General features: G+C 40.5%; 4 protein-coding genes, 1 non-coding gene and 1 pseudogene across 7 annotated transcripts; 3 read left to right on the top strand and 3 right to left on the bottom strand.

Annotated features, from left to right (window-relative positions):
• The first annotated feature begins 681 nt into the window (after positions 1–681).
• MPC1L (mitochondrial pyruvate carrier 1 like) lies at positions 682–2,700 on the top strand. Its single transcript, XM_027534265.1, has one exon. It carries the CDS (start codon positions 2,010–2,012, stop codon positions 2,553–2,555), a length of 546 nt encoding a protein of 181 aa, XP_027390066.1. The 5' UTR covers positions 682–2,009; the 3' UTR covers positions 2,556–2,700.
• Positions 2,701–8,241: 5,541 nt separating this feature from the next.
• On the bottom strand, positions 8,242–28,928 carry CXHXorf38 (chromosome X CXorf38 homolog). The gene is made up of 7 exons (XM_027534178.1): positions 28,443–28,928; positions 28,141–28,275; positions 21,646–21,765; positions 19,736–19,885; positions 18,117–18,290; positions 8,930–9,092; positions 8,242–8,492 (listed from the first exon to the last, which is right to left on the bottom strand). The coding sequence occupies exons 1-6, from the start codon at positions 28,656–28,658 to the stop codon at positions 8,952–8,954; spliced, it is 936 nt and encodes a 311-aa protein (XP_027389979.1). The 5' UTR covers positions 28,659–28,928; the 3' UTR covers positions 8,242–8,492; positions 8,930–8,951.
• Positions 28,929–30,901: 1,973 nt separating this feature from the next.
• MED14 (mediator complex subunit 14) lies at positions 30,902–207,457 on the bottom strand. Of its 3 annotated transcripts, none has more exons than XM_027535242.1 (31): positions 207,352–207,457; positions 88,382–88,408; positions 84,800–84,905; positions 80,168–80,341; positions 79,397–79,526; positions 78,804–78,932; positions 78,383–78,490; positions 77,494–77,626; positions 76,635–76,785; positions 76,027–76,138; positions 71,703–71,828; positions 69,325–69,403; positions 65,858–66,017; positions 62,480–62,674; positions 61,947–62,081; positions 59,137–59,213; positions 55,021–55,181; positions 54,772–54,918; positions 53,994–54,085; positions 53,094–53,246; positions 52,607–52,876; positions 48,914–49,054; positions 47,261–47,372; positions 44,355–44,486; positions 41,375–41,557; positions 40,265–40,500; positions 37,784–37,963; positions 37,581–37,688; positions 36,207–36,332; positions 35,750–35,942; positions 30,902–33,214 (listed from the first exon to the last, which is right to left on the bottom strand). In XM_027535242.1, the coding sequence occupies exons 4-31, from the start codon at positions 80,339–80,341 to the stop codon at positions 33,141–33,143; spliced, it is 4,017 nt and encodes a 1,338-aa protein (XP_027391043.1). In that variant the 5' UTR covers positions 84,800–84,905; positions 88,382–88,408; positions 207,352–207,457; the 3' UTR covers positions 30,902–33,140. The 3 variants fall into 3 exon arrangements, with proteins under 3 accessions (XP_027391043.1, XP_027391041.1, XP_027391042.1); XM_027535240.1 differs by lacking the exon at positions 207,352–207,457 and adding an exon at positions 92,399–92,931; XM_027535241.1 differs by lacking the exons at positions 44,355–44,486; positions 207,352–207,457 and adding an exon at positions 92,399–92,711 and having other exon boundaries at positions 30,906–33,214.
• MED14OS (MED14 opposite strand) lies at positions 92,606–93,104 on the top strand. The gene is given in 2 exon segments (XM_027535381.1): positions 92,606–92,851; positions 92,853–93,104. Coding segments are annotated over 2 exon segments (498 nt in total).
• Positions 110,197–110,269, top strand: TRNAE-UUC. The gene has a single exon. It is a non-coding gene; the product is annotated as a tRNA-Glu (tRNA).
• Positions 145,755–146,341, bottom strand: LOC113887929 (annotated as a pseudogene).
• Positions 207,458–288,358: the final 80,901 nt, after the last annotated feature.

Here is a 288,358-nt window from a genome sequence, read left to right on the forward strand (position 1 = left end):
GCCCTATAAATCACTACATTCAGTTCAGTTCAGTCGCTCAGTTGTGTCCAACTCTTTGCCATCCCATGAATCGCAGCACGCCAGGCCTCCCTGTCCATCACCAACTCCCGGAGTTCACCCAGACTCACATCCATCGAGTCAGTGATGCCATCCAGCCATCTCATCCTCTGTCGTCCCCTTCTCCTCCTGCCCCCAATCCCTCCCAGAATCAGAGTCTTTTCCAATGAGTCAACTCTTCGCATGAGGTGGCCAAAGTACTGGAGTTTCAGCTTTAGCATCATTCCTTCCAAAGAAATCCCAGGGCTGATCTCCTTCAGAAGGGACTGGTTGGATCTCCTTGCAGTCCAAGGGACTCTCAAGAGTCTTCTCCAACACCACAGTTCAAAAGTACGGACTACACAGTCCATGGAATTCTCCAGGCCAGAATACTGGAGTGGGTAGCCTTTTCCTTCTCAGGGGATCATCCCAACCCAGGGATCAAACCCAGGTTTTCCGCATTGCAGGCGGATTCTTTACCAACTGAGCTATCAGGGAAGCCCATAAAATGAAAGTCACTCAGTCGTGTCTGACTTTTTCCAACTGTATAGTCCATGGAATTGTTCAGGCCAGAATACTGGAGTGGGTATCTGTTCTTTTCTCCAGGGGATCTTCCCAACCCAGGGATCAAACCCAGGTCTCCCACATTGCAGGAGGATTCTTTACCAGCTGAGCCACCAGGGAAGCCCATTAATATTCCAATGTATACTTAATTACTTTTCAACTCATCATTTTTACTGGAAAAAGCAGAAAACACTGGGAAGACCACCATCAGTTTTGTCATTAAGAATTTTCATCAATGGATATTAACTATTAGGGGAAAGACTTGGGAGAACACAATATTCATCCACTCTCAAAGAGGTTCCAGAGAGGAGAGGAAAAGGTACCTTTATAATGGAGAAACCTGACAGACAATTCCTTAACGACATGATCAAACTCACTGTCACCAATGATGGAAACAAATGATATCAGGTGCCTCCCACTGTAATGCATTAAAGACAACCACACCTGTGTGGCATTCTTACCCAAAAAAATTCAATTTAAATTTAATTAAGATAAAACTGACTCATCCAAATTAAGGACATTCTGAAAAACCACTGACTTGTACTTTTCAAAAATATCATATCACAAAAGAAAAAAAAGCTGGGTAACTCTTCTAGATTAAGGGAGGTTAATCTAAAAAATATAACTATATGTGAATCTTGAATGGATCCTGAATTTTCCCCCTCCAACAAGAAAGAAAAAAACAGCCATAAAACTATTTAAATATGCACTGCGTATTAGATGATAATGCTGTACTAAATGTTAAGCATCTGAGCGCATTACTGTGGTTTGAAGAATGTCCTTGTGAAGAGCCAGACACTGAAATATATAGAGGTGAAATATCCGCAGGTAACTCAGGCAAATTGTACAGAGAAAATTCTGTACTTGAAGAATTTTGTATCAACATCTAGTCAATGCAGTCCACAGACTAGAGAGAGCAAGCAGTTTCCCTCGTACCTGAGAAGTGGTAAGCTAGACCACCGTCTCCCCCGGCGGCACCTGGACCACTGAAAGGTTTCAAGCGGCGGCAGCACACCACGGAGGGTAAGACAAGGTTGTACGCGCATCTTTGCTTAAATCACTAGCGCATGCGCAAACATGCAGGCACATTCTAAACACTTTACGGCAGTCATGCAAAGGCACGAAGGCGAGGGCACACTTCCCGTTCCCAAAGATGGACATGACAATGGCACGTGCCCTCTGCTGCACTTTACGGCAGAAACGCAAAGTCACGAGGGCAGGCCACGCCTCTGCCCACAAAGGAACACAGGACAGTGGCACGTGCAGTCTGGCGTGCTTTACGGCTGTTGCGTGTAGGTGCGAGACTTGGGGCTAATGCAGTTTCAGGATAGGCTGAGGTTCCAGGTTCTACGCCCCACGTCATTGTCGGTGAGCTGTTCGTTTGTTGGTGCTCCTAAGTCTTAGTGATCATGGCAGCGGTGGTGGCTCTGTGCCGGAAGGCGATGGAGACCGTGAAGACTAAGGAGTTCCGAGATTACCTGGCCAGCACGCACTTCTGGGGTCCAGTGGCCAACTGGGGCCTCCCGCTGGCTGCCTTCAGGGACATGAGGGCATCACCGGACATCATCAGTGGCCGCATGACGACTGCACTCATCTTCTACTCGATGGCCTTCATGCGCTTCGCCTACCGTGTACAGCCTCGCAATTTGCTGCTGATGGCGTGTCACGGCACCAACATAGTGGCACAGAGTATGCAGGCGGGCCGCTACCTGAATTACCACTATGGCGGTGGCACCACGGCAGCCACCACTGCTGCTGTCTCTGCCGCTTCTGCCACCTCTACCGGCTCTGTGGATTCTTCTGCCACCTCTACCGGCTCTGTGGATTCTTCTGCCACCTCTACCGGCTCTGTGGATTCTACTGCAGCTACCACCCCTGCAGCTGAAGACCCTGTGGCTCACAGCAACTGCCAGGAGATCACCTGCTGTTATCTAGTGACCTGGGACTGTGATTGAGTGGCCTGATCGAATCTCTGCAGGTTCCATGCACTGAACTAATCTTCCTAAAGAAAAATTAAAAAGTTTGGCTTTGACTCTGAAACAGTGCAAATTTGATTGAAACCTGCAGTTTGGTTAATAAAAAATGGCAAATAGCACAGAACTGACACTGTTGAGTATCATTTATTTCATGGTTGTTAGAAGGTGAGGGTAGATTGGCTAGTCTTCCTCTCTGCCGGGCCTGCAACTTGAGGGTTAATTTATGTAGGGGAGGAAGAGTGAATGAAAAACACTTTAAAGTATTGATTTTTTTAAAAAAAAGCTCTCTTGAGAACATGTTTTTGGTACTTGTTTTGGGTGTTCAGGTTTAAATAAGGGTACTTAGTAGAGTATGACTTTAAAAACTTGATATAGCCACAATCTCTTTATACCAATAAATTCAAGGGCTATTTCTACTGAGGTAAATATTTCCAAGTGGGTTTAAATGAATTCAGTGATATCCAGCTTAGACTTTTAAGGCGTACTTAGCAAGAGACTGTAGAATCTCTTGGTGACCGAGAACAATGATAGACCCTTCCATGGAAACAAGATAAACAACTCTGAGGTCAGTGGCTGTCAACCCGGAATTCTTGGTAAATAGAAAATAAAAACAAGATCATAATCCTTTCCTCTTTTCCTCATGCCTAAAAATGGGGGAAATGGCAGTTTGTAAAACCGGTGAACTTATCACCCAGTGTTGCAGGCTAGCTAGGGTTGGGGGTGAGGGTCAGTGGTCAACAGTATTAGCCCAGGGTATCCCTCTCTAGGAGGACTTCCTAAGTGGTTTGGTGGTAAGGAATCCACCTGCCAATGCAGGAGATGCAGAAGACAGGGGTTTGATCCCTGGGTCAGGAAGATCCCCTGGAGGAGGAGGAAATGGCAACTGACTCCAGTATTCTTGCCTGGGAAATCCCATGGACAGAGGAGCCTGGTGGGCTACAGTAGTCCATGGGGTCTCAAAGAATCAGACATGACTAAGCACACACACACACATCCATGCTAGTCCATGGGGTCGCAAAGAATTGGATATGACTAAGCACACACACACACACACACACATCCAAGCTAGTCCATGGGGTTGCAAAGAATTGGATATGACTAAGTGCATGCACATGTGCGAACCACACACACACACACACACACACACACACACACACACACACACACACCCATCCATGCTAGGAATCCTATGAGTGCTCAAGGATTTGCTTAAACCTGGGAGCATGAAAAGGGAAAAAGATAAGGATGGGGTTGTGGGTGTGAGGCCATTACCGCTACAGCAGAGGCCTAGGATTTGATCCCAAATCCCCCGAATCCCTTGGGAGAATGCAGGAGGTTCCAAAGTGATCTACTGGGGAACTTCAATCAATGCAAGTGTTCAAAGGTGCTTACACCCTGCTTCTGTCAAAGATTTCAAATGCAAAGACACTGAAAACAACTCTGAAAGCTTCTGAAGACATCAGGTTTTGGACAAGACAGGCCCAAGTTTTCCTTCTGTGGCATCTAAGCAACAGTCCTCTTTGGAGGCAGTCTCTGCATTTCACATTTTGCATACGGGGGAAACACAAACTCTGGGAAATGACAGCATATGTGCTGTGTAACAGATCACCCCCACACTTAGCTTAAAACAACAAATATCTCACACAGAGTTTTGGAGGGTCGGCAATCTGGGAGGGGCTTAAGTGCTTCTGGCTTGGTCTTTCAGCTGTCGGCTGGGGCTGGAGGATTCACTTCCAAGCTCATTCACACAGTTGTTTGCAGGAGGCTTCACTTCCTTGTCAACATGGCTTCCCCCAGAGAAGGTGTTCCAAGAGACAGAAAGTCCAAGATGGAAGTTGCAGTCTTTTATAGCTTAACCTGGGAGGGGACATACTATCACTTCAGCTGTGTTTGCTTGGTCACATGGACCAACCTTGGTGCACTATGGGAAGATAGCAGAAGGGTAGGGATAGCAGGAGGCAGGGATCATCGGGGGCCATCTTGGAGGCTGGCTACCACATGGTTCTGAAGTAAAAATTTTCATACCTTTCTGAAACTCAGTAGAAAGTAATAAAGCATGCAAGATCATTGCCCACCTTCCCCAAGAGATGTCACAAAATGCTGTTTACAATTGTGCAATCATTACAAACAAGCATATATCATAGAGGATGGTTTTTGAGAAGCAGGAAAGTTGTCTCTGGAAGACATGGTAGCTTCTAATATTTCAGATAGTTCAGACATACAATAATAAAAAGCAGTTCTAAAAGTTCTGAAATGAATCATAACCTTGGTATCAAGATTTTAATTGCAACTTCAAAGGATTTCCCCCCTTTGCTCTTACATGAGTAGAAATTAATATATTTCTAGATTTGTTTTACAAAATATATTTTGTAATTTGAGTATTGCATTTCAGTCAAGGGCCACTGTCTGTCGAAGACATATGAGAGCAGGTAGGTTTCTAATTAACCTGGTAAGGGGAAAGGGGGTAATCCCTGCTGATAATTTCCTGTCACTCTACATTTATAATTTAGAAGCCAAAACGGTTAGAGAAAAAAATCCCAAAGATTGCAACGCCTCCATTCTAATGCAAGGCTTCACTTATAGGATCTAATTTGTAGTGCACCCACCCAGCTCAGAGCTCCAACCCTTTGTCGTCTAGGATATTAGTGTTTACAGCCATGTAAGTGATTAATACTTTAATAAAAACGTAGTCTTCAAATCATTAGGGTAATAATCATTTCATAATCCCCCCACTCTCTCAAACATAATCCTTTCTGGCCTTGACAATTTGACTTAAAACTGTCTACAGGTCTCTACCATTGCTTTATGAAGCAAGAAGTTTTTGTTACTGACACACTTCGGTTATTTCCCAGCATTGTGGTTTTGTATTAATACATAACATCTTTCTCTTGAGGTCTTCTGACTTTCCCGGCAAAGCCCAAGATAAAATCCAAAGAACTGCCTTATCCTTGCAACTTGAATGCTACAACCATTTTGCTCCTCTAATTCTTTCAAAACTGTGAACCTTATACCATGTACCAGGGAGAGGCCAGGTACGCAGTGCATTGCTGGACCCAAACAAGGCATCTGGCGATGAAACAGTGCTGTGTGGGAAGGAAACCACTTCCTGGGCTTCTCCTGACCCTAACAACTCACAAATGCCCCTGGAGGGGGAGCTGACACCCACAATAATGTAGACCACAATATATTCCAGCAAATGTGACCCACAGGTCTTGCAGCTTGAGTTTATGTCTATTATTTTGAAATACAAAATTTAAATGAAAAAATTTCAAAATACAGGAGTGCACGTTGTCAAATTCCATATGGGAGTGTGCCAAGGACAGAAAAGCCAAATTCGACCCCAATTCTTCTCGAAGAGGCGACCTGGGAAAAAAGCTTGGGAAAAGCACACAGCTTTCCAGATCTCTGTTATCTTGAAAGCGCCATAGTTTAATAGCATGCTATGCATTGTTATACATTCTGCTTTTCTATCTGTATGTCTTAGACATCATTTCCTATCACAGCATGGCAGCCTTACCTCCTTCTTTTTTAACAGTCGTGCAATTCTCAGCAACATGGATGTGCTGTGATTGTTTGACCATTCCTCTCTCCATGGCCGCCTGCCAAGACTGCTGTGAACACCCTTCTGTGCACGCTCTGTGCCCTCGTACAGAGATCCAGGTTGATGTCCCTGAACACACACTGTTTGCTTTAAAGCCCCCTCCGCGCGTGTCTTCTTAAATTAAATGCTGGCCACACCTCATGGGTCATGGGATCTTAGTCCCCCACACCAGGGACTGAACCTGGGGCTCATACAGTCCAAGTACTGAGTCCTAACCACTGGACCACCAGGGAATTCCCTGAATTCATTTAATTCATCAGAGCAGACAATAAATCCAGTAAGATGAGAGCTCACGTACCACTGTCCATACCGTACAAATCTTTACTTTTGCATCTACTTCATTGCCTGGCATGTGGCTGACACTTGATAAATGTTTGTTTGGTAGATAAGGAAAAAATAAATAGATACAAGAGGAATGAAACGAAAGTATTCATAACCTAAAGTTCCTAAGGTGAGAAACCAGATCTTAAATTGGTTAGTGAATCAAGATTTTATTTGATCTCAAGTTTTACTACTTTATATCTAGAAACTATGAAACATTTCATGAAGTTTCTTAGTTTGGTTGTGGGGTGTTGCAAGATGAAAGAAAATTGCAGCTGTATTACTGAAGTCTTCTAAAGGTATTCCATGAAATGAAGGGAGAAAGAAAAAGCAAGACTGAAGACCAAATAGTAGCATGAAAGATGAAAGCAGGAAGTTACAGGCATATGTGCATTCATCCAGGTTTTACACAATTACATTCGATGCATTTTAATGTAAAAATTCACCAAATATATCCCCACCCCCATTCCCTAAAAATCACATCCTTGATGGGCAGCTGAGTAAGCAAAGGAGCAGGGCTTCACTTGGGCTCGGACTGGAAGCACTTTCTCCAGGCAGTGGGGAACGTGGCAAGTCTGTTCCTGAAGATCCGGGGGCAACATGGCCTAGCTCGGCACCGCTGTGCTTTTGTGCTTAGTCGCTCAGTCATCTCCAACTCTTTGCGACCCCATGGACTGTAGCCCACCAGGCTCCTCTTTCCATGGGGATTCTCCAGACATGAATACTGGAGTGGGTTGCCATTTCCTTCTCCAGGGGATCTTCCCAACCCAGGGATCAAACCCAGGTCTCCTGCACTGCAGGTGGATTCTTTACCATCTGAGCTACCAGGGAAGCCCAAGAATATTAGAGTGGGTAGCCTATCCCTTCTCCAGGGGATCTTCCCAACCCAGAAATCAAACCGGGGTCTCCTGCATTGCAGGCAGATTCTTTACCAGCCGAGCTACAAGGGAAGCCCACTGGCTTTGGAGATGAGCAGACGTGGGGGAAGGTGAGGGTAAAGCTGATCCCACAGACCACTGCACACAACAGGCTAGGGGTTTGCAGTTCAAGAAACAAATAGGACAAAGCTGAAAGTGGATGACTTTTGGGGTAAGAGGAACAGAGTGAACTTGTGAAGTTGCTGAAAGAAAATGATGTCTTTGAACTTCCATAAGAATGTTCAAATTTCCTCCTTAAATTTCATAACAAAGGACCAGGCTTGGTCAACAATGTAATGAATATTTACATTATGAATACCTCTACACTATCAGCTGACCCTTCTGTTAAGGAATATTCATCAAGCACACACGGACCACACCCTGCGCTCAGCACTTGAAATAACTGAACAGAAAGAGCTGTGATACCAGCCTGGGCCCTCCCCCTAAGCTGTCAGTCAAGTTACTGTGTTCTCAGCCCAGCTCTCTGTCTTACCGTCTCAGGCTACCAGAAACGGGTACTCACAGTTCTGTACTAACTGGAAATGCTGGCAAGAAGGAAGGATTTCTATCTCAACATCAATACATCACAGCCCACCCATGGGCATCCTCATGATTGAGACTTTGAGGCAAGAGTGTGTGTGCCAATGGGCAGAGAACTCGGCATGGCCCTTCACAACAGGCCTGGCTGAACACAAGTCTAGTTACTGTTGAAACAGTTAGAGTTTTAGGACCAGAAAAGAATGTCACCTTTTAAACAGCAACACAAAGTGAAAAACAAAACCTGAAAAACAAACTACAACAAAAAAAAACCCTGGATGATAGCAAGTTTGGTACAAGAATATCTAATATTTTTTGGTTGGTACAGATAACACCACGAAGCTTGTGAATGTTAAAAAAAAAAAAAAAAAAAAAATACTCCCGAAGAGTCAAAGGAAAGTCCAGGAAAAGACAACACAAATCCCTTTTTGTTTGAGTGGAGTACTCAGAATAGTTTTTCCTTTTGCCCAGAAAAGGATGCCTGAGATGGAAGCCTGGGCGACTTTCACAGAACACGCCTGATCTTTGTGGAAGGTCGACCTAAAATAGAAGAGAACATTTAATTTTCTTCATGAGGGAAAAAAGCAAAACACTGAATACCATTACTTTAATGAGTTTTCTTATGAAAAGTAACAAGTTGCCATTATTAACGTCACAGCTAAGAGCAAGGCATCACTGCTATCATTTTAGGACTGAAGCGCTTTTTGATTGTCATAAAGTTGATTCATGTCAGGCTAGCCAAATGACTTCAGGTATACTTGACTAAACAAAGCTGGCAGGGAGTTTATTTTGAATCAGTTCAGATGTGAGACCCATCAATTAGAAAGAACACAAAGCTCTGTGTTCTTTCTTTCAAATAATAAGGACACAGTGAAACTTCAGACCTGACTATGTGTGCTATGGCCTTACCTAAGGGAACAGACATCAAAGAGAAGAGGCCATTCAGTCCTTATTTAAACATCATATGCTTAACTCACCTCAGGCCTTCCCTCCAGGTGTCTACACCCCAGGTTCCTTTGAATCTGGTTTTAGATGCTGTTGACGGAGGCTGTCTAGCTTCTGAATATCTTCTGTCAGACCATTTCTAAGATCCTCATTGTTTCTTAGAAATTCTTTCACCACTTCCAGTTGGTTTAAGATCTGTACGAAGAAACCATACAATGCACAGCTTAGCTAATTTTATAGCAGACTTGAAATTCAGATGAAAAACTTACTAGCTCCAAGACTGAGTCCTGTTCCTGTGTCTACCAATAGCTGGTTTGGGGATCACACAAGGGAGTGTTTACTTGTCTCCTTAAAAATTTTTGCTTTTAGGGGTTAATATCCAAAATATATAAAGAACTCATATGATTCAATAGCACAAAAACTACCCAAGTTAAAAATGGACAAAGGACCTGAACAGGCATTTTCCGAAAGAAAACATACAAATGGCCAACAGGTACATGAAAAGGTGCTCAATAGCACTAATCATCAGCGAAATGCAGGTTAAAACGACAATGAGGTATCACCTCACACGTGTTAGAATGGGCATCCTCAAAAAGAGAGAACAGATGCTGGTGAAGGTGTGGAGAAAAGGGATGCATGAGCACTGTTGGTAGAAATGTAAATTGGTTCAGCCACTTTGGAAAACAGTATGGAGGATCTTCAAAAAATTTAAAAAGGAACTACCATATGATTTAGAAATTTGACCTCTGGGAAGGTATTTGAAGAAAATGAAAACATCATGCTGAAGAGATATCTACATCTACATGTTAATAGCAGCATAATTCACAATAGCTAAGACAAGGAAACAATGTGAGTGTCCATAAATTTATGAATGGATAAAGAAGATGTGGTACATATACACAATGGAATATTACTTGGCCATAAAAAGATGGAAATCCTATCATTTGAGACAATATGGATGGACCTGGAGGGCATTATGATAAGTTAAATAAGTCAAGCAGAGAGAGATAAATACTTCATGATCTCACTTATATGTGGAATCTAAAACAAAAACAAAAAAAATCAATTCTTAAGAAAAGAGACCAGATTTGCAGTTACCAGAGGTGGGCATGGGTAAGTGAGTAAATCTTAAGTGTTCTTACCACAAGGTAAAAAACATGTTTTTCCTTTTTTGGGCATCTGTATGAGATGATGTCATATAAATATAGGACGTCCCCTAGAAAAAAATTTTTCAAGATTTTTTTTTTTGGCTGTAAAACTTCCTGAATAGGTATATACCTATATGTGTGTGTGTTATATACATATATACATAAACATATGTACATATGTATACATATACACATATACATAAATATGATATTTATGTACATAAAAAAATAAAATGAAGCCCTTTCATCTTGAATTTTGTATCCATTTATTATAATTAAATATATATACACACATACATACGAGGGCTTCCCTGGTGGCTCAGTGGTAAAGAATCTACCTGTCAATGCAAGAGATGCACATACATACACATATATGTACAGACACACATATACAAATGTATACACAAACACATGTAAGTGTACACACTCACACATATAGAGCTCTTTCATTTTGAATTTTGTACACATGTATGACTATTAAAAATGTCTACATATGTACATTTATTATTATTCAGTATTTATAAAATACATGTGTCTATTCACTAGCAGTAAATGTACTGGTACAAAATTCAAAATGAACACAGGGTACAAGGTAAAAAGTTGGTTCTCTTTCACATCCTGTCCCCAGTCACTCAGCTCCTCTTAGAGGTGACCACAGTGAAGTTTCTTGTATCTCTTCCAGAGATACTCCATGCATTTACATGTGAACACATGTATATATATATGTGCACACATTTTTAAAATTCCAGTTTTACTGCGATATAATGGGCACATACACATTTTACAGAAACACAAATGGCAGCATATTAGACGTTATTCAACTGATTTTTTTTTCTGTATCAGAATATAAAGACTGGCCTCGTTTTTTTTTATGGCTAAACAGTTTTTTAGTTATGGATGTTTCGTATTTTAACATATTATTTCAAGCCTTCTGCTAAGAGAAATGCTGCTGTAGTAACTAACCTGGGACATGTGTCATTTTGCATAAAGTGACAGGTTATTTGTAGGATCTACTTTTAGAAGCAGAATGGAGTTTTAATTAATAGAGTTTTCTGTTTTAATGTTAATAGATTTTGCCAAAACTGTCATCTCTAGAGGTTACAGCAATTTAAACTCCCATCAGTAACATACTTCCTGACATTTAAACGTAATATAATTATGTACTCTCAAAATAGTACCACAGACACGTTTTCACTCAGCTTATCCCAGGATACCCTCAACTGGTCACTGTGCTTATTACAAACAGGAACGTTATTAATCTTTTGGGGTGTGGTGAAATTTTTTTTAAATAAGGGACCCCCAATTCCAAACTAGGTCAAAATGATCAAAAGGTGATGGAGTACCCTACTCCTAGCAGAGTGGTGGTTCTTGAATTTTAGAGATGTACACAATCGATTCTGTTGCCGGACATCTAGAGGACCCAAGCAGGCGCCAGGCTATTGTGGCGTGAGAGAAGGAGGCAGGCAGATGCAGAAGAGTGGCTGCCAGAGATGGGAGGGAGGGGAAGACTGGCAGGGACTTGGGGCCAGGATGAATAGGGAGCAAAGCTGAGGTCTTCCGCTAGGTTACTAAGTAGATGGGGATGTTCCCTTCAGCTGGAGCTGGGTTTTTGTTTTTGTTTTCCAATTTATTTTTATTTTTTGGCCATACATATGTGATCTCAGTTCCCTGACCAGGGAACGAACTCGAGCCCCTACAGTGGAAGCGCAGAGTCTGAACCACTGAACCACCAGGAAGTCCTAGCTGGAACTGTTTATTACATGGCTAGAAACAAGCCTACAGCCCCTGAAAGACTGCTGTTGCTGTTGTTGTTTAGTCGCTAAGTTGTGTCCAACTCTTCGTGACCCTATGGACTGTAGCCCACCAGGCTCCTCCATCCATGGGATTTCTCAGGCAAGAATACTGGAGTGGGTTGCCATTTCCTCCTCCAGCAGATCTTTCTGACCCAGGGATCAAACTCGCCTCTCCTGCTTGGCAGGTTGATTCTTTACCACTGAGCCACCTGGGAAGTCCCGCCTGAAAGATGTGTGCTGTGCTTAGTCGCTCAGTCACGTCTGACTCTTTGGGACCCCATGGACTGCAGCTGACCAGGCTCCTCTGTCCTTGGGAATTCTCCATGGAAGAATACATGCCCTCCTCCAGGGCATCTTCCTGACTCAGGAATCGAATTGGGGCCTCCCACATTGCAGGAGGATTCTTTACCAAGTGAGCCACCAGGGAAGCCCCTTAAATAATAAATTTGGAAGCCATAGAGATGTGCAGTGAAGCTTATATCAGTGGTATTATTCACAGTGGACATTAGTCACGGTGGGTACTGTGCTGTTAGCGCTTATTGCCTGTGCCAGGCCCTCTAGATGCAGCCCAGGGTCCTGCCCATTACTGCATTCCCGTCAGATGCCTGAGACCATGCTGGCCTGGTCTGTGCACTAAGATGGACTGAGGTCCTCCCTCCCCAGAGACCTTCTCATTTGATGTCTTGAGAGCTATGATCCTTTGTGCTGTCACCTCCTGACCCTCTCTGCTCTTGATATGTGCTTCACAGAGATGATTATTTTAGCTTGGGGGGAGGATAGAGACAAAAGGAGTTTTTTTTAAATTATCAAGAATGGGGAAGTCTTGTGCACCTTTATATGTTAAGTGGGAAGAGGAAGTAAAGATGGAAAAACTAAGTATTAATCCAGGTATACCTGTGGCGGATTCATTTCGATATTTGGCAAAACTAATACAATATTGTAAAGTTTAAAAATAAAATAAAATTAAAAAAAAAAAAAAGAAAAGTTATGGAATGCAGTTGGACAGACTTGGGTATTGAAGCCCAGCTCTGACTTTGGGCAAGACTTGACCTCTCAGAGCTTATTTCCATATATGCAAATATAGGATGACCATACATTTGCCAACCAGGATTCTTGCAAGGATTAGATATAATCTACTAAAAGCACATAGCACTACATCTGGTACATTCCTTCCTTCTGACAATCATTGAACAAAAGCATCGTGAGAGTTAAATGGATGACTCAGAAGCTGGAATAAAGACTGCCAAGGAGAATTATCAACAACTTCAGATATGTAGATGATACCACTGTAATGGCAGAAAGCAAAGAGGAAGTAAAGAGTATCTTGATGAGTGTGAAAGAAGAGAGTGAAAAAGCTGGCTTAAAACTCAACATTGAAAAAACTAAGATCATGGATCCAGACCCATCACTTCATGACAAATAGATGGGGAAAAAGTGGAAGCAATGACAGATCGTATTTTCTTGGACTCCAAAATCACTGCAGACAGTGACTGTAGCCATGAAATTAAAAGATGCTTGCTCCTTGGAAGAAAAGCTATGACAAACCCAGACAGTGTTATTAAAAAGTGGAGATACCACTTTGCCAACGAAGATCCATGCAGTCAAAGTTATGGTTTTTCCAGCAGTCATGTACGAAAGTGAGAGGTGGACCATAAAGGCTCAATGCCGAAGAATTGACGATTGTGAATTGTGCTGAAGACTCTTGAGAGTCCCTTGGACTGCAAGGAGATCAAACCAGTCAATCCTAAAGGAAATCAATTCTGAATGTTCATTAGAAGGACTGATGTGGAAGCTGAAACTCCAATACTTTGGCCACCTGATGCGAAGAGCTGACTCATCAGAGAGGACCCTGATGCTGGGAAAGAATGAGGGCAAAAGGAGAAGGGGGCGACAGAGGATGAGACGGTTGGATGGCATCACTGACTCAATGGACATGAATCTGAGCAAACTCCGGGAGATGGTGAAAGACAGGGAAGCCTGGCATGCTACAGTTCATGGGATCGCAAAGAGTCAGACGTGACTGTGTGACTGAACAATTCTGAGCCTACTATGTGCCTGGTAGGCACTATTCTAGGCAAAAGATGGTTAGTAAGTACTCTCAGCACTTAAGCCAAAACCCGTGCACTTGTCTTTGACGCCTTTCCTTCTCTCACACGCCATGTGTACCCCCGCTTCTCATCACCTCTACTCGTCACCCGTCCACCCTGGCCCGAACTACCACCTCCCTGACCAGGTAGCTGTGGCAGCCTCCTAACATCTCTCTAGTTCCATCTTTGGTCCCCAGCCCCGCGTCCTCTACCTGGCGGCCAGTGCTCCTTTTATTGTCCTGCAGCGTTGCTGCCATCTCAGGAGGAAGAGCCTGGGTCCACCCAACGGCTCACAAGGCTTCCCTTCTATCTGCTCCTACCACACTCCCCCTACGCTGCTCACATCACCGTGCCCTCAGCCTGAATGCTCCTCCAGATCTGCCACCTGTCCCCATTCGGCCACTCCTGATCCCCACACTCTGCTCCACACAGTCCTTCTCCTCTTTCTAAATGCCCCATCATTACGTATTACATGGACCGTTTACCATCTGTCTCTCCCAAGGGGACCTTTGTTTTGTTCACTGATGCACACCAAGCTTCTAGAACTGTGCCTTGCACACGTCAGCACTCACTCATGAACTAAATCTGGACTTTAACGAATGGAGTGTCAATTACATCCTTTCCCTGCCTGCCTCGACTGCATTCTGCTGCTGTCCTTGCTCCCCAAGCTTCCCTATGAAAGTGGCTCCCCCACCAGGGTTTAAAAAATCAGTAATGATTTTAAAGAACAAACATGTGGACACAGAGGGGTAAGGGGAGGGTGTGATGAATAGGCGAGTAGGACTGACATATATACACTACTGGGTGTAAACCAGACGGCTAGTGGGAAGCTGAGGTATACAGCACAGGGAGCTCAGCTCGGTGCTCTGTGATGACCCAGAGGGGTGGGAAGGGACAGTGGGGGTGGGAGGGAGGCTCAAGAGGGACAGCATATATATATATATATATACACATAGAGCTCATTCACTTCATTGCACAGCAGAAACTAACACAACACTGCAAAGCAATTATTCTCCAATTTTAAAAAAAGGATGTGCAAGTTCTTTACATGTTTGTTAGCCACTTATGGTGCTCGACGTTCTTTCACTGAACTTTGAGCCCCCGAGATCCTAACGAAGCAGGTGTGTGTGAAGGGCTCTTGGGTGGCACCTGCTGCTCCCACTTGGCTCGGAGGTGAACCACCCTAGCCCTGCAGCTTTAACAAACACCAGAAACATTCACCAAGAGTCCCATGCTCATAATACAACCACTGTATTTCTTGATTCCTTACTGCACGTTTTCTCATATTTTAACATCTCAAATGAGACTGCACTTTACCATTCGTAGCACGAGCTTGCATGCTAAGTTGCTTCAGTCGTGTCCAGCTCTGCAGCCCTATGGACTATAGCCCTCTGGGCTCCTCTGTCCATGGGATTCTCTAGACAAGAATACTGGAGTGGGTTGCCATGTCCTCCTCCAGGGGTCTTCCTGACCCAGGGATCGAATCCGTGTCTCTTAGTCTCCTGCATTGGCAGGTGGGTTCTTTACCCCTAGCGCCACCTGGGAAGCCCACCATGTATCTTACAGTAAATGAACAGCAGTTTTTTTCTTTGAAAGTAACTGAATTAGTGATGTGTCATGCAATTCATAGTGTTTTACAGTCACTGAAATTTGGTTTATCAAATCCTCTGACTCTGGAGACTAACCCGAAAGAACGTGAATAATCATACATAGTGCTATAATTTCAAAAGAAGTCTGTTCCACGCATCGTGGATAGACAACCTGTAGCTTCTGAGATAACGTGTCAATCAAGCCAAACTTACATTCTGATCAATTGAAATATCAAAAGAAATGCCACGGTCTACTGAACAGAAAGCATGAAAAATGAGAATTTATCACCCCTATCTAGAGACTTTGGGACCCAGAGGACAAGTCAATTAACCCCAATTTCCTCTCTGTGAAATGGAGATAATGAGGGGTCAAAATTTCCAATTGCTAGCTCCTTGATGACATGACAGGAGACAGGATAACCACTGCGTGGCATGTGGGCAGGCAGGCTCAGGGTCAGAGTGGGGTGACCCCTGGGCCAGCCCTCATGCCCCAACCCTGAGGCCTCTCACCCAGCAGCACTTGCTCCTCAAGGTTGCTGTAAAGCAGCGAATTGCCAGGGTCCCTTCCCACTCTCAACTGGCAGAGACTCCTGGTTTCAGTGTGTTGCTACTGATGCATTTTGCTCTTTGTTACACAAAACAGGAAAAGAACTGCAGCTCCCTCAAGGAAGAAGACAGAATTTCTGATGACTTGGGGGTCCATGAGCCTGAGCCCCTGGTTTTTGTCTGTTGGCTGACTTTGGGGGTTAGTTCTAATGGCATTTTCAAATAAAGCCAGATGAAACAGACGGATTTAGAAAATAGATTTCACAGTCTTATTCACCATCTTAAATACCTATTGTGTGCCACGGTGGGGGTGCCCCCAAACCAGTGGTATCCAGTCCCTGTGCCAAAGGAGCCCATCAAGCTGAGTGAAACACCTGGGTCAGGGTCGGGCAACTTAACAAAGGCACATGGACCAGCACGGAGCCTGGCCTCAAAAAGGAGTACACGCTTTGTATTAAAACATGCTGTGTTTTATACGACAGCCTGGATGGGAGGGGAGACTGGGGGACAATGCGTGCGTGCTCACTTTAGTCACATCCGACTCTTTGTGACCCCACTGACTGTAGCCCGCCAGGCTCCTCTGTCCATGGGATTCTCCAGGCAAGAATACCGGAATGGGCTGCCATGCCCTTCTCTAGGGGATCTTCCTGACCCAGGGATTGAACTTGCGTCTCTGTCTCCCGCTTTGGCAGGCAGGTTCTTCACCACTAGAGCACTTGGGGGAGAACAGATACATGTATATGCATGGCTGAGTCCCTTTGCTGTTCACCTGAAACTATGATAACATTGTTCACTGGCTGTATTCCAACACAAAATAAGCAAGGTAAAAAAAAGTAAAGTTCAAAATCAGCCTATTAAAAAAATAAATAAACCACGCTGTGTTTAACAAGGTAATCAGCAAAACTACTTTCCTTGGACAAGGTGGAATGGACAGATAAAATGACCTGTCCAAGATCTCCTGGGAATCTGGAATTCTAATCCAGCAGGACATTTCTAAACCTTACAACAATATAATTCTATTATTGTTAATTTTTCTTAATACCTTGCCTGTAACAAAGGAGATTCCTAGCTACTGTACTTGAGACCCTCATTAGCCTGCAGTGTCCAGAGATAGAAGCCTTGTTGATCCTTCAACCTTTGCCACCTCCTGCTGGGTCCAAGAAATCTCACCGGCAACTACAAGCTTTGCCTGGCAGTGCCTCCAGAACTTGGCTCGCTGCCTCCTGCACACCTCTAGCTTATGTCCTTTTTCTCTCATCCTCACAGAACTGCAAGAGCCTCTTGGCTTGTCTTCAACCTCTGACTGCACCAAGACTTCACTTTGCAAAAGCCATTATCTAATCTGTTTCATTTACTCTCTCTTGCTTTAAAATCTCTGTTGGCTGCCAACTGCTTTGGGGGAATAAGGTCCAAACCTCTTAGTGCGGCACAGAAAACCTTTCAAAATGCGGCTTTGACTTGCCAGACCACCCTCACACCTGACCACACCTCCCTCCCACACTGCCTCGTCACTGTCCGGCCCAGGCTAGTCTTTCATGCCTTGGCAAGTGCTGTTTCTTCTGCGAAGAACACTCTTCTGCTCTTGCCAATTTTCCAAACTCTGATTTGATTCTTAGTCCCAGTGATAGACAGGGAGGCCTGGCTGCAGTCCATGGGGCTGCAAACAGTCGGACACGACTGAGCAACTGAACCACCACCACCACCACCACCACCACCACAACCCAGTGAAACAGCATCTCTCAGCAAAGCTGGTTTTGCAACCCCTTCTCCCCACCTTGACCTGCAGAAACTCCCCAGAGCCTGAGGCTCAGGATTCCGTGGTCACCCTTCCTGTGGTTTTCCACTCAGTGGCATCCAAATGTTTGCTGATCAAGTGAAAATATTTAAGGGTAACAGTATTTTATGCCAAAAGAATATTCATGTCTGGAAATTATTTGACTTATCAGAAACATAACCGGTGACAAGTTAAAATGAGCTACTCTTCCCCCCTGGGGCCTTTCTTTGCTTTGTTTACTCACATAGAGGATACAGTACTTTTTTTTTTTTTTTTTTTTACCTCTTCAGGCAACACCTCTTGTTCTTTTACTTGAAGATAGAGCTCTTGAAGTTTTTCCTTTAGTAATTCCATTTCTATCTCGTTTACTTGGCTCTCACTCAGGTAAACTCCTTTGTCACACCCATCTCGCTGATCTTCCTCAGGGATGTAAACAGCCCAGTCAGATGTCAACAGCTGTTGGGTTACCAAACGAATAGATGAACTGAATGGAAAATATATTTTAAAAAAAAAGAGAGAGAGAGAGATATTCCACTGGGTTACATAAACGTGAAAGGGAAAGTCACTCAGTCATGTCCAACTCTTTGCAACCACATGGACTATACAGTCCATGGAATTCTCCAGGCAAGAACACTGGAGTGGGTAGCCGTTCTCTTCTCCAGGGGATCTTCCCAACCCAGGAATCGAACCCAGGTCTCCTGCCTTGCAGGAGGATTCTTTACTATCTGAGCCACCAGGGAAGCCCAAGAATACTGGAGTGGGTAGCCTATCCCTTCTCCAGGGGATTTTCCTGACCTAGGAATAGAATCCGGAGAAGGCAATGGCAACCCACTCCAGTACTCTTGCCTGGAAAATCCCATGGATGGAGGAGCCTGGTAGGCTACAGTCCATAGGGTCGCTAAGAGTCAGACACGACTGAGCGACTTCACTTTCACTCTTCACTTTCATGCACTGGAGAAGGAAATGGCAACGCACTCCAGGGTTCTTGCCTGGAGAATCCCAGGGACGGGGGAGCCTGGTGGGCTGCCATCTATGGGGTCGCACAGAGTCGGACACGATTGTAGCGACTTAGCAGCAACAGCAGCAGGAATCGAATAAGGGTCTCCTGCATTGCAGGTGAATGCTTTACCAGCTGACCTACCAGGGAAGAATTTATAATTAAACATTGTTCACTGGATCCATTCTAATACCATCCTGTGACCACAGAAAAGCTGCTCAGATGAATCACAATTCTGACTTCATGTCAACATGCTTACATTCTAAACATGCTTACATTCTAAATTTTTGTTTAAATCTAATAAGCTTTAAATTCTAAATAAGTGACTGTGAACTGTACTATATGATGATCTTTTACTTTTATCTAGCTTATTTCACTTTTTCTATTTCATATTCAGTACTCCATTTGATTTAGTTTATATTTTCCAATTTCTCCATGTCTTTGTTTTTTGATATTCCTTCTGAAACATTGGTATACATGTATATATAAATAATATGTATAATATATACATTTTAAGAAAACTTATGAATAAGAAAACTTATGAATTTTAGTTTTATGAAAACTAAAAACTTTATGACATTTTGATTCCACTTGTTTGACTTAGTATGAATAGAATGCTAGATTTCTAATTTAAAAAATAGATATGCAACAAGTAACAAAGGTTTACTGTATAGTACAGTGAACCACAGTCAATATCTTGTAATAACCTATAATGGAAAATAATTTCAAAAATAATATACATGTGTATGTATAACTGAATCATCTTGCTGTGCACCTGAAACATTTTACGTCAACTATACTTCAATAAAATATATATATTAAGAAAAATAAATAAATAAGTGGCTGCGGATCCTTTTACCTCCCCTTAGTTCTTTAGGCCAGAACTGCTAAATGTAATTTTTACCTGTTCTATTTGGGAGTATACCGCCACAATCTCTGGGATATTTTTGAATTCATTTAGAAAATTTTGGATCTTCATCTGAAAATCTCGTAGCCATACAGAAGATACTTTCATCTCTGAAGAGTGCATGATCTCGTTACGACACTTAATCACCTACAGAAAGACAAAAAAAAAAAAAAAAAGAGAGAGAGAGAGAAACCTTCAAAACCCAACAGTGGGGTACACTGAGATTCTGGAGCTCCAGAGAAAAATCACAGAAAGGCCTTGTTCATTCTAAAATCCACAAGTGTGTGGCCTGCAGGTGTTGCCAAGGCTTATTCAACCCCTGTCATCTGAAGACTAAATTAATCAAGGTAAGAAATATAAACAAGTGTACAACTGTCCTGAGTCCTTGAACTCTTGGGTGAATCTCTCTTACACAATCCTCCAAATGCCCTAACTTAAAAACACCTGCCAGGGTTTCCGTAGTGGTTCTGTGGTTCAGAATCAGCCTTGCAATGCAGGGGACACTGGTTCCATCCCTGGTCTGGGAAGATCCTACATGCCTCCATGGTGATGGGCATGGGCAGCTGAGCCCATGCCCTTCAACTCCGGACCCTGCATTCTGAATCCCGTGACTGCAACAACTGAGCCCATGCACCACAACTACTGAAGCCCTAGAGCCCACGCGCCACGAGAGGCCACCACAGTGAGAAGCCCACACACTGTGACTAGAGAGCCCCCGCTTGCTGCAACTAGAGAAAAGCCCACACAGCAACGAAAACCCAGCAGAGCCAAAAATAAATACATAGTTTTTAAAAAACCTGCCAAAGAGCAAGAGTATTGGCTACTGGCTTTGAGAATACCCAAAGGCTGAAGCAGACAATGCAAAAACCTTTTTAATATGAATATATAACTCCTACCCAGTCTTCCACATTCTTGATGAAAAGCTATCAAAGGGGTCAGTTTTTTATTGTGATAGTTTTTGTCTTTTCTGATGGTAAAGGACTCTCAGTCCCTTTGGCTGCTGGCATGCTAGCAAAATATACATGCATTTCTGCACATATTATAAATAATCTGTGTGCGCCATATATACTTTTTAATGATCCTCAGAGTAACAAATGCACCAGAGCTGTCCTCTGGTGACACAGAGACAGCTGAAATCTCCCAGAGGATGTCTGACAAGCACAGTGATCTGTTCTGACACTGTTTATCCACTAATGTTTATGTTTTCTTTAGGTCAAGGTAACTTGGTCTTGCAACTGTTTATACTTCCCTGGTGGCTCAGATGGTAAAAAACCTGCCTGAAATTTGGGAGACCCAGGTTCAATCCCTGGGTCAGGAAGATCCCCTGGAAAAGGTAATGGCTACCCACTCCAGTACTGCCTGGGAAATTCTATGGACAGAGGAGCCTGGAGGGCTATAGTCCATAGGGTCGCAAAGAGTCAGACACGACTGACTAACACTTTCACTTTCAACTTGGTCTTTCAACTGTTAGCCAATGAGATTGAGAAGGGCAGGACTCAAATACTGGCATCCAATGGAGAGAATGATGCATTGCTCTGTATTTGTTTTTTTAATATGGGAAATTACTTTGCCTCAGTTTATGACAGAACAGGTAGGAGAAATTTGAGGTTTGCCAGTTTAGCGACACACAGTACAATGGCAAGTTGTTTAACAACTTGGGAAAGTTCAATCAGGGAGAGTGGAAGGGTCAGCTGCTTTCACACGGGGGTTCCGGACATCACAGCAGGTACATGTGACGAGAGCGCCGCTCACCTCTCAGCAACGCCAACGGTGGACCTAAGTCCAACGCTACTCTGTGCACCACTGTCTGGGGAGAAGACTGTGAGCTCCACCCACGTGGCTACTTTAGCAACACAGGGTGTGGTTCCTGCTTGGCAGCATCTGCTTGGCAATCTGAGGGTTCTTACCTCTGTGACTTTTCTTCGATCAACCACAAAGTGATCACAGGAGTTGATGAGATTCAGAAGAGCAACTGCGTCACATTCCTCGGGTCCCGTTTTGTCTGCCAGTCCTCGGGGCATGAAGGCCTGCAGCAGGGGAGGCCCAAGAGGCTCATGAGTCTCCTCCAAGCCAAAGAGACATCTATCTACACGGGGCTAGTGGAACAAAAAAACGTTATCTGCCTGTTCCCCCAGGGACGACTGAAACTCTCTTGCTGAAGTTAAATTAGAGCCTCATGAGTCCACAATGCAAGTCGGGAAACAGTGCAGCAGCCAAGCCTCAGCCCAGGGCAGTAACTGAAGAGCTGCTTTATCTGTCCCCCTGCTAGTAGAGGCACTTCCACACCTGACCTAACTGTCCTTTCTTAATGGCATATAAACAGGAGGCAGGCGTAGGAAGCAGGCTTCCCCGGTGGCTCAGTGGTAAAAGAATCTGCCTGCAAGGCAGGACACTGGGGTTCGATCCCTGGGTTGGGAAGATTCCCCTGGAGAAGAGAATGGCTACCCACTCCAGTGCTCTTGCCTGGAGAATTCCCATAGACAGAAGAGCCTGGCAGGCTACATTCCACAGCAGGATGCAAAGAATCAGACAGGACTGAGCATGCATAGAAAGAAAGGGGTAGAAAACACCCTTTTTTCCCCCCTTAAGTTTCAGTGGCTGAGTTGTTAAGATAAAACTAATAGTTGCTCCAAAGTGAAAGTTCAGTATGGTGGTAGAATGTGAAGAGTCTGGGCTTTGGAATGTGACAGAGCTGGGCTGCAAAACACTCTTCTGTCACCTGTCAACTGCGTGACCTTGGGCTAGTTATCTATCCTCGGATCCCTCATCAGTAAACGGGGGATAACTGTCCTCATCTACCTTGAAGGATGTTTCGAGAATTAAATAAGTCAATGCGGGTAAAGCACTTGCATGGTGCCTGGCACATGAGGATGCTGCTGCTGCTAAGTCGCTTCAGTCATGTCTGACTCTGTGCGACCCCATAGACGGCAGCCCACCAGGCTCCCCCGTCCCTGGGATTCTCCAGGCAAGAACACTGGAGTGGGTTGCCATTTCCTTCTCCAATGCATGAAAGTGAAAAGTGAAAGTGAAGTTGCTCAGTCGTATCTGATTCTTCACGACCCCATGGACTGCAGCCTTCCAGGCTCCTCCGCCCATGGGATCTTCCAGGCAAGAGTACTGGAGTGGGGTGCCATTGCCTTCTCCGGGCACATGAGAAAACACAGGCCACAAATGTTGGCAATTATGATGCTGATGGTGCAAGGTAAGCAGAACCTACATAGGCATTACAGATGGAGTCCCAGGGTGTGAGATACTAGATACAACAGAACGGCCTCATTCTAGCATGATCTTGCCTTTGGTAGGATTTTATGGTGTGGACCCCCAAACTGGTGTTTTAACAAGGCTTGGGTTTACTTCTTTCCTGAAATATTTCCAAATTTACGTCTGAATGCACCAACTTTAACCAAGCCACAAAAGAGTACATTCCTGCTAAGGGACTAAAAGAGATGACATATGAAAAATGACTCGCAAAAAGAACTCTAAATAAAGAGACCTGCTGCCTTGACTACAAAGACGTTTCTGTAAGCAGGCAACCAGCCACTTCCTATAGTGCTGCTCATAGTGCTATTTTGAAAAAGGCAAGCGGCAGGGGCCAACGCCCAGCAAGGAGAATCGGGGCTCTGTTCCTGATAGTGGTTGAATGACACACCCTGGCCTCACAGGACTGAGAATTTGTATACTGTACACTACATCAAAGTGTCAGTTGCTCAGTTGTGTCCGACTCTGCGACCCCCTGGACTGTAAGGGACTATAGCCCTCTAGGCTCCTCTGTCCATGGAATTCTCCAGGGTATCTTTCCGACCCAGGGATCGAACCCATGTCTCCCACATCTCCTGCACTGCAGGCGGATTCTTTACCATCTTAGCCACCAGGGAAGCCCTCGTCACTGTCTCTATCTTAACAGACACTGCCATGTCCCAACCCACTGAAAGAAGTTGATTATGGATGCTGCAAATGTTAACCAAAAACTTAACTAACGTATCACAGGCCAATTCATTTGAAGAAATGATGAAATGGAGAGGAAACGAAGAAAAGAAACATGGCTGAGAGGGCCATCCAAAGTGAGAGGGGCCTTAGTTGACTCAAGACCAGGCAGTTTCTCTTGCCCCTTACAAGGTATGTCCAGTCTGGCATTTTCTCACCAAAACAAACCTCCACGTGAAGGTTTCTCCACATGAAGGTTTTATTCTAGTACTTTTTCGCTTCTTCAGAACCAGAAGCCAATGAGGAAGCTCCACTGCCTCCCTGCCGCTGACATCTGTTTCTTAAAATGGCATCGACCACTGCTGCCTTCCAAATGTGACAGGCACAGGGTGAGAAACACACTTGATTGCCTCTCACTACCCACTCCTGAAGGGCTTCCCAGGTGGCACACTGCTCTAAAGAACCTGCCTGCCAATGCAGGAGACATAAGAGACCCAGGTTCGATCCCTGGGTTGGGAAGATCCCCCAGAGGAGGGCATGGCAACCCACTCCAATATTCTTGCCTGGAGAATCCCATGGACAGAGGAGCCTGGTGGGCTACAGTCCACCGGATCGCAAAGAGTCAGACATGATTTAGCATGCATGCATGGACCCCCTTCTGTCTCTTCACTGAGTAGTAGGAGAAGAGGCTGGAGAAATAAACAGGGGCTAGAACATGCTGGGCCTTACTGGCCTCAACATGGAGTCTGGAGTTTATTCTAAGGACATCAGGAAGCCATCCAAGGATTTTGGGCAAGCGAAGAAAAGTGATCTAATTCCCACAGGAAGACTGCACATCCTCCATCAAGGGTGAACAGAGCAGCAGAGGCAGCCAGGTGGGAGGCTGGCAGGAGAAGGGGTCGAGAGCCGTGACCTAGAGAGGGTGAGGAGGATTCCAAAAATAATCTGCAAGTACAAATAAGAGGGGGAGAGAAGGGAAGAGATGAAGCAAGAATGATTGTAGGTGGTTGGTGGTGGGGCATGGGGACAGGCTGGGAGGGGGAGGTGAAGAGTCCAGCTTGAGAAGACAAAGTGCCCAGGAATTGAGGAAGTGAAAGAGTCACGTAGCAGAGATGGGCCTCTGGAGTACAGAAGAGAGCAGAGAGCTGTTCTGTTGGCAGAAATATATTTAATATCTCATTCCACAGGCCTGAGCAATATCCACCCGGGGAGGAGAAGCGGGGGACAGAAGAGGCCCAAGGAAGGCTAACCGACATTCAGAAGGAGCCTGAGGAGGAGGAGTTGGGGGGACAGGAGGATACTCGGAGAGGAAGATGTCTCACGGCCGGGACTGTTTCAAGAAGAGGAGTGGCCGACAGTGTGGTAGTGCTGAATATCTGAGAGGCAGGAAGGAGGAGGCTGGAGAGCTGAAGGTCACGTGTGCCCCTGACAAGATAGATGCAGTGGAGGGGCAGGGGTGGCAGAAGCCAGGGGGTAGTGGGTTGAAGAGTCAATGGGACTGGAGGAAAAGAGAATTAGGCATAACGCACTTTTTGAGAGGTTCTACTGGGAATACATATGGGAGGCAGTTAGAGAAATGGGGAGACAGCAGAAGGGAATGGATAAGGGGAGCTTTCATTTCTTTCTACAGTTTATTTTCCAAGTGTTTATTCAATTTTTTTTTTTAAAAAACAGCTTTACTAAGATGTAATTCATATACCATATAATTCACCCATTTAAAAGTATACAGCTCTTTGCAATGACACGGATGGACTGTGAGGGCATTATGCTAAGTGGAATGTCACAGAAAGACAAATACCACATGATCTCACTTATACCTGGAACCTACAATAAACCCCCAAACCCGAGCTCATAGGTGCAGAGAAGGGACTGGTGGTTGCCAGAGGTGGGGGAGGGTGGAAGAAGGGGGCAAAATGGGTGGAGCAAAAGTTACCAACTTCCGGTCTTAAAATAAGGAAGTCCTGGGGATGTAGTATTTCAAAGTTGCTAAGAGAGTAGGTCTTAAAAGTTTGCATCAGAAGGAAAAAAAGACTGTAACCACACATGGTAATGGATGTTAACTAGACTTATCATGATAACCATTTTACAAAGCATATATCAAATCATTATGTTGTATGCTTGAAACTAACTACACCTCATTAAAAAAAAAAATGAAGCATTTACAGTTCTCTGGTTTTTAGTATATTCAAAGTTGTGCAACCATTGCCACAGTTGATTTTAGGACATTTTCATCACCCCCCAAAAGAAACCCCCTAGCCATCAACTATTGCCCCCTCTTCTCCTCCAGGCCCTGGCAACACTAGGCTACTGTCTGCCTCTATAGATTTGCCTGTTCTGGACATTGCATATAAATGGAATCATACACTATATGACTGGCTTCTTCCACTTAGCATGTTTTCAAGGTTCAAGAAAAGATATAGCATGTATCAGTACTTCACCCTCTGCCCCCATTAGTATCTTTATGTTACAAATACTTAATTTCTTTTTATGGCTAAATAATATTCCATTGTCCGGACAGACCACATTTCGCTTACCCATTCATCAGTTGATGGACATTTGTGTTGTTTCAACCTCTTGGCTAGTGTGTATAGTACTACTTCTGTGAATATCTGTGCACAGGTTTTTGGGCAGCTGTGTGTTTCAATTTCACTGGGTATGTACCTAGGAATGGCACTGCTAAGTCATATAGTAACTCTATATTTAATCTCTTTTCTTTTAAAAAACTGAATAAACCAAGGCAATACTAAGACTATTTGGACAGTGATGAGAGTAAGCTGGCAGGTCAGAAGAGTAGATAACTGGAGACTCAAAGTCGTTGGGCAGGTGGGAGGGGATAAGGTCCAACACTCAAGTGGAGGGACAGGGCGGTAAGAGGAGAGATGCCCTTCCTCCTTTGTAGCAGAAGGAAGATGGTGCACGTGGAGATAGGTTGGTAAGTCTGGTAGAAAGACGAGGAAGCACATATCTGGGGCTATCCATAAACTCCAGGAAGCGAGAGCAAGATTAGAAGCTGGGATAGAGGGTGGAGGGAAGGGCAGTAACAGCTGTCTCTGGGCAACAGGAGCCTACGGAGAGACAGAGCCAGATGGCAGGGGCTTGTGGGGAGCTGGTGATTAAGAACTGAAAGTGAAACTGATCAGCTCCCTTGGAGCTGAAGTAGAGGATGCTGTCAGGAAGGCTGGAGTTGGGGCCTGGCCAATGCAGAGAAAGGAGAATAAAGGCCGAGAAAACTGCAAAGGACTAAACAGAATTATGGACCATGGAATCTGGGCTAGCCGAGGAGACAAAGGACGTGGGGAGGGCCAAGGCTGATGGGGACTGGGAAAGCAGGGGAAACCTCAGAGCTGTGAACATTGTATAGGGACAAGGGGCTAAGCTTGGGGTGGGAGATATTAACAAGTGTGCCAAGAGTAAGAAGGCTGCTTGGCAGCACAGCTCTCTGTGCTGACACAGCCCCAGATGTGAGCCTGCAAGTGGGAGGCTGAGGTGGATGAAATCAGAGGATGCTCAAGCGGGGAGTCTAGAAACTGAGAAGATGGGGTTGGAAAGGTCTGCGGGTGACAGCAATGGAGGGGAAAGAGTGGCAGAAACAGGTGGCAAGGGCTTCAAGTGGATTCTGAGGGCATGAAAGCAGCAGCTGAGGGACCTTCACTCTACACCAGTAAAGGGTAGAGTTTTAAGTCTTCTCTAGGTAAAAGAAGCTGGCAATTCTATGGCAGCAACAAAAAAAAAAAAAAGAGAGAGAGAGAGAGGAAGAGGGTGTAATGATTGCTCCGTGATAGCCAAAAGTCTGCGAGTCACTGATATAGTCCAATTTCCTCATTTTTGAGGTTAGGGAACAGAGGCTGGCCCAGGGCTGCACTTCTGATTCCGGCTTCCCAGGCACCTCCAAAGGTGAATGCAGGTTCGGAGGTGACTTCGACAGGCCCCTCCCACCCCCTACTGGGCTTCTGGCAAATACCAAAAAGTCAAAAAAATTCCTCCATCTGCCCAGCTAGTGAGTCACAGCGCCAAGACCTAAAAACAGGCCTAATAACCCCCCCCCTTCTATCTTGCTGCCTACCCCAACCCGCCTCCCCAAAGTTTTATGCCTTAGCTGCGCACTCACGGTCCTTTCTATCTTTGCCCCAATTTTCTTTTATTCTGCCATCTTCATGGCACCCTACAGACAAAACGAGCAATTCAGGAAGCCTATTCTCATAAACGCCTTGCCTGCTCTTTCCTCTGTGCCGGTGCTCAGGATGCTCGCTCCACACCTTGCCCCAGCTACACCTGTTGAAATCTACTTTACCAAGCTGCGCTGGGTCCGATATAAACAGCCCTGAACCACCTAGACACTAGACCAAAAGCCCAATCTCTCTCTCTGCATCCGCTTGTGAGGCTACAGCTTCCATAGAGACCGGACAGAAGCCCCGGGCTCCAGGTAACGCCTACCTGGTAGGCCAACTCCTCCTACCCTCCCGACCGCAGATGCTTACCTTGGCCACCTCCCAGGCGTCGACCGGCCAGAAGGCCGGCCGGCAGTTTCCCCAGTGGACGTCTCCATTTCTGTTGGTGTGATGTTTCAAAATCTCCCGTTTCCACTCTGCGCACACCTGACACTGAGGCTGAAACTACAGGAGGCGGCGGTGAGGAGGGGCCCGGGAGGGAGGGGCGGCATCTGGGCTTCGGAGCCTCGGGTAACGCGGTCGGTTCGGCTCCGGGGAGGGCACGAGACACTGCGCCCAGGGAAGGGGACGGGGTGAGGGGCGACGGTCAAGACCACGGGCCAGGTGCTCACCTGGCGGGCGCGAGGGCTGCACCGCGAGCCGCTGCTGCAGGCGGCGCGGGGGCCCAGGCCGGGGGCGGCGGCGAGCAGCCTGCTGTGGAAGGCGAGCATCTCGCGGCCGACGAAGCCCTGCAAACAGCCGCGCAGCAGCAAAAGACAGTGGCCCGCTTTCACCCAGTTCTTATACTCGGCGCAGTTGAGGCGCACGGCCAGCTCAGAGAGCACCATGTCCAGACCTGGCCAGCGCGGCTACCGGGTGAGGGGCGGGGCGGACTGCCGTGCGCAGGCGCAGAAGCCTGGGAGCGCCGGAGGCAAGAGGAGCCTTGGGCGTGGCCCCGCCCCCTTCCCGTGACTGGGTGTCCTAGTTTCCGGGGCAAGTCGGCCTCACCCCAGTCTTATACGACAGCAGACACGTTAAGTTCTTTGTCTGGTGCTTGCCCAGAAAGCCTCTACCTAAAACTGTCTCCCTCTTCTCTGTTCCCCCAAACTGAAACCTCACCAGGCCCGACTTTAGCTCCCTCGAGCCTGTGCTCCAGTTCTCTTACTGTAAAGCTGTAGACGGTGCTCGGGCTTCCCTGGTGGCTCAGACCGTAAAGCGTCTGCCTGCAATGTGGGAGACATGGGTTCGATCCCTGGGTCGGGAAGATCCCCTGGAGAAGGAAATGGCAACCCACTCCAGTACTCTTGCCTGAAAAATCCCATGGACTGAGGAGCCTGGTAGGCTACAGTCCATGGGGTTGCAAAAAGTCGGGCTCGACTGAGACTTCACTTTCACGATGGTGCTCAAGGCCCAGTTCTTGGATTACATATGTTCCTTGTGTTATATAGTTCTAGAAAGTTTACTTAACTGGATCCTAAACCTGCAGATTGACTGTAGCAAATCTGGACATTAGTTAAACTTGACCGCTGGCTGTCTGGACCGCGCACTTGTTATGTGCCTGCTGTGTGCCGAGGTGACACAACGCTCAAAAACTTCCGCCATTGGGCCACCTAGCAGAGGCAAACAGGACACCACATCACCTGGATTCTGGAGGGCTGCATCGTCCCAAGTGGGATGAGGACTTCTTCCACTATGGTTCTGAAGCATCGTTCTTAGATGATGATGATTTTGGTTATATGATAGCTGGAGCTCCTTGCATAGGGTAAGCTAAGTTCCAAATCAGTGCTGTAAGGGTCAGAAGGCAATGGCTTGTCAACTCCAAATGACAAGAAGTCATCTCAATTTTAGTTGCTTTTAGTGAGCTTCTTGAGCTTGGAAAACATGTTAAAATTACATGTAGTTAAAAGGCTCTGAGGGAAGAGTCTAAACATTTGAAGTCTTCCCCTGACTTTGTTTCACAGCAAAGTGGCAGTGTTTAGGAGTGCTAGCTTTGACTCAAAATGCTTCTTAGCTGTTTGATCTTAAGCAATGTTGATCTGATCTCAGTCTCTGGGCCTCAGTTTACTCATCAGAAAAAGGAGGCCTACCCTGTTGGGTGGTTGTGACAAAGACACTGAAATAGAATAGTGCCTGGAAATAGTAAGCGCTCAGTAAATATTATCTATTATTTTATATTGAGCTAAATGTGCCCTTTCAGTCAGTCATTCCTGGGCAAGATATTTTAACAAATCACTGGCTACCTGAAAACGGAGGCAATTTATAGAAAACTGTGAGCAGATCAGTCTCCTGGAATTGTGCAGTGCACAATGCTGCTCCTGTTGCTGCTGCTGCTAAGTCGCTTCAGTCGTGTTCGACTGTGTACGCTGGATAGCCTCTAATTTTTCCTTAAAAACCTCAATATTAAATCCATCCCAATTAAATTTAAAATCATTTCCTTAGACAAAGTGTCCATTTCCATTAAACCAAAGGAAGAGGGAAATTCCACAGGGTACAATGAAATATACATTAACGTTTCTCTTTCTTTTCCTTAAATTACCTGAATATAAGTTCTCTTGTAGTTTCCTGTGTATGATTTTATATCAGGAACACTTTGATGACAGTAAATGATTAAAGTAAAATGTAATAGGTATTTCTTCTGGGGAAGAAACCATGAAAGGAATTTCTTTTTTATGTTGAAACTGGATACAAATTTATAGTGGCAAAATTTTATTTCTTGAAGTTATCAAATCAACCATGATCCAAAAAACGACTAACAAACCATTTAGTATCCTTGCTTTACAGGTTACTATGCTAACTGCAACACAGTAAAGTTATTAGTGGAATTTAAATTCAAAATCATGTATATTTTAGTTTATGCCTGCACTTAGCTCACTCAGTGTTAATTTTCAAACAAAAGGTTCAGCTCTTGCTATTAATAATTTGGTATGTTCTGGTGAAGTTTTTGCTTTCTTCCTAATTCTGAAAATACTTACACATTCTGAAATGGCATTTCAGCAGATGGAAAATAGATGTGGCAAATCAGGACCAATTTCTTTAAGGTTAAACCAGACTATTAGCCAAAACATCTTCATGAAAATTAACTAGAGAGTTGTTAGTTCTCTGAAACTTGTATAAATTTCATTTATTACTGAAATTACTATAATCACATTGAAACACACTAAAAATCCAAACCATCAATTAGGAAAAACTCCTATGGGTATCCAGTCCCTTTGACTGAACTTGATTAACAGAAGAGATAAAAGACATAGTTTGTGATGAAACTTAAGATCCAAATGCTAAGCATTTTCAAGCTGTAATAAAGTATGTACCAATTCCAAGTATCAAGTATGATAGCAAAATTCTAATTCATGGATTTACTCTTAATAAGCATCAAAACCAAATTCTGTTCACTGAATCCTATCTTACTTTTGATTTGTACAATGCATTCAGAGATGAGTTATTAATAAGGAAAAAAGTATTCACTGAATGCATCATGTTAAAAATGCAATTAATATTTCAAAACCACCCTTAAAAGGGAAACTATTAATAAAATTATTTGAGACAATATTATCCTGCAGATAAAAATACATTTCTTGTATACACATGTATATTTCTACATGAAAGAAAGGATTCAACTCCAAATAGAAAAGGGCTGACCCTGGATAAAATCTCAGACTGCCAAACTGACGTGATTACCATTGTAAGTTGAACCTAATACAGAAGGATAAAAGCTAAGTTATAGGAAGGATGCAAGTTTAGTCACCTGCTTCCGCATAGTGGCAGAATTGGGGGTGAGAAGCAGGAAATGAAGGCAGAAATAAGACACAGAAGAAAAGGCAAAGAAGGCCTCAACTCTGACCAGAAATGAATAGAGTCAAGCAAAGCTCAGGACAGATATAACTGCAATGAGATGCCTGAAACTAGAATTTGGTAATTGACAGTCACAGAAGCTCAATTAAATCATCTTAAAGTAGAATCAGACAAAGCATCTAAAATTTCATGGAGAACAGTAGTACAGTGACCAGACAACTCAGCATGGTATTACCATTTAAAAAACTTTCCCAAATAACATCAAGTCTTCAGAAGACCTTTGCTTTGGATCATTCTCTTTGAAGCTTAAAAAAGTTCCTGACTGACTGGGAGAGGCAGCACATTGCTCCAAAAAGAAACTGCTGAGATGGGTCAGTAACAGAACCCCCATTTGACCCTGGACAGACCCTGGGTCTTGGATTCTTCAAACTGAGTGGACTGTACCAGGTTTCTTCCAAGTAAAACATTTTATCATTTTGTTGACAATAAATTAAATTGGGATTGTTTAGAACCACCCCAGTTTTGGTGAGGAAGGCAAGCGGAAGAAGTTACTCAAGATAAATAAACGTCACAGAAATTTCATGCAAGGGTCCAGCATTCAAGTTCTTGGTTTCTTAATGAATGCTGTGTGCAGAAGTAGCCTGTAAACTACATTTGCCTAACAGAAAAGTTCCCACATCCTCAGCAGAGAATGACTGCATTATTTGGAATCTTAGATCAATATGAACTACTCATTGTCTCTTCTCAAAGACTGAGTTCTTTTTTTTTTTAAACCCAAATCCTACTCTGAAAGACAATCAAGGTGCTAAATGTTAACCACCAGTCAAGTTAGGAATGTTTGAAGAAAATAAATTAATCTTGAAACAAAGCAGCAGATGTTTTGGTCAAATTTCAGACATATATTATTAGAAATTAATTACTGGCCCCACTAGGTTAAAGATAAAGGGAGGCCAAGAAGTCTACAGAGCTGATATACACACAAGTGAGTATCACTGGTTTTTTTTTTTTTTTTTTTTAAACCTAGTTTTATTAAATATTGCTTCTTTGGGGTGTGTTTATAACAACTCCCAGAACATTTTCATGTAAGGATTCAAAGCGGTCATATTAAAATACAGCTTCAATATAAAGTTTATCACAGTTTTACAGTATTCAAAAATGACAGACCTGCCTTAAAAAACAAAACCAAAAAAAATGACTATTACACCCAAAACATAAGAAAACAATTAAATAAACAAATTTGGCATTTCCGTAACTTTATAGTATAAAACAGAATATTAAACCTATTACTGGCAAACGGACACTGATGTATTACCTAGTTTGAAATGTGTCCCATTTAAACACACTATACAAGTTAGCTATACAAAAGATTGATGGTCTTTTTGATGAAAGAAGTGCACCCTGAAAATTTTTGCCAGTTTAGAATATTTAGCTCTTAAAGTCAAAAAAGTCCTTTTTTTCTTTTTTAAACTGAAGGCTGAATTCAGATTTTTTTTGTTGTTTTGTTTCTTTTGTCAGCCTTCCTGGTTTAAAAACAATAGTGTCTATGGACGCCCACCAGGGGGCAGTGTAAGATTAGCCATTAAATCACGAACAGCTGCAAATATTGTGCATTCACCTGCAACAGAGAAAAATGGTCATTAGCTATTCGCAATACAGGAAAGATGATAACACACTGGTGGGGTAAGGGTAGTTAAATCTAAAATTAGTAAGAACTTTAAAGATCAAAACGAAAGACTAAATTTTAACTGCACAGATTATAGGGGATTAAGCTTTTGGTGTTAAGTATTTATTAGATGATACTTGGTTTGGGTTTTTACATCATGAAGACATTTTGGGCAACTCCCAGTTAGATGTAAATTTAAGCTAATATGCCTAGAGTTTCTTTACAGAAACACTGGAGCATTGGATAAACCTCTGAAGCTGGACTTCAAGGCTACTGATGACCTGGTTCTTGAAACTAATGAAAGATCTAGTTTTATATTTATGCATTAGTTACAACATCAATGACATCCTTCTGCTGTTACATTAAAGGCCAGGTAACACCTGTGATAGCACTGTCTTAACAGAATCTTCTGTGATGACAGAAATATTCTATATGTATGCTGTGGCTACTGAGTACTTGTAATATAGCCAGTGACTGAGGAGCTGAAATTTATATTTTTTATCTGATTTTAATTAACTTAAATAGCCAAATCTGGGGAGTGGCAGTTATACTGGACAGTGTAGATCTGTGACATCTATTGGAGTTTTCCCCAAAATTTCAAGGAATTGATTGACTTCTGGAGTTCAATGTTAAAATCAATTAATAAAGTGATTCCTCCTTCACCAGGGGAGGAAGTGATGAGTCTGGGAGGAGGGAAGGGAGGCTAAAATATGGCATACTAACAATCAAAAAACAAGATTTGTGTGTGTGGGGCAGGGAGGCGGGGGATTGTAGGAGGTTAATGATTCATCTCAATTTCCCCTTTGCTCCAAGAACCAAAGAGCCTGTACCTCCTACTTCTTGTATATGTAAATTAAAAATAGTTCAATACAGTTAACCAAAACCAGTTGTAAACACGTTAAATCCCAAACCAGATGCTTCCCTAGAGCATGGTCTAACACTGAGAGGCTGCGAGTGAGGGAAGTGAAGACCTCAACTGAATAATGGCCCTCCGGCAAAGGGCAGGATATGCAGTGACCCTGTGCAAGTCACTGCAGCCTTCTCTCCAACCACTGGCAAATTAAGGTACAGAAAAAAACACCCAAAGGTTTAACCAGGCTAAGGTCAAATAAAAGAAAACTACTTCCAAAATATCTCAACAATTTCTTAAATAAAAGAAGTTACATCTTTTTGTTTTTTTAAAACACATTTTCATTATTGATAGGGAGAAAAAGTTGCTTGATCCCAAACAGGATCAAAACATTTGTTCCTTTAAATTTTAAATTCCATGAGACACAATAATGATAGTCATCTGCTTGTGAAGGAATGGTGTTTGTGATCAAGGTTATACTGAAAATATAATGCATGCTTTGAAAATGCTGATAGCTTTAAACTTTGATACTGAAGGACGACCTATTTTGAGCTGAAAGAAGAGATAAGTCAAAGGATGAAAGCAGAAAATTATAAGTGGTGGAAGAAGCATTACAACAAAAGCAGCACACCCTTCTCTACTGCCCAGTGCGTTCCTTATAAACTATACTTAGGTAGAACTTGTCTTTGTACATAATATGGGGTGACAAATAGCTGAAAATATAACTTCTCCCATGTTCCTGTGTCTAGTAAAATTTTGACACTGTGGTAACTAAAAAATGTTTCAGAGAACAACTTCCCCTCGTTTAAAAAAAATGAATTGTTACATACTAATCTGAACAGAGAGATATAGAGGACTTCCTTAATATTAGATATAAGCAAAATGTACTTTAATCTCCTTAATGTTACAAACAAGCAGAATGGAAGGTAAGTTCTCTTTGCTGAGCATTATGTTCTATAACCAAAAATTTAGCACTGCCAGGAGTTCCAGGTTAAGCATAGGCTACTCCAGTACTGAAGGACCGTGTTTCTCTGCCAGAATCATTCTGGTCTCCTCGAAAATGTTCCGTTTGAGAGCTTCACTGTGCACTTGGTGAAAGGTTCACTTGCACCCACCTAACACTTATAGAAGAAGCCCAAAAAGCAGGAAGCCATTTGTATCAGCTTTTATTCTTCACAAAACATTTAGGAGATACAGAAATTTGGATGATATTATTCTATTCATGACTGAACCATGAAATACGAGAAACCAACATGCATTTCAACTTGGTGATGAACAGAGTGGCAGGTATCGATGGTGGGGCAGGAATTCACAGCCATGGAAAATTCTATCATCCTAACCTACGGCTTAGTAGCAATGTGTGCTATAAATACAAGCTTCTGGCATTAGCAACTGGGTCAGTCCTAATCACGAACAAAAATAAAGTCCAGGCAGCAGAGACGTGGACAAAACTGAAGAGCCAGTGAGAAAGGAAGAAAGCGACAGGCAGACATTAAGAGGGCCACGGCAACCATAGCTCTACTACTAGGACTGGAGCGGGGAGGTGGGTAAGGAAGAAGCAGAGGGGAGAAAGGGGGATCTCTCAGAAGAACGTTTATAACATATATGCAATAAAATATCATCTACTGGTCATGTACCTTGTCGTGGTGGGTTCATCTCTGCAAACCTCTTCAGAATGTTGCTGACCATCATGGGAGCAGCAACAGAAGAGTTCTGCTGCCTGGGAATGTCTGCCTGCTGGGTGGTACCTGAAGCCATGTCATAAATGATTGGAACTATAATACTAACAGGTTCTTGGGGAGGGACTGATGTCTTCTGAGTCAGCTGAAGCTGTTGACATACAACACATACAAAAGAAAATAAAAATACAGTAAGAAAACAAAATACTTACTGAAAATGATTCAAAGGTACAATCATTTACTAAGATTAAAGATACAAGTAAAAGAAAATTAAATATAACAAAAGAAATGACCAACAATACCATGATTAAGATGCAATTGTGTCACACAATTACCAGGTTCAATATATTTCTTACTACAGAAACCAAGATTATATGAAGTCTAAACTCACACACACACACCAGGTGGTACTTACAAAAAATAGCATTTTGGATTTCAGCACCACAGCAGGTGTCCCAGGAGGTGCAATTGGTGGTGCACTGGGAGGGATCGTCAGGCAAAACTGAACATTCCATTTTAGCTGTGTTGCCTGGTCAGGAAACTGTTTCGGAAAAAAAAAATCATGATAAACGAATTTTATACTCACTTACCAACAGATCGTGAAGTTGATAACCTGCATTTTTTCAAAGGAAATACACATGTGAAGTTGCTAACTGAAGAGTCAAGCTCTCGATTTATGAGACATGTTCCCTTTCCTTTCCTCCCATTCATTAAGGTCTGCGGGTTCTGCTTCCTTGTTGCTTCCTTGTTGTCTCTGACATCCGTTCCCGCCTCTCTATTTTCACTGACGCCAAGGAGCTGATGGATCCCCAACTTCTCCCATGGCCCCTGTAACGGTCCCTTCTGGTGGCTGCCTCTCCCAATCTATCCTTACAACACTGCCAGACAAACGTCCTAGAGCATAGTTCTAATTTAGGTTACAAATTCTCAGTGACACGCAAGAATCCATGCTGCCCCAAGCACCCCCACCCTGCCACCTAGGGACCAACACTGGCATTCAAGACACTTCCTAACTGGGGCCAATCTAGGCTTCCCAGTCTCATTTCTGTCTCCTTCCCTAAAAGCAGCTAGTCAAACTGTATTACTCATTTTAAATTATATCTACTGGAGCTTTTTTAGTGACAATATTTACTCCTTTAAAAAAACTCAAATGGATTTTTTTAAACCCAAATAATGTTTCCTATAGCCTATTAGAGCAGAAGCCAAATGCTGAGACAATTAGCAAAGGGACAGTGCCATCCCAATATTAACAGTAAAACACCAACTGAAAAAAAGGAGTGAGGTATTTACAGTTATCCAAAGCAATGCTAGAAACATTAAAATGAAGGACTACTGTAAAACTGGAAAAACAACATTAGCTTCCACCTGGATTCCAGCTATATAATTGTATACTTTCATAGGAAAGAAGAGGCATTAAAAATTTTCCCAGAGAAAACAGTTTTTTCAATAAATGGTATTAGGCATGGGAGGATTATTTCATGATCTAAGAATAGGAAGAAGATATTAAATGTATTTGTTTTTTTAAGAGGGAAGTCGCTGGCAACTTAGGTTACCTATGGGGAGGAGGACTAGACAGTTGGACAAGGATGGATGTGAAATTTCCCACTGTCTCATTCTAAACTCAAAAGATACAAGAGGATTGTGTTACCTACCCAAAGACAAATAAAATTTAAGTTAAAAATTAAGAAGAATGCAAGAGGAAAATGAAGGTTACATAATGGTGAAAACCAACATATGCTCTCCCACCAACTGATTGACCTGGCTAGAAAAGTTTGTCTCTGTAACTTACCAGCTCTAGCTTCATAATATGCACACAGTCCCTGAGGATGTGTGTAGGAGCTCCTAACAGCTTGGTGAAAGCTATTAATGTATTGGCTTTAAATGGTGGTCCTGCAACCTACAAGGATAAATAAAGCAAGTTAAGTTACTCTTCATTCTACCTTGGTTCTATTTCACTGAGTGTATTAAAATTATGCATTAAGAAACACATACTCTTGTTTCAAAGAATTTCTCCAAAACTTGAAGTTCATCAGGTTTCCACTGTCCTGCATTTTCGGGTGTCACTTTTAGCTGAAGTGTTTGGTTGGTTTTAGGACTAAGGGCTACTCTGCATTTCAGTGCATCAGTCTTAAACATGATCACCCCGGGTTCATTGGAATTTATCAGCTGCAGCTGCAAAACAAGAAGCATGCATCAAATTAACATACCAGGCAATATGTAAGTCAAAGAGAAAATGTAATTATAAGTAGATAATTGTTTCAAAAGGAAAACAACTAAGTTGAGACCTGTTCCAAAACAAAGATATCTAGGCCTTGAGCACCAGCAACTGCTACTAACCACATGGCAGAGAGACAGGTGATCAAACATTATGTGTCTCGTGATGGAAGAACATACCACCACCTATCAAATACTCTTGCAAAACAACCAACTTGAACCTGAATTCAGTAGTCAGATCCACAGGACTGATTGACATTACAAAAATATGGGGGTCAAAACAGCATGTCAGGTGATTCAAAAGGGATGCGATCACCAAGGTCCAGACTGTGAGAAATTCTAGAGGACAAATGATATGGCTTCTTCAACAAACAGATTATTTAATGAGAAATAGAGATGGAACCTATAATTTAAAAAGGACTTAAAAATGTGTATGGATTCTGATTCAGATGGTTAAAAACTGTGACAACTTGGGAAATATGGACACCAACTAGATGGTTGATTATAAAGAAACCATATTTATGATGAAATGATGTCAGGAATTTGCTGTCAAACAATCTGAGAGGAGGAGTTACAGATGAAATAATGTTAGTGTCAGTTCACTGTTGAAGGTGGGTATGAGAACAGACAGGTTCATTGTATAAGAGAATTATATATTCTCCTTCTGTATATGCTTAAAATTGTCTACAATAAGTTTAAAAAAAAATGGTCCATTAGAAAAAAAAAAAGAATAAAAAGTTCAATTACAGAATGTTAGATCTGGGTTGGGATGTTATGCTAGCCCAGGATTGGTAAATATAAGTTCTATGGTTTCTGCTGCAACCACCACCGATGCCATCATAGGTGAAAGCAGCCACAGGTAATAGGCAACTGAATGCGTGTGGCTGTGTTCCAATAAAACTTTACAAAGACAGACGGATGGCAGGACTTGGCCCCTGAGGCACACAGTTCACTGACCTCTGCTCTACCATAATGTATTGATTATGCACATGAGCAAAATGGGTTCAAAGGCTTTGTGGCAGAGGTGAGGCTAGATAAGGGGTCTGCTGATTACCATTTTAAATGCTAATTTATTCAACTTATGTTAAAACTTCTTTCTTTCAAATTCAAATGTAAAGGTTGCAAATAGCTTGGTGCCATCTGTGGAGAGGCTATTTTAAGCATTCACCATTCTGACTACCTCATTAACATAACTATAAATAAAAATAATTATTATAAATAATATATAACTGAATACCAAGACATTATGTAAAAGTTTTATATAAAGTTATCTTAAATTCCCACAACTTCTGGGAATTAGGTAGATACTGCTATCTATTATTATCAAAAAGGTGAAGAAATTTGCCCAAGCTTATACCAGCCAGTGGCATGTCCTGGCTACAAACTGGGGTAGTCTGATTCTAGAACTAGAATATTCTAGTTATAGTTCAACTCTGAACTATATAGATTATATATATAATTATTATATATTATTCATGTTAATATTTATAATAATAAATTATATAGTTATATATAATATTATATATACAACTCTTAACTATATATATTATAGATTCTAGAATAGTACAACTCTGAACTATTTCCTAATGATTATCACCACAGGGTAGAAGTCTTTCTACACGAGTTTGAAATCCATTCAATTGCTCATGTATTTATGAAGCACCTTTCAGGGCTTTTTCCTGGTAGCTCAGTGGTAAAGAATCAGCTTGTCAATGTAGGAGACATAGGTTCAATCCCTGATCCAGGAAGATCCCACATGTCGCAGAGCAACTAAGCCCGTGTGCCAGAACTATTGAGCCTGTGCTCTAGAGCCTGGGAACCACAACTGCTGAAGCCCACATGGGCTAGAGCCCATGCTCCACACACAGAAAAGCAGCTTTCATCCTTTTGTGATCATAAATAACTTCAGGATCACAGATTCAGTCAGCCTGCTTGCAGAAGCATTCCAGAAGGCAAGTAATTACTCATGTGCTATTCTCTGCCAAATCAGATCCTGGGTACATTTGTCTCATGGTATACTGGAGATCTATCTCCAGATTCATGTTAGCCATAGTACAGCTAATGATAAAAGAAGCAACTTGTTAATGTAAGAAGGTAAAGAAAACAGTGGATCCACTTTCAATGCTAGGGTGGGGAGAAACCATAATTCTAATGACCTGGTTAAAGGCGGTGAGGGAACAGTTCATATCCTATTCTGGGAGGCATCTAAGCACTTGACTTGACAATCACCACTCAGGAATTCACCAGGTACCCACATACCGTCTCCTGCTGAATAATTCTTTGAAGGTGGCGTCTCATGATGACTGATCCAAGGAATCTCTCAAGTGGAGAACATAGGTAACTACCTGCCAGGCCGGGCACGAGGCCTGGCGTTGGAGAGGGCAGCAGCAAAATGTTCAAGGCACTGTGAGTGAGGATGGTAGGGATGGAGGCTGCCCAGGAGCGCTGAGGTAGTTTACGAGGTGGAGGCATGTTTGTTGGCATCGTTTGGGAACCTTTGGGGAAGGAAAACATCATTTTTTTTAAACAAATGCATACTATCTCACTGTTCCCTGTTTTGCTTTGCTTTTATATATCAGTCTGTACTGTTTCTGTTACTCCTTGTGGTGTAACAATCACATATAAGCTTCTTTACAGTTACTTTCCTCCCTGCAGCCAGGTCCCTTGCAGTATGACTTTATGGCAACTCCTTCAAGGAGTGATGTCTACTTCTTTACTTGTATTCTGGGCTCACCCTGTCAGTTGCTGTGGCCTACAGAAGGCACTGGAAGTGACACAGTGCCAGCTGTCGGCCTACTCACTCTCTTGGAACCCTCTCCAGCCCAGGCGAGCAAGCCCATATTAACTATGAGACCACACGAAGCAGAGAGAAGCCAGGCCCCCGCCAACCCAGGAGCTGACCACAGATGCACAAGTGAGCCCAGCAGAGCCTGGAAGCTCATCCAGCTGGGCTCAGCCCAAGCTGCCAACCTGCAGAACAGCAAGCTAACATATAATTGTTGCTTTAAGCCACAAAAAGTAATGCGGCAAAAGCTAATGAACATATCTGTACAATTCTTCTGTATTAATCTGCATAACTATGCCAGTTACCTTGAGGTTATCTTTCAAGGTCCAGTAGTGCAGCTAAGTTAGCAGTCATGACAGAGATACAAGACTCTCCTCCAATTCTGGAGAAAACATTCCCCTTCTTCTGCCTAACTTTGCAAATTAACTATCGTTACAACCAACTTACTAAATGGGTAAAAGTTTAAGTTGTTAAGTATCCTTATTACGTCATGACTTTCAAATGTGAGGATGGGATAGGATGATTAAAATAGGTCATTTGTTGGTTATCCTAAAAGCTCAAATAAAAATGTTGATGACACTCACTTGTTCCAGCTCGAGGGGAATGAGAAGCATCTGGAACTGGAGAATGTAGTGATGGGTTGGCTGGTGACATCCCAGGCATGCGTGTTGCTGGTGAGGGGCCAGACACTTGAGGAGACCCTGGCCAGTTCCCTGCTCGGCCACTTGGTGACACCATAGTGTATGGAGAACTAGGGTCCAGGGTTCCTACAAACAAGTAAACAAATGGTTTTCAAAACCTGTATTTTAATACCTGAAAAGTATTTGACAACATTCACATGCTTATACCCTATGTAGGGATAATTTTATTTTTTCTTTCAGAAAGATATTTCACTAAAGCCTGATGGACTTGATCTCTACTTGGTATAGTTTTTGTATTTTTTAACGTGATACAAAAACTAGGAACATAAAAAAAAGATTGAGAAAGGATAAAATTTACCTTTACATAAGGTTCAAGATGTATAATACATAACAGTCTCCTTTAGACTATATAGGAAATACTGTGGTTGAAAAGATAAAGAAAAAAGAAAAAAACCTCAAAGCATCATTAAGGGCAGAAATCTTTTATTTTTAAACTAACCCTGACAAATTATGTTTTCAATCTATTCAGAGAAGGCTGAAGAGAGGGAATTTTCCATTTTCTTTATTTAGTAAAAGACACACTAACTAAGAAATGAACCAAGAATCAAGTTTTGAAAGCAATGACTTCCTCAACAATATCAAATTAAAATTTCATCCTGCAGATACTTTTAACATAATTACACCCCTTTGTAACCATCATGGGAAATGCTGGGCTGGAAGAAGCACAAGCTGGAATCAAGATTGTCGGGAAAAATCTCAATAACCTCAGATATGCAGATGACACCACCCTTATGGCAGAAAGTGAAGAGGAACTAAAAAGCCTCTTGATGAAAGTGAAAGAGGAGAGTGAAAAAGTTGGCTTCAAGCTCAACATTAAGAAAACTAAGATCATGGCATCTGGTTCCATCACTTCATGGGAAATAGATGGGGAAACAGTGGAAACAGTGTCAGACTTTATTTTTTGGGGCTCCAAAATCACTGCAGATGGTGACTGCAGCCATGAAATTAAAAGACGCTTACTCCTTGGAAGGAAAGTTATGACCAACCTAGATAGCATATTCAAAAGCAGAGACATTACTTTGCCAACAAAGGTCCGTCTAGTCAAGGCTATGGTTTTTCCAATGGTCATGTATGGATGTGAGAGTTGGACTGTGAAGAAAACTGAGCGCCGAAGAATTGATGCTTTTGAAGTGTGGTGTTGGAGAAGACTCTTGAGAGTCCCTTGGACTGCAAGGAGATCCAACCAGTCCATTCTAAAGGAGATAAGTCCTGGGTGTTCTTTGGGAGGAATGATGCTAAAGCTGAAACTCCAGTACTTTGGCCACCTCATGCGAAGAGTTGACTGACTGGAAAAGACCCTGATGCTGGGAGGGATTGGGGGCAGGAGGAGAAGGGGACGACAGAGGATGAGATGGCTGGATGGCATCACTGATTCAATGGACATAAGTCTGAGTGAACTCCAGGAGCTGGTGATGGACAGGGAGGCCTGGAGTGCTGCGATTCATGGGATCGCAGAGTCGGAGACGACTGAGCGACTGAACTGAACTTGTAACCAAATGACAAAATGAGAAAATACTACCATATATCAGAGAGTAAATGTTCCTTACTTAATCTTACAAATCAGTAAGAAAAAAACACAAGAATATAGGCAAAAGATATAAACTAGCAGACGTAAAATAAGAGACATGAAAAGACTGATGAACTTAAGAACTTCACTAAAAATCAAAAAAACACACATTGAACAGTAAGATGCCATTTTTTACTTATCAAAGTGACTGAGACTTCTTTAAAAATCACAATACCCTGTGCTGCCAATGATGCAGGAAAACAGACATTCTTGTACGATACTAGAGGAAATTGGCACAGCCTTTCAGGTGAGCAATCTGCAATGTTTCAAAAGCTTTAGAATTTCTCAAACCCTGTGAGACAGCAATTCCACTTCTAGGAACTTACCTAGGAAAATAATCCTGTGAGCAGAGAAGATACCACTTTCAGTTGTGAAAAAATACATTCTAAACATATCATATTAGGAGAGCAGTTAAATCATGGTATGCCCAGACAAGGGGATACTATGAAGCCATTAGTATGATGATATATAGTTTTTACTAACAGAAATGCTCCTGCAAATATTCATAGTAAAGAGTAGAATCACAGGTGCTACCCAGTTGCACAACCTGAGGAAGCTCTTTATGTTCAGAATCGGCATGGGATTCATGATATAGTTAAGTGACGAAAGTAAGGCACTGAACATGGTGTACAGTATACTGCCATGTACATAAAAGAGAGGGAAAGACCACTCCACATAAAACATCTCGCCAAGAATTCGTGAGAAATTAATAGCACTAAATGCCTTTGGGAAGAGCAACTAGGTGGTTTTGGTCAAAGGGAAGGGAAACACCTCACTGGCTACCTCTTCTTTATCCATCTGAACAAATTTAAAATAGAAATTTTGAGTTAGAAAATTCAAGTCTCAAAGCAATACATATGATAGGGTCCCAATTTTTTTTGACGGGGTGGTGTTTGGGCAGAGAGACAAGAAGATGGGTAGAGAGCAAGCTACAGCAACAGAGATTCAGGCAAGCAGCAGGTACATGACAGGTCACGTGAGGGGGGGAAAGAGTTCAAAGCAGACAGACTAACTGGTTGATCTCTTGGTGGTGTTATTAGCAAAAACCTAGTTTTTTCATTCTTTTTTGGGCTGAGCCACGCAGCATGTGGGGTCTTAGTTTTGAACCTGCGCCCCCTGCAGTAGAAGTGCAGAGTCCTAACCACTGGACTGCAGGGGAACTGCCAGGAAAAACATATTTTCTTTTGCTATTCCCCCAATATATGTGCTAATTTTGCAAAAAGAAAACTTTTATTTCACAAAAACTACTTTCACATCAAACTCTTATGCTCTAACGATTTCTATGTATGGACTCACCATGTGGACTAGCAAAACTGGCCCCTGGTCCTATTGAGATTCCATGCGAGGATGGGGGAGGAGTTGGAACAAATGATGCTGGTGATGGGGCTCTCAAAGCCCCACTCGGGGAGCTGGCAGCATGCAGATTTCCTAATAAAGGAAAATAATTATAGATGATCTTGCAGGACACATATTATGTCCTGACCAAGGACCCCAAGTTAAGACTCTATCTACAGACTAAAGAAACAAGTAATAAAGCTCCCAGAAGTAGCACAAAGAAAAACTGGAACAATTTCACCACTAAAAGAGAGATCAATTCCATGGGGCCCCAATTCTAGCTCTTACACTGACTAATGTTTTTTTTAAAAAACTATATGCAGTGTAGCAGTGTACTTTTTTATTCACTCATTCAACAAGAAGGCATGAACATCAATGTCATGCCAAGCATTGTTGTAGGTACTGGGGATGCAGCAGTTAACAAGAAACAAAAATTCTTGCCCTCATGGGAGTTTATATTCCAGTATAATGAGAAAGACAAATATATGTCAGGTTATGTTAAGTGCTATGGAGAAAAACAGGGCAAGGTAAGGGGGATATATCGTGTGGTGGTGGAGGTAGATGCTGCTCTCTATATAGAGCAACTTCTTCAAGAAGGGGCTATGTGGGCTGAGACATAAAGTGAAGGATGAGGCATGAGGATATCCAAGGAATAACACACTGAAGGCAAACAGAGGAGCTAGTGCAAAGGCCCCAACAGTAGCAGCAGTTAAAAATAACAGGGGGAGGCCAGTGTGGCTGGAACAGCGTAAGCAAGGTGGGGAAGGGGAAATGGAAAACAATTACGTCAGAGAGGTGGGAGGAGGGTCCCAGATTTCATAGGGATTTGTAGGCCGCTTTAAGGATTTAGGGTTTACCCTGAAAGAGATGGGAAGCCACTGCAGAGTTTGGAGCAGAGGAGTCATGACCTAACTTCTGTACCCCAAGGATCATTCTAGCTGCTATTGAAAAATAAGACTATAGGGAAGGGGGGCGGGGAAACCAGTCAGAGGCAACTGCAATTACCTAGGTAAAGATGGTTAGTGACTCGGGAAAGGGTGAAGGCCAAAACATTGATAAGTGGTTAGGTTCTAGATAAAGTCTGAACACAGAGCTGACAATATCTGGTAACTGACTGACTGTGGGTGTGAGAGAAAGGAGTCCAACACGACTCCTACAGCTTTGGCCCAAGTAACAGGAACGAAGAAGCTGCCACTTGCTGAAATGGGGTGTCTATGGGAGCAGTAGTATAGGGAACAGCTGGAGGGTGTTAGGAATTTAGTTTCAGCTGTACTGAGTTTCAGATGTTGGTTAAACATCTATCAATACATGGAAATGCTGAACAGATAACTGGAAAATAATAGGACTCGAGTTTAGCAGAGAGGCCTAGATGGAGATATAAAAAACTGGAAGACGTGAGCTTAAGGATGGTGTTTAGCCACAGGACTAATTTTAGAATTATGAAGGGCAGGGACTATGACTACCAAAACTATGAATGCAACATTAAAATACTTGCTACATTACCATAATTATCCTCAATACCAGCAGTTTTCAGATTCTCCACTATTATGTAAGAGAACTTCATATTCTTAATATTATATAATACCTAATTCAGTATTAGTTCAATACAGTATGAATTCAATATTAACATATTTACATTCAAGAAATATGTTAATTGACTTGGTTAATCTTTAAGTATTATATTTACATATCTAGCTGTGTGACCTGGACAAGTGACTTAACTTCTCCATGCCTCATTTTTCCTCTGTTAATGGGAAATAATAGGTCCTATGCCACGGGTTTGCTGCGGAGACTAAATGGGTAAAGGACTTAGAACAGGGCCGGGTGCACAGGAAGCACTATAGAACTGTCTGCTACTATAATTATTTCAATAATCATCTCTCCTATGCGAAACCAGTCTCAACTCACATCCTGGAAACCCCCTCCCCTCGGGTGCTGGGTCCCCGCTTCCCATTCTCTCCCTTGCTCCCCATCTGCTCCTCCCTAGGCTCCCACACTGTCTACTGTTGGAACTTCACAGGGGCTGAGTCCCCCACCAGCTCAGCCTTCAGGAACCTTCAATGACACAATATTCCAAGTCTTCACCGGGGGTACCACCAACTCCGATGAGCAGGGAAGGGCTCATCTACCTGAAAATCTCATACCAGTCCTCCTCGCTAGCTTGAGCTAACAGGGTAAGCTTGAGGAGCAGGGCTGTTATTGGGCTCACTGCTGAATTCCCAGCACCCAGCAGCATTAGACACACAGCAAGTGCTTAAAACATACTGTTTTAACATTTCAGTTTAAAGTCTAAATCTGGCATTCTCCAGCAATTTTTACAGTGCACTTCATGAGGCTGCCCACAGAGCCATTTTGTTCATACAAGCAGGTTGTGCCCTGCTTGACTCTGAGGGTGGGGCACCATTCACACACACCGGGGCTCTGTCAGCCCCTTCTGTAAGGGAGCTTTTCTGTAAGCAGTCATCGCAGCAGGAAAGCAGTCACACACACTACACACATGGGTGTGGCTGTGTTCCATGAAACTATTTACAAAAGCAGGTGGTGGGTAGGACATGGCCCATAGGCCTGAGTGTGTCAACCTCTGACACAGATCACGCTGTGACACAGACCATGCTGTGATTCCTGGAGTTGCACTGTGAGTCTGATTCCGGGTGACAACCCTGCCACTTAATTCAAACCTTTTAAAAGTGCTCCTGAATCACACACAGATTTCAAAACCCTGCAATAATGAATGAATAGCAAATATCTGGCCATAGACTAGCAAAGCAGTTCTCTCTGAAGTCTCAGGCTACATGTGTAGGATTTCTCACTGTATGTGTGCCTATTTGGGATGTGAAAGTTGAACATGCCAAGAGTTAGTATCTTACCCGGAGACTGTGTATGCATCATAGAGGGAGACTGGTTGACTGTGCTGTGGTAAGATGTAGGGGGTGAAGTAAGAGGATAAGCACCTGATGATCCTGGCTGCTTTGGAAATGGCTGAAAAGAAGAAAATTCCTTGTTGGTAAAATGGCCAACCATGTAGCATATGTGGGCGTGGCTTTCCCCAATCAAGAGCTACAGTGTTAATTAACATTTACATGTCACTGGTTATCAAATAGGAAAGGTGAGGTGTGAAAATGCCCCAAATTCACACCAGTATTGCAAATTTTAAAAAGCCCTTTCAAAGTGTTTTAAAAATAGCAACGTCCCCATTCCTGACCTTGCAGTACCACTACTTTATCCCTCAAGATCTTTTTTTTTGCTCATTTTATCTACCAAATCACTGATTTATCAGTATTACTTATCTACCATTTCACTGATTCTAAGATCAACTCCCCCCGCATTTTAACATCTCTGAAATTACGGTATGTCTTCCAGTTCATGCATGCTGCAGTCTAACTGGCAGCGCTAGTTCAGGCAGTACATAAACAGCACACCGTACACTGGGGGCATCTGGGAGTCAGTGAAATATGATAGTTCAACCTGGTACCTGGTCCCTACTCACCTTCACCTTCATCTCCAGTAACAAAAATCCGAGGACAACTCTTCCTAGTGTATTTTTTTAACTAGAGTATGAGTCACATACAACAAAGCACACAAATGCATAGTCTGATGAGGGTTTATAAATGTAACTGCCACGTAAGTCAAGATGCTGAAGAACATTACCAGAACCCCAGAGGCCTCCCTCCTTCCAAATGTCTTATCACCTCCCCAAAGGTAAGCAGAACTCTGACTTCCATCACTCAAGCTTGGTTTTGCATCTCATATAAATAGTGAATGTACTCATTAGTGTCTGGCTTCTTTTGTTCAACACTGTCAGTGAAAACCATTGTTTTGTTGCATGGAGCAACAGCATTTTTCTTTTCTCTGAAGTATTTCTGTGTATTCCAGTTTACTCACTCATTCTTCTCTTGTCGGTTATTTGGGTTGTTTATAATTTTTTGCATAAATAATGTTGCTATGAACATTCTTGTATTCTCCGGCTGCATTTCTGTTGCGCATATACCTAAAGTAAAACTGTTAAATCACAGGCATGCATAATGTTCAGCTTTAGCACTCTGAATACTGCTAAACACCACTGCAAGGTAGCTGTACCATTTTACCCACCTTCCAGCAGTGAGAGTTTCAGGGGTCCTGATACCAAATGTTAGCAAGGATTACTAATTTTTTTCCTTAAAGCCATTTTTGTGGCTATGGGGTATTAACCTCACCATGGTTTTAATGTATAATTCTGTGATGCCAGATGACAATGTTCACCTTTTCTGTGCTTACTGGCCATTTGGACATCACCTTTTATGACCACACAGGTGATCACCCGCCATTATTTTAAGTGCATGAGTCTAAGGTTAATGCTGTCTCTGGTACTATTTACTTCCCTTCACTAGAAGCCTCCCCGTCTCCCTTTGTCATTATTTTTCACCTGGCTGTCTTGTGTCCTCCAAGGACCTCCTCGCCTTTTAACAAAGAAGTGCAGACACCTGTAGAACCTGTTAAGTAACAGAAATGTGATGCCATGTGCAATATCAGTTAGACATCACCTGTTGCTGTGGTGGTGGTTGGAGTTGTGAGATTAAAGAATCCATCATATCTCCTCCAATGGGAGAAGGGGGATTATCGTCCTCATTTACAGACCTTCTTCGAGCATCCTGATTGCTGTCAACAAACATATTCAGGAATGTCTATGGATATAAACAGGTAAAATTTAGATTATTTTACCTAACTTTAGTAAGATATTCTTAATCATTTAGCATGTGTTAATAGAAACAAACATATCACGTCCATCTCTGAAATACAAGTTTGACACATGGCCACCATTGTTAGGCCAACCTAGAAGAGACAGTCATCGTTTTGAAGGAAAGAAGGAAAATTGAGGAAAATGGTTAAACATAAAAATAAAAAAATCTAAGTGCTGTTATGTGAACAAAAGTTAAAGAAAAAAGTACATCCTGGTCAAAATATTTTATTAATTTCTGAATCAGACATGTGGAAAAGAATAAAAAGTTGCATGGTAGGCATGTAAACAACTTCAATGACTTGGAAAGTTTCCTATTTAGTGAGAGTTCTCACTTTTTAAGCCAGCAAATATGAAAGAGGAAAACTGAATAAAGAAACTAAGCCATCTTTTTCCTTTTTATTTTATGTAACAATCTTTAACTATCAAGAATGGGATAAGGGTGTGCTTTATAGAGTATGTCATCAAAAATTAGGCGAGGCTACCAGAATTTGTGTCTCAATCACAGATTCTTTTTAATACCCTCTACCTGCCCAATCTTCAAAAATATAGATTATAAGCTTATCAGAATTACTGAAAAGCTTTTAAAGGTACATAGTCTGACTTCTAATTAAAGGTAATAGATTATTCACAAAACTCATTTCATCTTCTCTCAACACCCCCCTGAAACTCCTAAAAAAAATTTTTAAGCAAAAGTCACAAAGACAAAAAGAATGGGATAAGAGAGAAATAGAAATAAATTCTAGGAGGCTACAGAGCAGATGGCTGAATGGTAACTGAACTATCCAATGTGAGGAAGTCGTTTCCTAAGCAAGCAGTGGGGAAAGCCAAGAAGCAAAGCTATTTCCACCCAGATCTCCAAGATACACAGGAACTGACAGCATCAGACACCTCTGGAAATGAGAATGAAAGAGACTAAAAGCAGAAGGACTGGGTGATTGTCTCTTTCTGAGACAGTGAAACCCTCCAGAGCCTCTGTCCTCCCACTGAATGAAGCTGACCTCTACCACTTGGCAGAAGGTCTCTGATTTGGGGGACTCTAGTGGAGAAGGCAATGGCACCCTACTCCAGCACTCTTGCCTGGAAAATCCCATGGATGGAGGAGCCTGGTAGGCTGTAGTCCATGGGGTCGCTAAGAGTCGGACACGACTGAGTGACTTCCCTTTCACTTTTCATTTTCATGCATTGGAGGAGACGGCAACCCACTCCAGTGTTCTTGCCTGGAGAATCCCAGGGACGGGGGAGCCTGGTGGGCTTCCGTCTCTGGGGTCGCACAGAGTCGGACACGACTGAAGAGATTTAGCAGCAGCAGCAGCAGGATCAATTGAGAGCTGGGGTACCATATTAAAAACGAAGATTAAAGTTTCCATAATGAATGCTGAGAATACCAGTTTACTTCTCTTATTTCATTTGCCAAAAATTGGGAGCCAGTGCACACCAGCTATGCAGAGTTTTGATATTCTTCTCTTGGTCCTCACACTGGCCCAACAAAGAGATCTAAAGCTACTGACACTGGAGTTATACCCAATGAAATGGCCCAAGCAGATGGTCCCGCAGTGAAGATCACAGTCAACAAGGCTCACCTTCAAGAGAGGACAATGTAGCCATAGAGAACAGATGTCACAAAATGAACTTTGAGAAACAAAAAGAGCTCTCGAATTTTTTCTAAAAAAGATGGCAAAAAAAGTTCTTGATGGAAATGAAAAAATAGAAGGATTGGAGGGAAAATGAGGAAATCTCCTAGAAACAAAGAGATAAAAAAACAGAAAAGATAAGAAAATCAGAGGATATGTCCAGGATTCCCGACATCAGAATAGTGGGGGTACCAAAAGGAGCTCACAGAGAACACAAAGAAAAAGACTTGAGGAATAGCATAAGGAAGTTCCCCAGAACAAAAGGATGTAAGTTTCCAGACTGAAGGAGTCCACTTGTTCATGTAAGGCTGAAGAAGTGGAATGGATTAAACGTCTCAATGGTCACAATAGAAGCTAGGGGACAATGGAGCAATGCTTTCAAAATTCTTACAAAAAATGACTGCAACCTAGAACTCTATATCAAGCCCCTCCCTCAACTAGATGAGGTTAACTAAAGACACTTGCGAACACACAAGGTCTCAATTTAACCTTCCGTGTATCTTCTCCCAGGGAGCAACGTAGAGCATTCCACCAAAACAATGAAGTAAACCAAGAAAAAGAAGTGGGGTCCAAGTTATAGGGCAAGCAACACAAGAGAAATGAAGGACTCTCCCGCTTCACCACTGTTTCTGCAGATCCCTAAATCGAAATCAGGCAAAAGGTCTGGAGCGTTTAGAGGTCAGAGACTGTGGAAGAGATGGCTTCAAGAGGAAACTCATAAGGTACCTGATTTGTGAACATACTGAGGGCAGAGTTACATACAAGGGAGAGACTTTAAGGCTGTTAGTGGTAAATAGAGAAAGCTAATAATTTTAATTAATTATGAATTTTAAAAATTAGTAATTCCCAGGAAAATAAAATGTCGAGCGAGAAAGGAAAAGTAATCGTAGTAAACTTGGTAGAATAGTGTTATAATATTCATAATAATGTGAACACTGAAAAATTACCTAATTGAAACTGCTACCCTAACCATATCGTGAGGCTGGAGGAAAAGAAGGCAAATGTGTACTGAGAGTAGCCTGGAAAGGGGAAGGGGCATACAAGAAAGAACTAAAAAAGAATTAAATCCTCATCTTCCATTAGAGTCAGATAATGCCCTTAACTAAGAAGTCAACAGGGGACGCCAGAGGATGAGATGGCTGGATGGCATCACTGACTCGATGGACGTGAGTCTGAGTGAACTCCGGGAGTTGGTGATGGACAGGGAGGCCTGGTGTGCTGCAATTCCTGGGGTCGCAAAGAGTCGGACACGACTGAGCAACTGAACTGAACTGAAGAAGTCAACAAAGAGCAATGAAAGAATGCTATTTAGAGGTAAAGGTGTGAATACCATGAGAATGTGCTGTACAGAGTAGGAGAACAGCAAGAGTGGGATTAATTTTCAATACAAACCATTTGGAACTATTAGACTCTCAACTGTAAGAACATACAATTGAGCTATCAAACCAATATCTCCAGGGGTTGTGGCCTAGGACCCTACATTAAAAAAAAAATATCACAGTTGAACTGATGCTCAAAGCTTCTCAATATTCACTGATAAAGGCTACTTTTAAAGTTCCCTGAAACTCCAAATAGCGAACAGGACTCTCTTGAGTAACTTCCACCTTACTCATTCCATTGTAGGAAATAAAAGGACATTTTATCATTTCATATACATAGGTACAGAACTTCTAGCTCCTTCAGAGTAAAGCTACAGAGATGATGAATTACTACTAGAAGTAGTTACTACTACACGGAGTAGTAACATGGCTACTCATTAAATTTAAACAGGAAATTGTTGCTTTCCCTCATTATTTCCCCCTCAAAGGAATTGTTTTAGGGATCCCATTTATATTTAGTAATTCTGCAACACTAAAGTCCATTACCTTGAGTCCTGGTGCAGGATAAAAACCTTCAACTAACTTGCTATTATCAAAAAGACTATAGGCCCCGTCCCGTATTGCCACAACACCTCGACTTCGGCAGTATATATCAATGCAATACATGTTCCTGAAGGCCAGTCGGATGTGGGTGGACGACTGTGGCAGGATGGAGAAGCACTGGTAGGCAGTGTTGGTTCTCTGGGTCAAGCCCAACATCGGCACAGTGGGCAGTTTGTTGATGGCATTCAACGGTGCCTGAGTATCAAACAGTACCTACAAGGAACAAACACAGTGAGAGCAGCCAGTTTCTGTACAGATGCTAAAACCTCAGAATCTTCAAGGTAAAAATCATCACAAATGAGACAATCTCCTTCTGGCACATTCTGTAAAAACTTTCATCATTAAAGATGAGTTAAGTCCACATGATTTTTTGAGGAGTTTTATATGACACACTGAGTCTTATTTTTAAACAGAAAATAAAGTTAATTACCTGTAATAACTGAACCACATTTGGTGTTTTGTTGAACATTTCTTGAAGCTGATGGAGAATGGTATTGTGACAGTTACTGCATCCTGAGTTTGGACCCACAGTTCCCAAAGAAATGTGAAATTTCTGATGTATGGAATTCCATTGGATACTAATCTAAATCAAAAAGATTATGTTTCAGAAACCAAGAAAGGAAAAGATACAAGGAGAAGAAAAAATAATCTTTAAACACTAAGGTAAAATGCCAAAGATCTAAATGAGGTCTTTTTGGGAAGCAACTTGTTAAGATTAGACTCTGTAAATTCCAGATGTGCTGTCACTATGGATCAGTACATTCACTGAGTGTGTGTGTTAGCCCACTTCTACTAAATTTCTGGTATTACTTTATGTGGAAGAGTTCAGAAAGAAACTAGCCAGCTGAAATTTGGATACTAAATTTCTACGACTTTACATATGGGGTGGGGAAAAAATAAGAACTACAGATTATGGGGAATACCTTCAAGATTAATATAGGATCAAATAATGTTAACAATCATGTGACTAAAAGCACAGAAACATACCGTATTGTTCAAGACCATTTGTACATAATCTTCATTATAGTAATCACGCTGCTAAGTAGATTTGAAATCAGTGAAGAAAGAAACACAAATACCAAAAGTACATTACGTTGTCAAAACTCTTTATGAATACACGCTCCGAAGAGGGTATAATTTTTGTTTTCAATTTTTTAAGAGTTAACCATTACAAAATACTATAACAAAGTATTTAAAAATATCATTTTATCTCTAATTTTTACTTGTACCCTCAATTATTTCAAGAAACTTTTCATAACTGTTGAATTCTTGATTTTTTAAAAAAAGACTTATGAGAGGAACTTTAGTTTTAAGTAATTCATAAACTTACTGAACTTCCCTTGGTGGTTCCATAACACAAGATAAGTTTTCGGTAATTATAAACACGAACTTCTGAGAAAATGTTTAGATGAGTGGGTATGTCTAAACAGAAAGAAAACAAAAAGGAATTAAGACTATACATACAAAACTTTAAAATATTTATGTGAAAAAGAAGAGATCTTGATAATATTATATGCCTAGATAGAAAGGTCTCTCTCTTTATAACCTAGTTTAAAAAAAAAGAAAGAGAAAGAAAACAAAAAAAGATCAGCAGCATAAATAGTTAGTAGGCTCAAATTTCCATTTGGACAGACGGGGCAGGGCTGGGCAATGGGGGAGATGTACGGAAGGACAGTGGTTCAGGGGTTCCAATTCCAGCCCTGTCTTTTACTAGCTATGTGAACTTCTGCAAGTTTCTTAAGTCTCTTGACTTGTTGTCTTCATTTCTGACACGAGGAATGGTAAATTACCTCCCTCATAGGGTTACTGTGAGGAATGAATGAGTTAATACAAGCAAAGTGGTTACTACATTTATGGCACCTAGTAAATTCTCAACAAGCACTACTATAATCTTGTATACCTATGTGTAAACATTTCTGAATATATACAAATCGTAACAGGAGCTGTCTCCTGGGGAAGGAAACTAAGTCTGAGGTAAAACAGAAAACTTTTCATTAGATATACTCAGGATTTTTTTGTTTTTTTAACAATGTACATGTTTTACTTCCTCCAAAGGCACTGGCACAGGGAGGGATACCTGCCCTCCCCCACAAGATGATCACTTGTACCTGGTAGAGAACGTGCAAATTCCAACACACACTCATATAATCGTGCAATGCTATTCCAATCATTAAGGAACATTTCAACCACTTTTCTACCACCAACGGGTTCAGACAACAGGTTTTCATATGTCAGATAAACATGCCGGGATGGTCCTACAAAATTAAGAGAGAAGATTAATAGGAATCAATACTAAAAAAACCCCCCAAAAACAGAAATAGAAATATGCAAAGACAAAAGTGTGTGAAGCATCTCACCTTGTTCCCTGGTAGAAGTGCCATTAAGGGGACAATTTGCAAACACTAGCTCTGCCACCCACGTGCGGTTATTTCTACCTTGTAATCGGAAAGTGCAGTCAAGGAGAGAGCGGTCCAGAGCCTTTTGGGTTTCCTCATTTATACCCTTACAGGGAGGAATTCTGGTGGTGAAAGATAGCATATGAAGTGTACTTCACATCACAGAAAGACGAAAGCACAATTTACACAATGACAGGCAGGGTATCACAGTAGAGCTTCAGTTCAAACTCTACTACGAGGTACCTTCTGCAAGAGGAGGAAGCAATTCATAGCAATTCACAACAATTAACAGCATTTAACCCACTTTCATTCCTATCAACATGGATTAGGACTCTCATTTTAATGGTGATGTTTGCCTTTGTCATTAATCTTGTTATTAGAAAAGACCACAATTTCTCAGAAAATCAAATATACTGGCTTTCTATGAAATCTACCTAGAATATCCTCAAGGAAATGTTAAGGAGAACAAAATATTTTAAGACCAGACTTTGAAGGCAGGATGATCTCGTGAAAAGGACAAGGCTTTGGAATCAGGCTGCTGCTGCTGCTAAGTCGCTTCAATCGTGTCCGACTCTGTGCGACCCCATAGATGGCAGCCCACCAGGCTGCCCCCGTCCCTGGGATTTTCCAGGGAAGAACACTGGAGTGGGTTGCCATTTCCTTCTCCAACTGGAATCAGGCACCTGCATCCTAATTCTGGTTCAGCCATTCACCCTCTCTGAATTTGTTTCGCAAGTATAAAATGAAGATACATAATTACCTTCTGGGTCACTGATTTTAAAACATGATGAAACATATATATAAAGTGCTTACAGCGGTTGGTTCAGCAGGTATTCAGATATATTAGTTTCTCCTTGCAGTAAAACCAAGTCTTAATCACTTAACCGCCATGACAAAATTTCAGGTTCATTATCTCCCCTTGCCTCATTATTTCATTATTTCCCCTCCTCCACTGTAGAGGTAACTCACTGTGATGGAGCTATTCACGTATCAACTCATTTACCATACATACTGTCTCTTATATATACCACATATACAAGAGGAATGTATTAGCTTTGGTGTCTTAAAATACCCATTTATCTTTTCTCCTCTTGCAGCTTTATGAACTATCTTATTTGTCATAAAACATTATGAGATAATATATTTTAGCAGTTTTTTCAGTACTGGATGAAATGAGATAATATTTAATTACACGCTATGCTTTAACTCATAGGAAAGAAAGGAGTTAATCGTCAGACTTGATATAATTATTATCAAAATCTAAGGCAAAAAACAACAAACATAACTAGAAATATTGAATTTCGGTTCAGGCCTCTTAGATATAACACCTAAAACAGGGCTCCTCAATGTCAGCAATACTGACTTTCTGGGCGGGAGAATTCTTTGTTGCAGGGCGGCTGTCCTGTGCAGGCTTGGCCTCTATCTACCAGGTGCCAGTAGCATCTCTCAACCCTTCTTCTCAGTCAATGATAACCAAGAATATCTCCAAACATTGCTAAATGTTCCCTAGCAGGGAAAACTGTTCTGAGGTTGAGAACCACTGACCTAGAATAAACAATTTAAGAGAGCAAAAAGGGTGGAAAGTTTGCTCAAGAGCTCATAACCAGGCACTGCAAGCATGCTGCTCTCGAGACTTGTGTCATCTGTGTGGTGTGATCAAGGCTCTTTTGAATCCGCACAAGGCAACAGGTCCATGAACCAGAGCAGCCTAAGGTGTTCACCATGGTATTTTCAGAGATACAGCAAGGAGACCTGCTCAACAGATTTTCATGGAGATAAGTTGAACAAGAACAGACTATATCTTTAGCAAAGAGGAGAAAAATGTGCTCAGTTTTAAAGTTTTGAAGTATCTACTCATATTCCCACTTAAAATATGAAAATACCTAGGACTAAAAGCTTAAAAGTTTCTGAATATTAAATGTATTAAAGCAATTACTTAATAATTAGATCTAGGCCAGATTTTAATAAAATCATATTTAGACACTATTTTTTTCCTTCTTCATATCTATGAAGAAAATACCCCCAATAATGGACATCATGTACCAAACAGATCTCTTTATCTGTTTCTATATATTTTCCTAAGTTTTAAATAAAGAAAACAATAGCCAGCATATAGTAAAGACTTTCTTAAAAATTACTGTAAAATGAAAATTAAAAAATATGAAGTGCTTTCTTTCTAGGTAAGGACTATAATGAATTCTCTTGAGCACAAGAAGAAAGGGGACTGAAATTTCTTTCGTAAAAATGCTGAGAGCAAGACATTTTAAGATTGCTGTAAAACATGAAAAAATAAGAGAAGAGAACACAAATGTTATCATCTATTAATCTGCAATTGTCAAAAGAGTAAAAAGAAACACCCCTTATTTTAGGCAGCAGTGATATAAAACCAAAGGCAAATAAACTAAAAGTATTACATTTCCTTTTGATGTCTATTGTAAAACCAGCTCGCTCTCTAGAAATCATTTTGTGAACATGGCATTATGGTAGCCAGGCAGGGCAGCTTTTCTAGTTCTTCAACTCTTTATCTAAAGTGAGCACCATGACACGTGGGTGGAGTGCATGCTATCTGCTAGACCTTTCCATCTTCCACAGGACAAACTGATTTACAAGCAACAAATTGGTTACAAATTGATTCCTGGTGGCTCAAACTGCAGAGCCATCATGTCTTGGCAGACAGAGGAATTCAATAAATAAAAATTGCTTCTATGGTTTATATTATTAAGCAACATCTAAGAAACAATACAAATGCAAAAAAGAAAACTGCTTTCTGCACCAAAAAGGCTGACCTCTTAAAAATGGCATTTGAGCTTTCAAGTCCATCCTGGTCAACGCATAAATCACACACGGTGCCTTAGTTTTCCCTCTAAGCATCCACTGGCCCCTAGTCCTCTACCCATTTAGAGCCAAGCCCTCTGCACATCTCCCTCCATGTACTTTTTCCCAGTGATCTAAGTTACTATCCCAGCTTAATTACTTCCACCTTGGTAGTGACTCATCTATTTCCCCTGCCCAGACCTGTCACCTGAGCTTGAGACACATCCTTGCCTGCCCAAAGAGATGTCTAGACACCTTGAACTTAGCAAAACCTCTTCAAACCCACATCTTCATCCCCTTCTCTCAATAAACACCACCACCGTCCATCATCTGCCCAAGATAAAACCAAGAGTCATCTCTGCCACCTTCTACTCTCTCTCTCTTTCAGTATCACTTATAAAGACTTCGTCCCCTAAGTCTTTATGGAACTTGCCCTGGTCCAAGCTACCAACAACTCTGGTGTGAACCATTTCAGCAACCGGTTTTGCTACTTCAGTCTTGTTCCTTTCCCATTTATTCTCCATGTTGCTATCAGGGCGAGCTTTCAAAAAAAAAAAACAACCTATCTAATGATGTCAGTTTCTGCTTAAAATCATCTGATGGCTCTTTACTGCCATTTGGATACAGTGAATTCCTTAAGAACATTTACACCAAGGCCCTATAGGATCTGACCCTTCCTGTGTACATCTGTAGGCTCATCTCCCCTAACTCCTGCCATGCCCTACTTCTTTCAGTTCCAGGATGCCGAGCTTTCTCTCCCCTCTAAGCCTTCATTTTAGCAGTTACTCCTTCTGGTTGGGACACCCACTCCCACCGTAGCTCCCTTTCCTCTGGCTAATTCTCACCTCTCCTTCAGTCCAGGTACAACTGGTACTTCGTGGGGATACCCTTCCTGATTTCCAAACTAGCCCAGATCCCCCGGCTATGTGAACCCACAGCATCCTGAAGGGCTCTATCAGAATTGAAGCCTGACACATATACTCAGTAAACATCTGCTGAATGAATGAAAGAAAGCCAGAGGAAGGACATCCTAAAATACCAAGAGGTGCTGGATGTCCACTTGGCAGGTAAAAGAGAATCCTCTACTAGACTGTGTAATTCCATACAGAAACCTGTGACATCCGCAGGTTCTGAACTCTGCTGTATGCTGACTCGTGTGACATCTGCAGGTTCTGAGCTCTGCTGTATGCTGACTCGAAGGAGTAGCACTGGCGGTAGGGCTGCAGTGTGTGGCACCACCTCAGACGCATGACAGGGACTTACTTCAGTAAGCGAATCGCGTGGCTGAAGCCATCACCTTCCATTTGCACTCCTTGATGTGGAATCTCCAGATTGGACAACTGGAAAGAGAAAGGTACAGTTATTATGAGACCACCAATTTTACAAAGGCAACTACCTTTTCTAAGTACTATTGTCTCTCTTCTCATGGCATCTGTTCTAGAGTTGTGAGCATTGTCCCCCCTCATCTGATTTCCTGGGAACTAAATAAGACTGGCTTCCTTGCATGATGCAATTAACGTCTATTTGAAAACAAAGTTTGAGTCATAGCCACATCTCATTTTTAATCACAAACAGTATTTTTCAGTTTACAACTTTTCTGGAATATATTTTTTTAAATAACTATTTCCTCTGTGAAACTCGAAAGAAAAGATTTTCAGTTGATGCATTTACCCAGAGACCCTGTCAGTGGAACTACAGGTTATTTGGGTATGCCGGGAAGTCATTCTAGTCACCTAGCAGAGGAACACACTTGCCTTCAAGCAGATATTCCCAGGTCTTCTCTGACAGACTATTTATTTATATCCACCTTATTCCAGAAAGGATTTAAGGCAGCCTTAAGCATGTCACTGAGCCCTGCTCTTTGGGCCTGGGAAGAGTAGAGGTGTAGAAAAACAGCTGCTGACCATGAAGTAAGGCTCCAGATTCAAAAGACAGCAAAGTGTGGGAGAGCTCAAAAACACTGCCTCTGTTCTATGGATCACAAATATCAACATTCCTGCTAAGATCAGATTTAGTTACTCACATCTCAGTGTAAATTACCTTAAGCAGAAAATGTGCTTGCTTTTGCCTTTATCATCTTTTTCAATGAGAGAAAAGAAAGTTTTGAAGAGCTTAACTGAGTTCAATAGAGTACTACAGAATGTTGAATAGCCTACATGTGTGACAGGTATAGGAACACAGAGAAGGAGAAAAGAGGCCACTGCGCTTACAGGTGTCTATGTGGGCACTACAAAGACACAAGCTTCTGCAACTTCTGGCCTGTGGGTAATGAGGAAGAGAGCAGACAATGACTGAGGCATTCCCCCTGGGTATGATGTAGCCTCCCATTCCACTGCAAGGGAGTAACTGAATGACATTCATGTAATTCATCCAATGTGTTGTGCTTAGTCACTCAGTCATGTCCAAATCTGCGACCCCATGGACCGTAGCCTGCCAGACTCCTCTTTCCATGCATTCTCCAGGCAAGAATACTGGAGTGGTTTGCCATGCCCTCCTCTAGGGGATCTTCCCAACCCACGGATTGAACCCAGGTCTCCCTCATTACAGGCAGATTCTTTATTGTCTGAGCCATCAGGGAAGCCCAATCAATCCATGTAGCATGATGAAAAAGCCCAACAACAGAGTCAAAGAGATGGAAGCACAGACACTGTAGGAGCTCTGGACAGTTCCCAGACAAGAGGACACTCATCAGGCTCACAGTTGTAGGAGCTGGGACATCAAGGACATGAGTATCTACTTTAGTTGCCTATTTCTGGGCTTGGATTTTCTGGGCTACTGCTGCTCCTCACAATTTCACACCCTATTTTCTGCCTCTAGATCCTGAAGCCCTATATAGCAGCAATTGGCATACCATAGCTCATGGGCCAAATCTAGCCACTGCCTGTTTTGGGAAATAAAGTTTTATTGGAACACAGCCACACTCATTTGTTTAAATATCAACTATGGCTGGTTCACACTACAACAGCAGACCTGAAGAGCTAAAAAAGAGATGACTGATGCTGAAGCTGAAGCTCCAATACTTCAGCCACCTGATGCGAAGAGCTGACTCAGTCAAAAAGACCCTGATGCTGGGAAAGATTGAAGGCAAAAGGAGAAGGGGACGACAGAGGACAAGATGGTTGGATGGCATCACCGTCTCAATGGACATGAGTTTGAGCAAACTCTAGGAGATAGCAAAAGACAGGGAAGCCTGGCGTGCTGCAGTCCATGGGGTCGCAAAGAGTCGGACAAAACTTAGTGACTCAACAACAACAATAAATGACCCACAAGGCCTAAAATATTTACCGTCTGCCCCGTGATAGAAAAAGTCTGCTGATTCCTGCTCTAAAGCGTCAAAGTGTTTTCAACAAGTCTTCCCAAGACTATTATCATCAGCCTAACAAATAATCCACTTCCACATTTCTAGGTCTTTCCTTCATCACCAATAATTTACAGAAGGGAGGAGTCTTACAAAAAGTAAAACTTTAAACTAGAGGGAAATAATTAAGATTTTCATGTATTATTTTTTAATTGTTGCAAATCCTTGGCCAAAGCCCTTTTTGGAAATACAAAAATGCAGGTTCTGTTACCTCCCTTTCCTCTTATGCTTGGGGATCATGCTGAATATCACAATTGTGTACTCTTCAAAGACACTAACTCGGGCTAAGTCTATTGCTTCTTCCATGGGAAAAAAGTAAAAATTTAGTTTAATACTCTTTCTGACCTGCTTCTCACAAAGGAACCCAATTTTATTCGTAAGCAATATGTATAGCTTCACCCACTGAAAAATAAGCAACCCCTTTAATTATTAACCATCCCTAAAAAAGGTAAATACTGCTCCTTTGAGGTATACAAGTAAGGTTCTCAAAAATTGTCTTTATATTTTTTTTTTAAACTGGGAAGAATTTACATCCCATTTCCACAAAGAACAGAAGGCCTACAATTTGGAATCAGAGACAAATAATTTAAAAATCTCATGGTATACATGTATACCAAATCACAACCATCTGGTTCTCCTAATGGAATTCATGTAGCTTTAGTAAGGCATTTAAAACATTACTCTTTGGGTACCCAAAATTGTTCCAAAAAATTACCTCCAACCGAAGTCCTACAAATGGCATGTTTGTATCACACATAGCAACGAAGTGAGCTAGAACTTTATTGAAGGCACGCATTTCTCCTGATCGTTTGGTTTTCTTGGGTTCTACTGGACACAAATCATCAGACAACTAGAATTTAAGTAAAGAACACAAGTGGGTTATAAAAAGAAAAAGTATGTGATGCAATTAGTTAAGCACTTGGACTACTATAACAAAAGTCAGAGTTAACCAAAACAAATCTTAATTCATTCAACAACTGTTTACTGAGCAAATACTGACCTAAACACGGGAAATTTAGTAGTAAATATTATGTACTTAACAAGTTGCCTTGTGGGAAAGAGCGTACAATTAATTATTAATTAAAGGAGAAGCATTTTCAAGAATGTGTAGACATTTGTTACCTAAACCTTATTGTTGGCCAGCCTCTTAAAAATCATACCTAATTTTTTCCCATTTATAAATAGTTAGAAGAGGACAGCAAAGTCAATAGACACAAACCCTGGGCTCATTTCTGTTTGTGAACATACCTTGCGCTTGGTACTGGTTCTAGGCTGTTTCCCATTTTTTGTACGATAAACTGATTCCTGGAGGTTTTCCTTAAACTGCTGCAGCAAGAGGGCCATGAGAGGGCTGTCGTCACGATCCACTGCATTCACAGACAAGAAGTAGTACTTGTACGACAGTTGTGTGGGTTTATTGGGAACTTCTAACATCTCTACAACCTAAAAAGGTCCAAATCAGAAATGAGACTCAGAGACATTGCTAACTGGTAAGTGTTGAATATTTTCCTCCTTGTATCAGGTAGGGCTCAGAATTAAGGACAAATCAGTCATGATCTCAAAAAAAAGCATTGCAATTAAATATGTAATTTGTTTTCTAAAAAACAGATCAGACTAAAGAACAATGACGAAAGAAAAATGACAACTGTATCTCATACTTGGAAGGATATAAAAATAAACCCTGACTTTTCAACTGAAATATACAGTCATTATGAGGATGAGGATAACAAGAACATGAACAATAGTTAATACCGATAAAGAGTTTATCATGCGCCACATACTCTCCTAGTGAGTGAAGTAAGTGAAAGTTGCTCATCTGTTTGAAAGTTGCTCCAACTCTTTGAGACCCCATGGACTATTCAGTTCATGGAATTCTTCAGACCAGAATACTGGGGTGGGTAGCCGTTCCCTTCTCCAGGGTATCTTCCCAATCCAGGAATCAAACCCAGGTCTCCCGCATTGGAGGCAGATTCTTTACCAGCTGAGCCACCAGGGAAGCCCTATACTCTCCTAAGTACTTGATAGATGTTAACACATTTAATCCCAGTAACTCAATAAAGTAGGGATTCTTATCTTCACTTTTCTGATAAAGTTAGGCACAAAAAGCTTAGATTAATTGTCAAAGGTCTCAGAGCTGAGAAGTGACAGACTCACACTCTGATCCTAGAAGTCTGGATCCAGAGACCTTGTTCTCACTATAGAGGCTTACTATTTTCAAGGTCTACCTAAAATTTAAGAAGAGTCCCCTAAATACTTGAGTGAGAGAAATAAATGCCACTGGACAGGGCTCTTGACCAACACACACTTTTCTGTCTTTATTCCTGTCTCTCTCCTTTCTCTACCCCACACCTCCCCACATAGTCTTTTCAGGAAATTGTTTGGCCGACACTTAAGAATCAACACTGAGGAAATGGAAGAATTAAAAGTAAAATGGAACTTCACCAAAGATATATGGACGGCAAATCAGCAGATGAAAAGATATTCAATATCATCAGTCATCAAGGCAGCATAAATTAAGACTACAATAAGATACCACTACACAATGGCAAGCCACTCCAGTACTCTTGCCTGCAAAGTCCCATGGATGGAGGAGCCTGGTGGGCTGCAGTCCATGGGGTCACGAAGAGTCGGCCACGACTGAGCGACTTCCCTTTCACTTTTCACTTTCATGCACTGGAGAAGGAAATGGCAGCCCACTCCAGTGTTCTTGCCTGGAGAATCCCAGGGACAGGGGAGCCTGGTGGGCTGCCGTCTATGGGGTCTCACAAAGTCGGACATGACTGAAGCAACTTAGCAGCAGCAGCAGCACACATCTATCAGAATGGCTAACTTTAAAAAAAAACAATCACAATAACAAGTACTGGCAAGAATGCAGAGCAACTAGAACTCTCACGTATTGCTGGCAGGAATGCAAAATGGTCTGGCCACTTTGGAAAAGAGTTTAGCAGTTTCTTATAAAGCCAAACCTACTCTTAGTGTGTGACCCAACATTCCCACTTTTAGTTACTTATCCAAAAGAAATCACCCAAAAAATCTATATGCAAATACTTATAGCAGCTGTATTCACAACTGCCCAAAACTAGAAACAATGCAGATGGCCTTTGATGAGAGGCTAAACAAACTGTGATACATTCATACCACACAACACTACTCAGCAATAAAAAGAATGAACTATTATAAATACAACAATATGGATGAAAATCAAAGGCATTATGCCAAGTGAAAGAAATGACTAAAAGGCTAAACTGTAGAAACAAAAAACAGGTCAGTGATCACTAGAGCGAGCAGAGGGAAACTCTGATTATAGAGAGGAAGCATGAAGGAATTCTAGGGGGTAACGGATAGCTTCTGTGTCTTATTGAGATGGCATTACAAAACTGTATGCATTTATTAAACTCCAGACACTTAAAAGTCTGAATTTTTACTGTGTGTAAATTATAGGTTAATAAAGCCAGTAAAAGTAAAATAGCAAAGACATTTAAGGGCAATAAGACTTTCCTCTATTCTTCTTAAAGGCTATGGTAGTTTTCGCCACTATTATGAACGTATCATCCTAAGTGAGAAGGATGAAGAGTGATATACATTCAGTTTGGTCTAAACCATGTGAAACAAATTATTGCTTTATAATAAACCACTAGTTATTGAAACTGAAAGCCTGGCGTTTTGTTGATACTAAATAAAGTCAGAAAATACATGTAGATCAGGCAGCACATGGAGAACTGAAACAACAATCCTGTCACATGCCAAATCCAGTTCCACAGCTGGTGTTTTAAAATTCAGAAAACAGTGAATTCATATCAATGACAGACTTATTTGTCAACATAAGTAACCCTAACTTAAGATATATCAGGCTACACAGGGTACCTTTTGATGAGAGTATCTTTTTAAAAGTACAGCTTAAAGCTTCAAAAAAATTCACTCCCATTGAATTAAGTTTTCCAAACACCTTAGAATCTTAGCCAAAAGCATCTACTTGGTGTACACAAAAACTTCTACATGCAGGAAATACATTTATGAAATATATGAGTCCATATTTCAAGTTCTTGCAAATTTTAACTAGTTCAATAATCTGAAAGAAACTACTAGAAAAATCTAGAAAGGGTGAAAAAAGAATGAGGATTTTACTGTGTACTGAAAAGTACATGCAATCAACAAAATGGATACATATACCTTCAATTAAGGATGAGAAAATAAAGCTAATTTAGTCCATCATGTTTAAAAAGCAGCATTATGCAAGCTAACATTTGATTAAAACCAAACAAGTTTATCTGACACCAAAACATCTCTAAATCTTCACAACAGTTGCTTTCAAATTTTTTCTTACATAGAGCAGATGCCTAATTCCAAGCAGAAACTAGGCCTCACTATAGGACAGATCCTGGGTTGAGGGACGGGGCATACCTTATATTTCCCAAACCTGCCTAATCATTGTATTATTTCCTACAGATAAGATTTTCTCTCTGCCCCATCCCTTACAACTCTCCCCTCTCTTGGCTTCAGAATCATTATACAAAATTCAAATATCCAATAAAAATACATTTGCAAATGAAACTAAACAATAAATGATTCAAGATACAAATAGAATTATTGAACTCAATGACCGAAATCACCCCTTTGCATACTTACAATGTAGTATTGTGGAAGACGGGTAAGTCTTACAAACAGCTTATTCTTAGACAGGTTTCCTATGGGATGAGTTGAATAATTGGACAGCTGCAATGTTTCACTGGTTATTGTAGGCAGGTGTTTTATAGATTGTTTGCAACGCTGTTGTCCAAGCCAAAACCTTAGTTTAAAAGAGATCATCCACATCACAAAATCATAGACTTCTGATTAACTGTGTGCTACTGTTTTACAAATAGATTATTAAAACCTACTAAGAAACCAATTAATATATGAAACTTAACTGAACTACTAAAAGGACATATGACCATAATGATGAATCATTGCTCTAGTTTTGTACTGGGCCGTTAATTTTAAAGAGTTTAAACTGCAGTGTGAATGACCTTAATTAGTTATAAGGTAGAATCCACTAGTATTAAAATGGCTGAGAAAGTATCAGTTTATTATAGGAGATGAAAGATCTCCTGTAGTTTATAAGACAGCACAAACTGATCTCAACATCTTTTATAAAATGCCTGAAGTGTTTATAAACCAAAATAGAACAATAAATAAATATAAAAGTATCTCATTTTCCCAGTTATCACTGGAGATCTCCAGTTCCAGTTTTTATCCTGCTCATATAAAAGTGATGGGTATGTCTAGCAGGTGCCAGTAAGTGTTCATTACCTTCCTCTCTCAGTTAAGCCACCAGATTTCACTTTGTTGCTTTTACTGTAGTATCCCTCTTATTTCTTTTATCTGGTTATCTATCCTAGAGACCAATATCATATTAACATGTGAAAAAGGTAAAATGATAGGTACACAAACTCACTGATCCACCATGAGACAACTAAAAAAGTAAGAATACACATTTAGAAGCTTTTCATAGCAATATAACAATGCCACAGCATCCAAGCCCATGATCAGTCGGCTTGTCTTACATAACAGGGTACAGACCAGTTTGTGTGCTGTTGCATTTGAGTGATGAGCTGCGTGTGATACAAAATGTGTGCTAGCTATGTGCAGTAAAACCATAATTAATGTATAACATTTTAAGAGCAGTTTGAAAACTATTACCCCAAAAATGTATAAAATCTGGAAACTGCTTTTTCATACTGAAAAACAAATATAACTATAGCTTCACAGAATCAATTGCTAGAACTGGCTATTAATAAAGGAATGACGATAAATTTTTAAAATATGCCAATACTTCCTTCATTTTGGAAGACAGTTAAAAACAAATACCCTAAACTTGCCAAAATTGCTTTCAAATCTCTACTTCCAGTCTTATCAACATACTTTGTGAGACTGCTATCTCTACTATGTATGTTATTTTTAAAAAAACACAGAAACATTTAAGATAAACGTTATCTCCTGTAATTATCATCACCAATCCAACTTAGATTAGTTACAACAAACCAGAAGCAAGCTCTTTTGCCACATTAAAAATTCTAAATATATTACAAATATATAAAAATTATAAACGTATGAATAATAAATACAAGATATTCTTTCAGAGCACATATGGAATTGCTATTTCACTCAACTTTTTTGTTATGACTTTGTGGAACAAAAAGTTTAAGTGATGAGTAACTTGTCTATACATGTATATTTTCAATGAAAAATGTATAGATTTTGAAATTATTATTTTTTGTTCTGACCTTATTTATTGCAATGCAATTTTATGGCTGTTGACTAATAAAAAAATTGGGGCTTATATTTTGAACATGTTTTTTCATTTCTTTTTTCCTAGAATTTGTTTTCAGTGAATATTATTAAAAAAAATAATCATATGAACAGATGCCCAATACTAATAGTCCCTGCTGATGCTAAGTCACTTCAGTCGTGTCCGACTCTGTGTGACCCCAGAGATGGCAGCCCACCAGGCTCCCCCGTCCCTGGGATTCTCCAGGCAAATGTAAATTAAAACCACAGTCAGATACCTCGTCATACTCACTAGGGTGGCTATGGTCAAAGACAGTAACAAAGGCTGACAAGGATGTAGAGAAATGGAAACCCTCATACACTGTTTGATGTGACTGTAAAGTGGTACAGTTACTTTGGAAACTAGTATGGTAGCTTCTTATATGATTCCACTCCTAGTGGAATGCAAAGTGCACACATGTATTTGCACATGAATACTCACAGCTGCATTATTCATAAGAGTCAAAAAGTGGCAACAATTCAAATGTCCATCAAACGATGAATGAATAAATAAATGGTGGCCTAGGCATACCATGGAATGTTCGTTAAGCATAAAAAGGAATGAAGAATTGGTACATGCTTCAACATGGTTGAATCTGGAAACATGCTAAATGAAAGCCAGTCACAGAAGACCACATACTTTATGATTCCATTTTTATGAAATGTTCAGAAAGGAAAAAATCTACAAAAACAGAAAGCAGATTCATAGTTGCCTGGGGTGAGGCTGGGAATGGGGATTAACTGTAAATGAGCATCTTTTTGAGGTAATAGAAATGTTAAGTGTTCTAAAACTGGACTGTGGTTATGGTTGTTACAAAACTCAGTAAATTTATGATAAGACATTGAATGGTACACTTAAAACAATTGAAGTTTATGCTATGCAAATTATATTTCAATAAAGTTATTTCAAAAAATTAATGTCCCATGATAGATTAGTGATAAACTGATCAAAGATCATCTGAGAAGCATTGTAAGTGACAACCAGGGGACCTTTCCTATAAATAATGTGAGTTTGAGTACAGATACATATTTGATAAGTTTAAAGCTTTTGGGACTTGATGTCTTGGTTTTAGGCTATATTTCTACTAGCTGGAATTGGCCAACAACCCCAAATTATGCAAGATGTGAATTATTAAGATTTAAGTATTAAAATCCCACTGAACAGTCTGCCCCACCGCCACCACACCATTTGCCAGTGAGGTTTTAATCTCTGACATTTATTTTTATCCCTTGGAATTCTGTTTTACTGACTTAAAGAGTCTATCAGAGTTGCCATAATGATACCTTTGTGTACCAGGGTGGTAATGAAACCTCAAACAATTATCTCTAGCTTCATTTTCAATTTTATTTAGTGTAACAGTCTGAAGCATTCAAAGAATTCTGAGACAAACTGAATGAAGCAGATGACTACTCTGAAAGTATCAGCTGGTCGATTCATACCATGAAGATTATCCTGGGAAGAATCTACTGCACAGAACACTAGATACAATAAAATTCATTGTGTAAGTGATTTGTAGAGTGCTTAAACAGGAGATAACATGACAAGCAATCAAAGTTGGGTGTCATGCCCTTCATACCTATATTTGTTTTCGAGAGGAATTTGGTATGAAGCACTGCCATCTCAGACCTAATTCAAGAAAATTTAGATTCTAAGTACCAAAAGGGGCTCAAGTTTCACATCATAAATATTAAGGATAGTGGCTGATCAAGAGTAATGATGGGGAAGAAAATATATCTTGTCAAAGTAAGTTTCCATTTTTAGTTCTGAGCTAAATAAATAGCCTTACTTAAGTTGTTGAATCCAAGGAATGATCCGTTTCATATCATCATTCACAGACTTCTCCATGTCATCCAGTGTGGCTTGGTCTATAGCATAAAGCACTTCATTAATTAATGGCTTACACGAGACACAAGATATCCAGGTAGCCCAAAATTTAAATGAAAGTTACTGTTTCAGGCAGAAAGTAGTGTTATTTTGAGTTAGAGAAAAGCTAAACGATAATGCATCATGAGGCATAAATTAATCTAATTTGTTTCCCTTCTTTAATATTTAGGGAGAGTTATAGTTAAGATAATTAATAGCAAGTGTACATTAGCAGGAAGAATGAGTAACAAATACATTAAATTCTTTGCCCATATTTTAATTACCCAAACTCTTAGTCTAGTTAGTTAATATTATAAATGTGTATGTATTTAAAACTCATAGTATCACTAGACTTAGAACTTTAAAATTACAAAAACTATAAAACTTCATTAAAATGTTTATTTATTAAACACAAATGATCTCTGGCATAAGCAAGAGCTGTTGGTTGAAGATTAGCTTGCTAAATAAGCAAGAGCTGTTGGCTGAAGATTAGCTTGCTAAATGTCACTTAGAATTTTTAATGACATGAGAAAATGCTAATAATAGAATGTTGAATAGAATGCTAGATTTCTAATTTAAAAAAATAGATATGCAACAAGCAACAAAAGTTTACTGTATACACAGGGAACTACAGTCAATATCTCATAATAACCTATAGTGGAAAATAATTTCAAAAATAATACATGTATAAATGTATAGCTAAATCACCTTGCTGTGCACCTGAAACACTAAGTCAACTATACTTCAATAAAATACATATATTAAGAAAAAGAATGCGGAACAAAAAGCAAAATATAAAATGATTTTAACTAAAAAAAAGTAGAGAAAAAATTAGAAGAGCACTGCTATGGGCTGAATTGTGTGCGTGCTCAGTCAGTCGTGTCTGACTCTGTGACCCCAGGGACTGTAGCCTGCCAGGCTCTTCTGTCCATGGGATTTCCCAGGCAAGAATACTGGAGTGGGTTGCCATTTCCTTCTCCAGGGGATCTTCCCGACTCAGGGACTGAATCTGCATCCCCTGCATTGGGAGGTGGATTCTTTACCACTGAGCTACCTGGGAAGTCCATGGACTGAATTGCATCCTCCCAAATTCGTATGTTGAAGCCCTAGCTCCTAATGTGATAGTGTTTAGAGGTGGAGCCTTTGGGAGATAATTAGGTTTGGATAAGGTCGTGAGGGTGGAGCCCTCATATAAGATTAGTGCCCTTATAGAGACACCAGAGAGCTTGCTCTCTCTCTCTCTCTCTCTCTTCCTGCCATGTGAGGACACAGCAAGAAGGCTGACAACTATAAGCCAGGAAGAGAGCTCTTACCATAACTTGACCATGCTGGCAACCTTATCTCATACTTCCAATCTCCAAAACTGTGAGAAAATAAATTTCTGTTGTTTAAGTCACCCATTCTGTGGTTCTCTGTTATGGCAGCCTGAGCTAAGACAAGCATACATCCCTTAAAAACAATGATTACCACCAGGCAACTGTTTACTGCTTCTCTCATGTTTACACATTTAGTTTTTCTACTTATATGAGTGTGTACTATTTTAATTATCAAGAAAACCATTGAAGTTTTGAAGAACAATTTCCTAACATGCCACTTATCATTTAGCCATCATAAATGTGATGTAATTCAAGTAGTGAGACCAGTTTTTCCCATGAGCAGTTCATAGAAAAATCTACCTTTATAACCATGTAATATAACCAGAAAGAATTTTTATTTTCATAAATCTGGCTTAAAATTAATTTCAAATGGGAAACGTGCTAACATATTCAAGAATACTATATCATTAGCAACACAAAAACACTAAGTTTCCAGTATTTCATCATTTCAGAACACCAGCTTGGTAACAGAACATGCCAGAAATCAAACTTCAATTTCTACTGTGTTTAAGCCAGAAAAAAAAAATTCTTTCCCCCAGGATTCTGTATTCAAGTCATCTTGAGATATTCATACTATCATAAATTTGTTCTTCAGTCACGAATGACATTAGATTGTAGTCTTCTCCATGACACCCAACTATTAGTGGTAAAACAGTTAATTTAAGAAAAGATCAGCCATCAACATTATTACTTTTACATAAGAGAAACAACATGAATGGACTTCATATTGGGAAGTTTAACTTCTTGTACAAGACAGTTAAAATGGGCCCCAAGGAACAGACATCAGCCAGTTATTCCTTCCATATCTACTTTCTATATACTGTTTATACCACCCTTCCCAGTACCTAATGGCAAAAATTTTTATTCTGTTTTTGTTAAAAATATTTTTCTTTATACTGAGTGAGTCTATCATTTAGTAACTTACCAAGTCCATAAAGCATCAACTGGAACATTCCAGAATGCAAATCGACAAAAATGTGTAGACACTCTGAATTACCACAGGGCTCCAAGATGGGAACAACAAGAGCTGGAAGTGCAGTCTCTATGGAAGCTGAAAAGTTAAAAATTAATTATATTTCTATCTGAATATCCCCCCCAAAATATATGTATATATTTCTCAGCAAGTAGAAAGAAACCAACTACTGAATGATCTGAATGTTAGAGCAAAGACATAACTTTGCTAACCTAGATTAGTACTATTATGTCAATTAATAACTCAAAGGAAGAATGTAACCTACAAGGTGACCTGAAACAAACATACCCATCCCAAATACTATAGCCAAAAAAAAAACAACCCTCCAAGATTTCTTAAAAAAGGTTAAAATAGCTAGTGAAAATTTAACCTTATCAATGAGGTGTGTTCTAGCTTTGCTTTCAGTCAGTAATTAAGAATAAGCTAATTTTAAGGATTTTCTTTTTGATATGTGTGCTTGATTGCTCAGTCGTATCTTTGCAACCCCATGGACTGTAACCCACCAGGCTCCTCTGTCCATTCTCCAGGGGATTCTCCAGACAAGAATACTGGAGTAGGTTGCCATGCCCTCCTCCAGGGAATCTTCCCAACCCAGGGATTGAACCCAGGTCTCCTGCATTGCAGGTGGATTCTTTACCATCTGAGCCACCGGGGAAGTCCCTTTTTGATATAGTGGGGGAAAAAAGTTGTTTGGTAAATAAAGTATATTTCATTCACAACCTAAATATTTTTAATGCCATTCTTCATAAAGAGAGATTTTTCTGGCAATTAGGGCCCATATATTTAAAAAACATTTGAAAGCTATTAAGCATTATTTATTATATAGGACAAAGTTTTTTCAAGTTATTTATGTACCTTATTTTCAAGTCACAGATAAAATAAGAACAGAGGCAAACTACTAAACACAAATTCCCAATACTCATTCTAGAGTTTCAAAGTATTTCCACCAGGCCCAATTAACTTTCTCCTTAATCTCACAAGTTAACATAACAAAATCCAGTAGGGAAGCAAAGCACTGAAAGCACACCCACCATGTGCTAATCAGACTGATGACCTGCAAAAGGAATATGCTTTCCTGGTTACCACGTTCCTCTAAAACTACAGTGCAGAAGGCAGGCAGGCAGTGAGGAGAGTGGTAATGTAGGCTCAGCCTTTCACCAGGAGTGACTTCTCTATGCTACTTCATTAAAGAAGGGCAAAGACATCTTCCTGTCCACACCATGGGTTCTCAGGAAGAAGCAATGACAAGCTTGTAAGAGTGCTTTGAAAAGCAAAGTGCTCAATAATATACATTATCTGTATCCCTTTCTGAACCAAAGGAAAAAACCAAAACCTCCCGCTATATAATCTGCAACAAGTAAAATGGGAGGTGTTGCCATTGGTACTGTCTATACAAATTACTAAAGCAAAAAAAATTGCAGGAAATATATTTAATCAGATGAAAACTAACTGCTTTCAAGTATATCTAATGTATTTGGATACAAATCTTTAACATGTAGGTCCAGCTTAACACTCACCTAAAAAAAACAAAACAACAGGACAAAAAGGCACAAACAGGAATTTCTTTTACAATATTCTATATTCAGGTTAGCGTGAAAAATTTTAAAAGTGCTTACAGACTTGAAGCAGACTTGCTGATTTTTAAAACACATCTGTAGGTCTTAAATCCTAATAGGATAGGAAGGTATTCTTTAAAGCAAAACTATTTTTAAAGTGTAGTAATGGAGTAAAACTAACTCTTGACAATTGGGATAACAATTATAATTTCAATCTAATTAACAAAATTAAATATTTTTGAAACAACAGGGAATCAGAGAAGAGTACAGAGAACACAGTCCAAAAGATATTAATAGAAAATATGTTCATATGTATCTCTGAACATATTTTATGGTTGCCAGGGTATTTGTCTTTACAGAAAATACTGATAAAACACGTAAGGCCCTGAGCATTTAAAGGCAACAGGTTTTAACAGAGAAACTTATAAAGAGACAATTAAAGGCTGTGAAAGATAACCAGGCTACACACTACTTTTTCCTGCAGCAGGAATACACACACATCTCCTCTTTCATTTCTCCCTGTTTATTGAGGACTAGAAGAATGGACCAATAGACAGTAATATAAAGTGGGAAAACTAAGAGAAGCAATTAAGGCCCATTAGGAATTGCTGTGTGTGGTTCACAGCTTCTGAAACTGATCTCGAGACCCTGAATCTGACGCTGACAGAGGACAACTCGAGGGAGAGCACCCTGGCTTCCTCGAGTCAGGTGATGCTGAGAAGGGGCTGCAGGACAAGTTACCTTTAGTGCCTTACATTGCCTTTTAAAAATTTCTCTCCAAAAGTCTTGCCTACTCTCCCCTAGGACTATCTCACCCCTATCTCCCACCCTCAAGAAACCACACATTACCCCTTGGGCTATCCAAAACCTGCAGTCTGTGCTCTCTCTTAGCCCTTTCTTGAAATGCTCCATTCTCCGAGCAACTAATTTCCTCGGTGTATACTAGTGAGGAGCTGGAAGAAAAGACAGCTAATGAAGGGTGACTGCACTAAGGGATTCCCAGAACAGACTATGGCCCCTTGTCCCAGCAAAGGATCTGACTAAAGCATGCTTTCCCATCACAAAAGCGATCAAGTGAGGTTATGCTGTGTATAAACGCATGAACATGAATTAAAAAAAAAAAAACTTGAGGAGGGAGGGAGGAGGGTTCAGGATGGGAACACGTGTATACCTGTGGCGGATTCAGGTTGATATATGGCAAAACCAATACAATATTGTAAAGTTAAAAAATAAAATTTAAAAAAAATATTAAAAAAAAAAAAAACAAAACTTAAAGCATATGTCCTAAAATGGTGGGTCAGCAGACCTTTTCCTCATTTCCAGAACTGCTCTGATTCAAGTAGGGCTGAGGGGCCCAACCTCACATGCAAGATCCTCCCTCTCCTTCAAAACTTAAGTCTCCAAAGCATCCTTCTCTAACACTGAGGACTCAACAGACTCACGGGGCTTGAAAACCACTGCTATAGTACACTCCTACTAGAATCAGAGATCCAGGAAGCGCCTGGAGTAACACCCTCAAATACAGATGAGGAGAATGAGGCCCAAAGAATTTAAGTGACTTGTTCAAGAATACATGAAGAGCTATACCAACATCTTCTGACTACTCAAGCAGTGATATCACTACAAAGTGCTACTCAAGAAAAATCTTCACAACTTCCTTGAAAAATACACAAAATTATTCCCAGGTAAACACATTTTCAGAGTCCATTTTTCAAAGTAATTTAAATATCCCTCAGGCAATCATGCTGAGTTTTTTTTAACTTACTAAGCCTTGTTTACAGATGACACTAAAGTAAACCAGAGCCTATCAAAAGATCACAAACTCCGATTTTCTACAATCTCAATGATATTATTTTGAAAAAATTGAAATTAAAATTAGAAAAATTAAGATTGTGAAAATACTGTGGGCACAAGGTAATACCAGTCAAAAATAATTGGCGTTGGGATAGTAAATGTTCTCATTATGATACTGGAAACTGTATTCCTAGAATGAAAACACTTACTTTCTAAATGACTGACCGTTCGTCTCCTAACGCTCTGAATATACTAGGTAATTAGAAGATTTTTCACGGTGTGTACACCTGTATTTCTTATTTTGAACTGTTGATATATTAACAATTCAAAAAAAAGTTTTTTGAAGACATGGGATAAATTTAGCTTCATTTCAAAGAGGCATATTTTATAAACACATTATAAATATTTGCAAAGCTGCCTTATTAACCTTTTAGAAGAAAAATTAGAAGAATGAGATTCATATTAAAATGTTAAGTCAGGTTCTGTTTCAAAAAGGAAGTTTTAAGGAGAGTCAATATGCATACATTTCAAAAATAAGGTCAAGCTAAATGAGAAAGAAGAAAGGGGAAAATTAGGACAAGCTTGATAGATCATAAATTAAAAGGCAGAAATGCCCAGCTTTTACAACAAAATCAATACATCAGGGAAAAAAGTCATTTTAAAAAAGACTCTTCATAAAATAAAAGCAGATGCTAATTTAAACAAAAGAAAGACATGCGTGCTAAGTTGCTTCCCGTTAAGCTCCTCTGTGCGTGGGATTCTCCTGGTAAGAATACTGGAGTGGGTTGCCATGCCCTCCCTCCAGGGGATCTTTCCTACCCAGGGATTGAACCCACATCTCTTTATGCCTCCTGCATCAGCAGCTGGATTCTTTACCGCTAGGGCCACCTGGAAAGCCCCAGAAATGTCACTTCAAAAGAACCTACAGTTTTCATTAGCATTGACGCCTCTAAGAATGGCCTTCAGTTCCTGAAGCTTCTGATGAGCTCGTGCATGGACACTGTCAATCAGGAGTTTTTCTATTGATAAATGATCAATCTGCATAAACAAGAACAGAATCGTATGTACAATTCGAACATTTTTACTTTAAAAGTCTGACAGTAGATTACTATGCTTCAAGATACTTCCTTTTAGAACACACTGATGAAGTGTTAACCAATAAAAGAAAGCAAACTTAAACAATGGTATTGATAGCTTAAAGGCTATAGTTAACATCTGGCAAGTATAGATCAAGACACTGTTAATCATAGTTATCACAGTGATTAAATGGCAGATCTTAACAAAAATTAAAGTGGTTATCTGATCTAAATTACAAAATTTGAAAGAATATCTTAAAAATTATACCTTACCATATTAGATGTTAAAACAACCACAACAAACCTATCAGCATAACATTCATTTAAAATAAGTTTCATAAAGGGTTTTAGGAACCATTAGGTATTTTAAAGAATTTGTGCTAAAAGCTTAAGTAGAAATGATGTTACGTTATATTCATTTGATCAAGCCAATATTAAAATATATTAAGTTCTTTTACCTTCATGGCTCTTTCTACTAATTTGGAATCAGAAGCCGGCAAAGGAGGATCATGAAAAATCTGTAAAGGCTTGGAGGCATCATTCTCATCAATTTTAATTGTAACTTTGTGAACAGATGCTGTCCCTGTTTTTCTCCCAAGAACCTGTTGACTAAAGAGAAAAAAGAATATTAAGAATTTTTTACAACAATCTGTTAACTTCTGGAATAAAAGAGAGTCTACTGTGTACCTTATCCAAAGTCTACAACATGGCAGGCACTCACTCTTTGTTGAGGGAATATTAATATTGGGAAGACAGCTATTCTGTAATCCAACACAATATGATCTACTACATTAAAAAACACACACACATAATTAAAAACACATATACACATAAAAAATCCCCAAACAAAACAAACTGTCTCTAAGTGGTGCCTATTCACCTCTGATTCCTTTACAGAAAATGAAAACCAAGCAAAGTTCAAATGGGGAAGAGGATTACAAAACCTTCCCCAGAAGTCTGTAAAAAGTACAATTCAAAATATAACACTGTGACTGGCAAGGATTTTTAAAAAATGATACCCAGTAATTTAACCTACTGGTCTTTTAGCAATCTGGTTTGAAGCCAGAGTAATCTAATCTTTTAAGAATAGTAAGTTTTAGTACAAACAGACAAATATCTACATATTTAAAACATGCCATGTTCTAAGAAAGGTGCTAATTATGGATGTCCTACGTGGTTTAGGATACCATGGGACCTTACCATACAAATTCAGGTTGCTAGATACAAAGAAAATCAGATGCATGAGAGAAAAGGAGAAACAAAGAGAACAAAGAGTATTTACAGTCATTGCATGACCCCAGAATCAACTTTACTTACTTCCAAACTGAGAGGGAGAGGCATTTTCCTGCATGATACCTTTCCACCTGTACAAGGTCTCCCCACCGCTCTCGGATTAACATCAGAGTTTGAGAATGTAGCACTTCTAACTGAAGTGATAAGCAGAAAGAATCTGATGGATCTAGTTAAGCAAATCTAATATATTACTACAACAGCCAAAGAAGTATAAGCAAACTTCATATAACAAATGCTCTATTCCCCAAAAGTTGACCATTATATTTCTCCAGTGATGTATATAAAAGGAGGTGCAATTTGTGACATAATTTTAGAAAAAGGTTTTACATTTAATTTTGAACCAATATAAACAAAACATAAGGTCCAGGTTACCCCTTAATTCATCATAGTTTAGAGAATATGGGTAGACCTAATTTTTTCTCTCCAAAGAGTACTATTTCTACCTCATTATTTAAAATTTTTACCTGCAAAGTCAACAGTAAAATGAAAAGCTTGGTTTAAAAAAAAAAAAAAAGATCTACCATTATTCTTTACACTGGCCAGTTCCCAAGCCCCATTTCCACCCTGAAAGGGTAAGGGAGAGAGTTTAAGCTGCTCCAGTTCAGGACTAGAGGCAAATGGAAACGTGTGTGCTGTGGGGGGGTTGTTGTTTAGTCACTTAGTCGTGTCCGACTCTTTTGCGACCCCATGGACTGCAGCACACCAGTCTCCTCTGTCCATTGGATTTCCCAGGCAAGAATACTGGAGTGGGTTGCCATTTCCTCCTCCAGGGGACCCTTCTGACCCAGGGATCGAACTCACATCTCCCACACTGGCAGGTGAGTTCTTTACCACTGAGCCACTAGGAAAGTGTGTTGGGGGTGGAGGGATACAAATTCTTCACAAATACAGGGCTCAAATTTCAGAAGGATACGCAGGCAGTTGTACATGTCCTGAAGAGGTTTCTCATCAGCAAAGAGCCTAGATTGTACCAGTTGATGGATAAAGTTGATCTGCATACTATGAACCAAGGCTCGCCCATCTTCCATTGGCGGGAAAAAAGGAGGTGGTTACTCAGAAAAGTATCCAGACTGTGTCATAGACCAACTAAGGAAGAGTATACTAACAATAAGTCAAAAAAAAAAAACACTGAAATTATCTATGAATATTACTGATTATACTATAGAAACACTGAAACCTTTGTGGTTAGTAGGGAGTTATGATTATCATAAAATCTGTTTCAAATTACAGGATAAACTGTTAAACACATGTACTATTCTGCAAGAATGTATCAATAACATAAAAACATCCAACATTTAAATCAATACTGATTTAAATCAGTATTTATGATTTACCTCCTGTTTCCTTATCCTCAACTAGAATTTCTAGCTTGAGAAGACGCCACGGAACATCAGGGTCATCTCCCATCACAGTCAAGGTGGCTTCAAATTCTCCTTCAACTCGAAACTTCACTCGGCCATTTGCTTTTAGAAGAAGAAGAAGTCGTCTACTTTGCTGGAAAATAAGCAGCCTCCTCCTGCTAACCTAGAACTTTTTAGTCTTGCTCACAAGAAATCTTAAATAGATTGAAGATTCTTTCATAAGTGTTCAAACAATTCAGTATTTCCTGCATTAACAGTAGCCAGCATCCAGGTCATCGAGAAATCAAAGGCAACTCTTCTAAATATCAAGGAACAATACTGAGGCTCAACTCTAGGACCCAGGCTCTCCTCCAGCCCCAGGTGATCTTGCCCTCTCCTCAGCTTCAAATACCAGCACTGTATTTCCAGATACAGTGAAATGATATGGCACAAATTACAGTTTCAAACACCACCAAAATTGTAGGTAAAGACTTCATAATGATATTTTAAAAGATAAAACTCCCAAAAGCTGATTTTAAAAATATTCTAACAAGTCAATTCTTTAAACATATATTCCAAGCACATACCAACTGTAAGATTTGCTAACTGAGGAGGAAGATCCGTGGTTACAAGCCGATGTCTAAGAATCTGGTTCAGCTGGTGAAGTGTAGCTTGCTTCTCAATTTTGGTAATTGGGTCTGGAGGAATAATTTTATCCTACAAAAATGTTCAAGTGATTTAGAAATAATGTGCAAAGAGACATAATTTTTACCTGCACCTGCCCTAACACAGTACTTTCTTACTTTACCCGAGAGAATCTCAACACTCGTTTCTGCAGTCTACATCCAATAATAGTGACCATTACTATCATGTATTAGAGTGTCAATGATTCCACCAGTCGCCTGGCTAAGATAATAATGCAACAGTCTTTTTCATGCTCTATTTATGAAACCAACTTAATGTCACTAGATGATTTCTACCACTTCTTAGAAGTATAAAATACAATAGCGTCGAGTGAATAAACAACTGCAACAAATTCTATAAAAAACACTTCCAAAAAGCAATTCGTGTGCCATATTTTCACATCTGAAATAGATGTCACCTTTGCAATTCTGTTCACCCTCACCTAAATGAATACATAACTCATTTTGATAGCTACTCATGTTCTGGCTCCAATTTATTTCAACACCTCCCCTCCCCCAAATTTTCATGAGAGAAAAAACAAACTACATGAAGTATTTATTTTAAAACACAGAACAGTTTTTTTTTGGGGGGGGGACTGGGCTATTTATTAATATTCTAGAATCTAATTCCAAAGCCTTCAATTTTGGGGGGGGGGGCAGTGGGAACACACTTACTCTGATGCAGGTTGGCAGCCGTGGATAAGACCCAGTAGTCAGCACATCAATAGCATATGGGATGGCAAAACTAGGCAGGCGTGCATGGACCAGAGCGTCTCTAGCTAACGAGGCCAGGCGATCCGCAGTGTCCACAAACAGGATGGCTTGCTGATCTAAGAAGCTTGAGATCATCTTTAAAGCAAAAGGTAAACGCATTAAGCTTCCTTGAAAACTAGCCACTTTTCACTTCATATATCATTTACTGATTACAAAGTAAATCTTAAGAAATAATATAGCTTTTCCATACGTCAAAATATTTCATCAAAAAATTTCCCAGTAATTTGAGGAAAGAAGAAATCGTTTTAAAACCAGTCATATTCTATCAATTTAAATAAAAGGTTTCCCAATTCATTTCTCCATCCTTAACATTACACATACATATGACAAGTCAGGAAAAATAAATAGACTGAAATGCTTTTTCTCTTACAGATTTCTAGAGTTGACTGGTAATAAAGTAGATATAAATGCATGGACTCCTGGACCCAGACTGCCTTGGTCTCAATTTTAATTCTGCAATTTATTAGCCCTGTAACCTTGGACAAGTTACTTTCCCTCTGTGCCTCTGTTTTTTCAATATAAAATGGAGATGGTTTTCTCCCTCTCATAAGGTTGTTCTGAGGATTAAGAGTTTATGCATATGAAACCTTTAGAACATATAAAACACTCAGTAAACATTGCCCATTATGAGATCTAGGCCAACTTCATCCTGATACAGAAAACCTTTCCATCAGTTCTCTACTCAATGCATTTCACAAGTGTGCCTAAACTAACAGAGTTCATCCAGAAGCTGAAAACTAATTCCTTTTGGAACAATACTTAAAAGTCTTTTGTGTCTTTCAAATAGGGGAAGCCGCACTCTATCTTCAAGCTGAACACTGCAAACCATATCAATTAGTCTTCATATCTCCAAATTCCTGACTTACCATCCCTAGTCCACTGCTTGGAAATGGTCCAGTTTATCAGTGGTCAACTTAAAATATGGTATCCAGAATTAATAACACATCAGGCTCACACAATGCCCTACATTTTCTCAGCATTCCCACACTTATTATCTGATTTTTACAACTCTAAGAAATAGACAAAAACAGTTAATTACCATCACCTTAGAGATGAAAAACTTGAGGCTGACGTTTCTACATTTGCTCAAAGATAGTCAATAATCAGAGAAGCTGGAAACAAAAACTGTTTTTTCTAACTCTTCACTGAAGACCAGCATAGCCCTGTAGAAATGCTACCTTCCATGACTAGTAAAATGGGAGTCTATAAACACCACCAACACTAACTTCTAACATCAGGAGCCACGACACTGTTACCACACAGCAACCCTGAAGTTAACTAAAAGGCCTTGATCTTCTGTGCATCAATCTCCTTCAAGCAAGGTCCCCTTTCCCATCCTGAACCTGAAGCATGACTCTACTCTGATTAGAACATATTTAAAACCATTTTGAATCCTGCTTCTTTCAACTTCTGCTGATAAACAAAATGATAAACAAAATGCAGTAGATCCATACAATTCAGCTATAAAAATGAAGTACTGATACACGGTACAACATGGAAGACCCTTGAAAACATTATGCTAAATGAAAGAAGACAATCACAAAAGACCATATATTATGATTCCATTTATATGTAAATATTCAGAAGAGGCATATCTATAGAGACAGCAGAGACTGCTTAGGGCTGGGGGGTACTTCGGGTGACAGTTAAAGGGTAACAATTTGAAAATTTTCTAAAACTGACTGTGGTGATGGTTGCACATATCTGTCAATATACTAAAAACCACTGAATTGTACACTTTTTTATTATTGTTTTTTGGCCACACCACATAGTCTGTGGGATTTTAGTTCCCTGACCAGGGATCGAATCTGCGCCGCCTGCAGTGGAAGTGCAGAGTCCTAACAACTGGACCACCAGGAATTCTCAGAATTGTACGTTTTAAATGGGCAGCCTGTATGGTATGTGAATTGTACCTCAATATTGCTTTGGAGAGAGATTTTTCTTTTTCTTAGCTAGAACATTATACAGATTGTTTTACCATTAATCAGAGTTCTATAAACCATGTATTTATACGCTCAGCTAAACACTTAATATGTCTGGCATGGCTAAAAATCATTATCTATTAAGAACCTCTAATGAGTCTAGTTAAATAATCATTAAGTTGAGAACACCAAGTGTCAATATGTGAATAATCCTCTAATTCTCCAGTTAATGGACTTTATTCTTGACAAAAGCACAACGGTATCTACAGTCACAAAAATATTGAAACATTATGTATAAAGTTCAATATGAGACTTTATTCAGAATATGACTTACTGTGACACACAGTTCAAAAAACTAACAGGAAAATACTATGAATTAATGAAAGATGAATACAATATGGCTCAATATCAAAACCAAGAGTTTTAGATTTTGCTTGATATTATTTTATCAACATACAGCTCAGTAGTATCAAACAGGTAATTTAAAGACCCATGGTATAATTAGGGATTTAACACTGGATTTGAAAAACTGAACATCTACATTTTATATACTTCAGTAATACCTAATTCTTCACTGAAAGTTTTAATATCTTTAGGAAAAGATAACCCCAAATTAACTATTGAAAAGAAACCTTGGGACTTTTCAGAAATACTATACCATGCTTCTTCATTTTGACCAAAATAGATTCATTAGGCTTGGTGCCCAAATTTCCAAAAACAATGAAACGAATTGTAAACTTTCTGATGAATAAGCTTAAAATAAGCCAGTTTATTCATCTTTACATTCACCTTTATTTAAAAAAGTATTCTTTGAATGATGTTTTACAGTGTACAAAAGACTTTCTGTCTACAAACTTAAATTTACCAAGGAAATCAACAGACAGATGAATAAATAAAAGGACTTTTCCCCCATTAAAAAAAACTCAATATATGGTACAAGATACCCCCTCTTTGACCAATGTTATATAGAAGGATGATATCAACTTACTCCTAGAGACAAAAAAATCTGTGGCTAGAAATAAGTCTTCTTTTAACTTTCAAAAAATATATTATTCTAGAATTTTAAGTTCTCAATTTCTTCATAACCTCTTTTCCTTTCACTTTAGCAATTTTCACATAAGCTTTCTAATGATAGGGGAACTTAGTGAAACTGAAGATATCAAATGCACTGGGCTAAAATTGAGGAGACATTTCAGAAAGTCATGGGCAGAAATACAATTGTGTTATAGATTTCTTTCTGAAGTGAAACTTTATGGAATATGCAAACCCTAATAAATCTCTAAATACAGCTACTATCAAAATATTTCAACTTAGCTTGTCAGGTGCAAAAAATAAATTACCTCTACACTGAGTAGCTGATTTTAATTTATCTAGGAAACCTGGCAAATTCAGAATTTGAAAATGATCTGAATATAATTTACCCAGTGTAAGCTTTTTCTGAACTTGCACCTATAAAAACTGATAAAACTTTTAAATGTCATTACATAACTGAATGGGAAAAAAGAATCTGAGCATCAGTGTCAAGTTCACTTAGAGAATCTATCCACTTTTCCTACCGTGGCTAGAAGGCTACTTGACCTTGCAGAGCTGGATCTGGAGAACTAACTTCAATTAATGTGGATTAATACATGCTCTCATCATTTTAGGATTTTATTCATTTTATTATAATTACCCTTTCCAATATGAACTCCTTAACCCTTCTTGAATATAGCTTAAAACTTTTGAGGGGGGTGTGTGTGGTGGGCATATTTTAGCATCTTTGGTAAACTTCACTACAGGTCACCCTTTTGAATTCAAAAAAGTGACCCAACAGTCAAAAGACCACGAGCTTCTTGAGGGCAGGGACTATGCCTTATTCGAGTCTCAATCCACCATGTCTTTATGCCTCGTGTGCAATAAAGGTCTGGAGAATGAACAGATGAATAAACAAGTATGTTAGTTGCTCAGTCATGTCTGACTCTTTGCGACCCCAAAGACTGTAGCCCACCAGGCTCCCCTGTCCATGGAATTCTCCAGGCAAGAATACTGGAGTAGGTAGCCATGCCCTTCTCCAGGGCATCTTCCCAACCCAGAAATCGAACCTGGGTCTCCTGCTTTGCAGGTGGATTCTTTACTGTCTGAGCCACCAACGAAGCCCCAATAAATAAATAAAGCGACAAATAAATGCTATCGTCAGTTCTGTGGCCCTGAAAAAGCTATTTAACTTCGAGGAACCTTATTTCCTTATCTGTAAAATAAGAAGAGAATTCAGACTCTGCCACTCTCAAAGGGTTGTCAAGAAATCAAGAGGCAAAATTTAGGGAATACTTTGTAAACTCTAAGAAATCATACAAATGTAAACTAACCATTTTCCCCCTTTACATCCAGTCTCATATTTAATGTCTCCAAATATGGTCTACTCTTTTTTTTCTGATTAGGTGTCCATAAACAAAAAATAAGTTTCTACAGATACATACTATATATTATCATACAGAAATGATTACTCACATAAGTAATGCCTCCAAAAACCTATCAGCAGATATGTTACAGTTAAAATTAGAAACTATGCCTATTACAAGTTAACATTCCAAAACGTTATTTTATATAAAATAAAGTCAAAAGTTTAACTCACCGCACATTTTTCCACTTTGCCAGCATTATTAGCCCATTTTACTAAAGCTAAAAGTCGAACAAAGAGTTGGCGTGTCCGGCTAGCAAACTGCACTATTTCTATTTTCCTTTAAAACAAAACAAAACAACTCTTAATGAATCAGCATATTTGAAGGAGTATTTCACAATTAATTTCATCTGAGCTAAAATATGAATCAATCTGTTTACAACCATTACAATGAAAGAACCCACCTAAAATATTTATCTAAATATGAATTATTGTCACATTTTGTATACCACCTGCATATGCCTCATTTTCTACCTCAGAATAATAAATCCAATAGAATGCTTAGGCAATGAATCACAGGTTATAATTAATTTTATACTACAATAAAAGTTGTTTACTAAAATATACTATATTCACAAATATAAAATTATTATATAGGAGTTAACTGGGTCACAAAGGGAACGAAATTATGCTTTGAAATCCAAGGAGTAAGCGTCTTTTAATTTCATGGCTGCAAACACCATCTGCAGTGATTTTGGAGCCCAAAAAAAATAAAGTCTGACACTGTTTCCACTGTTTCCCCATCTATTTCCCATGAAGTGATGGGACCAGATGCCATGATCTTAGTTTTCTGAATGTTGAGCTTTAAGCCAACTTTTTCACTCTCCTCTTTCACTTTCATCAAGAGGCTTTCTAGTTCTTCTTCACTTTCTGCCATAAGGGTGGTATCATCTGCATATCTGTGGTTATTGATATTTCTCCCGGCAACTCCCGGCAATCTTGATTCCAGCTTGTGCCTCTTCCAGCCGAGCGTTTCTCATGATGTACTCTGCATAAAGTTATGACCAACCTAGATAGCATGTTGAAAAGCAGATATTACTTTGCCAGCAAAGGTCCGTCTAGTCAAGGCTATGGTTTTTCCAGTGGTCATGTATGGATGTAAGAGTTGGACTGTGAAGAAAGCTGAGCGCCGAAGAATTGATGCTTTTGAACTATGGTACTGGAGTCCCTTGGACTGCAAGGAGATCCAACCAGTCCATCCTAAAGGAGATCAATCCTGGGTGTTCATTGGAAGGACTGATGCTGAGGCTGAAACTCCAATACTTTGGCCACCTTATGCAAAGAGCTGACTCATTGGAAAAGACCCTGATGCTGGGAGGGATTGAGGGCAGGAGGAGAAGGGGACGACAGAGGATGAGATGGCTGGATGGTATCACCGACTCAATGCACATGAGTTTGGGTGAACTCTGGGAGTTGGTGATAGACAGGGAGGCCTGGCGTGTTGCGATTCACAAGGTCGCAAAGAGTCGGACACGACTAAGTGACTGAACTGAACTGAACCTTTTTGGTAAAAGAAGTGAAAAGCCTCTTACCAAAGCTTGAAACTGTATTATTTCTACAAAAGCAAGGGTCCATTTCTCATCTGGCAGGAGCATGATTTATAAAACTGAATGAAGAGCTTAACTACGCAACTCCTTACCAAACTAATTTCAGTGAAAAGCCTGGATATTAAATTATCCAAGCAAAGTTAAAGAAAGCACTAAAAATAAAAGCTAGGTCTGTCCATATTTATTTTTATGCTATATCCACTACAATGCTTTTTCTCCCAATAACAGTATTTTTATCCTTTCCTCATAAAGCCTTAAAAGCTTTACACCAAAAGCTTTATGTTGTCAATCAGCATGTTAGCTAGACCTTGCAACTTCATGTCGGCTACAAAACTGATAATCCTACCTTTCATGATTTACCTTAAGACACACAAAAAATATTCAACGGGTCAGGACTGATGACAGGCCCCAGAAAGACTCAAGCTCCCTCCAAGTGGACTCTGATATATTAATCTTAGTATAGCTATTCAACGACCTACAGATCCAACCCGTACCTCTGCATCTCCGCAACAGTAACCCCACAATGCAATGCACCAAAATGAAACCTGCTGCTGCAACATAATCCTGACTGAAGACCAGAGTCTAGCTCCTATTAAGAGCATACATAGCCCACAAACAACCTGAAAAGCTTCCTGAAGATTCAGCCTGCAATATGATTACTGGTAGTAGAAAGAATCCAGGACACTGATAAAATTATGACTCTCTGCCAATATCTGTGAAGGATCCTTAGAGATAAAACAAGGAGAGTGCATCACAGGCAAGACTGGGACATGCAGAAATGCTAAATGTACACTCACATCTGCAGTCCCTCAGTGCTGGGAGCATCTGTGCTCTCACTCTTAACTCAGCAACAGCTTACAGAGGAAGTGAGGTCTCCTCTCCTCTCCCATCTGCAGTCCCTCAGTGCTGGGAGCATCTGTGCTCTCACTCTTAACTCAGCAACAGCTTACAGAGGAAGTGAGGTCTCCTCTCCTCTCCCAAAGCAAATATATTTGTCTACTATGAACTCCATTTGCCAGATGAGCTCCTCTACTGGAAAGGAGACATACCCTTTTGTAAACTACTTTTACATGTTTTTTTCCTTGACACCACGCTGTCTCGGGTGACAGGCAGCAAGAGTTGGTTCTCCAAGGCCCAGTTTCCCTTTCTACCCCAGAGTGGACAGAACACATCCCGATTTTCATTTCCTTCCTTTAAAATGGACCAGCCAAACCATAACACAGGTATACTTCAAGGTAGAGGTCTCATTTACCTCTATCTTTTCGATCTCTGTCGAATTCTATCAAAAAGGTCATTGGGAGTGGGGGGTGGAGCATAGTCACTAACAATGCTAAAATTCACCCAAGTGATTTGGTATTTAAAAAAAGATCAACCAAGGAGTGTAAGTAGTGCCAAAGATAGAGTCAAGTAGACTATACTGTAGCCACAATTAAAATCTCCATCACCTGATATCTTTCAAACCTTAATTTATCTTGTTCCCTTGGACTGTGGAAATGAACTAGCATTTAGTTATGTCTTAAGCCCCAACCTCCAAGTGAATCAAAATTCTCTTAACTATAAATCAGTAATAGCAGTAGGCAAATGTCCATTCTCCAAAGATATCTAATAGTACTCTTGCCTGGAAAATCCCATGGACAGAGGAGCCTGGTGGGCTGCAGTCCATGGGGTCACTATGAGTCGGACTCAACTGAGCGACTTCACTTTCACTTTTCACTTTCCTGCATTGGAGAAGGAAATGGCAACCCACTCCAGTGTTCTTGCCTGGAGAATCCCAGGGATGGGGGAGCCTGGTGGGCTGCCGTCTACGGGGGTCGCACAGAGTCGGACACAACTGAAGCGACTTAGCAGTAGCAGTAGCAGCACCACTGTAGAAAATGAGAAATGACCAACCAGCTATCTCCATTTAGTTCTCTATCTTCTGCATCTTTTACCCCCTGAGGCACTTGACCTGGTCAGTTTCTAGAAGACAAGGTCCAGAGCTGGCCACATACCAAGAACTGTCAAGGATACGGAAATTACACTTCCCAGGGCGTCTTAAGCAAATGCTGTGAGAAGTCACCCTAGGCTCTCTGGGCCTAGGTTCCCGGTCCACAATCCCACTACCCATACCTACACATATCTCCCCCCACACTCACTCTCACACTCACATACACTTACTCACTCACTCATAGATATATCAACACAGATTTAAGGTTTTTTTCATACTCACCTTTCCACATCAGATTTCCTTGGCAGCCTAAGAAGAAAAAAAAGAAGTTGACTAAATATATGCACATCTTCATCAAAGTATGATTATGGCCTTTACTTTTACTCTACTAAAATTTAGCATTTCAGAAAAACTGGACAAATAGCCACTATAGGCTTGTGCGGCTCCACTCATAACTTTTCTAAGTTTTCAGTGATATAACTACAAAGGAAAAACTAACAAAGGAACATTTCTCTCCATTCAAAGTTCTTCAAAAGATACTGCACAAACCTCAAACATTAAAAAATAGCCCAAGTCTTATTAGCACACTACATCACAGAGAAGTCAAAGAAAATCTTCTTTTAAGACCAAATGGTCATGAATACAAGGTACTACTTAGTCGCGAGCCTCTCTAAATTCAACAGAACCTTGCTTCCAAGCACCAGTCCCTTCATGCTTTGTTATGGTGGGTTAAACTAGGCATGGGAAAGGGCCAGTGTCAGCCAAGGATTATACAGCAATTATGATGTCGCTTGGTGAGATGCATAAGATTATTTTCAAACAGCTCCAGGAAAATGTTGATTTCTTTTTTGCTAGTTCTGCAGTACTGACAGCCAGCAACCAATGTCACCATTTCCCTGATAAACTATACCATTTAACACTCTCATATCCACTGATGCTTAGAAAGGTCCTGATCTGCTTCCTGAATCACCACATTCTCCACGGTTCAAGATTCAAAAGCCTGAACTCTAAAGCCTCCCCTACATTGGATCCATTCTTGAAGAACACATACTGAGCCATTTAAGATGCTCTTTTCCCACTGACATGCCACAGGTGCAGAGAAACTAAAACCACCTCCAGAGATTCACGGTACAAGGAAGAGGAACTATTAAAATGAGCTCTGGCTTACAGTTACCTACAGTTCTTAGTGTAGACAGTGGGATGGAAGCTCAAGTTATGATTCAAGTGACAAAAGAAACTGGGTAGGAGTTGGAAGGGCCAGCAGATCAGAGGATGAAGCAAAAATTAAGGCCTTATTATGATAAGACTGTAAGTAAAAGCAGTTGCTGCCAAGTTCCTATGTCTGTGAAAGACTCAGAAGACACTCCTTGAGAACTCTCCCTTGTCCTTAAGAGAGGAGACAATGAGAACCACGGATGCTTGTGTGCATGTGTGAGAGAGAGAGAAAAAGAGAAGAGCAGAGTCTTCGGGGGCAGAAAGAACAGGAATCATTGTTTCAGCTCTTGCCCCTTGTCCCTAAGACCCTAAAAGGATCTTTTCCTGCCAGAGGTGGTATCATTTCAGGGACAAAGGATAGGTTTTGCTGTCTGCATCCCCTTCTCCCCAGTTCCTCCTCATCTATTTAAAATTCCTTTATGGATGACAAGTCCACCACTTGGGGCAAGAGCCCGAAAGTGCAGTAAGTCACAAAAACCTTATTTACACCAAAGTGTGTAAGATTCTAGCATTTTCTGATTTCAATTAAAAAAAAAAAAAAAGGTTTTTAAAAAGTAGAACCTAAATCTCTTATAAAAAAAAATCACAGCAGAATGTAAACTCTAAGATAAGAGCATGTACATGGGTGAGGGAAGGGCAGGAGGAAATGAACAAGCAAAAGAAAAAAATTTAGAAATCTGGGGCCAAAAACAAACCACCTTTCTTACTTTCAATACTCCACAAACATCAAATGTGGCAGAAATCAGACTCATAAAGTATACCTTGAACACTGGTTTTATACTAATACATTAATCCTGACAGTTTCTACCTGGAACAAGGAAAAATACATGATCTAGGAACTTATTCCTAAATCTTTTTTTGGTGACCACAAATCAAACGAGAAAAAAGTTATTTTATATACCTATGTATCAAGAACAACAGTGAATTTTCCCCTTAAATTCTCCATGGTCTACAATGGAGGAAACGGAAACAGCAACCCATCCCAGTATCTTGCCTGGGAAATCCCACGGACAGAGGAGCCTGGTGGGCTACAGTCCGTGGGGTCGCAAAGAGTCGGACACGACTTAGTGACTAAACAACAACTAAACAAAGGCGGTAAGGGAGAGAAGACACATCATGTAGGACCTTACAGGTAGACCACAGTCTTGGTTTGCTCAAGACAGTCCCAGTTCATGCCTGTTGCTCTGACATAGTTGTTAATAGCACCACCTTTCATGTTCAAAAGCATCCTCATCTGGACCATAAACTTCATGATCACTCTATTGGTGACTATAAAAAGTTTTTTACTCTGAGATGGGGAACCATGGGAAAGTTGTGAGTAAAAATAAGTTTTAAAAGGATCATCCTGGCTATTTCATGAAGGAAAAACCAGAGAGGGGCAAGGGTAGCAGCACAGGTACCAGTTAGTGAACCACTGCAGTCACAGGAGCAAAGGATGAACGCTTGATGGAGCGGGTGAAAAGTGCTGGGATTCTGAAGCCAGAGATGACAGAATTTACTGATGTGCGATTGGAAGAAAGAGGAGGCAATAATTAACTCCAAAATTCCTGGCCTAAGCATCCAGAGGAAGAAGAGAGAGAGTACTTAGTGAGACAGTAAAGTTTTTTGGTGGGGGGAGGATTGCATGGAATCAGGAGTTTGGTTCTGGACTTGGTCCGTTGAAATGTCCCCTATGTCCAAATGACAGAGCCTGTGGATAGAGTCTGCAGCTCAGTGGAGAGGTCTGTGCTGGAGAGATAAGTGTAGGAATTATCCTCATACAACGTGTGCAAGACTAAACCTATGTACTTATTCTACAGCAATAAATATTTCTTTTTTCATAACCAAGTGCTCAAACAGAGGAACACAAGAATTTCTACAAATGCCCTATGGAAAGATAAATTATACAAATTACACACCACAGATAGTGGCAGTTTTCAACATTTTCCCATAGCTATACATAGGATGGGTACATGAGATTTTTCTCATGGCTACTCAAATTCTTATATGAGAGCCAACGATAAACGGTGTAGAGAAGTATACCACCATAATCTAATCATGACAGCTATTTAATTTCCTCATTAGACAGGGGTAGGCTTCTTTCCATCCCCCTCAATAAAGTATATAAAAATTCTCAGAATGATGTTTTACAGGGATAAGTGGAACCTCTTATTAGTCATCTGCAAAAGAATATTTTAACAGTCTCTAGCAACAAATTACTGTGACACTTCACAGCCTCATACGTATACAAATGTACTTCAACTGAATACACTGGAGTCTACTAAAAGATAAAAATGAATCTAGCTGAAAACTAGTCTTACTTTCTCTGAACCTAGATTTTAAAAATGTTAAACAGTAATTCAACTATATATACCCCTAAATTTCATAGGGTCTTTTCTTCACACACCTGAAAATCATTACAGTGTATTCTGATCCTATCCTGAGGGGATTAACACTCTAATCATATCCCAAGGCATTTTACTGCTAACTTGGTGATTTATAAACTCCCCTCATACCCCATGAGACAATAACAGCAGGCTAGTTACCAAAAAAACCTTTACTTACACTACATGTGTTAAGACTTCAAACAGTCTCAAACATTCCAGGAAAACAAACTTGGAATCCAACATTTTGCATTATTTTACATACATCTCCTGAGTTCAAACTTTGTCAGAAGCAATTACAACCTACATTTAAAATGTACCGTAAGAGGCTGTAACACAATTTGTCTTTGGGAATTTTTTTAAACGCCCGAATAATATATATTCCTAAACCCTAAACTAGGAGTCTGGGCTAAAAAGCTTCCAACCAACAAATCAATAAGGTTAAGCTGGCAAATCGAGCAAAAATTCCAAAGATGGGCTTTTCAGGGAAAGTCAAACAACGTGCATAATTTACAAGTCTCGGTTGCTTCATCTCCAGGACCCCAAATGAAAAGCTCCTCCTCCACCTCCGCTGGGCCCCAAGAGTTCAGAAATTCTAGACTTAAGCAGCCCAGCGGAGAGGAGAAAGCAGCAGCCTCTGTGGAGAAGGAGGTGCGAACCTCTTAGCCGGTTGGGCGGGAAGCGGGGGCTGGGGAACAAGCGTGGATTTCGCGGCACTTACAGGTCCGTCAGCACCATGAGCTCCGAGTAGGCCCGGTGCAGCAGAAATTCGATGAGGGTGCTCAGCCGGTAGCCAGGGCTAGCCGCGGCCGCAGCGGCCGCTGCCACGGCGGCTCCGGGAGGAGGCGGCGCCGGGGCTGACGCGGGGCCGCCGCTGCCGCTGCCTCCGGGCGGGACCAGCTGGTGGTTCTCCAGCTGCACTGGGGCCATGGCGGCACAGGGCCGGGCTTGGCGCAGCGGTACAAGATGCGGCCCTCGAACCTCCCTCCCGGGCGCTCAGTCACCGCGCCTAAGTGGGCGCGGGCGGAGTCGCCGCCGCCGCCTACTACTGCCGAGCCGCCTCCGAACAGGAAGCCTTACGCCGGCCGCAGAGGCCCGCCCCCATGTAGCGATGAGCCCGCCGGCTCCAGGGACTGGAGCGAGGGGCGGGGGGAGGGCGGGGAAGCGGGTGGCAGCCGCAGAGAAGCAGCGCCCCAGCAACCGTTCAGAGGCCGCTCGGCCAGGCAGCCGCAGCGTCCATATTGACGGCCCAAAGCGGAAGTCGTTAGGAAGAACGGAAGGGGAACCAAAGGGGGACTTCCGACAGCAACCTGTGCCTTTTCTCCCGGCGGTCGGGCGCGGGGACGTTAAGGGGCGCGTGGGAGTGGGGCGGGGCCGGCGCGCGGGCGAGAAAAGCGGAAACGGGGGCTGCGCGCCGCCGGAAGTGAGTGTAAGGGCGGAGCCAGTGTTGTCACTGAGAACGTCAGCAGTTGCCCGGCCCTTACCCTCGCCGCCCTTTGGAGTTTAAAAAGATCCGATTTGTGCTGAGGTGTCCATCAGCGTTCCCCTGGTGGGTGCAGCCCGCCCGGGGAGGACACCCTATCCCAGATGTTTGTGACCTGTGTTTCTGGACTCGAAAAGAAATTGTTACGGCTGAGCGCTTGTGACGTCTCAGATCTTTGCATCTCCCACAGTCCGCCCATGCGCCTTTCGTGGGATAGGAGACGTTTCCGTCATTTTTTTTTAACTGTGGGAAAAAGATTCGAGAAAATATTATTGAGGGTAGAAAAAGGGCCACTGGCAGAATAACTTAACTTGAATGGAGTTGGATATATGCTGAGCTCATTAGCTACCCCCAAAACCTGGCAGTTCTACCGCAGAAACAGACTTGAAATCCTCTACCACTGATTCTCCCACTTGTTTCTTGTCCCTGCTCTTGAAGAAGCCGCCCTACCTTCCAAGGACTTTTCAGTTCGTTTTCTGTGCCCTACTGCCACATTTTCCCGATCAAAATGCACGCTTAATATTTTGAATTCTGATTTAAAGCCATGATTCTCAACCTTGCCTGCACGTTGGAATCGGGGGAGATGGAGGTGTGGGTGGCTTTAGAAAATACTTATGCTCCTTTCCCCATAGATTCGGCTTTAATTGGTCTGGGCTTCAGGATTTTTAAAAGCTTCCTAGGTGGTTTTAATGTGCACTGTTTAAAAGCGTCATTTGCCACCACCCTTTTCAAATATCTTTTTGCAGTCTTATCTATGACTCTTAGACGTAAATAAGGTTAAAATACTCTCATTCTTGTCCACTTGTGTAATTCTTACTCATTCTTGAAGACAATTCACCTGTCTTCTGAGGATGTAATCTTAATCACTTGCTCCCTTTTGTGATCCTAAAGCACATTTACACAAACAGTACCATCCTAGTACTCATTAAAAGGCAGTAGGATCACTTACAGCCTCCACAGGTAACAGTTGCTGAACGTAGATACTCTCCCTAAGATCCATCCCTATGCTGCTACCTTAGGAAACAAAGTTTTTTCTAAGTTAGCTAGAATGGTATCATTTCTTTGGCAGTAGGTTTGTTTTATTGAAAGTTCTTTTTCCTCTTTTTTTTCAAAAGCTGTTGACTTCAGCTAAAAAGCCCTGGTGGTCACATACACATAAGATGTACAAGATGGTCCTTAGTTCTCCAAAAAGTGAAAGTGTTAGTTGCTCAGTCCTGTCCCACTCTTTGCGACCCCATGGACTGTAGCCTGCCAGGCTCCTCTGTCCACGGGATTCTCCAGGCCAGAATACTGCAGCGGGTAGCCGGCTGTTCCCTTCTCCAGAGGATCTTCCCAACCCAGGGATGATACCCAGGTCTCCTGCATTGCAGGGAGATTCTTTACCATCTGAGCCATCAGGGAAGCCTTTAGTTCTCCAGCCAAGTGTCAAACCCGAGCCCCCTGCACTGGCAGCACAGAGTCTTAACCATTGGACCACCAGGGAAGTCCCTGAGATGGTCCTTAAAGTCTTTTCTAACACATTCTGATTGTGTGATGTTAATAGGATTTTGAAGTCAAGTGGGCCTTAGAAAGCATCACTACAAACAAAGCTAGTGGAGGTAATGGAATTCCAGTTGAGCTATTTCAAATCCTGAAAGATGATGCTGTGAAAGTACTGCACTCAATATGCCAGCAAATTTGGAAAACTCAGCAGTGGCCACAGGACTGGAAAAGGTCAGTTTTCATTCCAATCCCAAAGAAAGGCAATACCAAAGAATGCTCAAACTACCGCACAATTGCACTCATCTCACACGCTAGTAAAGTAATGCTCAAAATTCTCCAAGCCAGGCTTCAGCAATACGTGAACCGTGAACTTCCAGATGTTCAAGCTGGTTTTAGAAAAGGCAGAGGAACCAGAGATCAAATTGCCAACATCTGCTGGATCATCGAAAAAGCAAGAGAGTTCCAGAAAAACATATATTTCTGCTGCACTGACCATGCCAAAGCCTTTGACTGTGTGGATCACAATAAACTCTGGAGAATTCTGAAAGAGATGGGAATACCAGACCACCTGACCTGCCTCTTGAGAAACCTATATGCAGGTCAGGAAGCCACAGTTAGAACTGGACATGGAACAACAGACTGGTTCCAAATAGGGAAAGGAGTATGTCAAGGCTGTATATTGTCACTCTGCTTATTTAACTTCTATGCAGAGTACATCATGAGAAACGCTGGGCTGGAAGAAGCATGAGCTGGAATCAAGACTGCCAGGAGAAATATCAATAACCTCAGATATACAGATGATACCGCCCTTATGGCAGAAAGTAAAGAGGAACTAAAAAGCCTCTTGATAAAAGTGAAAGAGGACAGTGAAAAAGTTGGGTAAAGCTCAACATTGAGAAAACTAAGATCATGGCATCTGTTCCCATCCTTCATGGGAAATAGATGGAGAAACAGTGGAAACAGTGTCAGACTTTATTTTTCTGGGCTCCAAAATCACTGCAGATGGTGATTGCAGCCATGAAATTAAAAGATGCTTACTCCTTGGAAGGAAAATTATGACCAACCTAGATAGCATATTCAAAAGCAGAGACATTACTTTGCTAACAAAGGTCCATCTAGTCAAGGCTATGGTTTTTCCAATGGTCATGTATGGATGTGAGAGTTGGACTGTGAAGAAAGCTGAGTGCCGAAGAATTGATGCTTCTGAACTGTAGTGTTGGAGAAGACTCTTGAGAGTCCCTTGGACTGCAAGGAGATCCAACCAGTCCATTCTGAAGGAGAGCAGTCCTGGGTGTTCATTGGAAGGGCTGATGCTAAAGCTGAAACTCCAATACTTCAGCCACCTTATATGAAGAGTTAACTCACTGGAAAAGACTCTGATGCTGGGAGGGATTGGGGGCAAGAGGAGAAGGGGATGACACAGGATGAGATGGCTGGATGGCATCACCAACTCGATGGACATGAGTTTAAGTGAATGCCGGGAGTTGGTGATGGACAGGGAGGCCTGGCGTGCTGCGATTCATGGGGTCACAAAGAGTCGGACATGACTGAGCAACTGAACTGAATAGGATTTTAACTCGGTCTTATTGTCTACATTAAACACAATTATACACCATGCCTCTTGGTATTCATCTTATTTGGCAGTAAGATTCTACTAGAGAAATTACAACCAATTTGCAAATAAAAAAAATTAATGGGTGGATGGGGGTTATTTTAAAAAAGAGAAATTTTCACCCATATCCATCAGGTTAGATTTTAATGAAATTTCTGTATATCTTTAAAAATTGAAAAGTTCTCACAGAAAATAGGGTGAAAATACAGGAAAATAACTGTATTTTGCTTAAATTGTTGGCGATCGGGGAGGTAATTTAAATGAAAACTCCTGAAAGTGATAGCCCACCTCCCAACCTGATTAGTATAGCCACAGGCAAATATAGAAGAAATGAGTAAGGAAGGAGAGACAATATTAGCATGTTTGGCTGAGATACTAAATGAATGGTTCATATCCAAATCACTTTTGGAAATAGTGTAATTTATCATTTTAAGGCCCACAATACAATGTTTAGCATTGTATTAATAGTATAAGTGCCTAATTCTTTCATTCCCAATTTTCAGTTGTTTCTGTACTTGGTCATCACCAGATTCTATCACACCTCAGATAAAACTATCTGAGAATTAGCAGATAAAATTCAGAACTAGCAGTATGATATATCCTCAGCTCTTAAATCAACCTAAATGCTAGATCTTTCTGAAGTCAATCTGATTTTAATAAAAAGAACAAATTGATTGCAAAATACGGAGAAAAAAGAGACCATTTCCCTTTAAGCCCTTTTGATGGAAAATTGACAAATTGGTACATATACATTTGACCCTTGAACAATGCAGTGGTTAGGGGCACAGATCCTCCTTGCAGTCAAAAATCCATAATTTATATATAGTTTATAGTATAATTTATAGTCAGCCTTCTTTAACCAGAATTCCTCCTTATCTGTGGTACCTTGATGTTCAGCCCACCTCAGATCTTGTAGTAACATTTATTGGAAACAAATCTGCATGTAATGCAGTTTAAACCTATGTTATTCAAAAGTCAACTGTAGTTTCACTCTGAAACATACAGCTGCCCCTCAGGCACAAAACACTGGGAAAGGAATTGAAAAGTTTTTTTTTTTTTTCTATGATATTATCATCAGTTCCTCCAAAACAGAGAGCAAAAGCAGTAACTGCATTCACTTAAGAGCTGCTCCATTCTCTGGTGGCTCAAATGGTAAAGTATCTGTCTGCAATGCAGGAGACCCAGGTTCGATCCCTGGGTTGGAAGGATCCCCTGGAGAAGGGAATGGCAACCCACTGCAGTATTCTTGCCTGGAGAATTCCATGGCCAGAGGAGACTGGTGGGCTATAGTCCATGGGGTCACAAAGAGTGGGACAGGACTGAGCAACTAACACTTTCACTTTCCATTCGTAGTGAAGTTGAGGACTTCACAGACCAATACTGTGAGTATGGTCTGATCAATCCAGAAAAAAATGAGAACATTTTGATGGCTTTCCATATATGTAGAAGAAAACCCAAATTTCTTAGTATGGCCTTTAAAGCTATTAACACAGTAGTCTTTACCTGCTTCTCCACCTCTGCCTCCTGCCTCTCTTTCCTTCACTCACTTTACTGTAACTGCCCTGGGTGGGTCTAGTACATGCCATTCCCTAAGGTGTTAGGGCTTACCCACTACTCCAGACACCTGAAACACTTGTTTTCCAGCTCTTCACGTGGCTGCCTTCTCCTCCTTCCAATATCAGCTTAAATGAGAAATCCTCAGAGAGGTCTCCCCTGACTGTATGATATTAGGCAGATGATACAAGGAAGTTCATTGTAACATTGTTTGTAGAGGCAAAAAAATATGAATAATCTTAACTGTCTCTCAGTAGGAGAATGGATAAGTAAATTACTATGTTTCTACATAACTCTTCAATTGAATAAATTAGACCTATAGGTACCAACATGGAGACACCTCAAAAACAATATGGAATGAAAAAAGCTATCTTTTTTATACTATTCCTATTTTTCTAAGCACACAAAATACTCCATAATTTGCTATATTGTAGACAAAGTAAAAAATGTGAATGAGGATAATAGATACCACCTTCAGAACAGTAATTACGTCTAGGAAGGGGTAGGGACACAGTGATGCTTTATTGGTTATTAGCTATTAGTTATATCTAATGGGTTTCTTGGGCTTCCCGGGTGGCTCAGTGGTAAAGAATCCACCTGCCGCACAGGAGACCCAGGTTCGATCCCTGGGTCAGAAAGATCATCTGGAGAAGGGAATGGCAACCAACTCCAGTATTCTTGCCTGAAGAGTTCCATGGACAGAGGAGCCTGGCAGGCTACAGTCCATGGAGTTGTGAAGAGTCAGACATGACTGAGCAACTAACACACCCATACCCAATGGGTTTCTTGAAGATTGACCAAAAGGAAATGTGACAATATTAATCTGTTAAATCTAGGGGCAGAGATATGATTGTTTATTAATATATTCTGTACTTTTCATTAGTTTTGAACTATTTCATAATTTTTAAAAGTTTAAAATGTTTCTATTAGTATTATTTACACAATCTGCCATAACAAACACCCCCCCCAATCTCAGTGATTTAGCACAGTAAGAGCTTATTTCTTGTGCTCACAAAGTTCAGTAAAAATGTACCTGATGGAGAGGCTCTCCTCTAAGCAATTAACCCAGCAAAACAGGCTCTTTTTATCTTCGTGAGACAGGCTGGGATCTGGGACCCTTTGCTGCAATGCTTGTACCTGGACACCTCTCCTCAAGCAACAAAATACAAAGAAACTACATGGTACTAAAAACAACTGTGTGCATGCACAGTTGGGACAAATTCTGGACCCCAGAGATACAAAGAGACCAAAAAACAACGAGAACAACCAATGACCACTTTTGAGGAGCCTGGAGCAAAAACTGGGTGTTGGGAGCAAAAGCACAGGAACCTTGCACACAACCCCACGTGAGAGATAAGCAGATCACCTAAGCCATCCCTCTGGCCAGCCCTGAACACACCCCTACCCTCACCCCGTATAAGGAACAAGCTTGCCTCCACCACACGTAGTGAGCAAGGAAAACTGTAGTTTGTCCTCACTCTCCTCTGCTACAGTAGGAGCTCCAGTAAAGCCTTGCCTGAATTTCTTGTCTAGCCTCTGATCAATTTCTGTTCATTGGGAAAGGCCAAGAACCCTGGTCTGTAACGTTGGGAAACAATCGCTCTAACCCAGAGATTTTTTTTTTTTTTTAATATCCACCCACATTCCTTTAGCCAGAATTAGTCACATGGCTTGTTTAAAGCACAAGGAGCTGGGAAATACAAGTCTACCTGTGTGCCTAGGAAGAAAATGAAATGGTTTAGTGGATAAATAGCATTGATTTTACCGCAATATTAAGGTAGTCTTTCTTCTTAGAGCACAGCCTACTGTGAGCAAGAGTCCCATAGCAGAAACGAAGTTGCTCTTATAATCAACAAGAGTCCAAAATGCAGTGCCTGGGTGCAACCTCAAAAAAGACAGAATGATCTCAGTTCGTTTCCAAGGCAAGCCATTCAACATCACAGTAATCCAAGTCTATGCCCCTACCACCAGTGCCAAAGAAGCTGAAGTTGATCAGTGCTATGAAGACCTAGAAGACCTCCTAGAACTAACACAAAAAAGAGATATGCTATTCATCATTGCAGATAGGAATGCAAAAGTAGGAAGTCATGAGATACCAGGAGTAACAGGCAAGTTTGGCCTTGGAGAACAAATCGAAGCAGGACAAAGGCTAACTGAATTCTGCCAAGAGAATGCATTGGTCATAGCAAATACCCTTTTTCAACAGCACAAGAGATGACTTTACACATGGACATCACCAAATGGCCAATAACAAAATCAAATTCATTATAGTCTTTGTAGCTGAAGATGGAGAAACTGTACACAGTAGCAAAAACAAGACCTGGAGCTGATGGTGGCTCAGATCATCAGCTTCTCATAGCAAAATTCAGCCTTAAACTAAAGAAATTGGGGAAAACCACTAGGCCAGCCAGGTACAACTTCAGTCAGATCCCCTATGAATATGTAGTGGAGGTAATGAATAGATTCAAGGGATTAGATCTGGTAGACAGACTGCCTGAAGAACCATGGACAGAGATCTGTACTATTGTACAGGAGGCAGCGAGCAAAACCATCCCAAAGAAAAAGAAAAGCAAGAAGGCAAAGTGGTTATCCAAGGAGGTCTTACAAATAGCTAAAGAAAGAAGAGAAGCAAAAAGCAAGGGAGAAAGGGAAAGGTATATCAAGCTAAATGAAGATTTCCAAAGAACAGCACGGAGAGACAGGAAGGCCGTCTTCAATAAACAGTGTATACAACTAGAAGAAAACAATAGAAGGGGAAAGACTAGAGATCTCTGCAGGAAAATTGGAGATATCAAGGGAACATTTTGCCCAAAGATGGGCACACTAAAGGACATAAATGGTAGAAACCTAGTAGACACTGAAGAGATCAAGAAGAGCTGGAAAGAATACACAGAACTGTATAAAAAAGATCCAAATGAACCGGACTACTACGATGGTGTGGTCAGCCACCCAGAGCCAAACAATCTGGAAAGCAAAGTCAGGTGGGCCTTAGGAAGCACTGCTGTTAATAAAGCTAGTGGATGTGACAGAATTCCAGTAGAACTGTTCAAAATCCTAAAGGATGATGCCATCAAGGTGTTGCATTCATTATGTCAGCAAGTCTGGAAGACCCAGCAGTGACTACAGGACTGGAAAAGGCCAATCTTCATCCCAATTCCCAGAAAGGATAGTACCAACGAATGTGCTAACCATCCAACAATTGCACTCATCTCCCATGCTAGTAGTGTTAGTTGCTCAGTCATGTCCAACTCTTTGCAACCTCACGGACTGTAGCCCACTAGGATCCTCTGTCCATGGAGTTCTCCAGTCAAGAATACTGGAGTGGGTTGCCATTTCCTTCTCCAGAGGCCCATGCTAGAAAGGTCATGCTTAAAATATTGCAAGCTAGGCTGCAGCATTATGCAAACAAAGAACTTCCAGATGTCCACTCTGGGTTTAGAAAAGGAAGAGGAAGCAGAGATCAAATTGCCAACATTTGCTGGATCACAGAGAAAGCTAGGGAATTCTGGAGAGACATCTATTTCTGTTTCATTGACTACACCAAAGCCTTTAACTGTGTGGATCATAATAAACTATGGAAAGCTCTTAAAGAAATGGGAATACCAGACCATCTTGCCTGTCTCCTGAGAAACCTGTATGCAGGTCAAGAAGCAACAGTCAGAACCCTGTATGGAACAACTGATTAGGTCAAGATTGAGAAAGAAGTACAACAGGGCTGACTGCTGTCACCCTGTTTGTTTAATCTATACGCTGAGCACATCATGAGAAATGTGGGGCTGGATGAGTTACAAGCTGGAATCAAGATAGGCAGGAGAAACATCAACAACCTTAGATATGCGTATCAGATCAGATCAGTTGCTCAGTCGCGTCTGACTCTTTGCAACCCCATGAATCACAGCACTCCAGGCCTCCCTGTCCATCACCAACTCCCGGAGTTCACTCAGACTCACGTCCATCGAGTCAGTGATGCCATCCAGCCATCTCATCCTCTGTCGTCCCCTTCTCCTCTTGCCCCCAATCCCTCCCAGCATCAGAGTCTTTTCCAATGAGTCAACTCTTCGCATGAGGTGGCCAAAGTACTGGAGTTTCAGCTTTAGCATCATTCCTTCCAAAGAACACCCAGGGCTGATCTCCTTTAGGATGGACTGGTTGGATCTCCTTGCAGTCCAAGGGACTCTCAAGAGTCTTCTCCAACACCACAGTTCAAAAGCATCAATTCTTCAGCGCTCAGCCTTCTTCACAGTCCAACTCTCACATCCATACATGACCACTGGAAAAACCATAGCCTTGACTAGACAGACCTTTGTTGGCAAAGTAATGTCTCTGCTTTTCAATATGCTGTCTAGGTTGGTCATAACTTTCCTTCCAAGGAGTAAGCGTCTTTTAATTTCATGGCTGCAGTCACCATCTGCAGTGATTTTAGAGCCCCAAAAAATAAAGTCTGACACTGTTTCCACTGTTTCCCCATCTATTTCCCATGAAGTGATAGGACCAGATGCCATGATCTTCGTTTTCTCTATGTTGAGCTTTAAGCCAACTTTTTCACTCTCTACTTTCACTTTCATCAAGAGGCTTTTTAGTTCCTCTTCACTTTCTGCCATAAGGGTGGTGTCATCTGCATATCTAAGGTTATTGATATTTCTCCCGGAAATCTTGATTCCAGTTTGTGTTTCTTCCAGTCCAGCGTTTCTCATGATGTACTCTGCATATAAGTTAAATAAGCAGGGTGACAATATACAGCCTTGACGATATGCGTATGATACCACTCTATCTTTGAAAGCTGGACCACAAAGAAGGCGGAGCCATGAAGAACTGATGCCTTTAAACTGTGGTGTTGGAAAAGACTCCTGAGAGTCTCTTGGACAGCAAGGAGATCAAACCAGTCAATATTAAGGGAAATCAACTGAATATTTATTGGAAGGACTGATGCTGATGCTGAAACCCCAGTATTTTGGTCATCTGATATGAACAGCTGACTCATCGCAAAAGTCCCTGATGCTGGAAAAGACTGAGGGCAGAAGGAGAAGAGGGTGTCAGAGGATGAGATGACTGGATGGCATCACCATAGCAATGGACACGAATTTGGACAAACTTTGGGAGATGGTGAGGGACAGAGAGGCCTGGTATGCTGTGGTCCACGGGGTTGCAAAGAGTCGGACATGACTGGGTGAGTAAACAACAACACAGCCTCTGAAATCAGACCACTTAGATTACAATTCTAGCTTAACTTCTTATGATCTGAATGCTTTCCAGGAAGTTACTTCATTTCTCTGGGTTTCTCAGTTTCCTCATCCTCAGAGGATGATTATGAAGAATGAATGATGTTTATTCTTCTTAAAAAAATAAGTATTAGAGTATAATTGATTCACAATGTTGTGTTTAATTGCTGGTGTACAGCAAAGTGACTCAGTCATATACACATATCTTGTTTCTCATATTCTTTTCCATTATGGCTTATCACAAGATATTGAATATAGTCCCCTGTGCTATCCAGTAGGACCTTGTTGCTTATCCATCCTATATACACTAGCTTGCATCTGCTAATCCCAAACCCCCAATCCATCCCTCCTGCCACTGTCTTGGCAACCATGAGTCTGTTTCCACTTCATAGAAACCATTTGTGGTTTTCAAAAATTTTATTAAAAAATGACATTTATTCTTAATAACATTTGCAAAGGGCTTAAAAGAGTCATTTATCTACAAATATTAGCTATTACCATTATCATCACCTAGGGGCAATAATGCTTGTATTTGATTTTTCACCTAAATAACCCATGAACTTTCCATCTTCTGCCCTCAACTGACTCTCTCTAATATTCCCAGCACCTAGCATGTCTGGTTTTCATGAGTGAATAGAACAGGCATATTCCTTCATCTATACATTGTAATTTTACTTATATTGCGTTAACGTTTTGAGATTAAGATTGACTTACATATTAATATATTTACATGTGAAATGAAGTGTCTAGAAGTTCTTTTTAAATAGTTCAGAAAAATAGTTGTAGGAGGTAGATGAAATAAGTTTGGCAGAATGTTGACAATTATTAAAGCTGATGATGGATACATGGGAATTCATTTTACTCTTTCTCTTGTTTTCGGTATATGTGATAATATACACAATAAATTTGTTTAAAAAAAATTGAGAATGGGTAGCCAACTAAAGGCCTGGATCTTTTTTCTTCCCTAATGAACAACCTTTAATATATCTACTCAATTTTTTCAGATTTTAAGAACTTTTTTTTGTAATGTATACAGTGTTTAAAACTAACTTTAAAAAAGAAAGCTATAATAAACTTCAATGATAACTGCTTATAAAAGAAATGAAAATGTCCAATATTTTAACAATTTTGGTTTCAGGCCTTGAAATAAGAATGTTTCCAAGGAGCTCTCAAAACACACACACACACAAATTTATAACCTGAAATTTTTCTAGCTACGTTAAAATTCAATATCTTTATTTTTCACCTCACATAGTTACCTTTTTAAAATGTTTGTGGTGGGAACATTTAAGATACCCTTCTTAGCAACTTTCAAGTATAGAATACATATTAACTATAGTTTCCATGCTGCATATTAGACCTCCAGAACTTGGGACTTCCCTGGCAGTCCACTGGTTAAGACTCCCTGCTTCTACTGCAGGGAGTTCAAGTTCTATCCCTGGTCAGAGAGTTGAGATTCCACATGCCACAAGATGTGGCCAGAAAAAGCAAAGAAAAGACACCTAGATTCCCCATAACTTCAGTTCAGTTCAGTTCAGTCGCTCAGTCGTGTCCGACTCTTTGCGACCCCATGAACTGCAGCACGCCAGGCCTCCCTGTCCATCACCAACTCCCGGAGTTCACTCAGACTCACGTCCATTGAGTCAGTGATGCCATCCAGCCATCTCATCCTCTGTCGTCCCCTCTCCTCCTGCCCCCAATCCCTCCAAGCATCAGAGTCTTTTCCAATGAGTCAACTCTTCGCATGAGGTGGCCAAAGTACTGGAGTTTCAGCTTTAGCATCATTCCTTCCAAAGAAATCCCAGGGCTGATCTCCTTTAGAATGGACTGGTTGGATCTCCTTGCAGTCCAAGGGACTCTCAAGAGTCTTCTCCAACACCACAGTTCAAAAGCATCAATTCTTCAGCGCTCAGCTTTCTTCACAGTCCAACTCTCACATCCATACATGACTACTGGAAAAACCATAGCCTTGACTAGACAGACCTTTGTTGGCAAAATAATGTCTCTGCTTTTAAATATGCTATCTAGGTTGGTCATAACTTTCCTTCCAAGGAGTAAGTGTCTTTTAATTTCATGGCTACAGTCACCATCTGCAGTGATTTTGGAGCCCAGAAAAATAAAGTGACACTGTTTCCACTGTTTCCCCATCTATTTCCCATGAAGTGATGGGACCAGATGCCATGATCTTAGTTTTCTCAATGTTGAGCTTTAAGCCAACTTTTTCACTCTCCTCTTTCACTTTCATCAAGAGGCTTTTTACTCCATCTTAAAACTGGAAGTTTTTACCATTTGAGCAGCATCTCTCCATTTCCCCAATTCCCAGCCCCTGGCAACCACCAAGCTACTCTTTGTTTCTATTATTTTGGCTTTTCTAGATTCTACATCTGAGATCGTACAGTACAGTTTTAAAAAGATGAGGGTGAAGGCAATGACCTGCACAGTTTAAAAAAATCCATGTCTAACTTCACAATCAGCCCTCTGTATATGCTGTTCTGCATCTGAGGATTCAACCAACTGTAGATTGTGTAATACATATTTGTGTGTGTGTTAGTCACTCAGTCGTGTCCAACTCTTTGCGACCCCATGGACTGTAGCTCTCCAGGCTCCTCTGTCCATGGACTTCTCCAGGCAAGAATACTGGAATGGGTTGCCATTCCCTTCTCCAGGGGATCTTCCGAACCAAGGGATCGAACCCAGGTCTCCCGCATTGCAGACAGATTCTTTACCATCTGAGCCACCAGGGAAGCAGGGGAAAAAATTCATGTATAAGTGGGCCTGGGCAGTTCAAACCCATGTTGGTCAAGGATTCCCTGTATTTGCCTTTCTTTGTCTGACTTATTTAACTTAGCATCTGCCTTCAAAGTTTTGTCCGTGTTGTCACAAATGACAGGGTTTTCTTTTTTATAGCTAAATAATATGCATGTGTGCATGCATTTGTGTATGTGTGTGTGTATTCCACATTTTATTTGTTTGTTGATGGACAGTTCAGAGGAGGAAATGGCAACCCATTCCAGTATTCTTGCCTGGAGAATTCCATGAACAGAAGAGGCTGGTGGGCTATAGTCCATGGAGTCAGAGTCATTAGACACAACTGAGCAACTGAGCATCGGTTGCTTCCAGGTCTTGGCTCTTGAGAATAATACTGCAGTGAACACAGAGGGTGCAGATACCTCTTTGTAAAATTCAATATCTTTTAAATAAATGATTTCTAGTGGATGAACAAAGGAAAAAGAAAAAGAGGGGTATTATTAGAAATAGAAGCAGAAAGGAACCCATTTAGAATACAATTATTATATTCTTCATGAAGAGATGAAAATCTCCCCTTGCCTTGTTCTTCCTTTGTAATTAATAGGAAGAACCCCCAACCTGTGGATTGCAAGGAGTAAACCTGGTATCCATAGGTACTGGAAGTAGATTACGTGATCAGAATAAGCCTCAGCACAGCAACAGCAGAGATATCAGCATGGGAGCTCTGGTTCTCATGCCCCCAAGTCCCAGGGAGTGATTCAATGGGCTCGGATGGACATTCTGTGAGCAGTGAGTTGCATCACAGCTGAGGAACCCAAGGCCAAGAGCTAAATGTCTTAATTCCTATCAGCCAGATTGGAACAAGGTTACACTGGTGCCCATATGAGGAAGGAGCTGAGGTGTCCGACACACCCCAGGGGTCCAGCTTTCCCAAGGTCGTTGGGCAGAACTGAATAGTCCTGCTATTGTGCAGGTGTCCCGCACAGCAGAAAAGTTTTGATCCCACAGTAGTTTTTTTTTTTTCCTAGGACTCAGATGGGATGACAAACCCAGCAGCAGGGTTATTGCCAATTGCAGCTGTTGCTTAACTCAAGAGGACCATGTCATTATTTTGTGATGCTGCAGCACTGGGTCTAGAGAATGGAGGAAGTGTTAAATATTTCCACCCACCCCCCAACTTCCTAGGGAACAGAGATATTCTTTCTTCAGGTACCAGGGTTAGTGTCCTCTTTCCATGGGCACATTGTTCGTTTGTTCTAGGTCAGTAGCCACTATTTCTCCCTGGGGGCCAAAGGCTTCTCTCTGAGTCATCTAGGAGAGGGAACTACAATGGCCCCTAGAGGGAGCTACAATAACCCAATCTCTTCACCAGTGGAACTAAGCTGGCTTCTCCCTTGATTCCATCATTTTCATTAAATCAGACAAGACTGCTGTGCCTTTCCCTTCCATCGTTTTGTCTTAGATCGCAGTTTGTGCCTGGTTTGGGGTGCCCATCTTTATCCGGGGCATTTTGGGTCTCAGTGTCATCACAGTCTACCACAGAGGGCCCCCAAGTAGTAAAACAAAGATGGTGGAGTCTTTCTTCCACTTGAGGCAGGAGGCAGATCGAAGTATCTTCTCAGCCATTCTCTGCAGTGGGAGGCTCATCGTGGGAGCTGTCATTCTGTCCATTGTCCATTGTCAGTCTGGAGCACCTACAGCACTCAGGCTTTGAATAGGTTCTTCCATGGTATTCTGTGGGATTTTTTTTTTTTTTTAAATCAGCTTCAGGGAAGTCAGATTGGCCATACTATAGTCATTGGAACAGAAATCCAAAGTAGCAAGCCTTGTTGAGGGAATAATTCTGTCCCAACTGAATGGTCTACGCGGCAGCCTGAAGCACGGGAGACAGCTTGGCTATTGCCATTCATTCTCACTCTCTTGTCACACAGACACACCAGCCATGTCTTCAACAGCTCCCCAGTCCATCAGCCAAAGCCATCTCAGGTCCCTCAGCATGATGGGTCAATAAAAACTGAATTTTTCAGGCTATGGGTTTATCTCTGTTGGTCTTAAGCAGATTTGGCTAGGACAATTTGGAGTTTCTATCAAGGTACAGCTGAGATAATGATTTATTTCTTTGGCTGCGTCGAGTCTTAATTGCAGCACGTGGCATCTTCTTGTGACATGCGGGATCTTTTCGTTTTCATAGGGTCTCGCGGGCTTCCCTAGTTGTGGTGTGCAGGCTCAGTTGTCCTGCAGCAGGTGGGATCTTAGCTCCGAAACCAGGAATCAAATCCTTGTCCCCTGCACTGGAAGGCGACTCTCAACCACTGGACCACCAGGGAAGTCCTGAACCAGGAACTTTGACTCAGTAATCACATGGACATCTGCAGCCCCTTGCCTTTCATCTACTTGAGGCATCTCTGTCCCTGATTACATGGGTTTTGCACCGAATATGGACTCTGATGGTTTCTTTGTCCCTGTGGTATCAGAAGTATTATTCACCTCCTGAAATTTTAGAGATCTGATTAGACTTTGGTGTCCTCTGGTGGAATCTAGCTTTTAACACCACCTTCTATTGTTTGTGTATTCACCATCTTGTCTGTTGCTTGTCTGAGAACTTATGAGAAATTGACTTTGGAAGAGATCTTTGTAAATATTCTGCCTTCCAGGAGAGTGCTGATTCTTCCCATCAGCAGTCGAGATGACTTAACGTTGGAGTTAAGGGCCCAAGTCATTCGTCAGAGATATTTTTATGTTTGACCAAGTGTCAGCCAGATTCTCGTGGGTTTGTTGGCTAATAAACTTATACTAACTTCTGGCATAAGTTCACTAAGAACAATTTGGAATTGTCATGCCTACTTTAGGCAACTTTGACATGGATAAGATTGTTCATTTGAGAGGAGCTTTAGAATAAAGAGACCAAAAAAAAGAAAAAAAACTCATGAGGAGACTGACTTGTCTAAAAGACAGAGACCATGTTATTTTTTTCCATACAAGTGTTAATAAGTACTAGCTTTTTTAATAGTATGATAATAATATTATCAAGGCCCCAATAACATGCTAGAAAGGGTGTGGAGAAAAGGGAACTCTCCTACATTCTTGGGAATGTAAATTGGTGCAGCCACTATGAAGAACAGTATGGATGTTCCTTAAAAAACTGAGAATAGAGTTGACATATGATCCAGCAATCTCACTCCTGGGCATATATCCAGACAAAACTATCATTTGAAATGATACATGCATCCCAATGTACATAGAAGCACTATTTATAATAGCCAAGATATGGAAACAACCTAAATGCCCAAAGACAGATGAGTGGATAAAGATGTGGCACACACACACACAAATATTACTCAGCCATAAAAAAGAATGAAATAATGCCATTTGTAGCAACATGGATGGACCTAGAGATTATAACCTAAATGAAGTCAGAAAGATAAAGACAAATACCATATGATGTCATTGTATGTGGAATCTAAAAATATGACACAAATGAACGTATCTGTGAAAACTGAAACAGGCTCAGATATAAGAACAGACTTGTGGGTCCTGAGGGGTAGGGAGGTTGGGGGAGGGAAGGATTATGAATTTGAGGTTAGCTATTATATATAGAATAGATAAACAACAATCTCCTACTGTATAGAAAAGGGAACTAGATTCAATATCCTGTAATAAACCATAATGAAAAAAGAATATATATATGTGTAACTATATATATATATTTGTATAACTGAATCCCTTTGCTGTACAGTAGAAATGAATACATTGTAAGTCAACTATACTTCAAAAAAATGAAAGAAGACTATCAAGACCCCAAGCTATAGCTTAAAGCACCTCTAATACACACGCATGGTTGTGTGTATATGTGTGCACGCTAAGTTGCTTCAGTCGTGTCTGACTCTGAGCAACCCCATGGACTACAGCCCGCCAGGCTCCTCTGTCAGTGGGATTCTCCAGGCCAGAATACTGGAGTGGGTTGCCATGCCCTCCTCCAGGGGATCTTCCCGACCCAGGGATCGAACCCACGTCTCTTACGTGTACTTGCATTGGCAGGTGGGTTCCTTACCACTAGCGCCACCTGGGAAGCGCATGTGTGTATGACTATGTGTTAAAATGTGTGCTTAGCTTTTACAATGATAATTTTATTCTAAAACTGGTTCCTTCTCTTTTATTTTTTTTTTCTCTTTACACTTTACATTTTTCTCTTCTCTCTTCCAATTTACCCTTATTCTTTTCTATTATAAAACTCTTGTAAGTTAACAGAAGGTTCCAGTCCTGTGGCTGATATATGAGCTTATTTTGCCACCTTAAAATTTATTAATATAATGTAAAAAGTATATTCAGGGAAAATTAACTAGGTGGTTCTTGGCTTCAAAAGTTAGCTATGTAAAGTAGATAATAAAAAAAATGATTAATGCTATACATAGTATGGGGATTCCCTGGTAGTCCAGTGGTTAGGACTCTGCACTTTCACTGCTGAGGGCTCAGATTCAATCCCTGGTCAGGGAACTAAGATCCTGCAAGCCATGCAGTGTGGCCAAAAAAAAAAAAAAAAAAGCTATAAAGAGTATAATAATTACCTAAAATACAAATATGTGTACAAGAAAATGTTTTTTCTGATGATGGATTTGTCCGTTACTTAAGGAAATCATTAGTTTGTTAAAATAGTAATTTCAATATCATATATATTTTATTTAATATACTAACACTAATTATATCTTAAAATTAAAGTCGTTAATTTTATTATCTATTTATATCGCTAGATATTTACATCCAAACACATTCATATAAAAGTACATTATGGAATGATGTCACTGAAAATTAGGAAGTAGGGAACTCTAGGACTGTGTCCCTCCACAGAAGCGACTAATGAGCTGGCAAGAACAATCATTATCAACTTTTGCACAACTCTAGAATTTGGTCAAAAACACACCAACCAAAGGAAGACCTGGTGAAGACAAAAGCTGCTGTATTGAAGAAAGAGAGCACAGTGGCATTTTAAACTGCCCACTTACAATCCCCTCTATCCTAGACTGGCAGCAGCCACAAGGACAGCAGTCCACACCCCTGGCGTACGTTGCCAGTGCCTCAGGGAGCAATATGAAGTTGACTCTCAAATACTTGTGGTTGTGGGTTTAGACTTGCCTGGCAGCTCCCTAAAGGACCTGCACAAGACTTACCTTTGTTTTGCTCAACTGGGAGCATTCCCAGGCCTGGAGCAGCTTCCCAAACAGCTTTTACCAAAAGCATTTCAGGCCCCAAGTATTGGCAGTAGCAGCCCCGGACAAGAAATAGAGAGACCATAAAGCCCGGGAAGAGATTGGGAAAGGAGGTACACGAGAAAATAAGGACTTTTAAAAGCTCCCACGTATACTTAGGAATCAAGAAGGCCACATACATGCCCAGGGCTAGATGCATGCTCAAAAAAACACAAACAAAAACAAAAACCCTGAAAAGATCCTTAACTCTCACCTCTGGCTTGCCTTCAGGCTCTGTGCAAGCAGGATGTGAAGGCTAAGCAGAGTTGCAAAGGGCTTGGCTAAGCATTGGAGGAGTACCCTGACACTGAGCCAATTTGCAAAGACTAGGAGAAAGGGGATTTCTTTTCTTTTCCCTTCTCTCTTCCTCCTCCTTCTTCTCTTTTTCTTCTCTCCAGGTCCTTAAGGAAACTGTCAAAACATTATCTGACCACAGAGCTAACAGAGCAGACGTAGGTGGCCACGTATGACAACACAGAATTTACAAAAATAGTTTAGAAAAGTCACTAAGCAAGCAAACAACTAAATAGATCAATGGAATAGAGAGTTCAGAAATGAATTTGTGTATCTATGGCCAAATGATTTTTTTTGAGTGCTGAGACCATTCAATGGGGGAAAGAATTGTGTCTCCAGTAAATGGAGCTGATATCCACACGCAATTGATTCAATGAGGCAAAGAATTGGGTCTCCAGTAAATGGAGCTAGATATCCACATGCAAAAGACTGAAATTGTTAAGAGGTACAAACTACTATGTATAAAATAAATAAGCTACAAAGATATATAGTACAACACAGGGAATATCACCAATATTTTATAATAACTATAAATGGAATATAACCTTTAAAAACTGTGAATCACTATGTTGTATTTGTTGTTGTTCAGTCGCTAAGTCATGATCAACTCTTTTGCCTGAAACTTATATAGTATGGTACATCAAATATTCCTCAATTAAAATAAAGATGAAATTGGACCCTTTCCTTATACCACACACCAAAATTAACTCAAAAATGGATCAAAGACATAAACTATAAAACTCTCAGAACAAAACATAATAATAAAACTTCATGATCTTAGATTTGGCAATGGATCCTTAGACTTGACACGAAAAGCATAAGCAATAAAAAAAAAGTGGATAAATCGAACTTCATAAAAATAAGAAACTTCTGTGCATCAAAGGAAGCTATCAAGAAGTTGAAAATACATACAACTAACAGATGGGAGAAAATATTTGTGAATCATAAATCTCACAGGTATATAGTATTCAGAATATATATACAACTCAACAAACAACAACACAGTTTTTAATATGTGCAAAGAATTTGAATAGACATTTCTCTAAAGAAGATATACAGGTGGCCAATAAGCACAAGACAAGATACTTAATCGGAGAAGGCAACGGCACCCCACTCCAGTACTCTTGCCTGGAAAATCCCATGGGCAGAGGAGCCTGGTAGGCTGCAGTCCATGGGGTCGCTAAGAGTTGGACACAACTGAGCGACTTCACTTTCACTTTTCACTTTCCCCGCATTGGAGAAGGAAATGGCAACCCACTCCAGTGTTCTTGCCTGGAGAATCCCAGGGATGGGGAGCCTGGTGGGCTGCCGTCTCTGGGGTCGCACAGAGTCGGACACAACTGAAGCGACTTAGCAGCAGCAGCAGCAAGATACTCAATATTATTAATCATTAGGGAAATTTAAGTCAAACTATTTTAAAGTGTACAATTCACAATGAGATGCCATTCACTCCTAGCAAGATGTCTGTTACTAAAACAGGATATAACAAGTGTTGGTGAGGACATGGATGGTGGGAATGTAAAACAGTGCACTACCCAATATAATATTGTAAAGTAATTAGCCTCCAATTAAAATAAATAAATTTAAATTTAAAAAATAAAACATTTAATAAGGAAAAAAAAGTGCACTACTGTGGAAAACAGTTCAGTTGGTCTTGCAAAGTTAAATGTATAATTAGTATATTAGCACATTGTTAGCATATTAATAATTCCACTCCTATGTATATACTCAAAACCATTGATGGGTATACAAAGAAATATTTGTACACAAATGTTCATAGCAGCACTGTTCCCAGTGGCTGAAAGACAGGAACAACCCAAATGTCTATCAGGGAACTTCTCTGGCCATCCAGTGGTTAGGACTCGGCGCTTCCACTGCAAGGAACACTGGTTTGATCCCCGGTTATTAAGGTTATTATCTATTACTGTGGTTTTAAAATGTATAACTGTATCTTGGTTTTTAAAATTATGACTTACATTAATGTCTTCTGTTTCCTGACAGTTCTTGATTTTGTCTTTCCCTTATCAGATCCTAAATAATAAAGCTGTTAAGATGTCTTTTGTGCCTGAATTATCCTGGAATGGCCTCATAAAGATTTGCTTCTTCACCTCATAAAAAAGAAAGATAATAGACATAAGTTTGTTTCAGCATTCTCCACATTTAAGTGAGTAACTCAAAATTACTGTGAAAACTCTTGTTTCCCAAAGTTAAGACTGTGGGGGAGAAAGAGGTGGAGGAAGCTAACACATGAAAAAAGTTCAGTCTTCTTAGATCACTTATGCACAAGTTAAATAGAGTAGATACATTTCAGTGTGCACCTTTCAGGCTAAAGCAAATATCCTCATGTTCTAACACACAGACTTACACAGTAGTTGTCTACAAAGTTGAGTTTCTTTGTAGATTTCAATACCTTTGTTGATCGGGGACCATTCTGGTCCACTCTCAGATATAAATCAAAAACTCCCGGAAGTTTGTCATTGTTCCCACTGTCCATAAAGTGTTCTTACTCCCAGGGTAGTTTTGACTATATCCTTATAAATTATGTTAAACCCCAGAAGAGGATGGGGCTTCCTAGGTGGCGCTAGTGCTAAAGACCCTGCCTGCCAACACAGGAGACTTAAGAGACGTGGGTTCGATTCCTGGGTCAGGAAGATCTCCTGGAGGAGGGCATGGCAACCCACTCCATATTCTTGCCTGGAGAATCCCCTGGACAGAGGAGCCTGGCGGGCTACAGTCCATAGGGTCGCAAAGAGTGGGACATGACTAAAGCAACTTACCATGCAACGGTAGGAAGCAAAGAGGAACTAAACAGCTATTCTCCTCCAGCCTGCTAGTGTTAGTGCTGATTAATATATAACATATTAGCCAGAAGTGTTCAGTCATATTACCAAGGCAGAGATAAGCTGACTAATTTTTAAACCTGTATTTGTTTAAAAGATATCACCAGGGATTTTTTTAAGTCTCTCTTTTTAAAATTTATTTTTGGTCGCACTGGGTCTGTCACTGGGTGCAGTCTTTAGTAGCGGCAAGCGGGGCTACTCTCTGTTTCAGTCCGTGGGCTTCTCATTGCCTTGGCTTCTCCTATTGTGGAGCACAGGCTCTAGGGCAAAGGGGCTTCAGTAGTTGAGGCGCAAGGGCTTAGATGCCCCATGGGATATGAAATCTTTCTGGACCAGGGATCAAACCCATGTTCCCTGCGTGGGCAAGCAGTCTTCTATCCACCAGGGAAGTCCACCAAGGATGTTTATTGGGCATGTCCTACCTGCCTGTGCCATAATCCTCTGGAAACAGTTAAGATGGGATGGATCCTATAGCCAAAGCCTCAAGCCTCTTTAAAAAAGTTCCAAATAGATTTACATGGGCTGTAACTATGTTTGGCCATTATGTATCTATTTTTGAGACTCATCAGAGGTTATCAAAAAGCCACAATTTGAACAACAACAAAAAGGTTACTTGATTTAGTTCTTTTCTGCTTGGAAAAATCTTGATGTTCTCTCTAGCAATGGTGACATTCACTTCTCTAGAACTGTTACCAAGCATCTTTGGGAGATATTACATCTTACTCAAAATCTGCACTGACCATATCACCTTCAGTCTTATATTCAACGGACGTGAGAAGAGTTTTCCTATCTCCTCTAAAACAGTGGTTCTCAACCAGGGGCTAGCCCCACCCCCAGGGACAGTTGGCAATGTCTGCAGACGTTTGTGTTTGTCACAACTGGGGGCAGGGTGCCAGTGGCATTGAGTGGGTACAAGTCAGGGATGCTGCTCAACATCCTACAGTGCACAGAACAGCCCCCCGCCACCCGCCGACAGCAAAGAGTTATGAGCCCAAAATGTCAACAGTGCTAAGGTTGAGAAACCTTGCTCTAAAACAAAGTCTTGAAGTCCATATGTATATGGAAGGCTGGTTCATTTTGCTGTACCGTAGAAACTAACACAACCTTGTAAAGCAACTATACTCCAATAAAAATTAATTCAAAAAATAAAACAAAGCCTTTACAATTTAAAACACAGAGACTTTGACTTCTGAAAAAAGACATCCCTCCAACTTTGATGAGGACATTACCAGGTACTCTTAACTAACACAGCAGAGTTTCCCAGGTGGCATTAGTGGTAAAGAGCCTGCCTGCCAATGCAGAAGAAACGAGAGATGCAGGTTCGATCCCTGGATTCCCTGGAGAAGGGAATGGCAACCCACTCCAGTATTCTTGCCTGGAGAATCCCACGGACAGAGGAGCCTGGCGGGCTACAGTCCATGGGGTCGCAAAGAGTCGGACACGACTGAAGCGCCTTAGCACACAACTAACACAACAGTAATACTCCAGGACATTGATCCTTGGACTCATCTCTCTCAAAGATACATAAGCCGCTCTTAACTCACTGGAAGACTGTATCAGCGGGAGACCTCAAACTAAAGATTCTTCTAAATCCTTCAGAAGCAGATGCCAGCGTGAAGTAGACAGCTTTCGCCCAACATCCATAGCACAAGATAGGCTTTTTTCCCCTTCTTTGCCAGATTGAGCTTGTTGACTTCTTGAACTGTAATATCCATAGAACATATTCTTTTTTTTTTTTTTGGCCATGCCACATGGCATGCAGGACCTTATTACCCAACCAGGGATCGAAGCTGTATGCCCTGCGATGAGTCTTAACCACTGGACCGTCAGGGAAGTCCCTATAGGGCCAATTCTTAATATTGCTCTTTGAAACCTTACTCACTCCTTGGTAGAGCTCCTACAAGTGGCTATAGTTTGCTTATGATTTGGCTAAAAACATACAATTAAACCAGCTGTTGAGTATGTACTCTACTTCCAACTTCCCTTGGTACAGATTTCTTGTGATAAACCAATTGGTTTCCTAGGTAATTGAACTCAATACTAAGTGACTATAGGTGGCAAAGACATTTCCTTTAAAAATGAGATAACTTAGCTAATACTCCCATCTCTAGCTCTGTCGACTCCAGATTGGGATAAGATCTGTTGTCTTAATTTAATTTGGATACCCTATAACTTACAAGTATTCTTCAAATTCTGATGATAAAACCTTCTCTTAGTATCTACCTGTGTTACAGCATTCAATTGTGTGATCTTCAGAGTCTTAAATGCTACCATTCAGATACTGTCACAGAAATTGACTCACCAGTTCATCTTACAATGGAAGAAGTGAAAAGGACTAATAAAACTGCCAAAAAAGCCTTCCAATCAATGGAACTCAGACAGTGGTGCCGACCTGGATTTCACAACATAATGTCCTACAGATTGAATGTCATACATAGTCCTTGAACAAAAGAAGGAACGGTGAAAGTCAAATTTAGTTCAGAAAGATAAAGTAGGAATCTGCCCAGTCGTTCATTAGGCTTGAGTAATACACAAAGTCAATTGCACAGTTCACCGGAAATATTTCTCTCAAGAACATGCTGCAGGCAGAAAATGTCACAGTAACCATGCTGTTTGGGTGACTACTGCTGCCATACTTACTGAGAAATTTTGTTCTCTAAAATCATGGACTGTCAGAAACTTTGCTGTTTGAAATTGTATCTTCAGGAATAAAACATCGCACTCTTGCCTGGAGAATCTAAGTCACTTTGACCTAGACAAGCAGCTACAATTTCCATCCTAGGTGAACAGCTTCAGATAGGGGTCCTGGTTTCAATATTCCACATATATGTTAATCCAAGGGTTCACTTTGCAGCGTAGAGCTGATATTCAGCCTTTTACACACAGTCTTGCTTGGAACCTCCAAAACACTGCTTCACTTAAATGTCACCTAAACACCACCCTGGGCTTCCTAGGTGGCTCCCTGGGTAAAGAATCCACCTGCAATGCAGGAGATGCAGGAGACTTGAGTTCATTCCCTGGGTTGGGAAGAACCCCTGGAGGAGGGCATAGCAACTCACTCCAGTAGTCTTGCCTAGAGAATCCCATGGACAGAGGAGCCTGGCAGGCTATAGTCCATGGGGTCACAAAGAGTCAGACACAACCGAAGCTACTGAGCGTGCATGGATGCAAATGCCACCCTTCCCCCAGATCCCATAATGACTGTCACTTTTCCTTCATTTGATGAGATGCCCCATGGTTCCTCTTGTGTGATCTCCCTTATTACAGTGATTCAATGAACCTGATTTGTTACACTACAAACATGTCTTTGGTAGTCTGATTGCCTTAACACAGGGTAAACCTCCTACTTCCACAGATGACAAAATGGTAGACAATGAGAGGTGATAAATCAGAATAAAGCATTTTATTACTGCCTAGAAAACAAGAGGAGCATCAGCATAGTGGTACCAGTTCCTATGCCTCCAAGTCTCATGAGGCAATGAGCTAGGCTACACATATAGTGGATTAGGCTGCAATCCAGGGCCAAGGGCTCAGTACATTCTGTGGCAAGCATCAGACAAGCCAGTTCCCCTTTCCGCAGAGTTGTCATGTTTTGGTCTCCTTGACTACCTTAATACATGACTCTCTATGGAAACCATTCAGGATCCAGGGATGGTCAGACCTTAGTGTGGCACACTTAGCAAGGCCATTCTTGAGACCCATGCTAGACTGTCTTCCTAAACCAGTGGAAAGATTTGTACAGAATTCATTTTTTGCTTCAAAACAATTTAGCCCATTATTTCTAGACATTTCTGAAAGATAGAATGAGCCAAAGCGGGAAGGAAACTCCCACTTCTAAGCTAAAAGCAAAGTTTAGAGAGAAAACAATGCTCCTGAAGAACATGTGAATATAACTTTGGTTTTTCTTTGATATTTATGAAAATTACTGCCAAAATGACTTCTTCCAAATGTTACCATAAGATTGCTCAATTAGGCACTACAAAGAGATAGGTAGCAGTAGAACAACATATTCACTAAACCAAGGATTCAAAATAAGATTGCCAAGTATCACGAGGTAGTCCATTCTTCAGTAATCTCATTTATATACGTTTTCTTAATTTTTCAGAGTTTTTTTTTTTTTTTTTGCCAGCCCAGACACCCGGAAATGTATTTGTTATATTGAAACTTGGACTATGTTGAATCCAAACTATTTGACTTTGAGGACCACCAAGATATAAACATATCACGTGGATGAATCGATACCTTGAAAGCTTATATCTGGGTAAGCATTTATCATCCCCTGGAGTCACTGTATAACAATTTTCCAGTGCAGGAAAAAGTTACATTATGTTGCCTTACATTTGGAAGCAAAATAACATTTCTGTCATGCTGAATTTCCTATCAGTCAGTTATTTCCTCTTTATGGATATTGCACTCAATTATTCTAATGTTATAGGTCATTATTTAATGTCAAAGCATTTCTCTTTGACAACAGAACACTTTTCCAGATAGAACAAAAAACAGATTTAAGAGACCATGCAAAAACTTGTATTCATGAACACTAAAACCATCTGTTTCCGCTATGTAATTTTCACAGCCGATTTGCAGACTTTCCCAGTTCTAGAGTGACCTTAGCCAAACACTAGATTAGCTTTCAAAATCACTAGGACTGTGGGCACTGATTTGAGAAAAATAGAATAAGTGAAACTCTGCCTGAGTAAAAAACTGCTGCTGCTGCTGCATCGCTTCAGTCGTGTCCGACTCTGTGCGACCCCATAGACGGCAGCCCACCAGGCTCCCCTGTCCCTGGGATTCTCCAGGCAAGAACACTGGAGTGGGTTGCCATTTCCTTCTCCAATGCATGAAAGTGAAAAGTGAAAGTGAAGTCGCTCAGTCGTGTCCGACTCTTAGCGACCCCACGGTCTGCAGCCTACCAGGCTCCTCCATCCATGGGATTTTCCAGGCAAAAGTACCGGAGTGGGGTGCCATTACCTTCTCTGGAGTAAAAACTAGCTATACTTAATTTTTTTTTAATTCTCAAAGCCCCCAAATCTCCTGTTGTATCAGCTAGAAATGATTTTGGTTACAAGAACAGACAATGTGGCTCGCAGTGGACAGGAGTTCATTTTTCTCGTATAACAAGGTGACTGGAGATTTGTGGTTGCTGAGAAATTAGTTGAGCGTATCAACTGTACCAGGATCCTTTGCTCCTTCACTTCATGGTCCCAACATGGTTGCTGCAACTCCAGACATGGCATGAAGCAGAGAAAAAAATAGTTCTGGGATATTTGTCTTTTTCATTATATAATGCAAAATTCTCCCAGAAGCCCTCTGACAGATTACTGTTTCTAGTTCAAGAAAGCATGGTAAAGCATGGCCACTACTGCCACGAGGGAGACTGGGAAACCAAGGCTTTTTTTAGCCTCTAGAATGGAGATCAGGACAGAGCAGACGCAGGTAGGAACAGACACTGGGTTAGCCTGTCAACACATATGAAATACATTATAACTTCTGTGCTGTTCCGTTCTACTCATGGGGACACAGGGTAGCAAAATGAAAGAAAAATCAAAGTAGTTTTGTCTCCCTGGACTTCATAATCTCATTTCATTTATTTTGCTAGAGCACAGACCAAAGCCACTGTTCAAGCTTTACTTACTAATATTTCCTTTAAGGTACTGTCTGACCTGACCCAGTTTAGCTTCCTGCCTGCATGCATTTGCTCATGCTGTTACTTCAGCCTGAAGGGATCTCTTCCCCTGTCTACATATTAAACATTTCATTTCTTCTTCACCACCTGGCTCAAATATTCTCTCTCCCATGAAGTGTTCCCCAATCTTCCAACTGGTAATTCCCAAGATATATTGCTGCTGCTGCTAAGTCGCTTCAGTCTTGTCCGACTCTGTGTGACCCCATGGACTGCAGCCTACCAGGCTCCTCCGTCCATGGGATTTTCCAGGTAAGAGAACTGGAGTGGGTTGCCATTGCCTTCTCCCAAGATACATTAGTATTAATTTATCTGTGAGTTCCCAAGATACATTGCTGCTGCTAAGTCGCTTCAGTCGTGTCCGACTCTGTGCAACCCCATAGACGGCAGCCCACCAGGCTCCCCCGTCCCTGGGATTCTCCAGGCAAGAACACTGGAGTGGGTTGCCATTTCCTTCTCTAATGCATGAAAGTGAAAAATGAAAGTGAAGTCGCTCAGTCATGTCTGACTCTTCGTGATCCCATGGACTGCAGCCTACCAGGCTCCTCCGCCCATGGGATTTTCCAGGCAAGTGTACTGGAGTCGGGTGCCATTGCCTTCTCCGAAAGATACATTAGTATTGTCTAAACAAGAGCTTAAGTGTTTTACATAGGATATCTCAATCTTCATACATTTACATAGGCTATCTCAACACAATGAAATAGGTACTATTGTTATTTCCACCCTATGGTTGTGAAGCCAAAGTTCAGATTAAGTAATTGCGTTAAGAGCACAAAGCGTGTAAGAGCTACTAGAGTGATGATTCAACTCCAGTTTCATCTGATGCTCAAATCCATTCTCTTCACAGTATGTCATACCATTTTCTCTCCATAGCCACTGGCTGCAAGAGGATAAACTAAGATAGGGACAGCATCTTATTGACCTCTAATTAGCCTCCCCTCCTAGACTCACCCATGCCCTGGAATTCAGAGGTGTTCACAAAGTTATTGAATAAGTAAAGCTGAAGCCGCTGTCAAATTGGTGGCAAAACAGTACATCAGTAGATTAGAAATCAGTCTGGGTTCACATCCTGACTTACTTGAGTAAGTTATCTACCCTATACCACAATTTCCTCACCAGTAAAATAAGAATAAATGAGCCCCTTCTCTGTCTTCATTAGGTTTAAATGAAGCACTTTTATGGAAAAAAAAACAAAACGTGTGCATTTGATGGGATCTAGCATTCTCAAGACTAGTATCTTTCTTGGGCTCTTACAATATTTCATTTATTATTTCTTCACTCCCTCCCTTCTTCTCTGTTTTATCCATGTAGAATCACTATCATATGTACCTTTAAACTTGTGGATCTATCATCCATGTCTCTTGGACCATCTCTTAGACTTTTCATTTCTTTGCCTGTGTGCACTGTAGTCTGGGAAAATCTCTTGGCTCAATTTCATGTGTTTAAGCCTGAAATTAAGCCAGTACACACCATTTAGGGCATTCTGTTCTGAGTCTTACTGGTTGGGTGAATATTCTGATTGTTTGATACCTATTCCACACTAGTGAACTTCAGTTTTATTATCATTCTTAGGTATGTTTGTTATTCTTTTTCGTCTATCTCTTGAGCTTTTATTTCAATGATCATAAATTTCATTTCTAAAAGCTCTCATTATCTTTTCCCTCATGCACATTTTTCTAGAATATCTCTGGGGATATTATACTTAATTTTAAAGTCTTCTTTGATTTGCCATGTTAACTGCTTCTTCCACTTGGGGAGTTCACTTTCTTTTGTGTCTGTTCTTGGTTTTGTGCTTGTATTTCTTTGAAGTATTTTGTTATTCCACCTATGGACTTCTGTTCCATGTAACGAATTTGCCATTGCTAGTAATGAGGGGTTCTAAATAGGTTTCAGCTATTTGAATTAATCTGTAATGTCATTCTTTCAGTATTAAGACATAGAAGTATTTTTGCATGGACCTTGTTCTGGCTATATAATTACCAGCCATATGGGAGTGGGGCCTCCTTTATGAACAGGTGATGCTACATGGGAAGCTTTGAGGGGAGGGAGTCTCTTTGAAAAATCAAAATCCCAGAGATACGCCTCTTCTGGGTTTGAAGTCCAAATTTATACTACCTACATGGCTTGGTGGGCTTCCTGGGTGACGCTAGTGGTAAAGAACCCACCTGTCAATGCAGGAGACATAGAGATGCAGATTCGATCCCTGGGTCGGCAAGATTCCCTGGAGCAGGAAATGGCAATCCACTCCAGTATTCTTGCCTGGAGAATCCCATGGACAGAGGAAACTGGCGGGCTACCGTCCATGGGGTCACACAGAGTCACAACGACTGAGCGACTAAGCATGTGTACACAGGTTTGGTAATCTCAAACTATAAAATAAACGTGAAGAATTGCTCCTGGTCTAGGGATACCTCCTCAAGAACTTGACGTGCCAGTTATTAGTTTGCTAAATCTGCCTTTCTTGGCCCTGCTTTGTGATTCTGGACCTTGTAAAACATTTCTTCTTTGCCAGAGAGTGTAATGTCAGGCTCTGTCAAGTGAGGGTGCTGGAGGAACAGCGTAAAACCCAGCAGAGGCCAGCTCTCCTCTTTCCGGTCTGGTGTGTTTTTCTTTCCTGAATCTATGGTGCAACTGTCAGTGGTGTGCAGAAGATGGAGTGGTGCTCACCATTCAGCAATTTTCACCAGAATCCCAGCAAGTGGCATCCTTGTCAACAGGGTACAGGAGACCCAGTGGCATGCACCCCCAGTGAGCTTCCCTGGCACCCAAAAAGACAGCTCTCTGCTCTCCAGCCCCAGCTCACTAGCAACCTGGCTTTCCAGGTGTGGACCAGCTCCGACCTGTTGCAACTCAGAGGATTTTCCCACCATCCAATGTGCTGCAACCCACCCTTTCTGATGAGATCTGAGTCTCAGCCTAGGGGTGGGGGAAGGGCTCTTTTAAGCTTTGTCCATCCTTGCATCCTTTCCCTCAACTTTCTTCAGAGTTCTCTTTTACCTGTTTAGTAATCAACTTTAACTTGTTAGTAATTCTTTGTATTAATTATCTTCAAGTTACTGGTGTGGTTTATGTCTCCTCACTGGATGCTAACTGATATGCCTGGCAAAAGTAAATGCAAAGAACCCCAGTTGCATTGGATACACACAGAAAGAAAAAAAAACACCCCACCACTGTTGAGCTTATAATAAAACATTTATAAAGCTTCATAAGGAAACAATGCATCATAAGTAGAAACCAGCGAAGATAGTAAGCAGAAGGACTAGAGGTCCCAAACCAGAGATAATGGAATAAAATTTGAAAGAAATCATAAGATCGGTATATTTTAGATAACTAGAAATCTAAAAGAAGGATCAAAACACTAAGAACAAGACTCTATGAAAAAAGAACAGATAGGAAAAATAACCAGAGACATATAAAGATAAAAAAAATACAGGCACTGAAAACAATTTCAGGAATGAATTAAAAACCAAATTAAACACAGATAAAAAGAGAATAAATGAACTATGTAACAGATTTAAGGAGATGTTTCACAATTTTGTGACACAGTAACCCAAAGATGGAAGATATTTTCAAAAGTTGAAGAGACCTGGAAGATAAAATGTGTAAGAACTAGAGTGGTGTTTATAGTATGCTACCTTTGAGTAAGAAAGAGACTATGCATTCATATTTTATTATGTTTTAATAAAAAAAAAAAAACTCAAAGGGTGGGCTTCTCTGGTGGCTCAGTGGTAAAGAATCTGCCTGCCAAAGCAGGAGACACAGGTTCAATCCCTGTTCCGGGAAGATCCCACATTCCGTGGGGCAACTAAGCCGGTGTGCCACAACTATTGAGCCCGTGCTGTAGAGCCCAGGAGCCTCAATTACTGAGCCCTTGCACCGCAACTACGGAAGCCTGCTTGCCCTAGAGCCCATGTTCCGCAACAAGAGAAGCCATCACAATGAGAAGCCCATGCAACACAAGTAGAGAGAAGCAGGTACAGCAGTGAAGACCCAGTACAGCCAAAAATCAATAAATAAAAACAATTATTTAAAAAAAAAACTCAAAGGGTTCAGCAGAAATGATAAAAAGGAGTACATCTATGTGAATGTGGTTGTGGTGGGGGAAACGGCAGATGTGGGCGAGGGTGGGACTGAGGCTTTTATTATTGCATACATTTTATTTTTTACCCTCAAGCTAACATCTCACTTTATTCTTTTCCAGTTTCATTGAGACATAACTGACATACAGCACTCTATAAGCTTACACTGAACAGCATAGTGGTTTGACATTGTGAAATGATGGCCACCAAAAGTTTAATGAACATTCACCATCTCATATAAATACAAAAAAGAAAAAAATGTTTTTTTCCCCTTGTGATGAGAACTCTTAGGACCTACTCTCTTAACTTTCAAATATACCGGAGAGCAGTGTTAAATATAGTTATCATGCTGTATATTACACCCCTAGTACTCATGTATACATTTTATATTGGCGTAATTTACAAACCATGTGTGTTACTCCGGATCCTCTGAGAAGAAAAAGCCAAGATGGAATAGGATTTGCAAGAGATTGATTGGAGGAAAAGGGAGGAAGCCCAGAAGGTAGGGAAGAATTTTCAGACCACATTGACAAAAAGGGAGGCTAGTGCAGGCAGATTTTAAGACTGCAGTACAGTTCTAAGAAAGGTTCAGCCAGGCTGATGAGGAGTCCTCAAGCCAAAGCAGCCCATCAGAGGAGTCACATGTCTTGCCGGAATTCTTAGTATCCTTGCTGTGCTTAGTCACTGACTGGGAGCAGCCTGTGTAAAATGCGCCCTCAGTGGCCTCCAGGCTAATGTGGTGGTGGATTCAGAGTGCAGCAGCTGAGGCCATCTGTCAATTACACTCCCATAGCAAGAGATCTGAGTGGCATATTTTCAAAGCCGCCACCCCATCTGATTAAATTTTGTACTCAAAGAAGGGCAAAATAAAGACATTTTCAGACAAAGATGGAAGGAGCTTATCACTCACAGACTGTCACCCTAAAAATCTCTGCAGGATTCACTCTGGGAAGAAATATGTTGAATCCTGAAGTTGAGTGTAGGATGCAGGAAGTGATGATGAGCAAATTAATATGTGGGAAAGAAACTGGTAAATATGCAGATAAATCTAAACAGGTATTGACTATTAAAAACAAAGATGACAATAATGATTAATTTGGGTGTATTAAAAACAAGGTGGGGACTTCTCTGGTGGTCCCCTGGTTAAGACTTCACCTTCCAATGCAAGGGATGTGGGTTCGATCCCTGGTTGGGGAACTAAGATCCCACATGCCTCAGGGCCAAAAAAACAGACATAAACAACAGAAGTAATGTTGTAACAAATTCAATAAAGACTTAAAAGTGGTCCACATCAAAAAAAAATTTTTTTTAAAAGCAAGGTAGAATGAAAACACATAAAAACGGAAGGGAACATTGGAGGTAGAGTATTTTAAGGTCTACTCATCAGTCAGGATGTAATCAAGTCAAGAAGAAGTCATACTAGATTAGAGTGGGCCCTAAATTCAATGATTAGATTTGATGAATAGGAGAAAGGAAGGGGAGATTTAGATAGATGCATAGAGGGAAGAAGGCCACGTGATGATGGTGATGGACATCAGAGTGATGCAGCTATAAGCCAAGGAACATCAAGAATTACCAGGAGCTGCCATAAACTAGGGAAAACTAGGAAGAGGAAGTATTCTTCACTACAGTCTTCAGAGAGAGCATGGCCCTGCCAACACCTTGATTTTGGAGTTCTAGCCTTCAAAACTGCAGGAGAATAAATTTCTGTTGTTTAAGCTAAGAAATGTGGGGTAATTTGTTCTGGCAGCACTAGGAAATTAATATAGTGCCAAACTCTTTTCCAGAGTGGCTGTTCAGTTCAGTTCAGTTCAGTCGCTCAGTCGTGTCCGACTCCTTGCAACCCCATGAACTGCAGCATGCCAGGCTTCCCTGTCCATCACCAACTCCCGGAGTTCACTCAGACTCACGTCCATCGAGTCAGTGATGCCATCCAGCCATCTCATCCTCTGTCGTCCCCTTCTCCTCCTGCCCCCAATCCCTCCCAGCATCAGAGTCTTTTCCAATGAGTCAACTCTTCACATGAGGTGGCCAAAGTACTGGAGTTTCAGCTTTAGCATCATTCCTTCCAAAGAAATCCCAGGGCTGATCTCCTTCAGAATGGACTGGTTGGATCTCCTTGCAGTCCAAGGGACTCTCAAGAGTGGCTGTACCAGTTCACATTCTCACTGCCAGTGTATGTGAGATCCAGTTTTTCTGCATCCTCACCAGCATGTGGTATTATTGTTATACTTTATTGTAGCTCTTCTAATAATTTTGTAGTGATATCTCATTGTGGTTTAAATTTGTATTTCCCTAATGACAAATGAGGGCTTCCCTGGTGGCTCAGATGGTAAAGAATCTGCCTGCAATGTAGGAGACCTGGGTTCGATCCCTGGGTCGGGTAGATCCCCTGGAGAAGGGAATGGCTACGCACTCCAGTATTCTTGCCTGGAGAATCCTATGGACAGAGAAGCCTGGTGGGCTACAGTCCACGGAGTTGCAAAGAATCAGACACAACTCAGCAACTGACATCCATACACACACACACACACACACACACATAATGACTAATGATCTTGAACATTTTGCCATGTACTTGTTTGCCATCCATATCTCTTCCTTGGTGAAATATCTGTTCAGCTCTTTTGCCCATTTTATAATTGGATTTTTTCCCCTACATTTTGAGAGGTTTTTTTTTTTTTTTAATGTATTCTACAAAGGAAGCTTTTACAAGATATATAGTTTGCAAGTATTTCCAACCACACTGTAGCTTGTGCTTTCATCCTCTAGACAGAATATTTCACAGTACAAGTTTTTAATTCTGATGATGTCCGTTTTTTTTCTTTTATGAATTGTGGTTTTGGTGTTTTTTCTAAAACTCTTCGCCTAGTCTTGGGTCCTAAAGATGTTCTCCTATGTTTTCTTCTATTTCCAAGCACTTTTTAATTTTATTTATTTATTTATTTGCCATGCCGTGTGGCATGTTGGATCTTACTTCCCTGACCAGGGATTGAACCCATGTCCCCTGCAGTGAAAGTGCAGTCTGAACCACCAGGGAAGTCCTCTCTTATGTTTTCTTCTAAAAGTCTCATAGTTTTACATTTAAACCCATGATCCATTTTGAATTAATTTTAGTATGCAGTGTGATGTTTAGGTCAAGGCTCATGTCTTTCTTTTTTCTACAAATGTCCAGTTGTTCCAGCACAATTTGTTAAAAAAAGATGTCTTTCCTTCACGGAATTGCTTTTGCACATTTGTCAAAAATCGATTGGCCATTTCAACAAATAATGTTGTGGAACCTGGATATTCAAACATAAAAGAATGAATTTGGACTGATACCTCACACCATATACAAAAAATTAACCCAAATTTATCAAAGGCCTAAATGTAAGAGCTCTCTGTTGTTCAGATTGTATAGATTTATCTTTGAGTTCACTGATTCTTTCCTCCATCCTCACCAATCTATTATAGAATCCTTTTAGCAAGTCAGTTCATTAATTGTACTTTCCAGTGATCTCTTTGTTTCTTTTTAAATATCTTCTATTTGTTTGCTGAGAATTTTTTTCATCTGTTTCAAGAGTGTTTGCAATGGCTCACTGAAGCATTTTTACAATTAAAACTTTAAAATCGTTATCAGATAATTCCAACATCTGAGTAATCTCAGTGTTTGTCTGTTGCAACTGTCCTGGTTTTTGGTATGAAAAGTCATCTTTGATTGTACCCTGGGTATTTTGGGTATTATGTTGTGAGATTCTGGATCCTCCTTAATCACTCTTAGCAGGCAGTCCTGTTTAGGTATAGGGAATAAGTCTACCTTTTGCCCACTTATAAAATTGGTTTGTTTGTTTTTTATTAATAAGTTGGAAGAGGACTTCATATATTTTGGATATACAAATCCTTTATCTGGATATGTGATCTGCAAATATCTTTTCCCAGTCTATGGCTTTTCTTTTCATCTTCTTAGTGGTGCTTAGTGGTGTTTCTTAGAAGTTCAAAAATTTTGAATTTTGATGGTGTTGAGTTTAGTAATTCATTCTTTTATGAATCATACTTTTGGGGTCATATCCAAGAAACCTTTTCCTAACCAAGGTCCTTAAGATTTTCTCCTGTTTTCTATTACAGATTTTATAATGTTATAGTACAGTTGTGTTCGACTCTTTGCCACTCCATGAACTGTAGCCCACCAGGCTCATCTGTCCATGGGATTTTCCAGGCAAGAGTACTTGAGTGGGTTGCCATTTCCTTCTCCAGAGGTTCTTCCCGACCCAGGGATCGAACCTTGGTCTCCCGCATTGTAGGCAGATGCTTTACCATCTGAGCCGCCAGGGAAGTCTTACATTTATAATGTTAATCTTACGTTAAGGTCTATGATCTAGTTTGAGTTACATTTTTAGTATGGTGTGATGTGGGTGTACAAGTTCCCCAGTACCATTTGTTGAAAAGATTATCCTTCTCATTGAAATGCCTAGCACCTTTATCAAAAATCAACTGACCATATATAGATGATCTTATTTTCAAAGCAGAAATAGAGACATAGATGTAGAGATCAAACATATGGATACCAAGGGGGGGAAAAGAGGGGGCAGTGGGATGAACTGGGTGATTGGGATGGACTATTAATACTATGTATAAAATAGATAGCTAATGATAACCTACTGTATAGCACAGGGAACTCTGCTCAATGCTCTGTGGTGACCTAAACGGAAACAAAATCCAAAAAAAGGGGGATATATGGATATGTGTAGCTGATACATTTTGCTGTACAGCAGAAACTAACAACATTTTAAAGCAACTATACTCCAATAAAAATTGATAAAAAAAATAAAAGTTGCATAGACACATCTTTTAAAAAAAATCAACAGACCATAAATATAAAAGTTTATTTCTAGATTCCCAATTCTTTTCCAGTGATCTAGATGTCTATCTCTATGCCAACACCTGAAATGTCAACACCATACTATATTAATAACTACAGCTTATAATAAGTTTTGAAATTGGGAAGTGAAAGTCTTGTACTCTGGTTTTCCTTTTCAAAAATTGTTTTGGGTATTCTAGGTCTATTCCATTTAATTTTAGGATCAGTATTAAGTCAGAAAGTGTGACACAGATGGTTTCTCACTCACAGTAAAAGTAGAATCCAGTGTAGCTTCTTGCGTCGGCTCCCCATGTGGCTGTTCACAGGGCAACGCAAATGAGGGTCAGATGTTTACCTGCCCATGCAGGGGGCTTCAGCACAGGAAAGGATCCTCTAAATTATGAGACTCTAAGCTTATATAAAATTTGTTGGCACATCTGCCCATCTTCCTCTTTAGAGAGGGAGGGGGAGACAGTTGGACAGACAGAAAGAATGATTTCGTCTTTATTCAGAATTGTAAACAAATCTTGGGGGAGGAGAGGGAAAGACCTTTAGATATATCACCTTGGAATATAAGCAAATCTGTCTCTTAGAGAGACATGTCTCTGGGTTCCCTTGGTGGCTCAGTGGTAAAGAATCCACCTGCCAATGCGGGAGACATGGGTTTGATCCTTGATCTGGGAAGATCCCATATGCCAGGGAGCAACTAAGCCCGCACCCCACAACTACTGAGCCTGTGCTCTAGAGCCTGGGAGCCGCAACTACTGAAGCCCGTGCTCTAGAGCCTGTGCGAGCCTGTGCTCTGCAACAAGAGAAGCACCATGATGAGAAGCCTGTGCACCGCAACCAGAGAGTATGCCCTGCTTGCTACAAATAGAGAAAAGCCCACACAGCAATGAAGACCCAGCACAGCCAAAAATAATTAACTAAAAAATTTATAATAGAAAAAGAAACATGTCTCTAAATCTCTAGCTTCTAAAAAATAAAAATAAAAAAATACATCTCTAGCTTTTAAGGCCTTTGCTGTTCAAATATGTTCTTTACTCAGAAGACCTAACTGCAGAACTGTGAAATATCCCATGGAGAATTGATTCCCAATGATCAGTTTGCCAATTTATGAAAAAAAAAATCTGCTGGAATTTTGATTGGGGTTATGTTAATCTACAGTTCAGTTTAGGAAGAATTTCTATATTAATAATATTGAATCTAAAAAAAATAATACTGAGTCTTCCAATCCATTAACATATTTCTTCATTTATTTCAGTCTTTCATTTCCCTCATTAGTGTCTTAAAATCTTCAGTGTACTTGTATTTATTTTGTTAAACTTACCCCTATGTTAAACTTGTCCCTAAGTACTTTTATTACTTTTAATGGTATTGTGAATGAAATTGCTTTCTTTTTCCTTTTGGGGGAAATATAGTTGAACATTATGTTAGTTTTAGGTGAATGGAATTGGTTTCTTCATTTTACTTTGGTTTGTTCATTGCTTGTAAACAGTGATGCAATTGATTTTTATATACTGATTTTGAATCCTGTGATTTTGCTCAACTTATTTAATAGTTCCAATAGTTTTTTGTACATAAATTCTTTAGGACTTCCTACACACAAGTTCATGTCATCTACATGGAAGCAACCTAAATGTCCATCGACAGAGAAATGGATAAAGAAGATGTGGTACATATATACAATAGAATACTACTCAGCCATTAAAAAGAATGAACTAATGCCATCTGCAGCAACATGGATGGGCCTAAAGAGTGTCATACTGAGTTAAGTAACTCAGGCAGAGAAGGAGAAATGTCATATGACATCCCTTATATGTGGAATCTAAAAAAAAAAAAAAAAAAATGGTACGAATGAACTTACTTACAAAACAGAAAGATACTCACAGACCTAGAAAATGAGCTTATGGTTCCCCAGGAGGAGTAGGGGGAAAGGATAGTTAGGGAGTTTGGGAAGGTCATTTACACACTGCTATACTCAAAATGGATAACCAACAAGGACCTATCGTATAGCACATTGAATTCTACTCAATGTTATGTGCCAACCTGGATAGGACTGGGATTTGGGGGAGAATGGATACATGTATATGGATGGCCGAGTGCCTTTGCTATTCACCTGAGACTACCACAACACTGTTGATCAGCTAAACCCCAACACAAAATTTAAAAGTCTAAATTTTGAAAAAGGAAAGATCATGTCATCTGAGAATACAGACAGTTTCATTGATTCGTTTTCAATCTGGATGCCTTTTGTTTTTCTTGCCTGATTTCACCGGCCAGAACTCCTGTACAATGCTGAAGTGGTCACAGTCAAGTGGCAAGGGTAGGCATTCTTGCTTTGTTGCAGATCTTAACGGGGAACATCCACTCTTTTATCACTAACTATGATGTTAACTGCAGGGTTTTTGTATGTCTTTATCAGGTTGAGGAACTTCCCTTCTATTCTAGTTTGTTGAGAATTTGTATTATGAAGGTCAAATGCCTTTTTTTTTCTAATATATCAGTTGAGATGATCACATGGCTTCTGTCTCATTTCATGTTGTTCCTTTTCAAGTGAATTTGATTTTTTCTGAACTTTGAGAAGGGAGATATGGATTTATAACTTTATGGCTAGAGCTTTCTCCTGCTGTTTTTGAAACGTGTCCAGAACTATGGTGGCTTAATTTCTGAGATGTGCAGCCTCCATTCCCTCATCTACTTTTTCTGGACCTTGCTGTAGATCCAAGTTACTCACTAGCCATTGGAATGTTACCTCCTTTACAGCTTTAGCTCCTGTCATTGTGTTGGCTCTAAAAGCTTTCAGTGAGTACCTGCAAGTTCTCAAGAAGTTGTTGTTCTCAGGTCAGTGGGGGGCTCTACTGCTTCCCTATGTTTCCCTTTGTACATAAGCTGATACTGTAAGTATTGTAGCTGTCACTCGTTTGTCCCTACTTGCTCATAGTTTGTGGGTTTTGGGGAGAGGAGAGGGGAATTTATCATCCAGTTTTGTTGTATAAATAGCTCCTATTTAAAAAAGAAAGCTAGCAGCTAAATACACATAAAAATGGGAAACCAAAGAACAAAAGTTAAGTATGTCAACTCCTGGGAGCAGTACTGTGACAGATGTGTGTGTGTGTGTGTGTGTGTGTGTGTGTGTGTGTGTGTGTTATAATCCCTTTTGTTGGACCACATCTTCCGTGCACCAGGTGGCAGAAATAATTGGGAATGGACAGGGAATAAACAACAAAAGGTGACACTCTTCACCTCTACTCTTTCAAATCGCTCATTTCTTTTTTAACAATTTAATGAAAATCAGGTTACATTACGGAGTGTGGAATTATATCTTACAAAGGTAGTTCTGAGTGGAACTACCATTTTTAAAAAACGCAATTAATGAGCTGGTGCTTTGGTGTTGCAACAGATGTAACTTGAATCCTTCAAATAAAGATGTTTGAGGTTTTTATCATGGTGGGATAATGAGACCTGCTATTATACTATATTCTCTGTTCAAGGTGGGAAAACTTCAGACTGAATTTTACTTCCAACTGTCACCAGAAGACAAATAAGATAAGCAAATATTCATGACCTAAGGACAAGTGATTACTCAATCAAGTTAAAGTCCAACAAATTTGAAACCAGTGAAAGTAATCCAGAAGCTCTGGCTAGATACTTTTAAATCAAATAACTGTGCCTTTGATTATACCATAAGATGATTTATATATAGAGATATATAAATATCTAGATTCAAATTTAAAAATAAATATTTTAAAATCTGGCATGCTATGTGATTAGAATTCTCAGTGACTAAAACAGGGAATTTCCATTTTTAAAAAGGAAAATGTTTCAATGGGCTATTTCAAACCCACCTCCACACACACTATTCTTATCCCAAGAATTTTATTTCTGTCGTTGTGCAACATTTTGAATTTCCCCACAAATAACTTTATACTTTTGCTTTAAAGTCTATAAATGCTTAAAATCATGCATTTTAAACCTTAAAAGAACTCCTAGTTCACTTAATAACTTATGATACCCAAGTTTGGAATTGTAACTCCAATTCCTTTAGCTGAGTATAAATTTTTTCTAATTATTTTTTTAAATTACCAAAATAAAAGACTAAAGAGTAGCAAGAAGCATTTATCTTGAATATTGAGACTTTGTAATAAAAAGTATGGGATATTCTCTTCTAGTCATTATAGTTTGTTGAAGAACCATAGACAGAAACTCACATATTTGCAAAATGTTTTTAAGGTACACTCATTTGAAAGCAAATCTTAATTTGAAAATCAATTGAGTTTCAAATATTTTTCCAACTACCTGGTATACTCCAACTGGATGCCATAATAACTGGTTATGCTTTAAAATTATAGGAAGAATGATTAAAGGTTTTACTCAGGAAAATTAAAAATACGTTGCAAAGTGATGATGCCAAAATAATTTGAAAATTCAGCTTTTTATAGTTATAGTGCCCATTAAACACCATCAAGCAATTCTTATGTTTGAAGAACACAGACGCTAGTTCCAGAAGGCTCCTCTGCTTCCTCCTTCATCTTACCAGCACAGTTTATACGTGTTATCAATGGAGAGAGAATAAAACTGTATATCTAATATTATCTGTATCTAAGAAATAATTTATTTTATTTAAGCCTGTTCAAAATTGATCTAACCTTGAAAAAGAGATTAAGGTAAAAGATTCCTGGATATCAACCAGTGTCCCCAGTTTTTTAGGGCAGGGAGTAGGGGAAGAAGATAAATGACACAAGAAAGGAAAGAGATCACAAAGGAAATGCAAAGAGAAGAAAAAAGAACACGTACCCAAGAACAGAAACAAACAAAATCCTGGCTTCTCTATGATCTACAGTCTGGAGAAGACGGATGAGTCCACATTCACAACTCTTATAAATACATTGTATGGGGATCTGGAGCTTCCCTGGTAGCTCAGCCGGTAAAGAATCTGCCTGCAATGCAGGAAATCCTGGTTCAATTTCTGGGTGGGGAAGATCCCCTGGAGAAGGGATAGGCTACCCACTCCAGTATTCTTGGGCTTCCCTGGTGGCTCAGCTGGTAAAGAATCTGCATGCAATGTGAAGACCTGGGTTTGATCCCTGGGTTGGGAAGATCCCCTGGAGGAAGAAATGGCAACCTACTCCAGTATTCTTGCCTGGAGAGTCCCCACGGACAGAGGAACCTGGTGGGCTACAGTCCATGGAGTCGCAAAGAATCAGACACGACTGAGCAACTAAGCACAGCACACAGCACATGGGGGCCTGACAGACAATATTACTTTTCATTTTGCTGTTGTTCAGTTGCTACACTGTGTCTGACACTTTCCAGCCCCATGGACTGCAGCACGCCAGGCCTCCCTGTCCCTCACTATATCCCCGAGTTTGCCCAAGTTCATGTACATTGAGTTGGTGATGCTATCCAACCAATATAATCTTTCATTATTTAGAGTTATAACTATTGATAGAGTCAAAATGTTGTGATTGAAGGATTTGGAAGGAATAGCTTGTAGAAAATATTTGCCCAGTGACTAGCATTATAGTTCTTAATGCATAAATCATCAGCCAATAGTTCCCTGGTGAAACACATTTAATTACAGTAGGCAACATATTTATTGAGCCCCTACAATGTGCCAGGGATGGTTCTAAACACTGAGACTAGGCAGAAAACAAAACAGATAAAAATTCATACCTTCATAACATTATATTCTGGTGGGGAAAAACAAATAAAAACAAGACAAATAAGTAAAGGGAGAGATATAAAGATACACAATAGGTACAAAAGGGCTTCTCTGGTGGCTCAGACAGTAAAGAACCTGCCTGCAATGCAGAAGACCCTGGTTTGATCCTTGGGTCGGGAAGATCCCCTGGAGGTGGAAATGGCTACCCACTCCAGGATTCTTGCCTGGAGAATCCCGTGGACAGAGGAGTGTGGTGGGCTACAGTCCATGGGGTCGCAAAGAGTCAGACAATGACTGTGTGACTAACACTTTCACACTTGCTTTAACACTTAACATAGGACATGACTGAGCGACTAATACACACATACACACACATAGATACAAAAAGAGTTTATATCAATGCTAAAGGGAAAATAAAAATGAAGTCGGGAAGGGGGAAAAAATGCCTTGGGCAGGGATGAAGATACGGAGATGAATAAAAAGGTGACATTAAATAATATCTGAAGGAAGTAAGGGAACCCGGTGAAAAAGAATTCCAGGCAGAAGGGAAGAGCAAATGCCAAGATGTTGAGACAGGAGCCTGTTGATACATCGGATGAATTACAAGAGGGCCAGTGTAGCTTGAGCAAAATGAGGGGAGGAAAGAGAAATAAGAGATGAGTCAGCTCTTAGAGTTATAATTTTTCCCTTGTGATGAGAACTTTTAAGATCTACTCTCTTAGCAACTTTCAAATATATGATACAATATCGTGAGCTATAGCCACCAAGTTGTACATTAAATCCCCAGAGACTGTTTATCATATCACTCGAAGCCTGTACCTTTTTACCACCTTCACCCAATTCCTCCACCCCCAAGCTCCTGCCTCTAGCAACCACATATCTGATCTGCGTTTCTGTGTGTGTGGTTTCTTAGATCCCATCTATAAGTGAGATCGTGTAGTACATGGTATATAATATACATAGAACTGACTTCTGTGGTCTGACCACATGAATAAATGATGGATATTAACTAAACACATCATGGTGATCATTTTGTGATATACACCTTAAATGTATACAATGTTTTAGGTTGATTGAAGGCAGAAGGAGAAGAGGGTGTCAGAGGATGAGATAGATGGCATCACCGATTCAATGGATGTGAACTTGGAGATAGTGAAGGACAGAGAGGCCTGGCGTGCTGCAGTCCATGGGGTTGCAAAGAGTCAGACACAGCTTGGCAACTGAACAACAACCACAACAGTAGGTTAATTATATTTCAATAAACATGGAAAAAAATAATGGCAGCACCAAGTGTGGGTGAGGATATGGAGAAACTGGATCTCTCATACATTGCTGGTGGAATGTAAAATGGTACAGCTACTCTGGAAAATAGTCTTGCAGTTTCTTTAAAGACGTACACTTCTAATATGCCCCAGTGATCACACTTTTAGGTATTTATTCCAGAGAAACAAAAACTTAGGTCCACACCAAAGCCTGTATATGATTGTTCGCAGCAGTTTTATTTGTAACAGGCTAAAATTGGAAACAGCCCAGATGTCTTTCACACATGATGTGAAGCAACTGTGGTACATCTGTGCCCTGGAGTGAAAGTGAAAGCGTTAGTTGCTCAGTTGTGTCTGACTCTTTGCGACCCCATGGACTATAGCCCGCCAGGCTCCTCTGTCCATGGAATTCTCCAGGCAAGATACTGGAATGGATGCCCATTGGCATTCCAGATGCCAATGCCCTTCTCCAGGGGATCTTCCCAATACAGAAATCAAACGCACATCTCCTGCAGCTGCAGGCAGATTCTTTACCATCTGAGCCACCAGGGAAGCTGCCATGGAGTACTGCTAAGTCACTTCAGTTGTGTCCAACTCTGTGCAACCCCATAGATGGCAGCCCACCAGGCTTCCCCGTCCCTAGGATTCTCCAGGCAAGAACACTGGAGTGGGTTGTCATTTCCTTCTCCAATGCAGGAAAGTGAAAAGTGAAAGTGAAGTCACTCAGTCGTATCGGACTCTTAGCGACCCCATGGACTGCAGCCTACCAGGCTCCTCCATCCATGGGATTTTCCAGGCAAGAGTACTGGAGTGGGGTGCCATTGCCTTCTCTGGCCATGGAGTACTACTCAGCAATAAAAAGAAGTGACTACTTACTATATACAAAATAGATAACTAATAAGGACCTACTGTATAACACAGGGAACTCTACTCAATACTCTGTAATGATCTATATGGGAAAAGAATCTAAAAAAGAGTGGACATATGTGTATGTATAACTGAGTCACTTTGCTGTACAGCAGAAACACAACACTGCAAATCAACTATACTCCAATAAAAATTTTTTTCAAAAAATAGGAAATGTGATGAAAAGAAAAAGTGAGTACCAATACATGCAACAGCTTGGGTGAATCCTAAGGGCATTATATTGAGTGAATGTAAGCCAATTTCAAAAGCTCACATACTTTGTGATTTTATTCATATGAAGTTCTCTAGTGACTAAATTATAAATATGGAGGACAAATTAGTGGTTCGGGGATTTGAGTTGGTGGGGTGACTATAAAGGGTTAGCAAAAGGGTGTTCTTTCCAGTGATGGAAAGTTTCTGTATCTTGATTGCTGTGGTGGTTACACAAATCTACACATGTGAAAAAGTGACCCAGAACTACACACACATTGTAGCAACGTCAGTTTACTGGTTTTGATATGGTTCCACAGTCAGGGAAGATGTAACTATTGTGAGAACATGAGTGAAGGGTAGCTGGGATCTCTCTACACTATCACTGCAATTTCGTGTGAATCTATAATTACTTCAAAGGAAAAAGTTGAAAAATGTAATTTAAAAAATCAACAAAAATAAAACTTTATTGAAAGACATTGAAGACCTAGAGAGAGAGAGGTCAGAGAGCTCACTGAGGGCAGCTCATGCCCCACCCATTGTGAGGTCTTAGAACTTGACTCTGAGTGAGCTGAAGAGGTACTGGAAGTTTCAGAGGTGTCATATCATCAGACTTATGCTTTACCAGGACCCCTCTGACTACTGTGATGAGAACAGAATGAAGCAAGAGAGGGTGTCCTTTTAAGATTAGAGAAATAACAGCTTCTTTGCAAGGGACACTGACAGGACAGTCAAGTAGAGAGGTGGGGAAATTGATGACGCAAAACAGAGAGGAATTATAACTTATCAGCAACTCAGCAAAAATAGCTAACTAGTCACCTTAAGCAAACAAAATATATCTAACATACAATGCAATTTACTGATTTATTATCCTTATTGTCTGTGGTCTAACCTCCACCCACTGTAATGTAAGCTGTACAGGGACTTCTGTTTGTTTGCCTGTATATGCCAAGCATGTAATAGCGGCTCCATACAGTTTTTGCAGCATGAACATACTCTTACAGATATGGAGTAAAAGATTCTATTGCATAAATATAAGAACTTGCTTTGGAGTGTAGGGCAGTGCTTGGGATGATGGGAAGAAATGAAAGAAACAGAATTACCAAGCCAGCCATTGGTATGATGCCATCCTGTAGGGACACAGAAAGACATTGCCCTCTTATGCTTCATGTTTAGTTTTGAAATCCTTTTGTATCCAGAGTGAAATGTAGGGAAAGATTTTCATTCTCTATCACATGACTACCCAAAGTACACACTTGATAAATACAGTTTGAAGTACTAGGCTCCTTTTCAAGGGGCTCACTAGGCCAGCGATTCTGGTATTAGGCCATATAATTCCTGAAACAACCCCAATCCTGAGGTACACACACCGACCACTGTGAGAATCACTCTGAAAGATTAAATATTTTTATTTTCTTAAAGACTATTTTTAGGGAAGCATTAAAAATGGATTCATTTGGCCAGACCACAGAAGTCAGTTCTCCCAATTTTCTTTATACAATATGCTGAGTATTCTCTCTGACAGTAACCAAGGCCAGTGGAAAAAGGGCTTCTACTGTGGCACACTGACCCTCTTGTCCAGAGCATTCAAGTAAATGTCAGATTCTCTTCTCTAGTTTGGAAAAGTTAAGAAAGAGCATATTCTCTAGAATACAAGTTATGATTTCTGACACTTACAAGGGTACCTTATTCGAAAACAATTCAGCTTGAATTGCTGTTTAAGGGCTGAAGCTCACATACTGCTTTGAGCTGAAGTGTTTATTGCTCAGCTAAGAAACTGGACTTTATTGTAAGTGTTAAATCCATTTCTCTCTCTGTAACAGAGAATAATCAACACGTGCCTTTCCTGTCCTCAAAGAAGCAGTTGTCATCCTCATAACCTAGTAAGTTATAACTGAACTCATTATCTCATTCACACAAGGCTGCCATTTTAATCTGTGGGAATTACTACAGTAAACACTTCTCTAAGTAGAATAGATGGAAGTTATATCTTTTTAAAGATTTTTTGATCTCCATATTTTAGGGGAAAGTCAGTCTTGGATCTCTTGTGACAGAGATGAACTGAAATGATAGGTTATTGAGTTTTTTCAAATCAACATACAAGATTGCTGACATTTTTGTGTGCATACACTTCTATGAATTCTAACACATCTATAGATCTGTGTAACCACCACCACTTAGGATACAGAACAACTACATCACACACCCCACCTGACTCCCTTTTGCTATCTTGTTGTAGCAGGAGTTGTCAAACCACATCCGAGTCAAATCTGGCCTGTGGCCTATTTCTAGGGCCAGAACTTAAGAATGCTTGTTACATTTTTAAAGCATCGCAAAAAGAACAAAAGTAACAAACAAAAATAAAGAACATGGAACAGAGGCCATATGTGACCTACAAAACCTAAAATTTACTATCTGTCCCTCTGCAGAAAACATTCTGTAGTCATGCTCTTGCCCTGCCCCTAACCCTTGGAAGCCACTAATCTGCTCTTCGTCATTACTGTATTGTCTTTGAAAGATGCCATACAAATGGAATCACACAGTATGTAGCCTTTGGAGACTTTGGAGCACTATGCCGTTGAGATTCATCCATGTTGTTGCATTTGTCAGTAGTTCTTTCCTTTATATTGCTGCGTGCATGAGTGCTAAGTCGCTTCAGTTGTGTCCGACTCTTTGTGGCCATGTGGACTGGAGCCCACCAGGCTCCTCTGCCTATGGGATTTTCCAGGCAAGAATACTCAAGTGGGTTTCCATGCCCTCCTTCAGGGGATATTCCCAACCAGGGATTGAATTCACATCTCTTACATCTCCTGCATTGGCAGGAGGGTTGTTTAACACTAGGGCCACCTGGGAGGCTCTGAGTAGAATTCTATTGTAAGGATATAACACCAGCTATTTATTCATTCACTCGTTGAGGGACATTTGGATTGTTTCCAGTTTGGGGCATTGATGAATAGACCTGCTGTGAATATTCATGTATATATTTTTCAGTGAAAATAAGTTTTCATTTCTCTAGGGAAATACCTAGGAGTGGGATTGTTGGGTCATATGGTAAGCATATGTTTAACTGTATTAAAAAAAAAAAAAAAAAACAACACTGCCAAACTGTTTTCCAGAGGGGCTGTACCATTTTGCATTCCAATGAGTAAAGTATGAGACCTCCAGTTGCTCTGCATCCTTTCTAGCACTTGGCATTGTCAGTATTTTTTTTATTGTAGCCATTCTATTAAGTATATAGTGGTATTTACTTGTGGTTTTAATTTGCATTTCGCCAATGGTTAATGATGTTGAATATCTTTATGTGCGTATTTGCCATCCATATATCCTGTTTGGTATAGTGTTTGTTCAAGCCTTTTGCCATTAAAAAAAATTTTTTTTATTATGAAATAGCTAAATTCATAGGATATTGCAGGTAGTACGGACAGGTCCCATGTAACCTTCACCCAGTTTTCCCAAATGGTTACATCTTACATAACTATAGCGTAATATCAAAACCAGGAATTGACATTGGTTGATGTGTGCATATCATTTGATGCCGTATTGTCATCAGTATGGTAGATTGATGTAGATTTGTATAGTCACCACTGCAAGGAAGATGCACAGCTGCTCCATCACCACAAGTATCTCCCTTGAGCTACCCCTTTATAGCCAGCCATGCACCTCCCCTCAAACATCCGTAAGCCCTGGCAACTGGTCATTTGTTTTCTATCTCTATACTTTTATCACATTGCAAATGCCATATAAATGGAATCATATTGTATGTAACAGTTTGAAATTGCCTTTTTTTTAAAAAGTGATACTCTCAGTTCAGTTCAGTCGCTCAGTCGTGTCCGACTCCTTGCAACCCCATGAATCGCAGCACGCCAGGCCTCCCTGTCCATCACCAACTCCCAGAGTTCACTCAGACTCACGTCCATCGAGTCAGTGATGCCATCCAGCCATCTCATCCTCTATCATCCCCTTCTCCTCCTGCCCTCAATCCCTCCCAGCATCAGAGTCTTTTCCAATGAGTCAACTCTTCGCATGAGGTGGCCAAAGTACTGGAGTTTCAGCTTTAGCATCATTCCTTCCAATGAACACCCAGGACTGCTCTCCTTCAGAATGGACTGGTTGGATCTCCTTGCAGTCCAAGGGACTCTCAAGAGTCTTCTCCAACACCACAGTTCAAAAGCATCAATTCTTCGGCACTCAGCTTTCTTCACAGTCCAACTCTCACATCCATACATGACCACTGGAAAAACCATAGCCTTGACTAGCTGGACCTTTGTTGGCAAAGTAATGTCTCTGCTTTTGAATATGCTATGTAGGTTGATCATAACTTTCCTTCCAAGGACTAAGCGTCTTTTAATTTCATGGCTGCAGTCACCATCTGCAGTGATTTTGGAGCCCCAAAAAATAAAGTCTGACAGTTTCCATTGTTTCCCCATCTATAAGATCTATCCAAATTATTGCCTGTATCAAGAGTTCATTGCTTTTCATTGCAGGGTCATTATTCCATGGGCTTCCCAGGAGGCTCAGTGATAAAGAATCTGCCTGCCAAGCAGGAGATGCGGGTTCAATCCCTGGGTCGGGAAGATAACCTGGAGAAGGAAATGCCAACCCACTCCAGTACTCTTGCCTGGGAAATCGCATAGACAGAGGAGCCTGATGGGCTACAGCCCACAGGGTCACAAAGAGTTGGACACGACTTGGCAAGTAACTAACCAACAACCAACCAATTATTCCATGGTGTAGATGTATCATGGTATGTTTAGTCATTCGATTATTGAGGAACATTTTGGTTATTTTGAGCTTCTGACTACTGCAGATAATGCTGCTCCAATCATTTGTGTACAAGTTTGTGTGGACACAAATTTCCAAATCTCTGGGATAAATACCCAGGAGTATGATTGCTGGGTTGTACTTCAAGTTTTGCCCATTAAAAAAAAATTGGACTCTTTGTTTTCTTATTGTGTAGTTTTCAGCATTCTTTATTCATAATGGATACAAGTCCTTTACTTTTTAATGGATCATATTTTCAGTGTCAGGCCTAAGGAATCTTTGCCTAACCACCAATAATAACGATTTTCTCCTACTTTTCATTCTAAAAGGTTCATCACTTTAGGTTAGGTTTTACTTTTAGATGTGGGATCCATTTTGAATTAATTTGGGGATAAGGTGTAAGACTTCGATCAGGTTCACTTTCTTTGCATGTGGATGTTCAATTGTTTTAATACCATTTGTTGAATAATCTGTTCTTTCTCCATTGAATTGCCCAATGTGGTATATCATACAATGCAATGTTGGTGGTGGTTTAGTCGCTAAGTCATGTCCGACTCTTGCAATCCCGTGACTGTAGCCTGCCAGGCGAGAATACTGGAGTGGGTTGCCATTTCCCTTTCCAGAGGATCTTCCCAACCCAGGAATTGAACCCAGGTCTCCTGCATTGCAGGCAGATTCTCTACTGACTGAGCTATGAGGGAACCCTTCTATGCAATGTTATTTGGCAATTAAAAAAGAAGTGAAGTACTGATACAAGTTACAATAGGAATGAACCTTAAAAACATTAAACTAAGTGAGAGAAGTCAGTCACAGAAGACAACATATTGTATTCATTCTATTTATGTGAAATGTTTAGAATAGGCAAATCCATAGAGATAGAAAGTAGTAGATTGGTGGTCACCTAGGGCTGGTGGGTTTGGGAGGAAATGAGGAGTGACTGATAATAGATACAGGGCTTCTTTTTGACGGGATAAAGTTCTACAAGTGATTGTGGCAATAGTTGCAGAACTTTGTTAAACACTGTACACTTTAAATGAACTGTATGGTATGTGAATAATATTTAAACAAAGCTGTTATAAAAATTTTTTGAAGAAATAAGAATGTTTGTGAAATCACTTAATGACAGAGCATAGCAACAAGCAAAATTGAGGATAATTGAGCAAAAAGTAAGTGGTTCCAGTCAATTTTAGAGCAGGGCAATAGTTAAGGGTTGCTCAGAAAGCTATAAAGTGTTCAGTAAGTTCTGAACATAAATTTCTTTAAAGGGACTCAAGTCTGTCATTGAGTGCTGGTAGGAGTGTAAATTGACATAACCTTTATGGGAAGCAACTTGTTGATGTATGTCAAGAGTTTTCTTTTAAACCTGAAGAATCTTTTGCTTAGCAATTCCACTTTGAGAAAATCTAAGAAAATAAAATACATTAAAGATTTATGTGGGGGGTGGGGGGTAGGAAAGGGATGGATTGGGAAATTGGGATTAGCAGATGCAAACTATTATACATAGAATGGATTGAAAAACAAGGTCCTACTATATAGCACAGTATGCTGCTGCTGCTGCTGCTAAGTCACTTCAGTCGTGTTCGACTCTATGTGACCCCATAGACTGCAGCCCACCAGGCTCCCCCGTCCCTGGGATTCTCCAGGCAAGAACACTGGAGTGGGTTGCCATTTCCTTCTCCAATTCGTGAAAGTGAAAAGTGAAAGTGAAGTTGCTCAGTCGTGTCCGAGTCTTCGCAACCCCATGGACTGCAGCCTACCAGGCTCCTCCATCCATGGGATTTTCCAGGCAAGAGTACTGGAGTGGGGTGCCATTGCCTTCTCCGATAGCACAGTATAGTATTGACTATAGTCAATATCCTGTGATAAACCATAATAGAAAAGAATATAAAAAAGAATATATATATAAATATACACGCATAATAACTGAGTCACTTTGCTTTACAGCAATAAATAACACGACACTGTAATTCAAGTATACTTCAATTAAAAACAAAACAAAAACTCTGAATGGTAGAAGAAAAATGTGTTGGAAGAAGGTACAGATGGAATGATATGGATGTTTAGAGAAGAACCATTTCAATGAAATATATACACTAAATTTTAAAAAAGATTTATTAACACAGATAATACTAGAAGTTTAGAGATAAACAGAATGTGGGGAAGTATATATACAACCATGCAATGAATATGGAGCAGTCATTGAAAAATCCTTTTTCTAACACCTTTATGGAGATGTAATTGATAGATGAGAAACTGCATATATGTAAAGTATACAACTTGATAACTTTTGAGGTATATGTATCTATTAAAATATCACCTTAATAGGATAATGAACATGTTCATCACCCCCAAAAGTTTCCTCATCCCCCTCTTGCTCCACACCAACCACCACCACCCACCAGGCAACCACTGATCTGTTTTCTGACCCTATAGATTAGCTTGCATTTTATAGAATTATATACAGGTGAAATTATACTACTGTGTACTTTTTTTGGCTTGGACCATTTCATTTAGAATAATTATTTTCATGATTCATCTGTGTCGTTGTGTGTTGCTGTGCTTAGTCGCTCAGTCATGTCTGACTCTTTGCAACCCCATGCACCGTAGCCCACCAGGTTCCTCTGTCCATGGAATTTTCCAGGCAAGCACGCTGGAGCGGGTTGCCATTTCCTACTCCAGGGGATCTTCTCAACCCAGTTCTCCTTTATTGCAGGTAGATTCTTTACCCTCTGAGCCATTGTATCAATAGTTTATTCCTTTTGAATGGTGAGTAGTGATCCACTGTATGGATATACTACTTATTCATTCACCTATTGATGGCTAATTGGGTGGTTGTTTCAGTCCTTGGCTATTAAATAAAGCTGCTATGAAAATTCACATACAAGTCTTTGTGTTGACACATGCTTTCATTTCTCTTGGATAAACACCTAGAAGTGAAATATTAATATTAATATATATAGTAGGTGTATATGCAACCTATTGAGCAACTTCTAAATTGTTTTCCAAAGTGGTTATACATTTTCTATTTCCCAACAGCAGTGTACACAAATTACAGTTCTTTCACATCCATATCAACTCTTGGCACAGTCAGTCAATTTTAGCCATTTTAAAAGGTGTGAGATAGTATTTCCTTGTGGTTTTAAATTCTAATTCCCAAATAACTAGTAATTTTGAATATTTTTTCATGTGCTTATTTGCTATTAATATATCTTCTTTGGTGAAGTATCTGTATAGCTTGCTCACTTTTATTTATTGGGTTGTTTGTTTTCTTATTATTGAGCTTTGAGTGTTCTTTATATAATCTCAATACAAGCCCTTTATCACATACATGACTTACAAATATTTTCTCCTAATATGTTGCTCATCTCTTCATTCTCTTAACAGTCTCTTTTGAAAACGAAAAGCTGTATATTGTAATGAAATTCAATTTATCATTTTTTTTCATGGATCGAGCTTTTGGTGCTGTATCAAGGAAATTTTTGTGTAAATCAAAACCATAGTTTTCTATTTTCTTCTAGATGTTATATAATTTTTACATTGAGATCATTGATCTCTTTTGAATCCCTTTTTGTTGTCAGGTATGGATTCAGATACATTTTTATTTTGCATATGGATAGCCAGTTGTTCCAGCACAGTTATTTTTTTAAATTATCCTTTCTTCACTGAATTGTTTTTGTACCTTTGTCATATGTGTCCATATGTGTGCAGGTTTATCTACTCCATTCCACTGATCTAATCACCTAGCTTGATGTCAATCCCATGGCATCTGGATTACTATAGCTTTATAATAAGATTCTGAAATCAATTAGCTTTAATCTAATTTTGTTCCTCTTTGTTGAAGTTATTTAGCTATTCTAGGTCCTTTGTATTTCTATGTGAAATGTAGGACCATCTTGTCAGTTTCGACCAAAAAGCCTGCTGAAATTTTGACTGGGATTGCATTTAGCCTATAGATCAATTTGGGGAGAACTGATATAATAGTATTAATCCTTATGACACATAAATACAGTATATCTCTTCATTTATTTAGGTCTTAATTTCAGTAGTGCTTTGTAGTTTGTAGCATACTGATTTCCCACAATTTTGTTAAATTTACTGCTAAGTTTTTACTATTTTTTGATGCTAAATAGTATTTAAAATTTTAATTTCTGATTGTTTTTTTTTTTTTTTAATTTATTTGCATTTATTTTTTGCGGCATTTATTCCCGGGCCATAAGTTTTTGTTTCTTCAGTTTCTTCTGGGATATCTTTTTCTTCTGTGCAGCCTCCTCTTCTGGTTTAGGAACAATCTGTTCTTTTTCAGTAAGGATCATCTCAATGTGGCAGGGAGAGCTCATATAGGGGTTGATACGACCATGAGCTCTGTAAGTCCCGCGCCGCATCTTGGGGGCTTTGTTCACTTGGATGTGCTCAATGACCAGAGAATCTACATCTAACCCCTTAAGTTCAGCATTAGTCTCTGCATTTTTGAGCACGTGTAGTAAAAATTCAGCACTCTTTTTGCGCCACCGACCCTGCGTCCAGCCCCACTGTTTGGCCTGTGCACACCTACCAACTCCACCGTTGTAACGACGGAATGGCACACATTGCTTCTTTAAAGTGACATCCTTCAGATACTTGGTGGCTTTTCGGATATGTATACCCTTTATGGCCTGGGCAGTTTCACGAGTGTTCTTAAGTGAACACGAAGATTTGCACCTCTTGATTTGCATGATTTTGTGGGGTTTTCTGGGTCAAGTGAATAGCGCACCATTTTTAGGGGTCACCTCAGGCCGATGACCGGAAAAGCTAATTTCTGATTGTTAATGCTCCATAAAATACAATTGATTTTTGTATGTTGATCCAAACTTCCATTCCTGGGATAAACCCCACTTGGTCATGGATATTGTTAGATTCAATTTGCTAAAATTTTGTTTAGACCTTTTGTATCTCTGCTCATGAGGGATATTGATCTTTAATTTTTCCTTTTTGTAAAAGCTTTTATTAGGTTTTGCTATCAAGATAATGCCAGACTTATAGAATGAGCTGGGAAGTATTTTTTTCTTCAGTTTTTTTGTAAGAGTTGCAAAGAATTGGTATTATTTCTTCCTTAAATGTTTCATAGAATTCACCAGTGACAACATCTAGGCCTAGTGTTTTCTTTGTAGAATCATTTTTAACTGAAAATTCTATTTATTTAATATAGTACTTTTAAAGTTTTTGTTTTTTCCTGCGTGAACTCAAGAAAATCAATTTTGTTGCTCTCAAAGTAGCAGCTTAGGGTTTCATTTATTTTCTCTATCATTTTTCTGTTGTCTATTTCATTGATTTCATCTCTAATATTTATTTCCCTTTTTCTGGTTAGTTTGGGTTTAATTTGCTCTTCTTTTTCTAGTTTCTTAAGGTAATAGAAGTTAATGAATTGATTGAGACCTTTCTTATTTTCCCATATAAGTATTTAATGCTATAAAATTTCCCCTAGGTACTGCTTTAGCAGCATTCTGCAATTTTGATACACTGTGTTTCATTTTCAGTTCATTAAAAATGCCTTCTAATTTTCCTCTTGATTTCTTCCTTTACCCATGGGCTATTTAGATGTGTGTTGTTTAGCTTTCAAACGCTTACAGATTTTTCAGATATTTTTGTTGTTGATTTTAATGTAAATCTCACTGTGCTTAGAGAAGATATTCTATATGATTAGATCCTTTTAAACTCACTGAGACTAATTTCATAGCATCTAATGTGTTCTGTCCTGGTAAATGCTCCATATGCAATTGAGAAAAATATATATTCTGCTGTTGTTAGATGGGATGTTCTATAAACATCACCTAGGTCAAATTATTTGATTGTGTTGTTCAAGTCTTCTGTAGCTTTACAGCTCTTCTTTCTGCTTGCTCTATCAATTATTTAGAGGGGCTATTAAAATAAACTGTAACTGTGAAATTTACCTACTCCTCTACTCAGTTCTCTCAGACTTTGCCTCATATATTCTGACAGTCTGTCATAAAGTATATGAATGTTTTAGATATGTTCTTCTGATGAATTGACCCCTTTAAGAGTATGAAATGATCTTCTTTATCCATGGTAGTATTCTCTGCTCTGAAATCTATTTTGTGTGATATTAATCTAGCTGCTCAAGCTTTTTTTGATTCGTGTTAGCATTCACTTTCCATCATTTTACTTTTAATTCACTTGTGTTTTTATATTCAAAGTACATTTTTAAGTTGTACTCTTATGAGAAAATAATTTACAGACTAGAATATGAGTATTACAATTCCTTTTGCCTATATTACAATTCCTTTTGCCTATAGCCTTACAGTTTCTAAAGCATCATTTTCCAAAAGTACATCAGTTTCTTTTTTAAATTTGCACACATTAGAGCTCACTCTTAGAAATATACAGTTCTATGGATTCCCTATAGTTCAAATGCAGAGTAATGTATCTATCATCCCAGTACCATACAGAACAATCCATTCACCCCTAAAATTCCTCAGTGCATCCTCAACAACTCAAGTCTTGCCAGCCTTCAGTTCAGTTCAGTTGCTCAGTTGTGTCCGACTCTTTGCAACCCCATGGAGTGCAGCACTAGGTTCCCAGCCCTAGGCAACCACTAATTTGTCTTTTGTTCCTATAGTTTTGCCTTTCTTACAGTGTAATATGAATGGAATTATAGAGTATCTGTAATATGAAGCCTTTTTGTCTGTCTTCTTTCACTTAGTAAAATGCACTTAAAATTCATCCATATTGATGAATGAATCAATAGCTCATTCCTTTTCATTGCTGAATAATATTCCATTGCATGGACGGACTGTAGTTTGTTTATCCATTCCCCTGATGAAAGACATCTTCATTGATTTCAGTTATTAGCCATTATGAATAAAGTTACTATAAACCTTTGTGTATAGTATCTTGTGTGGATACAATTTTTCAAATCACTTTACATGTTCAGTTCAGTTCAGTTGCTCAGTCATGTCTGACTCTTTGCAACCCCATGAACTGCATCACACCAGGCCTCCCTGTCCATCACCAACTCCCAAAGTCCACCCAAACCCATGTCCATTGAGTCGGTGATACCATCCAACCATCTCATCCTCTGTCGTCCCCTTCTCCTCCTGCCCTCAATCTTTCCCAGAATCAGGGTCTTTTCAAATGAGTCAGCTCTTCGCATCAGGTGGCCAAAGTACTGGAGTATGTTTATGGGGCTAAAAAATAAGCAAATCAGTATGTCTAGATTTCTCACTGTCAGAGAGGAAAGTTACAGACAAACAAGAAAGGAAAGCAAGAATGAGTTATGTGATACTGGATTAGAGTCAGAGACGTAAATATGAACTGATATATATGTGTGCATGCTCAATCGCTCAGTTGTGTCCAATACTTTGTGACCCTTTGGACTGTAGCCCACCAGGCTCCTCTGTCTATGGGGTTTTTTACGCAAGAATACTGGAGTGGGTTGTCATTTGCTCCTCCAGGGGATCGTCCTGACTCAGGGCTCAAACCTTCATCTCCTGAATTGCAGGTAGATTTCTTACCTACTTCCCCATAATATATTTATATATATGTATATATAAAGAGAAGTACACATATATGTGTATATATAGAGAGAAATAATTATAGATATATGTGTATATGTGGGTTAGTATACATACATATATTACTTAGCTCTGTTCACTGAGCAGGCCTAGAAGTAATGTTACCCAAAAGCAACAAGCACATCCAGATCTTGGTTTCTTTTTTTATAGTCCAGTTGTCTTTATTATTTTTTTTTTTATTGAAGGACAATTGCTTTACAGAACTTTGTTGTTTTCTGTCAAACCTCAACATGAATCGGCCATGGGTATATGTATATCCCCTCCCTTTTGAACCTCCCTCCCATCTCCCTCCCCATCCCACCCCTCTAGGTTGATACAGAGCCCCTGTTTGAGTTTCCTGAGCCATACAGCAAACAGACATAGAGAATAGAAAGAACAGACTTATGGACATGGGGAGTGGGGAGGAGAGGATGAGATGTATGGAAAGAGTAACATGGAAACTTACATTACCATATGTAAAATAGATCGCCAACAGGAATTTGCTGTATGGCTCAGATCTTGGTTTCTAAATACTGTGCTATTAAAAGAACCAGGGATCCTTACAGAAATAGCTGATTTATACACACCGAGGAAACCAGAATTGAAAGAGACACGTGTACCCCAATGTTCATCACAGCACTGTTTATAATAGCCAGGACATGGAAGCAACCTAGATGTCCATCAGCAGATGAATGGATAAGAAAGCTGTGGTATATATACACAATGGAGTATTACTCGGCCATTAAAAAGGATACATTTGAATCAGTTCTAATGAGGTGGATGAAACTGGAGCCTATTATACAGAGTGAAGTAAGCCAGAAAGAAAAACACCAATACAGTATCGGAGAAGGCGATGGCACCCCACTCCAGTACTCTTGCCTGGAAAGTCCCATGGACGGAGGAGCCTGGTAGGCTGCAGTCCATGGGGTTATGAAGAGTTGGACACGACTGAGTGACTTCCCTTTCACTTTTCTCTGGAATTTAGAAAGATGGTAACGACAACCCTGTATGCAAGACAGCAAAAGAGACACAGATGTACAGAACAGTCTTTTGGACTCTGTGAGAGTGGGGGCGGCGGATGATTTGGGAGAATGGCATTAAAACATGTATAATATCATATAAGAAACGAATCGCCAGTCCAGGTTCGATGCAGGATACAGGAAGCCTGGGGCTGGTGCACTGGGATGACCCAGAGGGATGGTATGGGGAGGGAGGTGGGAGGGGGGTCAGGATGGGGAACACATGTACACATGGTGGATGCATGTTGATATATGGCAAAACAAATACGATATTGTAAAGTAAAAAAATAATAATAATAAAAAATTTAAAAAAAAGAAATAGCTGATTTTAGGATCAGGGCAGAGAGCATCTTGTAGTATTAGAAAATAAGGCAGTATTCAAAAAAAACAAAAAGATGAGCACTACGTTGCTTACCTCTGTCTGCAAAAGAGAAAAGTAAACTGCCAATTTATTTTAGCCATTTTTTTATTGAGTGTCTATCACTAGCAGATGTACACAATTCCTAAATGATGCACTCATATCCACATGGTGAGCACCATCTTCTCCCCCACACTCTTCTTCGGATGAGGCCAGTGTGAACGTGATGTGGGATACTGTGGACCACTAAGTTAAGGGTGCGTCTCATTCACTCTTTCTGCCCACCTCCAAACATTCTTCCTGACAAATAGGAAGTGCTCAGTAAAAAATTATTGACCTATTAGAGGCCTGGCTTAGTCTGGATTCATAACTCTCAGACTCCAGTCTCCAATTTGGAAAGGTTTGCCATGTTCTGTAGACATTGCGGTTCCTGCTTGAAAATGGCAAACAAACCTTGCTTCACTTTCAAGGTAGTAGAATCATGCGGATATTTAAAATAGGAAAGGGCCATTGAAAACAGGAGATCAGGACAATTTCCAAAATGGTAAAAGGCGGATGATGATAGAGGTAGAAGAGATTCTGGGTCTATGTTTGTTTCCTAATTCAGCTCTCTGTGGTACACACATTTTGTGTCTCTTACTCATCTTTCTTGCCCTTTGGAGTACAGATGCTCTGCCACTTAAAGTTTTATAAAATTATCATTTAAAATAAAGTGACCTACATAAATAAGTAATTATCATGGATTAATAAATAATAAGCAAAGAAAGGAAGAAGGAAAACACACACCTGCTCATGGGTGACACAGTGAATCAATGGTGGTAATCTGCCAGATCACCAGAACAGGGGAAAACCATGAGGGAAGAGAGAGGAGTGAGATTCAGAATATGCCCAGAAAGTGTTCACATAAGTATTAGAGGAAGGAAGTCTTGCAAATCAGATAAATTTTCTCTGACTTTCAAAAATGCATTTTAAAATGCCTGAAATTGCTGGTATCTAGCATCTAGACCCTGATGCCAGGAAAGATTGAAGGCAAAAGGAGAAGGGGGCAGCAGAGGATGAGATGGTTAGATAGCATCACTGACTCAATGGACATGAGTCTGAGCAAGCTTTGGGAGATGGTGGGGGACAGAGGAGCCTGGTGTGCTACAGTCCATGCGGTTGCAAAGAGTCAGACATGACTTCACAGCTGAACACCACCACCACCACCAAGCTCTCCTTCCAGACTGCGAGAGCTGTGTTAACCCCATAACAAACCTACAACCAAGGAAAAGAAAATTCTGTCAGACCTAGAGACCACGTCTCTAGGAAAAAGGACAGGAAGTAGTTCAGGCTATAGAATGAACTGCTCAAACAGCTTTTTCTTGGAACACAAGGTCAAGAATTCATAATCCTAACATTATGGGAGTAGTTTGGTTCCTAATTTGAAGACTATGTGGCATATGATAGAATATTCAGAGGCAGCACGGTGGTCTGCAGGAATAGAGCCAGGAGAAATCACAGATTTTGACTTTCTGTCCTTGCTCTGCTTCTAACTTTGCTCATCACAACTTTGTCTCTTGCATTTTATCCTTGGGTCAGCATATTTTTAAATTTTATTTTTATATGATATTCTTTCCAGCTCTTTTTATTTTGAAAAATTTTAATCCTACAGAAAAGTTGTAAAAATAGTACAATGAATATACATATACCCTCTACTTATATTCACCAGTTGTCAATCTTTTGCCAAATGTGTTTTCTAAGTATGTTTTTGTGTAAATGCTCACACACACCCAGACACACACTTTTTTTATGAATGATGCAAGAGATTTAAGTATAAGTTTCTGATATCTTGACATTTCACACATATATATTAATACTTCAAGCATATTTTTCTTAAGACATATGAGACACATGACATTCTTCTATGTAACTATAATATGTGTATCACATTCAGGAAACGTAGCACACTTAGGAAGTCTAACACTGATATAGTCTTATTTAATATGTATTCACTACAGCACTGTTTACAATAGTCAAGACATGGATGCAACCTAAATGTCCATCAACAGAGGAATGGATGAAGAAGATGTGATACCTATATCCAATGAAATATTACTCAGCCATAAAAAAGAATGAAATCACGTTATTTGCAGCAACACCGAGGGACCTAGAGATTATCATACTAACTGAAGTAAAGCAGAGAAAGACAAATATCATATGATATCAGTTATATGGGAAATCTTTAAAAATGATACACATGAACTTATTTACAAAATAGAAACAGACTCACAGACTTAGAGGATGAACTCATGGTTGCCAGGGTAAATAATGGGTTAAGGGATAGTTAGGGAGTTTGAGATCGACATGTACACACTGCTATATTTAAAATGGATAACCAACAAGGTCTCACAGTATAGCACAGGGAACTCTGCTCAATGTTATGTGGCAGTCTGGATGGGAGGGGAGTTTGGGGGAGAATGGATACATGTATGTGTATGGCTGAGTCCCTTTGCTGTTCACCTGAAACTATTATAATATTGTTAATTGGCTATACTCCAATAAAATAAAAAAAAATTTTTAATGAACTCATTTACACACAGAAATAGACTCACAGACATAGAAAACAAACTTATGGTTGCCAAAGAGGATAGCAGGGGGCAGGGGGCTGGTGAAGAGATAAAGTAGGAGTTTGGGATTAACATATACACACTACTATATATGGGGCTTCCCAGGTGGTGCTAGTGGTAAAGAATTTGCTTGCCAATGCAAGAGGTGCAAGAGAAACAGGTTTGATCCCTGGGTTGGGAAGATCCTCTGGAGTAGGAAATGGCAACCTACTCCAGTGTTCTTGCCTGGAAAATTCCATGGACAGAGGAGCCTGGTGGGCTACAGTCCACAGGGTCGCAAAGAGTCAGACACGACTGAGCACTACTATATATAAAATAGATAAAACAACAAGAACCTACCACATAGCACAGAGAACTATGGTCAATATCTTGCAATAACCTATAATGGAAATAATCTGAAAAAGAATATACATATATATGACTGAATAATTTTGCTGTATACCTGAAACTAGCACAACACTGTGAATTAACTATACTTCAATTTTTTACAAATGGTTGTAAAAAAAAGAAAAAAGAGATATCATGGAAAATAGTCATTTCAGATGGACTGTGTAAGGATGAATGAGACAAGAATGCAAAAAAAAAAAGTAGACTATTTTAAAAGGTAGGTAATAATTCCAATAATGATTTTTATTTGTGTAAGATAATCTAAGTGCATGACACCTAAGAATGTAAAAATTGACACTCAGAGAAATACCAAAAAGCTATACTGAACATGTCCTCATCAGCACAGTAATATATATTTTCCACATATAATCTAGAAAGTGATTTGTATCATTGAACATAGATTTTAAGCCCCAAATTTATATTTATAGTAAAATTTTCTGCCTAAGTTTTTAATCGCATTTGTATTTACAACTATTTTCAGATTTTATTTGATAAGAAGAGGAGAAAAAATGAATGAAGAAAGAAAAAGGAAACACAAAATGTTTTAATTAGAGAAAATCATTGGATTTCTGATAGTTGAATTTATCATCTGAATGAGTCTTGGCATAAAGCATAGGTTTATAAGGGGATTTCTTTAATTCTCAGGGTTTCTGTGTGACACAAGCTATTAACAGCTATGCAATACTTTCCACTCCCACTGAAAGTGAAAGTCGCTTAGTCGTGTCCAACTCTTTGTGACCCTATGGACTATACAGTCCATGGAATTCTCCAGGCCAGAATACTGGAGTGGGTAGCCTTTCCCTTCTCAGGGAGATCTTTCCAACCCAGGGATCGAACCCAGGTCTCCCACATTGCAGATGGATTCTTTACCAGCTGAGCCACAAGGGAAGCCCAAGAGTACTGGAGTGGGTAGCCTATCCCTTCTTCAGCAGATCTTCCTGACCTAGGAATTGAACGAGGATCTCCTGCATTGCAGGTGGATTCTTTACCAACTGGGGCTTCCCTGGTGGTTCAGAGGGTAAAGCGTCTGCCTGCAATGCGGGAGAACTGGGTTCGATCCCTGGGTCAGGAAGAACCCCTGGAGAAGGAAATGGCAATCCACTCCAGTACTCTTGCCTGGAAAATCCCATGGATAGAAAAGCCTGGTAGGCTACAGTCCATGATCGCAAAGAGTCGGACACGACTGAGCGACTTCACTTTCACTTTCTTTACCAACTGAGCCATCAGGGAAGCCCTAGAACTGAGCAGAGTAGGAGCTTTCATAAATTATTTTAAAATAAATAGTGGTTGTATATATAACCCACATAAAGCTGAGCTATATTATGCTCCAGTCTTAACATAGTGCTCTTTTCAAAGAAATGTCAGTTCAAAATTCAAGAAACAATTTCTAAAGAAATTTCATTTTTTTTCCTGATACAAATGAACTTATTTACAAAACAGAAACAGACAAGACTTAGAGAAGGAACTTATGGTTACCAGGGGGAAGGGTGGGAGGAGTGATTGACATATATACATGGCTATATTTAAAATGAATAACCAACAAGGACCTACTGTATAGCACAGAGAACTCTGCTCAATATTCTATAATAACCTAAATGGGAAAAGAATTTGAAAAACAATAGATACTTGTATATGTGTAACTGAATCACTTTGCAGTACACCTGAAACTAACACAACATTGTTAATCAAAGATAATCCAATATAAAATTTAAAAAAAATTTTAAGTAACAATTTCTAAAATTTTTTTAGCAATTTAAAATGCTTTTATTGGTGAAGCTCTAAAAAAAAAAATCATACAATACATGCAAACTCAAAAACAAAACAAAACAAAAAAACCCCAAAATCTTAAGAGACAAAAAAAGAATCAGTAATCTATTTTTCAAAGAGAAAGCAGGAGAAGCAAGAACTTTGGTCTCAGACAGACCTGGGCTTGAATTCTGGCTCCAGTACTCACTAATTATATGACTCAGGAAAATGACTTAACATTCCTGAGACCATTTTCTAATCTAATATCTCAGACAACACCTACCCTCTAGGGTCACTGTATTAAAGGAGAACAGTATACGTAAAAGAGATAGTATACAATAGGAGCTCAATAAATGATGGCTGATATTCTCTTCCAGCACTGGCATATGTAATTTTCACATTGTTATAATCACCATCTAGCTACATTCTGTTTTCTTCTTCTTATAAAAATAAAACAGATTTGTCATATTAATAAATATCCTGAAAAAGCAATTTAATTTTTTAATAAAATAATTTTCAAGATTCCAAAGAGGGATTCTATTCCTATTACACAGGAATAGGAGATATTCCCGCTTTTTTTTTTTTTTGAGGTATAGTTGACAAAAACCTTATTTAGGTGTGTGGTTTGATGTTATGATATACATGTTGTTGTTGTTCACTCAACAAGTCATGTCCAACTCTTCACAACCCCATGAACTGTAGCACGCCAGGCTTCCCTGTATATGTTGATATACATATACTTCATAAAATAATAACCATAATCAAGCTAACTAATATATCATCCCCCATAGTAACCTTTTTTTTTTCTGTGTGTGTGGTAAGAAAACTTAAGATCTACTCTTTTAGCAAATTTCAAGTATACAATACAATATTGTTGACTATAATTCACATTGCTATACATTAGATTATCAGAACTTATTCATCCAGAAACTTGGTACCACGTGACCAGCATCTCCCCATCGCCCCCTCCACAGAGCCTCTGGCAATCACCATTCTAGTCTCTGCTTCTATAAATTCAACTATTTTAGATTCCACATTTAAGTGAGATCATACAGTATTTGTTTTTCTGTGTCTGGCATATTTCACTCAGCATGTCTTCCAGGTTCATCCATGTTGATGCAAATGGCAGGATTTTCTTCTTTTTTTAAAGTTGGGTAATATTCGATCCTCTACGCACACACATCTCTTTATCCATTCATCTGTTGACGGACATAGGTTGTTTTCATGCCTTGGCTATTGTGAATAACGCTGCATGAACATAGGGGTGCAGATATCTCTTCAAGATAGTTGATTTCATTTCCTTTTGGTTTCTATCCAGAAATGGGATTGCTGAACCATCAATTTCATTTTTTGAGATACCTCCATGCTGTTTTCCATAAAGGCGATACCAACTTGCATTCCCACCAACAGTGCACAAGAGTCCTCTCTTCTTCACATTATTGCCAACCCTTGCTATCTTTTGTTTTCTTGATAACTGCCACTGATGCTTTTGAACTGTGGTGCTGGAGAAGACTCTTTAGAGTCCCTTGGACCACAAGGAGATCAAATCAGTCCATCCTAAAGGAAATCAGTCCTGAATATTCATTGGAAGGACTGATGCTGAAGCTGAAGCTCCAATACTTTGGCCACCTGATGCAAAGAGCTGACTCATTAGAAAAGACCCTGATGCTGGGAAAGATTGAAGGCAGGAAGAGAAGGGGACGACAGAGGGTGAGATGGTTGGATGGCATCACCGACTCGATGGACATGAGTTTGAGTAATCTCCGGGAGTTGGTGATGGACAGGGAGGCCTGGCGTGCTGAAGTCCATGGGGCGGCAGAGAGTCGGGCACGACTGAGTGACTGAACTGAACTAACCCTAACAGGTGTGAGGTGATATCTTACTACGGTTCTGATTTGTGTTTCCCTGATGATTAGCAATGTTGAGAGCCTTTTATTGTACTGTTGGCCATTTGCCTGTCTTCTTTTGAGAAATGTCTGTTTATGTCCTTTGCCCATTAAACTGGGGTGTTGTTTTGTCTTGCTACTGAGTTGTAGGATTTCCTTATATATTTTGAATATTAACTTCTTATCAAAGATGTGGTTTGTAAATACTTTCTCCTTTTTCACTCTGTTGTTTCCTTCACTGTGAAGAAGTTTTTAGTCTGATATAATCCCACTTATTTTTTTTTTTTTTTTTTGCTTTTGTTGTCTGTGTTTCCAGCATTATAATAAAAAAGTCATAGCCCAGATTAGTATCGAGAAGCTTCTTCACTATGCTTTCTGATAGTAGTTTCATGGTTTCAGGTCTTACATTTAAGCCTAATCTGTTTTGAGTTGATTTTTGTATATGGTGTGAAATAAGGGTCCAATTTCTTTCTTCTACATGGGGACATCCAGGTTTCACAGAACCATTCATGAAGAGACTATCCTTTCTTCACTGGGTGTTCTTGGCACCCTTGTTGAAGATAACAGACTGCAGATGCATGGATTTATTGGGGGGCTCTCTACACAGGAAAACTTAAATATATTTTCCTCCTTTCGCCTTCTCTTTCCATCCCCCAACCTCAGTATCTCACAGGCATGACAGAGACCCGAAAGGGTCTCCCTCCAGAATCCTCCATCCTTTCTCAAACTCATTTAGAGGTAGCTTTTGTCTCTTTCTGCCTCCTTGATCACCTTCCAGCTCTCTTCATTTCTCTTCTGCTAATAACCTGCTGCCCTTTTTGGTGTAAATCAATTAAACTCGTTCAAGTACCTATTACTTGTCCCCTTCACCCATTACTCAGACCTGGAGCCTAAGTGGGTTAGGTTCTGGATAATTTCCCCACTCATATATATCTGTTACGTATTAGTTATAGTTTAGTGCAGCTGCCAACATGTGCCTTATTTAATGCAGAACAAAAGTGAAAGTCTTATACTATATTTTGTATCCAAAATACTTTTCCATATACAAAAGTAAGTATTCAAAGGAGGGGGATGTTTTGAAAATCCCCATGGAAACTTGACTTTCTGGTACCTTCCAAGAAATTGCTTTTCTTTCTTATGAAAAAGAGACATTATATATTTTAAAATAATAAAAATAAAATGTATGTATTTATTACTAAATCAATCCCAAACTGGTCACCCTTTCCACAGAGATTTTACCATATTTGTGATCACTGTTTTAAAGCAACAACTGACAAATATTGGGGTTTCCCTAGTGGCTCAGTGGTAAAGAATCCTTCTGCTAATGCAGGAGATGAAGGAGATGCAGGTTCAATCCCGGGTTGGGAAGATCCCTTGGAGTAGGAAATGGCAACCCACTCCAGTATTCTTGCCTGGAGAATTCCATGGACAGAGCCTGGAGGGCTACACCCCACTGGGTCGCCAAGAGTCGGACATGACTGAGCACTCATGTGCACTCATGTCAAACACTGCTGTATCTTTCTTTGGATGTACCTACATGTTTGTACCCAGAAAGAATAAATAGCAACTGCAAATCCCATCCTTATATTTCAGGATCCTAAGGGCAACCCCACTTCATCTTAATCTATGTAGAAAGTTTGTCTGGTTGTTTAAGGTTTAATTTTGGATTTTGCTTTCTTGCTTTTGTCCTGGGGAAAGTGACAAAAAGTCAGAGCACTCCTTCTGTCCCACAGGATCCTAGAAAAGATGGCCTGGAAATTCCCTGAAAAAAGACAATTACAGACAACACACATTCTCATCTAACCTTCTCTACCACGTAGGTCCACTTCTTTGTGTAAGTAAGTAGCACTAGCTGGGGACCAAGAACTATTTAAATGTTTAAATTTTCTTGGTCCACAGAGTGCCATCACAGTAATTTTTTCATGTTGCCACTAGGCTAAAATAAATACCTAAAATTTCCATCTATTAAGTAGTTGAATTCAAACAACTTAATAGGTATTTTTATGTCCTAATGGTTTACTGGGCATTTGAAAAAAATCAATTGAAAGCAAAAAGCATTTTTATTTCATTCTTACAAAACTGAAACTGTGCATCTCAGACTGGGACTTGAACCCACAGTCTTTTAACTGAGATCACAAGACTTAATGAAGTTCAGTTTCTTGATGTCTCATCATAAAAGAATTCAGTGAGAGACAAAGTGATAAGTAAGAAGTGGATTTACTCAGAGAGAAATACACTCCACAGATGGAGTGTGGGCCATCTCAGAAGGTGAGAGGCCCTTAAATATGGGAAATATCGGGGGAGGCGGGGCGGTTAGTTTTTATGGGCTGGGTAATTCACAGTCTAATAAGAGGGAAGATTATTCTAACTATTTCAGGGAAAGGGCAGGGATTTCCAGGAATTGGGCCACTTCCCACTTTGGGGCCTTTTATGTTAGCCTTAGAACTGTTGTGCCACTGGTGGGCATGTTATTTAATGCTAATACTTTATAATGAGCATACAATCAAGCTCATAGTCCACTGGAAGTGGACTCTTCCGCCATCTTGGACCCAGTTGACTAACCAGTTTTTATCATGTCCTTTGGCTATGTCGGGGCTTCCCACGTAGCACTAGTGGTAAAGAACCCACTTGCCAATGCAGGAGATGTAAGAGACATGGGTTCGATCTCTGGGTGGGGAAGATTCCCTGGAGGAGGGCATGGCAACCCACTCCAGTATTCTTGTCTGGAGAATGCCATGGACAGAGGAGCCTGATGGGCTACAGTCCATAGGGTTGCACAGAACTGGACACGACTGAAGCGACTTGGTACACACATATGGCTATGTCATTCTTTTAAAGGTTGTGCCCTAAAAGGTTGTGTCCTGTTTTGAAACTAGTTACCTACTAATGGGATGTGCATACCTGTTGGGCATTGCAGTTTCTCAAACCTTGAAATCTGACTGGACACCACCACAGTCATTTCTTGCTCCACATTCATTCTAATATGGTATTTGATTTTTTCATAGCAACCACCAAACCCTGGCTTGGCAAGAGGTGATCAAAATGATAGCGTAGGAGGATGCTGAGTGCACCTCCGGCCCCCCACTGCCCACAAACACATAAAAAAGACACCTACATGTAGAACAATTCTCACTGAAAACAAACTGGCAGAAAAACTCTTCTACAACCAAGGCTGTAAAGAAAGATCCATGCAGAGTTGGGGAGGAAGGGAAGAGAAGCAATCAGATTGGGACCCACACCTACAGGAGGGGACACAGAAAAGAAGGGTATATCATGGGCTTGGAGATCCTCCCTGGGGAATGAAGGGTTCAAATCACATGCTAGGCATCCCAGCCCTGAGGTCCAACACCAGGAAGATGAGTTTCCTTGGCTGGTTTGAAAGCCAGTGGGACTTACAGAAGGGCTGTAAGAAGCAGACTCTGCTCATAAAGTACACGCACACAAACCTGCTTAAGCCTGAAAGGTGGAGGAAGCAGACTGAAACTGCCTAGGACTCTGGCCAGTTTCCTGCGACCATCTCAGCATGTGCCCCAGACTCTCTAGCATGGGCACAGCTTCTCACTAGAGTAAAGGCTAGTGGGAAGGAGAATGCACCCTTAGGGGGCAAGAGCCAGTTCAGACCAGGCACAGCATCTGAACAGGGCAAGAATGGCCATTAGTGCTGTAATGATAAGGTAGAGGGTCCCCAAGAAAGAGAAATATGGCTTTCTTGACATGAGAAGGCATTTTTGGCTTAAGCCATTTTGTGATCTAATCCTGACCGCAATTCTTGTCCTCAAACAGGTCTCAGTAATTAAAGATCTTAAGGGAACAAAAGAATGCAGAAATATTGCCTGTTATCAGACTAAGAGAAGTAACAATAGCAAAGATAAAACATCAGTTGTAAGACTCCCAGTTCTGTTTCAATGGTAAAGATCAGCCTTCAACATTCAATCACCAGATCAACTGGAACCTCAGGGATGATGATGTAGACTTTTTCTGTCCCTTGTGATTTCAATCAACTAAAGTTTGTACTCTGTTGACCAACCAAACTCCTTCATGAATATGCATATACCCTTAACTTAAAACTTCCCCAATTTTGCTGTTTAGAGAGACACTGCTTTGGGAAAGATCCCTGATGGTTTCCATATTTGCTACAGATAGTAATAAATCCTTCCTCCTCCTGATCTTTGGCTTGGTTGTGTCTTTTGGCTTGACACTCATCAAGAGGTGAACCCAGTTTTTGGTAACACTGGCACTTGCTAGAGGTGGTAGATTGGGAGTTGTCACGAGCTCAGACGGGCATCCCAGGACCATCCCAGCATGCACTCTGGCCCACACCTGGTACCTGCTCCAGTCCCTCTTGTTTCACCGCTACTCCCCTCTGTGGAAAAAGTGCTATTGCTGAGAGGGGGGAGACTGCACACATAGAGGGAAATAAACCAATTTGGAGTCAACCCTCAGGGCTTCTTCTCCAGCATCTTGTGACTTGACCCCATCCTCGATAGGGAGGTGATGGCCACTGAGCATAAAGAAGCTCCTATTCCTGGCTTGAGCCCCTCTATCTATCCTGTTCTACCTATTCTATCTATCCTGTTCTATCTGTTCTATCCTGTTCTACCCTCTATCTATCCTATATCTATCCTGGCTTGAGCCCCTCTATCTCTAGCTCCACCTCCCACCAAGGTGATAGCTGCCAGCACACCCTGGAGAAAGATGTGACCCATACTCATGTCAGATCCAGCTCTCCCACCAAAGTCACACAGATAGCATAGGGACACTGCCACACAAGGACACCCCTTCAGGACCAGGATACATAACTTTGACCTAATTTCATAGAGACAGAGAAAGCTAAAAAAAAGGAGAGGACAGAGGAATTTGTTTAAATGAAAGAACAACAACAAACTCTGAAAAAGCACCTAATGAAACAGATAAATAAATGACCAGATAAAGAGCTCAAAGAATTAATAATAAGAATGCTAACTGAATTTGAGAAAGGAATAGGTGAACATACTGAGAATTTTAACAAGGAATTAGAAAATACAACAAAAGAACCTGTTAGAGTTGCAGGATACAATAACTGAAATAAAAAGCACACTAGAGGAATTAATAGCAGACTAGGTGGTACACAAGAATGCATAAGTGATCTGGAAGATAGAATAATGGAAATCACTCAATCAGAACAAAAAGAAAAACAATTTTTTTTAAATGAGAAGGATGTCTGAAACATCAAGTGCACTAACATTCACATTATAGGGGTCCCAGAGGAGAAGAGAGAAAGGGGTTGAAAATGTATTTGATGAAATTATGGCTGCTGCTGCTGCTGCTGCTAAGTCACTTCAGTCGTGTCCGACTCTGTGCGACCCCATAGACGGCAGCCCACCAGGCTCCCCCGTCCCTGGGATTCTCCAGGCAAGAACACTGGAGTGGGTTGCCATTTCCTTCTCCAATATGCATGAAAGTGAAAAGTGAAAGGGAAGTCGCTCAGTCGTGTCTGACTTAGTGACCCCGCGGATTGCAGCCTACCAGGCTCCTCCATCCATGGGATTTTCCAGGCAAGAGTACTGGAGTGGAGTGCCATTGCCTTCTCTGGAAATTATGGCTGAAAACTTCCTAAACCTGAAGAAGGAACCAGATATCCATGAACAGGAAGCACAGAGAGTCCCAAACAAGATGAACCCAAAGAGATCCACAGCAAGACATATCATAATTAAAATGCAAAATTTAGATCGAATTCTAAAGGCACTAAGAGAAAAAGAGTCACGTACAAGGGCACTCCCATAAGGCTATCAGTAGACTTTTCTGAGAAACTTTGCAGGACAGAAGGGAATGGCATGATATTTTTAAAGTGCTGAAAGGGAAAAACCTTCAACTGAAGATATGCCACCTAGCAAGGTTATCATTCAGAATTGAAGGAGAAATAAAGAACTTCTCAGACATGCAAAAACTAAAAGGGTTCATCAGTACTAAACTGACCCAAAAGAACTGTTAAATGTTTTCTGCAATTGGAAAAGAAAAAGCTACAACAAGAAGTAAGAATTTATAGGAAAGGAAAAATCCCACTGATAAAAGCAAATATACAGTAAACGTTGTGGATCAATCTCTTTCAAATAAGCTACTATGAAGATTGAAAGAAAAAATTGCCATAATTACAATAAACAGTAAAAGGATAAGTATTAAGATGTAAAATATGACATCAAAAAAACACAAAATGTGGGTGAAAGGAATAAAAAATGTAGATCTTTTAGAATGTTTTTGAACTTAAATGACTATCTAAAACAAGTAGATATAGTTATCGGTCAACATATATGAATCCTGTGTTAACCACAAATCAAAAACCTTCAATAGATACACAAAAACAAGAGAAAAAGGAATACAAGAATACCACTAAAAAAATCACCAAACCACAGGGGAAGAAACTAAATGAGAAGAAAAGAGCACAGAACTACAAAAATAAGCAGAAAACAAGTGGAAAAGTACATACCTATCAATAATCACTTTAAAAGACAGTAGACTAAATGCTTCAATCAAAAGACATAGGAAATGTCATATGATGTCACTTGTATGCGGAATCTAAAATATGACAGAAATGAATTTATCTATGAGAAAGAAACAGACTCACAGTCATAAAAAACAGACCTGTGGCTGCCAAGGGGGAGGGCTGGTAAGGGAGGGATAGATTAGGAGTTTGGGATTGGTAGATGCAAACTATTATTCGTAAAATGGATAAATAACAGGGTCCTACTGTGGGGCACATGGTGGTGGTTTAGTCGCTCAGTCGTGTCCGACTCTTGCAACCCCATGGACTGTGTAGCCTTGCCAGGCTCCTCTGTCCATGAGATTCTCCAGGCAAGAATACTGGAGTGGGTTGCCATTTCCTTCTCCAGGGGATCTTCCTGACCCAGGGATCAAACCCAGGTCTCCTGCATTGCAAGCAGATTCTTTACTGACTGAGCTGCGAGGAAAGCCTGTATGGCACAGGGAACAATATCCCATCAGTTCAGTTCAGTTCAGTCCCTCAGTCCTGTCCGACTATTCAATATCCTGTGACAAACCATAATAGAAAAGAATACGAAAAATAATGCATATATATATATAACTGAATCACTTTGCTATACAATACAAATAGTTGCAACATTGTAAATAACTATACTTCCATAAAATAAATTTTAAAAAGATATATGGTAGCTGATTGATTAAAAAACAAGATTCATCTATATGCTGCTTACAAGATACTTTGTTGTTTAGTCACTAAGTTCTGTCCTACACATTTTTGCAACCCCATGGACTTTAGCCCACCAGGCTCCTCTGTCTATGGGATTTCCCAGGCAAGAATACTGGAGTGGGTTGCCATTTCCTTTTCTAGGGGATCTTCCTGGACCAGGGATCAAACTGGCATCTCCTGCATTGGCAGGTGGATTCTTTACTTCTGAGCCACCAGGGATACAAATTATTTTTAAAAACTCAAATATATATACTGCATATCCATCTACTAATATATTAAATGTATATAATATACACCCTGTGCCTTAGCCATGGCAACTACTATCAATTGATTCGTGTTTTCAGACTTTTTCTATATAAAGTAAGATGTTGAAAGCATTAAACATCTAGGTTGTATAAACTTTGTCACCAATGTGAAGCTTAACTTTTATCTATTAACTAACTCCAAAGCCCCAAGGGGCTTCCCTGGTGGCTCAGAAGATAAAGAATCTGTCTTCAATGCAAGAGACCCAGGTTCAATTCCTGGGTTGGGATGATCCCTTGGAGAATGAAATGGCTACCAGTGCACTCTAGTATTCTTGCCTGGAGAATTCCATGGACAGAGGAGCCTGGTGGGCTACAGTCCATGGGGTCGCAAAGAGTTGGACACAACACAAAGCCCCAAAGTGAAGTTATTGGGTCAGCCAAAAAGTTCATTTGGTTTTAAGTAAAAATAAAAAGCATTTTTCATTTTCACCAAGAACTTTAGTGAACAACATAGTCCCTAACCAAACGAACTTTCTGGCCAATGCAATAAAAGCCCTTTCTAGAAGTTTGTCTTCAACATATTGTTCACAGCATAAACTGCCTTGGGTTACTTACTTCTTCCTCTGCTTCAAATGCTTCTTTTTGGATGCAGTTAATCACTGGGAGGGCAGGAGCTTTATTCTCTGCCTCTTGCCAGAAAAGAAAGAAAATTCCAAGGTACCACATCCCAGAGTACAGCTCAAGCAGGAAGAGGTACTTTTCCAATGTATTCTTCTAAGTCTTCCCACCTCCCACCATCTAGTTAGATAATCTTTTCAGCTTGGCTGTCTATGTAGCAGACGCTATCAGGACCCACACTTAACGCCTATTTTCCACTTCGGAGGTCACTGCGGGACACTCCCTATGCACACTGATGGTTTCCTGCATCTCTGTATTTTCTGGACCAGGAAGCACACTGAAAATGTCTGGATATTTTGAATTAACAACCCCAGGGCAATCCTTGGGACTTTAACTAACTAATCAGGGGTGAGAATCGATAAATACTCCAGCTTCCTTATCGCTCAGCAGAGTGGTTCTGAAGTATGATGTACTTAGTGTCAAAGGGGCTCTGGCTGGATTAAGCCCCAGTTGCCTACTCATTGACACACCCTTAATTGGTTTCCCTCCTTCTTATCTCACTTCCTCACTCTCACTGTGCTTCCTGGGGTCACCTCCCAAATAAACTACTTGTCTCCAAATCTTTATCTCAGGGTCCTGTTTCGGAGGACTCTAAAGGAAGGCAACCACAAAGAATCATGATTGTCTACAACACTCTACAACATCTCTAAAGGGCAGAACTCACAACTAGTTTTGCCCTTATCTTGAGATGCCAAGATTAGTCAGGAAGTATGTAAAAAATATTGAAATTTATGAACAATTTCCTTTATTAAGTATGAGTAAGACTAAATTCAAGGTACTGTGAAATGGTACCATTCTTACTGAGATTAGGTGTGAAGTCTGGGCAGGTCACCAGGGATTGGTCCTACCTGTGTCACCCATCCTCTGTTTCAGTGGAGAAATTCCTAGGTTTTCAGGGAAAAAAAGTTTTTCTTGAAGAGTTTGTATTCAGCCTTTCAACAAGTATTCTTTAAGTGCTGCTGCTGCTGCTGCTAAGTCGGTTCAGTCGTGTCTGACTCTGTGTGACCCCAGAGACGGCAGCCCGCCAGGTTCCCCCGTCCCTGGGATTCTCCAGGCAAGAGTACTGGAGTGGGTTGCCACTTCCTTCTCCAATGCATGAAAGTGAAAAGTGAAAGCGAAGTCACTCAGTCGTGACCAACTCTCCGAGACCCCATGGACTGTAGCCTTCCAGGCTCTTCCGCCCATGGGATTTTCCAAGCAAGAGTACTGGAGTGGGGTGCCATCGCCTTCTCTGCATTAAGTGCTAGGATATATTAAAGACACTGGATATTGTATTGAAAGTATTAAGATTTGTATATGGATAGTTGATAATTATTATACTTGAATCTAGAAACTTTAGTGGGATTTTTATAGTTAATTATGCTCTTTAAATGTCCTGAAAAAGAAACAGTAACTGTCATGGTTGGGCAGATACTGTAAATTGGCTTACTTAACACAAATTCCAGTGTTGGTAGTGTTTCAAGTATAATTTCCCCATGGGGTGTTTGCATATTTTTGCTGAGTACATTGTCATGGCTGCCTTATTTCTGACTGAGTTTCATCCAACCTCTTTCTGCTTAAACTAGCCAGAATAAAACTGTTGTCTATAACTAAGAACCGTGATTGAGAAAATTGTAAACATCAGGCTAGAAGAAGGTTGGTAAAGATACACACCTTGTTCTGGGGAAGAGGCATATACGTGAAAGCATGAGAGGGGCACAGAGTGCCATTTTTGTGTGTCTTGCATTAGTGACTCCCACAGAGCATTCACTGTGTACATGGGATGACTGGTCCCTTGGATGTCACCAGCTTCTTTCCTTGACCACTCTAGTGCCTATGAACAAAGTGGTTATGGTGGCAGTGTTGAAGGCTCTACATGGCCCCAACAACAAGGATTTCCTTTCACTATGGTCAGTCTAACTACTGTCACTGCTGAACACCCAGACTTCCAGCAGCAGAAAGCAATGCTGTGCACTCAAATGGACCACTGCTCAGGGAGATTAGGCAGCCAACAACATATGCTGTCAAACTTTACAATTTTTGCCAGTCTTTAGGTTAGAAATGCTATCTCTGTATAGTTTCAATTTGAATTTCTCTTACTATGAATGAAGTTGATTTTTTTTTCAATGTTTAAGGGCTATTTTCTTTTCTTTTTCTGTGAGTTAGCTATACATCTATCTTACCAATTTTTCTGTTGGGTTTTGTTGTTTTCATCTTAGTTTTAAGCTCATTACAAGATTATAACATAAGTTGCAAATTCTTTTTTACCAATTCGTCATTTGTCTTTTTACTTATTTTTTTTTCTGCATGCAAAACTTTTTTACTTTTATTTAATCAAATGTATCTATCTTTTTCCTTATTGCTTCTAAAATTTAAATCATAGTTATGAAAGTTTTCCCACTCTTAGGCTGTAAGGGAATTCACCCAATTTTCTCTAATTATTTGTATACTTTCATTTTCCACATTGAGAACTTTTTATCTATATGGAATTTATCCAGTGTGAGGAATAAGTAAAATTTTATCTTTTGCCATATGGCTAGTCAATTGTTCCAATGCCACTTATTAGAAAGTGTTTCTTTTCTCATGATTGAGATAAGCCTTTGCTGCTGCTGCTGCTGCTGCGTCACTTTAGTCGTGTCCGACTCTGTGCAACCCCATAGACGGCAGCCCACCAGGCTTCCCGTCCCTGGGATTCTCCAGGCAAGAACACTGGAGTGGGTTGCCATTTCCTTCTCCAATGCATGAAAGTGAAAAGTGAAAGTGAAGTCGCTCAGTCGTGTCCGACTCTAGTGACCCCATGGACTGCAGCCTACCAGGCTCCTCCGTCCATGGGATTTTCTAGGCAAAAGTACTGGAGTGGGGTATCATTGCCTTCTCCGGAGATAAGCCTTTACCATATACTAATTATTCATGTGAGCCTGTTTCTGGATTTTTAATATTCTATTGTATTTGTCCACTCATGTGCTGATTTCATGCTATTTTAATTATAAAAGCTTTATAATATGCCTTCATATTTGTTAGAGCTAGCTCTTTTCATTGCTTTTTTTATTAAGGGATATCTATTCCTGCTTATTTATTCTTCTAAATGAACTTTATAATCAACATTGCTAGCTCTAGGGAAAATGACTGATGAAATTATATTGAGATTGTATTGAATTTATAGATTAGCTTCTAAAGAATTCACATCTTCATGCTCTTACATTTTCCTATCAGTGAACGTGCCATGCCTTTGTACTCTTTGGATATTTAAGGAGTGTTTTATAGTTTCTTCATAAAGATTTTTCACATTTCTCATTATGTTTATGCCTAGGCACTTTACTTTCTTTTATTTTGCTATTATAAATGGTGTCTTCTCTTTCATTATTTCTTCTAACTGGTTATTACTTGAGTGTGTGTGTGTGTTTGTGTGTGTGTGTATAAAGGCTTTTGATCTCTGCAGGCTAATTTAATATCCTGCTATTTACATGAATTTTCTTCTTGTTTCTTCTATTTTTTTCACTCTTTTGGGTTTTTCAGATATATAATATCAGCTGCCCCCCTAAAAGGATAGATTTTACCTCTTCCTTTCCCATTATTATGCCCTCTATTTGACTTTTACTGTCTAACTGCATTGGCTAATACCTCCAACGCAAGGTTTAAAACTCATGGAGATAATGGACCTCCTTGGCTTGGTCCTCTTTCACTTTAGCATGAAAGCTTCTATCATTTCCTTATTTAGTAAGATGTGGTCCTTTGGGAAAATATGTGTGTGTATAAAATCATGTTGTGGCAATATCCATAAAGTCCTATTTTAGCCATACTCATCATGAAAAAAAGGGAGAGGGCCCAAATCAACAAAATGGAGATGAAATGAAAAAGAAGTTATAACCAATACCACAGATGTAGTAAGAATCATAAGAGACTACTACAAACAACTAAACACCAACAAAATGGACAACCTAGAAGAAATGGACAAATTCTTAGAAAGGTACAACCTCCCAAGGCTGAACTAGGAAGAAATAGGAAATATGAATGTTATCAATTACCAGTCCTGAAATTGAATCTGTAATTAAAAGATTCCCAATGAACAAAAGTCCAAGACCAGATAGCTTCACAGGTGAATTCTACTAAATATTTAAAGAAGAGCTAACACCTATCCTTCTGAAACTATTCCAACAAATTACAGAGGAAGGAATACTTCTGAACTCATCCTATGAAGCCACCACCACCACCCTGATACCCAAACCACACAAAGATATCACAAAAAAAGAAAATTACAGGTACTTCCCTGGTGGTCCAGTGGTTAGAATCCACCTTGCAGTGCACAGGACATGGGTTCAGTCAGTTGTTGAGGAACTAAGATCCCACGTGCTACAGAGCAGCTAAGCCAAGTACCACAACTAGAGAGTCCTGAGCCACAAAGAAACACCCCACATGGTACAGTTAAGATCCTGAGTGCTGCAACTAAGACCCAGGGCAGCCAAATAAATAAATAAACAGATAAATACTTTTTTAAAAAAGAAAAGTACAGGCTAATACCACTGATGAACATAGATGCAGAACTGCATTAACAAATTGAAGAATGAAAACCATATGATCACCTCAATAGATGCAGAAAAAGCTTTTGATAAAATTCAGTATCCATTTAAGACTCTCCAGAAAGTGGGCATAGAGGGAACATGTCTCAGCATAATAAAGGCCATATACAGCAAATCCACAGCTAATATTCATACTGAATGGTGAAAAGCTGAAAGCATTTCCTCTAAAATCAGGAACAAGATAAGGATGCCCACTCTTGCCACTTTTATTCAGCATAGACTTAGAAGTGCTAGTCACAGCCATTAAAGAAAAAAGAAATAAAAGGAATCTAAATTAGTAAGGAAGAAGTAAAACTATCACCGTTTCCAGATGATATGATACTATACATAGAAAATCTTAAAGACACCACTGGAAAACTATTAAAGCTCATCAACAAATTCAGTACTGTTGCAGGATACAAAATTAATGTATGGGAATCTGTTACACTTCTATACACTAGTGACAAAATATCAGAAAGAAAAATTAAGGAAACAATCCCATTTACACCAAAAAGAATTAAATACCTAGGAATAAACCTATCTAAGGAGGCAAAAGATCTGTACTCCGAAAACTATAAGACACTGATGAAAAAAAATTGAAGACAACATAGATGGAAAGATATACTGTGCTCTTGGATTGGAAGGGTCAATATTATTAAAATGATAATACTATCCACAGCAATCTACAGATTCAATGCAATTCCTATAAAAATACCAATGGCATTTTTCACAGAACTAGAACAAATAATTTTAAAATTTATATGGAAACACAAAAGAGTCAAATAGCCAAAACAATCTTGAGAAAGAAAAACAGAGCTAGAAGAATGACACTCCCTGATTTCAGACCATTATACAAAGCTTTAGTAATCAAAAGAGTATGGTATGGTCACAAACACGAAATGGAATGGGATAGACAGCCCAGAAATAAACGCATACAGTTATGGTCAATTAATCTTTGACAAACGAGGCAAGAATATACAGTGGAGAAAAGACAGTCTCTTCAATAAGTGGTGCTGTGAAAATTGGACAGCTACATGTAAAAGAATGAAATTAGAACATTTTCTCACATCATATACAAAAATAAAGTGAAAATGAATTAAAGACTTAAATGGAATACCTGACATCATAAAACTCCTAGAGGAAAATATAGGCAGAACACTCTGTGACATAAATTGCAGTAATATCATGGATCATTTTGAGCATAACTCAATTCTTAAATGTATAAGTAGAACAGATAGGTCACATTATTTATGTAAAAAATGTCTGTTAAGTAAAATATGACACATAATCATAGTAGCATCACAGGGAAGTGTTCCAGAACGTCTAACCTGGGAAATATATAATCCAAGGAGAGGGATGTGACATGTGTCAATCACCAATTCAAAATCCGCTATGATGTGGGGCAGGGGCAACATAGCGTAGTGGCCCTCTGAATGAAAAAGGCCCAGAGTAGAATCCTAACTCTGCAACTCACTTTGTGATCTTGAACAAATTACTCAGCATCTCAGAGCCTTCATTTCCTTTTACGTAAACTCTGATAATGAGAGTAGCTACTTTAAGGATTATTATGCTTTGTGAGGTAATCATCCCAGAAGATTTAGTTCACAACTTGGCACAAAATAAATGTTCACTAAAGGGTAGCTATTATCATTAAGTGCCAAAATGAATAGTAAAGATAATAAACACCATGAGGGCTCTCTGGAGGAGGGGGGCACTTAAGCTGGTTCCATGAAAGCTGTGTAGGGTTTCAATAGACAGAGGGTTGAGGAAGAAAAAGAGGACTTTTTAGGTAGGAAGGAAAGGATCGCTAAAATTTAAAAGGTCATCCCAAAACAGTAATTGATTTTACTTTGTATTTTTTAAAAGGTCCCACTGCCCTCTAAAAGCATTATTATTTAAAATTTGATTTGCTTTCCTCATTCCATTTTGCAGAATACTTGAATATGAATAGCATGTTTTATTATGCATGTGAAAGAAAAACATTTTGAATCAAATTCCATGCTATTTTTAAGGCCCCCCACTGATCCATCCTTTGTCTTTTTTTTTTTGTCTGGTTGCTATTTTGCATTTTAATTTGACCCTGTCTTTTATTTAGTTGCACCTATTACCAGAATGCTTGTTTAAACTAAATATTTTGAAGTGTTTCCTATTCAGCATTTGATGAATGTTTATTACTGTAATTCATTGTTCAGAAAAATGTACCATATCCCACATCAGTCATTCCACTCCATTATCCATGGGGTCTAAACTATTTCACAGTCATTAAATGAATATGTTTTTTGGGAATTAAATCAATGGAAAGAAAGGAAAAGGGCACCCAAAGGTTGTGAGGAGGAAAGGGAGACAGCAATGAGGCTTCGGAAGAGAACAGCTTTCCCTGCAAGCAGGAAATACATAGAAATCCTCAGGCTTTCCCTTCCTCTCCTTCCTCACACTGTCTCCCAGTCCACTAAATGTAGTACAAACTTGTATTAATCTCTCTTCCAGACTAGGGTGGGGAGTGTGGAGGGTGGTTGTACAAACATCTATAGAACATACTGTCTTCCCTTGTGTTGTCTAAGAAGAAGACTCCCTTCCACACACACAAGTCAAGAATTTGAGTGCCGGTTTATTTGGGAGGTAAACCTAGAAAATATCAGAGTGGGAATGTGGAAGTGACAGGAAGGGGCAGGAAGTCAATAAAGGGTATGGTCTTGCCAAGAAGTTATCAGGGTCATTTATTCATTTATTTAAAATAATAAATGCTTCCCGGAGAAATTCCAGAAAAAAATATATAGTGACAAAATGTGAAGGGTCTGAGGTTCTGCCCTACTTGTACGCTACTAAGTTAGCCTGCCACAGATTCATACTCATGGAAGCTGGCAGAAGACAGGGCTGGAGGCAAAGGAATGTGTCATTTGTGGCACAGCTGGCAGCCCCTATATCTCACAGGACAAGGGAGAATGGCCCAGGTGGATGCTGCTTATACAGTATTTATCACCAAGTCCCATCCCCCATTGGCTGGGGCTGTTCCTGGGGCATTCATTCTGTGGCATTTCCAGCCCACTGATCATCCACCATACTTAGTTGCCAGAGCCAGTCCTGATCAAAATGTGGAGTTGGCTTTGATTGACAACCTCCCCTTCCTCAAACTTTCCCTAAGGTGATTCTGTCTCCATCTTCCCCAGGAGAAGATGGGTCCACACCTTCATGTATCCTGATCTCTTCTTTTATTCCCAGTGAAATCTGCCTTTGTAAACTCCTCACTGGGGCTTCCCAAGTGGCACTAGCAGTAAAAAACCCGCCTGCCAATGCAGGAGACGTCAGAGACGCAGGTTCCATCTCTGGGTCAGGAAGATCCCCTGGTGGAGAAAATGGCAACCCACTCCAGTATTCTTGCCTGGAGAATCCCATGGACAGAGGAGCCTGGCGGGCTATAGTCCATAAGGTCGCAAAGAGTCGGACACGACTGAAGCAACTTAGCACAACGCATGACACGACATCTGTACTAGGGAGGAAATGGCTGGCAGCAGTCACTTTTATCCATGGAACTGGGATGGAGTCTTAAAGCTAAAGATATAAACACCCTATCTGTGGAGACTTGAGATATCAGATAGCAAATGGAGGAGGCTATGGGGAAAATGCCTACTTCACTAAAGCTGGGATTTCCTGGGTGATCCCCAGGTGGCCCGGGAAGGTCAGTGCCCTGCCCTGAGTGAAGTCTCCTAGGCATTGGGAACATGAGCCTTTGGACTTCCCTGTAGCCTCTTACTCTTCCACCTGACTCAACTCTGTACTAAATCACTTTGATCTGCGTGTATGTGTGGGGGTCCTAATAATCTTCCTAAATCTATATTTTGTCTATTTTCCTCTACCTCCTCTCCCTACATGATCGATCAGTGGACTAAGAAACAAAATTCCAAGCAACCTAGATGTCCATCAGCAGATGAATGGATAAGAAAGCAGTGGTACATATACACAATGGAGTATTACTCAGCCATTAAAAAGAATACATTTGAATCAGTTCTAATGAGGTGGATGAAACTGGAGCCTATTATACAGAGTGAAGTAAGCCAGAAGGAAAAACACCAATACAGTATACTAACACATATATATGGAATTTAGAAAGATGGTAACAATAATCCGGTGTACGAGACAGCAAAAGAGACACTGATGTATAGAACAGTCTTATGGACTCTGTGGGAGAGGGAGAGGGTGGGAAGATTTGGGAGAATGACATTGAAACATGTAAAATATCATATAAGAAATGAGTTGCCAGTCCAGGTTCGATGCACGATACTGGATGCTTGGGGCTAGTGCACTGGGACGACCCAGAGGGATGGTATGGGGAGGGAGGAGGGAGGAGGGTTCAGGATGGGGAACACATGTATACCTGTGGTGGATTCATTTTGATATTTGGCAAAACTAATACAATTATGTAAAATTTAAAAATAAAATAAAATTAAAAAAAAAGCCATTAGGGGTACATAAGATACCTATAATTATTCCTGTAAATAAATTTTGATTAAAAAAAAAAAAAAACAAAATTCCCTTATTTCAGATAGCTGGGTCATTGCATGAGCAAAGTACACAGAGGCTCCATTCTCCCTTATCCTGAAACACTCGTGAGAGGCCCTGCCCCCTTCTCCCATAATCCCCAGCCAGTGACATCAGAGGATACACAGCTCAGTGTAGCTTACAGATTTGTAATCAGGCAGGAATCCCTTAGAAGAAATGGAGTAGCCATCATGGTCAACAAAAGAGTCCGAAATGTAGTACTTGGATGCAATCTCAAAAACGACAGAATGATCTCTGTTTGTTTCCAAGGAAAACCATTCAATATCACAGTAATCCAAGTCTATGCCCCAACTAGTAACGCTGAAGAAGCTGAAGTTGAATGGTTCTATGAAGACCTACAAGACCTTTTAGAACTAACACCCAAAAAAGATGTCCTTTTCATTATAGGGGACTGGAATGCAAAAGTAGGAAGTCAAGAAACACCTGGAGTAACAGGCAAATTTGGCCTTGGAATACAGAATGAAGCAGGGCAAAGGCTAATAGAGTTTTGCCAAGAGAACGCACTGGTCATAGCAAACACCCTCTTCCAACAACACAAGAGAAGACTCTACACATGGACATCACCAGATGGTCAACACCGAAATCAGATTGATTATATTCTTTGCAGCCAAAGATGAAGAAGCTCTATACAGTCAGCAAAAACAAGACCGAGAGCTGACTGTGGCTCAGATTGCTAACTCCTTATTGCCAAATTCAGACTTAAATTGCAGAAAGTAGGGAAAACCACTAGATCACTCAGGTATGACCTAAATCAAATCCCTTATGATTATACAGTGGAAGTGAGAAATAGATTTAAGGGACTAGATCTGATAGACAGAGTGCCTGATGAACTATGGACGGAGGTTCGTGACATTGTACAGGAGACAGGGATCAAGACCATCCCCGTGGAAAAGAAATGCAAAAAAGCAAAATGGCTGTCTGGGGAGGCCTTACAAATAGCTGTGAAAAGAAGTGAAAAGCAAAGGAGAAAAGGAAAGACATAAGCATCTGAATGCAGAATTCCAAAGAGTAGCAAGAAGAGATAAAAAAGCCTTCCTCAGCGATCAATGCAAAGAAATAGAGGAAAACAACAGAATGGGAAAGAACAGAATGGGAAAGACTAGAGATCTCTTCAGGAGAAGGCAACGGCACCCCACTCCAGTACTTTTGCCTGGAAAATCCCATGGATGGAGGAGCCTGGTGGGCTGCAGTCCATGAGGTTGCTAGAGTAGGACACAACTGAGTGACTTCACTTTCACTTTTCACTTTCATGCATTAGAGAAGGAAATGGCAACCCACTCCAGTGTTCTTGCCTGGAGAATCCCAGGGATGTGGGAGCCTGGTGGGCTGCCGTCTCTGTGGTCGCACAGAGTCGGACACGACTGAAGTGACTTAGCAAAGAGATCTCTTCAAGAAAATTAGAGATACCAAGGGAACATTTCATGCAAAGATGAGCTCGACAAAAGACAGAAATGGTATGGACCTAACAGAAGGAAAAGATATTAAGAAGAGGTGGCAAGAATACACAGAAGAACTGTACAAAAAAGATCTTCACGACCCAGATAATCACGATGGTATGATCACTCACACTCACCTAGAGCCAGACATCCTGGAATGTAAGTCAAGTGGGCCTTAGGAAGCATCACTACGAACAAAGCTAGCGAAGGTGATGGAATTTCATTTGAGCTATTTCAAATCCTGAAAGGTGATGCTGTGAAAGTGCTGCACTCAATATGCCAGCAAATTTGGAAAACTCAGCAGTGGCCACAGGACTGGAAAAGGTCAGTTTTCATTCCAATCCCAAAGAAAAGCAATGCCAAAGAATGCTCAAACTACCACACAATTGCACTCATCTCACACACTAGTAAAGTAATACTCAAAATTCTCCAAGCCAGCCTTCAGCAATACTTGAACCATGAATTTCCAGATGTTCAAGCTGGTTTTAGAAAAAGCAGAGGAACCAGAGATTAAATTGCCAACATCCGCTAGATCATCGAAAAAGCAAGAGAGTTCCAGAAAAACATCTATTTCTGCTTTACTGACTATGCCAAAGCCTTTGACTGTGTGGTTCACAATAAACTGTGGAAAATTCTGAAAGAGATGGGAATACCAGACCACCTGACCTGCCTCTTGAGAAACCTATGTGCAGGTCAGGAAGCCACAGTTAGAACTGGACATGGAACAACAGACTGGTTCCAAATAGGAAAAGGAGTACGTCAAGGCTGTATATTGTCACCCTGCTTATTTAGCTTATATGCAGAGTATATCATGAAAAACGTTGGGCTGGAGGAAGCACAAGCTGGAATCAAGATTGCTGAGAGAAATATCAATAACCTCAGATATGCAGATGACACCACCCTTATGGCAGAAAGTGAAGAACTAAAGAGCCTCTTGAAAGTGAAAGAGGAGAGTGGAAAAGTTGGCTTAAAGTTCAACATTCAGAAAACTAAGATCATGGCATCCAGTCCCATCACTTCATGGCAAATAGATGGGGAAACAGTGGAAACAGAGTCAGACTTTATTTTTCTGGGCTCCAAAATCACTGCAGATGGTGACTGCAGCCATGAAATTAAAAGACGCTTACTCCTTGGAAGGAAAGTTATGACCAACCTAGACAGCATATTAAAAAGCAGAGACATTACTTTGTCAACAAAGGTTTGTCTAGTCAAGGCTATGGTTTTTCCAGTGGTCACGTATGGATGTGAGAGTTGGACTATAAAGAAAGCTGAGTGCTGAAGAATTGATGCTTTTGAACTGTGGTGTTGGAGAAGACTCTTGAGAGTCCCTTGGACTGCAAGGAGATCCAACCAGTCCATCCTAAAGGAGATCAGTCCCGGGTGTTCATTGGAAGGACTGATGTTGAAGCTGAAACCCCAATACTTTGGCCACCTGATGCGAAGAGCTGACTTATTTGAAAAGACCCTGATACTGGGAACAATTGAGGGCAGGAGGAGAAGGGGACGACAGAGGATGAGATGGTTGAATGGCATCACCGACTCAATGGACATGCGTTTGTGTGGACTTCAGGAGTTGGTGAATGGACAGGGAGGCCTGGTGAGCTGCGGTGCATGGAGTCTCAAAGAGTCGGACATGAGTGAGCGACTGAACTGAACTAAACTGTGGTTTATGATTATTCAGAAAAAAATCCTAAAAGGCTTCAGAAATACGTCCTTGTCTTATGACATTTATGTTCTTCCAATTGGTGTTAATAGGGAAAATAAGTGCAAAACTGAAGGTCAACAGATACTGATTTCACAGCACCCCTTGCAGTGGAAAAAGTCTACAGAACAGGAGTTAATCCTCTTAACAGACCTCTGCCGTGGTTCCCCAGAGCCAGGTTCAGAGGCAGAATTCCCTAGTCCAAACACCAGGTCGGTGATGCCTCCCTGCATGAGAGCCTGGGACTCTAAATGAGTCATCATCTCTTTCTTCAGAAGTTAAATGCTTCAATTAAAAGACAGAAAGAAGGGCTTCCCCGGTGGCCCAGTGGCAGGTGGGTTAACCCGCCTGCCAAGGCAAGGGACACAGGTTTGATCCCTGGTCTGGGAAGATTCCACATGCCATGGGGCAACTAAGCCCGTGTGCCACAACTACTGAGCCTGTGCTCTTGAGCCCACAATCCACAACTACTGTGCCCGCGTGCTGCAACTGCTGAAGCCCACACGCCAGGGCCTGTGCTCCCCAACAAGAGAAGCCACCACAATGAGAAGCCTGCAGATCACAACTAGAGAAAGCCATTGAACAGCAATGAAGACCCAGCACAGCCAAAAATAAGTAAATAAACAATTTAAAAGACAGAAAGAAAATTGACAGATGGGAACACTGAAGGTACAGGAACCCTAACCTATTGAGAGAAGTTTGAACTGTTTAGGAACTTGGACCATAGTGGTCTTTTACTTTGCCCCCTTTCTACCATCCAAAATCACTGCAGACGGTGACTGCAGCCATGAAATTAAAAGACGCTTACTCCTTGGAAGGAAAGTTATGATCAACCTAGATAGCATATTCAAAAGCAAAGACATTACTTTGCCAACAAAGGTCTGTCTAGTCAAGGCTACGGTTTTTCCAGTGGTCATGTGTGGATGTGAGAGTTGGACTGTGAAGAAGGCTGAGCGCCGAAGAATTGATGCTTTTGAACTGTGGTGTTGGAGAAGACTCTTGAGAGTCCCTTGGCCTGCAAGGAGATCCAACCAGTCCATTCTGAAGGAGATCAGCCCTGGGATATCTTTGGAGGGAATGATGCTGAAGCTGAAACTCCAGTACTTTGGCCACCTCATGCGAAGAGTTGACTCATTGGAAAAGACTCTGATGCTGGGAGGGATTGGGGGCAGGAGGAGAAGGGGACGACAGAGGATGAGATGGCTGGATGGCATCACTGACTCGATGGACGTGAGTCTGAGTGAACTCCGGGAGTTGGTGATGGACAGGGAGGCCTGGCGTGCTGCAATTCATGGGGTCACAAAGAGTCAGACACAACTGAGCGACTGAACTGAACTGAGATGGAGAAGGTAGACATTTATTGAGTGAATCTGGGCTGTGGAGAAAGCCAGAACTGATCCCACATGAATTTGCTGATCAAAATTATTCTGTCTGGTTGTCTCCAGATAACTGTTAGGGCTTTCCTTGAGACTGCTTGTATAGACATGGCTTTGTGGATTCAAGTCTCTCCTGCTGAGGTTGGGGCGGGGAAAACAGAACTAGGTATAGTCACTGGGAGCACACTTGGTTTCCCCTTTCATTCCTGCCTGCGGCCCCAGCCTTAACCACAGGCTATAGAGCCCAAGGGGATCACAGCAGAGTCAGAGAAATACGTCTCCAAGACAGTCCTATTTGTTTTTGGCACAAACCACCTCTGAGATAAATGAATGAGAAAAGGTCTGAATGCCCCCAACCATAAATTTCCCGCTCTGGCTTGTGACAAAAGAAAAAAAAAAAAAAAAAAAGACTCATAAATTTGTTAGTATCTTTAGTCTACCTGGAATTAATTTTTGTGTGTGGTATGAGATAACAGTCTGATTTCTTCTTTTTCCTTTTTACACACAGATATCCAGTTCTCTCAAATCGTTTATTGAAAAGCACATCCTTTCTCCTCAATCTGGACTACCTCTTCTCTGTACCATGTCTGTGACTGTGTAGACCTGTTTCTATTGTGTTACACTGGTCCCTGTCTGACTGTGAATCCTCAGCTCGGAATGTGACATGAGAGAAATAAACTTTGCTTTTTAAGCCTCTAAACTTTAGAGGCTCTGCTTGTTACAGCAGTAGGCCTTCCGTAATGAATACAGGAGTTGGTACCATGAAAGTAGAGCACCGCTATAACAAAACCCTAAAATTTTCAGCATTTGCTTAATGCCTAGGTAGCAAATGATGAAGAAATAAATAGAGCAGGCTAGAAAGCTGGGGTCCCCAAGACAGCAGGTATGACTACAACCCAGCAGGATCCTATGGGGGCCTTCCTGGGACAGACCCCTCCCCCATATCCTCTGCTTTAGCTCCTCTCTGAAGTATCTGGGTAATAGTATCTGATGCGCATTTCCTGAGTTGTTTTACAGATGCTAACATCACCACCAGGCAATTCCCTGGCAGTCCAGTGGTTAGGGACTCTGCACTTTCACTGCCAAGGGCCCGGGGTTCAATCCCTCCCTGGGGAACTAAGATCCTGTAAGCCACTTGGTGAGATCAAAATAAAATTTGTTTAATTAAAAATTATGAAACACCACCACATGGAAGAAATTAACTTACTTGATGATCATCAGCATGTAGCCCCCAGATCTACTGGCGTCTAAAGGATTGATAATGTTAACCCCTGTGACATGGCCCTGTTACCTCAGCATCAAATACCCTGCCTCACCTGGCCTTTAAAAATGCTTTGCCTTGGGATCCTTGCTGGGTGCCCTGCAATAAATGCTGCACTTTACTTCACCACAACCTGGTTTCAGTAGACTGATTTTACTGCGCACAGGCAAACGGATCCAAATTTGGTTGGGTGACACAGCTGTTACTCTGTTAACTTGAAAGGTACACTGTCCGCCTACCAAGCCAGTAGCTCTAGGGTAAAAACTAGAATGCTAATGTGTAGTGGTTTCTCTTTGCTGCTTTAACAAGAAATTACAAGAAAAAAGATGAAACAGCCAGTTTGCAAGCAGAGGTAGAAGGGAACAGAGAGAGTCATTATATTAAAAGCTTCACAGGATTGGAAAATCCAATTGCTCCTGGACCTAAGAGATCCGTCTTTTCATCAGAGTTTATTTTAAGATTCATCAAGACCTTTCTGTCAAACATGAAGACAAACAATGGACCCAGCAGGGAGGCAAGGATCAGATTGTGGTCATCATTCCTCCTCTCAGCAAATCTATTGTTCCAGATGGCAACAAGTTAGTATACATTAAAAGATAAGAGGGGCAGAGACAATAAGGAAGCAAAGAATAAAGCAGGCCTAAGAATTCTGTCCAGAAAATTACTTTGGTTGTAGATACCTTCATGTGAAAGTGACTGGAAGCAAATTGAATAGACTTCTACTTTCATATTTCATCAATTCTTTTTTTCTTCCAGTTTTATTGAGATACTATAGTCCCTTGGTATCCATAGGGATTGGTTCCAGAATCCCTGTGAATAGCAAATTCTGTGGTTGCTCAGTATTAGTCGTTCAGTTGTCTTCAACTCTTTGTGACCCCCATGGACTTCTCCATCTATGGAATTCTCCAGGCAAGAATACTGAAGTGGGTAGTCATTCCCTTCTCCAGGGGATCTTCCCGACCCAGGGATCGAACCTGGGTCTTCTGCATTGCACGTAGATTCTTTACCATCTGAGCTTCCAAGTTCCTTCCATAAAGTGGTATAGCATTCACATATAACCTATTCATATTCCATATATTTTAAATCATCTCTAGGTTAATTATAACACCAAATACAATGTAAAGGCTATGTAAAAAACTGCCTACATGTGGCAAATGTAAGTTTTCCTTTTTTTTTTTTTTTTTTTGGCCACACCACACAGCTTGTAGGATCTCAGTTCCCTGACCAGGGTTTGAACCCAGACCACAGCAGTAAAAGCACCAATGCCTAACCACCAGACCACCAGGGAACTCCTCTGAATATTTTTGATCCTTAGTTGGTTGAAGCCATGGATGCACAACCCGGGGATACAGAGGGCTGACTATATGCAGGGATACCTCATTGTAATGTGTTTCACTTTATTGTGCTTTGCAGAGATTGCATCTTTTACAAATTGAAGTTTTGTGGCAACCTGCCTGCAATGAGCAAATCTATCAGCACCATTTCCCAACATTTGTTCACTTTGTGTCTCTGTCACATTTTGGAAATTCTCACAATATGTCAAACTTTTTTTTTTATTATTACATTTATTATGGTGATCTGTAATCCCTGATCTTTGATGTTACTATTATAATTGTTTATGGGGGCCACAAACTGTGCCCATATAAGAAGGTGAACCTAATCAATAAATGACTGCTTCACTGACTCACAACAATATTGAAATTAGACCAGTTAACAACCCTACAGTGTCCTCTAAGTGTTCATGTGAAAGGAAGCCTAGTACACCTCTCACTTTAAATAAAAATCTAGAAAGAATTAAGCTTAGTGAGGACGGTACATTAAAAGCCAAGACAGCCCCAAAACTAGGCCTCTTGTGCCAAACAATTGTGAATGGAAAGGACAAATTCTTGAGGAAAATTAACCTGTGGCTCCAGGGAACACACAAATGATAAGAAAGTGAAACAAGCTTATTGCTGATATGGAGAAAGTTCTAGTGGTCTGGATAGAAGATCAAACCAGGCCACAACATTCCCTGAAGGCAAAACTTAATCCAGAGTAAACCCCTAACTCTCTTCAGTTCTATGAAGGCTAAGAGAGGTGAGCGAAGCTGCAGAAGAGGAGTGCAAAGTGAGCAGAGGTTGATTCATGAGGTTTAAGGAAGGAGGCTGTCTCCAGAACAACAGAGTACAAGGTGGAGCAGCAAGTGCTGGTGGAGAAGCTGCAGCAAGTTATCCAGAGATCTAAGATCATTAATGAAAGTGGTTACACTACACAACAGATACTCAGTATAGACAAAACAGCCCTCTGTTGGAAGAAGATGCCTTCTAGGATTTTCACAAGTACAGAAGTCCATGCCAGGCTTCAAAGCCTCAAAAGACAAGCTGACTCTCTTGTTAGGGGCTTAGGAAGCTGGTACTTGAAGTCAGTGCTCATTTTTGTTGTTGTTTAGATGCTAAGTGGTGTCCGACTGTTTTGTGACCCCACCAGGCTCCTCTGTCCATAGAATTTCCCAGGTAAAAATACTAGAGAGGGTTGCCATTTCCTTCTCCAGGGAATCTTCCCCACTCAGGGATCGAACCCATGTCTTCTACATTGGCAGGCGTATTCTTTACCACTTAGCCACCTGGTGTTCATTTACCATTCTGGAAATCCTAGGGCCTTTAAAAATTATGCTAAATCTATTCGGCCTCTGCCCTATAAGTGAAACAACAAAGCCTGGAGTACAGTACATCTTTTACAAGACAGTTTACTGAATATTTAAAGCCCGCTGTTGAGACCTACTCTCAGAAAAAAAGATTTCTTTTAAAATGTTACTACTCATTGATAATGCACCCAGCCACCCAAGAGTTCTGATGGAGATGTACAACAATATTAATGCTGGTTTTTACCTGCTAACACAACATACACTCTGTCACCCATGGATGAAGGAATCATTTCAACTTTCAAGACTTATTATTTATGAAATACATTTCACAAGGCTACAGTTGCCATAGATAGTGATTCTTCTAATGGGATCTAGGCAAAGTCAATTGGAAAGCTTCTGGAAAACTATTCGAGATGCCATTAAGAACAAAAGATCAAAATATCACACTAGTAGGAATTTGGGAGAAGTTGATTCCAGCCCTCATGGATGACTTTGAAGGATTTAAGACTTCAGTGGAGGAAGTAACAGCAGATGTGGTGGAAATAACAAAGACAACTAGAATCAGAAGTGGAACCTGGGAAGGGAGGCTCACAAAGGAGGGGATATATATATATACACATATATATATACATAATTATGACTGATTCACATTGATGTATGGCAGAGACCACTACAAAATGGTAAAGCAATTATCTTCCAATTAAAAAAATGGATTGAGAGGGTCATGTACACACTGCTATATTCAAAATGGATAGCCAACAAGGACCTATTGCACAGCACATGAAATTCTAATTAATGTCAGGTGCCATCCTGGATGGGAGGGGGGTTTGAGGGAGAATGGATATGTATGGCTGAGTCCCTTGTTGTTCACCGGGATCACAGCACCGTTGCTGCTGCTGCTAAGTCGCTTCAGTCATGTCCGATTCTGTGCGACTCCATAGACGGCAGCCCACCAGGCTCCCCTGTCCCTAGGATTCTCCAGGCAAGAACACTGGAGTGGGTTGCCATTTCCTTCTCCAATGCATGAAAGTGAAAAGTCAAAGTGAAGTCGCTCAGTCATGTCCGACTCTTTGCGACCCCATGGACTGCAGCCTACCAGGCTCCTCCATCCATGGGATTTTCCAGGCAAGAGTACAGGAGTGGGGTGCCATCGCCTTTTCTGTCACAACATTGTTACTCCAATACAAAATTAAAAGTTTCAATTTTGAAATAAATAAAAAAGTGGAACCTGAAGATGTGACTGAATTGCTGCAATCTCATGATAAAACTTGAACAGACGAGGAGTTGCTTTTCATGGATGAGCAAAGAAAGTGGTTTCTAGAGATGGAACCTATTCCTGGTGGATATGCTGTGAAGATTGTTGAGACGACAACAAAGGATTTAGAATGTGACATAAACTTAGTTGATAAAGCAGTACCAGGGTTTGAGAGCTTTGGTCCAATTTAGAAATAAGTTCTACTATTGGTAAAATACTATCAAACAGCATTGTACACTACAGAGAAATCATTCATGAGAGGAGGAGTCAATCAATGTGACAAACTTCACTGTTGTCTTATTTTAAGAAATTGCCACAGCCACCCCCAATCTTTAGCTACCACCATCTCGATCAATCAGCAGTCATCAACATCTAGGCAATATCCTCCACCAGAGGGTGAGATCTTAGCTCCTTAACCAGGGATAGAACCCATGCCCCCTGCAGTGGAAGTGTGGAGTCTTAACCACTCGACTGCCAGGGAATGTGACTGTTACACGAAATGGGAAGCCAAAAATTCCTGTGACTTATTTATTGTGGTGGTCTGAAGCTGAACTCACAGTATCTGTGAAGTATGCTTATAACTGACATACAGACTGTATAAGTTTAAAGTGTACAGAGGACTTCCCAGGCAGTCCAATGGTTAAGAATCTGCCTGCCAATGCAGGGGGTAGGGGTTGGATCTCTGATTCAGGAAGATTCCACATGCCATGGGGCAACAAAGCCCATGAAGTGCAATTGCTGAAGCCCATGCGCCCTAGAGCCCGTGCCCTGCAATAAGAAAAGGCACCGTGATGAGAAGTCCATGCACCGCAACTAGAGAGTAGCCCCACGTTCCTGCAACTAGAGGAAAGCCCGTGTGCAGCAATGAAGACCCAGCGCAGCCTAAACAAATAAGTTAAAATAAATAAAATAATAAAAAATAAAGTGTACAGCATAACGATTTGACATATATATTGTGATATGATGACCATAGTAAATTTAGTTAACATCCATCATCTCACATAGATGGAAAGGAAAGAAAAAAATCTTTCTTTTAATGAGAATTTTTAGATTTACTCTCTTAGCAACTTTCAAAGTATACAATATAGCAGGGTTAACTGTAGTCATCATTTTGTACATTACATCCTCAGTACTTACCTGTCTTACAACTGGAAGTTTGTACCTGCCGATCACCTTCATCCAATTTTCCCATACCCCACCCCATGAATCTGGTAAGCACAAATCTGATCTTCTCTGAGTTTGGATCTTATTGTTTCGTTTGTTTTGATTTTTTTAGATTCCACATATAAGTGAAATCACACAGTATTTATCTTTCTCTGTCTGATTTATTTAACTTAGTATGGTTGCTGCTGCTGCTGCTGCTGCTAAGTCGCTTCAGTCGTGTCCGACTCTGTGCGACCTCATAGACGGCAGCCCACCAGGCTCCCGCGTCGCTGGGATTCTCCAGGCAAGAACACTGGAGTGGGTTGCCATTTCCTTCTCCACTGTATGAAAGTGAAAAGTGAAAGTGAAGTCGCTCAGTCGTGTTCTACTCTTAGCGACCCCATGGACTGTAGCCTACCAGGCTCCTCCGTCCATGGGATTTTCCAGGCAAGAGTACTGGAGTGGGTGCCATTGCCTTCTCCGACTTAGTATGGTAGGTCCACCCATGTTGTCACAAATAGCGGGATTTCCTTCTTTTTATGCCCAAGTAATACTCCATTGTGTACACACACACACACACACACATATATATATATACCACATCTTCTTTATATATTCATCTGTTGATGGATACTTACGTTGTTTCCATGTCTTCGCTGTTGGAAATAATACTGCTATGAACACTGAAATACCTGTGTCTCTTTGATTTGTCAATTCTAAGACATGCTTTTTTTTTTTTAACAACATTTTAACATTCCATAAATCAGAAGTGTCTTACAAATGATAGTGAATTACAATCTGTTTGCCAAGCATCTGTCCTGATATATCTGTAATTGTGGAAACGTGCAGGTATTTATCCATAATAATTCATATTGCCATCACTTTGGCTGGGTTATATGCACTGTTGATACTGTATCCGTTAAGTTCAGTTGCCATTTAAAACATTTTCAAAATATTATCCCACTATTGGCCATTAAAATGAAAAATTATTGTATTTGCAAAAGGTATAGAACAGCAAGGCATAAATTTGATATTAATGAAGGCTCAAATTCTTAAGTTAGGATCAAGAAGCACCAGCATCAAAACTTTCAAAACAGGTGCCTATGACTTGAGAAACCCCAGTGACAACAGTAGAATGCTAACTAACGTAGCATTACCAACTGTCTAGATGACAAAGAGGATGGGAAAGTTTGGGGGAAAACTTGCAATAGCAAGAACCAGGTTGTGAAAGTGATACAGCTCCCAAGAAAAGTATTTCCCCAATTTCCTCTTCATATGTGATCATGGGGAATAATGGACAAAGAAGAAACTCCCAGAGCATAAGGCCAGACTCCCTAGAGGATAACAAACATGCAAATTCTCCCCATCAGTAGAATCAGGGCAATCACGCTAGTCAAGGAATTTAATGTACTGTTAGTGGTGGAAGTCTTTGCATTACCTGCTAAGTGGACATAACAATCACTATGGATCAATGACTATTTTGGTTGGTTGTTTAGTTGCTAAGTTGTGTCCGACTCTTGCAATCCCATGGACTGTAGCCCACCAGGCTCCTCTGTCCATGGGATTCTCCAGGCAACAATACTGGAGTGGGTTGCCATTTCCTTCTCCAGGGGATCTTCCTGACCCAGGAATTGAACCAGGGTCTCCTGCATTGCAGGCAGATTCTTTACCAACTGAGCTATGAGGGAAGCCTTATTTTCTAAATAAGAGTTTCATTATAGTTACATTCTTCCCATACCACCATCAGTTATTGGGTAGGGAGGGAGCAAATAACTATTCTTTTTTGTTTATATTTATACAGACCATTGGGAGCTATAGTCATTAAATTCCATTTTCCCTTTCTCCAAAACAATAGAGCCATAGTTATGATGTGGCTGCCTGGCATGGGAGTGCATTTCCCAGTCTTCCTTGCAGCAAAAGGAAGCCATGGTGATATGAGAAAGATTTCACCAATGGAATGTGAGTAGTAATAGAACTTCAGCTTCCCTTACCTAAAAGAAATTCTCTGACTCTGGGATTCTTCTCTTTCTCTCTGCTAGCTGTAATAGTAACTAGTGACCTTAGAAGCCATGGGTTGAAGATGCCAAAGTACACTATCAACTTGAAACTTGGAACCACTATATAAAAAAGAAATAAACTTAATTCTTTAAATTAAGTTCCTAAATGCTGGCAATCTTTTTTTTTTTTTTTTTTACAGCACATAGCCTTTAACCATAACTAACACACATAATTTACAACTGTTTAAACCCACAATGAAGATTAAAATTATTAGATAACTTCCAAATGTGTGAAAGAGTAAGTAGTTTTGTTTGGCTTGGGGTTTTTTCATTTGTTTGTTTTTAGTTTAAGGGATTCCTAGCAAAAGGTTTTGGAGAAGGAAATGGCAACCCACTCCAGCGTTCTTGCCTGGAGAATCCCAGGGACGGGGGAGCCTGGTGGGCTGCCGTCTACGGGGTCGCACAGAGTCAGACACGACTGAAGTGACTTAGCAGCAGCAGCAGAAGGTTTAAAGACTCCTGGGACTGGTCACACTTGGTGGTCTGTTTCTTTACTTTCTAGTCTAACTCACCAACCTATGGTAGTCTTGATTCCTCTACCTCCAGAAAGAGGGGATGAAGGTTCCAAAAAGGCAGGTATATTAATCACTTGTTCTACTCTCTACAACCTCTAGATATATCAAATGTCTTCCCCACCCACAGTTTCTTCTAAGGGAAACTCCCCTAGCTTCATCTCCTATTGTGAAACTTGCCCCAAACTGTATTCCATGTGACTCGGTGCACCCCATTTCCCCACCCCGTCGTGGTCATAACTGACTAAGCCAGAGTGGGCACCTGACCAATGAGCCAATCCATAGACAGCCCAGGAACCACTGATGGAGCCTGGTCCCAAACACCAAATTGGTTCTAATGTACTAGTTATTTTTAGAAAATATGAAAAAAAAAAAAAAGGCAAAGGAAACAGAAGATGAGCACATGTCTAGAGAGAGGCCATGAATTAGTTCTGGGACCATTCAGGGAAGAAAATAACTCAAGTTACAAAGAAGCAGGAGCTGTGCATCGGCAGAAGCAAAGGGGTGCAGAATAGAACTAAGCTCTATAGAAGAGAGGAAACAAGTAAAGCAGAGAGGGTATTTCTGTTTCACGTATGGTGTGCCTGTTGTCCTAGATATCTGCTCTCAACTACACACACATGGGACTTCTGGATAAAATCAAACAAATATCCTTTAGAATGCATAGCTGAGATAAGATAATTAAATCTGGAAAGGGAAGAAGGAACAAAGTGAAAGCTAAAACCAAAGTGGTAAGCTCGCACTGATGGAGAATTTATTGCTCTCAACAAATAAGAAGCATGGCAGGGATAAGAGAGAAAGAGCTCTCTCGGTGAAAGGATGGACCATCATTCTACCCACCAACAAAGGGACATCATGAGGACACTTGTCAATCTAAGGCTGACGATTGTCAGCACTCCCAAGTGAGACTTACATCAGCAGGGGAACAGAGATTAAATGTCTCCAATGTGGCTTCCCAGACACGTGGTACACCTTAGGTACGCCAATTGCATTTGAATAACCGAGTCTAGTTCTCATTTTGGGGAAGCCAGTCTGAGGGCAGTTGTCCAATCTGTTCCATTTGTCCACACCACCAGCTGAATGATATTTGTACCCGCCCCTCTACCATGGAATGAGTCATGCCTAAGAAGACAAAGTTGGGGAAAGCTATCTGAGGTGCTGACAGGTGTTTTGTGGGAGGTTTTAGCAGCTTGGGCCCGCTCTGCTGTTTTCGATAGACTTATCAGTAAGATTAAGGGCAATGGTGATCAAACTGTGGCCAGAGCTGACTAGCAGAGAACAGTAAACCCAGCAGTAAACCCAGTTAAAATATAAGTGTTAGTCACTTGTCCAACTCTTTGCAACCCCACGGACTGTAGCCTGCCTGGCTCCTCTATCCACAGAATTCTCCAGGCAAGCATACTGGAATGGGTTGCCATTTCCTACTCCAGGGGATCTTGCCAACCCAGGGATCAAACCCAGGTCTCCTACATTGCAGGCAGATTCTTTACCATCTAAGCCACCAGGGCTAGGACCAAAATATAAAGTGTGAAGCAAAAACAGTTAAGGAGAGCCACACTGGGGACATTTTCCTTTGTGAGGAAGGCTCCAGAGACGGTTCTAAAAGACAAAAGGTAATTAGTGTCCTTCCCTCCTCTGTTCATCTTGGCATCTGAGGCACTCCCTCCCCAAGTGCTGGTGTTGTTCTCCACAAAATTGATGTGGCTCATTTCAGCAGCCATAACTTCACCTCTTTCCGATCATCTATCACTCATAACCAAACCTATGGTCCACAAAGATCAGGTGCAAGAGGGAAAAGGGTTTTAAAAAGTAAAACTTAGACCTAGATTTCCCTGGTGGTCCAGTGGTTGTGAATCCACCTGCTGAGGCAGGGAACACGGCTTAGACCCCTGGTCCGGGAAGATTCCAGATGCTGCAGGACAACTAAGTCCGTGAGTCACAACTACTGAGCCCACATGCTGCAACCACTGAAGCCTGCACACCCTTGAGCCCATACTCTGCAACAAGAGAAGCCACCACAATGAGAAGCCCTCGCACCACAACTAGAGATTAGCCCCCAGTCGCCACAACTAGAGAAAGCCTGTGCGCAGCTACAAAGACCCAGCACAGCCATACATAAATAAATAATTTTTAAAAAACATTAAAAAAACTTAGACCTATTATGTCCCCCTACTTTGGCCCATGTGGATCACTGTAGGAAGGCTCAGTGAACAGTATACTCAGTCACGTGGTCATTATCTTTATGATCTAGACCATGGCAGTGCAACAGAGAATCCAGATAGCTGAACCAAAATTGTTTCAGTCCTCTTGGCCCTTAATAGACTTAGTTGCCGCCCAAGGAGTGTATCAACTAGGCTGGCTTGGGGTTGCCACTAGGGAAAAAAAGAAGCACCATGCCTAGAGATGATCAGGATGGAGTTCTAACTTTTCAAAAGTTGACCTTGGGTACCTAAGAAGTGGGGCTTCCCAGGTGACATAGTGGTAAAGAACCTGCCTGCCAATGCAGATGTTAAGAGACACGGGTTCCATCCCTGGGTCGGGAAGATCCCCTGGAGGAGGAAATGGCAACCCACTCCAGTATTGTTGCCTGGAGAATCCCAGGGACAGAGGAGCCTGGTGGGCTACAGTCCATGGGGTCACGAAGAGTCGGACACGACTGAGCACACACACACCTAAGAAGCAACTGGATGATCCCCTTTTGGGGGCAAACTGCCCTCAGTGACCAAACTGCCTTACAAAGGTGTACAGACCAGTAAGAGGTGAGGGAAATAGAGTCAGAAACCTTTTAAAGTTGATTTTTAGGAGACTGGTTAAACCCTACCAGATGCCCGTGGGTGACAGAAGCATGGGGGGATAATGGAATACCTTGACAATCAGCCCATTGTATGTGGCTTTATCCACAAAAGGGGCATTATTGTCAGCCTGCAAATATCTGGGGAGCTGATCACATGACACAGGTTAGCTTCAAGGGCCACAGTGATTAGTTTGGACTCAGCTGATCAGATTGGAACTGCAGGACAGTAGCCTGAAAAAGTGTCAACATCAGTGAGTCCCCACTGATAGACCTGGGGTGGGGGGGTGTCAAAGATCCAATGTAAATCTTCTGGGACCAGATGGAGTCAGGGCCTCATGTAATGTAGCCTCTCTCATTGTGAGACAAATGGGTCAGCTTTTGACAAGCGTCATGAGACTGGCGGGAAGTAGCCATAGAAGTAGCCATAGAAGCAGATGTTTATTTTGTATGCAATCTGTGAGGGTGGATGTGTTGCCACGTCTGATCTAAACTGCAGTGGTGATCATCTGGGCAGTGTGGCCTTGATTCGCAGCTTGATTTTCAGATGGTCTCATCTGGCCTTTCCATGAGCATTGACAAAAGTGACCTAGATGGTCTGATCAGAAGTCATGATTTGCTTCCACAGTATATGGCCACAAAGAGGAATGTCTTTGATCTATTGTTTTCCAAGTGGCAGACCAGGCAACTGGGCCATTGGCAATAGCCAAGAAGTCAGTGAAAACAGAACAAGGTCCATCAAAGGGAATATTGGTCAGAGCTATGAGAATGGCCTTGAGTTCTGCCCCACTAAGTGGAGCCATCTTCATATTTGGTTCTGTATGGCTGGTGGTGACATTGAACAGCTGCAGCATCCCAGTAGACACCACTGAGTTTCAGTTCGAACCATCAGTGAACGAGGCCCAGGCATTCAGGGAACTTCTGTGAGTCAAGGGTCCCATTAGCTTTATTTCCAGCAACAGAGTGGAGAATAAATTATCTCCCAAAGGGATAGTTGTCACTATTTCATTTAATGTTGAGATCCTGTTTGGGCCAAGCAGGCTATTTTCTTGAATATACCATTTCCTTTCAACAAGTGAAGCTTATTGGACCCATCCCACCTTAATAGTCATGGAAGTCAAGTTGACCTAATGGCAATATCAGGTTGGAGAGTCACAAAGCCTCCATGGGTCAGGAGTTCAGTTTTGACAGGAGCCTAGGAGCAAATGAATAGCTATTAATACTTTTCTAAAGGGTTGTTTCTAGCAGCCATGTCAGGGAGGTGAGTAGTCCAAAACTCCAAGGAGAATTTCTGGGGGGAGGCTGCCTCCCTTTGCCAGAAACTTTAATCAGCAAAATCATCCATCATAATCATTAAATTTATAGGACCCTAAAGGTAGAATGCACACCATAGCTTGTAAGACAGCTTCAAACATGGTCTGTTGGCATAAGCCCCATTCAAAGGATGCTGACTAGCAGTTTAGCTGATATAAGAGGCCATATAGCATGCCTTTGTGAGCCACATACCATCTCCAGTACCCAAAGAGTCCCATGAGGTGCCGGGCTTCCTGTTTGGTTTGGAGGGCCAAAGAGGGAGCCATTTTTCCATGATCGCCACAGGGATTGAGTTTTACAAATCCACTCATTCAGTCTCAAGAAACTTTGGTGAGAAGGCCCCTGAATTTTTTCAGGTTTATCAGCCACTCCTCCTGGTTACCTCCATGGTATGATAGCTTAACTATCAAGGTCACTGAGCCTGAGGCTTTTGACTTGCCAACAAGGCATCATCCATATAGTAAAAGCTTTGGACATGGAAGGTAGAGGAACTTATGCTAAATCCTGACTCACCAACTGGTGGCAAATGGCAGGGGAGCTTAGAGATATATCCCTGGGGGGATACTATAAACATATATGGGAGCCTTGCTACTTGAATGCGAATTGACCTTGCTCCTCAAATGTCAGTAAGATGGCACAGAACATGTTTGTGACATCTAAGACTGCATACCACCTGTCATCAGCCTGTGTAATGGATTCAGTTGCAGTCACTATGTCTGAAACAGCCTGGGCTTTGGGAGCAACAATTGAAATCAGTTGGTAATAATCTGCTATAAGCCTTTAGCTTTTGTTAGTCTTTTTTTTTTTTTTTTTACTGGTCATTAAGGGCTGTCATTTTGAGATCTCTGATGTCTTTAAGTCTTTAATCAAGGCTGTGATTTCCCTTTCTCTTCCTGGGGGGTTTGTTAGCTTCTGGTGAATCATAAGAAGTAGATTGAAAAACTATTTACACCTCTGCTATAGACTATATTTCTGTGTTTTCCCAAAATTTATATGTTGAAATCTAACCCCCAAGGTAATAGTTTTAGGAGGTAGGGCCTTTGGAAGGTGATTAGGTCATGAGGGTGGTGCCCTCATGAATGAAATAAGTGCCCTTATAAAAGAGACCTCAGAGAGCTCCCTTGCCCCTTCTTCCAGGTGAGGACACAGCAAGAAGATGATCATCTATGAATCAGAAAGTGGGTCCTTACCAGACAATGAATCTGTTAGCACCTTGATCTTGGACTTGCCAGACTCATTTGTGTTGTTTATAAATCACCCAGTCTGTATTATTTTGTTATAGCATCCTGGACTGACCAAGACAACTCCCCACTAGTGTTTCTGTCTATGCTGCTCTTCCCAATGTCAAAAATCATCTTTGGCACTTATGGGATGAAGATATAACACACCAATTCCTACTATACATTCAGATGAGGAAGCAAAAATGACAGTACATTAAATTGGCCTAATGGACCCCATTGATTAGATTTCCTTCCCCACTGTCAACCATGCCTAAATACTATTAGCTAGATCTGAGGGCCTTTTCCTTCCTCAGATCCGGTAGGATAGTGACTGGGCATCTGTATCCAATAGAGCCATAATGGTTTGAATCCCTCACTTCTCCCAAATTCCCCTTTGATGGGTGCATAAGGTTTTCAATCCTGCTTGGGGTAAGTAAAATCTTGGCCCCAATTTTAAATCATTTTTTTCCTAAAAGTGGCCAAGTTTAGGGTAGTGGAGGGAGAGACTGGGGACATAGAGGGAGGGAGTGGGTCTATGCTATTAAAGAAAAAGGGCTTTGCAATTGAGCAGCATAGCAACAGCTCATGATGCAACCAAACAAACTTCACTGTTTTTAATCCACCCAACACTTTACATCAAGCAGCAAAGTTCTTTATGGCTGACACCATTGATTTCAACTTTGAGGACCCCTTCACACTAGTTACAACCAGTGTGGCTTCCTGGCTGAAGCTAATGGGTTTGTACCTGCTGGATTACAGGGGCTTGACTTGCACAACAGTGACCTTCTTTGAGGATTTCACCTTAATCCAGGGCTTTTGTTGCCCCATCACCAAGATAACATCTCTTACATTCTTACCTGGTTTCAACATGAGGAGAATTTTCCAGGGCAGTAGGGTTGACTGTAAGAATCTACCTAGCTTTGATTCGGTCAATTTCTCATTCTCCAGTGGGTCATCTTCACCAGAATTTTAAACCCAATCTCAGGCAGTAAGACCCTAAAGACTAGTCAATGCCTCATCTGTGGATTCCCATGGTAGTTTTTCTATTTGGGGGAAGTCTTCCTGGGAGGCCCAAAGTTCCTTTATAGGAGCCAGAAACAACTGTAGAAACTTCTGAGACCTTTCCTAGTAGATCTAAGGCAGATGTGATAGACCTCTGCCAGGGGGCTGAATCAGAAGACAGAACAGCTGTTGCCTTCTTCCTTGAGAAGCATTACTAGCCTCACTCCCTCATCTCCCAAGTGAACCAGCCAAACTTCTAATACTTTGCCTGGTTTCTGTCCACAGTGTCCATGAATTCCTCCTTTCACACTTCTCTGCAACTGTTGTGTGAAAGAGGACAGAATCTTTTGCACACCTTGGACAAATCTTAGTGCTGTTATGTTGTGTATATATATACCATGGAAAAAAAAGTTTTAAATAAGACTGAATGAGAAAAACTAATCTAAGTAGAATTAAAGTGTATGTATCCTTCGGTAGAAGACAATTTCCCATAGGTCCCTCATGTTTATACACATCTTGCAAGTGAGGCAGTGACTGTTTGTTTAGTTTAATGTAGTCCCACTTCTTTATCTTTGCTCCTGTTCCTGTTTCTGCTGTCATATTTAAAAAATCATTGTGAAGACCCACATCAAGGAAATTTTCCCCTATGTATTATTCTGGGAGTTTTATAGTTTTGGGTCTTACAATTAAGTCTTCAATCTATTTTGATTTTATTTTATGATGTAAGATTAATTAATCATAATTAATGAATTATATTTTAATTATAATATAATTTTATTATATGATGTAAGATAGCAGTCCAGTTTCATTCTTCTGTATGGAGATATCCAGATTTCCCAACAGCATTTATTGAAGAGCCTATCCTTTCTCCATTATGTATTCTTGGTGCCCTTAGCAAAGATTAGTTGACCATGTATGTATGGGTTTATTTCTGGTTTCTCTATTTTGTCCCATTGGTCTATATGTCTGTTTCTATGCCAGTACTATACTGTTTTAATTTCTGTGCTTTGTAATATAGTTTGAAATCAGGAAGTGTTATGCCTCTGGCTTTGTTCTTCTTTATCAGAATTCCTTTAGCTATTTAAAGCCTTTTGTGGGACTTGCCTGGTGGTATGGTGGTTAGGGATCTGCCTGCCAATGCAGAGGACACAGGTTTGATCCCTGGTCCAGGAAGATTCCACACGTCATGGGGCAGCTAAACAGGTGCGCCACAACTCCTGAGCTCATGTGCTACAATTACTGAAGCCCGCACACCTAGAGCCTGTGCTCCACAAGAGAAGCCACCACAGTGAGAAGCCCACGCACCACAATGAAGAGTAGCCCCCGCTCTGTAACTAGAACAGCAAAGACCCAGCACAGCCAAACGTAATTAATTAATTTTAAAAATTAAAAAAAAAGTCTTTTGTGGTTCCATATGAGTTTTTAGGATTTTTTTTTATATTTCTGTGAACGCTAATGGGATTTTGACAGGGATTACTCTAAATTTGTAGATTGCTTTGGGAACCACAGACATTTAACAATATTAAGTCTTCCAGTTGAAGTGGAGAATATGAGACCCCAAAATATGCTTCTTTGCACAAAAGAATTATTTTGACAGGTTATTTTCAAGAAACAGCAGACACAGGAGAAGTTCTAAAAAACAATTAGAAGCTATCTTTTTGAAAGGGACATTTAAATTTATAAAGGAAATTTCCATTTGTAAGTGTGTCTCCCTCTCTGTAACAGGAAAAGATTAACAGCTCTAAATCACAGGAAATGCTCATCAATGGAGAAGACATCTACCTAAAGCTGTAAACAAACTTACTCTCCTTTACTGTGCTTTTTCTGATATCCTCCCATAACAGGCTCCCTTGCCCTCCAACATTGTTCTTCTGCCTTTAACTGCAGATAATAATTAAGGTGATGTCTTGGGCCATTTCAGAGTTACTCATTTTTCCTGGGTATCTCCCAAGTAACAAGAGGTAAACATGTTATTAAACTTATGTTTTTCTCTTGTTAATGTCTTTAGTACTTCCCTGATAGTCCACTGGTTAAGAATCCTCCTGCCAAAGCAGAGGACACAGGTTCAATCCCTGGTCTGGGAAGATTCCACATGCCACAGACAACTAAAGCCCATGTGCCACAACTATTGAGCCAGTCTGGCAGTCAATACAGTGCATAGGGTCACAAGACGTGACTGAAGCGATTGAGCACACAAGAAAAAAACAAGCAGAAGTTTATTAGCATGTGTATCATGCACACACTGGGAGCACTCAAAGATAGTAACTCAAAGGGGAGGTTAGAACTTGGCTTATATAATATCAGAATAAAAGACCAATGCCCTTCTAGAGATACAAGACAAAGGAGAAGGATTTTGAGTTTCTAGGGTGGCAAATTGTGGGAAGACAAATGCTTGGGGGAAACTAGTGGAAGATAAGAACTACTTAGGTTTTGTATGTAGATTCCTTTGGCCTTGTCTCTGACTTGATGAGGGTCTATAGTTGTCTGCAGTTATTAACTTTTCTCATTCTTGGGGAGAAAAGAGAGGGGAAGGGGAAAGCCTCTTCAAATTTATAGCCTGCTTTTAGGCAAACAGAGACCTTTTCATGTATCTGCTTCTTCTCAATTGCTTTAAACTCAAATTGATCCTTATGGCACAGTGGCATTATTCTGGAGTGGCATATTCTGCTATCCTTCAGCACTTAGCATTTATAATTACCCTTCATATATTTTATTCCCCTGCACTTCATTCTGATGTCCTCAAGTGTATCTCCAGTACCTAGCCTGAAATACAGTGGGTGCTGACTTGAACTACCTTAAAATTATTGCACTTCACCTTCGTTTGACAAATGCCAGAAAATGAGTGTCCAAAAAAAACTATTCTCTGCCAACAGGTTCTAGAGGCCAAGGTCCCCAAAACAGTCCTTTATTCATACATTTTTCATTTTGTATTGTATTTGTGTGCTTGAGAATTCATTAATCTCTTGACAAACTGATTTACATTATAGCAAGTTGTATCCCCACTCTGAGATTATTTGCATTTAAAAGCAAAGGCTGAAAAGGAGAATTCCTATTGCCAGGGAGGAATTCCAAGTATCTGTTGCTGGCCAATGAGGTGAATTTTTCTGAAGGGGCCAGAGACTGTTGGGGAAGGGTGGGTGGGGGGACTACCAAATCATGCCACGGAAGGAAGTGATTTTATTTTGATTGTAACTAGCAACAAGGGGTATCCTGAAGACTTGAACAGAGTCCTAAGGAGATCTGAATTTGGAAAGAGAAGGCAAGTGACTGTACTAGCACTTAAAGAGTTAAAGAGAAATTATGCTTCTGCCAGCAGTTCCTGGGACTCCGTCCAAACAGCATGCTGTCAGCAGCATCAGCCGGCAGGAACGCATAATCTTCCACCCTTTGGTTTCGGTGGGTAATATTAGCTTAAAAAACACTCCAGATTTTTCGTGTTCATGTGGTATAACTCACTTTAGACATGTCCCTTTCTCCAACAGTCACCTCCTACACTTCAGGAAATTTCTTTCTTTCTCTCCTTCTCCCTTTTCCCCCTCCCCCTCTCCTCTGTGTCCTCCCTCCCACTCTGTCTTTCTCTCCTTCTCTCTCTCTTTTTTTCAATACAGCATCTAATTCAGGAAACCAACCAGCATCTCCCAGGAGAGAAAGGCAGCTTTTCAGACTGGAGAGTCGCTTTTCTTTCATTTACCATCATTCTTTGAGTTAAAGGAATACAATGGCCTCGGGTTTTAACATTTCTGGAATCAAACGTACTACCCAATTCTTTCCTCCCCACTTAAAAGGTCTTATTAAATTGATGGTCAACCAATGACACGGCATCTTAGGGTGGAGGAAAGACAAGCCACAAAAACGCCCTCGCTGTCATTACTTTTATCCCGGTAGGAAGTGTGTTACTTAGCTGAGGAGCAACCCCTCCCCCCATCTCTGCCGAAGAACAAAGCAAAAAGACATCTCATGCACCATACTGTGGTGTTATTTCAAATCAACAAGATTAATTATATACAAAACTCCATGATGTATATAGAGCTGAATAATTCAGTTCAACTAAAGCATATTGAGGCTTAAATGGAACTACTAAGGTTACAAAGAATAAATCATGGCCTCAACTTTAAGTAGCTTAGTGTGGTCAGGGAGACAGTCTACAGATAATTATATAACAGTATGGTAAGCACTGTAATAGGAGTTCAGAAGAAGAAACAGTAAAAATTTTGTGGTGAATGGAACTTTAAGTTCTTTTCAGAGAACTGCAGTAGCTTTCAAGCCCATTGTCTCATCCTACAGTAAATAACACATTTTTTAAACTTATTTATTTTTTAAGTGAAGGATAATTGCTTTACAGAATTTTGTTGTTTTCTGTCAAACTTCAACATAGTAACACATTTTTATTGAAGTTTTTATTGAGGTAATTGTGGATCCTCATGCAATTGTAAGAAATCATACAAAGAGATTCTGTGTATCCTTTGCCCAATTTCCACCAACAGCAATATTTTGGAAAACTGTATAATAATATCATGACTAGGATATTGATATAATCCACTGATATTATTCCAATTTCCCCAGTTTCACTTTACTTGAGTGTGTGTAAGTTCTATACAATATGATCACCTGTGTAGGCTCATCTATCCACCACCACAGTCAAGATACTGAAGAGTCCCAACAAGGATCCCTCCTCTGATTGCCCTTTATAACCACACCCACCTCTCTCCCACTCCTGTCCCTGACTCCCTGAATCATTCGTTTGTTCTACATTTCTAAAATTTTGTCACTTCAAAAATGTTCTATAAATGCAATCACACAGTATGTAACCTTTTGATACTGGCTTTTTATATTCAGCGTAATTCTCTGGAGATTCAGCATGGTATGGAATACTACACGGTATGGAATTTCATAGTATGGAATATCACAGTCTGTTTACCATTCATCAGTTTAAGAACAGCTGGACTGATTCTAGTTTTAGGCTATTACAAATAAAGCTGTTATGAACATTCACATACAGGTTTTTGTATGGACACAAGTTTTCATTTCTCTGAGATAATGCTCAGGAGTGTAATTGCTGAGTTTTATGGTATTTGCATATTTAATTTTTTGAGAAACTGATAAACTGTTTTCCAGAGTGCCTATACAATTTTACACTCCTGGGGCTTCCCTGGTGGCTCAGTGGTAAACAATCTGCCTGCCAATGCAGGAGACATGGGTTTGATCCCTAATCCAGGAAGATCCCATATGCCATGGGGCACCTAAGCCCATGCACCACAACTTTCGAGCCCGTGCTCTAGAGCTTGAGAGCCCCAGCTGCTGAGCCCGGACCAGGGGCATGAAACACAATTATCTGATGGGGATTCCAAAGTGTGATGAGAATTAAAACCCTCAACCTACTGCACCTTAGAATGGCCATTTTCACTACCGAGTGAAAAGATCTTGCCTGAGAATGAAGCATAAAGAGAGGACATGGGCATTAAGAGAAGGAGAGAAAGTCATTTTTCTGATGACATCATCTGAGGACCTGCACCCAGTCATGCCTGAATGAAGTCAGTACACCTGCATTTGCTCTTATGAGTCAATATACTGACTTTTTACAGAAACCAAGCTGAGTGAGGCTTCTGCCACTTGCCATCAAAAAGCATTGGTTAATAAAATAAAGACCAGGGACTTCCCTGGCAGTCCAGTGGTTAAGACTTCACCTTTCTGTACAGTGGGTGCGGGTTCGATTCCTGATCAGGAAACTAAGATCCCGTATGTCTTGTGGCCAAAAAACCAAAACATAAAACAGAAGCAATATTGTAACAAATTCAATAAAGTCTTTAAAAACGGTCCACATCAAAAAAGATCTTTAAAAAAATAAAGACCAGAAACCTAGAGAACAATAAAAACCAACTCATACGCAGTGTTACACTGGATGGTACTGATCACAAAGACAATAGAAGTCCAAAGGCACAGGAGCTGGGAAGAAGTTAATGGAGGCAATTGGAGTTGGACTGGGGGTGATCCCTGTTGTGATAATAATGAAGTATCTGGGACTGTGGCTGGCACCTTATAGTAGTATGGTGCGGTATTCTATGGTATGGCATGGTATAGAATCAGGACTATTACATAAGAAAGGAAGAAGGGTGGGCCAACAGAAATGCTAGCCTTTATCCTTTTGAAGATTAAGAGGGCTGATGGAGGGGGTAGAAAATCAACGCAGTACAAGACTGTTAGATTTAGATAGTCATCCAAGTCTACCCTAGCATCTGGGCTGAACACATTCTGCTCTCTAGAGCGGTGGTTCTCAATTTTGGTTGTCCATTAGAATCACTTGAAGAGCTTTAAAAAAAATCCAGATACCATATATACAATAGAATATTATTCAGCTATTTCAAAGGAGTGTGTGCTAAGTCGCTTCAGTCGTATCCGACTCTTTGCAACCACATGGACTGTAGCCCGCCAGGCTCCTCTGTCCATGGGATTCTCCAAGCAAGAATACTGGAGTGGGCTGCCATGACCTTCTACAGGGGATCTTCAAGACTCAGGGATCAAACCCATGTCTCTTATGTCTCCTGCCTTGGCAGGTAAGTTCTTTACCACTAGTGCCACCCGGGAAGCCCATTAAAAAGGAGGGAAGCCTGCTATTTGCAACAACATGGATGAAACTTGAGGGCATTATGCTAAGTGAAATAAGTCAGAGAAAGATAAATACTGCATAATCCCACATATATGTGGAATCTGAAAAATTCAAACTCGTAGAAACAGAGTTGAATGGTGGTTACCAGGGGTTGAGGTGTGGGAGAAATGGGGAGATATCTGTCCAAGGGCACAACTTTTCCATTTTAAGATAAGTTCTGGGGATCTAATGCACAGCAGAGTGACTAAAGTTAACAATACTGTTATGTACTGGAAATTTGCCAGGAGAGTAGATCTTAAATGTTCTCACTGCAAAATTAAAAAACTATGAGGTGACGGATTTGTTAACTAACCTTCATATGGTAATTATTTCACAATGTATACTTAAATCATTATATTGAACACTTTAACTTATACCGTGTTAAGGTGGCGCAGTGATAAAGAACCTACCTGCCAATGCAGGAGATGCAAGACAAACAGGTTTGATCCCTGGGTCGGGAAGATCCCCTGGAGGAAGGCATGCCAACCCACTCCAGGATTCTTGCCTGAAAAATCCCATGTACAGAGGAGCCTGGAGGGCTACAGTCCATGGGGTCACAAAGAGTCAGACACAACTGAGCACACACACACACAAAGCTGGAAAAATTTCAGACAGCCAGGTCACATCCAGACCAAGTTAATCAGAATTACTGGTATCAGCATTTTTAAAAACTCCCCTGGTGATTCTGCTGTGTAGCCAGGCTTGACAGCAAGTGCTCTGGGGCAGTACTTCTCCAACTTTAATGTGCATGTGAATCTTGTTTAGGTTTGGAGCAGCTCCAGAATTTAGGGCGCTAAGTATAGTTTAGGGCGATGGTGATGGTGGTGGGAAGGTTGTTCTTTCCAATTCATCTAGTCAGACTTCCCAGAAATAATCTGTGGACAGCTAAGTGTGGTGAGAGGTGAATGGGCTACATACCAGTTCTGATGCAGGATATAAGATGACCCACTGTCCTTGTTTGCCTGGGTCTTAGGGGTTTCTCAGGACATGGGGCTTTCAGTGCTAAAGCAGGAAGTTATGAGTAAACTGGGATGGTTATTTACTCTACCCATCCCTGATCTTCTGGCCAGTGGAGTTCTAGCCTCCGTCATGAACCTTTCTAACCAAATCGGCACCATAGGTAAAGTGGGGGCAAGCGGACCGAAGAGGATGCTCTTGGGAAAGGAGAAGGGAATCGCTGGGTACATAATCCTCCCTGAGGCCATCAATAGATACAAGGGCAAGGGAAGGAAGACGAGCACTCTGGCTTTGCCTGGCTCACAGGCATCTATCCAGGAGCAAGGAGGCCTGAAGACACAATAGTCTTTGATTTAACACAGAGAAGCTGCTCGATAATTCAGGGAATTCAAACTAGAGTGCACAGGAGAATTACCCAGGGAGCTCATTCAAAATGCAGACTTGGCCCCTCCTTTAGGAAATTTTCATTCAAAAGGTCAAAGGCCTTCAAACCGGTATCCCAAGTGATTCCACGCCACAGTCTGAGAATCACGGATCCAAATGGCCTGCTGGCTGGTAATTTGGTCTGTCAAAGAAAGCTTTCCTGACCAAGGGATGAGCTGATCCAAAAAGATTCAGCAGAACTGATAAAGCTTCACAAAACAGCAGGGTCACACAATTTCAGGAGTGAATTCTAGCAAATCTCTAAGGAACTGATAATTCTAATGTTTTTAGGGTTCCAGGCCATAGACAAAGAAGGAAATATCAATTCTATTAAGCCCAGATAACATTGAAATAAACCTAGCAAAAATCACACAAAAAATAAAACTGCAAACCCTTCTCACCCATGAATATCAATATGCTGCTGTTGTTGTTTAATTACTAAGTCATGTCTGACTCTTTTGCAACCCCAAGGACTGTAGCCTACCAGTTTCTTCTGTCCATAGGATTCTCCAGGCAAAAGTACTGGAGTGGGTTGCCATTTCCTTCTCCAGGGGATCATCCCAACCCAGAGATTGAACTCATGTCTCCTGCATTGGCAGGTGGATTGCTTATCACTGAGCCACCAGGAAAGCCAAAATTAAAATCTGAAATAAAATATTGGCAAACAACCAGCATCATATTAAAAGAATAAATTGCTGTCACCAAATAGGGTTTATACTAAGAATGCAAGGGTGGTTCAATGTGCAGAAATTTATCACTATGATACAAAATATTAACAGAGCCAAAGAAAACTTCACATGCCTGTTTTTGTAAATCATGTAATAGCATTCTACTCAATGTTTTTTCTTTTTAAGACCTGGGTGTTACCTGATCTACCAAACCATAAACTTGGACATGTAAGCGAGTGAGCTAAGTCACTTCAGTCATGTTCCGACTCTGTGCAACCCTGTGGACTGTAGACCGCAAGGCTCCTCTGTCCATGGAATTCTCCAGGCAAGAATACTGGAGTGGGGTGCCATTTCCTCCTGCAGGGGATCTTCCTGACCCAGAGATCAAACTGGAGTCTCTTATGTCTCCTGCATTGGCAAGCGGGTTCTTTACCACTAGTGCCACCTGGGAAACCATAGACATGCTTAGCAGTTTTTGGTTATAAAACAAAAGTGGAATATGCAGAACCAGGCTCTAATAAGTTAGCAAATCAAGAGAATGCAAGCAGGTGGCTCAGACTCTCATGGTACTTATTTTTACTGCTACTCCTCTCATTCAGTTACACTTGTGCCCTCATGGCCTCTGTTCCCAATGATCTCTTGCATCTGCTTCCCAAATGGATCTGTATGGTATGTTGGCACCAGCCAGAAGTGAATGACTGCTGAGGAGTGGCCCTGAAAACGGTGATGAAGGCAAATCCACCCAGGAGGCAGAACATTTCATAATTTACCTTATTGGGACTTAGATGACTGGATCCTCCCTGGCTCATAGGCAGTGACAACTGGGTTATCCAATTGGTCTAGGACTTTGAAGGGACAAGACTGGAAAATTGGTGACAAAGCTGTCTTGAGGGCAGGTATGTGGCTGAACTTCTGGGACTAAGCCCAGAATATGAAAGTTATCATATCCATGTATTAATAAATACCCACCAGATGTATGTACTGCAGAGGAGGCTCTCAGCAGTTAGATGGACTGGACAACCCATCCCTGGATGTCAGCCAGCCTCTTCCTCCAGCTACCCTGCTGCTTACTCAATGATCTATGAAGTCAGTGTCATAGCATCCACAATCCAGGCAGCAGAGGCCAGTGCCAAGTCTTTGATATGATGCCATTCCCTGAGAGGTCCAGGCTTGTGGAGCAGACATGAATGGGACTTGAAGTCTGGTGTCAGCCTGAGCCAGCTGAGCCCAGCCCAAATTGGCTGAACTACCAACCAACCCACAGACCTGTGAGCAAGAAATAAATGTTTGCTCTATTAAGCCTCTGAAGTTATGGTGCTGTTTGTTATGCAGCAGAAACCTAATATTCTCCTTTTATTCATCTTCATTGAATTATCCTAATTGGATTGTGCCATCTGTTTCCTTTTATAATCCTGACTGAATCATTCTTGCAAGATGACTCAAGGCTGCACAGATCTCCAATTCAGACCTGTCTTCTCAGTTCCAAACCCATATATAGTTCATGGTCTGCTCCCTATCTCCTGTTATATACAAAGTCACCTGCAACTCAACACTCATTCCTCTATCACAAACCTAGTCCTCCATCTCACTCAGCAGCACCGCCCACTGAACAGAAACCTAAGAATTTTCCTGGACACCCACCTCGCTGTCACCCCTGTATGCAAACCATCACCAAGCCATGTTAATTTAACCTCTTAAATATCTCTAAAATATGTTTGCTTCTCTTTACCACAACCACCAGCACCACCCTAGCCTAAACCACCAACGCATGCTCAGTCACTCAGTTGTATCCAACTCTTTGCAACCCCATGGACGATAGCCTGCAATGCTCTCCTCTGTCCGTGGAACTTTCCAGGCAAGAATACTAGAGTGGGTTGCCATTTCCTCCTCCAGGGGATCTTCCCAAACCCAGGGATTGAACCCATGTCTCTTGTGTCTCCTCATTGGCAGATGATTCTTTACCACTGAGCTACCTGGGAAGTCCTAAACCATTAACACCTCTCACTTAAAATAAGCTTCCGAATCTTGACTATTAAGTGACCATTAATAAATAAGTGGATAAAGAAGAGATGTGGTTTATACAGCGGAATACTATTCAGTCACAAAAATGAATGAAATCTTGCCATTTGCAACAACATGGATGGACCTAGAGGGTAGTACGCTAAGTGAAATAAGTCAGAGAAAGATAAATACTGTATGATTTCACTTACATGTGGAATCTAAAAAAACAATCAAAAGAAAAAACAAAACAAAATAGAAACAGAGTAACAGATAAAGAGAATAACCAGGTGGTTGCCAGAGAGGAGGGCAATGGGGGAAGGAGAGAAATAGGTGAGGGAGATTAAGAGGTATAATCTTCCAGTTATAAAATAAACAAGTCTCCAAGATAAAATGTACAGTGTGGGGAATATAGTCAATAATTATGTAACTTCTTTGGATGTGACAGATGGTAACTAGACTTATCCTGGCGATCATTTCGAAATGTATAGAAATATTGCATTGTGATATTGTTCACCAGGAACTACCATAGTGTTGTAGGCCAGCTATACTTCAAACACAAACAAAACAAACAAACTCATAAAGAGACCAGATCTGTGGTTACCAGAGGTGGGGAATGGAGGGAGGAGGATTAGATGAAGGGAGTCAAAAGGTAATAAACTTTCAGTTATAAAATATATAAGTACAAAGAATATAATGTATCAGTACAACATGATTAACATAATTAACACTGTTGTATATTATATGAAAATTAAGAGAGTAAATTGTAAGAGGGCTCATCACAAGGAAGAAAATTTCTATTTCTTTCATTGTGCATCTATATGAGATGATGGATGTCCACTAAACTTACTATGGTAATCATTTCATGATGTACCAAGTCAAATTATTACGCCATACACCTTAAACTTATATAGTGCTATATGTCAATTATATCTCAACAAAACTGGGGAAAAAAGGGGAGACATAGCATTATAAGGATGTCAGTTCTCTCTAATGTTATATATTTATTTAATAGGATCTCAATAAAAATGTTTTACTTTAATACAGAAGAATCTGATTGTAAAGATCTAGTATATGTGTTAATCGCTCAGTCGTGTCCAACTCTTTGTGAGCCCATGGACTGATACCCTCCAGGCTTCTTGTCCATGGGATTTCCCAGGGAAGAATAGTGGAAATGGGTTGCCATTTCCTTCTCCAGGGGATCTTCCCGACCCAGGGATCGAACCCAAGTCTCCTGCATCAACAGGCAGATTCTTTACTACAGAGCCACCTGGGAAGCCCCTGGTTCTCCATACAGCAATCAAAAAGTTCTTTGAAAATTCCATTTCAATCACATACCATGCCCCAGCTGAAGACTTGCAGTGGTTTCCCATTACTTTTAGGATAGACAGCAGAGTATTAACACAGGTCTCAAGGCTCCATGTGGTATGGCTTTGGCTTGACCGCTTCATCCCATAACTCTAGTCTCTATTTGCTATAAGAGTTCACATGGCCTCCTTTATTTGCTACATACCTTCTTACCCTTTCTGTTCCTTTCTCCTGTAAAGCTCCTTCTCCCCTCTGCCTTATTAACACCTGCTCTTGCTTCACACCTCAGCCCAAGCATCACCTCAAGGAAGCCCTGTCTGACTTCCCCAAGTCTGGCTCCTAGCATGGCATATTTTACCTTTGTGCGATAGCTTGATTAATATTGATCACCTCTTCCCCTACCCCTGCCTGACCCACCATAACGTGATCTTCAAGAAGGCAGAGGCCATGTCTGGTTTTGGTCATCACTGTATTCCCAGAACAGAGTCTGACATACCCTAGGGACTTGGCATCGATTAATTAATTATTAACCACTTGATGGGCCAGGTGTTGAGCTGAAACATCTCTATGGTTCATGTCAACTCTAAACTCTGGGCTTCCATTTCAGGTCCTGCCTGTGGGATAGAGGGGCAACAGGGCAAGCAGCCAACTAGGGTGAATTAGCAGTCTCCATGTAGTCAAAGGCACTGGTTAGAATTCGAAGAAGCCCTTTTCCTACTTCAAAGATCCTGCTAAGAACAACGTGGCAGGCGCCAGCATGGGACTGGCCAGACAGTTCTCAAGAAATGCTTGACACAGGCCAGAAAACCAAGTGTCAGAAATCCTGGAACAGAGCCTTTTGCCAGGAGGTTCCCTGCCTTGTTGAGCTGAGAGAGAGAGAGAGCTCTAAATGCCGCTGATTAATCACCAAGGCTGATGCTCAGCCATTCCAGCACTCTGCTGCTGCTTCTTGTCAAGTCTTTACCCCTCCCCCTCCCCTTCTAGAAAGACCTCAAGTAACTGCTGTCTTGAAACTTCCTCAGATGGTTGGCTTGGCTAACGCCCAAATATCTCTCATCTCATACTGAGGTGTCCGCGAAGGAGGGAGGGGTAAGTTACTCTCCTAGATTTTGCATTGTATGATTCTGTTATTCTAAATCCCAAGGATTCCTTTTCCCTTTTAAAGAGTGAACTAGTGACACTTTGACAGCATGACCTGGACTCTATTCAGGAAAAAAGAGCTAGGAAATTGCATGTCCATGAATCATCCTGCCACCGGGGGTGGAGGCAGTCCTTCAGTCCTTATCCCACGGCAAGAACTCTTTCCAAAGGTCAGATAACGCTCTGAATCCATACTCACCAGGCAGCCCACCATTTCCAACAAAGCTGCTTCTGAGGCCCAGGAAGGAAGGCTTGGATGAGGGAGTCCAGACAATTTGACCCTTAGGAAGGGGTGTTGCTCTGGTTGTAAATAAAAAATCCAACATCCTGTGTGAAAAGGAGGCAGGAAAGAGGAGTGAGTACATGGCTGGGTTCTGAGTCTGGCTAGTAGAAAAGATATGTTTATTCATAAGATGAAATACTATACAGCAGTGAAAAGGATGGCCCAGAGCCACACTATCAACATGGGCTCATTTTAATTTTTTAAATTATTTTATTATGATTTTTGGTCACCCCATGCAACATGTGGGGTTTTAGTTCCTTGATAAAGGATTGAACCCATGCCCCTTGCATTGGAAGTGCACAGTCTTAACCAAAGGATCACCAGGGAAGTCCCAACATAGACTCATTTTTAAAACCTAATTTTGGAGGGAAAAAGCAAGTTGCTGAAGCATACATAGAGGATACATGCACATACACACATGTGCTGCCATTTATAAAATGTTAACATGCAAAAATATTAAAATCATTTAGTGTAAATATATATATCCCTAATGATTTATAATAGGATATAATATATAGGATTTATAATATATATATATGTGATATATATGTAATAGAAATATAAAAATACACATGGAAACGATAACTTCAAATTTGTGGTTGTCTTGGGGGTAGAGAGGCTAAGAGTGAGAAGGGGCATACAGAGGGCTCCAACTATATCTGACATATTTTATACTAAGTTAGGTGTTTGTTATATTGTTCTGTATATCTTTTGTATATCTGAACTATTCCATGATGATTTTTTAACCTTAGCTGTGGTAAAATGCACAGGTATAAATTTACCATTTTTTTTAATGTACTACCTTAACCATTTTAAAGTATATAGTTCAACCAACTCCCCCAACTATTTTCATCTTGCAAAACTGAAACTCTATACCCATTAAATAACAGCTCCCCATTCTCCCCTCCCCCAACCCACAGCAAGCACCAAGCCATTTTTGGCATTTATGAATTGGGCTATTCTAGGTCCCTCATGCAGTTGAAATTATATAGGATTTGTCTTTTTGTGACTGGCTTATTTCATTTAGCATAATGTCCTCAAGGTTCATCCATGTAGCATGTGTCAGATTTCCTTCCTTTTTAAAAGCTGAATAATATCCCAGTGTATGGCTATATCCCATTTTGTTTATCCACTCACCTATCTACTGACACTTGGGTCCTATGTTTTGGCTTTTGTGAGTAATAAGTGTACAAATGAACAAAATGAACAAGTATACAGCTATCTCCTCAAGACCCTGCTTTCCCTTTTTTGGGGTATATACCCAGAAGTGGAATTGTTGGCCATGAGGATTTTTTTAAAAGCAGAAAGAAAGCTTAGGTTTCAGGGGGGCTTGAGGATAGAGTTCAACCCAGGGACTGAACCCAGGTTTCCCGCATTGCAGGCGGATTCTTTACCATCTGAGCCACCAGAGTAGCCCAAAGTTAAACCATGGACTTGCATATCGATTGGGACGGTCTCTCAATTATGACCACCCAAGTTACCAGCCTCCCAACGCAAAATCACTGCTAGATCCAGGGACTTTCCTCCTGATTTCAGCTGAAGCTATAAATACTCCCACTTCCGCCACTGCATCACTGCTGGGCCCACCCCCGCACCTTTCCCTTCTTCTTTCTGTCACTGCTGGGAAGCCCCTGCCTCTGCTTCTGGACATCGTCCAACTCTTTTCCTGTCCTGCGCACTGCGGTCCCCCAAGCTGCAGGAAGCCCGTTTCTGACTGCAAAGGGAGGAAAGAAGGCAGCTGCATTTCTGTTCTCCCAAGTTGCAAATTAGAGTGGATTTTCACCAGGAAATAACACTCTCCAATAAATGGTTTCCCGATTATCATTAATACTAGAGTCCCTCTTCCTTATGGGTGCCATGGGCTCCAGTGGCCTGCTTTGGGAACTGAAGTCATTTGTAACGAGCTGAGGAAAATCTGTTCTGAATTCTAAACAGATTTGCCAACAAATTTTTGGAACGACACCAATTTTTAAGTTGTCAGTTCTCTATGAAGCCCTAGGAGGCCAAGTGAAGTTTTCCTTTGCTAAAGGGAATGACTCCAAGGAAGCGAGCTTGCTGATGGGTGAAGTAAGACAGGGGAACTTCAGGGGAACTCCAAAATAATTTCCTGGAAACAAAATGACATCATGGCTCACCTGCCCAGCTCCTTGAATTCTTTAGAGTATCCACTTCTCTACCAAAAAAAAAAAAAAGCCTTTTTCTCTGCACAGCGTCACATGTTAAGCATGAATGGCACAACGATACACTCCAGTGATCTGATCATTTGCCACACAACGTGATTCCTAATTGCTTGAATAATACCACACAATGGAATCATTTCCTCCCCAGTAAAAATGGTTTCTCTTTGCCTGAGTGATAATATCCTGTTGAAATATAATGCTGTTCCAGACAGTAACTACATAATGTCTGGAGTCTTTTTTTCTCCCCCAATATAACCTTTAAATGCTAAGCATTAGAAAGGAGGCAGTAGCAAGTGATAAAATATGTTCCCAAATGAAGAGAATTCTTTGCATTTACATTGGAATCTTCTAATCACCCAACGTCCTTGGATAAAATGGTGAGTCAATAAATTTACAATGCACAGACAGTCTTTGCTCTGTTTCTTTGGAGATCAGTTGTGTGACAAGAATGGAAATGGATTTTTCCATAAAGCTGGGATGCACTATCACATCTGTATTTGAACAGGCACACACGCCAGGCTGTTAATTTTAATGCCCTGATTTAATCCTCGTTATGTGTATCGCCGGACCCATAAAAGCCACATTTTCTTTAGAAAGTTAAACTGCCAGACATTTCTTGTCCAGTGGCCTATTGTGCCCACAGGTGCGGAGAGCTTCAGGAATACAGAGGAAAGAGATGTGGTCTGTGTTCTCAATGAGTTTAGATGATAGGCAATTCTCAGTATTATAGTTCAGAGTGGAAAGAGTCAAACATGGGAGAGATGAGAAAAGGAAGCCCCAGAGAGGGGTAACTGCTTTCCCAAGGTTACAGAGTGGACTTGTTTAGGTGAAAACCCAGTGCCCAGAAAAGGACCCCCATGCTCCCTCTTCCCAACAGCCAAGTGAAGACAGGCCCAGCGCTGTGCTAGATTCGAATGTTTCTGTAGGCGAAAGTGTTCCCAGCTATGTGGCTTTCTCCATGGGATTCCTGGGAGATGCCTTTGCGGGTCCCTCTGACTGCGGCTCTTCGGATGGGCACCATATACTTCCTCCAACTGCTGCTCCCTTTTTGGCCTCCGACTCTGGGAGGGAGGTGAGAGGCTGGTGTTGCAGTGGGGGGTTACTCCACCCAGACTCAATATTGATGCCACCATCTCTCCAAGAAGTCTTCTTGGGCAAGACTTCAAACTGTTCCAGATTTGACAAATACCACCCCCTGTGACCCTGACCTAGGCATATTTGCATGTCCATGGCTGTTCACGATAGCCCCAAATCGGAAATGACTCAAATGCCTACCGACTGTAGAATGGACACTAAAATTGTGGAATATTTACACAGTGTGATGTGTAAATCACACTTTACAGCAGTGAGAATAAACTATCTCCAACTACATACAGCAATATGATGAATCTCATAAACATAATGTTGAGCAAATAAAGCCAGGCGCTAAAGGGCACATACTGTATGATTCCATTTATGTAAAGAACAAAGAGAGTCAAAACTAATCTACGCTCGCAGAGATCAGGAAGGTGGTTTTCTTTGGGGGGGGTAGTGACTAAAATGGGGTAAAAGGGCACTCATAGGAGGCTAGTAATTTAATGTTCTGGTTTTTTTTTTTTTAAAATATAATTTTTATTGGAATATAATTGCTTCACAATGTTGTGTTGGTTTCTGCTGTACAATGAAGTGAATCAGCCATATGTATACATATATCCCCTCCCTCTCAGACCTCTCTGCCACAGCCCCACTCTATCTCAGCCCTCTAGGTCATCACAGAGCACCGAGCAGAGCTCCCTGTGCTTTACAGCAGGTTCCCACTAGCTATCTGCTTTACACATGGTAATATATATGTCAATCTGGTTTCATGGGGATGTTCAGTCTGTGAAAATTCATCAAGTTATAAACCTATTTGTGCACATTGGAACATGGATCTTGTATTTCCATAACGGTTAAAAAAGAAGGCTCCAGCCTGACCCTTTATCCACCATGGCTCCCCGACATGGGTGTGCCGGCTGACTCCAACGCAGCCCGTTTGTCCCTCAGCTGCAGGCTGTCTTTAACTCAGGCTTCAGTCCAGCCACAGGGAACACACTGCAACCTCTTTAAGGGGTCCCCTTAATGCCCCCCTCATGAAGCTGAAAATTAGAGGGTAGCTCTCCCCTGCCCCCATCCCCCAGGGCAGGGAGAGGAGAGGGATACTCTAGCATGGCAACAGTCTTCCCCAAAGAATCCTGTTCACAAATCCTCCTTCCCTCTCCCCTCTCTTGAAGTCTTTATAATCAAAATTATTGAGGGCATTTGACATTCTTAAAGCATGTCTTTTGTAAAGTCTGCCTCTGTGAGCCTGTCCACATTCATTTTGGATTATGATGTCTTCCATATCGGAGCATAACAGCACCAGGAAGGTCCCATTTTGATATCATGTTCTGTAGGTAAAAAATAAATCCATCCATAATAATGACTTATGGCAGTCACGCAGTGCCTGAAGTTTATAAAGACAATTCAGATCTATTACCTTGCTTAATTTTCACAGCAACCCTATGAGGCAGATGTCTTCATCACTTTCACGTTACAAGTGACAGTGTATATCTTTTTAAAGCCTTATGCTGGGCATTTCACATAGCTCTTTTGATTTTCACACGAACCATCAGAAGTAGATACTATCCTCCAATGTCCAGAGAGGTAAAACAACCTAACTCCAAAGCAAGTAAGAAATTTGGTGCGGTCACCTGAGGTCACACAGGTACTACATGAGGACATTGAGATCCCAGGTTAGGTGTTCTGACTTGAGACTTGTTCTGTTTACCCCCATTGAGGGAAGGCCAAGGTGGGAATGTGCTAGAAGTCAGCTTTGGAAGACACAGGCTTGGGTTTGAATGGCAAGCCTACTATGTGATTTGAGTTATTTTACCTTTCTGGACTTCAGATGATACAGTCTACTTCTGATGGTTCCTGTGTAAAATACCTAGCTCAAGTCTCTGAAAAGATATTGGTTCCCTTCTCCCTTTGTACAAAGTTCTCCAGTCTAAGGAAGAATAGATGCAGAGGGACAATTAACCAAAGAGAGGGATTACTGGATCATACGGTAATTCTATTTTTAGTTTTTTTAGGAATCCCCATAGTGTTTTCCACAGTGGCTGCACCAATTTACACTTCCACCAACAGTGTATAGGGGTGTTCCCTTTTCTCCACATCCTTAATAGTACTTCTTGTGGTCTTTTTGGTGATAGCCATTCTGACAGGTGTGAAGGATATGTCATTGTGGTTTTGATTTGCATTTTTTGGCTGATTAACAATGTTTAGCATCTTTTCATGTGCCTGTTGGTCATTTGTATATCTTCTTTTGAAAAATGTCTATGCAGGTTGTCTGCCTATTTTTTAATCAGATTGTTTGATTTTTTTGATGTTGAGTTGTATGAACTATTTATATTTTCATATAAATTTACGTTTATATTTTATATACAATTTATATTATATATATTTTTCTGGATGTTAATCTCTTATGGGTCATATTCTTTGCAAATATTTTCTCACAGTTGGTAAGTTGTCTTTTTGTTTTGTAGATGGTTTCCTTTGCTGTGCTAAAGCTTTTAAGTTTAACAAGGCCCCATTTGTTTATTTTTGCTTTTGTTTCCTTTGCCTTGGGAGACAGATCCCCAAAAATGATGCTATGATTTATGTCAAAGAGTGTTCTACCTGTGTTTTCTTATTCTGCTTCTGAGTGTCTATGCAAAGAAAAAGAAAAAACTAATTTGAAAATATACATGTATCCCAGTGTTTCTGTGCTCAGTCACTCTATAGTGCCTGACTCTTTTGTGACCCCATGGATTATAGCCTGCCAGGCTCCTCCATCCATGGAATTTTCCAGGCAAGAATATTGGGGTGGGTTGCTATTTCCTACTCCAGGGCATCTTCCTGACCCAGGGATCAAACCCATGTCTCCTGTACTGGCAGGCAGATTCTTTACCACTGCCACCTGGGAAGCTCCCATCCAAATGTTTATATTAACAGCAGTATTATTTACAATTGCCAAGATATGGAAAGAACCTAAGTGTTGATTGACAGATGACTGGATAAAGAAGATATGGTGTATATATACAACAGAATATTATTCAGCCATCAAAAAGAATGAAATAATGCCATTTGCAGCAACATGGTTGGACTAGAGATTATCATACTAAGCAGAGTAAGTCAGAAAGACAAATAGTACATGATATATGTGGGATCTAAAAAAATAAAACAAACTAGTGCATATAAGAATAAAAGATTCTCAGATATAGAAAACAAAGTAGTACCAGTGGGGAGAGGGAGGGAAAACCAGTCAACAGATTCTCCCCACATTTAGCTCTTTTTAAGCATTTCTAGCATTGTTTTGTATTTGTGGAAGTTCTGAATAACCAAATATAGCAGACACTGTTGGGTATCTATCCAAATCCATTTCTGCTTCTGGAATCACCTTCTATGGCCATGCACTCGGGGAAAGTACCACCCCCCTACTCCAGACAATTTCATTCCTTTTGTCTGTAGTGGGTTTAGGCATAGGTATATGATCAAAATTCAGCCAATGAAATCTGAGAGGAAGTCTGCTGGGGAGAATTCTGGGAAAGTTGTTTTTTTTTTACTCTTAGAAAGGAAGACAAGACAGGAAACATTTCCTCTTTTTTTTTTTTTGCTATTCCACTCAATGCTATTTTGTGAGGATGTGATGCCTGGAGCTCCTGCAGCCATATTGTGATCATGAGACACAGATGCAACGTGAAAGTCCAACATGATAAACATAGGGAAACAGCAAGAAAAAAACCCTGAATCCTTGATAATGTTCTACCACTGAGTTAAACAATTCTGGAACCACCTGCCTGACATATTCTATGAGTTAATAAATTCCATTATTTTAAAGCCGATTTTAGCCAAGTATTTTCTCCTTGCAACCAAAAGCATTCTAACCAAAACAACAAACAGTTTAGTACTATATTGTTCTTTTTAATGTGATTAGTACTCATTTATTAGATGATGTGGCCAAAAGATACCAACTAGAGGAGCAAGAACACAAGGTCTTAGGGCAGGAAAAGACAAATGAGGTGCTAGAAATAGAATGAATAGGTGGCAAAAAAGGATGGAAACATGGAGGGAAATTCTCTTCACCAGACTGGAGAAGGAGCTAAAAGAAAGCTATAAGGATGCTGTGCTGTGCTGTGCTTAGCCGCTCAGTCATGTCCGACTCTTTGTGACCCCATGGACTATAGCCCGCCAGGCTCCTCTGTCCATGGGATTCTCCAGGCAAGAATGCTGGAGTGGGTTGCCATTTCCTCCTCCAGGGGATCTTCACAACCCAGGGATTAAACCCAGGCCTCCCGCACTGCAGGTGGATTCTTTACCATCTGAGCCACCTGGGAGGCCCAAGAATACTGGAGTGGGTAGCCTGTCCCTTCTCCAGGGGATCTTTCTGACCCAGGAATTGATTTGGGGTCTCTTGCATTGCAGCTGGATTCTTTACCAGCTGAGCTACCAGGGAAGCCCCATGGATGCTACAGCAAAGTAAATTATGTGTAATATGTTTCTCTTCACATGCCAAGTTGAATATATATTCTGTGTATTAGACTTCTGCCACAGCAGAAGTGATACTCTTTCAATGTACAATCTCATACCGGAAAAAACAAAACCCTGAGCATTAAAGCACAATCAACACTGTTTGTTATATTTAGTATTACTGAAATTACCTGCTTGGTTCTCCTTTCCTTTTTTTCCTTCTTAATGAACCGGATAGGTAGGGATGAATAGTTTTTAAAGAGGTTTAGCTTTATCGGATGATCACCATGCCACACGCTGCTAGGAGCTCTGTAAATACTGTTTATTTTAATCCTTACGGCAACTGTGGCAAATACCATTAGTTGCCTAGGTAACATCCATTTTGCCCTTCTTCCTATACTTCTCATGATGCTTGGGTGAGAAGGCAAGGGGGTAGGAAAAGGGATACTCATAGCATAGCAACAGCCCTCTCCAAAGAATTTTCTTCACAAATCCCCCTTCTTTGTATGGCTCTGGTTTGTTCAGGATGATACTGTGCCCAGGTAAAACATATCACCTTTCTAGACTTCTTTGTTCAGGGAGGCCTGTGACAGAGTATTACACAATGAGAAGTAAGCAAGGTTGCTACTTGGGCCATTCCGGGAACCTTTTTTTAAAAAAAATTTTTTTCCAAGAAGCATCAAAACATGTACGCAAAGTTTGTATGTGCCACCTAGCAATGTCCATAGCGAGAGGATGCACTACACAGACCTGTGTTTATCAGAAATAATTGGACTGTTTGGAACTCCATTACCCAAATTTCATGGGCGTATGTGTCGGCAGACTTACATATGCAAATTTTACAAGTATTTTTAAATCTGACAGTAATTTTAAAATCTGACAATAAATAGGTCAGATCAAATCCTGGCGCAGCCACTATGGAGAACAGTATGGAAGTGGCTTAAAAAACTAAAAACAGAGTTGCTATATGATCCAGCAATCCCACTCCTGGTCATATACCTGGAAAACTCTAATTTGAAAACATACATGCACCCTAATGTTCACAGCAGTACTATTCACAATAGCCAAAACATGGAAGCAACTTAAGTGTCCATTGACAGAAGACTGAATAAAGAAGATGTGGTATACATATACACACAATGGAATTCTACTCAGCCATTAAGAAGAATGAAATAATGCCATTTGCAGCAACATGAATGGACCTAGAGATTATCATACTAAGCAAAGTTAAGTCAGACAGAGACAGACACATTCATATGATATCACTTATATGTGGAATCTAAAAAAATAGTATAAATAAACTTATTTATGAATAAGAAATAGACTTACAGACATACAAAACAAACTACGGTTACCAGATGGGGTAGAGGGGGGAGGGGGAAAAATTAGGAGTTTGGGATTAACATATACACACTGCTATATATAAAATAGAGAAGGACCTACTGTATAGCATATGAAACTATATTCAATATCATGTATTAAACTATAATAGAAAAGAAAAAAAAGAATACATATAAATAACTGAATTACTTTGCTATGTACTACAAACTAACACAACATTGCAAATTAGCTAAAATTTAATTAAAAATAAATTAAGTTTTTAAAAGAAAAAAATTCTATGCACAGGTAACTTAATACTGGTCAAAATAACATTGTTGCCCTTCAGAGCCAAGACACAGGGCCAAGTACGGTTTGTGAGACAATTACTCACATATATTTCATTTTATAATGTGGACACTTTACAGTAAACAACCTGAGAGCAAGGACATTTTGGAAATAGTGCCAAAGGGCTGGTATGCCATTTTAGTCATTCACAAATGTAAAACTCCTTTAATTAAGCACAACATGGTTTTCATGTCCTTTCCCCAGATGTCGGTTCTTGCTTTTCACTTGATCATAAGTGAAGTGAAGTCACTCAGTCGTGTCCAATTCTTTGCGACCCCCATGGACAGTAGCCTGCCAGGCTCCTCTGTCCATGGGATTTTCCAGGCAAGAATACTGGAGTGGGCTGCCATTTGACTTTCACTTGATCATAAGCTTATTTTAATAGTAATTTAAACATATGAGGGCCTGGTTTCGCTTTTTGTAAAAAAGTTATTTCCTTGTTTTTTCAAATTGAGATATATCTGACATATAACATTATATTATCTTCAGGTGTACAAGGAAAGCTTTTTAAAGGAAAGCCAACTCAGCTAGCTTTTCTCTTTGGCTTTTTGTCTTTTGTCCTTCACCATTCTTCCTAAAATATGGATGTGATCATCAGAGATGAAACAACCACCTAAAAAGCATGAAGACAAAAAGCCAAGCATGCTCGCACCCAAAATAAGGAGGAGTCTGGGTGCCCATGGCAGTATGGAGATACTGTACTAATTCTGGACTGCCTTCTCCTAAACTTCTTCATTATGGGAGAAAAATATACTCCTGTTTGGTTAAACCTCTGTGGTCAAGTTTCTATCCCATGTAGCTAAATACATGGTAACTGATATAGTTGTATGCTGAAGTTAACCTTTTCGAAAATTGTGAAATTTATCACGCATAGAATGATTGAAATGTGCATATATAGGATTTAGAAATAAAGTAAAAGAAATTTCCCTCAGCTTCCTCCTGGAACCTGCTCTATTCTCCTCCCTGAGAAGAGACAACCACTCAGACTTCTTGTGGTGGTATTTTTCCAAGGTTGTTGAGTAACAACAATGTTTTCTTTTTTATTTGGTCTTTATTTACCACTGAGCCACCAGAGAAGATAATGTGACCAAATAAAAAGAAAACATTCAAGAAAACATTTCTTTAAAGTAACTCCCTTTAAAACATTAGTCTCTTGTTCTATTTTTTTTTTAGAGTAAAGAGTTCCGTCCCCCAAAGTCCATTATGACAATAAATAAGACTTTTTTTTCAGATATAGACAAAAAGGAAAATAGCAGTTTGATATTGTTATAGATTATATTCCATATAAAATTATTACACAATATTAGCTATTTTTCCTGTGCTGTACATTACTACCTTGTAACATCTACTTTATACCTACTGGTTTGTACCTCTCAATCCCACTCTCCCATTTAGCTATGAGCTCAGCTGGTAAAGAATCCGCCTGTAATGCAGGAGACCCAGGGTTCGATCCCTGGGTCAGGAAGATCCCCTGGAGGAGGGCATGGCAACCCACTCCAGTATTCTTGCCTGGAGAATTCTATGAACAGAGGAGCCTGGTAGGCTACAGTCCATGGAGTCAGTGATAACTAGTCATAAAGTTATAAACTAGGTAGCTAGAAGGGTAAAAAGAAAACACTAAGGTGTTATGGGAGCAGTAACTTCAGGAAGCAGCTACCATTCCCAGGGCTGGAGGGAAAAAAGGAAAAAGGATGACACTATTAGAGTCTAGAAGCTTGGAGGAGGGGCTCATAGGACTGTGACCCAGACCCCTAAGAAGGGGCTGGTGTTCAGCTGGTGCTGCTGTCTCTGGTGTGGGGCCACGATGAGGCTGTGGTGTGGGGCCACGATGAGGCTGTGGTGTGGGGCCACGATGAGGCTGTGGTGTGGGGCCACGATGAGGCTCTGGTGTGGGGCCACGATGAGGCTGGTTCTGTGGGTGCTGGAAAAATTGCAAACTGACTTCCTGTTGCTGGAGGAACTGCTGCTGAAGTGAAGAAGCAGTGCTGGGTGCTGCTCACAGCCGTAGGAAGACAACTGTAAGTAGCTTGTTCCTTCTTGATCCCCCAGCCTTCTAATTTCCCTCTGTTGCCCTCTACGGGAAGAGCCTAAGAAGGAATAGCTGGCAAAATGAGCATGGTTTGCAGAGTTTCAACCCCAGCATTGCAAAGCTGAGCACAGAAGGGTTGGGCTTAGAGCTAGGAGACAATAACATAGTAACCAGCAGTGCTGGTATTAGAAGCAAATTTAATCCCAGATCTTCAACCTCAGCAAAGGAACTGCAGCTCTCTCCATTCCAGCTGAATACTGAAGTATATTCTCTGGAGGGTAGAAGGTCTCTGGAATGGGGGATGTTAAGCACTGTTGAGAGTGGGATCTACTGAACATCAGGAGCTCTTCTCACTCTTCTCCCAAAGGACTTCCACCAAAAGTCAGATAGATACATATTCTCCAGTCAGGAGCTTGGAAGCTTCTTCTCTCAAAATCTGGCAGCCCAAGACAAAATACCTAACTATCCTGATATCTAAATTACAGTGAAATTTATAATCAATAAGCCCAACCAAGTTCTCACCCAGTCAGGTTTTTAGGTTATAATTTTAAACATGAGAGGACAGCCTAGGACTACCAGACATCTCAGGAAACTCTCTAAGACGCAAGACAGAAGCCAAAACATTGAGGAGAAAAAAGAACTTGAAGGAAACAGATATTATGCTGAAAGATACCATCTTTAGTATCTAATATTTTCTGAAAATAAGAGAAGATGTTGTTTAGTCGCTAACTTGGTCCAACTCTTTTGTGACCCCATGGATTGTGTAGCCTGCCAGGCTTCTCTGTCCATGGGATTCTTCAGGCAAAAATACTGGAGTGGGTTGCCATTTCCTTCTCCAGGGGATCTTCCTGACCCAGGGATCAAACCCACATCTCCTAAATTGGCTGGCAGATTCTTTACCACTGAGCCACCAGAGAAGATAACGTGACCAAATAAAAAGAAAACATTCAGAGAACAGGAACAAAATTGGAAGCAAAAGCTGAGGAAATCTCCCAGAACGTGGAGCAAAAAGACAAATGAAAGATAGGAAATAAATGATTTTTAAACACCTTTAGGTCAGTCAAGAAGTCCAACATGTGAAAAATATGAGCTCCAGGGTGAGAACACACAGAAAATGAAGAGTAGAAATCAGCAAAGAAATAATTCAAGAAAATTTCTCTGAGTTAAAGGACCTGTTTCTAGGTTGAAAGGGCTCACTGTGTATGAGTTGAGGAAAAAAAAAACACAACTATAGCACATGGGTGGTATGGCACATAACCGTGAAATTTTAGAGCACAGGAGACAAAGAAAATATTCTATGAGCTGCAGGCGAAAAATTATTCACACCAGACTGGAGTCAACCTCAGGAAACTGTTAGAGACCTCAGCCTACTGCCCAGGTACTCTGGCGATAATTATATGCAACTATAATAAATATCTATCATATATTAATAATGATAAAGACCAAAGACTTTACATATGTCATCGCTTTTAATTTTATAACCATCCAACAAATGAGGTAATCCTATTCCCATTTTAAACTTGACTTGAATAACTATCCAAGAAGGTATTTGACTTGAATACGTTCCCACAGCTATTAAGAGTTAATAACAATAGCTAACACATATTTATTGCTTACTATGTGCCGGACTCCATGCTGTAACACACTGCAGATTGCCTGGCCAATAGCCATCCCACCCCTCCTGTACCTGCTAAGAGAATCCTTATTTTGTTCAGGTATCTCTTCCTCAGGAAAAGGGACCCTATCTCCAGCATGATTGTGTAAGTCAGTCAGAGTGATCCTATTCCCCTTATGTCAGTGATAGATTGCATTAAAGGCAGGCTATGACCCAGCTCTGGCCAAAGATGTGGGAAGGAAAGTCAGCAAGCAATTTCTGGGAAAGGTTTTCTCATCCTTAAAAAGACACAAAAGAAGGAGATGGTTCTCTTCTGCTGCTGCATATGGTATTGTCTGGAGGAAACAGTAGTATGTATGGCAGCCATTTTATGACCATGCGGGGAGACACCCTAGGAAAGCCTGAAGGTTGATGTTGGAAGAGCACAAAGCTTGAAAGAACTTAACCAATCCTGAAACTTCTCAACAATAACATTTGGAACCTAGAATACAATGGAAACTTCAAAATGCCAAGGAAAATTAATTTCAACCTATAATTCTATACCTGCAAAGCAATCAATTAATGTGGGGATAAATTAAAGACCTTTTCAGACATGCAAAGTCACAAAAAGTTTACCTCCCATGCACCCAATTCTCAGAGGCTACTGGAACTGCTTCATCAAAAAAAAGAGAGTGACAGAGACCAGGAAATAGGGGATGCAACTCAAGAGAGGGGCAACAGGAGATCCCAGGATGATAATGAAAGGAAACACCAGGACAGCAGCTGAGCCCCGGGGGTAGAAGACAATAAATATGTTCTAGATTAGGGTGAGTCAAATATCTCCAGGAAAGAGTTTTTCAAGAAGATGAAACTGATGGAATACTTGATGAATTTGAACATATTGAAAGGAGATGTAAACAATAAAGGAAGATTGAGGAGATGAATTCATCGTAAGTATGTAGGCAACAACCCAAGTGAGAAAACCAGACAGCTGTTAATTCCAGGAAGAAAAAAGTTGAGCCAGCAAGGAAAAGTCATCATAGGGTACTACACAGCTTAGCCATAAATGATATTTACATATTATAATAATGTAAAGAATGAATATTGGCTCAGCCAAATTGTGGTATATCTATATTGAGAGGCTTGAAGGTGGAAAGTGTAAGTAAGCAAGGAGAGGGGAGTTCGTGAAAGAGCAAAAATATTTTTCAAATGAAAACATCAGTAGATAATGCCTACACTGCACAAAGCAAGAGCTGTCACCATAAGCATGTTATCTAGTGCTATGAAGGGAAATACCAAAAGAAAGAGTTACGAGAGAAGCAAATGGCTGCCTTTGGGGAGTGAAACATGGAGGTGATGGTGAGTAGAGGACTGTTCTTTGTTTCATCATTAGCTTTGTAAGACGGATTGTCTATTTAGGAATCTGAATAACTTTAGTAAAAATAAAAACTAGATTTAAAACTAAGAACCTCTCCCCCAATTTTTTAAGAAGCCAATTATTAACTCCAAGGCAAATAAGAGCTATTCAAGAAGAGAACACAAAATTTGCTCAGCTGTGAATATTAATTACATAATGTGCCAACTATGTTCTCCTCGCCTTCCAGATCCATCTTCCCTTCTCCACCTGCTCTGTGCCCAGCAGGCAGACCTCTGTTAACTCCACCAACAGGCTCCCTCTGGCTTCCATGAGGGTTTTACCCCTAGAGAGCCCCAGCAGGACAGCAGAGGGAGGCAGGGGGGCTGGTTGGGGATGTGTCACACCCGGCTGTCTTTCTAGCATGGTCACCTCCAGCTGGCTGCATGCTTTCACAATGGCTACAACTGTTATCAGGCAGCTCCCTCTATCTAGTCCTCACTCCCCAGGTTCTTTGGGGCCTAGGAGTGGTCATGGAACCCCCTCAGTTTTACCAGCCATATCCCTAGTGGTTTCCCTATACCATGCCTATGCATGCATGCTAAGTCGCTTCAGTCATGTCTAACTCTTTGTGACCCTATGGACTCTAACCTGCCAGGTTCCTCTGTCCATGGGATTCTCTAGGCAAGAATATTGGAGTGGGTTGTCATGCTCTCTTCCAGGGGATCTTCCTGACTCAGGGATCTAACCCAGGTCTCTTACATCTCCTGCATTAGCAGGCAGGTTCTTTACCACTAGAGCCATCTGGGAAGTCCCATACCATGCCTACACTTTTACAAATGGTCCCTTCTTAAAGGAAAAGGTGGAGGGGGGATAAATTAGGAGTTTGAGACTAACATACACACACTACTATATATAAAATAGATAACTGACAAGGACCTACTGAACAGAGAACTATATTCAACATTTTGTAATAACTCATAAGGGAAAGGAATCTGAAATGTGATTCTTTAACTGAAACACTTTGCTGTACATCTGAAATGAGCATAATATTATAAATCAACTATACTTGAATTAAAAAAATATGTGTCTAACCAAAAAATAAAATATATAAATAAGAAAAAAATTTAATGGTACTTTATTAAACTTTTTTCAAATGACCCAATTTTGAGTGTGCCATCTGTTTCTTCCTGGAAGCCTAAAACATACAACCATGGTAATATAAACAATAAATATTGACTTAATTTTTTTTTAAGTTCATGATATATTGAGAGGTAAGGAGGGGATCCCCCTCAAGGATCACTGCCTTGTCATGGCGAAGGGGCTTGTATAACCTAATGAAGCTATGAGCCATGCTGTGCAGGGCCACCCAAGATGGACGGGTCATAGCAGAGTTGTTGTTCAGTCACTCAGTCATGTCCAACTCTTTGTGACCCTGTGGACTGCAGCACGCCAGGCCTCCCTGTCCTTCACCATCTTCCAGAGCTTGCTCAAACAAACTCATGGCTATGAACCATGCTGTGCAGGGCCATCCAAGACAGATGGGTCATAGCCGAGAGTTCTGAGAAAACGTGATCCACTGGAGGAGGGAAGGGCAAACCACCCCATTACACTTGCCGTGAGAATCTCATGAACTGTATAAAAGGCCAAAAAGATATGACACCGAAAAATAAGTCCCCCAGGTCTGAAAGTGTCCAATATGCTGCTGGGGAAGAGCAGAGAATTACCAATAGCCCCAGAATGAATGAAGCGGCTGGGCCAAAGCAGGTACAACACTCTGTTGTGGATGTGTCTGGTGATGAAAGTAAAATCCAATGCTGCAAAGAACAGTATTGTATAGGAACCTGGAATGTTAGGTCCATGAATCAAGGAAAATTGGACGTGGTCAAGCAGAAAATGTTAAGAATAAGCATTGACATCCTAGGAATCAGCAAACTAAAATGGACGGGAATGAGTGAATTTAACTCATATAACCATTACCATCTACTACAGTGGGCAAGAATCCCATAGAAGAAATGGAGTACCTCATAATCAACAAAAGAGTCCGAAATACAGTACTTGGGTGAAACCTCAAAAATGACAGAATAATCTCAGTTCGTTTCCAAGGCAAGCCATTCAACATCACAGTAATCCAAGTCTATGCCCCTACCACCAATGCCAAAGAAGTGGAAGTTGATCAGTTCCATGAAGACCTAGAATATCTCCTAGAACTAATGCCCAAAAAAGATGTTCTATTCATCCCTGGGGATTAGATTGCAAAAGTAGGAAGTCATGAGATACCTGGAGTAACAGGCAAGTCTGGCCTTGGAGAACAAAATGAAGCAGGGCAAAAACTTATTGAATTCTGCCAAGAGAATGCATTAGTCATAGCAAACACCCTTTTTCAACAACACAAGAGACGACTGTGTTTACACATGGACATCAACAAATGGTCAATACTGAAATCAAATTGATTACATTCTTCATAGCCAAAGATGGATAAGCTGTATACAGTCAGCAAAAACAAGACCTGGAGCTGACTGTGGATCATATCATCAGCTTCTCATAGCAAAATTCAGGCTTAAACTAAAAGAACTGGGAAAAACACTAGGCCAGCCAGATATGACTTAAATCAAATCCCATATGAATTCGCAGTAGAGGTAAGAACTAGATTTAAAGGACTAGATCTAGTGAACAGTGTGCCTGAAGAACTATAGATAGAGGTCCATAATATTGTACAGGAGGCAGTGAACAAAACCACCCCAAAGAAAAAGAAAAGCAAGAAGGCAAAGTGGTTATCTGAGGAGGCTTTACAAATAGTGGAAAAATGAAGAGATGTGAAAAGCAAGGGAAAGAGGGAAAGATATATCCAATTGAATGCAGAGTTTCGAAGAATAGCTGGAAGAGATAAGAATGCCTTCTTCAATGAACAGTGCTTAATAATAGAAGAAAACAATAAAAGAGGAAGGACTAGAGATCTCTTCAGGAAAATTTGAAACATTAAGGGAGCATTCCGCCCAAAGATGGACACAATAAAGGATAAAAATTGTAGACAAACCTGTATGCGAGACAGCAAAAGAGACACAGATGTATAGAACAGTCTTTTGGACTCTGTGGGGGGTGGAGGGGGATGATTTGGGAGAATGGCACTAAAACATGTATAATATCATATAAGAAATGAATCGCCAGTCCAGTTTTGATGCAAGATACAGGAAGCTTGGGGCTGGTGCACTGGGATGACCCAGAGGGATGGTATGGGGAGGGAGGTGGGAGGGGGGTTCATGATGGGGAACATGTGTACACCCGTGGTGGATGCATGTTGATGTATGGCAAAACAAATACAATATTTTAAAGTAAAAAATAATAATAATAAATTTTTTAAAAAAATTGTAGACACCTAGTAGATGCTGATGAGATCAAGATGAGATGGAAAGAATACACAGAAGATCTGTATAAAAAACATCTTAATGAACCGGATTACTACAAAGTTGTCGTTAGTCACCCAGAGCCAGACATTCTGATGTGTAAGTCAAATTGGCCTTAAGAAGTACTGATGTTAATAAAGCTAGTGAAAGTGATGAAATTTCAGCAGAACTATTCAAATCCCTAAAGGATGATGCCATCAAGGTTTTACATTCATTATGTCAGCAAATCTGGAAGACCCAGAAGTGACCACAGGACTGGAAAAGGTCACTCCTTATCCCAGTTCCCAAGAAGGGTAGTACCAAAGAATGTGCTAACCATTGGACAGTCACACTCATCACCCATGCTAGTAAGGTCATGCTTAAAATCTTGCATGCTAGGCTTCAGCATTACGTGAACCAAGAAATTCCAGATGTCCAAGCTGGGTTGATCAAATTGTCAACATTCACTGGATTATGGAGAAAGCAAGGGAATTTCAGAAAAACATCTATTTCTGTTTCATTGACTACGCTATAGCCTTTGACTGTGTGGATCATGACAAACTGTGGAAAGCTCTTAGAGAGATGGAAATACCAGACGATTTTATCTGTCTCCTGAGAAACCTGTATGAGGATCAAGAAGCAACAGTCAGAACCCTGTAGGGAACAACTGATTGGATCAAGATTGAGAAAGGTGTACAACAGCGATGTCTGCTGTCACCCTGTGTGTTTAACCTGTACGCTGAGCACAGAGAAATGCTGGGCTGGATGAGTTACAGGCTGGAATCAAGATAGGCAGGAGAAACATCAACAACCTCGAATATGCAGATGATACTACTCTAATGGCAGAAAGTGAAGAGGAACTAAAGAGCCTCTCAGTGAGGGTGAAGGAGGAGAGTGAAAGAATCGGCTTAAGACTAAATATTAAAAAAAAAAAACTAAGATCATAGCACCTGGCCCCATAACTAAATGGCAAATAGAAGGGGAAACGATGGAAGTAGTCACAGATTTCTTCTTCTTGGGTTCCAAAATCACTGCGGCTGCAGCCATGAAATCAGAAGAGGATTGCTTCTTAGCAGAAAAGCAATGACAAACCTAGACAGTGTGTTGAAAAGCAGAGACATAATTATGCTGACAAAGGTCCGTATAGTCATGGCTATGGTCTTCCCAGTGGTCACGTTTGAGAGCTGGGCCGTACAGAAGGCAGAGTGCCAAAGAAGTGAAGCCTTCGAACTGCAGTGCTGGAGAAGACTCCTGAAAGTCCCTTGGACAGCAAGGAGATCAAACCAGTCAATCCTAAGGGCAATCAACCTTGAATATGCACTGGAAGGACTGATGCTGAAGCTGAAGCTCCAGTATTTTGGTCATCTGATGTGAACAGACGACTCATTGGAAAATCCCTGATGCTGGGAAATATCAAGGGCAGAAGGAAAAGAGGGCATCAAAGGATGAGATGGCTGGACAGCATCACCGATGCAATGAACATGAACTTGGGCAAACTCTGGGAGACAGTGAGGACAGGGAGGGCAGGCATGGGGTCGCAAAGAGTCAGACACGACTGAGCGATTGAACAACAACAAGGAGGGGAAATATGTAAGAAGGTGTATGGAAGGGAGCTCTAAATTCCATTATCTAAAAATGAAAAGATTTAAGAAATAGGAGTGTATTCATACTATTTAGAAATATGAAAATGAATCTCAGCAGAAATAGCAAAAAAAAAAAAAAAAGACTTAAGGAAGTGAAGACCTTTCTGATTTATTATTTGAATACCTGAGGAATAGCTTTCAAAATTGTGTTTTTCAGACTATGGTTTGAGACCCATTAGTAGGATTTGAAATCTATTTAATATCAGTCAATTCTTTAATTAGAACAGAGTAGAAATCATCAGCATTTTTTCACAAGTAGTGAGAGTAGATATGGATTTGTTAAGCTGCTCAGTTTTATATTTCTATGTGTGTGTGTGATATAAAATGTATTTGCGTTGGGCTCAAAAAAGCTTGAAAGTCACTATTTTAAAAGAATGGTGGTTGAAAACAGGGCAGAGAAGTAAAAAAACCTAACCCAAAAGGGTTAAAGGGCTACGTTATTCTCTGAAGACACAGTTACATTTTGAATAGCTGACAGCAGTAATAATTCACTACACTTACGTGAGGCCTTGCCAGGTTAACAGTTTCCCATGCAGCTCTTATTTTATTCACCCTGTGTGTTGTTATGCTCTTGGCTCACCAGCTAATAAAGAAAGAAATTCAGAGCCTCTCTGTTGGAACAATTTATTGCTTTATCATGGAAGCCACTACATACAAAGAAATAGAATTGTTCAGAATGCGGCTGGGGGAATGCTGCAATAAGGTATCAAGCAAGAATAAAAATTATATCCAATGCAGTAGGAAATGGGATGGAAATCCAGACCTATTTACAATGAACTGATACTTAAACTACCAGCCAGGTGATTCAGGGCTTAAGCTAACAGAATTTCTAGAATGTAGAAACAAAAACACCATCTCAGAGGAATCAATATCTAACTTTCATTTTGTTAGAGAGATGGAAAATGAGGTCCAGACAGCTGAAGTAAACTGAAAAAGTGTACTACTTTCAATCTAGGAAAGAAGAGTTTTGAGATTAAAGCTTCAAGAAGGTACCATATTTTATCATACCTAGTTGAAACTCTCTATATAATTATGGTATTCCAACTATATTTATTCTATAATTTACGTATTTATAGAGCTTCCCTGGTGGTGCAGTGATAAAGAATCCGCCTGCCAATGCAGGAAATGGAAGAGACGTGGGTTCAATCCCGGTTGGGAAGATACTCTGGAGGAGGAAATGGCAACCTACTCCAGTATTCTTGCCTGGAGAGTCCCATGGACAGAGGAGCCTGGCGGGCTATGGTCCATAGGGTTGCAAAGAATCGGCCACAACTGAGCACAGCATAGCTAGCAGCTAGTAGAGCTCCTGACATATATCACACATATTTTTTTGGAGATGAAAACATTTATTTCAACTAAATTATTTCATTAAAAAATTCTATAATGCCATTAAAAAAGGAAGAAAATAGAAACATATTTAACTGCCTTTAAAGACCAAGAAAACCTCTAAAGACCGTATAAACACATATACATTTCAAAGATTTCCACTGTTTTAACAATAGTGCATCAATAAATACTTACCCAATGTTAAGCCAACTTTAACATGACTTTAGTTTCTAACATTGTCCACATCTCATATGTATTTATATGAATATATACACTAGGAGAAAAGAGGAACTAAACCACAATTTTTCCGCCAACTTGTGCAAGGTGAATAACAAGTGGTTAAAAAATCAATAATTCCCATGCACTAGAATGTCCATCTGTTTGAGTTCCTCAGAGTTCTAAACACAAGTGCAAAATTTTAAATCATGAGAATAATGCTTTCAAGTCTCTTTTTTTACTGTAATGCTTTCAGGTCTCTTTTTTTACTGTAACAACTAGCTGTGAGTGGCTCATCAATTAAAAGTTGGCCCTCAGAGGATAGCATGCTGGGGAGCACAAGCCTCCCGCTGCTTCTGCATTCTCAGGTGGGGGGGTGGTACCAAACTGAAAAGGATGAGATGCAGGCCGCTTCTCCACCCATCGTGCCCTTATGTCCAGCAGCACAGACTGAAAGAGTCCTGTGTCTTTAGCTCTGAGCCCGGTGCCAGAAAGAGCCAAAGAAGGAGGAGATGGGAGTCTGCTCTCAAGAAATTTTAGGTCCTGCTGGGTCCTCAGAGACAACTAGAGCATGGTATCAGATGGCATCTGATAAAGAGCTAAGCTGTGTATGGACTACCTTGGCAGTCCAGTGGTTAAGACTCTGTGTTTCCAGTGCCTCCACTGCAGGGGGCGTGGGTTCGATCGCTGGTTGGGGAACTAAGATCCTACCTGTCACACGTGGAATGGCGAAAAAATAAAAGCTAAGTTGTGCAGATTGAGAAATAAGTTCAGCTAAAGAGATCTGTGTCACTGGTGCCATTCTATGTCTCCTTTGGAGAAGTCCTGTGGGCTGTTGAATAGAGTGAGGCTCTCATTTTCTACAGTGCACTTGACCAGGCCCCAAATGGACCTAAGGGCCAACACGTGCTTTTGAGCCCGTTGCTGAAACCCACCAACCTTACAGCTGATCTCTTGGGATCTCAGCAACCTAGAAGCCTGTCTGCCTTCAACTTGCCCATTTACCTCCAGAAAGCTGAGTTACAAGAAGTGAGGATCAGGAAAACCAAGTCCTACAGACAGCCCACAGGGTAACCCAGAACCACACAGCAGGTGCATCAGGCAGGTCCTCTCTTGCACAATGTCCATTCTAATTGGTTAAACAAAAAAGAATATATTGATGGACATTAGAGGTGCTTACAGGATCTCTAGGGCAGTGAGAGAATCAGGCTTGTAAGCAGGAATTATGCCATGAGACTGCTCCTGCTGTGGGGTCTGAGCACCACAGTTCACATGGCCAATGCTGGGCATGGGACCCTCCCACTAGGACCTCTGCCACTGCTGCACTGAAGGCTGGACATCTCTCCTTCAGGAGCTGCCATCCTTATTATAATGGATTCTGTGCCATGCCTCTGAACGGCATTCACTCTCTTCCAAATCAAAGGCTCTCACAGGAGCGTTGTTGTATACCCACACCCTGGCTGCAAGTCAGTCTGAGAAAGCAAGGTTCTGCCTTCCAACTTGGGAGGCAAAATACACAAAGTCCTCCTAACATAGGGAGGGTGTGCAGAGGTGCCAGGCTGCCAAAAGGCACGGGAAAAAAATGTTCATTTGTTAAGTGAGCTTTAGGCAGAATGTACACAGAGTTCCAGTCCCACGTTGTTGACCTCTGTACGCACTGCCTCTGTGACATTTGAAATCTGGCATTTCCCATCCATTAGAAGAGCACAGTAATTCTCTTCTTGATCTTTCAAGGTCATGGGATGCTTGTGCTGGTTGGGTCACCCAAGGCAGCAGCAACAGCAGCAAGAGAGAGGTAAAGACAGACGCAGCTTAGGAAGTGCTTCCTGACACACACACACACAACACAAGTGACGCTCTGTGTGTTACAGAGGAAAATCCCGAATTGCAGATCAGATGTTCATTTGCCTGATAAACCACACACTAAAACAGGACTTCAATTTTCTCTTCATTGGAACAGAAGGTCTCAGCAAGGATTAGCCGTTATATTAGTTTCCTGTGGCTTTTGTAACAAATGGTCATATACTTGATGCCTTAAAACAATACACATTTAAGGACTTTCCTGGTGGTACAACCTGGTTGGGGAAGTTCTGCAGGCTTCCCTGGTGGCTCAGACAATAAAGAATCTGCCTGCAATGCAGGGGACTTGGGTTCAATGCCTGGGTTGGGAGGATCCCCTGGAGGAGGAAATGGCAACCCACTCCAGTATTCTTGCCCGGAGAATCCCATGGACAGAGGCACCTGGGGGGCTACAGTCCATAGGGTTACAAAGAGTCAGACGTGACTGAAGGACTAACACTTTCACTATCTGTGGGGAAATTCTGTATGACACATGGCATGGCCAAAAAAAAAAAAAAAAACCACACACACCCACGTTTATTCTCTTATAGTTCTGGAGGCCAGAAGTCTGAAATCAGTACCACTGGACCAACATCAAGATGGAGGCAGTCCCGCATGTACTCCAGAGGCTCTAGAGGAGAGTTCGTTCCTTGTTTCTTCCAGCTTCTGTGGCCGTCAGCATTTCTTGGCTTGTGGCCACATCACTACAATATCTACCTCCATCTTCACACCACTATATGTGTGTGTGTGTGTGTATATGAAATCTCCCTTTGCCCGCCCCTCTTATAAGGATAGATATGATTGCATTTAGGGCCCACGTGGATAATCTAGGATAATCACTTCATTGCAAGATCCTTAACTTAGCTTTTACACAGCAAAAGAAACCATTAACAAAATGAAAAGACAACCTGCTGAATGGGGAAAAATATTTGCAAATGATATAACCAATAAGAGGTTAATATTTAAAAATATATAAACAGCTCATATAACCCAACATTAAAAAAACCATTCCAGTTAAAAGATGGACAGCAGACCTGAATAAACATTTTTTTTCAAAGACGTATAGATGAACAACAGGCACATAAAAAGCTGCTCAACATCGTTAATCATCAGAGAAATGCAAATCAAAACCACAATGAGGTATCACTCACACCTGTCAGAATGGCCATCATCACAAAGGTGACAAATAACAAATATTAGCGAGGATGTAGAGAAAAGGGAACCCTAGTACACTGTTGGTGAGAATGTAAATTGGCGTAGCCACTCTGGAGAACAGTATGGAAGTTTCTCAAAAAGCTACAAACAGAACTCTCATATGATCCAGTAATTCCATTCCTGGTTTTAGATTCAAAAACAACAAAAACACTAGTTTAAAAAGATACATGTGCCCCAGTGTTCATAGAAGCATTGTTTATAATTACCAAGATATTGAAACAATGTAAGTATCCATAAACAGATGAATGGGTAAAGAATATGTGGTATACACATACACACATGCATATATATAATGAAATCATATATATATATACATATATATATATATGAAAAGTCCCTGATGCTGAGAAAGATTGAGGGCAGAAGGAGAAGAGGGCATCAGAGGATGAGATGGCTGGGTGGCAGCACCAATTCAATGGACATGAACTTGGGCAAACTCTGGGAGATGGTGAGGGACAGGAAGGCCTGGTGTGCTGCAGTCCAAGAGGTCCGAACAACAACATATATGTATATAATGGAATGCTGCTCAGCCATGAAAGAGAATAAAATTTTGCCATTTGCAGCAACATGGATAGACTTAAAGGGTATTATTCTTTGTGAAATAAGTTAAAGAACAAAAAAAACCTGTATGATATCACTTACACATGGAATCTAAAAAATACAACAAACCAGTGAGCATAAAAAAGAAGCAGACTTACAGATATGGAAAACAAACCAGTGCTTACCAGTGGGGAGAGGGAGCAGGGAGGGGCAAGATAGGGGTAGGGGATTAAGCGTTACAAACTATTAGGTATAAAATAAACTACAAGGATATATTGTATAACGTGGGAAATATAGCCAATATTTTATAACAACTATAAATGGAGTATAATCTTTTCTGGGAGGCCAGGCCACATGGCATGCGGGATCTTAGTTCCCCAACCAGGGATCAAACCTGTGTCACCTGCAGTGGGGTCTCAGAGTCATAACCACTGGGCCACCAGGAAAGTTCCTGGAGTATGACCTTTAAAACTGTGAATCACTATGTCGTATACCTGAAACCTGTGTACATCAACTATATCTCGAGATGCCAGTCCAGGTTCGATGCACGATACTGGATGCTTGGGGCTAGTGCACTGGGATGACCCAGAGGGATGGTATGGGGAGGGAGGAGGGAGGAGGGTTCAGGATGGGGAACACATGTATTCCTGTGGCGGATTCATTTTGATATTTGGCAAAACTAATACAATTATGTAAAGTTTAAAAATAAAATAAAATTTAAAAAAAAATAAAATAAAAATAATTTTTAAAAGATCCTTTAACTTCAAATCACACCTGCAAAGACCCTTTTTGACAATAAGATAACATTCACAGCTCTAGGGCTTAGGACCTGATATCTTTGGGGAACATTATTGAGCCTACGATGGTGGTAGAGGAGGGCTGTAGAAGACAGGACTGGAAAAATCAGGCAAGACCAGAGCTAATCAACTATAGTTGTGTCCTCTTCTAAGTCATCTCAACCAACCTCAGGCATCCTCAGAATCTAACAAAACTAAATGATCCCTGTCCCCAGACTTAGCTCTTAGAGTGATTAATTAATCCCTTTGACCTGAAATTGTCTTCAAAGCCAACACAAGCAAAACCATTTGGAAAGTAAAACAAAGGTTGTTAGTTACAAACATCTCTTGACAACTATAGACACAAACCTCAGTTTGGTCTCCCATGTTGGTTCGGTAGTTACTTTAGACAACTGATTTTTTGCAGACTCAGCTGTAGCTAACAACAGACTAGCACCAAGGGCTGGCTTGTCTAGGATGCTCGGTGTGGATACTGCTCTGCCATCCTCGGGCTTCCCTGGTGGCTCAGATGGTAAAGAATCTGCCTGCAATGCAGGAGACCTGGGTTTGATCCCTGGGTCAGAAAGACCCCCCTGGGGAAGGGAATGGTAACCCACTGCAGTATTCTCACCTGGAGAAGTCCACAGGGTCACAGAGAGTCACTCACGACTAAGCGACTAACACTTTCACCCTTCTGCCATCCTTAATGGTTTAACCTTGGGTAAGTTCTTTGCTTTCTGTGCCTGTTTTTGTTTTTCTTTTTAATGTGGACCATTTTAAAAGTCTTTATTAAATTTGTTATAACATTGCTTCTGTTTTATATTTTGGCTTTTTGGCCAGGAGGCATGTGGGAAGCTTAGCTCCCTGACCAGGAATCAAACCCATAGCCCTTGCATCAGAAGGTGAAGTCTTAACCACTGGACCACCAGGGAAGAATCTGTGCCTGTTTTCTTGTCTCTAAAATAGGGATGATAAGGAGACTTAACCTCATGGAGTTGTTATAGGACTAAAATGAGACAGTGTGTATAAAGAATGCTCAGCATACAGTAAGAACTGAATAAACATTAGCCCTTGTTGTTGCTTTTATAATTGTTATTACAGTTCTCATGCTGTTCTTGTGATGCAAATATGGTATATATGAGCCAAACCATATTAAAGGGACTTTTCAAAAGAGATGAAATGAGTTTACCAGTGACTAGCTACAAAAATAGACACATACACATTTCATTCTGTTGAGGTGAATGGAACATAAAAGCCCAAAATTATAGTGTCAAATAGACCTCAAATAAATTAAGTGATTTTGTCATTGTTTGTATGTCATAACAATGATTCAAACACAATGGCAGGAATTTTTCTCCAAGTAAAAGGTTTTTGCAGACCTCAAGATGTAGAGTCTGTCTTCCAGGCTTAACATTACTCCTTTCATAATTTTTTAAATATATCCATTTTCATGCAGGACAGCAGGGGCAGCTTTATTAATAATATTTATCCATTAAATAGTAAGTTATCCCAAATATCTTGGGCTGCACATTTTTCCTATAATCGGGTGGAATCAATAAGCAAATACATAACTTATGTTTCTGTTTATGTAGTCTCAAGAGTATTTATTTGTTTAATAAAGCCCACAGTGTAGCTGGTAATTGGAGATGTTGACTCAACCAGGTTCCCCTGTACAAAATGCAAGGCTTATACAATTTTATTTGACGTGTGAGTCACAAAAGCCCTTTTAAGCAAATTAATGGTCACTGATGGAAACAATTAGGAAGTACCAACAAAATTTCAATTAGTCATCTTATTAATTTTCTCCCTATTCTTGTCCCACCATATTGCCATAGTGTCATAGTTTTTAAAATTTAATACAAGGCCTTTTATTTGATATGATTTTTGTTGGCTGATGGTATAGTCTGACACATTTTTAAAATGGCAACATAGCCAAAGTTTCATTAAAGTCTGATTAGCATAATTAACATAAAACATAAAAGGTATTGGTTACATTTCTACTCTCCAGCGCTTAGAAAAGCAGCTTATTAAGTTGAGAGAGTATAGAGAGACCATTTTAATATATTTTTGTCTTTATTATGGCCCCTTAAAATACGATTTATAAAATCTTATTTTCTATTGAGCTCAGATTTGCAAATGAAAAGAGTGAGGATTCCTCTAAAATCAGGTAACAGATGCATCTAAGTTTGAGCACAGAAAATTTAAAAAAGCAAAGTCGGACTCCTTTAAAGCTAGTATTTTTTTACTAGACATTTGGAGGGTGTTTCTCCCTCTAGAATAAAAGGGGAGGAGCTCTGATGTTTGGTAAAGAATGGAAAAATCCCAGATGGTGTTCATGATTCTGGAAGAGTTTTGCCCTTTAATGCTCTGGAAGAGTTTTGCCTCTTAAAAGATTCAATATAAGTTTAAATATACATTCTTGTCAATCCCAGAGAGTTGGTGATTAACAACCATTATATCTTAGCAATTGCTTTTCATTTACATTTAGATGTTTATAGTCTTCTAATCGGAGAAGGCAATGGCACCCCACTCCAGAACTCTTGCCTGGAAAATCCCATGGACGGAGGAGCCTGGTGGGCTGCAGTCCATGGGGTCGCTAAGAGTCGAACACGACTGAGCGACTTCACTTTCACTTTTCACTTTCATGCATTGGAGAAGGGAATGGCAACCCACTCCATGTTCTTGCCTGGAGAATCCCAGGGACGGGGGAGCCTGGTGGGCTGCCATCTATGGGGTCGCACAGAGTCGGACACGACTGAAGTGACTTAGCAGTAGTAGCAGTCTTCTAATCTTCATTCTCAGATGTTTTCTATGGTCTTCATTTATATCTTAGTTCACATTTCTCTGGAAGTTAACTGCAAGACGAGTCCAAGAGCAGCTACAGCAGTTTATTGGAGAGGTGAAGGACAACACACATAGAGGGGTAGGGAAGTGAGTCCAAGAAGAGAAGGTATTAAAGGGTGGATTATCCAGGCGCTTCCCTGGCGGTCCAGTGGTGAAGACTCTATGCTTCCACTGCAGGGGACTCAGGTTCCATCCTGGTAAGGCAACTAAGATCCCACATGACACACAGTGTGACCAAAAAAAAAAAAAAAAAGCCAGAAAATTGATATGGGACTTCCTTGGTGGTCCAGTGGTAGAGAGTCTGCCTGCCAATGCAGGGGACCCGGGATCAATCCCTGGTCCAGGAAGATCCCGCATGCCGTGGTGCCGAAACTAAGCCTGGACACCACAACGACTGAAGCTGGCACATAGAGCCCGTGCTCCTCAACAAGAGCAACCACCACAATGAGAAGCCTGTGTGCCACAACTAGAGAGTAGCCCCCACTCGCCACAACTAGAGAAAGGCCACACACAGCAATGAAGACTCAGCACAGCCAAAATAGATAATTTATATGTGTGTGTGTGTGTGTGTGTGTGTGTGTGTGTATACACACATACATATCACGAACCAATCTTTCTTGTTGTCCAAGGACTGTCCTTTCTCAGCTCGCACTTTAATTGCTGGTTTTCTCCTCTCTTCTTACTTCGTATTCTTCCTGGACCATCTCTTACTATGTCATCCAATGACCACTTCTCTCCCTCATGCACATATCCAGACAAAGCTGTTCCTCTGTGACCTAGACTCCCTCCCACAGCTGCCAACCTGGGAGCTCTTTGCAGTCTCACAGCTCCTCAGCTCCCCTGCCCTATCTGAACCCCCAGCTAAATCCTTTGTGCTCAAGCTTGAACACTCTGTCACCTGATTTTAGAGGGATCCTAACTGCAGCCATGAAATTAAAAGATGCTTACTCCTTGGAAGGAAAGTTATGACCAACCTAGATAGTATATTCAAAAGCAGAGACATTACTTTGCCAACAAAGGTCCATCTAGTCAAGGCTATGGTTTTTCCAGTGGTCATGTACGGATGTGAGAGTTGGACTGTGAAGAAAGCTGAGTGCCGAAGAATTAATGCTTTTGAACTGTGGTGTTGGAGAAGACTCTTGAGAGTCCCTTGGACTGCAAGGAGATCCAACCCGTCCATCCTAAAGGAGATCAGCCCTGGGATTTCTTTGGAAGGAATGATGCTAAAGCTGAAACTCCAGTACTTTGGCCACCTCATGCAAAGAGTTGACTCATTGGAAAAGACTCTGATGCTGGGAGGGATTGGGGGCAGGAGAAGAAGGGGACGGCAGAGGATGAGATGGCTGGATGGCATCACTGACTTGATGGACATGAGTTTGAGTGAACTCCGGGAGTTGGTGATGGACAGGGAGGCCTGGCGTGCTGTGATTCATGGGGTTGCAAAGAGTCAGACACAATGAGCGACTGAACTGAATTAACTCTTTCCATTTGCAAATCTGAGGTCCCTTATGATTTTATAAATCTTATTTTAAGATACTATAATAAAAACAAAACTATACTAAAATGGTCTCTCTAGGGGACTTCCCTTGTGGTCCAGTGGCTAAGACTCTGTGCTCCCAATACAGGGAGCCCAGGTTTGATCCCTGGTCAGGGAAGTAAGATCTCACAACTAAAGATCAAATATATATATATTTGATATATATATATATATATGAAGGAAATGGCAACCCACTCCAGTGTTCTTGCCTGGAGAATCCCAGGGACGGGGGAGTCTGGTGGCTGCTGTCTATGGGGTCACACAGAGTCGGACACGACTGAAGTGACTTAGCATAGCATATATATATATATATATATATATTTATATATATAAGGTCTGTCCATATATACTCTTAATAAGCTGCTTCTCTAGGCATTAGAGAGTAGAAATTCTCCCAACGTGTTTCACATTTTGTGTTGGTTATACAGCTGCCCTCCACTTCCCTTAGTGGCTCCACCCCCAGAGACAACTCATTCTCCATTTTAGGCCAGGACCCTTGGGCCTAAGCTCCTTCCTGGCTCTCATCTAGCCAAACCCATCAGGCACTTGCCCCACTCTCACCCCCAGTGTGGTGGGATGGGACTCATTCTAGGGTCTGGCTCACAAGATCAGCATGGCAGATAACTGGATTCTGGAGCAAGGAGGACCAGGAAGGTCAGACACATTGGAGGGAAGCTTCTTCCTTGAAATTTCTGGATGAGAGGTAGGGAAGTAGCGGGGACTGCACCCTCTAATTCTCCTGCCACTCTGGATGCTCGACTGAGTCCCACTGCTGTAGCTATTTGAGGAGAAGATGGCCTCACATATCCCCACTCCCTTAGTTGGACAATGGAGCAGCCAGAGCTCAACTGTTATGGGAAAAACTTCCAAGTGGGTCTTTCTGGTTTTGCCTGGCCTGAAACAAAACAAAAATCTCTTTGAAAGTGAAGTGGCTCAGTCGTGTCCGACTCTTTGTGACCCCATGGACCATAGCCTACCAGGATCCTCCGTCCATGGGATTTTCCAAGCAAGAGTACCGGAATGGGGTGCCATTTCCTTCTCTACTAACCATCAAAAAACAAAACAAGGAGGGGATGTATATATACCTATGGCTGATTCCTGCTGGTGTATGGCAGAAACCATCACAATATTGTAAAGTAATTATCCTCCAATTCAAAATAAAATTAAAATAAAAAATAACATCAGATATTTACTTTTGCGACTTTGATGAAATGCTAAAACCTGAGTACATGGGGAATATTTCTCTAAATAAAAACTTTTAACTCAAAACAACAACAATCCCAAAACCCTTTTCCCAGCACAACGGGGCCTAGTAGTACTATACTATACAGTGAAGGAAGGCAAGTCAAGTAATTCTTCAGAAAATAAGAAAAAAAATTCTCCTTTAGGGAGATTTTCTAGCCCTCTCTAGAGACTGAAGGGACACAATTTGATGTAAAAGGAAAAGGGGAAAAAATAGATATTTAATCCCCCATGACTGGGCACTCTATCTGGGTGGTATTTTTTTAATCAGGTGATTCTCACGTCATCTGGTCCAGACCAACACCCAAGAGACAATGACCCCGGGAACAGGGTCAAGTGGTCAGGTAACATTCAGAGCCCTCCAACGTCCAGCCCTTGCTCACCTCTCTGGCCTCCTCTCCTTGCTGCGCATCACCACCTTTTGTGGACACCGGAGGATGAGCAGAGAGGAAACTCAACAACTCCAGGCAGGAGAGGATCATTTTGGCAGTCTTGTCTCCTGCTAGAACTACTCAAGGAGAGGGACCTCCCCAAGCCCCCTCACCTCCATCCTGACCCTTGGGAGCGCTGATGAAAATCACCCTGATGGCAGAGTATTTCCAAACTCAGATGGTGTATCAGATGGCTTCCTTCTCCCCTCCAGATCCCCTCCACCCTTCTCCGTCCACTCTGGACCCTGCAAACAGTCCTTGATGGGCTCCTATGCCTCCTGCCTTCCAGTTGCCTGGAAGGCACCACTAGGAGAGAAGAGGCAGGGAGGAGAGAGATCGGGGTATCTATTTCCCTCAGATGCCTCCTTGCTGGGTCTCTGAGGGCTGGCTGGTTACATCCCTGAACCACAAGTCACTTCTCTTGTCAAGATGCCCTCTTCACAGAATTCTCTCATGAGGTTCCAATAACTATTCCCTCCTTCTGCTCCTTCTGGCCTGTGGCTTACCTATACTCTGATTGGTCTTTGTAAATCATCTATTAAACCCATCTCACTTTACCCAATCTGAGGGTGCCATCTGTTTCCTGCCAGGATCTGGAATGATACAGATGGCTTGTCTGACAGACCCTATTGATGGAGATTCCAAGGACTCATTATTTTAGGCAGAGGTGGGGCGGCCTGCAGATCGCTGGAGGTTACTACAGGCACCTGGAATGAAGCTGGGAACTTGAACTCTTCGGAGGCAGAGACTGTGCCTTATTGTCTGTGCAGCCCCAGCCCCACAGAAGGGCCAATTTTTCTTCCTAGGAGACCCTCTAAAAACAGGTTTCCTCTCCTTTTTTCTGTTCAGGGACGCTGTTATCTTAGAAGGACCCCTTTCTCAAAAAAAATGTGCCCCTACCTTGGAAATAGGTTCAGGAACATCATTCTTTAGGAAAGGGATCCTTCTAAGACAGAGCCTGTGGACACAGTGGGGGAAGGGGAGGATGGGACAAATTGGGAGATTAAGACTGACATTTACACACTATCATGTATAAAACTCATAGCTAGTGGGAAGCTGCCGTATAGCACAAGGAGCTCAGCTCGGTGTTCTGTGATGACCTGGGGGGTGGGATGGAGGGCAAATGGGAGGGAGGTCCAAGAGGGAGGGGCCATATGGATACCTGTAGCTGATTTGATTCATTGCACAGCAAAACTAACACAACATTGTGAAGCAACTGTATTCCAATTTTAAAAAAGAATGATATCCCTGAGAGGCTGTACTTTGAATGATTTTCTGTCAAGATCAAAACAATCCATGAGTCCGTGAGCAGGAATTAGATACCAGCACTCTGAGAGCTAGAACAGACCCCAGAAAGAGGCATGGGCCAAGAAGGTGAGGATCTCAAACAGCGATGGAGGAAGAATACACTCTAACAGGGAGAAATGGAGAGCTATAGAGGCCTCCAGCTATACCACAGCTTTGCTCAAGGAAGGAAGAAGTGCTGACCCCAGCTTGAGGGAATCAGGAGAAAAACAAGAGATCCCACCACTGTGCAGGGGTGTTTCCACCTCTCACCAAGCGACAGGGATAAGCCAGTTACCTGCAAAGTTTGCAGTATAGAAATATGCTAACAGTCATTTGCAAAATATGCATATGAGACCTTTCAGTTTTTGGAAAGCCAGTGTACACCATGATTACAACCTATGTCTGAATATATACATAGCTTGATAATGAAAAGAATACACATGAACATATTTATTGTATTGAGTGTTGACGCTGTGGAATTTTCTTTCTTAAGCTTTATTAAGGTATAATTGATATACAAAAATTGCGTGCTTTTAATGTATACCTCTTGATGGGCTAGAATATATACATATAACTGTATGATCACCACAAAGTCCTGAACATATTTATCGCCTTAAAAAATTTCCTTATGTTCTTTTGTGGTGTTTTTTGTTTGAGGGGGTGCTTTTTTAAGAAAGAATATTTAATATGAGATCTATCCTCTTAACTGGAGAAGGCAATGGCACCCCACTCCAGTACTCTTGCCTGGAAAATCCCATGGACAGAGGAGCCTGGTGGGCTGCAGTCCATGGGGTCGCTGAGTCAGACACGACTGAGTGACTTCACTTTCACTTTTCACTTTCATGCACTGGAGAAGGAAATGGCAACCCACTCCAGTGTTCTTGCCTGGAGAATCCCAGGGATGGGGGAGCCTGGTGGGCTGCCGTCTATGGGGTCGCACAGAGTCGGACACGACTGAAGCGACTTAGCAGCAGCAGCAGCATCCTTTTAACATATTTAACTGTAGGTACCATGTTGGACAGCAGACCTCTAGAATTTATTCATTCTGCATGATTTTTTTCATTAAAAATTGTTCATCTCTTTTTTGTTGTTAAATCTATAATGCTTTTTATTATAATCACTTTATAAAAAGCAATGTTAACATCATGACTGGCTTATAAAAATTATTACTCCCATAAAATTACTTTTATAATAAATGAAAATGGAGGAAAAACACAAAGCAAGTGTTTATATGAAATTGGACAAGGTATTTCCTTTTTTAAAAATATTTTTTTTGAGGTGGACTGGTTTTTAAAGTCTTTATTGCATTTGTTACAATATTGCTTCTGTTTTATGTTTTGGTTTTTGGCTGCGAGGCACGTGGGATCTTAGCTCCCTGATCAGGGATTGAACCCACATCCCTTTCATTGGGAGGTGGAATATTAACCACTGGACCAACTGGGAAGTCCTAGACAAGGTATTTTCTTTTTAGCCTCCTTTTCCTCATCTGTGTAATGAGATAAATGGTCTCTACAGTCCATTCCAGATTTTACAAAATGTAATTCTGAATTGTTAAAATGAGTCATAAAAATGTGAATACAGAAAGAGAGATTTTGATTATTTTAAGATTTCCATAAAAATCAAGAAATAGGTAGAACTGGTTGTGTCCCACTGTGGACTGTGATAACTAAAGTTCTGTCTGTCCAGCATGGCTTCCTATTTCTTCATTTGGGTCACTTTAAGATCCCTTCCTCTACTCCATATGGCCCTAGTGGGGCAGTGAATCATACTGCTCACTCTTTAATAAGCATTTTGTGGTCACATGACCAAATCAGAGCCAATCAGGACCTTTTCTAAAATTGATATATGGATAAGGGGACAAAGAACGTCTCTTTAGCCTGGAGCTATTAAATCTTTCTGCCTGTTACCTGGGTGACCTTAGACAAATCGGTTAACTTCTCTGTAGCCTCAATTTTCTCACCTTAAATGAGGCTAATAATAAATCTTCGTCATGAAAATATGTGAGGATCAAATGATCTGAAGCAGGAGAAATGCTATTATAAACTTTAAAGTATTTTGTAATATTATTATTAATAAATTTATTCTTGTTGAACATAAAAATATATGATAAACTAATCCATTATAAGGTATTGGTCAATGACATATTAAACCATTAAATCTCTCAGGGGTAATTCCAGTTTTTAAACAGACTCATTTTATGAAGTATAGAAACAGGCTGCAGTAATTTATATTTTCAGAAATTAGATAGTGGTTAACTTTTAAGTGAGGCTAGTGATTAGAAGGGGCATGAGGGGGCTTCTAAGCGATGTTGGTTATGTTCTGTTTCTTGACCTGAGTTCTGCTTATGTAGGTCTATTGTTATTGAACATTTATTGACCTGTATACTTAAGATATGTGCCCTTTTCTGTGTGTATGTTATATATTTTAATAACATATTCTTAAAACTTGAGGATGTCTGTTTCTAAGAAGATGGAATAGACATTTTATTACTCCTCCCACTAAGTACAACTAAAAACTCTGGGCATTATATATGAAATGAACATAAGAAGACTCTAAGTGGAGAACGAAGGAAGACCTGCTAAGGACCTCACTATCCAAGGAACAAAAAAGTAGTAAGTGTTCTGGATTTTCTTTTTAAGTCATATATCCCAGATTTGTAGCTGAGAAGGCTGGCACCCAGAAATGCAAAAAAGGGCAGACAAAAAACATACCCTCCAAAGCCTATTCTTTCTAGCCAAAGGACCAAGAAAGAAACCACATAGGAAGAGAAAACTTTCAGACAGTAACTGCTCTACTCAAGCTAGACACTACAGAAAGAAAACTGTGGCCTCACCTCCATGCACGCCAGCAAGAGCAAATGAGGAGGCTAGAATTTCACTTTTGCCATGTTGTAACAAGGTACCTCAACCCATCCACCAGGGTGGCATCAGGGAAGGCCAAGAACGGAGCCAACTCTTTCATCCCTGCTCAGTGCTAATGAGGAAACCACATGGGTAATGAGGAAACCACCCAGAGCCCTTTCTGCTGAGGTGGCATCAGAAGAAATTTTGTACAGCGTCAAGACTGCCACCATTGCTCAGCAATATTGAGGCCACCCTCTCTCTCCCTAGTGTGTCAGTGGAGACCTAGCAGGAAGCCTGAACCATCCCACCCAGCAATAATAAGGCGATCCCCTCCAAAAGATGTCAACAGAAGCTAAATAGATTTCTATGATGACTGGTAGTAACGGTAGTAAACCTGTGCCAGAGCCCACATGTGGGGGATAATTGTAGCCTTTTTAAAAGCTTTTTATTTTATATTGGAGTGTAGTTGATTATTAACAGTGTTGTGTTGGTTTTCAGTTGGACAGGGCAGTGATTTAATTATACATATACATGTATCTATTATTTTTCAAGTTATTTCCCCATTCTGGTTATTATAGGATATAGACATGTACACATTGCTACATTTAAAATAAGTAACCAACAAGGACCTACTGCATAGCACAGGGAATTCAGCTTAATTATGGCATTTTAAAATGTTTTCTAGACAGAAATATTGATCAATGGAATAAAATAGAAAGCCCAGAGATAAATCCACGCACATATGGACACCTTATCTTCGACAAAGGAGGCAAGAATATACAATGGATTAAAGACAATCTCTTTAACAAGTGGTGCTGGGAAATCTGGTCAGCCACTTGTAAAAGAATGAAACTGGACCACTTTCTAACACCATACACAAAAATAAACTCAAAATGGATTAAAGATCTAAACGTAAGACCAGAAACTATAAAACTCCTAGAGGAGAACATAGGCAAAACACTCTCCGACATACATCACAGCAGGATCCTCTATGACCCACCTCCCAGAATATTGGAAATAAAAGCAAAAATAAACAAATGGGACCTAATTAACCTTAAAAGCTTCTGCACATCAAAGGAAACTATTAGCAAGGTGAAAAGACAGCCTTCAGAATGGGAGAAAATAATAGCAAATGAAGCAACCGACAAACAACTAATCTCAAAAATATACAAGCAACTCCTACAGCTCAACTCCAGAAAAATAAACGACCCAATCAAAAAATGGGCCAAAGAACTAAATAGACATTTCTCCAAAAAAGACATACAGATGGCTAACAAACACATGAAAAGATGCTCAACATCACTCATTATCAGAGAAATGCAAATCAAAACCACTATGAGGTACCATTTCACACCAGTCAGAATGGCTGCGATCCAAAAGTCTACAAATAATAAATGCTGGAGAGGGTGTGGAGAAAAGGGAACCCTCTTACACTGTTGGTGGGAATGCAAACTAGTACAGCCACTATGGAGAACAGTGTGGAGATTCCTTAAAAAACTGGAAATAGAACTGCCTTATGACCCAGCAATCCCACTGCTGGGCATACACACTGAGGAAACCAGAAGGGAAAGAGACACGTGTACCCCAATGTTCATCGCAGCACTGTTTATAATAGCCAAGACATGGAAGCAACCTAGATGTCCATCAGCAGATGAATGGATAAGAAAGCTGTGGTACATATACACAATGGAGTATTACTCAGCCATTAAAAAGAGTACATTTGAATCAGTTCTAATGAGGTGGATGAAACTGGAGCCTATTATACAGAGTGAAGTAAGCCAGAAGGAAAAACATAAATACAGTATTCTAACGCATATATATGGAATTTAGAAAGATGGTAACAATAACCCTGTGTACGAGACAGCAAAAGAGACACTGATGTATAGAACAGTCTTATGGACTCTGTGGGAGAGGGAGAGGGTGGGAAGATTTGGGAGAATGACATTGTAACATGTAAAATATCATGTAAGAAACGAGTTGCCAGTCCAGGTTCGATGCACGATACTGGATGCTTGGGGCTAGTGCACTGGGACGACCCAGAGGGAGGGTATGGGGAGGGAGGAGGGAGGAGGGGTCAGGATGGGGAACACATGTATACCTGTGGTGGATTCATTTTGATATTTGGCAAAACTAATACAATTATGTAAAGTTTAAAAATAAAATAAAATTAAAAAAAAAAAAAAAAAAAGAAGAGAATATAAAAAAAAAAAAAATAAATAAAATGTTTTCTCTTTCCCAAGATAGATTGTTTTTAATTAATATTTATGGCAGTATAGCTGTTTTATAATATGACACCACCCCTCTGTTGATGGAGCTGTGTCCAAAAAAAACTCCAGCTAAAACAAAAGATTTAAATAATATACAGTCATAAGATAAAACCCAAGATGTCCAGGTTTTAATCAAAAAATCACTTGTGATACTAGGAATGAGTAACATCTTGAACTAAATGAAAAAAGATGCCAATGCTGAGATAAAACACAGGTTAAAATTATTTGACAAAGATTTTAAAGTAGGCTTCATGCAATAATTCATGAGCAAACACACTTGACACAAATTAAAATATTGAAAGTCTCAATAAAGAAATAGAAGACAAAGAACCAAATAGAAATTTTAGATTGAAAAATATAGTAACCAAAATTTTAAAACTCAACAGATGAGCTCAACAGCAGAATAGAAACAACAGAGGGAAGAATCAATGAACTGGGAAGTAGAATAATAGAAATTACCCAATCTGAGAAAGTAGACTATAAACAAATAAATAAATATTAGGGCCTTAGGGACATGTAGGACTTCTACAAGAAATTCAGTATTGGTATCACTGGAGTCTAAAAAGGAAAGGAGAAAGTGGATAGGGCTAAAAAAAAAAAAAAAGTATTCAAAGAAAAAATGGCCGAAAATACCACATATTTGGCAAAAGACATAAACCTAAGAGTCAAGAAGCTGAGAGAAACTCAAACAGGATAAACCAAAAGAAATACAAACCAAGACACATATAATGAAATTTTTGAAAATTAAAGACAAAGAAATTTAAAAATAAAATAAAATTAAAAAAAAAATAAAGACAAAGAAAAATTGTGAAAGCAACAAAAGAAATGACATCGTATGACAGGAGAAAAACAATTTGAATAACACAAGATTCCTTATCAGGAAACAAAGCTAAAAGGAAGTGGCACAATATCCTTCAAGTACTAAAAGAAAATAATTGTCAATCCATACTCATATCCAGTGAAAATACTCTTCAGGAATGAAGAGAAAATCAAGACGTTCTTAGATATAAAAAAACTAAGAATTTGTTTCTGGCAGATGTACCCTGCTGCTGCTGCTGCTGCTGCTAAGTCGCTTCAGTCATGTCCAACTCTGTGTGACCCCATAGACGGCAGCCCACCAGGCTCCCCCATCCCTGGGATTCTCCAGGCAAGAACACTGGAGTGGGTTGCCAGTTCCTTCTCCAATGCATGAAAGTGAAAAGTGAAAGTGAAGTTGCTCAGTCGTGTCTGACTCTTTGCGACCCCATGGACCGCAGCCCAGCAGGCTCCTCCATCCATGGTATTTGCCAGACAAGAGTACTGGAGTGGGGTGCCATTGCCTTCTCCACAGATCTACCCTAAAGAATGACTAAAGGAAGTTTACTAAACCAAAAGGAAATGATAAAAGAAGAAACCTTGGAACGTGAGGAAAGAAAAGAAAATATGGTAAGCAAAAATATAGGTAAATACAATAGACTTCCCTTCTCCTCTTGGGTTGTATAAATTATGTTTAATAGCTGAAGCAGAAGCTATAACAGTGTCTGATATGGTTTCAAATGCCTTAGAGGAAATATTCAAGACAATTATAAATGGGGGAGGGCAAACGGATACAAAGAGAGAGAGGTATTAAATATCTACACTACACTGAAACTGGTAAAGTGATGACACAAGTAGAGTGTCAAATTCTGTGTACATAATGTAATTTTTAGAGAAATCAATAAGAAAACAACACAAGGAGATACACTCAAAAACACTACAGATAAATCAAAATGGGGGCTCCCCTGGTGGCTCAGTGGTAAAGAATCTGTCTGCCAACGTAGGAGACGTGGGTTTGATCCCTGGGTCGGGAAGATCCCCTGGAAAAGGAAATGGCAACCCGCTCCAGTATTCTTGTTGGCTGGGATATCCTATGAACAGAGGAGCCTGGTGAGCTACAATCCATGGGGTCACAAAAGAGTTGGATATGACTTAGCAACTAAACAACAACAAATCAAAATGGATTTTTTAAATGTTCAAGGAACTCCCAGGAGGGTAGAGAGATTAAAACAGAAAATAAAGAAGGGAGAGAACCAACAGAAAACAAGAATAAAATGGCAGATTTAATTATATTAAATGTAAGTAGTCTAAATATACCAATCACAAGACAAGAGATTGGCAGGGTAGATGAAAAACCATGACTCAACTATATGCTGTCTAAAAGAAATTCATTCCAAATATAATGATAAAGGCAGACTGAAAGTAAAAGGATGGGAAAAGATATATAATGCAAACATTAACCAAAATAAAGTGTAGGAATCATTATATTAATATCATATAAAGTAGACTGCAGAGAAAACAAAATTATCAGAGATAGAGAAGAATATCATATAATAATTAAAAAGGTCAATACACCAAGAGGACATAGAACTCCTAAATTTATGTGCAAACAACAGAGCCATAAAATATGTGAATTAAAATCAAATAGAACTAAAAGGCCAGTGAGTGAGTGAAAGTCACTCAGTCGGGTCTGATTCTTTGTGATCCCAAGGACTATAAGGTCCATGGAATTCTCCAGGCCAGAATACTGGAGTGGGCAGCCTTTTCCTTCTCCAGGGGATCTTCCCAACCCAGGGATCAAAGCCAAGTCTCCTGCCTTGCAAGCAGATTCTCTACCAGCTGAGCCACAGAGAAGCCCAGAACTAAAAGGAGAAATAGACAAATTCACAATTGTAATTGGAAACCTTAACACTCCTGTCTCAACAACTGTAGAACAATTAGATGAAAAATCAGCAAGGATATAGAAGAACTCAACACCACCTTCATTCAACAGAATCTAGCCAATATTTATAAAATACTCTACTAAATAGCAGGAGACTACAGCTCAAGAATCGAGAAAAAGAAGAGTAAATAAACGTAAAGCAAGCAGAAGGAATGCAATAATAAAGAGCAGAAATCAATGACATTGAAAACAGTAAAACAGTAGAGAAAACCAATGAAACACAGAGCCTTTCCTTTGAAACCAATAAAATTTTAAAACTTCTAGCAAGATTGACAAAGATACAAATTACCAATGAAACAGAAGATATTACTACAGACCCTGCAGACATAAAAAGGATAATAAAGGACTTCCCTGATGGTATAGTGGATAGGAATCCACTTGCCAAAGGGACACGGGTTTGATCCCTGGTCTGGGAAGATTCCACATGCCACGAAGCAACTAAATCCCGTGCGCCACAACTACTGAGCCTGCCCTCTAGAGTCTGCAAGCTGCAACTTACCGAGCCCACGTGCTGCAGCTCCTGAAGCCCGAGGGCCGAGAGCCGGTGCTCCACAATAAGAGAAGCCATTGCAATAAAAAACCTGTTGTACCACAATGAAGAGTAGCCCCCCTCACCACAACTAGAGAAAAAAAAAAAGCTCATGCTCAGCAGCAAAGACCCAGAGTAACCAAAAAATAAATAATTTTTTACAAATAGGATAATAAAGGAATACTAGGAACAACTCTACACACCTAAATTTGCCAAAGTAGAAGAAATAGTTCAATTATTCAAAAACCACAAACTACAACAACCTATTCAATATGAATTATAACTACTAAGTATATTGAATTTGTATTTTAAACACTCCCCCAAGAGAAATATTTGAAGTCAGATGGTTCCACTGGAGAATTCTACCAAATATTTAAAAAAGAATTAATATCAACTCTATACAATCTCTTCTAGAAAATAGTAGAGGAGGAAACTGTTTCCAGTTTATCCTATAAACCTATTATTACCTTGATAAGAAAATAGATAAAGACAGTACAAAGAGAGACTACATACTAATATGCCTCATGAATATACATGCAAAAATTCTTAACAAAACATTAGCAAATAAAATTCAGCAATATATAAAAATAATTACACAAGACAAAGTAGGATTTATTCTAGGGATGTAAGACTGGTTCAATCTTCTAAAATCATTCAATGCCACCCACCATATTAACAGGCTAAATAGAAAAATCATATGATCATATCAATTGATGAAAAAAAGATGCTTGACAAAATTCAATATCCACTTATGATAATGAGAAAACTCTCAGCAAACTAAGAATAAAGGGGAACTTCTTAAACTTGGTAAAGAGTATCTATAAAAACTTTATGACAAACATAATCAGTTCAGTTCAGTTCAGTCGCTCAGTCGTGTCTGACTCTTTGCGACCCCATGAATCGCAGCACGCCAGGCCTCCCTGTCCATCACCAACTCCCGGAGTTCACTCAGACTCACGTCCATTGAGTCAGTGCTGCCATCCAGCCATCTCATCCTCTGCCGTCCCCTTCTTCTCCTGCCCCCAATCCCTCCCAGCATCAGAGTCTTTTCCAATGAGTCAACTCTTCGCATGAGGTGGCCAAAGTACTGGAGCTTACTTAATGGTAAAAGACTGAGTGCTCTCCCCCTAAGATCAGGAACAAGCTAAGGATACCTGTTCCCACTACTTTTTTTAATCTAGTACTGGAAGTCTTAGCACAATAAGGCAAGAAAAAAATAAAAGGCATACACATGAATTGGAATGGAAGAAATAAAACTGTGCCTATTTGCTAATGACATGATGATCTATGTAGAAAATCCTTAAAAATCTACCAAAAAGTCTCGCCAAGAATTAACAAGTGAGTTCATTAAATCTGTAATATTCAAGAACATATAAAAATCAATCATATTTCTATATACTAGCAATGAACATGCAGATATCAGAATTAAAAATAAAATACCATACAATTGTTCAAAACAAAAAATACATAGGACTTGTATGGTGAAAACTACAAAATGTTGATGAAAAAATAGACAATTTAAATAAATGGAGAAACATACCATGTTCTAAGTCTGCCAATTCTCCAGAAATTGATACACAGTTTAACATAATTATTATCAAAATGACAATAGAGTTTTTGTAGATATAGGTAAGATTATTCTACATTTTATATGAAAAGACAAAGGAACTAGAATAGCTAAAACAAAATTTAAAGAACAAAATGAGAGGAATTACTCTACCCAATTTCAAAAGTTATCATATAGCTACAATAATTAGGAGTGCGTGGTATTGGTGGAGGAACAGATACGTGGATCAATGGGATAGAATACAGAACCCAGAAACAGACCCACACAAGTATGATGAAATTATTTTTGACAAGGTGCAATTAAATGAAGGAAATACAGTCTTTTCAACAAATGGTGCTGGAGCAATTGGGTATCCATAGGCAAAAGATGAACCTTGATCTAAGTCTCACTCCTTTTCCAAAATTAACTCAAGTGGATCATCAACTTAAATGTCACATATAAAACTATAAAACCTTTAGAAAAAAAGCATAGAAGATTTTCAGGACCTAGAGCTAGACAAAGAGATTTTAGACTTGACACCCAAAGCACAAGCAATAAGAAAATTGATCAATTAGAACTGACAAAATGAAAAACATTGGCTCTGGGAAAGATCCTGCTAGACGAATAAAAATACAAGCTAAAAACTGGGAGAAAATATTTGTAAACCATATATCCAGCAAAGGAATAGTATCTAGAACATACAAAGAACTCTCAAAACTCAGTAATTGAAAAATAAAACAAAAAATCCACTTAGAAAATGGATTTTTTAAAATGAAGAGACATTTTACTGAAGAGGATATTTTTGTTTCTGTTGTTGTTGTTTAGTTGCTAGGTCGTGTCTAACTCTCTTGCAACACATGGACTGTAGTTCATCCGGCTCCTCTGTCCATGGGATTTCCCAGGTAAGAATACCGAAGTGGGTTGCCATTTCCTTCCCAGGGGATCTTCCTGGCCCAGGGATTGAATCCAGGTCTCCTGCATTGGCAGGCAGATTCTTTCTTTATCACTGAGCCACCAGGGAAGCCCGAAGAGGATATACAGATGGCAAATAAGTACACATAAAAAAGTAAAACATCCTTAGCCTTTAGGGAAATGCAAGCCCATCAGATGGCTAAAATAAAAATAGTGACAACATCAAATGCTGGCGAGGATGCAGAGAAACTAGATCACTCATACCTTACTGGGGGGGAGGCATGTAAAATAATACAGCCACCCTGGAAAATAGTTTGGCTGGCAGCTTCCTAAAACACTAAATTTAACCTTCATGACGGAGAAGGCAATGGCAGCCCACTCCAGTACTCTTGCCTGGAAAATCCCATGGATGGAGGAGCCTGGTGGGCTGCAGTCCATGGGGTCACTAGGAGTCAGACACGACTGAGCGACTTCACTTTCACTTTTCACCTTCATGCATTGGAGAAGGAAATGGCAACCCACTCCAGTGTTCTTGCCTGGAGAATCCCAGGGACGGGAAGCCTGGTGGGCTGCTGTCTATGGGGTCGCACAGAGTCAGACACGACTGAATTGACTTAGCAGCTTAGCAGCAGCCTTTATAAAAATGCAAACCCATCAGGATAGCTAAAATAAAAAATAGTGACAATATCAAATGCTGGCAAAGATACATAGAAACCAGATCGCTCTTCCTTCTGGGGTGGGGTGGGGGGTGTGTGTGTGTAAAATGATACAGTCATCCTGGAAAATAGTTTGGCAGTTTCCTAAAAAACTAAATATATGCTTACCATATGACCCAGCACTGGTACTCCTAGGCATTTATACGAGAGAAGTGAAAACTTATGTTCATGCAAAAAACTTGTATATAAATGTTTATGGTAGCTTTAGTCATAATAGCCTCAAACTGGAAACAACTTGGATGTCCTTCAATAGGTGGCTGGTTAAACAAACTGTAGTACATCCGTACCATGAAATATCACTCAGCAATAAAAAAGGAATAAGCTATCAATACATATAACAACCTCCAGAGAATTATGCTAAGTGAATAAAGCTAATCTAAAAATCTATAGAATCTCTATATTACTTCTTATAACTTAATTTATAATTATTTCAAAACAAAATATTTAATTTAAAAACAAATGAGGAACAGAGTCCCCTAAAGAGCAGAAAACCTATAAGACTAAGAGGAAAAGCAACTAATGGGATGATTTCAGGCATGCTGGCAAGTCAGTAGAAGAGGGATATAGATGCTCCCCTTCATCATTTTCATTAAAGTCAACTCTGGTACCTAATATAGAGAGATACTTACATATTTGGAGTCATCAATAAGGGCAAGACAAGAGTTTGTGTTTGACTCTTAGCTCCAGACATAAAAGACTTAAAAATCTTACATGGTGCTCTGTGTGATTACATAGTTTAACTATACTGGTTTACATAAAATAGATGAGCACCTTTGTGATCTTCACCAAAGAGGAATTTGCAACTGAAAACATTTCAGTCCTATCTAGATAAAATTTCAAAATTTCTAAATTTTCTTAGAGAGGAAACACTCCTGGTCTCAGATGTGGTTACAGGGCAAATAATCTCCTCATGACTCATAAAATAACATCTTTGGGAGGGAAAATACCTCCAGCATTACCAACAGGGTTGCAAAAACTAAACAGACAAATTTTGTCAAGTCCAGAGGTTTTTTCCAGGGCAGTGTGACTCCTGTTGTGGTGTCCTGGTGGGAAGCTTGGTAGAAAAGCAGGAGCCAGAGGGGGTGGAAATGAACAGGAGAGATTCTTAAAGAGAGACCCTTGGAGCCAATTATCTCTTCGAGGTGAGCCTAAGAAGTTTAGGAAGTACGTCTTAAGAAGGACTCGCACTAATAATTTAATCCTTCAGATTCTAAAGGTCACTGTGAGAACCAAAATCTACAGGAGAAATATACATTAAAGACATGACCATGAAGATAGTGGCATTAATGTATCAATGTGGGCCACCTTCAAGATCGAACATTCAGAGGAAGAAGAGAGAAGGGGCAAGAGGTGACTCACGCGGTTAGTGGTCATGGGCTTAGCATTTGGCCCGTACTGTCTCCAGGTTCCAAATCCTACTCTAGAAGGACTGCCCAACATTCATGGATTGGCTGAGGCAGGGACTCCCAGTGCTCGAGGTAGGCAGCTGAGAGTCACCCAGTAAAATGATTTGGTCTTTTTAAAAGAGTACGGATATGCAGCCAACAACCAGGAGACTGAGGCATGGTCTGAGCAAGGATCAAATAGGAGGGGCCCTGGGGCACACGGGGATAGGAGATGAGGTGACATGGAGCCCTGAATCAGGAACAGCAGCCAAGTGAGCAGAAACCAAAATTCAGGCTGAAGCTAACAGCTGAGCAAAGCTGGGCTGGGGAACAAATGAAGGTGCGGTAGGCAAAATTCTAAGACGGCCTCCAAGTCCTTCCCTTCCCCTCCCCCTCTGCAACCCCCCTTCACCCCCAATACACACTCTGTATTGTGGGTAGCCTTGTGGGTAGGATCTGTGAATATGGGGGGATAATCATTCCATGGATTAGGTTATACCATACAAGGTTCTGCCATAGCAGACTGGAGTGAGATTCTCCTGCTGCCTTTGCAGTCTATAGATGCTGAGAGAGGTCCCCTGCCAACAGCCAGCAAGAAAATGAAAATCTCAATCCACAACTGTAAGAAAATGAATTCTGAAGAGGATCCTGAACCTCAACAACGTCACACCCCTATCAGGCTGACACCTTGATTTCAGCCTGGTGAGACCCTGAGCAAAGGGCCCAGCTAACCCGTGCCAGAATTCCTGACTCATGAAACTGTAATAAATTCATGTTGTATAAGCCACTGAGTCTGTGGTAGTTTGTTACACAGCCATAGAGAACTACTATAGAAGGTCTGGCTTAGATTCAGGAATGTTGTGATTAAATATGACCAGTGACAGTGCCTGGATGGGTAGAAGGATACCACGGGGCACTAACTTCAATTGAGGCAACTGTAGAGGACACTCCAGCCCTGCCACAGCTGTCTTTAAGAGGCCTTGGCCACTTCCAGACATCACCAGGAAAGAGTGTAAATTGGCCCGACATCCTCAAAAGTCAATTTAGCAGTATGTGTCAAAATTACAAGAACATATGAACTTTGACCCATGAATTTATCCCCACACATATATTAGTGGACATGGGAAATGATCCATGTACAAAGTTATCCATTTGACAATCCCACTCCTGGGTGTATATCCAAAGAAAACCATAACGTGAAAAGATACATTCGCCCCAATGTTCATTGCATCACTATTTACAATAGCCAAGACATGGAGGCAAGCTCAATGTCCATAGACAGAGAAATGAATAAAGAAGGTGTGGTTACATGTGTACAATGGAATATTACTCAGCCATAAAATGAGAACTAAATAATGCCATTTGAAGTAACATGGATGGACCTAGAGATTATCAAACTATTTGAAGTAGGTCAGACAGATAAAGACAAATATATGATATCACTCGTACGTGGAATCTAATTTTTTAAAATGATACAAATGAACTTATTTACAGAAACAGACTTATAGATATCAAAAACAAATTTATGGTTACCAAAAGGGAAATGTGGTGAGGGGAGGAGCTTGGGATTAACACATGCACACTACTACACATGAGATCGATAACAAACAAGGACCACGTGTGCAGCACAGGGACCTCCACTCAATATTCTGTGATAATCTATGTGAGCAAACAAGCTGAAAAAGAATGAATATGTGTGTGTGTGTGTGTGTGTATATATATATAAAACGGAATCACTTTGCTGTACACCTGAAACTAACACAACATTGTAAATCAGCTATACTCCAATAAAATTTTTAAAATTTAAATTTTCAAAATGTTATCCATTTGAACATTCACTGGCTCACTCATTCATTCATTCAACACATGTACATTGTTAGCAACATCAAGAGACTGGAAACAACTTAAATTTTTATCAATAAGGATCATTACCATACAATGGAATACCATCAAGATGGAACAAAAGAGCCAGGAAGACTTTCATGTATCAATACAGAACTCTAATACGTTTTTAAGGGGAAAAGCAGAACAGAGCATACATCATGTTAAAAGAAGGGGAGTGAGGATATATATTCACACCTGCTCATACTTGCATTTAAAAAAAAATCTCTGGAAGGTTATAGTGACTGTCTAGTTCAGGAGGATGCAGACTAGGCAGGTGGGGGCAGCCATTGGAGCGAGACCTTTCACTATGAGTCTGGTTATACTTTTAAAAATATTTATGTCTGTGCTGGGTCTTCATTGCTGCACTCAGGCCTTCTCTAGTTGTGGCAAGCAGGGCTACTCTAGTTGCACTGCTTGGGCTTCTCATTGCGGTGGTGTCTCTTGTTGCAGAGCATGGGCACTAGGCGTGCAGGCTCAGTAGTTGGGGCGCATGGACTTAGTTGCCCCAGGCATGTGGGATCTTCCCGGACCAGGAATCAAACCCATGTCCCTTACATTGGCAGGTAGATTCTCAACCACTGGATCACCAAGGAAGTCCTGGTTATACTTTTTGATTTCTGAATCATTTTGAACTATCAGCTATATAAAATGTTAAATGCATGGATTTTGAAACTAAAACATCTTAAAAGACGCTTTGGTTCAATAGAGTTACAGAACCACGTGAACTTTACAGCATTACCTCCCCAGCACCCCCCTACACACACACACAGTTTTCTTTGCCATGTGGGACCAAGATGAGCATGGGAAGGAGACTCGCCCCCCTGGCCTCTGGGTTGGATTTTGCAGCCTGAACACTATCTTTTAATAGAAGCTCCAATTCCAGCTCCCTGGGGAAAATTTAAGGACTGTTTTTCCAGAAGCTACCAAGGCTTTGAGCCTGCACCAGGGCACCTGCTGGCAGCTGAGAGCAGCACCTGGGAGGTGAGTACCTGGTTTTGGCTAACCACCAAACCCCAACCATCTGGAAAAGTTTGAGTTCAAATAACCAAGCAGTCCTGTCCTGCACCACTGAATCCAACTCAATCAGCACTGAGATTCAGCTGGGATGGATCCATGCTGCTGCTACTGCTGCTGCCAATCAGTATTAGGCCTGGAATCCATTCTGATCGCATGGTGCCTGTGGTCTACCATTTGCTAAGTATTTTCGCTATCACCTCTGTCCTCAGCTGCTTCTCATCCCACTCCAATCCACTCTACTGTCTCCTCCCTACTACCCTGGGCTTCCTCCCCTTATTCTTCCTGTTGCTGCCAATCACCTTCTGGTATCAGATCAGGACCCAGCAAGGAGCAGATGATACACTCAAATGGGGTCATTTGAGAAGAGTTTAATAAGGGGTTATTTATGAAAGTGTGGGCAGGGTATAGAGAATTCACTATGGATAAGGCAGTACCCTGGGGCAAGAAGAGGGACTGACAGCAGAGAGGCAAGGCTGGAGAGGGCCCTGGCAGGAGCTAAGGCTTGTGGTTGATTAGAGAAAGCAGCCAGCTCACTGTGACTCATCAGGGAGAGAGCCTGGGAAACTAAAACCCCCAACCTCACTCTCCTTCCTTCCATGACATTTTCCAAACCCAATGGAGGACACAGGAACCTACTGATTCTATCCACAGAGGTCAGCTTCCCAGCACAGAGCATGGTGGGGAAGGGTGGAGAGTGGATCTGGAGGGCTGTATATCTAGGACCCCTCCCATTACATTTTAGAAAAGCTTTATCACGGAAAATTTTCCAACATTAAAAAAAAGTAGAGAGAACACCATGATGCACCCCACGTACCCATTATCCCATCAACAATCATTAACTTAGAGCCAATCTCATATCCTCTATATCCCCACTCACTCTGTCCCCTTATTTTGCAGCAAATGCCAGACATCGTATCATTTCATCTGTCAATCATTCATATCATCTCTAACAGATAAAGATTCTTTTTCAACCATAAAACCATTAGCAAGGATGAATAAGATAATTAATATATATATTATATTTAAATAATAAATAATTTAATAAATATATCAAATAAATACATATAATAAAATGTATGTATATTTACATAATAAATATAATAAGGTAATTAATACCATTGAATATCCACTGTCAATTTTTCAATTTTCCAATAAATATTGGACATGGCTTTGAAAAAAGTTTGTTTGCTTATCAAGATCCAGATGAGGGCTAATACTTGAAAATGGTTGATATGACTTCTGAATCTCTTTTCAATCTATCACTTCTCCCTCCATCACTTTTCTTTTTCTTGCAATTTATTTGTTGAAGAAAACAAGACATTTGTCCTGTAGCATTTCCCACAATCTAGATTTCAGTGATCATGTTCCCATGGTCTAATTTAAGATGTTCTTTCTTTTGTGCTTCCTGTAAGATTGTAGTTGGCCCTAGAGGCTTAATCAGATTCAGGTCCGATTTTTATTACTACTTCATAGATGGTGATGTATTCTTCCTTCAGGAAGCACAAAAAGTCTGGTTGGCAATTTTTGTGATGTTAGTAGCTATGGTGATTATACCCAGATCCATTAATTCAATAGAGATGATAAAATGATAATATTCAAATATATTCCCTTTCTTATATTGGTTTTAGGATTTTTTTCAATTCATAATTTCTCATGGAACTCCCTCATGCTACCTGGTATAGGCCTAATGCTTCTTTTTTTTAATGACCGCATCATTTTTGTGGTCTGGATGTAATATCATTTATTCAGCCATCATCCTATTGACAGGCTTTTTCTTGGTGCCCAGTTTTTTTGCAACTATGAGCAATGCTGCAATAAAACATCCTTTTACATATGTCCTTACTAGTACTTTCATTCCTATTGAATAGATTCTCAGGAGTGGGGATGCTGGGGAAATGAATTCTTTTAATAGTAACAGATGTTACCAGATTACTTTCTAAATTGACTGTAATACTTCAGTGTCCACCAGCAATGTGCAAGAGTACTCTTTCATCCATATCCCCGTGAGCTATAGCTGTTAAAGCCTTTATAATTTTTTTTGCCAGATTATGCATATAAAATAATGTCTCATTGCTTCTGTCTCTGGAGTCAGACTGCTGGGTTTAAATTCTGACTCAAATTCTGACTAGATGTGTACCTTGGTCAAAAGAACCTCTTGGGATCTCAGTTTCCTTATCTGCAGAATGGGGTGATAATAATAATATCTGTCTTAGCATGTTACAACATGCTAGGATTAAGTGAGCTACAAGATATAAGTACTTAGGACAGTGTCTGGCTCATTGCAAATGCTTACCATTATTTTTCTGTCTAGTTGAACTTCCCCTCTTTTCCAGCCTAGAGCTTCATGGCTGTTGTTTAGTCGCTAAGTTGTGTCTGACTCCTTTGTGACTCCATGGACTACAGCCTGCCAGGCTCCTCTGTCCATGGGATTCTCCAGGCAAGAACACTGGAGTGGGTTGCTATTTCCTTCTTCAGGTTCCAGACTCAGGGACGGAATCTGCATCTCCTGCATTGGCAGGTGGATTCTTTAGCACTGAGCCACCAGGGAAGCCTGAGTTTCATGGCATATCACATCTATTCCTCTATCACCAGCACCCCAGCCTCCTGAGTCACCTGTTCTTTTACACTCCCACCATTGCCAAGTCCACTCTCCTCACCTCTTACCTAGGCTCCTGATGCAGTGATGCAAACAATGCCATTAAGAATTTAGGCTCTTCCTGGTGGCTCAGTGGTAAAGAATCTGCCTGCCAAGGCAGGAGATACAGGTTCGATCCCTGATCTGGAAGGATCCCACATGCCTCAGAGCAACTAAGTCCGTGCACCACAACTACTGAGCCTGTGCTCTAGAGCCCAGGAGTCACAACTACTGAGCCCGCATGCCACCAATTCCTGAAGCCCGCGCACCCTAGAGCCCACGCTCCACAACGAGAAAGGCCACCGCAATAAGAAAACCCCTGCATCGCAACTAGAGTAGCCTCCGCTCGCTGCAACTAGAGAAAAGCCCACACAGCAATGAAGACCCAGAACAGCCAAAAAATAAAGAGAAAAATAAAATTCTTAAAAAAAACAGTAACAACAACAAAAAGAATTTATGCTCTCTTTTCTCAGGCAGGTCCTGACCACTAATTAGAAATTGATGGGTCTCTGAGTTCTTTCGTCTCACCTCCCCAAAGCAGGTAGCCTAAACTGTCACCACATTTTGGATCCTCTACCTAACTTTTTAGCAGATGACCTTGCATCCCTCACCTATAACCATGTAGAGGTAGATTCAGCAGACTAACCTGTTCAACACACATTTCGGTGTGTAGAGTCTGGAAAGATAAAAGGTTCCTTTGTAGATGGGGTTTTAGATGTAATTTGGGTGATGCCAATTAGAGGCACTCATGCATCAGACGGAGAAGGCAATGGCACCCCACTCCAGTACCCTTGCCTGGAAAATCCCATGGGCAGAGGAGCCTGGTAGGCTACAGTCCATGGGGTCGCGAAGAGTCGGACACGACTGAGCGACTTCACTTTCACTTTTCACTTTCATGCATTGGAAAAGGAAATGGCAACCCACTCCAGTGTTCTTGCCTGGAGAATCCCAGGGACGGGGAAGCCTGGTGGGCTGCCGTCTATGGGGTCGCACAGAGTCGGACACGACTGAAGTGACTTAGCAGCAGCATGCATCATATGGTGGCATGTCTCACAGCGAAAAATAATTTTTCAAACTGCTTTAAAATACAGTACTTTGACTGCACAATCCTAGTGGAATATACACCAAGGACAAAGCACTCCAAAAAAATCTTAAACTGCTTTCAGCAGTCTTAGTAACATTGTTATTGCTATTTTCACACACACACACACACAAACGATAAGACTAATTAATAACTATGTTAATGTTGCTAGGAATCACGATTTTCCATAAAAGATAAAAGAGAGATGCTAGTATAAAATAAAATATATGAAATATAAGCTCTTTAATCATAAATTCAAATTGGAAGTAAATATCAGTATAAACTCATGATTTAGTGGGGTTTTTTAGTTTTCTTTTTTAAGTTGCATCTCTTATCTTTATATACTGAAAAGGTATAGATGCAATGGTGACTAAATAGGGATAAGCACACTAGTACCAAAATGGTGACCTCTAAATATCATTTTCCCTTAAAGGACACAGGGCTCCTTAGAGAAATGGCTGATTCCACTCAAAAGTAGGAAGTGTACAAAATAAGCAAAATAGCTATCAAGGACTACTGGCATTGTGTAAGATGGGATCATCTGAGCATCAAAATGAATAGTATTACAATGAATAAACAGCAATTTTTTAAATTGATGAGATCACAATGATACTTTAAAAATGAAACAAAAACCCAGAAAGCTCATTTGTCATCCTTGGAGGTTGCTAGAGCACCAATTCATTCTTCTGAAAATCGGTTTTCAAAAAAAGAGAAAAAAAACAAACATTTATCCTGTCTTCCCTGTATATGAACTGAATTTCTTTTTTTTTTTTTTTACGTTTGCATTTTTTTTTTAGTTTTATTTTATTTTTAAACTTTACAATATTGTATTAGTTTTGCCAAATATCGAAATGAATCCGCCATAGGTATACCTGTGTTCCCCATCCTGAACCCTCCTCCCTCCTCCCTCCCCATACCCTCCCTCTGGGTCATCCCAGTGCACCAGCCCCAAGCATCCAGCATTGTGCATCGAACCTGGACTGGCGACTCGTTTCATACATGATATTATACATGTTTCAATGCCATTCTCCCAAATCTCCCCACCCTCTCCCTCTCCCACAGAGTCCATAAGACTGATCTATACATCAGTGTCTCTTTTGCTGTCTCGTACACAGGGTTATTGTTACCATCTTTCTAAATTCCATATATATGCGTTAGTATACTGTATTGGTGTTTTTCTTTCTGGCTTAGTTCACTCTTTCTTCCTTTTTTTTGGGTAGGGGTGGCACTTGGGCATGCAGGATTCTAAGAGTTCCCCTACCAGGGATGGAACCCTCATCCCCTACAGTGGAAGCGCAGTCTCAACCACTAAACCGCCAGCGACGTCCCTGAATTAAATTTCTAGGTAACAAAATAGTTGACAGAAAATGCTTTTCTTTTTAGATGAATTTTAGCTAGTATGCAGAATAATGATAACAGTATCATCATTTTTCAGGTCATAATAAAATAGTGGATCTTAGCAATGATCATCAAAGGCTGCTAAAACTATTAGGGGAAAAGGTTGGTAGAAAACTTCATAATGGATGAATCAGGTTGACACCACCCAATCCCACTAATCAAATTCCAAAGAAAGGCAATGCCAAAGAGTGCTCAAACTACTTCATAATTGCACTCATCTTACACACTAGCAAAGTAATGCTCAAAATTCTCCAAGCCAGGCTTCAAAAGTAAGTGAATCGTGAACTTCCAGATGTTCAAGCTGGATTTAGTAAAGGCAGAGGAACCAGAGATCAAATTGCCAACATCCGTTGGGTCATCAAAAAAGCAAGAGAGTTCCAGAAAAACATTGGCTTCTGCTTTATTGACTATGCCAAAGCCTTTGACTGTGTGGATCACAACAAACTGTGGAAAATTCTTCAAGAGATGGGAATACCAGACCACCTGACCTGCCTCCTGAGAAATCTGTATGCAGGTAAAGAAGCAACAGTTAGAACTGGACATGGGAATGTATGGCAAAAACCACTACAATATTGTAAAGTAATTAGCCTCCAATTAAAATAAATAAATAAATTAAAAAAAAAAAAAAAACCTGGACATGGAACAACAGACTGGTTCCAAATTGGGAAAGGAGTACATCAAGGCTGTATATTGTCACCCTGCTTATTTAACTTGTATGCAGAGTACATCATGAGAAATGCTGGACTGGCTGAAGCACAAGCTGGAATCAAGATTGCCAGGAGAAATATCAACAGCCTCAGATATGCAGATGACACAACCCTTATGGCAGAAATCGAAGAACTAAAGAGCCTCTTGATGAAAGTGAAAGAGGAGAGTGAAAAAGTTGGCTTAAAACTAAACATTCAGAAAACTAAGATCATGGCATCTGGTCCCATCACTTCATGGCAAATAGATGGGGAAACAATGGAAACAGTGACAAACTTTATTTTGGGGGGCTCCAAAATCACTGCAGATGGTGACTGCAGCCATGAAATCAAAAGACACTTGCTCCTTGGAAGAAAAGTTATGACTAACCTAGACAGCATATTAAAATGCAGAGATATTACTTTGCCAACAAAGGTCTGTCTAGTCAAAGCTATGGTTTTTCCAGTAGTCATGTATGGATGTCATATATGTATGTCAGTCATGTATGTATGGCAACCCACACCAGTATTCTTGCCTGGAAAATCCCATGGACCGAGGATCCTGGCAGGCTACAGTCTATGGGGTCACAAAGAGTCAGACACAACTGAAGTGACTTCACTTCACTTCACTTCATGTATGGATGTGAGAGTTGGACTATGCTGAGCACCAAAGAACTGATGCTTTTGAACTTCGGTGTTGGAGACGACTCTTGAGAGTCCCTCGGACTGCAAGAAGATCCAACCAGTCCATCCTAAAGGAAATTAGTCCTGAATATTCCTTGGAAGGACTGATGCTGAAGCTGAAACTCCAATACTTTGGACACCTGATGCAAAGAACTGACTCATTGGAAAAGACCCTGATGCTGGGAAAGATTGAGGGCGGGAGGAGAAGGGGACAACAGAGGATGAGATGGTTGGATGACATCACCAACTCAATGGACATGAGTTTGAGTAAGCTCCAGGAGTTGGTGATGGACAGGGAAGCCTGGCGTGCTATAGTCCATGGGGTCGCAAAGAGTTGGACACGACTGAGTGACTAAACTGAACTGAATCCCACTCATGAGAGTTCCACTGTCATGATGTAAGTACCTCCTAAAGTTCCCACTTCCAAATGTTTGAATTTTGAGGGGGCACAGACATTCATACCATAGCAATGGTTATGTAAAATGTTAACATTAAACAAAACTGGGTGAAGACTATACAGGAATACTCCGTACTGTCTTTGCAACTCTACCATAAATCTAAAATTGTTTTAAAATGTTAAAAATAAATGTTCTTTAATTTCTACAGATAACAACTTTCTTAAAGTGAACTTATACCTTCAGAGAAAAATGCTTATGTCTCTATTATTGGACTTAAATAATTCTCAAAAGATAAGGAAACTGGCATACTTACACTACTTCCATGTGTTTCCCTCTAGGACCTCCAGAATTTGGTAGGCTATATTATGATTTCTATTTATAGCACCATAGTATGTATAACATTCATATGATATTCTCTTTCTATAGTTGCTTTAGACTTTAATGGACCCATTGATCACTACTAGTCATTTTAACTATTATAGCTGTTGGCTGAAATGTATCAGGCAGTTGTGTCTTCAAGAAAGGCTGGAGTTCCCAGGTGGTCCAGTGGTTGAGAGTCCATCCGCCAATGCAGGGGACACAGGTTCAATCCCTGGTCCAGGAAGATTCCACATGCCATGGAGCAACTGAGCCCGAGTGCCACAACTACTGAGCCCACATGTCTAGAGTCCATGCTCTGCAACAAAAGCAGCCACTGCAAGGAGAAGCCCGGGCACTGCAACGAAGAGCAGACCCCACTCGCCACAACTAGAGAAATCCCACATGCAGCAATGATGACCCAGCACAGCCAAAAATAAATAAATATAATTAAAAAAATAAAGAAAGTCTCTTGGGAACTATAAAGACATCTGTTTATGCCATTATACCTGGATGGCATAAACATCCAGTCAAGTCTGACTTGGCACATATTCTCTTTCCCTGAGGACTTGGTAGACATTAACTCCTCTGTCTTCTAATGTTGGAAGCTACTATAGAGAGACTGGAAGCCAAATGATGTTTTTTTTTCCCCATTCACAGTGATTTGATTTATTTGCAGGGATTCTCATAGGATTATTTCTTTATCTATCTCTCCAGTCCATTAACTTTGTCAGGATATGTGTTTAACTTGGTTGTGCTATATCAATTTTACCTGGTACAGTTTTGTTCTTTCAAGCTAAAATTCAAGTCTTATTTCTGGAAGCAATTGAATTATTTGTTTGAACATTTCTGTTGATGTTGCTGTTCCATTTAATCTATTCTCTTATTCAGAAACAATGTGGTATTGTTTGGTAGATCTTTGTTCTCTATACATGTCATTTTCTCTTTAATCCTTTTATACTTTTAAAAACTATTTGTTATATTCTCACTCATTGTGTTCACCTTCCCAAGTATTTCTTCCTTGCCCGTGGCTTTTTTCCCAGCAAGGTCTCTGTTTCTTTTTCCTAATATGACCTTCATTTCTCCTTTACTTCTAGGTCTTCTTCATTTCTTTTTTGAACTCTGTCAGTTCATTTTTCATATCTTTTTTTTTTAATTAATATTATTCTATTCTCAAACTTTACATAATTGTATTAGTTCTGCCAAACATCAAAATGAATCCACTACAGGTATACATGTGTTCCCCATCCTGAACCCTCCTCCCTCCTCCCTCCCCATACCATCCCTCTGGGTCGTCCCAGTGCACCAGCCCCAAGCATCCAGTATCGTGCATTGAACCTGGACTGGCATCTCGTTTCATACATGATATTTTACATGTTTCAATGCCATTCTCCCAAATCTTCCCATCCTCTCCCTCTCCCACAGAGTCCATAAGACTGTTCTATACGTCAGTGTCTCTTTTGCTGTCTCGTATACAGGGTTATCGTTACCATCTTTCTAAATTCCATATATATGCGTTAGTATACTGTATTGGTGTTTTTCCTTCTGGCTTACTTCACTCTGTATAATAGGCTCCAGTTTCATCCACCTCATTAGAACTGATTCAAATGTATTCTTTTTAATGGCTGAGTAATACTCCATTGTGTATATGTACCATAGCTTTCTATTATTTCTTTCTTAAGTTATTTTATCTCTGTTTAAGCTCCTAATTCACAGATTTAGTTTTTATTAAGTTTTTGCGTTCCTGTATGAGTCTTTGGTCATGATTTTAAAATTTTTTCCATGGAAAACTATTTCTGGTGTGTCCTCTTTGGCCATGAGCCTTTATTCTTGAAGGTATTTTTGAATAGTTCCTATATGTTGTTGTTGTTCAGTCGTATTCAACTCCTTGAGACTCTATGGAGTGCAGCATGCCGGGCTTCCCTGTCCTTCACCATTTCCCAGAGTTCCTATATAGGATTCTTTTATTACTAATATTTCAATGATGACTGATTTTCCTAGACCAGCTCTTTGTGGAAGGTGGAAAGGATAAGGTTGAACTCTGAGCAGCAAAACATTCCTGAAGTTCAGAATATGGAGCACCTCAAGGTATAAGAAAATCTAAGTAAAAAACCACAGGATGAGCTCCATAGCAGAATGATGATGACAGAGGGAACAGTCGCTAAATTTAAATGTATACCAAGAGAAATTGTTCGATCTGAAAAACCAATAGAACAAAGATTGAAAAAGATTAATGGGAGCCCCAGAGAACTGTAGGACAATAGCAAAGGGGTTACCAGTCATATCATCTGAGCTCTAAAATGAGAGGAAAAAAAGTGTGGTGCTGAAAAAAGTAATTAAAGAAATAGTGACAGAAGACCTCACCAATTTGGTGAAAGACCTAAACCTCCAGATTCAAAAAGATTGATGAATCCCCAAAACAAAAGCAAAAACAATTCCATACCCAGACACATCATAATCAAACTGCTGAAAACTAAAGGCAAAGAAAGAAATCTTGGAAGCAGAGTAAAACAAGGTATTCTTATAGAGGAACAAGTATTTGAATGACTGCAGTTTTCTTATCAGAAACCATGGAGAAAAGAAGTGGCACATTTTTTTGTGTGTTGAAAGAAAAGTCAGTACAGCATTTTATATCCAGTGAAAATATCCTTTAGGAGTCAAAGTCATTGCCAGCATAACTGCCCTAAAAGAATTGCTAAAAGAAGTTCATCAAACAAAAGGGAAATAATAACAGAAGGAGTGAAGGAAGAGCAATAGAAATGGTAAATATCTGAGTAAATAAAATAGACCAATCTTTTTCTCTCAAATTATTTAAAATATATATGATGATTGAAAGCAAAAAATTATATCATTTGATGGAATTTTCATCATATGTAGATTAAGTATATAAGACAACAATGACATTAAAGGAGGTGCATAAAGGGACCTATATGGTGGTAAGTTTCCTATATTCTACTTGAACTGGTAAAATATCAACTCAAAGTAGACTGTGAAAAGTTAAGTATGCATATTTTAATCCCAAGAACACCCCCACATACAAACTATAAAAAGAGATAGTAAAAAAAAAATGGATAAATTAAAATTAAATGAAAATGTTCAAATAATACAAAAGAGGGTAGGAAATAGAAACAGAAGAACAAAAACAGGATTAACAAACAGATAATAAATAACAGTAAATCTAAGTGCAAGCATATCAATAACTGCATTAAATGTAAATGGCCTGCACACACCAACAAAAAGACAAAGTTTCAAAATTCATTTAAAAAAACTGAGAGAACTAAAGCGGGGATCAACAATTATATTTGGAAACTTCAACACTCTGTTCTCAGTAATCAACAGAAATAGTAGAAAATCCAACAAGAATATAGAGCTGAATAACACCATCAGTCAACTGGATCTAATATATACTTATATAACAACCCCCTAAACAAGACCTGAATACACTCTTTTCAAGTGCGCACGAAACATTAATCTAGATAGACCATATCCTGGGTCATAAAACAAACCTCAACACATTTAAAAGAACTGAAACCATAGGGTTTGTTCTCTGACTACAATGGAACCAAACTACAAATCAGTAACAGAAAAATAACAGAAAAGTCTCCAATAGGAAATTAAGCAACACTTTCCTAAATAATTCATGGATCTCAAAATAAAATATTTTGAACTGAAGAAAAACAAAACAACATTTCAAAGTTAGTGGGATTAGCAGCTGAAGAAGTACTTAGATGGATATTTATAGCATCAAATGTTGATATTGGAAAAGAAGAAAGATCTAAAATCAATAATCTAATCTTCAATGCTAGGAAAAAAAACTAGAAAAAGAGCAAAAGGAACTCAAAACAAGCAGAAGGAAGGTAATAAAGATGAGAGCAGAGAAATCAATGAAACTGAAAACAGAAAATCAAGAGAACAAAACCAATGAAACAGAAAGCTGGCCCTCTGAAAAGACCAGTAAAATGGATGTGACAAGACTGAACAGGAGAAAGAGAGAAGACACAAATGACCAATATCCAGAATGAAAGTGAGTCTATCACTACAGACATTGTAGACATTAAAAGAAAAATAAGGGAATGTTATGAATAGTTCTACGAACAAAAATTTGACAAATTAAATGGACTGATTCCTCAAAAAGCAAAAACTACCAAAAATCACTCAAGATGAAATGGATAACCTGAATGGTCCAACAACTACAAAAGAAACTGAATTCATGCTTAAACACCTTTAAAAAAGAAAAGCTCAAGGTCCAGATAGTTTTACTGGCAAATTCTACCACACATTTAAAAAATAAACAAAATAAACACCACTTCTAAACAATCTCTTTCAGAAAATAAAAGGGAACACTTCACAATTCATTTTATGAGAGCAGCATTATTGTGATACCAACACCAGATAAAAATATTGCAAGGAAAGAAAACAACATATGAATATATATCCTTTAAGGCCACAGACACAAGCAATACCAAAAACGTTAGTAAATCAACTCTAGGAATACATCGGAGAAGGCAATGGCAACCCACTCCAGTACTCTTGCCTGGAAAAAACCAAGTGGAGTTTATTGGAAGAATACAAAGCTAATTTAATATGCAAAAATCAGTGTAATCCATCATATCAACAGGCTAGTCAAGAAAAATCACATGATCATATCAAACTATGCAGAAAAGGTATTTGACAAAATACCTGTTTTTTGATGGAAAAAAAAACAAAAAGTCTCAGCCAACTAAGAAACTTTCTCAGCCTGATAAAAGACATCCACAAAAAAACATCTACACAGCAACATCAGTGTTAATGATGAAAGGTTAAACACTTTCTAAGACTGGAAACAAGGAAAGGAAATACACTCTCACCACTCCTATTCAGTTTCATACTAGAAGTCCTAGCCAGTACAATAAAGTAAGAAATAGAAATTAAAGGTACACATATTGAAAAGGAAGAAACAAAACTGGCCTGCTTTACAGGCAACATGAATGTGTATGGAGAAAATCCCAAGGAAGTCCACAAAATTATTTTCGAGAACTAATAAAGGAGTTTAGCAAGGTCACCAGATACAAGGTCAACACACAACATTTTGTTATATTAACAATCTGGCAATCATTTTTCTATACATTAGTAATTTGGAAACGAAAAATAATTTTTTTGGCTGAGCCACATGGCATGTGGGATCTTTTTTCCCTAACCAGGGATTGAACCTTGGCCCCTGCAGTTGTAGCACAGAGTCTTAACCACTGGAGCACCAGAGTTCAGTTCAGTCGCTCAGTCACATCCAACTCTTTGCGACCTCATGAATCACAGTACGCTGGGCCTCCCTGTCCATCACCAACTCCTGGAGTCCACCCAAACCCATGTCCGTTGTGTCGGTGATGCCATCCAACCATCTCATCCTCTGTCATCCCCTTCTCCTCCTGCCCTCAATCTTTCCCAGCATCAGGATCTTTTCCAATGAGTCAGCTCTTTGCATCAGGTGGCCAAAGTATTGGAGTTTCAGCCTCAGCATCAGTCCTTCCAATGAACACCCAGGACTAATCTCCTTTAGGATGGACTGGTTGGATCTCCTTGCTGTCCAAGGGACTCTCAAGAGTCTTCTCCGACACCACAGTTCAAAAGCATCAATTCTGCACTCAGCTTTCTTTATAGTCCAACTTTCACATCCACACATGACCACGGGAAAAACCATAGCCTTGACTAGTCACAGACGCCGGAGCACCAGAGAAGTTCCTCCAAAGTATTTTTAAAATACCATTTACATAGCTCCAAAAATGAAATATCAAGATATAAATCTAACAAATCATGTATAGGATCTATATGTGTGTGTGTGTGTGCTCAGTTATATCCAACTCTTTATGACCCCATGGACTGTAGCCAGCCAGGCTTCTCTGTCCATGGAATTTTCTAGGCAAGAATACTGGAGTGCGTTGCCATTTCCTACTCCAAGGGATCTTACTGACCCAGGAATCAAACCCAGGTCTCCTGTGTCTCCCCATTGGCAGGTGGATTCTTTACTAATACGCAACCTGGAAAGCTGATAGGATCTATATACTAAAACTATAAAAAGCTGATGGAAGAAATCAAAGATGTAAGTAAATGGAGTGACATACTGTCTTCATGAATTGGAGGACTCAACAGAGAAAAGATGACAATTCCCTGAAACTGATCTGTAAATGTAACACAGTTTCAATCACATACCTAGCATAACTTTTTTTAGATATAAACAAGCTGATTCTAAAATTTATATGGAAAAACAAAGGACCTAGAAGAGCTAAAATGATTTTAAGAAAGAAGAATTAAGTTGGAGGAAACACATTGCTGATTTTAAGACTTACTATATAGCTACAGTAATCAAAATGATGTGGTATTTTTCAGGAGGATAGACACAGATTAAGAGACACATAGATCAATAGAAGAGAATAGAGAACTGAGAAATGGCGCTTCCCTGGTGGCTCAGATGGTAAAGAATCTGCCTACATTGTAGAAAACTGAGGTTTGATCCCTGGATTGAGAAGATCCCCCGGGGAAGGAAATGGCAACCCATTCCAGTATTCTTACCTGGAGAATTCTATGAATAGAGGACCTTGGCAGGCTATAGTCCACGGGGTCACAAAGAGCCAGACATGACTGGGTGACTAACACTTTCACAGTAATCAAAATGATATGGTATTTTGCAGGAGGATAGACACATAGATTAATAGAATAGAGAACTGAGAAATAGACCTACATAAACATGTACAACTGATTCTCAACAAAGGTGCAAAAGCAATCCAACAGAGAAAAAACTGCCTTTCAACATGAGGTTGGAACAATTGTACATCCTTGGGGGAAAATAATCTCAGCCTAAACAATCCTAAAGGAAATCAACTCTGTATATTCATTGCAAGGACTGATGCTGAAGCTCCAATACTTTGGCCACCTGATGCGAAGAGCTGACTCATTGGAAAAAACCCTGATGCTGGGAAAGATTGAAGGCAAGAGGAAAAGGGGACGACAGAGGATGAGATGGTTGGATGGTAACACCGACTCAACAGACATGAGTTTGAGCAAGCTCGAGAGTTGGTGATGGACAGGGAGGCCTGGCGTGCTGCAGTCCGTGGGATCACAAAGAGTCGGACACAGTGGAGTGACTGAACAACAACAAGACATCTCATACAAAAATTAACTAAAAATGGATCATGAACTTAAATGCAAAACATAAAACTATAAAAGATTCACGGGAAAGTAGAACAAAACCTATAGAACCTAGGGTTAGGCAGAGAATTCTTAAACTTGACACCAAAAGCACAATCCATAGAAGGAAAAATTGATCAATTGGATGTCATCAAAACTAAAACTTTTTCTCTGTGAGAGACCCATTAAGAGTGTGAAAAGAGAAGCAATGGCGTGGGAGAAAGAATGTGATAACTACAAATCTGACCAAGCATTTGTATCTAGAATATATAAAGAATTCTTGAAATTCAACAGTAACAAAACAATCAGAAAATGGGCAAAAGACATACACAGGCTTTCACCAAAGAAGACCTGTAGATGGCAAATAAGCACATGAAAAGATGCTCAGCATAATTAGCTATTAGGGAAATGCAAAATGAAATCCCAGTGAGATACTACCACACACCTATTAGGCTAGCTAAATAATACAGCTGGACTATAAAGAAAGCTGAGTGCCGAAGAATTGATGCTTTTGAACTGTGGTGGTGGAGAAGACTCTTGAGAATCCCTTGGACTGCAAGGAGATCCAACCAGTCCATCCTAAAGGAAATAGTCCTGAATATTCATTGGAAGGACTGATGCTGAAGCTAAAACTCCAGTACTTTGGCCACCTGATGTGGAGAGCTGACTCATTTGAAAAGACCCTGATGCCGGGAAAGAATGAAGGTGGGAGAAGAAGGGGACGACAGAGGATGAGATGGTTGGATGGCATCACTGACTCAATAGACATGAGTTTGGGTAAACTCTGGGAGTTGGTGATGGACAGGGAGGCCTGGCGTGCTGCAGTCCATGGGGTCACAAAGAGTTGGACACGACTGAGCGACTGAACTGAACTGAGACAATACAAAACAAAATAAACACTGACAATACCAAATGCTGCCGAGGATGCAGAGCAACTGGAACTGTTATACACTGCTGATCAGAAGGCAAAATGGTACACTCACTCTGGAAAGCCATGCAGAAGTTTCTTAAAAGTTAAACACATACTTAGCACGTGTCCCAACAATCCCAGTTCTAGGCATTTGTCCTAGAACAGAGGTCATCACACTAAGACAAGCAGTTCACATCAAGCCAAGGATCTGCTTTTGCATGGCCTATAGGTGAAAAACATTTTTTACAATTTTAAAGAGTATTTTTAAAAAAACCAAAAAGAATATGTTACAGAGACTATATGTGGCCCATAAAGCCTAAGGTATTTACTATCTGGCCCTTTACAGAAAATGTGTGCCAACCTTTGCCCTACATAAAGAAAAGCTATGTTCACACAAAAACTTGCACATTAACTTTTATATTCCCTCTATTCCCTTTGCCCCAAACTGGAAACCACCCAAATGTCCTTCCATTGGTGAATGGATTAACAAACTGTATGTGGTACATCAATAATACTGAAATTCTACTCAGCAATAAAAAGGAATAAACTAATATTACACAGAGCAACCTAGATGAATCTCAAAGGTATTATGCTAAGTTAAAGAAGTCAGTCTCTAAAGGTCATATACTATATGATTCCACTTACATGACATTCTCAAGAAAAATTATAGAGACAGAAAGCAGATCAGTGGTGTTCAGGATGTGAGGATTTGACTATAAAGGGGCAGCATGAGAAAGTTTTGAGGGGTAACAGAACTGTTCAATATCCTAATTGTGGTGGTGGTTACACAAATCTATATATGGTTTAAAATTCATAGCATTGTACACCAAAGTAAAAAATCCATTCTACTGTATGATCGTTTTAAAAGGGGAAACAAGTAAAAAATTGAAAGTGGCTAAACATTTGCCAATGTGCAACACTCTAGCTCATGAAAGAAAACAAAATTTTTAATTGCGCTAACAGCAGTAACAATGGACCCCCCAGGTGGCGCTAGTGGTAAAGAACCAGCCTGCCATTGCAGGAGACAGAAGAGGCACGAGTTCCATCCTTGGGTTGGGAAGATCCCCTGGAGGAATGCACAGCAACCCACTCCAGTATTCTTGCCTGGAGAATCCCATGACAGAGGAGCCTGGTGGGCTACAGTCCATATGGTCGCAAAGAGTCAGACACGACTGAAGCGACTTAGCATGAACGTAGGCACAACGGCAGTGACAATAGCAAAACAGAGGCAAGTATGCTGGTGCCATTCCAAGTAAAGTTTAGATAGGTTATTAACCTCTGTCATGTTGTCAAGCATTACTATAGAGATTATACTATAGAAAATTGCTTATGCCAGCAAGGAGATGAAGTGCTAGGTGGTAAGTGTCATGGATCTAGGGCAGATGGAGGATCATTAGATATGCACAAATATTGTTCTGCAACATCAATGCCTGTGGAATAGCATTACTAATTAGGACATTTAAGGCTTCATTGAGAATCTGGCACAGATTGGAACAGTGGGCTACAAGTCGTTTCCAGAAAGGACAAATGATATTTTCAACTTTCATAACCAGTGCCTAAAATATCACTGCAGAACAATAACTGGTTCAGCATTCACAGGCAGGCACCATGGGAGTTGGGTTTCTCTGGGCTGAGCCTCTCAAGCACGAGTCCTTCTGTTATCGGAGCCCTGTGGTAGTGAACACTCTAACATTACCTCCAGATGGCGGCAGGGATGAACAATAACTCTAGCCCCCATTCATCCCATTAAACAGTCCCTAGTCAGGTTTTTCAAACCAACACGGTATTGTCTTTCTTTGCCATCTGAGGGCATATCTCTCTATCTAGTCTCTCAGAGTCCATTTTTCCAAGTTAATTGAAATATGATTCCTTCTTGATGAGAGAACCAAGAAAAAGGAAACACTAATCATACATCTCGAAGTCTATCATACGCTCTTTCCAACATGTCTGAACCTCTACAAGTGCCAAGAGAAGAAAATAAACATATTTTCTTTGATATTCACCTGACAGAAAGGGAGGGTGGGAAATGTAGTCTAGCAGTGTTCCCAAGGAGAATTGGTAAACAGCCAGTCAGTCTTTGCCACAAGTAAATTGGTGGCAACAGAGGATGAACTGAAGAGAGACCACTTGGAACAACTTCCCCCAGAAGATAGTCACTGAGTGATCAATGTCAGCCAAGAATGAAGACTGAGGCAGAGCCACAAGACTGTGATCTCAGACTTGTTTATGAGTTGAGTCTTCCAGGAACAGATGTTAAGACAGAGTTAGGGGTGAGGAGGTTTATTGGTAGGTAATGCTTGTGAAAGATAAAACAGGGAGAATGCCAGACTGGGCAGAGCCAGCTTCAGAATGCAAAAAACACGTGATAGTCTTAGCCTTGTATTACAGGGAGCTCCACAGAGAAGATTGCTCATTACAGGAGTTCCACGCTGCACAGTCATGGCAAGGGCCTGATACCCCCACCATACTCAGACTCTGTGTGGGAGCTACCAAGGAAGAATGGCCTTGGCTCAAAAGCTGAGGCATAATGATGTCAGCAAAAAGGCAAAACAGGACCTTCCTCCCACGGAGACATCGACAGAACGTGGATAAGAAACCCCTTTATAACAAATCCAGAAACCAGTTAAAAAGTCCCTGTACACCAGGCAAGCATGAAACCAGCTATATTAAAGCCAGTAGGAAATTTTGTGGCATCCTCTTACCATAGTCCCTGGCATAGTGCCATAAGCTCATGAGGAAACTCCCAGCTCCTGGCTTCTCCAGAGGGAGGGAAAGAGAAGACTAGACTGCTTATCCAATGTTCTGACTTTTCAGAAGAGGCTACCCAAGGGACTGGCTTCTGTCTTGCCTCAGACCACTGACAGGACCCAGCATGCTTTAACTGCTTGGGGGCCACTGACAACAACAGTAACAAAAAAAGACCTAGGTAGTATGCTGTTGCTCCTAAGACCTGCAGTACAGCAGACAGAGGCCTCTCCCTCAAGCAGAAAGGGAAGAGTGGAGCGTATGTCTAATCTTATAGTTTTCCAGGGGGCTGCCCACGAGACTGGTTTCTGTCTCAGAGCATGGACAGAAGCTGCTGCTAAGTCGCTTCAGTCGTGTCCGACTCTGTGCGACCCCATAGACGGCAGCCCACCAGGCTCCCCTGTCCCTGGGATTCTCCAGGCAAGAACACTGGAGTGGGTTGCCATTTCCTTCTCCAATGCATGAAAGTGAAAAGTGAGAGTGAAGTAGCTCAGTCATGTCCGACTCCTAGCGACCCCATGGACTGCAGCCTACCAGGCTCCTCTGCCCATGAGATTTTCCAGGCAAGAGTACTGGAGCGGGTTGCCATTGCCTTCTCCTGGACAGAAGCTAGTATATTCCAAATGCGTCAGGGCTGCTAAAGCCCAGACAGATCAGTGCAGCCTGCTGCTGCTAAGGGGCGCCCACGGTACAGGGGACAGAGGCCAATACATGTTGGCGGCCTCTCCCTGAGGGGGAAAAGAGTGGAGCAAGCATCCAACACCCTGGCTTATTGTGCGGCTGCCCAAGGGACTGGTTTCTGTCTAGCACAACTTGGGGTGCTGACAGGACCTGATATAGTCTAGATGCCTGGGGGCCACCGAAAAGCATACAGCTATGGTGCCATGCTGCGGCTTCAAAGGATGCACAGTACAACAGACAGACGCCAGTCAGAGTAAGCCAGAGATTATGAGTTCCTGCATAAAAAAAAAAAAAACAAAAAAAAACAAGCAAATCTCTTTAATGAGAAATCTACATCGCACAAATCCAGAGAAAAAACATCCAAAGAAAAGTCTGAGAGGCCCCCCAGAATCTCTAGGCAAGTTGTTTGGTGAAGGTCTTCCCTTGTACAAGGCAGTCCTAAAGACAGAGAGATGGCTGTTTTGTTTTGTTTTTTTTTCAAATATCAACATATACCAACACAAAATTATAAGCAACATTAAGAAACAGGGGAAAATGGCCCAATCAAAGGGACAAAATAAATCTGCAAAAGCTGACCATAAAGAAATGAAGGTATATGAATTACTTGACAAAGAATTCAAAATAGCCACCATTAAAAATACACAATGAGTTCAGAAAAATGATAGATGGATATAGCGAGTTCAACAAAAAGATAGAGAATATAAAAAGGAACCAAATAGAATTTTGGAGATGAAGAATGCAATAACTGAACTGAAAAATTCACTAGAGGAGTTCAACATCAGACTTGGTCAGCAGAAAAAAAAAAAAAAATCAGCAAACTCAATAGTTCATTTTGAAAATTTCCAATCAGAAAAACAAAATGAAAAACAATGAAGAAAGCTTAGGGGATTTATGGGACACCATTAGTAGATCAACATAGGCATTATGATAGTCCCAAAAGATTAAGAGAGAAAGAAGGAGAAAGCTTATTTAAAGAAATAACAGCTGACAACTTTCCAAATCTGGGAAAGGACATAGCATCCAGATATAAGAATCCCACAAGCTATATGATAATCAAATTGTCGAAAGTGAAAGACAAAGAGAGAATTTTGAAAGCAGCAAGAGAAAAGTGATTCATCACATTCAAAGGATATAAGATGATAAGTGGATTTTTTAGCAGAAACTGTGCAGGCCAGAAGGAATATATTCAAAGTATTGAAAAATAAGACTGCTAACCAAGAATACTCTAAGCGCAAAAACTGTCCATCAAAAATGGGAAGTAGACACTTTTCCAGATAAAGAAATGCTGAAAGAGTTCACCACCACTAGGCCAGTCTTACAAGAAATGCTAAAGTGAATCCTTCAAATTGAAGTGAAAACACACAACAGTAACACAAAAGCATAGCAAAGTATAAAGCTCACTATTAAGGATAAATATATAGATAGATACAGAATACTGTCATACTGTATGATGTATGAATCACTTTTAATTGTGGTATGCAAGTTAAGATACAAAAGTATAAAAATAACTATAAAACATGTTAATGGACACACAATATAAAAGATATAATTTATGACATAAATAACATAGCGTAGAGGAGGGAGAAGTAGAAGTTTCTATGTGATTGAATTTTTATCAGCTTAAACTAGAATGCTACAACTATAAGATGTTTCATGTGAGTCCCATGGTAACCACAAAGAAAATGCCTATAGAAGATTTGTAAAAGAAAATAAGAAAGGAATCAAAGCAAGTCACTACAAAAAAATAAATAAAATCAATGAAACTCAAAGGAAGACAGCAAGAAAAGAAGAGAGGGACAAAATACCTACAAGACAAACAGCAAACAACGATCCAAATGGTAGTAGTGAGTCCTTCCCTATCAATAACTACTTAAATTGTAAATGGATTAAAATTCCCCAATCAAAAGACATGGAATGGCTGAATGAATAAAATAAAAGATTCAACTACATGCTGTGTTCAGACTCACTTTCAGTTAAGGATACATATAGGCTGAAAACAAAAGGACAGAAAAAATACTCCATGCAAATGGTAACCAAAAAAGAGCAGAAGTGGTTACACTTAGACAAAATAGACTTTAAGTCAAAAACAAAAAAAGGCATTACATAATAATAAAAGGGTCAATTTACCAGGAAGATACAACAATTATATATGCACCCAAATTAGAACACCTAATTATATGAAACAAACATTGACAGAACTGAAGGGACAAATTAATGGCAACATAACAATAGATTTCAATGCCCACTTGAACAACACTATACTCCAGATGGATTTAAGAGACATTTAAGAATATTCCACCCAACAGCAGCAGAACATTCTCCAGGATAGATCACATGTTAGTTCAACAAAACAAGTCTCAACACATTTTAAGGAGATTGAAATCATATCAATATCCTTCCTGACCACAATGGAATGAAGCTATAAATAAAAAGCAGAAGGAAAATGGAAAATTCACAAATATATGGAAATTAAACAACATATTCCGGAACAATCAATGGATCAAAGAAATTCAAAATATCTTGAAAAAGATGATAACTAAAGTACAACATACCAACACTTACGGGCTACAGAAAAAACAGTACTAAGAAGGAATGTTACAGTGATAAACACCTATGTTAAAAAGAAGAACAAAGATTTCAAATAAGCAACCTAACTCTACACCAGACCTCCAGATTTGTTCTTATTTCTCCATATTGCTTTGGCTATTTGGGGTCATTTGTGGTTCCATATGAATTTTAGGATTGTTTCAATTCTATTTCTGTTAAAAAAAAAAAAAACACCATTGGAATTTTGATAGAGATTGCATTGACTCTATAGATGGTTTTGAGGAGTGTGGACATTCTAACAATATTAATTCTTCCAATTCATTAACTAACTCGGGATATCTTTCCATTTATTTGTGTCTTTTTCTATTTCTTTCATCAGAGTTTTGTAGTTTTCAGAGTATAGACTTTCAATTCTTTGGTTAAGTTTATTCTTATGTATTTTGTTATTTTTGATGCTATTGTAAATGAGATATTTTTCTTAACTTCTTTTTCAGATACTTCATTCTTACTGTATAGACATGCAACTGGTATTTGTATATTGATTTTGTATCCTGCAACTTTATAGAATTTGTTTATTAGTTGTAACTGGGTTTTTTGCTGTTGAATCTTTATGGTTTTCTACATAGAAAATCATGTCATCTACAAATAGAAATAATTTTATTTCATGATGTACGGAAGTCAAATCATGCTGTACACCTTAAACTTATACAGTGCTATATGTCATTTATATGTCCATAAAATTAGAAGAAAAAGAAAAAATACTACAAAGTACAAAAGTGATTTAAAAAATAGTTACTGAGGATGTGGAGTAATTAAAACACTTGTGTACTGTTGATATTAATAAGAACACAAAATGGAGGAAAAAAGAATGCAAAATGATATAGCCACTATGGAAAATACTGTGAGAGTTCCTCAAAAAATTAATAAAAGGATTATATATGATCTAGCAATCCTATTTCTAGGTATTTACCCAAAAGAATGGAAATCAGGATCTCAAAGAGATATTTGCATTTCTGTGTTCATTGCAACATTATTCACAACAGCCAAGAAGTGGAAATAACCTAAATGTCTTTCAACAGATGAACTGATAAGGAAAAATGGTATATGCTTTCAATGGACTATTATTCAACCACAGAAAGAAGGAAATACTGTCATCTGCTACTACATAGATGTACCTTAAGGACATTATGCTAAGGAAATAAGCCAGTCACAGAGGGACAAATACTATATGATTCCACTTATACGAGGCATCTAAAGTAATCAAGCTCATTGAAGAAGAAAGTAGATTGGTAATTGCTAGGGAGTGGGGTGGGAGGGTTGCTGCTCAATGGGCATGAAGTTTAAGTCATGCAAGATGAAAAGGTTCTAGAGATATGCAGTACAAAATATGTTTACAGTTAACAATACTATATTTTACACTTAAAAAGTTGTTGAGGGTAAAAAAAGAATTTTGTTGAGCATAAATCTCATGTTACATGTTTTTTTTAGCTACCAAAAAAAGAAAAATACAACAAAAAACTTGAGGCAGAACCTCAAAGCATTAACTGTAAAGGCTATCTGCATTCCATGCAGCTGAATGGTAACTTTCTACTTGAACATCAAAGTGGTGTACCTCTATAGTTATTATACCCTGTCCTTTTCAACATATTTATAGCAGTGACTGAGATAAAGCCATGGAAAGATAGAAACGACATATCTGCGGCTGAATCACAATGTGAAGATAGCCCTTATGATAGGCAACTGAGTTTGAAAACTCTTGATGGGACAAAGCTGGACAAAATCAAACAAAGAGATCCAAAAGAGATAAAAAAAGTTTTCCCTATAAGTTCATGATAACCAACTATATAAGTACTAATGGTGAAATTTTTCCATTCATATGCAAAGATCTGAAAATTTTATATGATTACAAGACCAAATGGCAACCCACTCCAGTACTCTTGCCTTGAAAATCTCATGGACAGAGGAGCCTGGTAGGCTACAGTCCATGGGGTCGCAAAGAGTCGGACACGACTGAGCGACTTCACTTCACTTCACTTTACAAGACCAAAAACAACGCAAGAATGTATGCTATGGCTACTTAAAAAGCCAGAGAAGATTGTGGCTGCATTAACCAAAGTATAGCATCTAGAACAAGGGAGGTGATATCCCATCTGAAGCAGGTGCTCCCTTTGGGGCATCAATATTTAAGAACACTGACAAATCAGACAACATTCAGAGGAAGGTAACCAGGTTTTTGGAATGTCAAGGAACCATGTAGTATTAAAACCAGATGAAGGAATAGGGTCCATCTGTTATAAGCACCCTGCAGTTTTCCTATGAGGACTTTATATAATTGTAAAATAAACAAAATTTTAGTTGTACAGATGCTTTCCAAATTGTTTAACTTTTTAAGATAATTATAGATTCACAAGAAGTTGTAAAGGTATTAATAGTACAGAGAGGTCCCATGAGCCCTTTACCCAGCTTTCCCTAATGATTATATCTGACACAATTATAGTACAATATTAAAACCAGGAAACTGACATTGGTACCACGTGTGTGTATAGTTCTGCATCATTTTGTTACATATGCACATTTGTGTAATGACAACCAGTGTTTATCAGTCTTTTCAAACAACCAGCTTTTTGTTTCACTGACTTTTCTCTATTTTTTTTGTTTTGTTTTCAACTTCATTAATTTCTGCCCTTACCTTTATTATTTCCTTTCTTCTACTTTCTCTGGGTTTTTCTTTTTCTAGGTTCTTAAGGTGGGAGCTTAGATTATTGATTTGAGACTTTGCTTCTTTTTTCTTTTATTTTTTCCGGCCACTAGCGAATTCCCTCCACCTTTCTAATGTAAACATTTAGTGTTATAAATTTTTCTCTCAGCACGGCTTTAGCTGTGTCCCACAAATTTTGATAAAACATATTTTCATTTTAATTTTCCTTCAGTTGGGCTTCCCTGATAGCTCAGTTGGTAAAGAATCTGCCTGCAATGCAGGAGACCCCGGTTCGATTCCTGGGTCAGGAAGATCCCCTGGAGAAGGGATAGGCTACCCACTCCAGTGTTCTTGGGCTTCCCTTGAGGCTCAGCTGGTAAAGAATCCACCTGCAATGCAGGAGACCTGGGTTTGATACCTGGAGTGGGAAGATCCCCTGAAGAAGGGAAAGACAATCCACTCCAGTATTCTGGCCTGGAGAATTCCATGGACTGTACAGTCTATGGGGTCACAAAGAGTCGGACATGACTGAGCGACTTTCACTTTCAGTTCAGTGTATTTTTTGAAATTTCACTTGAGACTTCCTTTTTGTCACATGGGTTATTGGAAATGTTTTGTTTCATTTCCAAGTTTTTAAAAATTTTCCTGATATCTTTCAGGTATTGATTTCTAGTTTCATTACATCATAGTAAGAAAACAACTCTATGATTTCATCCTTTAATTTTGTTTTGGTTTGTTTTATGGTCCAGGATATGTTCTATCTTGGTATATATGTTCCATGAGCATTTGAAAGGAATGTATATTCTTCTTTTGTTAGGTGGAGTGTTTTATAAATGTTGGTTGATGGTAGTGTTGCATTCTTGTATATCTTTGCCAATTTTCTGTCCAGCTGTTTATTAGTTGTTGAGAGGAATGTTGATGTCTCCCACTTTATCTGTGAATTTGTCTATTTCTCTTTTCAGTTCTATCAGTTTTCTATTCACATATTTAGCTGTTCTGGTTTGGTGCATCCATATTTAGGAATGCTATGTTTTCTTGGTGTATTTACTCTTTTATTATTATATGATATTCTCTCCTCCTGGAAATTTTTTTTTTCTGTAGTCTACTTTATCTTCTATTGATATAGCCACTCCTGCTTTATTTTGATTAATGTTTGAATTATACAGCTCTCCCATCTTCTCCCTTTCAACCAGCCCATATCATATTTTATATGTATATCAATACATATTAAATTCAAATATCCATATTTGAAGTGTATTTTTTATAGATTACATATAACCAAGTCATTTTTAAAATCTATTCTGCCATTCTCTATCTTATAATTCTGCTAAGTCACTTCAGTCATGTCCAACTCTTTGCGATCCTGTGGACCATAGCCCACCAGGCTCCTCTGTCCATGGGATTTCCCAGTCAAAAATACTGGAGTGGGTTGCCATTTCCTACTCCAGGGGATCTTCCTGACCCAGGGATCGAACCCATATCTCTCATGTCTCCTGCGCTGACAGTTAGGTTCTTTACCACTAGCGCCACCTGGTAAGCCCCCCATAATTGGTATATTTAGGCCATTTAAATGTAATGTAATTATTAATATATAAAATCTTATATCTGCCTTTTTATATTTTGTGTTCTGCTTATTCTCTGCTTTTCATTTCAGTTTTCTTTTTCCTGCCTTCCTCTGGGTTTCTAGAATATTTTTTAGAGTTGTGTAGTTGTTTCTGCATCTATCTCCTTACATAGTTTTCTTATTAGTTCTTCTAGGTAATACTCATACTAATATATAGAAACACATACATATTATTCCTGTCTACCAGTGGCACCATTTTACCAGTTTGAGTGAAATGTAGAAAACTTACCTCCTATTATATCCCTTTACCCCCCCCCCAATTTATGATATAATTGTCTTAAATATTTCCTTTACACACATTTAGACACATATACAATCTTCATGGGGGCTTCTCTGGTGGCTCAGATGATAAAGAATCTGCCTGCAATGCAGGAGACATGGGTTTCGTCCCTGGGTAGGGAAGATCCCCTGGAGAAGGAAATGGCAACCCACTCCAGAATTCTTGCCTGGAGAATTCCATGGACAGAGGAGCCTGGTGGGCTACAGTCCATGGTATCACCAAGAGTCGGACACGACTGAGGGACTGATACTCACTCACACTCACAATCTTCATGGCTCTTGGTACGATGAATAATTTTCTCTTGAAACCTATAATTCCTAACCAGCTTCTAGGTGAGGCTGATGCTGCTGGTCTACCGATCGCACTTTGAGGAACAAGTTTCTCTGCCTCTTTTCTCAGTGAATGTTCAAATAAAAACATTTAAATGGTTTTCTGTGCAAAAGAAATATTAACATCTGATCTCAGCCCACAGATGACTGTCCTTCTAGTAGGCTAAAACATAAAAGAAAACACAGGTGCCCTGAAATGCAGCATTCTCACCCCCAGAAAAACTTGCCTCATCTTTTGCTCAATATTATGTTTTAATCCTATAGCTTGCACACCAAGGCCTTTCCTAAAGTCTATTCCATGAAATGCCAGCCTCCTCTGCAAGGTATTAAGAGGGCTTCCTGAGAAAAAGTGATTCTAAGATCAACTGAATTTGGAAAGCATATAGCCTGCACTTTTGGAAACTGACAGTCTATTAATTTCCTAAAGACTACAAGAGTACTGAAGTAAAGAAACCTGCTTCATTTTGTTGAACTCAAGCATATTTGAGCCTCAAAGCTTTTAACACCTATTAGTCTCTCAAACGGAGAAGGCAATGGCAACCCACTCCATTACTCTTGCCTGGAAAATCCCATGGACGGAGGAGCCTGGTAGGCTGCAGTCCATGGGGTCACGAAGAGTCAGACATGACTGAGCGACTTTACTTTCACTTTTCACTTCCATGCATTGGAGAAGGAAATGGCAACCCACTCCAGTGTTCTTGCCTGGAGAATCCCAGGGATGGGGGAGCCTGGTGGGCTTCCATCTATGGGGTCGCACAGAGTCGGACACGACTGAAGTGACTAAGCAGCAGCAGCCTCTCAAAGTCCAGCAGAGTTCACGCAACCCAGATAGAAAGAAGTGCTGTGCACAAGGCACTTTAGTATGTTTTTCCTTTAATAATACATTATAGAAAGTGTATTACTGGAGGCTCAAAAGGGAGGGGATATATATTATATATAGTTATGACTGATTCACGATGTTGTATGGCAGAAACCAACCTAACATTGCAAAGCTATTATCCTCCAATTAAAAAAAAATAAAAGACAGGGAAAAAAGGAAGTATATTATTAATACTATACATTATTAGGCTAGTGTTCAAATCAGGTATGGCTTCATAGGAAAACACTTAAATCTTTAAGCTTGGGTATGCAATCTCTTGCCTTAGTTTGGACTCCCCCAGAAACAGAGCCCAAGACAAGAACTGGAGCACAAATTTGGGAAGCAGGGGGAAGCTGATCTCAGGAAACATCAGTAGGAGAGTGAGAAAGTGATGTGGGGGAAAGACGGAGCCAAAAAGTTGTTGAGCAGATTATGGCGATGGGCAACTGAGCCTCCCTCCCGCTGGGGAACTCTGGGGAGATAGCACAGGACACACTTTGGTCACCTCCTCCCAGTGCAGAAAGGGAGCCAGGGTATTTATCAACTCCATCTCTGGCTGAGGGCTGCTCCCAGGGGTGTTAACTCTCTGGCATTTCCTGCTTGCCCTGCCCACAGGGTGAGTCACAGGTGCTCACCGGAGGGAGCCTGAGTCCTGAAGAGTAAGTGCCAAGGGGCTGTGAGTGGGGCATTGACAGCGTCTGCCACGTCTCTGGATTCTAAACATCAACAAAAAAATGCCATTTGTAGCAACATGGATGGACCTGGAGATTATCATACTAAGTAAAGTAAGTCAGAGACAGAGGGACAAATAACATATGATATCACTTACGTGTGGAATCTAAAATATGACACAAATGAATCTATTGTTCAAACAGCAACAGACTCATAGGCTTGGAGAACAGAACTCTGTCTTTCCCTGTGGCTGCCAAGGGTAGGAAGGGTGACGGAGGGGTGGATTGGGAATTCAGGGGTTGGCAGATGTACTAGTACATATGGAATGGATAAACAACAAGGTCCTACTGTGTAGCACAAGGAACTATAATACATTCAGTATCCTGTGATAAAACATAATGGAAAAGAATATTTTAAAAAAAGAATGTATATATATGTATAACTGAATCACTTTGCTGTATAGCAGAAATTAACACAAAAGGTAATTCGATTATACTTCAATAAAAAAATATTAATTAAAATAAATAAGTAAATGTGTTTTTCCTAGTCTCTTCTTGGCTTTCATGTAGGTAAAACACAACACTATTAGTAAAATATTTTTGAGGGTGCTGAAACAAATCATTCATTTATTTTCTATGTATATTCTATATATACATATATATATACATATATATATATATATATATATATGCTTTTTTCTTTCTTTTTTTTAAGAAACCATCTGGGAATGCCCAGGTTGGCTGTAGTAAGATGGGGGGCAGGCTGGGAAGGACTGACATCTCACAGGTTCCCCTCCCTCCTTGGAATGGCACAAAGGTAAATGAAACAGTCTCAGCTGCAGGGACACGAGCCATCAACCCCGCTTCTAGGAGGAGAGCAATCCCCCAGAGAAGAGAGCCTGTGACCTCTGATAGCCACGGCAAAGCACAGCTGACCGTGTGACCTCGGTACCATTAGGAAGGACACACTTGGGTGAACAAGATGTCCCTAAGGGTGCTCAGAGCAGGTGATGGGAACCCAGGCATAGGTGAGGCTTAAGGAGACAAGAGAACAGACGGCCAGTGGAGGAGAGTCATCACCTTCCTCCAGTAGCTGGGGCCCGTCCCTGGGAAGGGGTTTGGGCACGACTCTGGCTCCTGTGAGGGAGCTAACCAAGGCTAAGGCAAGGTCCCCAAGCTAAGAGGCTTTTAGGAACTAGTCAGGAGCCCACAGCAGGGCCTTCAATACAGAAAACAGACCCAAGACCAGGAGAGAGTAGAACTGTGGCTTCTAGTTAGGGAGACAGAAGCTCATGGTCAAGATGGCATTAACTGCCAGGCTGCCCTGTTTCTGGGTCCCGACATATGTGGCCGAGGCTCCTGAGATAGTCCAGGCTGAGGCCAGAATTTGTCCTTGAGCTTTGGGAAAACTGCACGACAGAAGGACATTGAGCAGCCTTACCAGTAGGGAAGGGCTTCCCAGGTGGCGCTAGCGGTAAAGAATCCTCCTGCCAATGCAGGAGACTCGGGTTCCATCCCTGCGTCGGGAAGATCCCCTGGAGAAGGGAATAGCAACCCACTCCAGTACTCTTACCTGGAGAATCCCATGGACAGAGGAGCCTGGCGGGCTGTGGTCTGTGGGGTAACAAAGAGTCAGACACCACTGAAGCAACTTAGCACGCACGCAGCAGTATGGGAGGAAGTTCTCTGCAACCAGGCAAGGCTTGGCGCCCTATTCTGACATTTGCAGTCAAGTGGTCAGGGGTTCTTGCCACCTGACCCACCCATCCTTCCCTATACCTTCCTCAAAGCCTTGCATATCCCCTCCTCTTCCCCGCCCCACTGACCACCTCCCCCCAGTCCCCAAGCTTTGGAGCGCGTCCAAAACTGGCCATCAGGACCCTGCCCAGTGGCCTTGAAAAACAGCTGACTTCTGGGATGGCAAATCATGGGAACTAATCGTTCCTGTGACAACATCCAGAGCTTCCGTCCTCTATAATTCAGAGATAGAATTGGCAGGTAATTTGAAAGGCGTGCATTTTTTAATATTTAAAACCGTCTCTCCTCGAATTTTCTGCTTGCCTAGTGTTAATGACCCCTTCTCCCCCTCTCCCTTCTGATGATACTGTCTGTACTTGTCTATTTTAGTTGGTTTCCTGTTAAACCTGCTTCCTTTCCTCTTTCTATTCTCGCTCCTTATTCATCTTTTCCCTTCTGCTCATTCATTTGCCATATATATATATTTTTTAAACCGGGAGTTTGACCCTGTCCGACCGTCCCCATGCCCTCATCCCCACCCCCAGTAAGATTTGAATCTCTTCATTTATATGGACATCACCAACCATTTATTCCCTGTAGCACTTTCCTTACCCCGTTTCCTTTTCGTTTTGTTTCGAAGCCGTCATTACCCAGCTTTCCCTGGCAAATGTTCAAGACAAAACTGCTTATTTGTCTAAGCTCTCTCTCTCTTTCGGTTCTTCTTTCTCTGCTCCCTTCTGCCCCCGGTTTCCTGAAAGTCTGCCTGAGGATCTATTTTATGTCTTTGTTTATACCAATAACAAATGCTTCATTTACTGTTTTGAATAAATGGTGCTTTTCAGCTCCTGGAGAACTTGTTTCTCCTTTGAAAACACTGTATTCAGAGAATCAGATAAACCTCTCTGCTACTTTTCTTGAACCAATTCTGCATTCTCCTTCCAGAATTCCAAATATGTGGCATCACGCGTATTTGGAGCCAGACTTCTGACAAGATGCCCTCCATCACCCATGGCTTCTTGATGAGTTTTTCCATCAAATGTGACTTTAGTTGTTAAGATGTCCCAGGTGATTAGACTTGCCGGCAGCCTCCTAAATACTCAGCTGAAGAAACCTGATATTGTTGGGAGAGGCTGTTCGGGGGAGATTATTTTGCAGCGGTAAAAGTCAGAGGCTTGATGTCGGCAGAATTTTGTTTGCTTCTCAGAAGTCCTTTCACTGTGGAATGTGAGGAAGTCCCCCTAAATCTCTTTGTCTCTCTCCAGCTGCAATGCAGAGGCAACAATACCCCATCACAGAAGTTCTGTGAGAAAAATATTCTAAAATGTTAAAATGCTTTGCGCCTCTTGGATATTTCACCACAGAGTGCTCAGTCGCTTCAGCTGTGTCTGACTCTCTGCGACCCCATGGTTTATAGCCCATCAGGCTCTTCTGTCTGTGGAATCTTCCAAGCAAGAATACCGGAGTGGGTTACCATGCTGTCCCCCAGGTGATCTTCCCGACCCAGGAACTGAACCTGCATCTCCTGCATTGCAGGCAGATTCTTTACCTGCTGAGCACCAGGGAAGCCCATTTCACCACAGTAGATCTAGCAAATTACCCTTCTTTGTGCCAGTCAATCACTCTGGGGCACAGAACTGTTTCGGGTGGTAATACCAGCCAGAGGGCAACCTGCGGGGTATACTGCTCCAGGCATATCTCTTTAGCTTTCCATTATTTCATACATCTGAGAGTTCATATTTGTTTTCCTGAGACTATCTGTTCCTTATGGTTCAAGTTAATAAGGGCTGATGGAGTAAAAAAGATGATGGAGAGGCAGTATAACATGGTGATTGAGAATACAGATTTGCACGGATAAGAACAGACTGGTGGCTGCCAAGGGGGAGGAGGGTGGGAGAGGGATGGGGCAGGAGGTCCTATTGTACAGTACAGAGAACTTTAGTCAATATCCCATGATAAACCACAATGGAAAAGAATATTAAAAAGAATGCATATATGTATGGATGTATAACTAAATCACATTGCTGTACAGTAGAAATTAATATGACATTGTAAATCAACTATACTTAAATTAAAAAACATTTTCTTAAAGAATATAGATTTGGAAGCCAGGTGCCCTGGGTTTGATACCTGGCTCTGCCATGTGCAGCTTTGTGACCTCATTCTTAACTTCTCTGTGCCTCCGTTTCCTGATCTACAGGTTGAGAATCATGTTATGAAGATTAAGCAAGTTAATCTTTGTAAAGGGCCCATTTGAAACAGTGCCTGACACATAGTAAGCGTGTTAAAGTACTTGGTAAATAAAAATACTGTTCCAATCCTAATGTTTTTAAAGCCATACAATCTTTCTCAAAAAGAATTGAGTAAGATACATCAAAAGACTGGAAAGACAGCCTTCTTGTGGCAATGTGGAAAATAAAATGTCAGCACAGCAAAAATAAAATTATTTGGGGAGTGCCATTAAAATGACCCTGTTGGCAAGATTTCATACCGTGAAACAACTCACTGATGGTTGTGCTGTTTATAACTGAAAGGAAGGAAGGACAAGGGGGAGGGAGGCAGGGTGGGAGGGAAAGAAAAGAAAGTTCTCTGTGGTTTTGATTTCTTTTTTTTTTTACAAATATAGATCCAAGATCCAAGAGCATTTCTGTAGAAATTTGGGCAGTGTAACAGATTGTATGTGCCCAAAATGGCTGTATCAAGCAATGTATCCCACCCCAAATACTCTTTTTTCATTGTGACATAGACATCTCTCCCACCAAGAGTGGGGTCTGTGTTCCTTCCTCTGGAATCTAGGTGGAGGTTCATGACAAATCCAACCAATGGAGTATAATGGAAGTGATGCTAACGTGAATTCCAAGCCTAGCTCATAGAAAGGGTACAGCTTTGCTCTGCACTCTCTCTCTCTCTGGATACTCACTCTTGGAATCCACCCACCATTTATGTGAGCCATCTGAGGAGGCGACTGTGTAGGTATTCTCGCTGACAATGGACATCAGACACTAGATA

Source organism: Bos indicus x Bos taurus, chromosome X (genome assembly GCF_003369695.1).
Source record: "Bos indicus x Bos taurus breed Angus x Brahman F1 hybrid chromosome X, Bos_hybrid_MaternalHap_v2.0, whole genome shotgun sequence".
Taxonomy (NCBI): Eukaryota; Metazoa; Chordata; class Mammalia; order Artiodactyla; family Bovidae; genus Bos; species Bos indicus x Bos taurus.

What these genes read in the sequence shown, in the direction of transcription:
- MED14 (XM_027535240.1), bottom strand. Translation starts at nt 92,607, where the DNA reads ATGGCCCCAGTGCAGCTGGAGAACCACCAGCTGGTCCCGCCCGGAGGC. An exon ending in GGACATGTACAACTGCCTGC is followed by an intron (nt 77,627 to 78,382) that starts GTATCCTTCTGA and finishes TAGATCCATCAG; the next exon opens with ATTCTTTCTGCTTATCACTT. An exon ending in ATGTGGTTCAGTTATTACAG is followed by an intron (nt 52,877 to 53,093) that starts GTAATTAACTTT and finishes TGTTCCTTGTAG; the next exon opens with GTACTGTTTGATACTCAGGC.
- CXHXorf38 (XM_027534178.1), bottom strand. Translation starts at nt 28,658, where the DNA reads ATGGTGCTCTCTGAGCTGGCCGTGCGCCTCAACTGCGCCGAGTATAAG. An exon ending in GCAGCCCTCGCGCCCGCCAG is followed by an intron (nt 28,276 to 28,442) that starts GTGAGCACCTGG and finishes CGCCTCCTGTAG; the next exon opens with TTTCAGCCTCAGTGTCAGGT. An exon ending in TATACTCCCAAATAGAACAG is followed by an intron (nt 18,291 to 19,735) that starts GTAAAAATTACA and finishes GTAACCCAACAG; the next exon opens with CTGTTGACATCTGACTGGGC.
- MPC1L (XM_027534265.1), top strand. Translation starts at nt 2,010, where the DNA reads ATGGCAGCGGTGGTGGCTCTGTGCCGGAAGGCGATGGAGACCGTGAAG.